The 267,666-nt window shown below is 41.2% G+C and overlaps 24 protein-coding genes across 29 annotated transcripts; 19 read left to right on the top strand and 5 right to left on the bottom strand.

The window, feature by feature from the left end:
* Positions 1 to 5,487: 5,487 nt before the first annotated feature.
* On the top strand, positions 5,488 to 9,837 carry fstl3 (follistatin-like 3 (secreted glycoprotein)). The gene is made up of 5 exons (XM_047588154.1): positions 5,488 to 5,711; positions 5,982 to 6,167; positions 7,853 to 8,068; positions 8,154 to 8,381; positions 8,492 to 9,837. The coding sequence occupies exons 1-5, from the start codon at positions 5,648 to 5,650 to the stop codon at positions 8,542 to 8,544; spliced, it is 747 nt and encodes a 248-aa protein (XP_047444110.1). The 5' UTR covers positions 5,488 to 5,647; the 3' UTR covers positions 8,545 to 9,837.
* Positions 9,838 to 18,824: 8,987 nt separating this feature from the next.
* Positions 18,825 to 25,630, top strand: LOC125009899 (E3 ubiquitin-protein ligase RNF126-like). The gene is made up of 9 exons (XM_047588143.1): positions 18,825 to 18,953; positions 21,218 to 21,276; positions 21,935 to 21,995; positions 22,503 to 22,738; positions 22,842 to 22,910; positions 22,999 to 23,068; positions 23,215 to 23,308; positions 24,276 to 24,391; positions 24,496 to 25,630. The coding sequence occupies exons 1-9, from the start codon at positions 18,879 to 18,881 to the stop codon at positions 24,673 to 24,675; spliced, it is 960 nt and encodes a 319-aa protein (XP_047444099.1). The 5' UTR covers positions 18,825 to 18,878; the 3' UTR covers positions 24,676 to 25,630.
* A 1,915-nt stretch (positions 25,631 to 27,545) lies between these two features.
* bsg (basigin) lies at positions 27,546 to 38,801 on the top strand. Its single transcript, XM_047586442.1, has 9 exons — positions 27,546 to 27,773; positions 31,579 to 31,929; positions 33,313 to 33,478; positions 34,158 to 34,246; positions 34,365 to 34,501; positions 34,604 to 34,880; positions 36,590 to 36,614; positions 36,708 to 36,774; positions 36,871 to 38,801. The coding sequence occupies exons 1-8, from the start codon at positions 27,710 to 27,712 to the stop codon at positions 36,766 to 36,768; spliced, it is 1,170 nt and encodes a 389-aa protein (XP_047442398.1). The 5' UTR covers positions 27,546 to 27,709; the 3' UTR covers positions 36,769 to 36,774; positions 36,871 to 38,801.
* Positions 38,802 to 39,884: 1,083 nt separating this feature from the next.
* On the top strand, positions 39,885 to 79,333 carry hcn2b (hyperpolarization activated cyclic nucleotide-gated potassium channel 2b). Its single transcript, XM_047586146.1, has 8 exons — positions 39,885 to 41,476; positions 42,707 to 43,130; positions 47,264 to 47,425; positions 57,113 to 57,331; positions 67,240 to 67,386; positions 68,054 to 68,294; positions 71,932 to 72,096; positions 74,920 to 79,333. The coding sequence occupies exons 1-8, from the start codon at positions 40,611 to 40,613 to the stop codon at positions 75,885 to 75,887; spliced, it is 3,192 nt and encodes a 1,063-aa protein (XP_047442102.1). The 5' UTR covers positions 39,885 to 40,610; the 3' UTR covers positions 75,888 to 79,333.
* Positions 79,334 to 83,034: 3,701 nt separating this feature from the next.
* Positions 83,035 to 85,211, bottom strand: LOC125009633. Its single transcript, XM_047587726.1, has 4 exons — positions 84,985 to 85,211; positions 84,354 to 84,824; positions 83,564 to 84,138; positions 83,035 to 83,395 (listed from the first exon to the last, which is right to left on the bottom strand). The coding sequence occupies exons 1-3, from the start codon at positions 85,152 to 85,154 to the stop codon at positions 83,586 to 83,588; spliced, it is 1,194 nt and encodes a 397-aa protein (XP_047443682.1). The 5' UTR covers positions 85,155 to 85,211; the 3' UTR covers positions 83,035 to 83,395; positions 83,564 to 83,585.
* A 10,632-nt stretch (positions 85,212 to 95,843) lies between these two features.
* polrmt (polymerase (RNA) mitochondrial (DNA directed)) lies at positions 95,844 to 139,026 on the bottom strand. The gene is made up of 21 exons (XM_047588056.1): positions 138,818 to 139,026; positions 137,674 to 137,772; positions 136,236 to 137,083; positions 135,620 to 135,753; positions 129,279 to 129,462; positions 126,660 to 126,809; positions 125,039 to 125,206; positions 124,423 to 124,593; positions 122,955 to 123,194; positions 120,009 to 120,794; positions 119,735 to 119,857; positions 118,139 to 118,261; positions 116,989 to 117,168; positions 115,873 to 115,959; positions 114,222 to 114,335; positions 105,471 to 105,523; positions 102,088 to 102,186; positions 101,658 to 101,730; positions 99,572 to 99,663; positions 98,720 to 98,793; positions 95,844 to 96,613 (listed from the first exon to the last, which is right to left on the bottom strand). The coding sequence occupies exons 1-21, from the start codon at positions 138,957 to 138,959 to the stop codon at positions 96,564 to 96,566; spliced, it is 3,990 nt and encodes a 1,329-aa protein (XP_047444012.1). The 5' UTR covers positions 138,960 to 139,026; the 3' UTR covers positions 95,844 to 96,563.
* Positions 139,027 to 145,181: 6,155 nt separating this feature from the next.
* fgf22 (fibroblast growth factor 22) lies at positions 145,182 to 170,154 on the top strand. Its single transcript, XM_047586350.1, has 3 exons — positions 145,182 to 146,381; positions 166,718 to 166,821; positions 168,128 to 170,154. Exons 1-3 carry the CDS (start codon positions 146,009 to 146,011, stop codon positions 168,320 to 168,322), a joined length of 672 nt encoding a protein of 223 aa, XP_047442306.1. The 5' UTR covers positions 145,182 to 146,008; the 3' UTR covers positions 168,323 to 170,154.
* An 8,051-nt stretch (positions 170,155 to 178,205) lies between these two features.
* Positions 178,206 to 180,338, top strand: LOC125008857 (mast cell protease 1A-like). Its single transcript, XM_047586188.1, has 5 exons — positions 178,206 to 178,375; positions 178,538 to 178,704; positions 178,789 to 178,927; positions 179,181 to 179,438; positions 179,515 to 180,338. The coding sequence occupies exons 1-5, from the start codon at positions 178,310 to 178,312 to the stop codon at positions 179,677 to 179,679; spliced, it is 795 nt and encodes a 264-aa protein (XP_047442144.1). The 5' UTR covers positions 178,206 to 178,309; the 3' UTR covers positions 179,680 to 180,338.
* A 1,113-nt stretch (positions 180,339 to 181,451) lies between these two features.
* Positions 181,452 to 184,391, top strand: LOC125008859 (granzyme-like protein 1). Its single transcript, XM_047586190.1, has 5 exons — positions 181,452 to 181,603; positions 181,686 to 181,833; positions 181,919 to 182,054; positions 183,636 to 183,896; positions 183,973 to 184,391. The coding sequence occupies exons 1-5, from the start codon at positions 181,546 to 181,548 to the stop codon at positions 184,135 to 184,137; spliced, it is 768 nt and encodes a 255-aa protein (XP_047442146.1). The 5' UTR covers positions 181,452 to 181,545; the 3' UTR covers positions 184,138 to 184,391.
* A 2,611-nt stretch (positions 184,392 to 187,002) lies between these two features.
* Positions 187,003 to 192,287, top strand: LOC125008858 (granzyme B-like). The gene is made up of 5 exons (XM_047586189.1): positions 187,003 to 187,232; positions 187,309 to 187,456; positions 190,657 to 190,795; positions 191,521 to 191,778; positions 191,855 to 192,287. The coding sequence occupies exons 1-5, from the start codon at positions 187,175 to 187,177 to the stop codon at positions 192,017 to 192,019; spliced, it is 768 nt and encodes a 255-aa protein (XP_047442145.1). The 5' UTR covers positions 187,003 to 187,174; the 3' UTR covers positions 192,020 to 192,287.
* Positions 192,288 to 197,549: 5,262 nt separating this feature from the next.
* On the top strand, positions 197,550 to 198,997 carry LOC125008860 (duodenase-1-like). Its single transcript, XM_047586191.1, has 5 exons — positions 197,550 to 197,677; positions 197,758 to 197,902; positions 198,000 to 198,129; positions 198,291 to 198,551; positions 198,628 to 198,997. Exons 1-5 carry the CDS (start codon positions 197,617 to 197,619, stop codon positions 198,787 to 198,789), a joined length of 759 nt encoding a protein of 252 aa, XP_047442147.1. The 5' UTR covers positions 197,550 to 197,616; the 3' UTR covers positions 198,790 to 198,997.
* Positions 198,998 to 201,222: 2,225 nt separating this feature from the next.
* On the bottom strand, positions 201,223 to 203,317 carry LOC125009583 (granzyme B(G,H)-like). Its single transcript, XM_047587653.1, has 5 exons — positions 203,122 to 203,317; positions 202,898 to 203,045; positions 202,645 to 202,783; positions 201,870 to 202,136; positions 201,223 to 201,781 (listed from the first exon to the last, which is right to left on the bottom strand). The coding sequence occupies exons 1-5, from the start codon at positions 203,177 to 203,179 to the stop codon at positions 201,599 to 201,601; spliced, it is 795 nt and encodes a 264-aa protein (XP_047443609.1). The 5' UTR covers positions 203,180 to 203,317; the 3' UTR covers positions 201,223 to 201,598.
* Positions 203,318 to 207,752: 4,435 nt separating this feature from the next.
* Positions 207,753 to 209,392, top strand: LOC125009512 (duodenase-1-like). The gene is made up of 5 exons (XM_047587542.1): positions 207,753 to 207,815; positions 207,905 to 208,052; positions 208,159 to 208,291; positions 208,518 to 208,772; positions 208,969 to 209,392. The coding sequence occupies exons 1-5, from the start codon at positions 207,758 to 207,760 to the stop codon at positions 209,128 to 209,130; spliced, it is 756 nt and encodes a 251-aa protein (XP_047443498.1). The 5' UTR covers positions 207,753 to 207,757; the 3' UTR covers positions 209,131 to 209,392.
* A 998-nt stretch (positions 209,393 to 210,390) lies between these two features.
* On the top strand, positions 210,391 to 211,730 carry LOC125009511 (duodenase-1-like). 2 transcript variants are annotated; one of them, XM_047587539.1, is made up of 5 exons: positions 210,391 to 210,471; positions 210,574 to 210,721; positions 210,821 to 210,953; positions 211,100 to 211,366; positions 211,456 to 211,730. In XM_047587539.1, the coding sequence occupies exons 1-5, from the start codon at positions 210,396 to 210,398 to the stop codon at positions 211,609 to 211,611; spliced, it is 780 nt and encodes a 259-aa protein (XP_047443495.1). In that variant the 5' UTR covers positions 210,391 to 210,395; the 3' UTR covers positions 211,612 to 211,730. The 2 variants fall into 2 exon arrangements, with proteins under 2 accessions (XP_047443495.1, XP_047443497.1); XM_047587541.1 differs by having other exon boundaries at positions 211,100 to 211,202; positions 211,456 to 211,522.
* A 5,842-nt stretch (positions 211,731 to 217,572) lies between these two features.
* LOC125008913 (duodenase-1-like) lies at positions 217,573 to 219,234 on the top strand. Its single transcript, XM_047586319.1, has 5 exons — positions 217,573 to 217,635; positions 217,726 to 217,873; positions 217,980 to 218,112; positions 218,339 to 218,593; positions 218,790 to 219,234. The coding sequence occupies exons 1-5, from the start codon at positions 217,578 to 217,580 to the stop codon at positions 218,949 to 218,951; spliced, it is 756 nt and encodes a 251-aa protein (XP_047442275.1). The 5' UTR covers positions 217,573 to 217,577; the 3' UTR covers positions 218,952 to 219,234.
* Positions 219,235 to 220,213: 979 nt separating this feature from the next.
* On the top strand, positions 220,214 to 221,542 carry LOC125008912 (duodenase-1-like). The gene is made up of 5 exons (XM_047586318.1): positions 220,214 to 220,295; positions 220,398 to 220,545; positions 220,645 to 220,777; positions 220,924 to 221,178; positions 221,268 to 221,542. Exons 1-5 carry the CDS (start codon positions 220,220 to 220,222, stop codon positions 221,421 to 221,423), a joined length of 768 nt encoding a protein of 255 aa, XP_047442274.1. The 5' UTR covers positions 220,214 to 220,219; the 3' UTR covers positions 221,424 to 221,542.
* A 5,075-nt stretch (positions 221,543 to 226,617) lies between these two features.
* On the top strand, positions 226,618 to 227,927 carry LOC125008915 (granzyme-like protein 1). The gene is made up of 5 exons (XM_047586320.1): positions 226,618 to 226,677; positions 226,780 to 226,927; positions 227,027 to 227,159; positions 227,306 to 227,560; positions 227,654 to 227,927. The coding sequence occupies exons 1-5, from the start codon at positions 226,620 to 226,622 to the stop codon at positions 227,807 to 227,809; spliced, it is 750 nt and encodes a 249-aa protein (XP_047442276.1). The 5' UTR covers positions 226,618 to 226,619; the 3' UTR covers positions 227,810 to 227,927.
* Positions 227,928 to 232,372: 4,445 nt separating this feature from the next.
* On the top strand, positions 232,373 to 234,080 carry LOC125008911 (duodenase-1-like). 3 transcript variants are annotated; one of them, XM_047586316.1, is made up of 5 exons: positions 232,373 to 232,593; positions 232,667 to 232,814; positions 232,921 to 233,053; positions 233,280 to 233,534; positions 233,638 to 234,080. In XM_047586316.1, the coding sequence occupies exons 1-5, from the start codon at positions 232,536 to 232,538 to the stop codon at positions 233,800 to 233,802; spliced, it is 759 nt and encodes a 252-aa protein (XP_047442272.1). In that variant the 5' UTR covers positions 232,373 to 232,535; the 3' UTR covers positions 233,803 to 234,080. The 3 variants fall into 3 exon arrangements, with proteins under 3 accessions (XP_047442272.1, XP_047442271.1, XP_047442273.1); XM_047586317.1 differs by having other exon boundaries at positions 232,393 to 232,593; positions 232,738 to 232,814; positions 233,638 to 234,077; XM_047586315.1 differs by having other exon boundaries at positions 232,387 to 232,814.
* A 2,182-nt stretch (positions 234,081 to 236,262) lies between these two features.
* LOC125009933 (mast cell protease 1A-like) lies at positions 236,263 to 237,967 on the top strand. The gene is made up of 5 exons (XM_047588189.1): positions 236,263 to 236,390; positions 236,490 to 236,643; positions 236,986 to 237,115; positions 237,252 to 237,506; positions 237,612 to 237,967. The coding sequence occupies exons 1-5, from the start codon at positions 236,348 to 236,350 to the stop codon at positions 237,756 to 237,758; spliced, it is 729 nt and encodes a 242-aa protein (XP_047444145.1). The 5' UTR covers positions 236,263 to 236,347; the 3' UTR covers positions 237,759 to 237,967.
* A 1,407-nt stretch (positions 237,968 to 239,374) lies between these two features.
* LOC125009934 (spindlin-1-like) lies at positions 239,375 to 244,580 on the top strand. Of its 3 annotated transcripts, none has more exons than XM_047588190.1 (5): positions 239,375 to 239,621; positions 240,278 to 240,319; positions 240,787 to 241,034; positions 241,157 to 241,390; positions 242,625 to 244,580. In XM_047588190.1, exons 2-5 carry the CDS (start codon positions 240,300 to 240,302, stop codon positions 242,828 to 242,830), a joined length of 708 nt encoding a protein of 235 aa, XP_047444146.1. In that variant the 5' UTR covers positions 239,375 to 239,621; positions 240,278 to 240,299; the 3' UTR covers positions 242,831 to 244,580. The 3 variants fall into 3 exon arrangements, with proteins under 3 accessions (XP_047444146.1, XP_047444148.1, XP_047444147.1); XM_047588192.1 differs by lacking the exon at positions 239,375 to 239,621 and adding an exon at positions 239,683 to 239,762; XM_047588191.1 differs by lacking the exon at positions 239,375 to 239,621 and adding an exon at positions 239,736 to 239,824.
* LOC125009935 (MICOS complex subunit MIC13-like) lies at positions 244,351 to 247,094 on the bottom strand. The gene is made up of 4 exons (XM_047588193.1): positions 246,932 to 247,094; positions 246,365 to 246,521; positions 245,400 to 245,457; positions 244,351 to 245,155 (listed from the first exon to the last, which is right to left on the bottom strand). Exons 1-4 carry the CDS (start codon positions 246,958 to 246,960, stop codon positions 245,058 to 245,060), a joined length of 342 nt encoding a protein of 113 aa, XP_047444149.1. The 5' UTR covers positions 246,961 to 247,094; the 3' UTR covers positions 244,351 to 245,057.
* A 238-nt stretch (positions 247,095 to 247,332) lies between these two features.
* On the top strand, positions 247,333 to 254,411 carry LOC125009931 (hydroxysteroid 11-beta-dehydrogenase 1-like protein). Its single transcript, XM_047588187.1, has 6 exons — positions 247,333 to 247,526; positions 249,250 to 249,380; positions 249,489 to 249,692; positions 249,780 to 249,873; positions 252,941 to 253,106; positions 253,198 to 254,411. Exons 1-6 carry the CDS (start codon positions 247,394 to 247,396, stop codon positions 253,379 to 253,381), a joined length of 912 nt encoding a protein of 303 aa, XP_047444143.1. The 5' UTR covers positions 247,333 to 247,393; the 3' UTR covers positions 253,382 to 254,411.
* Positions 253,697 to 256,834, bottom strand: LOC125009936 (MICOS complex subunit MIC13-like). The gene is made up of 4 exons (XM_047588195.1): positions 256,680 to 256,834; positions 256,115 to 256,271; positions 255,150 to 255,206; positions 253,697 to 254,905 (listed from the first exon to the last, which is right to left on the bottom strand). The coding sequence occupies exons 1-4, from the start codon at positions 256,706 to 256,708 to the stop codon at positions 254,825 to 254,827; spliced, it is 324 nt and encodes a 107-aa protein (XP_047444151.1). The 5' UTR covers positions 256,709 to 256,834; the 3' UTR covers positions 253,697 to 254,824.
* A 257-nt stretch (positions 256,835 to 257,091) lies between these two features.
* Positions 257,092 to 262,122, top strand: LOC125009932 (hydroxysteroid 11-beta-dehydrogenase 1-like protein). Its single transcript, XM_047588188.1, has 6 exons — positions 257,092 to 257,276; positions 259,227 to 259,357; positions 259,466 to 259,669; positions 259,759 to 259,852; positions 260,356 to 260,521; positions 260,613 to 262,122. The coding sequence occupies exons 1-6, from the start codon at positions 257,192 to 257,194 to the stop codon at positions 260,794 to 260,796; spliced, it is 864 nt and encodes a 287-aa protein (XP_047444144.1). The 5' UTR covers positions 257,092 to 257,191; the 3' UTR covers positions 260,797 to 262,122.
* Positions 262,123 to 267,666: the final 5,544 nt, after the last annotated feature.

Genomic DNA, 267,666 nt, shown 5'->3' with positions numbered 1-267,666 from the left:
GTGAATAAGTATGTTAAAACCCTTCCTTGGTTGTCAAAGTTTGTTTTTCATCATTGAGAAGTAATGGATGACTTGGAAATTAAATGTCGAATTAAATAAAACAAATTAAATTGATTAGTAATATATTTCTAAAAGATTTTTTAAAATGGCATGTATTTGTCAAGGACTGGCACCCTGTCTGCTGCAGAACAGCAATTGTGCTACAGGGCACGCTGTGCTGTCAGGAATACCTCAATAAAACAAAGGATAGGTTGGATAAGATTCTGTTCTAATTTTTCACCAGTAATCTGCAAAGTGACTACAGTGAGCAGCGGCTGCCTGCCTACAGTAAGTGAGTCACATCCAGCTGAATTCCAATTAGCAGCACCGAATGTGGCAGAATTAAATGAGGTCTGACAAACACTGTTTGAATAAGTGAGTTCTCAATGCAGCATAAGGCAACTTGAAGTGTAAAGACAGCAGACAGTTGCTGGCACATCAGCTGCAGTCAAAACACCGGCAGAGAGTATGTGGTTTGACTGTGATCCCGCTGATCATCTGTAATGCACCATTTGTCTTTAAAAGGAGCTTGTTCAAGGGAAGAAAAATGCTTTTTCGTGTTTGCTTTAGTTGAAGTCATTGAAGGCAGCATAGTTAACAGATCAAATTTAAGCTGTGCTCTTCTGTTTGCATCTTGCCCTCATTTAAACAAGCATATTTTATTACACAGCATGTCAAATCTGACAAATTGAGAATATAAGAAAATGTATATAACTAATTACTCTTTAAAGAATAAGTGGCAAACCCCTGGGAAAGCAGAGATCGATACCGGTCAAGGCCAATATCTACTCCTAACATAAGTACTGATCTCTGTAGCACCGAGGTCAAAACACCATGGCCTGTCTGTGTGTGTGTGATCAGCAGCAGACTCCTCGCTTAGATGTGTTTGTGATCATTCTACTTATTGAATAATGTGGCTACTAGACATTCTCTTATAATGAAAATACAGTGGCCCTATTGATATGCAGTAATGAAATAATTACACAGCGAGAGACTCTATACACAGGAAACTTTTTCTCAGAAAATATATCTGGCATTTCCTGCATCCCCCACACTCAGTAGTCCATCACCACATAACACTGTTAAGGAAATTAACATATTGCAATGAGCATAACAAAACTATTGATTGAAGTTCCAGGCATTGGCCATGAAAAGGCAAATTAGATACTTTCATCAGAGCTTCTGACAATGATTTGGCCATGATTATATTAGCTGCCCGTTAAGTTTGACATGTTGATGTTAATATACTGACTAAATCATAGAACCAACGCACAATTACCATTAGAGGAAGGTAATGAAAAATACGCTCGGACAGATGATTTTTCAATCATAAACCCCACATTTCATCCTGGGAGATAAAAGTCTGCTATTCAGATGAAGTGAGAGCTGTTACAAGTCATTGTCAGTGCAGGTGCATGTGGTGTCTACAGGGAGATGAGCCCCTTGGGTTGGTTTAACCCACTGGGGCAGAGCAGAGAGAGATCCCGAGCAGCACGTGGGCAGAGCCAAGCAACGGCCACTCCGACACCGAGGGAGACCCTTAGTCACGACTGCATCCGCGTCCTGCTCCGGTTTGCAAAGCGAGAGGGCAAGGAGAGGGCTCGAGAGAGCGGAAAAAGGTGACACGTGGGAGAGGGGAAAGAGAAAAGTGAAGAGGGAGAGTGTGCTGTTTATATGAGCAGCGTGTGCAACAACCTTAACCTTTCCCATTAATGAACTGCCGGAGGGACTTCACATGGGCAACGCTAAACACCGGAAGGAAGCAGGGAAGCAGAGGGCGAGCAAGAGATGGACGTGGAGGAGGAGGAAAGTTGTGCGCCGAGGGACAGAGGGGGTGATTCTATCCGCCCTCGTCACTTTTCCTGCCCTCATTGCCGGTTCAATCAGTAACACACATTAGGAGTAAATTGAGTGGATAGATGATGCAGCTGCTTTTAGCCAGTCTGGGGCAGACAGAGCAATTACCACCGCCGAGACCTGTTTAGCTGTGTGACGTACACACCGACACTGTGACTTAAGATAGAGCAGTGAGTGGATGGAAGTGAGGTGGGTGTATTTCTTTGTGTAAGGAATAAAACAACCGCTTTCTTTCATGCCCAGTGGAAAGATATGGACTTCAAATCCAAGATTGGTGAAATTGATAAAGTCGTGAAGAACGGTCTCTGAAACGGGATGAAAAAAAAAAATCTGCAATTAACGGATACATGCAATAAGTGATAAAAGGTCCCGCCGTAACCGGTTCAGCTCATGCTAATGACTGACACTGAAATGTCACCTGTCATTCCTCATACCAGGAAATGTGACCAAGACGTGTTAGGGACATGGCATCATGTATCTGGCTCAGTTAACATGTACAAATTGATTGTGGCGCTGCTTTGATGACCCAAATTGAAGATTAATGACCCTTTTATTAAGAGGATGAATGATGACTTAAGGAGGCTGCAGGAATCCCTGGCTGAGCAAAGGATGGCGTTTTGAGACGCATGTGTCGAGCGCCCTCATCTGGTCACTTTTGTTCACTGCAGCTAAACAGCTCACAGGTGGAAAAGGTAGATACAGTAGCAGCCCCGTTTCTTACTATACTGTGTACTCTATGTATTCTTCCTTTCTTTTTAAAGTAAGATGAGGACTAACGTGTGGTGCCAAAGTTAATAACAGCATTTGAAATGGGGGAGCTTAAAAAAGGTAGAAGGAGGTTTTCTGCCCTAAAATGCTATTTTATTTGGTAAATATATAGACTTAAGGTAAATAACAGAGGTTAGTTAAAATATCAGTTTCAAGTTACAGATACAAACAGTACTAACTTTAACTTTTATTCAAGCTAACGTGCAACTAATGTCACGTGACATTCTAAAATTGTAGTTTAAACGTTCAAGATGTTTTAGTTATTGTTATGTTTTTATGATAAAATTGACACTTTCTCTCAAATTAGCTTAGTTATGCTTTTGAACGTTAAATAATGTATGCACAAATTCATAGTTAACCAACTACTTGCCTTTTAATTTTAAACTGCATATTAGTTTTCCTTATCTTTGTTCACAGTTCATGTTATTGCCCTTGAGTTTGTCACTCTTTATATATGCATTTACTTAAAATCTGCCAGATTTCTCACACTGTATCTTGGTAAAATGTGCTCGCAATAGTAAGAAATAGTTGTCTAACACCATTTCATACTAGGTGTACACTAGGTGTGTATACAGGATCTTGCTGAATTATAATGATTAAGATGTGGCCCTTAAGTTGATAACACATTGCTCATGCAAAATATTGCAAAATATAATACATGAATGTGTTATGAGTAGTTAATTCCAGTAGTACATTGACATAAAGTAACCGAGCTAAATTTAATCCCGGCTGCCATCAGACTGCACAACATGAGCCAGATGTAACAGCAGCCCACACCTGTGACTTGCTGTAAGACTTTTTTTTTTCAGACATTCTCTTAATTAATAATAATAATAATAATAATAATAATAATAATTTCCTTTTTAGCACTGCCTTATCTTGCACATACAACCTCTACTGTCTAATCACATTTTCAGGTCTCAAAAAGAGGATTTCTGGTCATGTGTGCTTAGGTCCCCTATATTACTCAGGCTGTAACTTAATAACATGTGCACACTATACGCAAGGCTAAATGAAAAGGATATGATCATGAACCACTTCATAAACACAGCTTTGTAACAATATTTAGCACATATGATGTGTGTGCCAACATCCTCCACTAGATGGCAGTGGTGTTAAGTTGCCAGATTTTGTCGCTAACTATACAGTATGACACTGAGCCCCACACCTGCCCTGTCAGAGTGGCACTCCCTCATCAGACATCGTCTACACTGCGTTTATTCAATTTCATGCTACCATAATGAGCCTCACCACTTCAAAAAGACCAACATTTGTCACAGACGGGACACAGTAAGCTGCACCCAAACAAAGATCACACAAAGGCCTAACCATGCTGTATTCATTTGAATGGCTCGGCGGTGATGATCCAAACCATATGAGGAGCTGAGTGGATCTGCAGAGACCCAGTGAAGAGGCAGGCCACCCACGGCCAGCGCTCACTGCAGCTCTCTGTCCGTGCTTCCTCCCCTCCTTGGTCAGGCAGCATTCCTTTGTTGCCCTGGGGATCTCCGCTGAAGAAGCCAACATCATTCACAAACACTGCAAATACGACAGCATATGCTACCACCATTCGCCGCACCATCGAAGGGAACATTAAAAAAAAAAAGCAGTGACAGACAGATGGGGTAGACTCACATAACTTTGTCATGAGTGCATACCTCTCAGTGTCGGGGTGAGTGAGTGCAGGAAGAGCAGTGCAGATGTTATAATCCAACAGTGATAATATAGATTAGCCATCAGTCACTTCTGGTGCGTCGTCCCTGAATTTAAACAAACACGCCTAGCCCTGCAGTTGACGGATGCTGCATATATGTCCGCAGTGTTTTCAGTCTCGTACTGTGGCTGTCTGTCACGCTAACAATGAGGGAGCAGACATGAATGTTCATGATAAGCTCCAACATAGTTTTGTTTATTGAACCTGATGTATTGCTCAGGGGGAAACCACCTCTGCTCCCACTCCTCCTCTCATCTCAGTATTATTCCAACCGCAGTTATGGAGTGAACTATCAGCATTCATTGATGAACTCACGCTAAATGAAGTATGGCAGTGTTCAGTGTATTCAACTGCGCCAGATATGTTTTATATTTAAAGGCACTTGATAAGAATTTGATGTAGCATGAGATAGCCTGGAATCTATTTGGAATAACCCTAGGAGAAGCAGTCCATCTGCTGCATTTACACTACAAAGAGGCTCAGTTCAGGGTCGCTGCCGGATCACGTTACTTTAAAAGATTATTGTCTGAACGCAATGATGAGATAAGAAATAAAAATATTATTTTCTATAGGTCGCTTTCGTCCCTAAAAAACCACGCGTTGACAGAAAAAGTGCATTCAAACAGCATTTGATTAATGAGGCGAATCCACACCTCAGAGGAAGGCCACATTAAAGAGGGACATGAGACAACACAGAACAACACACCACCAGGGAAAACACATCCAGTTTTAAGTTTATAACAGACTATTTTCAGACTAAGTCTTGAATGTCTTGTATTCCATCAAAAAAGCTCCATGAAAAATCTCTACTAAAGAAAAACTTCATATAAAGTTTCATACTGAAAAGGCTGTTCAAAAAGCCACTCCGAACCTTTTCCAGGACTTAATTAGCCTTTAATCAGTCTAATATGGTGTGAAAAAGTTTTGTGAGGTCATATAAGTGCCCAGCGTCTGGCGCTGGAGGGCATGGATCATTTCCCGACTCTGGAAATTGAGTCAGAGTCAAACTGTGTCCTGCCCTGGCTTATTACTGGCTGAGAGGATCGCCCATCCCAGCAGCATAATTCCATCTGGGCTAAATATTTATACAGAGGGGGAACGACATCACTTATCCACAACACATTCATTCACATAAGGGAGAGCTACTTCCAGAGTCAAGTCAGAGAGCACCCGTGCGTTTGCCAGAGGAACATCACTTCTTCTTCCTCTTCATCTCTTTGTAGATATTTGCTTTTTGGGGAAAGGTTTTATACTAAGTTAGAGGACACAATGATCTTTTTGATTTTGGGGATGATTCTCACTTTCAGTCAGATTGGGAGGAATCCTGCCAGTGGTGAGTTGACATTTTTCGTGTTTTTTTTTTCTTTCCTTTTTTAAGTTTGACTTCACTGTATTTTCCTTTTAAAGGTTTTTAAATGAATATAAATACAAAAAACCTCTTGATAAATAACTTTTCCTAAGGAGTTTGTAATAACAATAACTGACATCCAACTGAGAGCCATTCAAAACGACCATAGTCGTAGTAGTTTTTTGTGCGTCTCCATGTTAGTTTTCACGCGTCTAAACGAACTTCTCTTGTATTTATTTCTGACGCCGTCACCAGCCGGGATGTGCTGGCTGCAGCAGAGTCAAGAACAAAGGTGCGACATGGTGCTGATGAGAGGGGTGACCAGAGAAGAGTGCTGTGCCGGCGGCCGCCTGGACACGGCGTGGTCCAACACCAGCCTGCCCATGAATGAGGTCAGCCTGCTCGGCTTCCTGGGCATTGTCTCCTGCAAGCCGTGCAAAGGTAAACAAAAACAAACCATTAAAAAGATAATGAGCAGAGTCTGCCAAGCAGACCGCGCTGCGTTGCTTTGATTAGTATCTGCACGATCACTGCGTTTAAGTTCTTAACAGTCGCCTTCTGGAAAAAGTATTTGTTTGCTGCTGTCAGGTGCTTGTTATAAGGTCAAGTAGTACAGGTTTAAATGACAGCTTAGATGTAATTTGCGGACGTTAAACACGAGATTTACGTTTTAAATGTCACAGAGTTGTAATGACGTGACACAAAATAACCCTTGTATCTCTTGGAGAGCTAGTGAAAGTTAATTTGCACCACGTCATCTGTGAATCACGGTATTTACACCACCCGACGCAGCTTTCTAAGAAAATGCAGACGTGGATCGCAGAGTTTCACATAAGTCCAGCTGCCCTGAGCTGCGTCCTCTCTCTGTGAGGTTCATTCAGGTTCACTTACACGTTAATTCTGTTTTCAGAAACATCACTAACACCGTGTGAACTCTGTGACTGTCTGCTTTCATTGATAAGATCCAGTAGAAACCTCCTGTAAGCTACTGGTGGGTTTAGAAGAACACTCCCAACCTAAACTGTATGTTTTTCTGGCATATCGCGGGGAAACTGATGTGTGGGTTGTATTTAGATAAACATCAAAATAAGCGCAGAGACCGCAGCCAATGGTAGCCTTGCAGAAATGACTCACAAAAAAAGTAAACAGCTTCATCACATGGCAACTGAATGAGGTTGGCAGAATCAGACCTTCCATCTCGTCTCCGTCGTTACGTGACTTTTTTCAAAAGTCAAAAATGAGCCCTGCGTGCTTCCACAAGCAAAATAAGAAAATGCATTCCTGCAGTCTGGAATAGATTCCTGCCACATTCCCAGAGGTCTGGGAATCATAATGTGCAACACTATCTTGATCATTTGGGATTCTGTTGGCGGAAAACTTCGGTGTCATGCTTGTTAGGTTAATAAAAACCTGTCAGTTTGGCGGCACCGCTCTTCTTTCAGGCTCCAAGGGGAAAATATATATGGACAGAAAGGGAGAGAGCAAGTGATTGAAAACAAGTGGGAACCAGACGGGGGGAGAGCCAGAGAACAGAAATACAGCTTTGGAATAAAACAGGATATTGAAGTGGTGGTAGGGACAGGAAATAAGTTCCTGATTGTTTACAGAATCCTCAGGACCCAGAGCTGCTCAGGCACCATCTTCCCTGGGAAAAGACCTGTGTGCATTGTCTTATGTTGACTCTGCACTGTGTAGGATTACAGCTCCTCCTGCGCTCTGACATTACGGGGTGTCAGAGGAACACAGGGGCTGCCTCATTTCTCAGCCTCTAAACGTCTCTGACAGCTATTTGAACTCCGTCTACCTCAGAGCCCCTCTGTTCCTCTGCAGGAGCTCAGCCCAGTCTGTGTGCAGCCATACACATAGATCTGTTATGAAAACACGCCTGAATCGCATTCCACCAGGCGAGACACCTCTGTGTGTTACGGTCAATAAAGAGATGTGATTATTGTAAATATTGTGCAATGTGGAAATTGCGTGCTGGGGGGGGGGGGAAACCCCAGATACCCAGCTTGTTTTGTGTTTGAACGGCTGCGAGTCACCTGATGTCTGTAGATTTGTTTGCGCAGCGTTATGCTGACACTGTGGAGTGCTCACACAAGAAACCGCTCACTGTGCTTTTGCAGAAACATGCGAGGGAGTCAAATGCAGCGCCGGCAAGGTTTGCAAGATGAAGACCGGAAGGCCTCAGTGTGTGTGCTCCCCGGACTGCTCTCACATTACCCGGAAGCATGCTGTGTGCGGCAGCGACGGGAAGTCGTACAAGGATGAGTGCGATCTGCTGATGGCCCGCTGCATGGGACACCCGGACCTGGAGGTCATGTACCAAGGCGACTGCAAAAGTAAGCGATACTTGTGATGTTTTTCCGCTCCCCGGAAGCTGTCGTGCGCGTGCACCAATCGGAGCTTTCTTTACGCCTCCCACAGAGTCATGCTCCAACGTGGTGTGTCCGGGAACTCACACCTGCGTGACCGACCAGACCAACAGCGCCCACTGCGTCATGTGCCGCACCACGCCCTGCCCGATACCCATGCCGTCCGAGCAGGCGATCTGCGGCAACGACAACATCACCTACCCGAGCGCCTGCCACCTCCGCAGGGCCACGTGCTTCCTCGGCCGCTCCATAGGAGTCCGCCACTACGGCAACTGCAGCAGTAAGACCGAGCAAACACCTGCCTCCTTCTCTTTTTTTTTTCTCCCATATTTACCTCCCGCAGTTACAGTCATTTCAACTTTGATTCTCTCTCCGTTTCCTTTTGTGCAGGTCCACCCCGGAAAGCCCACATTTTCGATGGCAGCGAGGAAAACGCAGTCTAGACGCACGAACATGACAAGCTTCACGCCACTAGTTTCCCATGATGACCTCTCTCGTTTGACAATCACTCACCCTCGTACACAAAATTTGACGTTGGAAGACGCACATTAGCCTAACTGCCTCAAAAATTCAAAAGAAAAAAATCTATTTGTGTCCGTTTGTTAGGGTAATAGATGTTTGGGTAACGGAGGCAGACGAATGCAGATGGAGACACAGATATATCTGTCGAGCTCTTTGGGAGATGTGTGCATATTGTAAATAGAATAGCAGTACTATTTATTGGAGAAGGTATCAAACTCTATTTATGGTTTTATTCCAGTAACACAATCATTTATCCTTCGGAAAGCTGATGAAAAAAAAAACAAAAAAACAAGAAAAAAAAGCTGTATTTATTGTTTTTGTTTATTGTACAATAGTGGTCACTGGCATTTGCATTTTACAACTTTCTAGTCTCCACTCCCCACAAGCAAACTGTTTTCCCTCAAGCTGATGGAAAGCAGTGCTAATTTGTTTGGAAAGCTGATACCACATTATAGCCAGCCAATGTGGTTTCAATTCGCCACAAACATGACAACTACAGCTCTACTGTATGTATTTTAGCCTGAGCTCGGATGGTGAAGCAAGCGGTTTCAGCCTAAACAAACCTGTATAGTCTCGCTTCCTCTCCCTCCTCACCCCCTCCCACACTTGTTTACTCTGGGTCCCGGTCCAAGCTCTTGGCCACCCGCTGATCACGAAAATTTAAAGTTTTGTTGTGTTTTTAGGAGTCTCAGAAGACTGTTGGTAAAACCCCAAGCCCTGGACAATACCTCCTTTGTTGAATGCTTGGCTTTGTTTTGTAAATGCATTTTTGCAGGTCATGCTAGTTTGCTCTGATGCTGTTTTGCTGCTTTGATTTGATTGGATTTTGTTTTTTTTAAAGAGCTCGCCTGGACAGACAAATGTAATTAGCACCGCCTGACTAAAAGGAAAATTAAATTTGTCTGGGAATGGACCGCGATCTGGGCCAACTTAACATACCTGATTATAGTGCCATCGGAACTGAGTCAATCTGCTGTTGACACTGAGAGAAAATGGTCAAGTGATCCAAATAAATCAAAACTCAAGGTGCACGTCTGGATAATTTAAATAGTCCTAAGTGTGTACTGGAACATTTCAGTGATTCCTCTGTAAATAGCAGTCTGATGTGTACCTAGCTGTGTACCTAACTGTGAAATTTGAATGATAAATGTACCAACATATTTTTGTATTTTTGTACTGCCATTTAAAAACATTATAAAGTTTAATATTTGTCACACTGTGTCTTCTTTCTGTACTCAACTTTTTGAACAGAAACATGCATCGATTTTTTTTTTGCCACAGAATGCACTTTACTGACTGATGTTCCCATTACACAGTACATCAGCAGTAACATTACACATAGTGCTCTGCGAACGTCGTTTTATAATTTTTATAAAGTTTTGAATGGTCCACTCACTCTTGCACGGAAGTGGTTGGCTGTCCTCTCACACTGGGGTTAAGGTTGCTACACGAGGCTCCAGCAGTCACCCAGACAGCGCCACTTCATGCATGCGGTGGTCAGGCCTCCTCTCCTGTGCGTGCAGTGGCTGATTCTCCTCTCCCAACGGGCCTCTCCCAGCCGCATGCAAGAGGTGGCGGGGAATCAAGTCCAGCCTGGGCAGCTTTCCTCCCCTGTCTCCTCAGGGATATCCCTGCGCTCTGAATTAGCCAGGGAAGGGTTAGAAAGATGGACACGGAGGGCAAAGGAGCTGTTGAAATGAATGTTTCAAAGCCGAGGCCTGGGCACTGACTCACTTCCCTGTCTAAAGTACCTCCCTTGTTTTTCTGTCTCCGGCTCTCGCTCCTCCGAATCCTGCGCTCCGCCACACTTGCAGCATCTGTTTCAACTTTAGGGAGATGTTTATATTCCGGTCCAAGTACCCTTTTATTACACTGGGAATGGAATTGAATGTTTTGTTAGTTTGAACAGGGCAAATAGGAATGCCACCAAGAGGTTGTTGCTGTGCCCGCACATAATACTTCAACAAACATATCGTGTATCACGTCGTGCGTGAAATCAGAAGTGGCTGATTCACGCAAAGAAAGAGTAAAAAGTGGGACTCCGGCACTGGTCCGGTTTTGTCATCAGGCGAAGTGTGTCCGTCACGCCGCTTTGTCATCATTACAACTAACACTCAGAGTATGTACTCCACATATCACGTCTGTTTGACTTTACTTTGCCTTCACCTCACTGTGTATAGCAGGCAAGATACAAAATCAAAGCCAATTACTCCACCTTTATCATAATAAATTCTTGTGTGAATTCTCCCATCACTGTTTCTCGTCGGGTTTAAAGTGTGGTAACCCCACAAGAATCTGCAATGAACACGCACTGGAAAAAAAAGCATTTGCACACAAACAGTTTTGGTACAAATCCTAATAAGTACATATTACTGAAGGAAAACAAAATCCAATTTGCTGCTGTCATTATGACCGTGGTCGACCTGTTTGTCATTACCACGCAGCCCTCTGACTGATGGTGGATATGATGTACCTCTGTCACATCATTGGTGCTAATGACATAGCTGCGGTTTAAACCTATGAGCCATTTCAGAGGTATTCTAATTATACTTAACACGAGACCTCAGGAATTCTCTGCCCACTTTTCAGTATGTTTCATTGCTTTTTTTTCTACATGTTACGGTTTGTGGCGCGTCCCAAGAGGTGTCAGACTCACCTCCCACCGGAACACGGCGGTGAGTGTGTGCGTTTGAGTGTGTGGGTGTGATTATGGACGCATCCCTCCTGTTGGAGCTCACCTGTTATGACCATGGGATCAGTCACACATGTTACATCACGACCCCTGGCTGAGTTGTTTACAATGGATGGGGCCATAATGTGACGCCCACACCGACATTTCAGGGATGCGTAATCATCCTTCACCCGATGTGTCAAGCTCCTCTCTCAACGGCGTCCACATGGTATCATTTCCTCGTGCTTTTGCCATATCACTTCCAGTAAGTTAACAGCCAACATTTAGATCTGAAATGATGTTGTGTTGAAACAGAGGACTGCAGAGAGTCTCGGAGACCACCCACTCTCTGGATCGCGCCACTGGATTGTAAACAGTTCCCTCCCACAGCTGAAACTAATAGATATCAGATCCATCACTCCATCAGAACAGTATTGGGCTCAGGCGTTATTTCCCAGAGCTGCTTTGCGACACAGCAAGTCTGTTAATTTTCAACATGTGCAGAAAACTTGACTTCTGACGATTGCTCATTGTACTGACGCAACAGCCCATGCTGTACTCTTTAAAGTTCATACAGTTGCATGGCTTTCTTTTTAGACTTTGTGTTAACACACAAACCATCGGCTAGATTGTCATAAGAAATTGCTTCTCATTACCAGTTTCGAGCTTGTTAAACATGACAAAACATGTTCAAGTGGGAAGAAATCATTTAGGCGATGATTAAGTTTGTTTTTGTATCCTAGATGTGTTATTACACGGCTGCAATCATTTCATTTTCAGAGCATCAGGGTAGATGTCAGGTAAAAAGTTTGGGACTCTGGGCCCAAGACACCAACTTATTTCATCACCCTCTTAGGCAACAATGTAAAATCCAGATGAATGACCCACAAATCAAGAGTGTTTTTCAGGATCGGATTACCGACAAATCAGCAGAGTTAGGAAGTTTTGTAAATACTAATTGTCCCCAATTACTCTTGGTGAATTGTCTCACTTCCTCTTTGTGACCTCTGGGACGGATTCTCTACAACCTCTGCGTGTGGTCTGGCCCATGTGTACCAAGTCTGGGAGAAAAATGTACTAGGAGCACAACAAAAAGTACGGTAGAGTAGTAAGACTGAGTAGATGTTCAGCTTAATTTCAGAACACTGAATGCTCTCTGTGATGGTGTTTGGGACCATGTGTGCCTCAGCAGTGACACCGGCATTGAGTTAACTCCAGTTTGAGTGTGAAACAACCGCGCAACTGAAAAAGTCAGCGAAGTGTGATAATTGTGCCACAGTTAGTTCTCAAACTCGATTCAGATTGTGCAGTTTGAGGCTTGGAGAGCAACCAGACCGTGACCATAATTTCACATTGGCTTCACAGGTGGCTCTGGTATAGAACCGAGAAATAAATAGCCTTCTTTTTTTATAAGCCTTGGCCAAATACCTGCTTGTTTATCGTGGAAAGTTGGTTGCTTATCGTGGAAAATTGCTCGCCCACTTTATTTGCTGTCATGTGTTACTGTATGCCCCACAAATTCAGCTTAGGCAAGAGTGGAAAAGTTACCTTGGCTCTGATTTGATTCGATTCTGCTTGCTCATTTTGTACTTTTTTGGTGAACAGTTCCAATAGCCATTTGGACACACTTAATTAAATCATGTTAGGAGATCCTCTGTTAGTCGGACCAAGACAGTGTACTATAAATAAAATCAGGAGGCACATATGGTACCTATTCCCACAGCTGAACATGTTGTAAACAGACTGATAGCTAGTTTTAGATTAACTGACCCCGTACATAGTGTTAGGAGATCCGGTGTTTCATGCTACGAGACATAGCATTGCATGAGTAAATACAAAAACAAGCACAAACACACACACTCTGGACCTTACGGACATCCACAGCAGAAATCAAATACGTTCAAACAGACCACAAAAAAAAAAAAAAAAACACCTCTCCAGAAACTGGTGGTAGGTGGACGACTTGGAATGTAGGTCATATTGAATCACTTTGTTTTGTGACTGTAACAGAACTCTGTACTCTGACTGAATACCACTCACAGTACGTGTGCGTTCATGTGACGTCAGAAGATTCAGAAAAATGAGTTCTCTACTGTGAACATTCACTTGAATAAATCAGTGAAAATGTTGGTAATTGGTTTGATGTTCCTGTCAACGCATTTAAATATGAGTGGACGATGCTTTTTGAGCCCCAAGGCATTTTTTTCTCACTTGTAATTGCACCAAGTTAACTCTGACTCAATCATAAATTAATTTAAACGTCAACCAAAACAATTTAAGGTACTCAAAGAAAATGAAGATAGTTGCATCAATAAAAGCAGAATTTCAGTCCTAGAGTGTTTTTTCTTGCCTTTTTGACTTTTTACAAAAGATTTCAGTCAGTGAAGTTACCATGTATGTCTGTGAAGGTTCTATGTGGCACCAGTTTCTGGCCAAGCAAGTGGTCTGATGGGTTCATCCACAGTGTTCCTATTTAAACCTCAATTTCCCACTAGTCACTGAGAACTGGAGAAGCACCTCAGTTTAGCGGCGAAACGTCTTACAGAAATTCTACAAGTCCAGTTGCCTTTATTCAATGCATTTTGTGTTACCATATATGGTTCCTTGCACTTAAGTGGTAAAAAGAGGTAAACATGTATTTAGACTATTAGAACACAAGTGTTAATTCAGGCACTTGCCAACATTATCACATTAAGACACTTCTTTGTGGTACCTAATAATGTAGAAGTGGACCTTTCAGACTACACTTAGAACTTCTCTGATCGGCTGGGTGAAATCTACGTGCTTCTAAACCTCACTGAGAGGGAGGAACAGGAACAGTGATAGTTACCAAATAAGGCTCTTTGCCCCACAAAGGGTTAAGAAGAGATTTACAAGATGTCACAGAGTGTGCTAATGATGTTATACTCAGGGAAGTTGCTCTAAGCCTCAGATTCACTCTGCTGTAAGGCAATGACCCTATCTCTCTATCTTCAGCCACAAGAAGAAAAAGGAGCAACAGATGTTGTGACCTCCACAGGGCTTTGATCTGCGTGGGATGACATGACGGGTCAGAAGACAGGAGACAGCTGGAATCCACATAAAAACTGTAGTAGTTCTCCAAAATGTATAGGTTAATTAATAAATCCTTGTGTGTTGCTGCTATAGTTTTAATTGTTTTGCTGCTATAGCTTTTAATTTTTATTGCTACAGATATGCAAAACTGTATTTTTTTAAATTTATTTATTTATTTTTATTACCCGAAAATGACAATTTATCTTCAATTCTACCAGGATTTTTTTCCTTGTGGCACTTTTATGATAGTTCTTTTTGCAGCTCCCTTTTCAGTGTCATCTCCTTCTAAAGGCTGAGAAGTCGCTTGGGGTGGAACGACTTCCGAGTCACCGTCGGCCAGTCACTGATGACGTAACGCATAAAAATACAATAGAAAATAATGCTTTGCAACAATGAAATCTGTATTTTCGACCTGAATACATATTGTTGTGTCTTACACAAAGGACACTACGGCGGCTTTTCTGTAAGTTTGTTGAAACTTGCTACTATCCACTCAAAACCACGTCAACACCATAAATCCCGTCAGTCTGACACTTCTAATATGTGGCTCGTGCTCTGCAAACTCTCAGCTTGACCTTAACTTCTCTCTCTCGCATGTTGCATTAACTGACATCAAGGACAAAAAAATACACTCTACAACCACAGCAACAATGTCAACTAACAGAGCTGAACATAAACACATGAGCTTATCAATATTTCATACGCTGCAGAAATATATGGCCTATACAACTTGCCACCGTCAGTAGTGCTTAGTAGTACTTCACGACATGTTGTAAGACAGGACAGTGCAGCCGGAATAAAAAAGAAATGGGTGTTTCTACAAAGCCATTTGTGCATGCAGTAGCTAGAACTTTTGGTGAAGTTGTTAATTAACTGCCATTGACAGCTTTGGACCACTCCTCTGCTAGTGTTAGATGAGGCCTTTTTAGATGAGTGTGTAATGTTGTGTAATGTTTTGTTGTTGAGTGACTTTCATATTCTGCATGTTATGGTAGTATGGGCTCATCTTTAGAGCAGTATTTCAACACACTTAATGAAGCATTTAGTTTTTCAAATGGCGCCACTTACAGTGATAGAAATTATGATTATTTGTTCAGATCTCCTGCCAACTGGTCAAGCAAAACAAAACTTAGATGACGTGTGTGAGCCCCAGGTTTGAATTAAAATAATAATAAATAAATGTAAAGTAAATTGAATTGTACTTTTCTGGTTCACAGAGACTGAAAAACCTTTTGTTTGCTCTCAAAATGATCATTTTGGGGGAAGTTATCAAATTACATGGATCAACAAAATGGCTATTAACTGTGCCCAAAAGTACATTCAGCATCTGATATATATTAGTCCCATAGAGCTCCATTGTTGTCCAGAAGGCATAAAATCATACGTAATAATCTCCCCATGTGGGATCAGTAGATTAAAAGCAGAATGTCGGAGAAAGGCCTCAGTGTGCCAGGTCAAGCTGAAACAAGGGCAACTGGACTTGTAACGTTTTTCCACTCATCCAAGCAGCTTCCTCTCATCCAAATCCGGTTGATCTTTTTTCAGCTTGGTTTTTGGACAAACTCTCTCAGTTATGTTCAGACATTTCAAGCAAAACCATGTGGCAACATCATAACAGTGGTTGTTGAAAAATTAGGGAATCCCCAAAGTGATTAGGTTTCATCATTTAGTGACCTGAACAAAAACAATCAAGATATTTCAACCAGAACCAAAAGTGGTTTACTTATCCATTCTCGTTACACAACACAGAGACATGACAATGTTCGAGATCAGGACGTGATCTAATATAACAGTCAGTCGGTACAAGCTGATAAACTCAAACTCTGATGAAACATCTGCATTGAGTAACCGCAAACACTCCAGTACAAATGGACGGTTGAACCAAAGTTGCTAATTGTACACATATGGTCTTCTAGCAACATCTATATTTTGATAGCTGCTCAGTGACGTAATCCCAAACACTTATGCTGTTCTGGAACGTAGTGTACCTGCTGTGATTGAGAAATGAGTTTGTATATGTCCATGAATGTTTTAGGTTTATTTTGTTGAAAGCGGCTTCCACCAACAATTGTGATGAGGGACCTTACATTGTGTGTGTATCTGATGCACAGGTCTTGTGACACATGGCCTCAGACAGCGCGTCTGGAGGGAGAGAGAGTCTTCGATGGGTGGGCCTGAAAACAAGTGACGCATGACTAAGAGGCCCAGGAAGTTCCAGCAGGCGGCTGTTATTGCTGAGTGTGTGGATGTGCATGTCTGCGTGTGTGTTTATGTGAGTGTGATTCGGGGGCCCAGAGGGACTGTGTGGGGCAATCCTGGCTGGAGAGTCTGGAAAAACTCTATGGAGTGACAAAAGCAGCAGTGTCCCTTGCAGCATATCTGTCTGCTGTCTTGGCTGCAACACTTTATTGCCTTTTAGAGTGTAATAGAAATGAACCCATAAAAAGTAGCTTGAGAAAACAACAGGGATTTTTGTTGTGTTCTGCAGGTCACTTTATTTGAATGCATGCACACGTACCTACTGACTGTGCAGAATGAAAGCTATTGTACTACAGTGTAAGGAAGAAATACAGTTGGGTTCAGGGCATGAGTTTAGGTTTAAAGAGTCCAGAAAGAGTCAACTTATACTTTCCTAAACGCAATTCATGCGTAGTCCGTCATATTTCCGGTCTATATATATCCCAAATTTGGGATGCTGCGCGGCTGACCTAAAATGACATTATGTGGAAGGCCTCTCAGTCAGTCTGGCAGAGTTTTTTTCTGCAGCTCACATGACCCATGTCTGACCCACAGTCACTCACTCCCCAGATTGCATTGCAACAATGAGCTTTCAACTGCGATGGACGTGACGCACTGGGTGCAGGGAGACAATGGCTTACCTCAGCCGGGCAGACATAGCAAACCTCGGTGCTATCAGACCCTCTCTAATCTCGGCCCATGGGACAGCAGTGTCTTTCCTGCTCCCACATGGCCAGATCAGACACAACAGCAACCTAGAGAGCACATCAGGACCTAACTAGGTTACATTGTCGTCTCTGCTCTGCAGAAACATCCTGCCTTTTTGTCACAATAATAATATCAGAATTTTGCATTCAAGGCTGGATATTAAGCAACTTTTTCTGGGATATGTTGCAGTCGGTTTTAGTGAATATGTGGATATTACTTACAAACGTCTTTGTGGTGATATCCATACATTGTTTTTCATGCAGACCCATAAACCACCATAGGTGCTGGTTGCATTTAGAGGTACTGGCCTGAACCTGGACATTTTTACGTAAAAAATCAGGCCAGAAGACTTGAGGGATGTGATTGGATGACAGGCTGTCGGAGGGGAACTCCTACTAACTTCAACATGTGCTGCCAAGCACACGATAGACTCCAGGCTTGTGTGACATGTTTATAGCCTTCAGTTTGCGCTTAAGGTAATCACATTAAGGGCACGTGTGTAAAAAAAAAAAAATAATTGACATATTCAAAAAATAAAAACAGACATAGGTGCTAAATAATATCTGTCATTTTCCCCTCCAGATATTGTGTAACCATTTAATCTCCGAGACCTTCACTGCTATCTTAAGGCCACCAGATAGCCAGCATCAAGAATTTACTTGTGTTCATATAAAACAAGACAGTCCTGAGACAGACTGCTTATTTACTGTTCTATCTCTGAGGTTTGACAGTTGATCAAATGAATCCAGCAACGGCTGTCAAATAGTCGAAAAATAAATCCATAATATAACATCTGTTAAAAAACAGATGCAGATGCAGCTTTTAAATGCTCAAAGAATGCCTGAGGGGCGCAAGAGGTGGTTGTCAGAAATCCAATGGAAAAGTTACTTGTGTCAAAAATAAATCTAGTTTGATGCCAAATTGCAAAAACACACCTCTGGTCTTCACGTCAAGAAGCATAGCAGGGATGAACTTGCAGAGATGAGAGTTCAGTGGGGACACAGTGAGGTGACATGTGATACAGAGTAGTTGGAGGCACATTGCATTACCCAGTGTTCAGTTCCCAGAGGCTTTTGCATTGTAATGGGAACATAAAATAACAATGCAATGTGACATAGTTGACTGAAAATCTCTTGAAAAATTCCTCTGAAATTTATCAGCAACTGGCTGTAATGTGAAATACTTCAACTCAACACTTCATACACAAAAGCACCACCATGTGGCAATATTTTGTAAAGCAGATTTGTAAATGATTTTTAAATTATTTGACTCTTTACAAGAATATAGTTTTATATTTGCTTACACCGTAATGTTTTAATATTTATATAACGTTTTTTAAAATTCCATATAACATTTTTTTTAATTACACATGTAATTCAATGCACAATCTAGTGATTTTTTTTCACGTAATTATAATTTCTGCCACCAGTCTGTATTTTATTGTCATGAAACAGTTTAGTAGTAACACGTCTTTATGCTCTTTACAGTGTCAATCACATGGTCGTCGTATGTTCCAGTAAGTTAATATTGTCCCTTTCGACACCCCGTAGTCCTTCCTCCTCTCAGCCTGTTCAGTGGCTAAAGATGGCGGAGGCTCCTCCATGGCCCAGCCGGTTCTTCTGTCACAGATGCTCCGCAGAGATTAGTCCTCGGCTTCCCGTAAGTACCACATATCTAAAGCACAGAAAGCGACAGTTGGACAGAGGGAGAACATGGCAGTGTCGTTATTTTCTTTAGCGTGTCTCGTTGTAGGAGTCGAACAACAGTTAGCATGCTAACTGTATTAGCTGCCTCCTACGAGGATCTCGCTAACGCTACCCTGTTAGCTCGTTATCTCGTTATCTAAACATAAGATCCGTGAGCATGTAAACACAAACTGCGTAGTTATTGCACGCGGATGCTGTGAGGATACGTGCATGCTGTGCGGCAAATCTCAGAGAAAATATTTTGTGAATATTTTGTATGTGTTAGAAGCGCGTTAGCCTAACGGTTAGCCAGGTTGACAAGTTGCAACGTTAACCAGCTGTAACGTTAAACACTGATTGCGTAGAAATGTCCGCTTTTATAGGTACTTTTTTTGTACCTGATGAGTGCAACACTAGTCTGCCTTCAAACTTTGTGGATGTGAATCGCCCTACAGTAAACGATACCCCTTAAACCCTTTTCATGTTTCTATTGAGCACTGTACACATACGTTTCACAGGCTGGAATGATCCGTCACAGAACAGAAACTCTGGTCTTTACAAAGGGAAAGATCAGCCAACACCACCACCACAGTAACAACAGCTGTATTATTGTGGAGAGTAAACCATTGGTTTTAGCTGAAGGTCAATTGTGTTTTTATCTTCAGCAACAAAAAGTATTGTGTACGTCACCAAACGGACATTCACAACACTACAAAAAAGAAAAATAAATAAATCATACACCTACATAGGGTCTAAAAGTAATGTTCCCGCTGAGTCTTAAGAAGTCTTAAAGTGTAAAATTTGATTATCCCAATTTAAAGCCTTAAAGGTCTTAAATACAAGCATATTTTGCATTATAGGTCTTCAATTACATTTAGTGAAGTCTTCAGTCCTTGCGTCCATTTACTTGCTTCATTTGCCTTTTGTTCAGTGCGTTGTTGATATTCACATATAGTTCCATGTCTTCTGTGTTGTTCTTTACGAAATACAGCTATTTGCAGTACGCAGAAATAAAACTACAGATCAGACCTGTAAGTGGAATCCAGAGTTCATCCTGGTTCTGATTGTGTTGCTGCACCGGGGAGTTTTTTTCCCCTCACGTAACATTTGTTAGTCTTATGGATTTAGGCCACCTTTTGGATTTAAGATTTCTTCTGTCACATGAACCTCATTGTCAACTTGGAAAATGGACAAATGTAAGTTTAACGATTGCTGGCTTGAACGAAATGATTTCGTTGATTGGCTGAAACATGTGGCGAACAGTCCTTATGAGGTGTACTGCTTATTATACAAGCGAACACTCTTGTACTATACGTGATATAGTTGAACAACAATACATTTTGTTATTTTGAAAGTAATTCTTGGTCTCTGATTTTCCTTATTTTTCGTACTTCATGAAGGTCTTAAATTTAACCCATAATGGTCATAAAAAGTCTTAAATTTCACTTGTTCAAGCCTGCAGAGACCCTGTAAAAGGTTTTGTGTGTGTTTTTATGTTATGGTAAATAGTATACTAAATGATGTGCTACTGCAAGGTGGGGATTTATCGGTGAAGCCATGTGTTGGTATTGGATTACTGTCGATTCAGACAAAACAACATTTGCAGGTGGTCAGTCTCACCTTGTGACTGAACCTTGGGTGCAAATGTAATCTGTACAGAATCACATTCTGTAGACAATAATAGATGTAAATGAGGAAAAATAAATTCTCATAGCCCACCTCACTCTTTGCTGATGTGTCTTCTGGGCATGTGTCCTACATTTTTTCTAGTAATGTTTAGAGTATGTTTAGAAAGTGGTGAGGATGGGAGACTCTGCCGATCTTCCTTTTCAGAATGATTGTGTTTAGATACGAGGAGAAGTCACTGACACATCATTCTGTGCATGACTTAAAGTTGCCTTTTGCCTTTTAGCACTAGAAAAACAGTTTCCAGGTTCAAAATAATGTGCGTAATTTCTGTAATTTTATGTTTGTATTTATGTTTTATGCCATCAGTAAAATGACACTTTACATTTGCCACTCATTGGTGCACTAGTGATCTAATCACAGATACAGCTCTGTAACTCTTTAGCTGAGAGTGCTGATGCTAATCGAAATGAAAACAATAGTTTCTAACAATAATTTTCCCACTTTACTGCAAACCTTCATCATGTTATGTACTAGTAGTGACGGTAGTATTTTCTTTACTTCTCTCTTAGAGCTAAATCTTATATGTTGGCTTCTACTGTTTCTGTGCAGGAATATACGTGTCCAAGATGTGAGTCAGGATTTATTGAGGAACTGCTGGAAGAGAGAAGGTATGTATAAGATGTGTATTTAATATACACGCAGTTCATGTATGTTACTGAAAATGAATACTTTTTAATGTAACACCCCTGCTCTAAACCGTAGCTTCATGGACATTATGGTATTCAGTATTTGTTTTGATTAACTCAGAGAGCTGTTGATACAGCTGTGTTTTTACTTTGGAGGTGGTTTGTACTGTTATTGAGCTATATTGTGTTGTACTGACACATGTTTCTATTATTTTGAACATCCCATTTTAGTCAGCATGCTAGGCAAAATAACAAACGCTTTTGTGTTTAATTCAATCCAGTTTAACAGCACACAAACTACATCCTCCAAAATGATCAGAATGTTGTATTACTACCTTATATAGTTTCAACATAAACTGACAGTCCTGCAGAGGGCTCACTACTTCATGTAAATAGTGGCAACAAAATTTCCAGGTAGCAAGTTTTAAAAAATCTGTTTAATTTCAATATCAAATAGGTACTGTATCATTAAGTGTTGCTTTTTTGTGTTTGTTGCTTGTGCTACTAGATGCCATTGTAAAAAAAAAAAAAACTGTGTATAAGCAGAGCCTTTGTTTCTCAATCAATACTTTAAGTGTAAAGTTTTAAGGTGAAGATCTTTTAATGTTACTACTTTGTCGACTGTTTCCCCCCTGTCTAGTGCTGACAATGGCTCCATGTCTACCATCGCCAGTGGGCCCCAGAACCAGCAGCCATTCGAGGTTTCTGAGCCGTTCTATATTCACACTCTATCTCCGTAACTTCTCTTTGCTTTGTCTCTGTTACTCATGCTGATGCAGTCGTCAGCAGTTCTGAGAATTGTTGCCATGAGGTTTGTGTTAATCTGGTATTAGACTTGGTGGAAGAAATCCTAGGGTTTCCACTTCTGCTTTTGAAACTGCAGTCTTGATTGTGACATTGACAGCATATCATCGGATTGGCTTGTTTCAAGTTTATGCAATCAAAGGCTCATTTAATTTTTATCTTTATATATGGTGGCAGGTTTTAGACTGAAACATTCCTGGGCTGTAATGTGTATACCGTCTCCTCAGTAAACAGAGAGATGTGGCAGGCGGTCTGGGAAATTTCCACTGGGTTGAAATTCGAGCTGACTCTTTAACATTCCAGGAGTTTTGTATCGACTGTAAATATTTTGTGAAGGATTCACAAAGCTTCACTGCTTTCTACATTACTTGTGGTTTCTAACTCTACCTGTTTTTGCTCCTCAGAATGCAGACCAGCACTTGTTCACATTCCCTTCGGGCTACGGTCAGTTTGCGCTGGGTGTATTTGATGACAGCTTTGACTTTGGCGCGGGGCTGGGAACCGAGGACAACCGGGATGCCGAAAACCGCCGGGAAAGGGAAACAGCGTCACGGCACCGATATGGCGCCAGGCAACCGCGAAGTCGTCATGGTTCAAGACGACAAATAGGGAGGCAAGAGGGAGTTCCAACCTTAGAAGGGTAAGGACTGCAGCTTGTTTTATCAATTAACATTTTTTCCCTGAGCTTTAGCAGTCGCGTTATAACCTCTCAACTAAATTATAATCTTTTTTTTTATTTGTAGAATCATTCAGCAGCTAGTGAATGGAATAATTGCACCAACTGCAATGCCAAATATTGGTGTTGGACCCTGGTGAGTCATATATGAGATATAATACACCAAGTAAACAAAGTAACACTAAATGTTTATGGTTTCTGATGATGTCTCATTATTTTTAAAGGGGCGTTCTTCACTCCAATCCTATGGACTATGCCTGGGGTGCTAATGGTCTTGATGCTATTATAACACAGGTAATCTTTACAAAATGTATCAATTCCAAATGAAATTTAAGTTTTCGTTGCTGGGTTAATTAATTTAGATGTTAAGTGAGAAAATGCACATACAGCATCTGTTTCATTTAATTTCTTTTCTGATGTTTTCTTCCTTTTTTCTGTAGCTATTAAACCAGTTTGAGAACACGGGGCCGCCGCCTGCTGACAGGGACAAAATAAAAAGTCTTCCTACAGTACAAGTTACAGATGAGCATGTTGGTAAGTTCAGTTGCTACGACAATTCTCAAATACTGGTCCCAAAGACTGGTTTCCCTCAGATAGGTGGCATTATTTGCATATTTGGTTGTTAGTAAAGATTTCTTGAAAATGAGCAGTACTAAACTCTTATTACTTATTAGATGGCATGATCGGGATTAAGCTGTTTGGTTTGAACATCAAAAGATTGTTTCATTTTGACCTGGACTCCATCTCATTACTGCAGTGTTTTTAAAGGCATGGGCGATTTACTTCTTGTTATTTGTAGATTATACAACAAGTAGTTCCAACCAAGCAATCTGATTGGTCAATAAGACATTTAGAACGTGCTCAAATGAGCATTACAGCACGGCTGACTCATCACTAAAAATATTGCTCCGCCAAGTCTGGCAGCATTGTATGTAAGTAATTTACTTATTTACACCAGATGTGCCCAAATTCCCAGGCCAAAATTGAACCTGGGCGAGGGTTGCAGGCCAAAACATTAATTTTGCAGTACATTAATTTAAATATAGGTGTATATAGCATGCCTGTGCAAAATAAACACTATCGCAAAATAATTTTGAAAAATGAATGACACTGGTTATTGTGCTTCACATTTATGTTAAAAAAAATTACTGAACATCTATCTGGCTTCTTTACATAAGAAAAATAATTGAAGCACTCATTTGAAGATGAACATGAATCATTACTAAGCCTTGGACCTACATCTTCAAATACAAAGACATTTAGTGCAATGAACAAAGTAATATTGGAACAAGTGCAGATTTTGTGTGCTCATGGTGGCATAAAATATTATGCAGTGGGCAAGGTCTGAAATTGGGCAGCCAGGATTTACATGATATTATCATATACACATTTTTAACAAAAAATTGAAATTAAATTTTCTAGTACCACGATCATTGTCAATACCAGTACACCGCGACACGCTAGTGCCAGCCTCATTTTACACTTTGGTTTTGTCTTTCAGCTTCAGGTCTGGAATGTCCAGTGTGTAAAGAAGATTACAGTGTTGGTGAAAATGTGAGGCAACTCCCATGCAATCACATGTTCCACAACGATTGCATAGTCCCCTGGCTGGAACAGGTACGAGACATCACCTACTCGCACTTTGCACATGCAGTAAATATTCATTAGTTTCTGTCTGGATTGGGGAATAATGGCTCTAAAACAGACTCATGTTTTTCCAGCATGATACTTGTCCAGTGTGCAGGAAAAGCTTGAGTGGACAGAACACAGCGACAAACCCTCCAGAACTATCAGGGATGAACTTTACCTCCTCCTCGTCCTCCTCCTCGTCCTCTTCATCCTCCTCTACCCCCCAGTCCTCGAGTTCGACCAGCAACGAGAACTCCACTGACAACTCGTAGAAAGGACACGTGTCCTTACCACCCTATGAGCTGTTTATAGCTCCTAGGCTGCTGTACTTCAGAGCAGTCACCTCCATTCTCTCCCTCCTCGAAGGGCAGAGACCTGAGTGCTTCCCTCCAGGCGCACTCACGCCTGATTCAGGGGTAAGTGATACATGAGGCCCATGTATTTCTGCCCGTCCTGTTGCTCCCACCTTCACCAGGAACCTGAACAAAGGAAGGGCGGAGGCCTGGAGTGCAGCTTCTGTCAGGGAGGATGTGGAGAAGCACGGACACTTCAAGAGGCGCGGTCTGCTTGAATATCACCTCATACAAGAAGAGAAAATAAAGGAGTCCAAAGGTAAAAGGCAAGAAACAACAAGACATTTGCTGTTCTTTTTTTTTTTTTTTTTAAATAATTTCTAGACTTGTATAATTTAAGACGACCCGCTTTTGCCAATGAAGCAAAACGAAGTGTATAGTAATTACTTTTTTTTTTAAATAAATAAGTTGCTTACAGATAATACAACCCAAAGTGCACGGTAGTGCGCTGCTGTGCACAGAGGTTTCTTCATGGTTTGGAAGAATATTGCATTGATCCCTTTATCTCTGACAAGTACATTGATATTATATGATTTTATATTCAAATTCCATTAGCCATTTTCATGATTACCTGACACCACACAGGTACTGTTGTTTGCACTTGAAATGTTGGGTCAAAATGCAGTCATGTTTTTGTTTGGCTATTAAAGTTGATTATCATTACTTAAGTACACCCTTTAGGATTCATTAAAATGATATCTGAAACATGGATCCATCTTTTCACACCACATTCTTGGAAACATTTCAGCACATTTGTGCATTTTAACAGAGATAAATATTTTCTGACGTTGCCATTTGAAAACGTGTTGATTTGCAGTATGATCATGTACAAGAATATGAACTGAAAATAAAGTTGTTCGGGTGCTACCACTCATTTCATGTCAGTTATTGTCAGCATGCGTTTAAAATCATGATCAACACTGGTCATAGAAATAGTCTCGGAGACTATTCGTGGGAAAGCAAATGTGTTTTAATTGTGTGTAAACAACCGAGCTAAGGTTCATTTTTATTTGATTCATTCAGTCTGTGTGTCTGTGGTGTTTCGGTTAGATGCTAAATGGAAGAGAATTATTTTAAAAAAATATATACGCAAAGCTAAAAAAAATTATATTTTGGCACATGAACTAAGCATTGAACAAAAAGAGTTGTCGCTTTTCTTCTAATACAAAATAACAATGCAGTATGGTGAACATTTTGTGAAAAACGGGCAAATCGTGAGTTGATCTCGTCTGTGCTTTTCAGTCTAAATGATTTGTTCCTTTCTCGGTGTCTTGCAGTGACCAGGGAACAATAACCCCATTGGGCAGCACTGTTGGAGGTGTTTTCAATGCATAATGGGTTTTTGAGACACTCATATTTTCAAAGTGAGGTCTGACACAAAAGTATGCACATAGTAAACAAAGTCTGTATTAAATGTTATCAATGAACCAATAAATTCTGCTTCCTTTTATTGTTTAGCCCTATGGGTGTTTTTCCTTCCCATTGTACCTCACCTTTCCTCTGAGGTTTTATATTCAAAGGCCTTTAAACTGAGGGGATTGTTGTCATGGACAGAACATTAGTTTAGCTGGATGACTAATTAATACATTTGATTGTGGGTTTGACTTCACAATGTGAACCTGTTGATTTATATTCAGCTCTTTAATTGTGGTTGACTTTTATCTAGGGAGTATGGAAGCTCATTTACTATTTGGCTATAGCCTCAGTTGTATTGGGATTTTTACAGGTTTAACATGCAGAGCTAATATTACAATCCTTTAAAACTGAATAATTGAAGAATTTATAATAACTTCAGGTTTTGTGAAACTATTCAAGAGCTATTTTCACAGTAAACATATAAACAAAAGAAAAACAAAATGTTACATTAATAATTAACGTAATTTACTGGGGAATGACTGGTTCTTGACTTCAACGGGGCTATTCTTTCATTGCCAATATTTCTCACCATATTTTGTTGTCATCATATGCCTTTATTCAAGCTTCATCTGTGATCATACATGGGAACAACACCCTGAAAGGCCCTGCTGAGTACAAGTTTCTAATATGTTTTTCTTCTGAGTTGGGATAACACTATCATTTTTTTCCCCAGAGTACTTAAAGCCGAGCATGTGGTTTTATAAACTTCCAGCGTTTCAGAACTAAATTATCAATTGCAAACCGAGGGCAGGATTCATATTAATTTCTTTCTTGTTAATACAACAAAGATTGTTCTGCCTATCCGCTGGCTGACAAATGTATTAAGACCGAATGTGTGCAATGTGTTTTGTTTAGAATAATCTGAATCACGCTAATAATTGGTGACATGATAATTTTTGATTTTATCATGTTTGTGGTTCTAATTTTCTAAGACACATGGCATTAAAAACTAAACTCTAGTGTTAATTCCCAAACATTTTCAATATATAAATATGTTTGTTAAATACGTACATATGACATAAAAACTTTTTTATTATTAATCTTGGTACAGACATGGTAATTTCACATTCAACGTGTTAATGTGGCATACATTGCAGTGAACACAATAACACAAATTGACAAATATTAAATTGGAACACAAAATCAGTAAACAAGAACTCTTGGAAATAAATAATAATCATTTAAAAGGGTTTAAACCATTGCACACGGGGGAAATTCAAGTACTAATTTCTATGGGAAGGCTTTAGAATCTTCAATTAATTTCAGGGACTTTATAGTTTGAATTGGTTCAGCAAGACAAACTTCGGGGGTGACTTGTGAATCATTGCGCATGGCCACGCCCCTAAGTGGTTACGTCATGTGTACGTGCTGATCAGGGCGTGTGTGTGGGGTGCAACTAGAGGACGACCAACTACATTGGCTCACTGCCGTGCATTCAGCGGCTACATCCCACCGGGGCTTCACGCGAAGCGGAGAGAGGGACAACATTCAGACTAACGTTTTATTAATTCGACGACTTGATAAACAATCCTCCACCATGAAGTTAGTGTGGGCTCTCACTGCCCTTCTCTTGAGCTGCTGGCGAGCTAGTGCGTCCACAGGTAAGAATTCTGTGTCGGCCATGTTGGTTGAAGATGTAGACTTTGCCCCGACAACGACCGTCAAAAATTGTTTGTTTAGAGTTCCTTAGTCGTAACGTTACAAGAGTTAAGACATTCGACACCAAACAATGTGTCTGAGTAGCTAATACTGTTTTGTTTTTTAAAAAAGAATTTGCCCACTGTTTATTGGAAATATGTGATCGTTAACGTTAGCTTCATGTAGCCGTAGCAGTTTTGTTAGCCACACCATTTGGCTAATTTGTTGCATAGAGACTCCGTCGAACCGTTCGTTATAAAACAGTATTGTTGAGTAATGTTTTTGTCGACCTACATATTTGTGTTGTCTGGTGTTGTGTCCTAACCTTTGCTAGCAAATATTAGGTTTGTGGTCACATGATGTGTAACGTTAATGTACAACATAAGGTGGTCCAGTGACGTTTACTGTTGGGGTCTAATGAACCCGTCGTTGCGTAACGTTTAAGATGGTTTCTAACTAGTAAAGCTAACGTTTGTGTTAGTAACAAGCCAGACTACGTCTGACAAAACCATTTTAAGGATGTTTTAACGGGAGCACTTTGGTGTATCTATCATCACCGCCTCTCAGTAGTCAGGGTATTTCCTTTCTAACGTTAAAATGATCAGCTTCATTTGCCAGCAGTAGATGTGCTGCTTTGACTACATGGTGATCGGTTGTCCCTGATTCAACGACCTAATAGTTCCCGTCAGATATATCTGTATTAGTCGTTACACAATCGTATTCTGGCCCTAATTCCTCATTTCGGTTGACCATCTCAACCGCTGTTTATACTGCAGCGACAGTGTTATGACAAATAAACCACGAGTGGACCCCTATTTCTTTACCACCTCCATTTTGTGTTGCGTTGTATCACTAATGGAAAATCTAGTCACACTTTCGACATTTAAAACTTAACAGCGGAGTAATTCCTCTTTGGTGTTTCATCAGCCAGGAACTACGTGTTTTGAAACAATGGTCTGTAAAGTTATTGGTCATATTGACTCTCCATTTTGTTCCATTTTGATTAAAATGATACTGGCCTGTGTGTAGCCCACTGTCATTTTAAGGAGCGTTTGTATGAACAATGAGACTGAGAGCGTGGTTTAGCCAGTCAAATCGTCCCTCATGCCTCACGTTGTTTCCTGCTTGGGTAGCTCTGGGGTAGATCAGGAGTAAAATTATGTGTCCCTCAAGCTTTCTGCTTCTAAAGTAGGTTAGGATGCAGGTAGGCGAGATTTGTGAAAAGCCACAAAGAAACTAACCAGAGAGATTTCTCCACACGTTGGGCGATTGATGGTACAGTTGGAGTAATTGGGTAAACGGTGTTGAACAAAGACTCATTTTGTTATTGGCAACCATTTTGAGGCCTGAGCTGCTTAGCCTGCCCCAGCTTAAAGTATCCTTTCATGATAAAAGCCTTCAGTCCAAGCAGTAGCATTGACTGTCACAGTTGTTTTCCATCTATGGGAATTAGCATTATGAGGGACTAATAAAACCAATAAGACCTGCATCAGTGGGCAAGGTGTGTAGACAGAAAAACTTCATATACCGTGTGGGGGAGTTGTGAAAGTGTCAAGTATTTCTTCACATATCAGAATTTGTTAATATAATGTCCTCAACTGAATATTGCATGACAGAATTGAATGGGCATTAAAAAAATAAAATAAATATGTGTCTTTCCACTGCGTTATCTTGTTGGATAAGGACAATATTGTAGCTTGTACAAGCTTTTCCTGTTCAGTGAGAACATGTCAATATACTTTGTTACATGAGTATTTGAATTTGCCTGGGGGAGTTTTATTCTGTGAAAAGACTTATCTTTTCACAGTCACAGACGGTTGACTGAAATTTTTTAAGCAAACACCATAATAATAAGATAAAGCATGTATACCCATAGTTTGGCAGTGCAAGTTCACCCTCACATATCATTCCATGTCTCTATAACATACATTTTAAGACTTTTTCTGCTGCAGTGCTACCTTTTTCATTTTAAGGCCTTTCAAGAGCCGTTGTTCCATCCACTTTTGCTTTACGTGTAAACGTCCATGTGTAAATGTCAAATGCAGCCTGGGAAATTTGATCTTTGCAAGGGCTGTAACCACAGTAAATTGTTTCTCATGTCATAGAGCAGAGGGTTACAGGCAGTACATTACAATGTCAAGGTTCATCTGGTTTGCATCTAATCAGAGTTGGGACTATTGCCTAGACTATATTTAATTTCCAACTTTCGTACACCATGTGCTGTGAAAGTGACCTTTGGTAATTGTTGAAGCAGGGGGGTGGTATGTGATATACATGTCGATAGTTGTCTCTTGTGGACACATTCTGTAGTATGTCCCATTTGTTTGGTCTTACACTGCTAACTTCTGTTACTTTTAATTGGAACAGTTCTGAAAGTTGATCACGACCATCAAAAACCGAGGCTTTGTAACTTAAAAAGAAGCTGCTTGGTATCATGACTGAATGTTGGTTTTGTTACATTTGTTAATATTGTTTCTGGGACGTGTGACACAAGGCTGCTGTGTGGCCAAATTCAACCTCAGCAATGTATTATTATTATTATCTTGGCTTACTTGTCTAGTTTTGACTGGCTGGCTTGACAACAAATACGATGCAGGTCACTGGTACCAGTGCTTGTATTATGTTTTTTGTATTCCCACTCGAACATTGGCACCATTTGTTCAGGCTTGAGGTAGATGTGACAGCACAACTAGCTGGATGGATTGTTTTTTCTTAACAATGTATGTATTGCCTTACACTTGGCTGAGGTCAAGGACAATACAAGCGGAACCGCTTGCAAATGTGGCATGATCACTTCACATTCAGATCCCATTGTATTATGCCTGTATTTATACCCTAAAGTGAAGCCAGAAAACATTTTGTTTTGACACAGCCATCCATCCGTACGCACAGAATCGTCACCTGACAACCTAATAAAATATTCAGTGAAGCGTCTGATACAGTCAGATGACACAGCAGTAATTTTCATGCATCAGTGGCAAGTATAGAATAGTCTACGTTAAATGACTAATGTTTCCTTCATAAAGTTGTATACTTTAAAACTGTGACCAGTGTTGCTTGACCCTGGCACAGGAGACGGAGGGCTACCAGCACAAAGCTCCTGCTGCCTTTTACATGCGTTTTAATTTCCAATGTGGTATGTTTGTCATCTCATCCTCATCCGCTTTTCTTTTTTACATTATGTCACATTCGTTGCACGCTCACTTCAGCAAACTGTGGTTTTCACAGGTGTCTGGTAATTACTTAGGGAATGTTCCAATCAAACTTTGATGCATCAAATATTCTGGTTAATTGAGATTAATAAGTCGATAGCACTGGCACTTACTGATACCAAGTAGTGTTGTAATTAGTCTTTATAATTCAATGCAAATAATCCTGGATAATTGGTGTCGTTCTAAAAATGATTTGCTTAAAAGTGAAAATGTGGTCCACATGTACGTAATAACTTTTAAAGACCTCTTTGATGCTGCAAACATGCATGCTGCTTTTAGTTTGTGTATTTACTTAATTGGGCAGAGTAGCAGAAGTGACAAACACCAAAATAATTGGGCTCGAGTGTTGCTGTGATCTCTGCCTTTTACTGTGTGCTCTCTTTCATGTTTTCATTTCATCTGTGTTTTATTAACTGTCTTTTTTTCTTTCTCTTTCCTTTTGCTTGTCTTTTTTTCCATCATTGCATCTTCTCATCAATTCATTAAATCACCTGGTTTACGTTAAATTCACTATTCCATATTTCCGCTTGCTGTGCTAACTGTAAACGGTGCTCAGCTGGGTTTATCAAATCTCCCCTGTCCAAGATGAAGTTGATCAGTGACAATGCAGATCTGCATTGTGAGGTGATAGGGAACCCCATCCCAGAGGTGCAGTGGTGGTTTGTAGAGGGCGAGGAGCCCAACGAAACCTTCACCCAGCTGTTTGATGGGGCGCGGGACGGCCGCGTGCAAGTGAACACCACATACATAGCACACGCCACTAGCACCATACGCTTCACTGGCCTCACCCTCAACGACTCAGGCACATATGAGTGTCGCGCTTCCAACGACCCTGACCGCAATGAACTGAAGAAGACGCCAAAAATCAAGTGGATCCGCTCGCAGGCAAACATTATTGTGATTAAAAGTGAGTGGCAGAGGAAACATGAGGTGACTCCAGTCGAAGTAGCTGGCTGTTTTCTCCTCATTAGTGAAATCCTGGACATTCAGCTCCCATTTAACTCGACCGCCATGTTTCCTGGTCCAGTACCCTCTCTGCCCTTCTCCACCCAGTATGCACCCCCCCTCTCCTTTCCCGAAACAGTTCCACGTTCTCCTCCTCCGATGTGCTGTAGCTGAATACAAACTCGGTCATAAAACATGGCTGGGCTTCTCCCTACTCCCGTATTATCTGACCCAAAATATGTCCCGGATCTGATGCCTTTTTTCCCCCTTGTTTTGAGTTTGAGTCTTGGTAACCGTTATGATAGGTATTCTTCTATATAATACTGGTCATAAGGTTGGAAATTTGCAGCTGGCTCTTACAGGAACACCATTTATAATGATAAAATATAATATGTAAAAGTAGTAAAAACAAAATTAAAAACAACACAAAAGGGGTGTCAGATTACTTGATTAGTGTTGCATTTCAGTAGATTTATTTTGCTAGAATTTTCCTTAATTGATACTAACATTGGCAGTGCTCATGTGTTCATGCTTGTAGACCAGTCCAGTAGCTTATAACCTTCTGAACTGTACGCACAGAAGATGGCAACTAGTTGTTATAGATTTCCCAGCCATGGGGCATCTTTCTGCCTTGTGGCCCAGTATTATTTATTTTTGTCAAGTATTGGTCAATTTCTTAACAATTGAATTACAGTTATATTTTAAATGCTTTACTTTATATCTTGCAATTGGATTTGAAAATGCCTATATTGATACTCCTCTCGTTGCTTCTTCTGCATATTTTGTCCCGTGATCTTTTCCCTGTGACCTTTTCGTAGATAAATATATCTAGTACCCTCCCAGTATGACTCCTGTTATTCCTCCTTTGTACTGTTGGTGTGGCAGCCTTTCTCTGAAAGTTCTCTACATTGGTACAGAACTCGTGCTTGTGATGTGCTGTTTTTTGTGAGATTATATTGATCTCAAAACTGGTAAGTTGATGGAACATTTTACAGGCTAAGTTGCTTTTATTATTTTTTGTTGACCAATCAACGCTCAACATTTGTTTCAAAAAAAAAAAAAAAGACATGTTGTTTGTCAACCCGTATTTACACCCGGCCATGATAAGAATAACATCTGTCTGTGAGCATAAGGCTGTGGTGTACATGGTTTGCTTGGTGACATGTCATTCATCAAATCTGAACACAGCTGTTGAGTGTCCAGACAAAATGTGAATTTAGTGATAGATAAAATAATAATAATACGTCTGTCTTTTCAGAAATTGTGTTTTAACAGCTGCTGTTATCAAAAATTTTCAAAATGAACGCTAAAAAAAATATTTCCCCTGTTTGTTTTCTATCTGAAGACCCAAACATCATTACTGAACCTCGTGAGGTCATCAACCAAACCTCCGCTGTGCTCAGCTGCAACCTGACTGATCGCGGGCTTCACGTCAAGGGCTCCTACTGGACGCACGACGGCAAAGTCATTGAAGACTCCAAGTCCGCTAACCAATCATTTACAACCCTAAGGTATGGTTTAAGATGGGTCCTACCATGCTGCATTATGTGGGCTGTTAAAGACGAGAGGACTGTTCAGCAGTGCACTTGACAGATTATCAGCACAGCAACATGAAAAGCAACACATTCTAGGCATAAAAGAAGTTGAAAGGTGGCGTAATGGATCCAGAAGACGTTAAACCATTGTTAGTTTGCCTTATTCTTTCCCTTCATTTATTACTCTCACTTTTCCGCTGTCCATTTCTTTGCTTGTCAGTCATCCCCTTTCTCTTTCCTCCCTCCCTCCCTCCCTCCCTCTCTGACACCATTAGCAGCAGAGCTGGGGGCACCATTCACGCGTTCACTGCTCATGATTAACAGAGATGGACCGTGCAGACGTGCGGCTTTGCCACTAGTCTTGGCAGCAGGGATAAGCGCCCCTAGCAGTGTGCTCACTTTGCCTGACCTTAATTCTCCATTAGAGAGTGAAGCAGCACTGTACAGGACGGCACTCAACAAAAGTGGGATTGTGATTAACCGGGGAAAAGTGAAATATTTGTTGGATGTTCAGCCGACTTTCAATTTTTCTTGGATTACTGGAAAACTAATCACCATCACTTTAATGGCTTCAGCATTTCTCCAAAGTCACCTGCTACCTGCTATCAAAAATAATATTGTAGTGTAGACTACTTACCTTTTTTTCTTTCCACAGTTTGGATAAGATCACCCACAATTCTGGTGGAAAGTATGAGTGTGTGTTTGAGTCTGATCCAGAAGTGAAGCAGACCGTGGAAGTCAAGAGTAAGTAGTTCTCAACTGTCATTCAATTTAATTATAAAACTAAATCCAAAACATATCTACGATGACACAAGGACTACGAGTAAACTTTCAAATTCTAATCCATCTACTTTTGTGGCAGCACCTCTCCACATTCTTGCCCACAAACACTCTGAGCATGGCAATGAGAATGACAAAGGTGTCATGGCCTGTGTGGCTCATGGGTATCCACTGCCCACTGACTGGGTCTGGTACAAGGTGAAGGACGATATGCAAGAGGTACATCAAGCTCGACTTATTTACGTTCTCTCGGTAAATAATGATGCATCAACAAATGTAAAAAATTAAATGAATTCTAATTGTTGTCTTGGTAACACTCAGGCAATCACAAACGGCACTGGTAACAAATATGAGATCAAAAGCACCCCTAACAAGACCTCTCTGACCATCAACGACCTGAACATGGAGATGGACAGCGGGTACTACGTCTGCTCTGGAACCAGTGAACTTGGGACAAGCAAGGATGAAATCCAGCTGCGTGTGCGCAGTCGCTTGGCCGCTCTCTGGCCCTTCCTCGGCATCGTGGTCGAGGTCATCGTCCTCGTGGCCATTATCTTCATCTACGAGAAGAGGAGAAAGCCCGATGAGATCAACGACGGTACGTGTGGCACGAAGCCTTCACCACTACGTGTTCATTTAGTCCAGACTGAAACTGGTGCTGTGTGATAAAAGTGTCCAATTCTGCTAATTACAAACTAGTAGTAGTAAATATACGAAAGATGACAAACTATTTCCATTAAAACCACATTACTTAATACTATGAAGTGAGTGGGAATAGTGAGAATAGTAGTGCTACTATTTAACCTAGGTTGGCCTTAATCTTGTCATGGTTTCCTTCCTTTCAGTTTTGATTGCGACCTCAATGACCACTTATATTTTCTAGGAGGCTGCAAGGATTTGCAAATTCCAAAGCCTATGAACCGTTATACTGATCATGCCAGGTTTAGTGCAAAAAGTAGTAGTTTATATCAGTCAATTCAAGTGTTGTCAACAAGGTCTGTCCTCTGTTGTAACACAGAAAGTTTGTATTAAGTCTATTAATGTGTAAAAGAATGGAAAGGCGTGGAAACCTTGTTTACTGGTCCACCGGTTCAAACTTTAATGACAAAGTACTTTTCTTTACCAGGTGGTTTTTAGTTGCATGCCTTCAACATGAACCCGTATTGTCTTTTAATTTTGTTATTATTTGCATTTTTCCCATAAAGATCAATAATTGGCCTCTGTATAAAATAAAGCTGTCAGAAAGTTCTATATATTTTTTTATTATTATTTACGTTTTTTACTCCTCTGTTCGCTGCTGATTTTGCATTTTGGTAAGTGAACAAAACTGCATGTCAGACTGAAGTGGTTGAGCTGAGATGACGGCGTGGAAAAAGCTATGGGAGTCTGAATGAGCTGCTTTCATAGTAACCACTTCTGAGAGGAATGTGCTCAAAGAGATGGTCACTCTTTCACTGGCCTTGACTCTTAAAACAGAGCAAGCTGCTGCAAACATTTTCTTTTCACGTCACCTCCTTTAAATGACACGTTTGAGCCAATGAAAGAGTCAAATGAGACACTTGAACTAGTGTAATGGTTTGACATTAAGGTGCTTAGGTTATCAGGGGGAAATATTCAGTGATATGTCTGCATGCTTTCTGCATCTTGTAGTTTTATGCATGATCAGCAACAGGCAACTCTCTTCTCAAGATCAATAGAGCATTTGTCTCGTTAATCATTTGACCACAGAGCTAGCCTACCTTCTGCCTTATACGTGCTCTTGCTCGGGTGTGAGTACTGCCACTACACACGCCAGGATGTGCGTTAGCTCTGCCAGTTTAAAGGTGTTTATGAATACTGCCACTGCAGTGTTCCTGTGGTGTTCTTTGCTTGTATTGCATGAGCCTCTGTGATGCTAAGGCGTGACTTACGATAATGCATAAAAATATTCATGAATAGCAACTTTTAAACGTAGCTACAAATTTCCTTGCGCAACATATAGCTCACTTATGTTAGCATTTGTAAACTCTTTTCTGGATTATAAATGATAAGCATTATAAATGTATTGAATAAATTCTAGTTGTAGCATTCGTTGTCAGAAATGTAATATGCTGTCATGCTTCTGTTCATGTCCAATTGGATCTGATCATAACCTCATTGCAGTCATGTTACGGAGGGTGTCATGTTATTGTATTAACATTTGCTACCATCATCTGTGGGCTGGGGGTTGGCATGTATTTCTCACAAACGCAGACTTCCGATCTGTTATTGACTGCTATTTTTATTTTTTTTTGTCTGCCTTCATTGATTCTGTTCACGCTGCTCCAGATGATGACTCAGGATCTGCTCCTCTGTAAGTACAGTCAGCATCTAATCGCTTTTTTTTGGCGCCTCACGTTTCGCCTGTTGTCCCGGAGCTCATGTCATGTTGTGCTGTGTGTTTCAGGAAGAGCAATTCTACTACAAACCACAAAGACAAGAATGTGAGGCAAAGGAATTCTAACTAGAAGAAGGTGTGTTAAACGGTCCACAGGAACTAAGTAGTAAATTCAAAATGATGTATACGTGCACGCAAATCTATTTATTTATTTTCTCTGGCTCTATCCTAGATGAACGTCCAGATGACAGTCCCGGCTTCAGCTGTTGTGTGGCACATTATACTGTGCACCCTGCAATTTTAAGTACCTTCATTGTGCTTGGGTGTTAATATTTTAGGAAAACAAACTTTCCTCACATTTAGATTTCTTCTATATCCTTCTCCACATTGTGCAGCTGAGAACATTGTGTGAAAAATTTCCCGCTCGAGGCCATGGGGCAAATATTGCATGAGTTTAAAAGCTGTTCTAGCCAAATGTATGTTACTTTGTTCTAAAACAATTACAACGTTCACGTAGGAACGGAGGAACGCTTCGTCTGTGATTGACTTAACAATGACGCTTCCTACACTGACCTCGCAGTTGTCGGTCTTTGCTTTTATGTCGTACAATCTGATCCGGTCCCTTGTAAAGCAGCACGGGATCGGTTTTTGATCCAGATCCAGTGCTGCTTGTAAGTTTACACACGCTGGTGGAATTTCTTTAATGAAAACAGAGTGAGAACAACAATGAGTTAAAAACAGAGAAATCTGTGCATCGATGAGACTTCACAGAATTGTGATCGTGTGAGGTCCTTTTTCAATTTTTCATCTGGTAACCAGCCCATTCTACTTGGCGAAAAGCCGTCTGGTGCTATAAAGTCCTATGTCATCTGGCATTATATTTTGGAAAGTGTGTCCTATGTGCAGCCTTTCCAAAAATAACAGATTCACCTCCACGCTTCACGCCCCATGAATTGGTATCCAGTGAAATCATTAAATTGGCTTTTCACGTACCGAACCTGTTACTATCAAGTTACTTTTGAAACCTGTGTGTGCCACCTTGTGTATTATCAGGCATATAAAAGTCCGTACCACACAAATGCCAGCATATGTAAACTTACAGGTAGAGCTCTACATCACTGCCATTCTTCTAGCAAAGACTGTTTGAAATTGACATGTTTGACCTGTCCCACGACAAACCTCCCTTAGCAGAGTCGCATACTTTGCCTTAACAAGCACCATTTTTCTTTGTGCATTTTATTACCTTTTACAAGAGTTAGATGTAACTCAAAAAATTAAGTTGTGTGATTAAGAAATGCTAGTTTTCTTGTCGTAAGACTTTTGATCTTTGAGTAGGAAATATTAGTTCTTTTAAATTATGCTTTTATTTCTTTGAGGATATTTTAAATTTAAGGTTTAGTCTCCAGTGTTTCGCAGTAAAAAAAAAAATAAATATATATATCAAAATCTATAAAGGACCAAGTGCAAGAAAGGAAACGGTTGCATCCGTTGAGTGCAACTTCAATACTACGCACTGACGATTACGACTGCAGATAAATGCTAATGGGCTTTTTCCACTATGTGTGATTTGAAACATACAGTGCTTTGCAAAAATATTCACCCTGGTTGGCATTTTTCATGTTTTGTTGCTTCACAACCTGGAATTAAACTGGGTTGTTTGCGGGATTGTATCATGTCATTTATTTGTGACACAAATAACAAATAGTTGTATAAAAATAACAGAAAACTTCAACGTGCATGCATATTCGTGCATTTTCAGTAACTTATTTTTTATGTATATTATTTTTTTTTTCTCATTTCACTTCACTTCACCATCTTAAACTATTCTGTGCATATAAATTTCATAAAATTGAGATTAAGACTATAAAATGCAGGTTGTAGTGTAACCGAGTGGGTGGAAAGCTGAGGGGTGAGTACTTTTGCAAGCCGCTAAGTGTGCGATTGTTGGACCGTCGTCTATGTTTCCCTGACTGTGTAGAATGTGATTCAGAAGCCATATGTTCCATTTAACCTGAATTAGTGTTGTGATTGGATGTTACCATTTCAGAGTTAACACAAAATTAAGGAGCTAGCCAGAACTGTGTAAAATGTTGTACCTCCCGACTACACTGGATGCCACCACTTGTACAACTTGCACAAACTGAATAAAGGTGTTGAAATTAAGCTTGTTTCCTGTTACTTTGACCCGGGTGCATGGGTGCCTTAGAATAGTGTGTCGCAGCCCAAGAGAATGATTACTCCTGTGATTCACTAGAGAGAAAATGTGCCTGTATAATGAGTTAACCTACGGTTAACCCTGGACCCTGAAGACATGCGCTGTAATTAATGAGTAAAGCAACCTTCACTGGGACCTTTAGACGTAGGCCTTCATCTAAACCGCTCTAGTCTCCCCATAGAAAATGGCACATCAGACATCAGACTTGTCATCCTAAAATATTTCCATCAAGTACCTTTCTGGGTTACAGGTCAGAACAGAAAAAGGATTTGACCTCCTTACTAATGGAATACATTTGGTTAAAATGAGCCCTTCCTTGTCATAAAAAAACCAAATGTTCTCAAAAATGTCCATGATATTCTATTTGATAATGGCTATATTTCAATTTAATTAAATGTATTTCCTTCAATATAAATAAATAAATAGATAAATAGTTTCTAGACACATAAGCCGATCAGCCAGAACATTAAAATCACTGAAGGGAGAAGTGAATAACATCCACCATCTTGTGACGATTTATTGTTCTGCTGGGAAACGTTTGAATGTAACTTAGACGTGTAGCACCCAGCCCATAGTGGTGACACTCCTTAATGGCAGCAACCATCCCCAGCAAGGTGCAACATGACACCTAGGAACAACTAAAAAAAACAAACAAACATGGAAAACAGTACAAGGTGTTGACCCCTCCCCTCACCCCCAGGACCCAAACGACATTCTTTTGCAGGACAAGGCCCACACGTGTGTGATTAAAAAAATCAAAACAAGGATTAAATACAGCTTACATCTTGAATCCTTAATAATAATCCAGTAAAATAGAAAAGAAAAACACAGTTTTATGTGCAAATATTACCAATTTAAAATTTTAAATACATTTAAGTAGAGGTATGATTTGGAACTTGCATTTGTGATGAAGTTTAAATTGTATGAATTTAGCATATCTTCCATCTCTGTCTATAAAAGTTCGACAACAAACAAACAACCGGAGCTACGAGTAGTTAGTCCACTGTCATACTAGTAAGACAAAATGCCTCTGGTTTAATGGTTCCATGGACTCGGGTCTGTGCAATTTGCAGATTCATCCACGAGGTGGAGCCATTTGACCAGGAGAGCCCCTGACCACGGGTGAACTACCCTAAAAGCAACAGGCGGACGTTGTTGCTAGCCTCCTACTCTAATTGAGAAAGGCCAGATATAATGGTATTGTTCCCGGTCAGCTGATCATGAGGACATTTGTTATTGGCTAATGAGTCTTTTTTTTTATTCATTTTTTTTATCTGTACCTACTAAGCTCAACTGTGGATGGCAAAAGAAGCCAAGCAAAACTTCTTGTGACCTTCATTTGTCATCTTTACCCTGTTCCCTTCACGTGAGTTAGTGAATTTGTGTGAGCATTTTTCTTTTTTTTTGTATATTTATTTATCAGCTAATTAGAGCTTTGTTTTTAATTAGACTGCCGAGCTGGGCGTGTCCTGGCTTGACCAAATTGCTCCGTGAGCTCGCTGTCTTCATTATTCAGTGTAATCTACCTGTAGATGGTTGCAGCCCGAGGGTAATGCCGCCGTCTGCCTCTCCTTCACAAACAGCAGCCAGTTTTGCAGCCATAGCAACGCCACCGGTGCGCCGTTACCCTAAAGTGATGTGAATGGAAAGCAGAGGACTGTTGCTGCCTTGAACTCCATGCTCCGTCCTCCTGCCGCCGCCCAGTCTAGCCAGGTTCAAGGTACGCGGGAGTGTCTCCCGTCTTTGTCTGCCCGGTGATGGAGGAGGCGGAGGACGGCGAGGAGGAGCCCAGATTCCAGCAGCCCCGACCACCTCAAGCGGACGGTCTGGCCGGATGCGAGGATCATGGGGGCAGCGGAGGAACCAAGATGAAGAATTTTACGCCAGGAGGCGGAGCCCCGTCCATTGCGCGCAAAAACTCCAACAACAATGAGCTGTGGCTCTTTCAAGACGAGGACTCCGTGCGTTTCAGTGCCAGTGGCAGCGCCTCCTCCTCTCTGCTGTGCCAGAGGGATGCTGCTGGCGGCCGAGGCGGCTCAGAGTCAGCGCACAGGTGTAGAGGGGACACGGTCTCAGAGGCAGGCGTGACAGGAGAGGGGGGCTTCGGCATGATATGCAACAAAAACGGAGACTGTAGAAGGGACCCGGCCAGTTCAGGGAGCCTCTCCTCTCTCATCTCAAGGCAGGAGAAACAGACAGATGGAGCAGTAGAGGGCGAAGACGGCAAGGGGCAGGCTGCAAGCATGGACTGCTCTGTGACTTCAGCGGGGTCCCTGACACAGGGGCCCGGGGCCGAGGTCAAGACGTCGGCGGCGGCGGCGGCGGCGGCCACGGAGAAAAAGGACTCCAGAGTTTCTTTCTCCAACGCCCCTAGTAAAGGACAGACCCCGAGTCAGCAGTCAAGGAACTCTGTCACGTTCAGCAAAGCAGAGGACGGCTCCCAGATAGTTCCGGACGATGGGGACCGACAGACTTACATGCAGCGGCAGTTCAGCTCCATGCTCCAGCCTGGAGTTAACAAATTCTCCCTGCGCATGTTTGGCAGCCAGAAGGCGGTGGAGAAGGAGCAGGAGCGCGTAAAGTCAGCGGGTAACTGGATAATCCACCCGTACAGCGACTTCAGGTATGGTTCAAATTGAGTTAAGTTCACGAGCAGCGCGCGCCGCGAGAGTGCTTTGGTCAAGATCAACATCTTATCCAGATCCAAAAACTTTATGTGGGGGAAAGTCCTGGAAACACAAGCACATCCGTTATAGCCACAATTGAAATGGGGTTGAACATCAGTTTCAGCACCGAGGACAGCTCCTATTCGCTAACAATTTCTCCTATGAACTATTTACCGTTAGTAATGTGCCATCAAAAGTAAACATTGTATTTGATAGTGATCATAGCTTTTAATGTGTGATTTAACAGAGGATGCTTAAAAGTAGGACTTCATGGAGCAGATCATGACTCAGCAACACATTTCAGTCTCCCTCTTACTTTGAGCTCAGCAGACAGACTAAGATACACTATTTTAAGCTTAGTGGACAAAATATATATCCTTATTGCAACCAGTGGTTAATGGATTTGTCAGTAAAATATTGTAAAATAAATTGAAAACTTGTTAAAACCCAGAAGCTATGTTTTTAAATATTTAGATGATGATTTAGAAAATTGCACATCAGAAAAATGCCATAGAAACAAAGTATTTGTTTGTTTGTTTCAATAAAATTGACTTATCAGTCATTTGCTTTAGCTGCAACAACTGTCATTCTAATAATTGAACTCTGTGCTGCCTGTGGTTGGATTGGTCATTATATAATAGAAGCATCTGACAAATCACAGTAACTGGGAATGAATGGAGCACAGAGCTGCAGCTGTGGTGATTGCTGACTGTGTTGTGTTAGTTGCTATAGTGAGCATGGCTCATGTGTCTGTTTGTCCATGATTTTGATGGGATACAGTAGTTTAGTGCACCAATTCCGATGTTAAGGTGCAATGCACAGAGAGAACATAGAAAAAATCTGGCATTTCATAAAATGTCAAGCCTTTGTCTCTGTGGTTAGGGGTCTCGATGCTCTGTTTTCGGAGTCTGCGTTGCCCATGAAAATGCACAGAGAGCCAAAAATACTGCTTGCCATAAATCAAGCAGAATCAGCAACTCCCCTGGCTTGGGATATCAATTTCAAATAGCGCCACTGATTATAGTGTCTGGACATCTGTACTTCAGTTTTTAGTCTCGTACACAGGAGCTCATAGTTTGCCCTTTATCCTGTCCTATTATTTTCTTACATTTCAGAACTTTTTATAGTCCCTTTTTTTTTTATCTTGGCTTCTTCTTTAACCTCCCCCTGCTCTTTCATCCCGACAGGTTTTACTGGGACTTCACCATGCTGATGTTCATGGTGGGAAACCTGATCATCATCCCCGTGGGCATCACCTTCTTCAAGGAGGAGACCACCACGCCCTGGATCATCTTCAACGTGGTGTCCGACACGTTCTTCCTCATGGACCTGGTGCTCAACTTCAGGACGGGCATCGTGTTCGAGGACAACACCGAGATCATCCTCGACCCCAAGAAGATCAAGATGAAGTACCTGAAGAGCTGGTTTGTGGTGGACTTCGTCTCCTCCATACCCGTGGATTATATCTTTCTCATCGTGGAGAAGGGCATCGACTCGGAGGTGTACAAAACGGCCCGGGCGCTCCGCATCGTCCGCTTCACCAAGATCCTCAGTCTGCTGCGCCTGCTCAGGCTGTCCAGGCTCATCCGTTACATCCACCAGTGGGAGGAGGTACGCTGAGTTTCAACGTTTATTAACACAAGCACGGGAAATAAGTAAGGGTCAGTAAACCTAAACTAATGTTAACACATACGAGCAAATCGTGTGGTTCAGAAACATGGGAACCACTGAATACCGCAGGTAAACACATGTGAAGAACACCTGTGTTGTAGGCTGTGCCACGTTTAGACCATGGTTGTATTAAATAGCACAGCTATCTGTGCACCTGAACATGAATGTGAACAACATTGCACCAAATGTGCCATGTTCCAGGACTCTTTAGTTTCTTTAGTTTATGCAGATTTTATATTCAGATTTGATCATTCCACATCATATATGTGACAATAGTATTATGAGTAATCGGTTTTGATCATTTTATTAGTATAATTTTAAACTTGTCTTTTCAGTCACTGAACCAAATAGCTCATTTCTGTGCAGACACCAGCGACAGAAAATATTTTACAACCACTTTTGCATCTTTTATATTCGTTTTATTTGTAGATAATGTGGCATTGATTGGAATGTGCACTCACTTTCACACAATGGTACGTTTTCCACGAATCCTCCCCTCGAGTTTTATCGCATTAACAGAGGGCCTCATTAGCACCGCCTCTCACACAAATGAATGCTGTCAGAGCTGTGGTGATTACCACAGATGTTCCAGCGATGAGGTAACTTTAGATTGGAGTGCCCTCATACAACATATGAACGTACTTTGCCCTAATTAAAGGTACAGTATTGGATTGGTGGTGTATGTGAGTATGCGAGGAATTCTGTCTGGATTATCAGAACAATCCTCCTCTATCTAATAACTTATTTGAGTCACATAAAATGAGCTTTTTTTTACAGCATCAAACAGTGACAAATAGATACTTTATTGACAGACTGGCTAAACTCACTCCTTTATGATTACATTGCATATTCAGAAATAATGTTTATCTACAGATAGATGCGTTATGTGCATCATGTGTCTTCTGTACAAACTGAGGATCACTGTTTGGACCAAACCGAACCTCTACCTCTACTGTTTTGCCCTTCTTATTACAGAGTGGTAATTTAAACTTGAAGAGAACCTTAATTACCGATTCTAACGCACTCTATCGAATGCTCCTTCGCTTCGACCCGGCCCTGCCCTGATCCTCTTAGTCCAGCTGGGCTCTGCACTGCTCAGCTTGTTCCGAGCGTGGCTGGCTGTGTTTCCACCTCTGCCCAGCACAGCTCGGCTCAGCTTAGCTCTGCCCGTTGGGGTTTACCAAAAGATCCTCTTAGAATTGTGATGATTTAGCTCAAGTCGTACGGCAGCGTGGAGGCTCAAAAGAGAATGACACGTATTTCAGACATGATCTTAGAATAAACTTCCACATGTGTTTGCATTTTGGGGAGTATCCAGAGCCATGTCCTGAGGCGGAAAGCTCACATCTCGATATAGACAATAGTGATGAATCGTTTCCTCTGAATACATTTGAGCATGCGCAACAGAAAGGGACAGAATAGTTGGTCTGTGTTTTTCAGGCTGTGGCTGGTGGTCACAGTAATTTGCCTTGACCCAGATTGTGGTCTGACAGTGACACATAGCCAGGTGCTCTTCTATAGTGTCAGGGGGAACATTAGTTCTGGAGCCTCATTAATTATGACCGGGATGCTTCCTAATCACAGGGCAGGGCCTCTCAGTGTGGCTCCCAAAATGTCCCAAGGCCATCATCCATTAGAAGAGATACTCAAAACAAGCAAAGAAAGGGATGTCTTTGGTGGTTTGTGGCTAAATTACTTTTGTGATCCAAAGCAAACAAGGGGGGGTTATGACACAGTGTCACTCTGATGATCCCCAGTGGGATCCGCCGCCTGGCGCACACACATTAACAGTTTAGGAACAACTACAAAAAAGATGAAAGCAGCACAAGGTGTTGATCTGACCTCCAAATGAACTAAAACCCATAATGGGATGGTCCATAGAGGCCCCTCCCTTCAACCCGTAGGACCCAAACCTCCCCACTTGCAGGACACCATAGGACACCCTCAGTCTCACAGGTGTTTTGGAGACACAAGAGAGACCTACACAATATAAGGAAGGTGGTCATAATGTTATGCCTGATCAATGTACTGTATATCCACAAAGCAGACACAATCATACACTGAAGATATCCAGCTATTTTCCATGTGAAGTGACGTCACAGCTCAGATGCTACATTTGTTCAGAGCCTCCCACAGCCCTCCATGTAAATGAGAAATCGCTTTGTGCTCTTCTTGTGAAATCCACTTGGAAGAAATGACTGGGATCCGGTAAACATTGTCATTATGCATCCAAACACAGACTTTAAGAAAACGCCCAGAGCTCTTTGAGCCAGACTCATGCACATCAGCGGGTGGAGTGAGGTTTTGATATGAGCGGCACGCTGAGGGCAGCGAGGCCTCCGAGGTGACGCGATGAGTCACGGATCCCCCTGACCTGCCTGCCCACCAACGGTAAATTCAAAACAGAGGCCGACTGTTCACGTCTCTGTCACACGACTAAGTGTTTGGCCTAGTTCACATGTAGGGCGATCCTCTAGTCTCAAAAAAAACATTAAATTGGCTCATAAAGATGGGCTTTCCTTTATGCATAAATGTATACATTATATGCAGACACACAGCGTCTGGCCTACTTCCCTCTCCTGAAGGACAGTTCTCTTATCCCTAGTGAAGGAAATATCCTTTTGCTTAGGATTTAGTGGAGCATCCAGTTGGCCCAGTTAAGCAATGGTTAACACACACACACACACACACACACACACACACATCCAGGGGTATGTGTGTAGCCACAATGAGTGGTGTTTACCAATCTGTGACCACATCGCAAGCTCCTCACAAATGAACTTTCCTACCTGGGGCGAGCGATGCTGAGAACCAGCAGCGTGTGGCCGGCCTGGGCTGCTGATCAAAGCTTCATCAGCGCCTGATGAGTGTGGTTCTATCCCGTGGTTGTTGTTTTTTTTTTTCCAACTCCTGGTTATGATGTTGAACTGTCACATTTTTCTGAGAGGAGGCGACACACGGGGCACTTTGCAAAATCCAAACTTAGCATGTTTTATGATGACGTCATTATTGTTCCTACATTGGTCACCATTGAAAACAAATTTGCATCCTTACAAAAAGAGACAGTTTTTAAAGGTCTCATATGATGTGAGATGAGTCGACCTTAGAGTTAAATTCTACAAAGAATCAGTGGGAGAGTTTGGGCTCACTCTCAGTCTGAAAGAGTTTAAAATCTACTTTGTTTTGATTAACTCTCAGTGCTCCGATAATGCAGCCTGGAAGCCGGCCCGTCTTTCCCCGCCCACAACATTTTTTTTTTTGACTTTAAGTAAGTCTGGACTGGCTCACTTTAGAATTGATTATGCTCCAGCAAAGAGCTGCAAGGCCAAACAAATCAATCATTTGAGTGGGCTTTATGCAGTGGTGGGCAAGAAGAGTAACAGCAACATAGTCATACACATCACCTGAGCTGTGGAGTTGAATTTGTTTACAAATTACAGAGTGGCTCTGATTGGTTGGCGGACCATCCAATCGTATGCAGAGTTTTTTTTTTCTTCTCTATATCGATTGACACACGCCCCACAATAAAACCCAAGTAGCCAGTTACCAGACTCATATTCTCATAAGAATAGACTCTGTCTACGTCAGGCCACTGATACTGTTACACTCGGATTACAAAAATAGAGTGTGAATATTGTACTACATTCACGAGGTGGGAAAAGACGACTCCAAATAAATGCTTATGTTTCTTGATATCTTGTGGATGTAGTGTAAACATATCAATTCAAATCATGAAGACGGGTATTCTTGTTTTGTGGAGAACAATAATTATAGTTTGCTTCCAAATAGCTGTTAGCTAGCAGTCAATTAAGACAGCAGCTTTAAATTTAACACGTACTAAATGTTTTGTCATCACTCATTTAAATCCAGACTGAAGACCGAATCAAGATTTGAGAAAGCATGCCACACTGAAAACTTCTGTACAGACACAGAGAAGCTGCTGCCAGCCGTGTTTACCGTTGGCTCAGTCCGTATAAACACTGGTTTTTCATTCCCCTCACACGTCCATCTCTTCCTCTTCCCCTCCACTCCTGTAACTCTCCCCTCCCATCCATCTGTCCTCCCGCTGACAGATCTTCCACATGACCTATGACCTGGCCAGTGCTGTGATGCGAATATTCAACCTGATTGGTATGATGCTGCTGCTGTGCCACTGGGACGGCTGCCTCCAGTTCCTCGTTCCCATGCTGCAGGAATTTCCGTCGGACTGCTGGGTCTCGCTCAACAAGATGGAGGTAAGCGGAATAAAGCGCGTCGAGTTTGCACTCACAGACACATAAGTGGGACGAACATCAGTTAAAACATTTAGGCCGTCTGCAGAGAACAGTGAGATGGGGAAGAAAGAGCCTATCCTCAGTTCCAACAGCACATGGAGCAGTGTCTCTGCTTTGTCTTTCCTCTCTGAGTCCCCCGTTCCTTTTTGCTGGCATATATTAGGAGGAACAAAACTCAAGCTGCACGAAAAATGATCTTCCCAGATAAATGTTGGAAAATCATCATTTAAAGCCCGTGCATTTTTGGCTTTAAAAATTTATAAACCAACTAATATTCACGAAAGAGGGGCATCGTTTGTTCAATTTGCCTCCTAAACCCCTTTAAGAAGCTATTAAAACCCCTTGATCGCCACTAAATGCCTGTTTCAACCGACTTTAACTTTGAAGCTTTGACTAAATCATCCGAAGCAACAGCTTCTTTAGTTCGGCTTTCCGGCAAATATTTCTGACAAGCCTTCAGTTATCTTAAGTAAATCATAAATGCAGAGGGAAAACGGAGGAGGAACATGGGCAGACATCTATTTGGGTCTTTCTCATTTTGGACCCAAACTCTTCATCCTCTTAGACTTGTCATTCTGCATCAGAGATAACGGATTGGAAGCTGGTGAATGGCAGGGCCAGGGGCACGGAGAAGTCAGAGGATGTGAGCAGTGGAAACTCTGCCTGGTGGCCCTGTCACTCACTCACTCACTCACTCACTCACTCACTCACTCACTCACTCACTCACTCACTCACTCACTCACTCACTCACTCACTCACTCACACTGTGTCATTTTCTCACATATTTGCTTCTATATGATTTTATCCCACATTCCCAGTGGAGAGAGCACAGAAAGCTTGAACGCTGTATTAGTGTCTTTGTGAGGCCTGATCGACAATGACAAATTCACAGTAGTTATGCTATATTTTTGATACACAGTAATGACTTACTGGTAACTGGTTTACATATTTTATATCCATAGTTAATTGACAGTGATAGTTAAGATACTCCATGCAGTGGAGATGATGGATTCTCAGCTAAGAGGCAATCTCCATGGATAAAAAAGCATTTCCTTTAATCACCACTTGAGGCTGACTACAGAAGTGAATAAATGCTCCATAATTAAATGTTAAATACTCACCTCTTACAGCAGAGTTCACAGCCTGGTGCATCTCCATAGATAATTCCTGCATTCATGACAGCTGCATCAAGGGTTGAAGTCATTCACCATTAAGGCTTCTTGGGGAACAGGTGGGTTGCTAGCTTCCTGCCTAGCTGCCACCCACCCAACGCAGCTCCAATCACACTCCACATCCTTGCCCATTTTTAAATGATCTGGGTTTTAGAAGGCTGCCAAGACACTGTGTATCTAATAGAGAGTGATTTTTTCGGAGCAGCGTTGTGTTTTTTTTTTTTTTCAGTCTCAGGCTGTCTGTGAGCAGCCCTAGGTTTTCCAGTGGCATGCAGACGTTTCAATCCATCCAGCATCTTAAGTCAACAGTGGAACAAGTCACTGAGAGAGGTCACTCTTTCTGGCGGTTTAGACAAACAGAGGTAATAAAAATATGCACCAGGGCTCACTGAAAGTTCCTCTTACTTTACATCTTTATCTAATCAGATATCTGAAATACACAAATATTTTCACAACATGATAGAACGAATATAATGTAGATCAGCTGATCAGTATGACCGAGTAGAGGCCAGCTGGCTTTCATCTCTGGTTTGAAGAACTTCCTCGATTCCCTGCCTCAGAGCTAATAATAACCGAGAAGACCAGATGCTGGTTGTTGGCTGTAGTGTTTCTGGTGTGTTCAGTGGCAAGTTTTTGGCCCAGGCAAGGTGAGGTGACTTCACAGTTGGCCCTCGTTGCTGGCAGTTCACATTTAATCACTAAAAAAGGTGATCGCATGTGAACATTATGTGAGAAGGTGGAGACTGAGAGTTACAGATGAGAGTTTGCATTGCTATTAGAGACTGATTTCAGGAAGGTGGTCCAGGAGAAGCTGTTGGTATTAGTGCAGAATGATCTAATTTTCAAATATGTATCAATCATCTGCTGTAGAAACAACTCTGACACAGTGACGGAGCTGAAAGATCTTATTAGCTTGCTGCTACCTATTGCTGTAACATCACTCTTTTTGGAGGGAACACTACAACCACACTGCATCTAAAGATTTTGGATCTAAAGCGTTTTTGTCAGGCTCTTCCCGGAGCTGCCCGACTCTACATCTGCTGGGAAATGTTCGTTTGCTGAGAGGGAACCTTCTAATTCTGGCGCATAGATTTGTGACATTCAGGCCAATGAATAACACAGTGTACTTTGCTTCTCTGCTGCTCCTTCTCTTGCATTCTTGTTTCACCTCTGGTCATCTTTCTCTACACACACGTCAACAGTTTGGACGGGACTCTCCTCCACTGATATGCAGGGCATAGTGGTCAAACATGCTTCCTCTCCCAGTATCTGCAGCGGTTTCATCAGGATATGAATGCAAAAGAAAAAATATATTGTTCTCCAAGCCGTCACCCATATGTCCCTGCAGCCCACATGCCCTCCTTTCTCCTCACTTGTTTCTCTCCTCCTCCCCCCTTGCCGGGTATACATTCAGTCTTTCCTTTGATGCCTCAGAGTGACTCGTCTTGTTTATGCCTGTGTGCTATTTTCCGAGATCAGTGTCACAATGCAAGCTAGCGTGAGTGCGGGTGTGGCCGCCTAGTGTGCCGTCTAAGAGTAATCAAGGTCAGGTCCTCTTTGGAGCTGGTTTCAATGAGAGAGGCAGCGTTAAATGATCCTCATCCTCATGCTTCACTTCAGGCTGCCTGGCCTCCTGTCTGTGCTGGACATTTACTGGACTCCACTCTACTTTCATTTTAGTATCATCCGTGCACTTAAGGTTATGGAAATACATCAGGATAACCACTTTGATTCATTCGCTTGCTCAGGCGGCACTCTAGCGCGTACCTGCTTTTATATGTGTTATTCTGAGCTTTGTGTCATTATGTGAGGCTATGCGAAACACAAAATGGGCAAAATCAAAATAGCCTCCTTCTTGTCACGTATTCGTGTCTCAACACTTAAAAGCCCTTTCTGATAGCTGTCAGGGCCGACAGTAAATTGTTCCATTGCCAGGATGTTGGTTAGTGTTTCTGGCCCTAGTTTTTACGGTGTGTTCGGGAAACATTGGCACAAGTTAGACCCCTGTTGGCAGCTCTATAGCTAATTCAGCGTCAGGATTGGCACATATGGGTGGAGGGGAGAGGTTTCTGTGTGTCAGGCTTGTTCTTGTGCATCCAACATGCTGTTTTTCATATTTTGTCTGGTCTGGTCTAGGTGGGTGGTACATGTCTAAGTAACATCCACATGAATCTCACCAAGGTCTAAAAGTTTCCCAGCAGCTAAATATTTTTCACTTCTCCCATCACTAGTTTGAATGTTATGAATGATCCATATACGACAGCAGACACTAATTTGTAGTATATGCGCAATATTCATGCTCATGCAGCATAGAAGGGTTCAACTCAATATGTTAGCTAAGTGACTCTGTTATGTGGATGTTAACATCAGAATAAAGCTGCACCTTCTAAACGTCTCTCGGCTGCAGCCTGAACTGTTTCTTCAGGTAGTATTTAGGCTATTAGGAGTCATTTAAGGGTGTTTAACCGTAATAGTAACCTGATTTGTGTGGCCTTTTTATGCATGTGCACTGTATTCAAGCACACACGCAGATGTGCTTCAAGAAACACCCATGCTTTGAAAGTTAATAAGGATATCCTCTGTTCAGTCAGTTGAAGAAGTGATCAAACTGGCAGGCAGGCCTGTCAGCGCAGATGACAATAATGGACAGTTACTGCGTGAGAACTGTGCGTGGGGGTGTTACTGTGTATGCGTGTGACTGACAACTGCCTTTTATGATCTGGCAGCCACTCCTGGTTCTGTTTTGGTGCACAGCTCAGAAACACAACATGCATTTTGTTAGAGAGGGGAGAAAAAATGATGCAGTACGGTGTGCCATTTCAAACAAGGGTAATATTCCTGGTTTGGACACAGGGATTTATCAATTATGAAGCTCAACTCAACTCAAGCTTCATCGATGAAGCACCTTTAAGACGACAGCAGTCGATCAAGATGCTTTACAGTGAGGGCACAGTAATTTTGAATACTAAAAAATATGAATTACCAGGGAGAAGAAGTGGGTTTTTAGGGAGGATTTAAACCTCTCTAAGGACTGGGAGGTTCTGCTATAGAAAGGGAGACTCATCCAGGGTGCAGGGGCAGCTGCTGTGAAGGCCCTGTCACCACTAAACTTCAGTCTAGTTTTGGGAACCTACAAACAGTAGCTCTTATGAGGCCCCTGGCTCAGTCAGATAGAGAGGGACAAGACCATTGAGGGCTTAAAAACGATTGAGAGAAGTGTGATGTGGTCGTGCTTTTTCTTGCCAGAGAGAAGTCGAGCGGCAGCGTTCTGAATGAGCCGACAGTGGTCGAGAGAGTACAGATCTGAGCCAATGTACAGGGAGCTGCAATAATCTAATCTAGATGTAACAAAGTCATGGATGAGTTGGAAGTTGGAAGAAGCTGGTTTTCACTACAGCGCCGATCTGCTTATCACATTTAAAGAACACCAAGGCTCCTAACACAGGACAGGAAGCTGTGAGGAGGTGCCTTTTAAATTTTATTTTTAAAGACCTCGCTTATGACTTTGTGATGGGGCAGAGGGGCTTTGAGCTAAATGCTAACATGCTCACAATGGTAATGATGCTGAAGGCTGTCGTGGAATAATGGAACATGTTTCGCTTTAGCATGTTGTTGTCAATGCAGCCAATATTGCTATATAGTTAGCATGGTTTAAAAGCTAAAGTTATGTTTAAAATCACTATGAAAATCTGCATATTATTATCATTACTACATCAAAGGACTTTTCTTTGGGATGATGCTTTCGGCTTGTTTCATATGGCCCCAGCTTGCATCATCAACTTGACACATTTTCCAGCTGCACACAGTCACACACACACACACACACACACACACACACACACACACACACACACACACACACACAGCAATCTGGTCTTACAGCAGCTGTTTACCTGTACAGTGGCTGGATCTTCCAAAAGACACATTTTACAAAGGTGGGACACTCAGAGGAAATGATAAGCAGATGGCACCTGAGAAATGAGACACTCTCTTATTACTACCAACCCTGACAGTAGTGCACCTGTAGTTTTAACTCAGCTCTGCAATATGTTCCACTTGCATGAGTGGGTATAAAGATGACAGCTCTCAATTGCCAAGCTGCAAATGTTGAACAGCTCAGGGCTTAACGCTATGGTGGTGGTGGTGGGGGAATACACATATCATGTTGGCAAAGTGGAGCCAGCACAATGATCTGAAAGGTTTTTAGTTTTTATACGCGGTGAAAACTAATACAGCAGGCGTAGAACATAGTTAGTGTAACCAACAAGAAAACAGATCATTTCATCTCATCTGTATCACGTGGAAGAACAGAATAATGAACTTTTACGTCTGTCAGAGGAGAAATACCAATTACAGGCTAATGAACTCAGACAAAATAACAACGGCTTATTGAGCAGCAAGCCTTGATCCACTGAGTCACATTCTTTCTACAAGTCAATTAAATCCTACTGCGTAATTTACATCCATTTCACATTTGACAAAGTCAATCAAAAGATACACAGGAATATACTAGGCTGGAAAGGATTCAAATTAGTGGTGTGTACAACACAGATGTTCTTTCATTGTTCCTTTACTTTTTCGGCACATTACTTTTCCTTTACATTAATACATTACATTAATGCTCGTTTGTTATTGCACATTTTTTTATCTTTACACTGCCTATTAATGTGCATCTTCTTAATGCAGAATACGTACAGTACAGTTTATTCCGTGTTTATATTTCTTGCATGACTAAATAAGTGAAAGTATGACTTATTTTTATGTCTATTGTACTAAACAGCACAATAAATTCCTCACCTGTGCGAACCTATGTGGCAATAAAGAGAATCCTGATTCTGATTCATCCCATGAGCGTTTAGACTGATTTTCTGCTGACATACTGTATGTAGTTCCAAGAGAATTTCTCATAGTGACTGCGGCAACTTTTCATTGAGCACCATATAGACTATATATATTCATCACTTTATTTTATAGTTTGACTGTAAATTAGAAGGCTTATATGCTAAGCTAAGTGAACGTCTTAGCTGTTATGCTGCCTGTAGATGGTATCAATTTCAGCCTGAGTAGTCGTGTACATAACTCGCACCTTAAGAAAAATGTCCATTTACGAAGTTGTGAATACCACAAGCAAAGGCCGTTTATATTGTTTACGGGTAAACACAGTTCACAATGTAAAAGCTGGAAGGAAACTTAAGAAATGCCTTTTGTCCTAGTGTAAACGACGTCCGTAAGTCGTGAGAATATCACTGCTTAGCAAAGCATTCTTAATTCATTTTGTTAAATTATTTCAGCAGACGCCAAACCTTCTTTATGCTCGAATAATAAATGTAAACACTGGCCCAGTAATCTGAATTACTGTGAATCTTATTATCGTATATCATTGCTAACAAGCTCTATTATGTAATTTTTTATATTAAAATTCTAAATATCTGGCCTTCAAAGTAAGCCCGCTCCCTGCCAGCGTTAGACTTTCAGTGAGGAACTGCACGCTGTCAAAGAAGATGGTTGAGCATGACGCGCACGCACACACACAAACACACGCACAGCGTAATAGATGCTGAAAGTCAAAGAGCATGTAAACCCAGACGGATGTGCCAGCATGCACGTACACTCACTATCCTATAATTATACCATCGTGCATCATAGATGTCCAATTCTCCCTTTGTGTTCCTCCCTAAATGTATTATGTACAATTAGCTATCATCTGTGTCGTCCAGTGAGGAATGATAACAAATAAAAATGAACATAATAGCTCATTTCGGTTGTTTCCTCTGTAACTTTACCTTTGACAACACCTGCTTCATTATGGAGACCCAGAATTTTGGAGATTACTTTTGCGTTACCTTGTATTATGTTTTTGTATTCCTTCTTGTAACCATTCATGTTGGTCCGGTCCAGCTATAATGTGTCACTCTATGTGATGCATGTAGTGCTCATTATTAAAAGACTGATCTAGAGTATGCAGCATCTGTTTGGGATCACAGCTGCAGCTGTTCTGCTTGGTCATGATGGGTTAAGGTGGGACTTTGGTGACGACAACCAGTGGGGGATATCACGTGATACATGATGTTGTATCTTCAGCCTTTCTCTGCAGGTTAGAGGCAATGCAGAGTATCACTCATGTTTTCTCAAATCTAAGTGTTTTTGATTCACATGGCCCTGGTTTCATTCGATACAATACTCATTTCAGTTTCAAAACAGTTTTACGTAAAACAATGTTGTTGTTGTTTTCAGAGATTTATGGTATTTTATTTCTGGTTGTCACATCTTGCATATGACTGCTTTTTCTTTGTCTTCATTTACTTGCTTCTTTATTTCTAACGAGAGAAGGCAGGAAAAAACGTATTATAAAAGCACAAATTTGGGATTTTATGAATCGATATCAGATTTTTTAAATTAAGATAGATTTGAATTGTGATATACTGTACATTTTCTAAACCCAGCCTTAATGGCAACTAAAAATATTGTGATGTAATTCATAACAATTGTAAGGCATTGCAAAAATGATCTCTTCACTAAATCCATTTTCCTGAAAATAATAATAAAAATCATCCTTATTGCACAGTTGCAGTCACATTTTTCAGATATGTGCTCATGCTCTGTATTTGCATGAATATCCCTGCAGCAGCAGGAGACTCATATGACAGACAGACCTTGACTTTAACAAAAACATTTCCAGGAGCACGGGAGAGATGATTTGGTATTCCAGGTAATGCATCTTTAACCCACGGAGGAGTTATACTGTCACCTCCTGTATCTGTGCCAGGGGATAAAACAACTTCCTGGCATCACAGACTTACAGTGATGATGTCTTATAAATGTCACTATAGCATGCAACGGTAGTAGATAGGCTATTGTATCATCCTGATGACAGGCAGATAAGCTAGGAACTATTTGGAGATTTTACAGTGGCTGAAACTCTGTGCGGTCATAAAGTGATCAACCTCAAGAGTATGAGTGAATACACTTGCTGATTGTATCCACTTAGCAGCAGTCTGTAATCATGGTAGATTCGGGATAGATCCCAGACAGCCATTGAAATATTATGAGTACTGTACTTTTCTTTGACTGTAACACAGCAAGGTTGAAACTCAGCCAGACAGATGCAGCTGAGGGAAAGGAAGTGTTTATTTCTGTGCCTCGGTTCTGGGTTAGGGCACCCTACTCCTGATGTTTATTCAGTAGCAATGGGGCCAGCATGTCGATGGCACTTCCACATCTGTTCAGCACCTGTAGCACTCTGAGTACTCATTCTGAGGCTGGGTGTGAGATTGGGTTTGTGGGAAATTTCATTTCTTATAATGGTCTGAAAGCTCTCTGGATGTCAGTGAGACATCACATAGAAATAAGAGTACGGCTGGAGTCATGACGGTGGTGGTCTTAAGCTCGGAAGCTTCTAACTGTTGTGGTTGGTCTTTTATCTCAGATTAGAAGGTCCAGTTTATCTCCTCAAACGAATCAGAACAACTGATACGGCTGACAGGTCAAAACCGATAGGAAACTTTAAGCCGTGCGGGGAGCTGGAGCCGAGCTCACAGTCTGACACCAGGGCTTAGTTTCTGGTTACCCCGCAGCTAGAGGCTAAGTGCATTTGAAATCTCATCTTCTTTCTCCGCAGTCCCTCAGATCACCTCTCTAAACACTAATTCTGAAACATCTGATGGCAGCGCCTCGCCAGCACGTCCTCTTTCACCTCCTCCAAAACCTGACCAAATTTGAATCTCAAATTAAATGCAAACGAGCAAAGGAAAAAATACAAATCAGATATGAATCTCTCCAGTCAATCAGTGGCTGAGGGCATGAGAGAGTTTTTGGAGCAACACTCTCACATAACAACACACACACACACACACACACACACACACACACACACACACACACACACACACACACACACACACAGAGAGTGGTAAACTCAAGACAGTGTGTGAGGCACAGCTGTTTGAGGGGAGGATTTGAGGTTCATCAGTGACTGTGGAGGGCTTTCTAATGAATCCAACATGGGAAAATTAGGGGTTGACTGAGTGTGCGAGCACCAATCAAAGGTAGACAGGAGCAGGCAGATGCACGGGCTCCTCATTAACCCCCCACCCCCCGCTGCTTGGCCAAGACTAGTGGTGATGATTAGGCCCTCCATTAAACCTCAAACAGTCACCACAAACGTAGACTTCACCGGGGATGTCTCACTCTTTAGACCTCCTAATGGTTAATTTTGCTGTCTCTTCAACCACTTCTGTCACACTCTAACTTGTATGAAATTTTACCACAGTGAGCCTTTACAATCTACTCTTGGCAGAGAAGACAGCCTTCTGAAAGATCTGAAAGTTGTCAAAGAGCTTCCTCAAAGAACTACATGAGTTTGATTTTTCTTCTTTCTCCTTCTTCTCTTCCATCTTTGTGTTCTTTCATGTGTGTTGTTTACCAAACCCATGTTTACTCTGCTTTCTGTCATTCAAACCCTCATCTCCTCCTACAGAATGACTCATGGAGCGAGCTCTACTCCTTCGCCCTGTTTAAGGCCATGAGCCACATGCTGTGCATTGGATATGGCAGACAAGCCCCAGAGAGCATGTCGGACATCTGGTTGACCATGCTCAGCATGATCGTAGGAGCCACCTGCTACGCCATGTTCATCGGCCACGCAACTGCGCTCATCCAATCTCTTGACTCATCTAGACGTCAGTACCAGGAAAAGGTAGGGAAACGGCTAAGTTTTGGTGTCTTTTAATACTGCATCATTTATTCCTTCAGACAAAGTTTAGATGTCTGGGACTGGGTTAACAAATTAACCAATTCTAATGGACATAATATTCTGGTGGGACAGTATTTGTTATACCAACAATGGGTCCAATAATTTTGTATATTGAGAAATGGTGGTACTATTTAGCTCTGCTCGTTGTATTAGCATCTCTCACTGTTCTCACAAGGTCTGTATGATTTCAACAAAAAAAGCTTTGATCAATCCATACACTACCTTCTCAATACCAAATGGCAAAGCTAGCAACTAGCGGTTTGAGGCTAATGGTTTGCTGAGCATGAACTGCTAACTAAAATTGTGTTAAAGTTGAAACGTGACTCCAAATGAATGCTAATGGACCGCCATATCTTTAAGATAGGCAACTGTTTTTAACAAGTTAACAAGTCAACTCAGTGATAAAGCACAGTGTATTGTTTTAGTTACGTCCCCAGGGCTTGAACAGCTTTTTTTTGGACGTGGCATTCATGTCAATGTTATTTAGACATATACCACAAACCTAGACCACACCAGACACCCCCGACCCCTTAGCAAAGACACTACTTGATGGCAGCAGCCATCCCCAGCACAAGTTGTTGACCTGGCCTCCAAATTCACTCGATCCCAAACTGATCAAGTATCTGTGGGATGCATTGAAACAGGTCTGACCTGAAGAGGCTAACAACTTCCTGTTACCAGACACCACCTGACACCCCCAGAAGGCCCATGTCCATTCACTGACGAGTCACAGCTGTCTTGGAGGAACAAGGGAAACCTACACAATATTAGGAAGGTGGTCAAAATGTTATGTCTGATCATGTATATTTTACTGTTATACTCTGCTTCCAAGAGAAATAGTTCTTAAGAAGTCAAAAATAGGTTCAGAGATAATGATTGTGAAAGAGTTGTTCTCTTAATATAGACTAAAAAGAGAAATCAAGATACAAGATGCTGCAGAAGTGTCCCTTTATCACCTCTCATTGGCAGGAGATAAGGCAATGCATGCAGAAATTATCCTCCAGTATACTGTAGGAAGATGAACATCAGATGTACAAACTCTAGAGACAAATACACGTTTAGAAGAATGTCACCTGCAAGACACTAGATTCTCCAGTTGTGCTGACTTCTAGGCTACAGATACATACATACCTAGCTGAACGATATAGTACCTTACCCATACTTCATAAAGAGATTCGATTGACATTATTTGTCCTTTATAAGACTGTGGATAAGGTTATCATATTCAGTGTGACAAGACAGGGATTGGTCTTTTGATTCCAAGACACTTTGAAAGAAACAGCATCTGTTCTATTAGTGTGATATTCATGGCTGCGGCTGGCTGGGCCTCGGCCCGTCTGTTGTCTCTGTACAACTGCAGATCAAAGCTTTCGGTGCAGGCCAGGGAGGGGCCCGCTTTACAAGGCTACAGTGTCATCTAAGCTCTGTGTCTTGTTAGCTTCCTCAGATCTTTGTGATGTGGAGAAGTCTCATGCTATCGGTTCACATCCATGCAGACATGCACACACGCATCAGAGTGATTGATCAAGCTTTGTTGTTTAGTTGAAGCCCCTGGCCAGTGTTTACAACAAAGGACGATTAGCTAATCGACTATAGCTTTATTCAGTTTCTCTTCTGTCTCTCGGCTTGGCATCCTGTTGGAGAAATAGACATCTTAGTTTGTTTTCTAGGTCATCATATCAGCAAGCACCCACAATGTTGATTTTATAGACTGACTGACTCTCCTGCAAGAGGGACTTGAAATGAAGCTGTACATATCTATCTGATAGATATGCATGGTAAATGCAGGAGAGAATGGAAGCGTTATCAGTCGGCGACTGTACAGTACACCATCTGTAATCCATCAGCACTGTGAGCAGTGAACACACAACTATAGATTTACCTCAGTTGGTCAAAAGCAAACTGTAACATTCTGAAAATACATCTTAATGTATCATTTAAATGAAAAAACAAAAAAAGTAAGCCGAATCCCGACAGAAGTGTCAACCCTCAGCATAACTTCTGGATGTCACTGTGAACCATTTTCATTACCATCACTTTCTACTGTTTCCGTCTGTGGCCTCAGGTCTGTAGTCTGCTGTCTCTTAAATCCATTTCTCGGAACACGCGCTCATAGACCTGCTTTTACGTAATTGCCTTTTCATCTTGCCAACTTTTCACCTTGTGTTTCTACCCCATGGATTTTTAAAATCTGCTTTTCGAAGTTGCTTCTCTTTTGATCATCTTTTCTATTTTCATAGCCACACTGTGTTTTAAGCTTTGTTGCATCGTCTTATATCATTACATTCTGCTTTTCTGTAATAAATTTGATTAACTTTGTCTGGTCAGCTACTGTTTTCAACAAGTTCTCTACAAAGGAGGTTGTGCTCTCTTAGCTCATAGTCTCAATAAGTTCACGATTGCTGGAACTGGCCCATTTTTCCACCTGCACTTTGAGATGTAAAAAAGTGTTTCTTGTTTTTGGAAATTGATCCGCTTTTGCATATATTTTTCTGCTTTGGTTGAAGAAGTTGGACGAACCTGGGAAAAGTTTCCATACCATTGTACTTTAATTGCCTTCCAGGATGGCTATTTGATGGCTATTAAAGCCAAGAGTCTGCAGGAGGTCCTCTCGCAGTGAGTGCAGATCACATTTCTCCTGCTTACACTGGGGAAAAAATTGAAAGAAGGAGCAAATGAGCTGCTGACTCCATGCTGGAGTCTGTTTTGTGTCAGTGACGTGTAGCTCGACTCTCCGCGCTGTGACGTCTGTAGCTAACAGTTCCTGCCGCCTGTCTCGTTCCTCATTCTTCCGTGATGCACGGCGGTGAAGTAAAGGGCAGAGTGGCAACACCGCGCGAGGCTGGACCCAGAAAACATCCCTGTTCGCCTCCCGTGCCTCCTGACTGTTTGTTCCCCATTAACCACTCAGCTGAACAGTGCTGCACTGCAAGTCTGCAGCGAGTCCTGCCATCAGATAACAGGCTGGAGACAGAGCTATTGGCTGGAACTCACTTTACTGCCAAAACAGATTCTTTGTATAAGATAGTCTAAATGCTAGTGACAGCATGGGCCTGTATTGACATAAGACAGAGTAAACAGTTAGCATTGCTCTTTGTGTTGAGACAGAAATGTCATAATAACTCCGGCACTAAGCATCTTGCAGATACACCAATGACCAAAGAAAGATGTGGACTCTGGTTGTTTACCGTGGTTTGGAGATAGACAAAGAGCGTGCCGGCATTATTCTTCTTTATCAGAACTGACATGTTTTGTTTGGTTATTGGTGTGTTCATCAGGTCTATGAACAAGAATATAAATAGAGATGCAGTTACTGCGGGATGACAGAGCTGCCAAGCAACACATTAGACATTACTACTGACAAGTAAATCTCACCTTAAGACTTTGGCTGCGTTTCCCCAAACATTTTGTCCTCCGTGCTCATTTAGACTTCTAAATTACTTTTTTTTCCACTTACTACAAAGTAGTATAAAGTTACGAGCTGCTGCACCACACTCTCCATTTTGTTTATATCCACCTTCCACTGAGGTCATGTTAGATCATGTCAGCTGCTGCAGATCTGACATAATAATCCAACTAATATCCTGAAGTGTGTGTGGCACTATCGTCGAATCAAATCAAAACATGTTGTGTGGGCAACTTTGAGATTAGAGAGGAGAATATCTGAGAGGATTGTCCTGAAGTGTGTGTGTGCAACCTGATTTCAAAGTCTGCAACTCCCACCTCGACAAGAACTCATGAACTCCGAGTCTGAGATGATCAGGTGGCTTGTTTTGATACTGAGTCATGCTCTGGAGAATGACACACTCAAGCCATGCACATCTGAAAAATACAATCCATTAATATCGAGGTTTTTGTTTCATTCATTCATCTACTTTTGTATCTACTTGCTTTGTATAAGGTGGAATCAAAAGCTGCTGGTAGATCGATTGTGTATTGATGTGTATTGCATTGACGCGCTTGATGTGCACAGCTCTTCTTCAATTATTGGTAGTTGGTCAAGGGTTATGTAATCTGGTGCTGATGGGATGCTGGTGTTGTTGTGGTAAGACGCAGTCAAGTGGAATATCAGACCGCACCGCCAAAAGAGCTAGAATCATGGCTCCATGCCAGCTACAGACGCCCATGGCAGTAGTTTTGACAGATTCCTGATCTCCTACTGTGGCTCTAATAGTTTACATTGCAGTACACAGCCACTTTCTTGGTGCCCATTATCAGGTTAAACTGTTTTTCTTCTACACACACAGCATTAGTTGCACTGATGATGAGCCACACTGTGCTCATTGTCACTGGTTTATCTTTACACACCGTTTGATTTGCGTTTTTAACTATTAGTCTGCTGTAATTCTGTCAGCTGCTCATCCGGTGTATTCGTATATTGAGTCTGCGTCCCCTCTTGTCTTTCTCACACTATTGAAAGTAGGAAATTCTGGATGTGTTTTGTACGGCTGTGGCTCAGTTGATTGAGTGTCTATGAATTATAGAGTTGGGGGTTCAATCCCTGTCTAACTAAAGGCTGGCTGAAATCTCTTAGGGCACCTTGCATGGAGACTTCAGTGTCTGATAATCCATGAGAAACACTACAAGTGTAGACCATTTACCACTACTTTAAGCCAATTACCTTGCTTTGTTCTCTAGCAAAATGGTAATGGGATGGACTGCGGAGCTGTTAACTTGTAGCTGGTTATCATGAGTAATGGCATCAGCGTCACTTTCTTTTTTTTCACCACATACGTGGCCACGTTCACTTTTTAATCCTATCACTTTTCTTTGCGCATCGTAGCCGTGGAGCATCCACGATCCCAGGAAATGTGCATTTTTAAACACCCGCGGGCAGAGCTCGGGTTGCGGATAATGCCAGCTGACGTTAATGTGTCTGTGGGTGTTTGCACAATCTCGCCGCGCGTTCAGACTGATGATGCAGCGGCTGCAGCTTAGTGTTACCCTTGTCACCCCCCTCCTTCACGTTGAGGTGATTGGCGTCCTCATCCTGTGTTTCTCCACAACCCTCTTACCATCTTCGTCCCTCAAACCCCCCCCCCCCCCCCGTTTCATGTGTCCATTCGTCCTTGACTGTTGGGCAATACACCATCTGCCAGCGGACACCGCACATGGACCGAGGGCATTAGCCATTATGTAACTGCACTCTTGCATCTCCTCCCCCATCATTTCCTCTCCCTCAAGAGTCATGAAGCACCGTGTTCAGGTAGTTGCGAGAGGAGGGAGATATGACCCCTGGAGCTGCCGGTGATGAGCACTGATGGACTTGGCCTTGATGCGTAAGACAGCGACCGGGGAAACTGCTCACTACATAACGTGGACAATCACTCAGGCCTGACGTGGAGTAGCTGGGGTCTGACAGAATAGGTTAGGCTACTGATTTAAAACTGGTGTATCAATAGTTCTTTGCCAGAAATGTATTACAATTTGTTATATTCTCTCATTGTTTAAATTCAATCATTTCTTTTATTTGTTCAGCACATAGTAGGTGTTCAGGGACACATTTAGATTTGTATTCTTGATCGTAGTTTTTGTTCGACTCGTTTCTGGATTGATTTCTAGAACTTCTCCATTTTCTTGCATTTGTGTTCAGAACACTATTCAATAACATAAAGAAAGAATCAACTAAAGAAAGAAGTTACTCAACCCTTTATGAATGACTTTGACTGAGGGCGGGGGATAAAAGGGTAGGACAAGGTCCTGTCTACAAAGAAAAGTTCTGAGCAGCAAAAAAGTCAAATTGAACTCCTTTAAAATATTCACACAATCCACTTCTAAAATCTCTAAAGCGTTTCCCTTTCTACAGCTCCTCCTTAATTTCTTGGCTTAAACGATACATAATGACGAACAAGTTTTCAAAGGTGATTCACATTACACACTGATGACACGTGCTTCTTTCACTTCTGTGTTTGCATGTTTGCAACAGTTCATTGTTTTTAAGTCCTTCAGTGTCATTGTCAACACACACGAACCCACGCATACCGACCTCACGATATATAGCGAGCGTGCATACTCGCGTGTGTGACTAACAGTGTGCACAATTACTGCTCAGTCAGTACGCTAAAGGCCATTGCTCAAGTTAACTTGAGTTTTACAGTCTCAAGACATCACACACGCAGATATAAGACATGTCACATCCTGAGCTGTGACGCACAGTGTTGTGCATTAATAAGAGGGACAATTAAATTTCGCCTTTCCCTCTGTAGCAGCTTACACTGATGGCCATGCATCATTCTTCCAAGCCACCAATTAAAGGCTTTATGACCCATAAAAAAAAAACAAAAGAACTCCGAGTCAACAGGCCTAGGGAAACAGATGTAATTGTATAAATGTAATGCATTTGTTATCTGCTGGTCTGGCCACCAGTGGTTTCAAGAGACGCTGAACAGTTCATACATGTTGAAACATTGTCAATTGAGAATGCAAATGCAAAAAAGTAGTAATGTAAAAAAGGATTTTTTTTCTCTCTTTTTTCCCCCTTTATTTTTCAGTTCAAGTTTTTGTTTTCAACGTCTGTTCTTAGAGCACTGACGGTTGAGAGTGATATGGTGATACCCTACTTCTGCTTCGCACCATGCCTCCTGGTTTTTGGCCACTTTTAAATGCTCATGCTTAACACATTTTAAGGCTCATTCAAAAAATGGTTGGCGCCCTAGTGGTTACAGGAAGTGATGAGAACATGTTGCTAGTCAACAGGCAAATGTTGGCACCTCGCAACCAAGGCTAGCAGTTAGCATGCTAATGAACGGTAGTAGGAAATGAGGCTCTTGGGAATATCTACGTTTTATATCTCTAGAAGAGCTACGACATATTATCTCATGATATACAAGTATTTACAGCTTAGCATCTGTTTACGCAATTTTTAAAAACTTCATGAACCACTTTATAACTCATCCATTCCGAGCTTTGAATTTCTACTTACAAGGCTGTAAACGTCCAAAGAGGGGACTGGTCTTTAACCGTGGTCTTTCCTTGTGAGTATAGTAAAGGGTTCATTCCAAGTCATTTAGTTCTAAGTACTTTTTTGTTGTTTGTTTTGAGACATGAGGCCGCTTGAGTCTATTCCTGCTGACTTTGATTGACACGGCCACTAATCTGAGTCTAATGCTGAGAAAATCTGAAAGTCAATAAAACTGTGCTGCTTCTTCTTCAACCACTTTTAAAAGAGTGGGAGAACGAGAGAGGAAGGGATGTCATTCCAGTTTAATTGACTCTGTCACACACTCAATCCTCAGGCGGGAAAACATTTAATAGTCGCCTCCCAGTTCCTCCCGGTGCCTGACTAAATGAGCCGCATACTCTGCAAGTTTGTGCATCTTTATTCTTACTGACACATGGTAAATGGGGAGAAATTCGTCACATTACGGCGAGCCCATGTGTGTTTTACTGGATTTGTGTGGCGCACTTTCATTTTTGGAGCGGGCCCCTTTGCGCCCCAAACATATTAATTAAGAATTTGAAAAGAAATTTCAGAGGAAGTGTGGAAGAGTGGAACCTGTAATGTCTACTGCTACCACAGGTTTTTCATGCTAAATGGACCGTGACTCAAGGCAATTAATTAAGATCCAATGAGATCAAGATTAAAGCCGGTCGACGTGCATAAGAACAGGATGCAGTAAATTGTTTTTGGAGACGTAATTTCATTATGCGGCTCATTAAAGTGAGCGATCCCATCCGTACTGTACTTAGGTGAAGTGGTATTTATGTGCGCAGCTTTTACATGACACTGGAGGATAGGATAGTAGACTTTAATAAAGTAATAAACATAAAAAGTAATAAAAAGAAGAATAGATAATTATATAGACAATTACACAAGACGGAGTGGATTTTAAATTATTTACTTCAAAATGCAATGATGTAATGTACAGTAAATGTTACTCTTTTCCCCCCACATTATAACTCTTACACAAAACTCATTTTTTTCCCTTTCATGAAAACTGTTTAACATATTTATATGGGACTAGAAACCCATCCTGCACACAGGCAAGGTGAATGATGTCCTACCTTGACAGCCACTATGAGCTGTGTTAGGGATATTGTGATTTGCGGCGTCGTTCATGACGCCGGGGTCAAGCCTCTTTTTTATTCTCTAAGCCATATGTCACCAATAAATGTAATTTCCTGTCCAGTGCATGAGTCAGTGGCTGTGACAAGTAAGGTCATAGGTAACGCTCCCCCCACACCTTCATACATGTCGTGTCCTTTGAATCAAACTGGTGTCGGACAGGCGGAGGTTCTCCTTCAACCCTGCTAGAAGTCTACTACTCGTCCGACTGGCAGTTTATTCCACAGAGATATGACTCATGCTGCTTAACACACACACACACACACACACACACACACACACACACACACACACACACACAAACACACACTTTATAGAGAGAGAGAGAGGAGCCTTATATAACATTTAAAATAACTCCAGCCACAGTGCGATCTTGTCACGCTTTTTGCGGAGTCTTGCTGTTTAGGCTTTGCTGTTTGTGGATCCTTAGGAACAGCTGAGCCATTCATATTATTCACCTCTCCTAATAGGGACTTAAACATCTTTTCATGTTGGCGAGTCAGCCGCTGATGTAAACGGATAGTGAGCAGCTCTCCACTGGATTCTGGTGTTTTCTTGTTAGCCTATTTATTGTTAAGTCAAATGGCACTTTCTTATCCAAAGGTTTTCTAGTGTGCGTAATAGCGTAAAGATTCTTCTTTGTTTACAGAAAGGTAGTGAAGCAGGAAACCTCATTGATTCCTTGTATGTGCACACACACTTGACCAATGAAGCCGATTCTGATTCTGATGACTCATATTCCTGGAATAAATGAGATAACCCCGAGAACCAATTGGTGTACAGTGAATAAGGAATAAAAGCACATTTTATTTACCCACACTGACACAAGGCCACGCGGCTCGTCCTTTTAGGAGGAGCCATAGAGTAGATCCAGCTGTGGCAACTTTCCCCAGGGTGTCCAGGCATGAAATGTGTTAGGAAGCGGTGATAATGAGGTGAGAGAGGCAGACGCTGGGGCTGCGTTTGGTGTGGACAAACGCAACAGCGGTGGACGTGTTGGTGTGAATCATTCGGGTTCAATTTGACCCTCCAGCGAGCAAACGCGATGTGCTGGAGCCAACCTCTGTTTTCAGTTCTTTATTACCAGCCACATAGTTACATATTTATAAGCTCCAACATAAATAACAAACATCTTCCTTCCTCTGAAGAGCACACAAATGCCCACTGGTTCCATTTAATTATTTAACTCTGTCTTTTTTTTTCTTCTCTGATTTCACAGATCATGGAAAGGTCTTTTTTCTCATGAAAGATCAAACATGTTACAATAATGGACGTGTTTCCCTCAATAAAAAGCCTGGTAATATTTTCTATAGATGTGTCCTGTAAAAAAAAAAAAGCATTTAGTAAAACCAATAAAACCAAAGAGAGAGTGAGTAGACGTGGTTAACATGTACAGTGTTTTTCTTCTCTGAAGGGGACATGAGGAATCCTCCTGGGCTTTACAGAGATGTCATGTTTCCTTAACAGCTCTATCACAGCTTTCCTTCCCATCACGATGAGCTATAACTGGGTCACAGGATCCACGTGTGTGCAGAGCATCTCAGCGGCTTCAGTGTTCAGTGCACACATGAAGCTGACAGTAACAGGCTGAAAAAATAGTCACTTTAAGCGGATGACGTCTCCACAGCTGCTCTAACTTGTGCAGCAAGATGGCTGCGAAGCCTCGGAGTTGTACCAACTCCTCAACCTGTCACAATTAACAGAAGAGCTGCAGAATCCTGTTTTTATTGATTCATGCTTCTGTTTCCTCTCATTACCATCTCTCACGCCTCCCTCCATCTTCTAGTACAAACAAGTGGAGCAGTACATGTCGTTCCACAAACTACCCGCCGACTTCAGACAGAAAATCCATGACTACTACGAGCACAGATACCAGGGCAAGATGTTTGATGAAGAGAGCATCCTGGAGGAGCTTAATGAGCCTTTGCGTGAGGTATGAAAACACCCCAGCATTCACACCAGTGTGCTCATTCACCCATAAACACTTATTTCTCAAATCTCCACCAAGTAAGCAGACTGGAATAAATACATTTTAATGCATATTAATTGTCTCTTCTTCTGAAAAACTCGAGCAGGTAATTAAAAAAGATGTTAATTCCAGACCACTCGGTGTCAGATGACTTTGACTTAACTTTTTACTAAGTTAATGGAACATGCTTGGTTGCATCACTCTCTGATCTGTACGTTTTTGCCAGTTTCCATTGAAAATGTTTAAAAAGAAAGAAGGAGAAGGGTTTAAAGTGATTTCCACACGGACTTTATGGTTCTACACATCCAAAAATAGTTATTCCGGGCATGGTTTGCTGCAGTCTGCAGCAAAAAAAAAAAACCATCTTGCTTCAAGGATGGCTCAAAGTACCGCTGATGTAACTGAAAATGGAAGATATGCTCAAATGAGCTGTGCCAAGGACCCTCAAGATAATTAACAAGACAAATTATAATCTTAGTCTTTGTTCCATGCTCTCACAACTAATATGTTTCCATAACTGGATATTCATTGACACCAAGTATTCAAACCAGTGCTTAAACTTATAATAACAATCGACTCGAACCCATCATCATCATCATCATCATTGAGCACGTCTGCTGTCGCCGTTCAGGAAATCGTCAACTTCAACTGCCGTAAGCTGGTGGCCTCCATGCCGCTGTTCGCCAATGCGGATCCCAACTTTGTGACGGCCATGCTGACCAAACTGAGATTCGAAGTCTTCCAGCCTGGAGACTACATCATCAGAGAGGGCACCATCGGCAAGAAGATGTACTTCATCCAGCACGGGGTGGTCAGCGTCCTGACCAAAGGAAGCATCGGCATGAAGCTAATGGACGGCTCCTACTTTGGAGGTATAGTTTTTCTATTCTATTCTATTCTATTCTATTCTATTCTATTCTATTCTATTCTATTCTATTCTATTCTATTCTATTCTGTACTTCTTGGTTTAATTTACTCTCTAAATCCCATTAAAAGACAATGTTTAGTATAGTAAGAATAATCAGATGCTTAGTTAGCAAATAAAAGAGTAACCCTTTTATTTGGACTTCCCTTACAGCCACTTATAGACCCACTCACTCAGGCTACAACACACACCCATGTACACTTCTCTGAGACCTCTGGTTTGACTTCCTGGGCTGCATTTTCTCTGCAGCAGGCCGGAGTCTGCTGCTAGTAACGTTAAAGTGCCATCTGCCCGGGGCGCTGTTGCAGTGACACGGTCGCACGGCACACACATGGCCATCACACACACGCGCACACATCCCATTAATAACGGCTAATTAACATAGCAGAATGTGATGATGGGGCCATTTGTAATGTCAAATGTGGAGTGTTTGAAGCGGCGAATACCACCAGGGAGGGAATCTCAGGTCTCCCTTCATGCGCTAAACTTGGAGTGCGCTCGGAGTGAAGGGATGGTTTAACTACCTCAGCAGTGTGTGTGTGCGGTAAAATCTCTGAATTAGTAAATAGCAGTTAGTGGATGTCAGCATCACATTTCATAGGATTTAGCTGTTTGTCAAATTTGATCAGAGACCCAGAGACTTAGAGAGGTTGCGTTAGATAATCTCCCATTAATTAGGCATCTCCTTTCATTTCCATTTCCGTTGGCTGCAAATTTCTGTGCATATTCATCAGACAGGGACAGTCCTAACAGGCTTTATTGTATAAATGCATTTTGAGAAAGCTTTTTTTAGACTGAAATACAGCCTGAGTTCGACCTTTGTCAGTTGTTTCTTTTCAAAACTGCCTCTTGTCCACCACTGGCGTCTCATTATAAGCACTTATAGAATAGTTAAAAATATAAAGACTCATAGAATAACCTCTGCAGCACCATATGTATTGTACATTTTGTACAGTTAAATATGAACTATATTAACTTACATATTGTAACCCTGAACTGGCAAGGCTTTCACAAAATCGTTACCTGAACCATTCTTACTTGAGCCTTCCCAACAGTATTGATAATCTAAGCTCTGCTCCCCGTAATAAACCCTAGTATAAAACCGCTGGAGTTTCCATTTAACGTACTATTGTATGATCCCTGAGAATAAGGGAGAAGATAAGGAATAGCAGTAAGGCCAAGCACTACAATGAATGTTTGCCTATTGTAGTGTCTGCTAAAAAGAATAGTGTGCCCAGATGAAGTGTCAAGGCGGTGATAATGGCAAATAATCTAAAACCCCCTTTAACCATCCAGCAGTCATTTGTATTTTTTTTTATCACATTTCCGGATGACAGTTGGCCTATTCACAAGCTACAAATGGTCACCCAGCGATTTGAACAGCTTTTTAATTCAGCACCAGTGGTTTCATTATTGTTATTATCATCATATCCGAGTGCTTCCCAATGCCCGCTAACGATGCTAGCAATATGCAAATGGCTGCGTTATGTATAACCAGCAAGGTCCCACGGGAGAATTTATGAAAAGATGTCTGGGCCAGTTCGTGGAGAGTTTCTGTTTTTTTTTTTTCCACAGCTCTCAAAAAGTGGAGCACCTAAAATGTTAACCTTCACACATGACGGAGCAAAATGTATAGCGCAGGAAGCTGTTCTTGAGAGAGTTGTCTTTTGTACACTGGGCAGTATAATAAATTACCAAAGTGTTCATAATTAAAATGCATTATGCTGTGACTGCAGATGTGGGTGAAGGACATTCTGCAGCTTTTAGTTCCATTATAGCAGCTGTCTACGTACAGCATGACAGCAAGTGGTGCAGCCTCCGTGTACGTAGGTTATTAATCATTCATGTACCAAGGAAACATAAATCCCTTTTCAGATGCACAGAAAACGTGACGTCGAGTTACATTTCTGTAACTTTGAAAACAAAAAGTCCTGACTCACAGTACACGTCTGCTGTGTTTGTTTGTGGTAAGACCGAGGCCACAGCTGCTGTCTGTGAACAGTTTTGTCATTTCTTCTTGTTATTTATTAACTTATTTCATTTATTTTCAAGAGTTAGACAAGAACGACAGTGCTCTTCGTTCATGTCTTCAGAGTAAAGTCATGGTCTTTGAGCTTAGCTTAGCATAAAACAGGAAATATGTTCAATATCATTATGTAGTGCAGGTGTCTTCATCATCCCTCAGACCAAGGACCCCCAAACTGTTGGAGAGATTAAGTAGGGACCCCCTACCTACTATATGTGTTCTGTAGTAATCTCGGCCTAGTGCATTATTATTATCATTTTGCATTCAATATTGAGCAATCCCTTATCCCTTTACCAAAATATGTTGGATTCATGTTAATCTGTATTTAACGAAATTTCTATTTGTGAGGGAAATTTTAAAGAAAAATATACAAAAAATGTCCAATCAACCAATGTTTTTGCGACCTATAGAGACCTATGGTGTAGTGTACACAAACACACACACTCCTTTTATGACACTTCTTGTATACAGAAGTACCTTGTGCTAACAAAGGACTACAGAAGCCTGTATGTCTGGAAGTAGGCTACAGTACCACACCAGTACCAAACTACTTCGAAATAAAAGCCTAAAAAAGCAATCAGAGCTAAATGAAGAGGCTCTAGAGAAGACACACCCTCCAAAATAGGTCATATTCTCAACATAAGGAAATGAGGAATAATATATCAAAATATGTACAGACATATATGTTATGGTAGATTTTCACATCAAATGAGATTCCTTCCAAAATGATCTACTTATTTTTATACTTTTTGTTTGTTATTTCTTCGTAATCACTTGAGGGAGGATGTTCATTTAACCGGCTGCTGGCAGTAGTTTCCCATTCAATACACTTTGAATAGATCATCTCATCAAGAAAGTAAATAAGCTTGTTTCCGAAAATATTGAACTACTCTAATGGTGCCATGGTCCAGAGCTTTTTAATGGTGTGTACTGTATGTTGTGTATTTCACACACTCAATCATTAACAGATAGCCACAGTCCATTCATATATATATATAGTGCCCGAACGCTCGCTTTTAATGGAGTATCCTTGTGTTTTGTTATTTTTCTGCCTTTCCCACCGAAAGTCAGGGGAGGTCAACCTTTCAGGCGAGGGAAAGGGAGGGCATCTGGTTGTCAAGACAACCGTCAGTCCCAGCCCATAAAAAGAAAGAAAGCCGGAGAGGAGATACAAGAGGAAGGGAAAGGGAAGAACTGAATGTAATGAAGCTTAGCTGCACATCTCTAAATATAGTGTGTGCTTCCTTCACACAGCTGTCAGTGCTGTGCCAGTGGTGAAGGAAATACTCAGCGGTGCTGTCAGTGGGTCACACCAACAACACTAAACCCCGCATGCATAAACCACTTTCATTCTGATCGCACATTTGCTCCTAGACCTATAGTTTGGTACAGCCCGGATAAAATGTGACATTTCTCACAATTTAACAAATCTCACGTTCTTAGTGTCTGTGCTCGTTCCTGTCACTGTCTGACACCCCCAAACCCTGTCAGTGTGCCATTTTCTCCTCTGATCCTCTCCTTACTGTTTTTTTACTTTTTCTTTTTTTCACACCACCAGAGATCTGCCTGTTGACCCGAGGCAGACGGACAGCCAGCGTGAGAGCGGACACCTACTGTCGACTCTACTCTCTCTCTGTGGATAATTTCAACGAGGTGCTGGAGGAGTATCCCATGATGAGGAGGGCTTTTGAGACGGTTGCCATTGACAGATTGGACAGGATAGGTAAGACCTGGATCAACCAAGAAGAGGAGCAGCTAACTCCAGCTGATTGTTATATTGTTATATTGTTTTTAGAGACAGGATTTACAGAGACTTTATTTAGGAAATGTGTCTCTGACAATAATTCTTGGTTAATTAGCATTACTCTCTGCAGACAAAAGCCAAAGGTACGGCGTGTTCATAAGCATCTGAGTCATTCATGCGATGAAATGGAGCGTAAGGAAAATGTATTCATTCATTAACAGGATGTCTCTTTCAAAACACTGTGCTGTGTGACAGCTGTGATGTACTGTATGAATGATGCTAACAAGGATAGTGTGTGTGCTGTGGGGCGGAGAATCACAAATCATCACTGCAACCTAATGCTTCCTGTAGATATTTGCAGTCTCGGAAGCGGTTATTTAATGAATGTGTGTGTCACACTGATCTGTTGAATGGCCGCTCAGGAGCAACTGTCTGAACATTCTTGTTTCGAAATTCAGAAGCACACATGGACATAAATGTGCACAGTGACTGTTGTGATTTTTCTTCACAATGAAAACAACTTTCCCCTCCCATCATGCCCTCCATATGCCCCCCCCAAGGTCAGCCCCAGCCCCCCTTACATGTTCACAAAACCCCTCATCCGCCACCTGCCAGCTGTTGCCATAGCAGCCAGATTACATACATGAGCAGCCTTCAGTCAGGCAGCTCACATATTTGGACGAAGACTGGAATGTCGGTAGACGTTCCCACTTAGCTCCGTGTGCACCTTAATCGTTAATGATTTACCCATTGGTTTGTCATTCTTAAAGAAAAAAAAACAACCAAGAACACATTGGCTTAGACACGTAGATGTCTGAGCGAAAGCTATGTTAAAACTAGAAATCTTAACAAACAGAGTCAAGATGTCTCTGTCAGCAGTAATTGTTGGATGCGTCCTCTCCTGACGATTCTCATCTTAAGTTCTGTCTTGTTGCTGAGAATTTGTGACCAGAATTTATTTATTTTTATTATATCAAATCATTTTCTCCTGTCAGACCATTAGCACTCACACTGATGGTTTCTGACAAGGGTTTCTGACCTGTGAGCTATTCCTTGACCGACCTCTGTATCTGGTATGACATGGTGCTGTTATGAACAAGAGGCCAAAGTGTAACCTTGTGCATACTTTGAGTTATTATTCAACACAATGCAATGCACATAGAGTGTCAAGATAAGATCAAGAGAAGAAGGCATGAAGCAGTGATTAAAGGTAGGATGGAAGTGTTACCTGATAAGGAATAGGCAATGTTGTGAAAGCAACGATGCAAGGCATGTGTTATCTCTGTGGGTGCCTGTGTTCGTGAGTCCTGCTTAAAAAAAAAAGAAGCAGCTTTATCTTACTAACAGCTTCCATTTCCATGAGGAGACACAATCTAGCTGGGCTTTTCCAGAAAGCATCACAGCAAATGACTATTCCACTGCTCCCTTCCTCCAAACCTTTTGAGAAGACCCCCTCGCTGCCAAACTCTCTGTGTTCACAGGAGTCACCACACTCATCGACCGCCTCCTCCCGTGCTTCTCCTTCTGTCATGGCAGCTGACTGTGTTAAAGAGGAACAAGATCACATCCATATTGACCTCTTTCTCATATCGTTCAGGCTGTTGCGCTGACTAACAGCCTAACTTTCCAGCCAACTCTCTAGACATCTTCTGCACTAGAAACCAAGCTGACTCCCACTGACAAAAGCACAGAAGAGCTAATTGAGCATGCACTGCTGAAGTTGCCCATAGGCACGCTGACCTATCTACATGCCTGTCTCTCATGTCCCTCAAGTCCCTTTCTCTTGAAGGAACTGGAGATGTTGGATTGTCTGGAAGCAGCAGAAACCTTGTATTTTGGTCCCAACCTGAAAGCCCTGCATCATTCTTTGTCCCACACCTTTGCTTAGTGAGGTTCTACAATTCATGAATTCAGGCTCCTCTATTAATCTCTTTCTAGCCTTATGAAACTAGCCCTAAGTGCTGTCAAGAGGCTTCATCAGTTTCACTTATGGGTGAGAGGCAGTGCATTTCTGTGAGTCATTCACAGCTTGGGGTCAATCGTTGTTAAAGTGACATGGCCTCCATATGAATCATCAGAGACTACAGCATTAAGGTATGTTCTGGTGTGAAGGGATACCAAGATGCCTATACTCCATGCTTTATGCAACGCTTGATTCCTCAGAGTGGATATACTACATTTATCCCATGTTTGGATGTGTCCTCCCTCGCCAAATATTTTTTTTTGTGTGTCTGGAGACTTTGTATTTGGGTGCTCTAGCATACTTATGTTGGTTATCTGATGCAGTTAATATGGCTGACGGTACAATGGTGATGGTGTCTGTAATGGCTGCGGATCTGCTTCTGAAGTTGGGGATGCTGCATCCAGCTGTGCGTTGAACCACTGTGGCTGGACACAGTGCACCACAGGCAATATTAGGTTTCATCGTCTTTCACATAATAGGCATAAGCCGGGGTTTAGCTACTAATGCCTTGTAGATGGACAACTTCTGTCACATTACCCATACTGAGGTGACTGGAAAACCACAAGCTGTTAATACCAATGCAAGGAATCGGGAATTGCTATCTATTGCTATCTTTTTTGTGTGTGGTCGGTGATGGAGTTTGTGTAAAAAAAGAAAAAACTTAAATAAAGGCAGAATATCCAGCGTGGCCAGAGATAGAACAAAGGATATGGGTAGACAGCAAAACTGTTATTTCTATATTTAGCTGTAAGTAACAAAAACTAAAGAAAGACAATGTAAGGGAACAACATTTACCTGATTTAGCAACATATCTATTTTCTGTTTCTCTGTCTTTACAGGCAAGAAGAACTCAATCCTGATGCACAAAGTTCAGCATGATCTCAACTCAGGTGTCTTCAACAACCGTGAGAATGAGATGATCCAGGAGATTGTTAAATATGACCGGGAGATGGTTCAACAGGTGGCTGTGCCACGGCCGCGGGCCATGTCCATGACCCCTCCTTTGCATAGTGGGATCTTTACTCCTTCAGGTTCCTCCACCCAGCCCCAGAATTCAGCAATTGCCACTCTACAGCAGGCCGTAGCCATGAACTTTTGTCCCCCCATGCAAGGGAACTCAGTGGGAGCGGGAAATCTGCAGTCCCCCAGGATGGTGAGAAGATTCCAGGTGATGCAAAGCGTATCCAGTCCTGCCTCAGCCTCCCCACTGCAGTCTCAACTCCTCGCTTCTGGTGCCTTTGCTCCGGTCCTGTCCAGCCCTCCCGTCCAGAGCCCACTGACAGCTGGAGGACGATCATTCCAGTATGGAGCCAGTGCCCTGGCTGGTCTCACCTCTGGCTCCCAGCTTTCTCTAGTCCAGCAGCACATAGCCAGCCCTGCACACCGTCCAAGCACACATAAGAGCACCCATTCCTTGCAAATGGGCAGTCTGAGCCAAGACGCCAGGGCAATGTCTGCCTCTCAGCCCTCACTGCCTCACGAGGGGGTGCAACTGGGTGCACCTAGCCCACCCCAATCTACACGAGTCTCCTCCACTTCGATTGGACCGCCTCAGACCCCATCTGGTCACACAGGCATCCGGAGCTCTGTACCACATAGGGTGGTACTCCCCCACCAAATGTCTGCGGGGACCTTCCCTGCAGCATCCCTGCCTGGTTCTGTTGGCTTTGCAGCTGGTGCAGGGCTGACAGGTGGGGGCATGGGAACAGGTCTTGGGGACTCGGGACTACCTAAGAAGGATTCCATAGTGAGCCTTCCTGAGACAGATCACATCAAAGTCAGATCCAGGCTATCCTCAAATTTGTGATCTTAATTAAACTCTGCTGGAAGAGTGACTCAGTGAGGGGCTTGACTGCCGGAGAGATTTCTGTTCTCCATCGTAAACGTTCCTCTTCTCCAGTTAGACTATACGAATGTATGAATGTTGAGTGAGCAGCAGTGGGAAGAATCTGAAAGGAGACTATTCTAACACAAAGCAGTCTGTATGGTGACTCCTGAAACTGCAGCACTGAGATGTTTCTACTCACATAATAGTTGCTCAGATTGGTAGTGGTAAAGTAGCATCTTGTTTCACAACATAGGCAGCAACATATGGGCATATTTGCTTCACTGTCCTCTCTTTCAACTTATTAAATGCAAACTTTGGGTTGGATGAGAGAAATTCAGGGACCTGCTTCAGATATCAGAAGTTGGCACTATCATCTGGTTTATCTGCCACATTTTGTAGTCTGGCTGCAAAAGATGATCTCCTCACAAAGGCATACTAATTAGGGTTTCTGAGTTTTTGATCCACAGTCCAAATTAAATTACAATCTTTTGACTGCCCTTACTTGTAAAATTGAAGCCATATTTACCCCAGTCTATTGATACAATGAACGGATGAATTAATTCAACTCAGTTTTTCAGAATCCAGATGACCTGTAAGTCTTCCCTGCCTCTGATAGTTCATACAAATATGTGATAAATAAGATCACAGCCCATGTAATAAATATGCTTTGTACTGGAAACACAGCTGTGGGACTAATATGCCTTGTTCCATCCAAGCCATGGATTTTTACAGGAATTGTCTGCACACTTAATTTAAGGCTGCATCAATCAATATACCTTATATTAACAGTAAAACAAATCATGAAATGTAAAGCATAATGAATCTGTACAGATCTGCTTTTCTAAGGAATTCTTTTTAGCTTCTTTTAGCTCAAAAATGTACCACGGATTATCATCAACAACCAGCCGCAAAAGGTGAGGCAGCCAGAAAAATCCCATAATGTTGCTCATATCTGCTGCATGTGCAAACAGGTATTTTTTGATAACTCATCAGTCACAGTAACTTGATAAGGTAAAAGTTGTAAAATGTTTTGGATGGCTCAAGTAGCAATAATTGATCAATGCAACCTTTCATGGTTAATGTACTTTTTGATATTTAAAGTTTGATTTCAGACTTGATTTTAAACATAAAAATAAATAGAAAAGAGTTTATTTGATATTGAATTTAAAAAACTAAATATTCTAAAGAATTGAATTTAACTCTTTTACAGAAAGAAAACTGAACAAGAAAACTAATATTTGACTCAAAAGGAAAAAAAAAAAAAAAAGCTTTTCATGGTCACTATTCAGATGTCATTTTAGACCTTATAACACAAGGTATATCATCGTCCTCTGAATATGGAGAAGGATTAGACTTTTCCACAAGAATATCCAAAAATGTAATGCTGAACATGAACCACATAGTAATTCATGCCTGTGAGAGCAGTGTATAAGTGTTCCAGATGTAGGCTACTTCTGGTTTCATTTAAGAAAATAATGATTCTTTAGTTTTTGACTTTTTGCACTTTGGTTTTTAAAGAAGAAATACAAAAAGTCTACTCTGCTATTAACTTACACAAAATCACAAAATGGTTTAACTTTTGGATTTTAAAATAAAAGCAGATGTTTTTCCAGGTTTCTTTATGTTTTGTTAAGCAAACTTGAAATATCAAAAAAGATACATGACCAAAACAGTATAGAGTAAAAAAGACTGACTTAATAATAATAATAAAAAAGCACTCCCTCTTACAAAAGGTTTAGAATAAGTTAAAATGAAGTAATGGGTGTTTGGACTGTAGTCCCATGAGTAGTAATATCTCACACATCCTTGTGAAAACATTGTGTTATATCGTAGAAATTGTAATGCACTGCCAGTTAATTACAAGATATTTTATACAGTTCAAAATGTAAATTCAGACGTCCGTCATCAAAATGTAAATTCATTCTTTTCTAAACTCGAAACTCACTTTCCTTTAGCAGCGGTTCAGGCGATGTGTCACTATGCCAAAGCCAATTCATACACATAATGAATCTCATGTGAAGCTCAATCCCGCTGTTAACACTACACTTTTGATCAACAGCCAAGGACAGTGCAGACACTTTGTGTACATTGCAGTGTGCCTCCGTCATTTCTTCCTTGATAAGAGGTCATCGGACGCCGCTCATTGGGCTCCAAAAGCATTAGAAAAGGAGGCTTTTCTCCTGGACCTGACATTCACCTCTCCTCACTAATGCCCCAACCATTACTGGGTAATGAGAGTGGAAATTGGAATCCCCCGGGTGTGTTTGGGACTGTTATTATTCTCCTTCAATTGGATTTCATTATACAGTGCCAATAATGAGTTCCTCTCCTATGACCCTTTTGCATTTTCATTTTGTTTAGTTTCAGTTTGTTGCTGCTTTCCACCTTGAGACTTCTGAATGGGACAAATTTGAAAGTTTCTAAGTATTTTTATACGGTGTTCTTAGGTCTGTTGTGTTTTTGTTTTATGCCTAAATTATGCCCCATGGAACCTATTTGGATGTTGAAAAATAATTAATACAATCTTGTTAGGCTGAAATGCGTCCTGGGGGCACTGTCTTATGACAGGAAATGTCTTTAGCCACAAAATTAGTTTATAGGTGTGTTCGTGCAGTGTAGAGCACACAGTAGAACATGTGAAAGGTTCAGGGTCAGTATCTAGAATTATAATTAGACAACAGCAGCTCAAGCATACTGATTGAAGACCTACACTACAACGTAAATAAAACCCAAACAAAAGTCAAACCAAAGTTGAGAACCATTTCACAGACTGACAGCATTAACACTGACAAATCAAACAATAATAAGCCCACATGATGTTTTTCACACAAAGCAATAACTGTTCAAAAATAGTGAGTGGTTACTTTATGCAGATGATGTTCAGTTGTATCCCTAAGATGTTATTGAATATTAAAACATTTCACATTTTTAGTCTGATTTCTCAAACCTACTAATAATCTGTTTAACATATTTAAATTTAAACATAGATAAAAAAAAAAAAAAACTTTTTAAATAAATTTGATTGACCTTATTTCAACACGTAAGCAACATGTAACCCAGACTATTTATTTATGTGACTTGGACATGAAAAAAAGAAAAGAAAAAGACAATGTCTCTTTCAGTGTCTTTTTAATCTCTGACAGAATGCTATATATTATCTTTTGGTATGAACTGATACTTGAACAATAAATTAAAATGATGACAACAGTTTGCATCACAGAAGATGTATCACTTCTTTTTCTACAGTCGCTCGCAGTACCACCCAGAGTTTGTGTCTAATCCTGTGCCAGTTACTGTGAGGTCTGCATGGATTCTTCTACTACTTCTATGTTTTATTTGATCTGTTATTTTCAAGCACAGTCCATTAGTAAAACCAGTTCCTTTTACCAGTGCTGCTTTTAAATTCATTTCCCCTTCAATGCCATTATCACAGACACCTTATAAGCATGTCGCCCCAGACTCTGTAAATGCACTTTTCCCTCGTTCTCTCTGCAACTTTATAAATATTTTTTTGTGTTAGGTAAATGTTGTAACCACTCCGCTGTTCAACTCTTTCACTACACCCTCAAGGTTTTGGTTAGGATGGCATTTATGACACAGACATGCACACAAGGCATCGGTAACAGAAATATCTGTTTTTACCAAGTTGTATGCTCTCAAAATGCTTTTTTTTTCTTTCAACAGTCTTCATGGAGAAACTGTTCTGCCTTCAATGCTACTGCTTTCTGAAAGTTAAACTTAAAGTATTTACCATTCCAGTTTATGTTCTAATCTGGGTTTATTTGTGGGTGAAGGGCATGACGAGTGTGTTTAAAATGTTTACCTACAAGGGCTGTTCATTTGAGTCGAACGAGGGTGTGATTTTAATGCTAATGAGCTCGCAATGTTTCTCTCTTAACTGGCAAATATGTACTTTTCACAGCAGCCATTATGTCAAAGCAAGGCCAACATTTTTGACGGGGTTGCGTGTACCATGTTCACAAGAAATATCTACAATGACATCACAGTGTTCTGCTTGGTATTCCCACATTAGTGGATGGAATTCCCAGAAAAATTACAGAAATGATGCCAAGCATTTTGTGTTCACACGTTCCTATGTCAGAACCACAGTCTCACCACTAAGTCAGACTATTATATCAATATATGCCATTGCTTACCCTGCATTGAGATGTCAGACTGGCTGCTGTGAAAAGTGCCTTTAGTGACCACACCTGGAAATGACATAAATGCACTTTTTATACTTCTTGTTTCTGTATTTAATGGCAAACTGTACAACGTGATTCAGTATCAGCATTTATTTGTCATGTCCGTTAAATCCTTGATTTGTTATTTGCTTAATGTGAGTGATAGCATTTAATAATGCTCAGTATGAAGCCAATACCAAAATTTATCAATACCTTAATGCTACAGACAAATGCAGGCTGGCTAATGTACACTGAGCTCCTCGCCAGGAGCCACGAACGCAAACAGACCATCTCAGGCAGTCTCAGAAATCAGATTACTGTTGCATTTCGAACGTTTCTGTGTCAGGGACCTGATTTTCTTTTGTTGAGCCGCTCATACACTTATCACATCCCATAACATGTACTGTGCATACCTAGTGCCTAGCAAATACTGTAGTCTCCACATACATGTACTATATTCTTTGTGTGTGTGTGGCTGTAAAATAAATGCAAGCTCCTCACAATGCAAACATAACTGTCAGTTATAACCCACTGCAATACATGTAAAAAGGAAAACCAATAAATTGTATTTGAATACGGTATGGTTTTACTCCTTCGTGTTTAGGTGATTACCTTTGGGTCAGCATGTTGCATCAGTTCAACATTGGGATTATTAACAGAAGCAGAATTTCTTAATGCAATAAAGGTATGTGATGGTTTCTGTTTGTCGGGATGTTATTGGTTTGTCACTGTCTCATATCTGATTATCTGTAGTTAAAGAGGAAGCGACTGTCAAATATGGTGAAATATGTTTTACGTGTGAATATGTAATTCGTATTTGCATTTAAATATAGAGCATATTTTAGGATTTCTACTTTCTTCTATTGAGAACCTTCCACTCCTTCATTAGCCCATTTTAGGCCACTAATCCAGGACCACTCATTTGGGGAATATGAATAATTCACAAGTACCCTGACTGCTTGATTCCGCTTATTGATTCCTAACAGTGATGTCTGTATCTGCTGAACTCATCTCTCTTGGCACCTCACTAGTAACCACATATTCAACATTTCACTCTACAGCAATATCCTTGTTGTATGTTTTTACTCAATGAGTTTCTACAGGCACTGTATTTTAAAGATACAATGGGTAAAATAAGTATTGAACACATCACAATTTGTCATAGTAAACTTATTTCTAAAGGTGCTATTGACATGAAATTTTCACCAGGTGTTGGCAACATCTCAAGTAATCCATACATAGAAACCAAAACAAAAAAAAGTTCAGAAATTAAGTTATGTGTAATAATGTGAAATGACACAGGGAAACAGTATTGAACACGCTTACTGATATTTAATACTTTGTACCAAAGCCTTTGTTGGCAATTACAGCTTTAAGACGACTCCTGTCTGGAGAAACTAGTCGCATGCATTGCTCAGGTGTGATTTTGGCCCATTCTTCCACACAAACAGTCTTTAAATCTTGAAGGTTCTGTGGGCCTCTTCTATGAACTCTGATTTTTAGTTCTTTCTGTAGATTTCCAATTGGATTCAAGTCAGGTGATTGTCTGGGCCATTCTCGCAGCTTTATTTTCTTTCTCTGAAGCCAGTTGAGAGTTTTCTTGGCTCTGTGTTTGGGATCATTGTCTTGCTGAAATGTCCATTCTCGTTTCATATTCATCATTCAGGTATATGGCAGCAGATTTTTCTCAAGAATGTCTCAGTACATTTTTCCATTCATCTGCCCTTCTATTATGTGAAGTTTACCAGTACCATATGCAGAAAAACAGCCCCATACCATGATGTTCCCACCTCCAAACTTAACTGTCAGTGTGGCGTTTTTGGGGTGATGTGCAGTGTATTTTGTCCTCCAAACATGGTGTGTTATGGCATCCAGAAAGTTCAATTTTGCTCTCTTCTGACCAGACTATGTCCTCCCAGTATTTTACAGGCTTGTCCAAATGTTGTGCAGCAAACATTAAACGAGTTTCAACATGCTTTTTCTTCAGAAAGGAGTCTTGCGTGGTGAGTGTGCATACAGGCCATGGCCATGAGTGCATTGCTTATCGTTTTCTTTGAAACAATTGTACCTGCCAATTCCAGGTCTTTCTGAAGCTCTCCACAAATGGTCCTGGACTCTTGGACAACTCTTCTGATAATTCTTTTCACTCCTCTGTCAGAAACCTTGCAAGAAGCACATGTTTGTAGCTGGTTTATGGTCAAATGATGTTCTTTCAACTTCTGGATTATGGTCCCAACAGTGCTCACTGGAACGTTGAGAAGTTTAGAAATCCTTCTGTAACCAATGCCATCAGAATATTTTTGCAACAATAAGGTTGTGAAGGTTTTGAGAGAGTTCTTTGATTTTACCCATCATGGGATGTTCCTTTGTTCCTTGTGTGACACCTTGACAATGACACACCTTTTTATAGGCTATCAGTTTGGACTGAACCAGCTGATATTCATTTGCACTGATGAGGGGCAGGATGGCTTTCTGATCACTGATTTCAGCTGGTTTCTTGGCTTTCCATGTCGCTTTTCACCTCCCTTTCTGCTTGTGTTCAATAATTTTCCCCTCTGTTATTTTACATTATTACACATAACTTAATTTCTGAACTTATTAATTTTTCAATTTTCTTTCTATGTATGGATTACTTGGGATGTTACCAACATCCGTGAAAATTTCATGTCAATAGCACCTTTACAAATATGTTTATTATGAAAAATTGTGATGTGTTCAATACTTATTTTACATGCTGTATTTTAAAAATTAAGTGATTTATTGATTTATATATCTACTTTAACTTTACTGGTAATACTGTTATATGCTTCATAGAGTATGTACTGTGTAAATTGTTTTAAATATCATATTATTTATTATATTTTATTTAATTGAGTCCAAAGTATGGACTTTTATTTAACTTGTTGACATAAAGATGCAAAGAGGTTTTTTTTTTTTGTTTGTTTTTTATTTTGCTAACAGGTAGCAAATGAAGAGATGTCCGCAGCAGCGGCAGCAGCAGCAGTAGCACAAATGAAGCAGGGAATCGATCCCTGGCCCTCTAGATGTCAGGTGGTACTGGTGTCCATCAAGACGACGATACGAGCTCAAATCCAAACCCACAAACAGGCAGGAACAGGAAGTGTACCCACATTTAGGTGACCCCTCCTCCACTGCTCTCTGACAAGCAGCAACTAGTGGAGAAAGAGGTGTCCCCAGATGGAAGAAACCAACCCCTCAACTGCTCTCTGACTAGCAGCAACAGTGAAGGGGAAGGGGGGGTGAAGTAGGTAACCTCCTGCTTGAGCTCCGTGGTGGATTCGTCTAGGAAGACAAGATAAGACAAGATTTAATTATCAACATGGGGAAATTAGGGTATTGAAGTGCAAAACACAAAAATAGAACAAGGCAAAACAATAGAAATGATAGATAGATACGTGCAGAAATAAAAAAAAAAACATGGTAATAAGTAAATGTACAAAAAATATTTACCGATGATGATGTAGATGTTGAGCTAAGACACCAGTACTGTGGGGCTGGCTGGAGGTCTGCAGAAAGCTCTGCCTAGAGCTGTGAAGAACCTCCTGATGGCTCCTGGTTTCTCTGATCTCTTCACATGCTTTTTGAAAGAAGTCACGATGATGTCTTCTATTGGTGGATCCACTGAGACAATGTGAATCCACACATTGGATTTGGAGCAGCGTAACTGTTTGCAGGTGTCGTTGAAAATGCCCTTGTCCATGTCCCTCAGTTTGTCCGGGTTGATGTTAAGACCCTGGCTCTCGACTTCCTCCCAGATCTTGGTGTAGAGCCGCTGGTGGATGTCTTGTAGGGAATCTGAGGTGGAGGAGGTCATCCTGGACTTTCTAAGGACCTGAGAAATGAGCTTCTCTGTGACACTGCTCACGAAGGCTTTTTCCTTTGCTCTTGGATCTTGTTCGTCCTCCACGGCGAAGGCTGACACTGAATCAGTGTCTGGAGGCACACCCACAGGGGTGACATCTGTGACATCGGGCGCCTGGCTCAGGTCTGGCTCAGGAGTCACTTCCAAACTATCTGGTACGTCACTTTGAAGAAGAAGAAGAAGAAGAAGAAGAAGAAGAAGAAGAAGTTTGAATGTGAAGACAACATATAAATACACAATATAAAATAAGACAAAACATTTAAGCATAAGATATATAAAGTATATGAAGTATAGTTCTCCCACGCCTTCTCCTTCTCTTAATATGTCTAGATGCAATGTCTGATACTTATAGAAACATTCGGAAACATTTTGACCTACTTGTTGTTGACTCCAGATGTTCTTGACTCCACATGTTCCTTGTTTTCAGGGAGTCTCGGTTTGGAAGTGACCAGGCTGAGTTTTAGGCGGAGTCGCTGATGTTGGCACATCAGTCTCTTGTTGTCATTGCACAGCATTTTAATGGTACAATTAACCATTTCCTTCACCATTCTCAGGAATGTGGTGCTATACTGTGCATATGGCTTCGGGTAGTTGTCGGCTAAGAGCATGCACTTGACGCACCCTACTGCTGCTACTCTATATATGATGATCCTCAAAGTGTCCAAGATCTTGCGAAAGACCTTATCTGGGACAAGCAGAAGTTGAGGAAGAGTTTGGGGTAGAGCCTCCCCCAACTTGGATGCCAGATGCTCCCAAGGCTTAAGTCCTCTCATCTCCTCCTCTGAGAGCCTTGGTTGGGTGATGAGCATCAGGTCCATCATGTCCATGAGTAGCTCTGCCAGGATGTACCTAGATGGATACATAGATAGGAAGATTTATTCACCCCAAACTGGGAAATTTCACAGTTGCAGCAGCAATGTACAGGCACTATATAACAGGACACACACTATATAACAGGAAAACACAATACACACAATATTTACAAGAATTCTAAGAATAAGTGAAGTACCTGGTCTTGTCATCAGGGTTTCCTTTCAGCAGAAAGGCCCACTGCTTGGGTTTAATAATCCCGAAGTAGTAATCCACCATGTGGCGAATCACGTCCACTCTAGTCAGAGGAGTCTCCTCTTCTTGTGGACTGTTGGTTTGGTCCATGGCTTTGGTTGTCATCGTTGCCATCACTCAAACTTGTGTTTTGAAAATATCTTCTTGAACAATCGCTAGTAATCACGAACTTCTCAGTGTAATGAATACGAACTGAATGTGAAATGATTCCGTGAGCTATTTATACCCCTCCGGAATGCTCAGGTACCATATTACTGTGACATCATCAGTGAGGGACTTATGGACTGTGACATCATCAGTGAGGGACTAATAGAATGTGACATCATCAGTCACTCCATTCTATCCTCAGATCTACATATCTACAGTATCTATAAAATAAATAAATACATACTTTACTCTTGGCCATCAAGTCTTTGCTGCCTTAAACCTTCCCATTAACTGACACTATATAAAATACTAAAAATACTGTGTACTGGTCAGCACTTGGAAAATATGCCAGATCTTTCATTTCAGTCCTCCCTAGGTTCAGCTTATGTTACTGGTAGTGCTGCTCTGTCTTAGACAAGGGAGCAAAGGTCTGTGAAAACACACCTGATAGTGATGATCTATAACCATTTATCCTCTACACCAGGGGTGCCTAAACTTTTTGAGCTTTTTGGGCCTTAAGTTAATACGATCTATGGACATTTTGGGCACCCCTGCTCTAGAGGCTGGCAGGGGACTGTAGCCAATCCAAGCTGCCATTAGGCTACAGGGGTACACAGTGGACTGGCCACCAGTCCATCATGTGGCTAACACAGAAAACAAAAAAATTAACACCCAGAAAAAATGGTCAAAAAGTTAACCTAACCTAACAAGCATGTCAGTTTCCAACTTTTTGTTGAAAAGTTTTGTCATACAAACATCTTAAAATCCAGTCTTTTAAAACTGAACTTGAGAAAGGTGTGGCTTTTATGAATAAGATTGTGCTGAACAAGGTTTTACTTCACTGGCTCCTTGAATCTAAACACTAAAGTTAAATCCAAATATTAAATCATAATCTAAATCAGTGTATTTACATGCAGAGCTTAATTGAGCTACGCTCAAAATTCAACTCTCTGGCTATAGTCCTTGTCCCAGATTACATGCAGCGCAAGAAAATCGAATAACTGTTCTCCTCTTCCACACTAGGGGGCGATGCGTGTCTTTTCAGCGGGTTAATACCACGTTAATACGGCCCGATTTCTGATTGACCTATTACGTGAGATAATAAACAAGAGTCGTTCATGCGGCAGACCGGCATTTCAAACAACAACCAGACAGATAACAGTGCATTTTTTAATCTCGTACGTAATGTTCGTGCTACTTCTGGTGCAGGTAAGATCCGCGCTATGGTTCTTCTAGCGGTTCTGTTACTCTTCTTCTTCTACGACTGGCTTTCTTGGACGTTTTTGTTCCAGGGTCACACGCCAACGCAGTGGTTGTGGAGCATGCGCACACACATTATCCGATTGAAAACTCAGATTCCAATCGCATTATCTGGGTCTCTCAATCAGATAATGAGAACTCCGATTTTAATCGAAGTAACGTGTTTACATGCACTTAAGTTCTCCTGTTATAGTCCGATTAAGGCAATAATTCGTTTTTTTCACATGCATGTAAACGCACTGACTGTTAAAACTAAATGTAAATGTTAAATCTAAATGTAAAATCTAAATATTAAATCTGTTTTTTTTTTTTTTTTTTCATATATATTTTTTATTGGATTATCAAAATACAACACATTTCCTTTAGTGAGGATACATTTCACCCATTTTTCCCCCTTTCAGAACCCCCCCCCCCACACACACGCACACACACAAATAAGAGAGTTACATTCACAAACCATGAGCAAAATGCAATGAGTAATGCTGACAATGAGCAAACACGACTCTCTCCTCCTCAAAGAGAAACAGGAGGGGTGAACAATTACCAAACTAACAAACAAGAAGAACAACAAAAAAAATAATAATAATTAAAAAAAATAATAATAATAATAACAATGATATAAATAACAAAAAGGGACATTTAGAGGAGGGATCCAAAATGCTTGGAAAACAAATTTAAAAATTTAACTATCACAATTTGTACACGTTGTGCTTAAAGTTCAACCATCAACTCATCAAAACAACCCCTGGCCCCTCTCAAAAAGAAGAGTTACATCAGTGTATCTCAGTCAGAACCATCCACTTTAATCATCTAAGGAGGGAATTGAATCAATTAAGGAGAGAAAGGGATTCCAAGTTTTATAAAATTTATCGGCACACCCCCTAATACTGTATTTGATTTTTTCTAAGTGTAGGAATGACATTAGATCCTTCAGCCAAGAGTTAGGAGAGGGAGGATTCTTATCCTTCCACTGGAGTAAAATACGTCTGCGTGCAACCAGAGATGTGAAAGCAATAACATTATTTTCCCTGTTGGTGAAGTGTGTGAATTCTTCAGGCACACCAAAGATAGAGGTTAACGGACTCCTGAGCACTGGTTTGTTTAGAGCTTTTGAAAGAGTATTGTAGAAAGAGGACCAGAATGAGTTTAACTTCGGACAGGAGAAAAACATGTGCGTGTGACTGGCTGGGACCAAAGAACATCTATCACATGAATCACTTGTATTAAAAAGTTTTTTAAGTTTAGCTTTGGAATAATGTATCCTGTGTAGGACCTTAAACTGAATTAATGTCAGACCGGCACAAGATGAGGTGGAGTTAACCCTGTCAAGGGCCCTCACCCACCATTCGTCTGACATGGAACAACCTAGCTACCTTTCCCATGAATGTCTAGTCGCCAGTGGGGATGATAGTGATGACATGATCAATTTCACCACAACTGAGATAAATCCACGAGCCGTGGGGAGAGAAAGAATTACATCAAAGAGGGTGCAAGGTGGTTTATGGGGGAAATTGGGAAAATTACCATGAACAAAATCTCTGGCTTGAAAATATCTAAATAGATGAGCTTGTGGAAGGGTAAACTTAGTTCGGAGGTTATCAAAGGAGATAAAAATGTCCTTGTCATAAAGTTGATCAAAATTCACCAGCCCTTTGTCTTTCCACAGAGAGAAAGTTGAATCAAGTGCTGCGGGTGGAAATAAATAGTTTTCCCAGAAGGGCATTAGTGGGGAAAGAGAGGTGATTTTGAAGTGCCGTTTAAACTGCTTCAGGATTTTCATAGTAGACAGTACAATCGGGTTGGAAGTGACTTTAGTAGGGTATGCATTTAGAGGGGAACATATTAAAGCTGGTAAAGAGACAGGGTTGCATGAGTAAGCTTCCATCTGACACCAGTCTGTATTGGGGAAATTGTACCAGGTATAGACTTTTTGAATATTGGCTGCCCAATAGTATGCCCTGAAATCCGGCAGAGCGAGGCCTCCCTCCTCCTTGGATCTTTGCAAAACTGAGTACCTTGCCCTTGGAGTCTTTCCCGCCCAGATGAAATGTGAAACAATTTTATCCAATTCGTTGAAAAACGCTTTGGGCAAGTAAATAGGTAAACACTGAAAAAGAAATAGAAATTTTGGTAGAACATTCATTTTGATAGAGTTGATTCTACCTAGAAGCGACAATGGGAGGTTATTCCAGCGTAATAAATCCAATTTCACCTTTCTGACCAGTTCCACAATGTTATTTTTATGTAATAAAGGGAGACTATTCAAGATATTAATGCCTAAATATTGAAATCTAGAAAAGGCTAAGCGAAACGGTAGTGTTTGAGCTGGAATCTGTCTTGCTGTATTATTAAGAGGGAAGCATTCACTTTTTGTAATGTTCAATTTATAACCAGAAAAGGAGCCAAAAGTATGTAAAATGTCCAGAATTCTGTCCATGCAGACAGTGGGATTTGAGACATAGAGTAAAAGGTCATCGGCATAAAGTGATACTCTGTGCTCAGTCCCGTTCCTATATACACCTAAATATTAAATCTAAATGTCAAATCTAAATTTTAAATCTAAATCTAAATGTTTCAGATAAATGTAGCATTGGGTGATGCTAACTGAGGCTGCCGTTCAGCAGAAGTACCAAATTAAAAGCTTCATTCTGAGCAGTGTTGTGATGGGACCGTACCTCTGACAGAGGTCTCGCTCTCCTTGCTGCCCTTCAGTGACTGACTGACTGCATGTCCCCAGTTTGTTGGAAAACGTTGGAAGAGGGATTTTTGACTAAAATTCGGACATCAGTGCATCTACAAGTTCAGGTGCAGCAGCGACTCCTTCCAGCTCCAAACCATGACAGCGCCTGTAAGTTTGTCCATCAACTAGCTTAGCATGTAGCGTGGAGGTAAAACTATCTAGCTAAAACTAGCAGCAGATGTAGTCAACTTTTTTTTTCAGGTACACCAAATGGATGCACAAGATTTAACATCATCCACTTGCCAAATGGAGGATGTGCAACATTCTAAACTGAAGACTGTTTATGAAATGTAATTTATGGCATTTTAAGATAATCGTGAACTTTGTCCTATTAAACACAATCTTTATGATTCTGCAGAGTTAATGGCTACAGACCTCCAAACTTCATGTGGCCTTCAGATTAGCTCAAGAACAGTCCACGAAGAACTTTGTGGAACGGGTTTCCATGGCTGTATCCAAGCCATACATCACCAACTGCAATGCAAAGTTTCAGATGCAGTGATGTGAAGCACACCACCACTACTGGACTCTAGAGCAGTGGAGATGTTTTCTCTGCCCTCTGGGTTTGGCAGTTGCCAGGAGAACGGTACTTGTCCAGCTGCATTGTGCCAAGTGTGAAGTTTGGTGGAGGGGGGATAATGTTTTTCAGGAGCTGTACTTGGCTATGACTGTATACCAATGCACAAAGCAAGGTCAATAAAGACAAGGATGAGGGAGTTTGGTGAGGAAGAACTTGACTGGCCTGACACCTTTAGGATGAATTAGAGTGAAGACAGTGAGTGAGGTCTTCTCGTCCAACATCAGTGTCTGACCTCGAAAATGCACTGCTAGAAGAATGGTCAAAAATTGATAAACACACTCATGCTGTACGCCTCTAGGTGATTAAAACCTCTGAGGTTTCCGAAAGACCTCAATCAGAGGACTTTCAGAAATGATGGAGGCCTTTAAGTTACTACTTTGGTGAAAGGTAAGTGAATACGTTGGAATATAGCACCCACCTAGACCAGACCAGGCACCCCCATCCCATAGTAATGACACTCCTTGATGGCAGCAGCCATCCACAGCAGGATACAGTCTGATACAGGTGCACACACATAAAGAAACATGAAGAAGAGCACAAGGTGTTGACCTGGCCTCCAAATTCACTAGATTCCAAACTGATCAAGTATCTGTGAGATGATTCACAGAGGCCCCTCCCCTCAACCCACAGGACCCAAAGAACCCCCTAACAACATTATGTTGCCAGACACCACAGGACGCACTCAGAAAGTCCATTCTCTGATGAGTCACAACTGTTTTGGCTGCACAAGGGAGACCTACACAATATTAGGCAGGTGGTCATAATGTTATGCCTGACTGGTGTATATTGGAACCTGATTTAAAATAATCAGATCCACCGAGAATGAAGATATAAGTGAAAGCTTTTCAAACACAACACATTTTAAAAATCTGGCCTGTTTTGTTCTATGCTTTATGGACAACGAGGCCATTAAAACTTTTAGAAATCAATTTGCTTCTCTCCTCTAGCAGAATTTTATTGGACATTCTGGGAGTCCAGCATTGACAGCCGGGTTTTCCCTGCACACTTCAGACAGATGGTCTCCAAATGGGAAAAGAACAGATTTTAAACACTTATTGTGTTTAGTTGAGTTAACCATCAAAGGTTGACATGCATTTGATTAAAGAGAGAAGACTGTTGGTTTAGGACCTTCTGTCGGTGTTTTCCACAGTAAAACTTTACAAAATACAAACTTAATGATGTGTGCTGGGCCAAAATGTGTGTGCGCATTGCTGCATCAGGCATAAGATGTGTGTGTGTGTGTGCTGCCTGGATCTGATGGTTGTTAATCAAGCCATCACTACAACCTGTCGAAATAAAGGTTGGGCCAACTCACACTGACGTACCTGACACACATGCAGTCACACACACACACACACACACCTGCCAGCTCTGTAGTCTACCACCTGTCTCTGTCTGCCAAACCCTGGTGCTCCCTCTTCACAGAGAACTCTGTGCTCCCTCCAGTCTGCACACTGTGCTCCCTGCCAGCGCCGCTGAGTGCCGGACACTCACGACACCACGGGGCAGGAGATAGACTGGGGGGAGCCCAGGAGTCTGGCTGGGAAATCAAAGTCCTGTCTGTGAGAGTGAGTGGTGAGGCTATCAAAAAGTGGCTTCCAGCTCTGGCATGCCTGATAGATAGCAGCCAACACGTCCATAGTGTCCTCTTTCTCATGAGCCCGAATAAAGAGCTTCCTAAAAGCCCCACACCGCTGTCTGATGTGATAAACACACTTGTGCAGGTGACGTCATTAGGTGACATGTGACACATTCATGTATCTTATCAGCAAACATGTCATTAAAGGTCCTGTATAGTTTAGTGTGTAGGCCTTATTAAATATTTATCATGATTAATGGAGCAGTTTTTTTTTTTCAAAGGAGCAGTTTTTATTAATTGAATAAAACATCTTACTTGGATTTACTGGCCATGGTGGGCTGGCTGGAAAGTATCCCAGCATGCTTTGAGTGTGAGACAGGGAAACACCCATAACAGACCCACACTTATGACCAATTTAGAGCCTCCACTTAACTCGCATGTAGCTGCCAACAGTAAGCTGCCAGTAACGCCTCACAGAAATGGAAGAGCCCAGCAGAGCTACGCACTGAGTCACAGGCTATCCTTTTCTTTTCTTTTTTTTTTTTTTTACTTTCAGGACACTTACATTATAGATTCAAATCACAGGTGTTAATGGTTTAAAGATGACACAAACATCTCAACAAAATACGATGACATATACAAACATGTATGTCATATGTATGACTTCAATTAATAAATTCTGCCTTTGCTTTTTGAGTAGCATCATCCCGTTCATCCCAAGTTATTATCATCATGTTTCAAACGCTGAATATAACTGTTCTGACAATCAGCATCAGGGACCGTTTCCACTTCCTGTTCAGTCATCTTTAAGAGAACTCATATCATTTGAATCACTACACTATGTCCTTCACCATGTTGTCACACTAAGATCTGACCAACCCAAATGCCTACTGTTTTCATATTTTTAACAAAAAAAAGGACGATTGTTAAGAGTGTAGTTAATGGTATAAATGTCACGTGTAGCAGAAAGGAACTACAAGAACAAGAAACAACACTTGTATAATAAAGCTGCTGCAACACTAAGGCAAGGTAATACAAGCAGTCCAAACTCCAAGAAAAAAGGTAGTCCAACAAAATTCCCTAAAAAGGTGTCAAAAAGACAAGGAGTTAGAAACATGAAGAACAACAGGTTAATAGAATAGAACAGAAATAGAAAAAACATTATTTGTCCCTCAGTGGGGAAATTGCAATTTGCAACAGCATGTATAGTGCAGAAAAGTAAAGTAATAAGTAATAAGATTAAAAAAGTAGAATAGAATAAACTATGTACAGGTATTGGCATATACCAAAAGTAGTGAATTGCAACAGAAAGTAATTGGATTGTAACACAAAGTATTGCATGACAAACTGAAAGCAATTGCAAAACAGAGAACTACTGCTGAATATTGCACCGTATTGCACAGTAAGTAAGTAATGGATTGCAGCATGAAGTGATAGGATTGTAAGTATTGTAGGTATTGTAGGAGTGAATATTGTACGACAGACCTAAGGTATTGAATGGCAACAAAAAGTATTACATTGCAAACAGACTGTACACAGTACAGAGTGAGTAGTGAAACGATGGGAGTATTTAGACCTTGTGGGGTGATAATATTGCACATATTATCAGTGTTCATTGTGGAGCCTAACAGCAGCAGGAAGGACAGACCTTCCTAGACCTAATGTAGGATTAACAGACAGACTAACCAGAAACAAAGGACTGGTATGGCAACAAGGGACAAGAAAAACTAATGGTGCACAAGACATGTCAGGTCAACACCTTGTGCTGATTTTCATGTTCGCGTTTTCATTTTCAAGTTAAGTTGTTCCTGTGTGTGTGTGTGCGTGTCAGGCTGCATCCTGCTGGGGATGGCTGCTGCCATCAAGGAGTGTCATTACTATGGGGTGGGGGTGTCTGGTCTGGTCTAGGTGGGTGGTACATGTCAAAGTAACATCCACATAAATGCTAAGTTTCCCAGCAGAACATTGAATTGTCACATGATGATCAGTGTTATTTATTTCTCCCGGTTTTAATGTTGTGGCTGATGCAACTCCAGTATTTTAATTAACATGGAGTTATTCTTCATCACAGTAGTTAGTTGCTTAAAACTTGACGCAGTCTGTAAATATGTTTTGTTAATATATTTACTCTTTATACTTTTTCTTCTTTTCAATTTGTAGTTGGATGGAATTATCTACAAACAAGATCTTCTCCACAAAACATTACATTGTAACATAGTATGTCCAGGTGCTTGATTTATATTCTGTCTTAAATAATAGAGAAATTACATTTATAAATTCACTTTATATAATAAAACCTTCTGTTTTTACTTGCTTGTGATATAAGTGTAGTACAGGAGGTGTCAGTGACATAATGGGACAGTGGTAACAACAAAACTAGACTAGGGTGGATTGAGTTTATATTAGACACAGGTCATGAGACTTTATAGCTGTGAGAATCAATCAGCCAACAAGCAAATTAGTGTCAGGGGATGTTTCAGATACTGTAAAAGGGCCGCACAGTGTTCATGTGTGAACTCTTTAAAAGGTAAGCGAATAACATTCAGTTCTCAGGAGAAGCATCTGAGCGGAGGCCGCCACTATACGTTTCTCACACACAAAATCATAATCAACAAGAAGGGTCGATCTCTGGAGAGGGCCGGTAATGGAAGCCATGTGACCATTTCCTGCTACAGGATGTGTTCCATTATTGGAGGCTGCAGAGACAGAGCTCGGAGATCTAAGACTAAACATCCTTGGGATCATCCCAGGTGGACGGAGACAGGCCCATCAAGCCACAACCTCAATCTGCTGTGAGGACGTCTAAAACATCCTGTGTACTCCCTCAGCCCAAGTCAACTGTTTACTCTGAACAACACGGGCACATCTCAACAAAAAAGAACAACAAAAAAAAAAAAAAACAGACGTACCCTGACCTCCTCCTCCGCACTGACCTGCTGCATGTTCTACCATTTTAAGCGTTGTAGAGCGAACATTTAAAAGTCTATTCTTTCCACCCTCCATCTGGTGTGAGTCACGTCTATTGACTGAGCCACTTACAGCTTCAGCTCCACACCAGTCCGTCATGACCATTTCTTGATGTGGAGCTCAGTCTTTTTTTTTTTTTTCCAGGCAGCTGTGTTGTGAAATGTGATGCGTGTTAAGTATGTGTGATCCTAAGAGCACTTTACAGGAGAGAGCTCCGTCCTTGACGCAGAGGAGATGGGTGCTGGGTCGATGCCTGCTGGAAGGAAACCTTGGCTTGGTCTGGTGTAAAGAAGAAAGCTAGTTCAGTAGCAGTCTTCGTTGTTGTTGTTTTTTAAAAATAGGAAATTTACTATAGTAAACTTCAGTGTGGAGATGTGAGGACTACAAAACTGAAATGGTCTCTTTCGCTAAGTTTCCATCATAAAATCTCACATGGTTTGTATTGTCTGAATTCAATTCGTATCATGGCAACATTTAATTGCATTAGTGAAAATTGAGTATGACTGAAGATAATAATTACCAAGTGAACTTCTGCAACATTAGGTTGCATAGAAAATGAAAAATCTGTCCGAAATCCCACAAGATAACAGGAAAATACATCAAGTCAAATGAGCAGACATGGATTTATTCTTGGAACGTTATCTTTGCTAGCTGGTGCAAAACCAACCTGGTGGATGTCTGGCAACAGTCTGACATGGCAACGTTGACCCTCTGGCAGTAAAGAAATCTGATCAGAAGTTTTCAGAAACCCTGACAGAAACAGGTGTTTGACAAAGGGTTTCAGTTGTCTTCTTGTGTTTCGATCACAGAAACACATTTAAAAACCAGCTAGCTTTGCTTAGCATTATTAGCTCCAAAACAGGTAAGTTTATTTCTCCTTTTCTCTTGACTGGGTTAGTTTTTTATCTTACAGTCATTTTAATCTGAAAGGAAATAAGTTTGTGATCAAGCTTACTCGTAAACTATCTGTAGTTTGGCAATTTTATTCGGCGGCAAAAAGCTAAAAGGTTTCACTGTCAAATCAATCTAGCAGATTTAATGAATAATAAAATAATGGATCAAAGTCGCAGGTTGCCTCTCATGCACGTCAAAATATGAAGAGCGCACGTTACCATGCAAATCATGTGAAAACGTACGGTCTCATCAGCACGCTATTTATGCCCCCTTGAAGATCATTTCCATTTCATTACGTTGTCACTCAACCAGCTTTGTTTGTTTGGCTGAGCCTACGTTTGCCTTTGAACATCACCGGCACCTTTTGTCTGCTACTGCTGTAACATTTCCAGCAATGATCAGATAGCACTTCAGCTATTTTTACTTCCAGATGAGGCACTGGTCCAGAAAAATAAGATCCCAGTTGATTAGTGAAGCCTGCCAACCCTTTGTGGTGCGCGTGAGATGGAGGCCTTCATCTTGCGACACACAAAGGGTTTGAAATGTTCAAATATGACTAAATAACTGCCTCATTCATCGTAGTTAAGCACACCGAGAATACCAGATGTTTCTTTGAATCAAATGAATGTGGAGCCATTTTAAGAAACACATTTATTACAGGTCAAGTGCGTAGTTATTCCAAGAAATTAACAATCAAGAGCACCCTGGGTCACGACGCTCTCTCAGAGACTTTTCCACTTTTCACTGCGCTCATTTTCCCTCAGAGTCCTGAACCCACTTTTCGAAATAAATAAACATCGTTAATTTTCTCTAAAAACGTCTCTTCATTAAAGTTCTTTAGAAAAAAGTTGAAATGTTTGAACGCGGTCAGAGAGCGTCCTGTCATTCTGTTGTGATGACGGTAGCAGAGTCAGCTCTGTGGAGGTCCATGATACTGCGCACACACATACACCACCAAATATTAGTAGACATTATAGTCCGACCCCGAAAGTGTTTCTGAGTGATGAACACACACACTCACACACACCTTTACATTCACTATAAGAGGTATTTTCCTGTGATTGAAGTCTGAGCGTTCCCATCCAGTGGTGATTCCCTCATTTTTCGCCTGGACAACTTCCCCTCCCTCCTTTCCATCAGTCTACTAGTCAGTTAATCAGGCGAGTTCACTGCGTGTGAACGCCTCCAGCAGCTCCAGCCGGTCCGTGGACCAGGAGGGCAGGCAAGGCGCGTTTGGATCAATGTCCTCATGTCCGTGGGAGACAAAGCCGGTTGGGATCCTGGGGCCTGCTGCCTCCCCGCTGCACTCTGTCAATTCCACTCATCTCTTTCGGCCGGCTCGCCCCCACAAGCCTCTCAGCTGAAGAAATAAGTGGATTTTTTCACCTGCTGGAGATCAAAATCACCTGGGGAGGCAAGAGGTGATGTGTCAGAGCAGGTTTAAGTCACTGGACAGTAGTTACGGAAAGTAAATTACAGGACTTGCATATTACCACATGAAGAGAACTTAAAACTAGTGCACCCCAAAGGCCTGGTATGCCAAAAAATGAAACCCTATAAAATGTAAATGAGGCTCTTATCCAAAAAAAAAGCGAAGCTAATGCAAAGGCAACGGTACTTTTTCCTGACGATGTTTCTTCACTCATCCAAGTAGCTTTTTCAGTTCTAAATAAATGGTTGGGACTTTTTCATAAGGAAAACATTGTTCCAATCACAGGTGAGTTCCTGGTCATTACCAGACTCTAGTCGAGTGAGTTTCAGGTGGAGACCACCCACAGGTGTTCCCACGGGACCTAGACTACCTCACAGAAGACAAACTGATGACGCAACCCGACTAAAAGTGGCAGAACATCCACAAGAAACGTTGAAAAGTCTTTGTTTTAGCTTTATAAATACCATGACCTGAATAACTAAGAACCTTCACGGACAGACTGGGGATGTTATGTAACAAAAATACATTTTAGAGACCAATGACATCTCTTCTATAAAGCATTTTCGCAGTTTTCTTTTTAACTTGCAGTTAAGTGCTTCAGTGTTAAATTGACGCAGAGGCTACGGCGTAGACACTAACACCTCCACACAGCCTACATGGATCGAGCTCTGACGTAGCTGACATGCACATCCCAGAAATGTAACAATGCGCGTAGATCGCTAGCATATCTGCTTTAGTATTTCCGGCTGCTTCTGATTATTTTGCATCAATAAAGAATCATAACGGTTAACTGAGGAGGTTTGAAGATACAGACATCTGTGTGACCCGTGTTCGGTGAATGTTTCAGCCCAGACACAGTTGGCTGCCTTGGTTGCCTGCCAGTAGTTCTTTTGATGTCAGAGTGGTGTGTCGTTGCCTTAATGCAAAGGAGCCAAATATTTGCAGCTTCCATTTATCTACGTATTCCTCTCATAGAGGACGAATATATGTTGTGCTCAGAAATTAGACAATCTAAAAATAATCTACATCTAAAACTACATCATTTATTTCCACAGGGGACTGAAGCAGTTACCTATTATTGATCCCTTATGGGGTTACTGATAATAAAGTAAATAGCTGCAGTTCGTCCTGAGTTCCTCATGTTCAGAGGATGACGAGGCCAAACTCAGAAACATTCCTTTTTTCTTTTTTAAAATCAGACACTAGTGCTATTTTATTTTATTTTTTTATACTGGGCACTTGTAACTTTGCTGGGAACTTTAATATACCACTTGAATTCTAATTTTAGCTGCAGATGAGGTGCTGTCCTGCACTCTGTGCTTTACCTTGTGTGCTCTTTGCCTCTCTGACAACTGCAAACATCAGCAGGAGCTGCAGCGTGAATTATTGAGGAAAGGCCTTAAAAAGTGAGGAATGAAAAGTTTATAATGGGGGTGGAAAAGGTTGCTTTAGATAATATAGAGACTAACCGATGCATCTATGCTGCATGTCTTTGGCTCTCGTTGCAATATAACACAGGGGACGTATTGATTTAGAATTTGTCTTAACACTGTTTTAGCTCATATTGTTGTGTAATTGTGTTCTGCTGTATAAACCACATTATATGAATGTCATTTCTGACAACCTATTACATCCAGAGACTCAAATGACAACAGTATTTAGACTTGAAGAGATGAAGGACGAGGGAACCTTGGATAAGTCAGTCAGAGCACTTTCTATGTTATTACTGAGTCATCTGAGGCGTCTGTGACTCTGCAGGTGGAGCAGGTTGTCCACAAGCGTTAGTGGTTTCATCCCAGTACATGGACCACATGCTGGAGCAAAGCAACGTGACTGGTGTGTGAACATGAGCGCGCGATTGTGAACGTAAATTGCTCTGAAGTATATAAATTCAAGTTGCATTCATTCATCTTCCACAGCCTGTTTTTAAAACCCAACACTTGGTGGTAGACAAGCACACTCAATGAAAAATAAATGAAAATAAATAAATAAAAACAGCCTCCCCCTCCACCCCCGACAAATAAAAGTAATACCCCATCCTCGGTGATGCCCGGTGTTTGAGGGCTGTATGCAGACTGACCTGTCTGTGGCACTTTGGCCAGCAGCAACAACAACCTCCTGTACTCCTGGTACTTCTTGTTCTTGGCTTCAGTCCTGCCACAAAGGAGAAGACAATTTAAGACTAATCATTTTGAGACTTTGGTGTGGCAGCAGAAGTCCAAATACAAAGAAACTACACTTGCTGAGTTGTCTCGTGGAATCGACAGCCCTAGTTCAAGTGTCCCTTTTGTTGCTGGCACATTTAAACCTCAGCACGTTGCTCACATTGACGCTGGTAAAGTGCTGCCTCTACGTCACCTTAATGCTGAAATGTATGTTTCATATTAGTGAGCCAAAATGTCTGTGCTTTCACACGTCCTCTGCTCCGACGCCTGTTAGAATGAATAATGTGGTAATGTGGAGAGACAAAGGAGGCGTAGGGCAGGTGGAGCGTATGAGCGGTAGAAAAGCCGGCCAATTATCCAAAAGAGAGAGGAAACTCAGCGAGATGTAAGTATAACCCAGCCTGAGGTCAGTGAGACAGACACAGGGCTCAGGATTGTACAATCTTAGAAACTCTTGTGTGTGTGTGTGTGTGTGTGTGTGTGTGTGTGTGTGTGTGTGTGTGTGTGTGTGTGTGTGTGTGTGCCTTTACCTGGTTTGCTTGCACATGATAGTGTTTGTCTGTACCATAAAAGATCGTAAAGATCATGAAGTGCATTGTGAGCACACAGACAGACTGATTAGGCTCATGTTTGTTGTGTAAGAATAATTCAAACAGATGTCGGGTAGTAGCTAACAATGAATGTGTACACTTTAATAACCAGATGACTAAAAATATATATATATACACAGATTAAACAGGCATGTGTATGAGGGTGTGTACACTCACATGACTCTGGTGCAGTATTTCTGCAGCAAGAAGTTGGACAACTCTTCAAGGATTGGCTGACTGTGCAGGGCGACGAACTGTTCCCGGCAGACCTGACAGGAGGACGATGAGGCAGAGAGAAGCGAACTTTGAGTTAGTCTGCTCTAAACGCTTGACCGACAAGCTCCTCGGACTACTCGAGCCGGCAAATGATGGGTGGAGGCGAGAAGGAAAAGAAAAAAAAATGTGACAGCAAGAGAGGAGAAACAACAAGCGCTGCTCTATCACCAAATCTGGCAAATGCATCATCTCCAAGACCGTGAACAACTCTGCCGTGAACTTCTCAGTTCTCACCTTTGCCAAAAGGTTTTGTCAAATTTGCAGCAAAAAAAATGTCAAGAGGATCAGATGTATTACTTGTGACGCAGTACAGGCTCAAACATGAAAAAGGAAGTATAATGATTTTCTGTGGTGGTGCACATTATATTAAAGCATCTAGAACATTTATAAAGGAACAATTATTCATCTTTGGCTCTAGTTTGCTAGCATGATTGTTAGCACCCATGTGAGTAAAAGATGAAGTGTAATACCCTGAAAGTGTGGCTGGCACCTTATCAAACAACAGTCAACTCCTCTTATTAGATACTAACAATGTGTAGGTATTAATCCTTGCTTAGTTGACACATTTCAATCAGATTCACCTGTCGCTCCTCCTTCTAGTCCAAATATGGTCAATTCTAGTTAAAAAGGAAGAAGGTGACGGCCAAATGCAAAACAATTCTGAAAGGGTGACATATCTGTAGCTTCATCCATCTGTATGAACGGTCAGTGGTTGTGCTGGATGTCTTACAGTATGTTATATAACTTTGGGGCATTCAGGTAAATCTTCAGCATGTAAACAGACTATTTTAAATATGATGCATCAGTCAAACAGCATCATGAAAACAAACCCTTCAAACCAGGTTGGGATTGTTGCTTTTCTCTGAAATATTAAAACTACCTGCATGAGTCACAAATGACAGTAAGTGTGTGAGCTATTTGACTTTAAACCAAGAATTTGCGTCTCACTTACATCTTTGTAAAACTATTCACCATCTCATTTAAATCCAGACCTCTGGTTACATCCAGAGTGCTATCAGGGAAGTTTTCCCTGAACATTTTCTATGCATTACTTTTACGATTTATGCATTTTAAGTCAATTTCCTCATAACTAGAAATTATTCTGATGTGTCTGTGTGTCTCGCTGAGTGAATCAAAGACCCATCTATATGGACGGGGCTGTCCAGGGTTTCTGACTCGGTGCACGGTGGGGTAGTTTTGTGCATTCATTTTTATAATTTCTGTGCGGATGCGTAGAAAACGGCCGGGTAAAGAATGAAGGACGGATCATGTGCCATTAAAATAAGGATCGTTCTCTTGCGCTTAGGTGTTGACTAAGACGTTTAATGTCCCTCCTCTGCTGCTGTGTTCAATTACCTGTGAAATAAGGAAGGCGTACACTCGCGCATGAGGAGACGGAGAATATGCGAGAGAATAAATGTAGTGAGAGGGAGCTGCTTCATTGGTTGTAAATCCACTGAGATCAAGTGAAGACATAAAACTGCGAATGTGCTCTGAAGCTACATCTACAGAAAATTGGGGCTTTATGGTAATTTTTTTTTTTTTTTTTCTCTAAGCTGTGTCTGGGCCTGACAGTCATTGTTTCAGTTCAACGGGTTCTGTCTGGGGCGGCTACCTGCAGCCACCAGACTGTAAATGGCATCACTCAGCAGGTGCTACAATATTAACAGTAGCTCCCATGGATGGAATATTTTTATCACCTGCTTTCACTGCACAGCACACAAAACAAGTTCAGTTTTCGGTGTCTTGAGAAACACACACAGTAGTTTTTGTCCAGCTCAGAAACCTCCAGATCAAGTTAAAAGATGGAACTGAATCACATGAGTCACCTTTAGCTTCAGTTAATCAGCAAAAGGAGGGGACACAAAACCCTTATGACACATGATCAGACAGGATGGAAACAGCTGTAAACGGATCATAAAGATGAGGGATGGTGAAGTGAACCTGGCCAAATAGGAGTAAGGAAGAGGCTCCTGTAATGCAATACCTTGTTCATGGTGTCCACGGTGAGGGCGTGTGTCCAGAAACAGTCGTGAACTGAGACGAATGTCAGCCCGGCGCTGAGAGGAGACGAGAGGACAGGACACAAAAGGGTCATGAGAGTTCATGTGCAGATTACACGGAAGGCGAAAAGAGAGTCATTAAAAATGTGGTAGGCTTTCGAGAAAGGTGTCAAAGCCAGTATGACTTCCATCAGGACTCACAGCACCTGTCATGAGGCCAATTCTGTTATATTAAAAGACAGATAATACCTGTCTGAGGTGAAGATCGTATTTAAGAAGAGACTGCAGTTTTTTTTTTAAAGCCGTTTGAGGTCAAGTGTACATGAGGAGTCAGTAACAGGAGCAGAAAAATGGCTGCACAGTCTCAATCCCTGATTCACGTCAGACGTTACAGATATTCATGTTAAATGATACCTGTAGCAGTGCAGAGCAGTCAGCATCATGTGTGTGGAGTCCAGAGAGTGGATGAAGTTTGGAGGGAAGGCGTTCTTCTGTTTAACCGTGTCTGGCCTCCTGAGACAAGACAGAAAACAAATACACTGATCAGCCATAACATTAAAACCACTGACGGGATACACTGAGTAAACGTCCTGTACTTCTGGGTACGATATGATGTTTTAGCCAAACATCTTATGAGCCATCATAACATGTCAAATTGGGCTCATAATTTTCAGGGAGATAGTTAGCAAACTCAGGTTTTGATTTATGCTTAAGTTTGTTGGCCTATAATATTTTGTTAGAATTAGAATTAGAAAACCTTTATTTATCTCACAATGGGGAAATTGCAGTTTGCAACATCATACACAGGGGCAGTAAAAATAATAAAATAAGAAGAATGAAGAGTGGACTGTATAAAAGATGAATAATAAAAATAAACAGAATAAAAACGTACAAGTATTGGTATATATATCATTCATTCTTTACACAGCAGTGTCGACCTGGGATGGAAACTGAGAATCCATTCTAGCAGAGCACCAATCCATCGAAATTGTCTGATCCATCTGAGCTTCTCAAATCCTTTCACATATGCTGTCGTGTTTTTACTCATTGTGAAATTATTATATCAAACTCACAACAGAGAGTCATGTCAGACAGGAGCACAATGTACTAACACTAAGCAATAAATAAAACAGTCAAAAAAAAAAAACAGTCATCCTTCGGAGCAGCATGTCCATTAGCAGTGGTGAACATCTTATGCCAGTACCGGTTTACATTTTTTAATCGAAACAAATATTGAATGAATATATAATTTCACATATGTAGCCCATGGACAAACATGGCTGATCATCAGCTCCTACCGACAACAAAAACTGACTAATAAGGGAACTGATAAAACTCTATGTGAAAAAGTTAAATTGATAATGGGACTTATTTGTTGGTCACTTAAATTTCAGTCACGAATGTTCCTACCAGTCAAGCTTTGGTTGTCACTTAAAGGTAATTTGGAAATACTGAAAAAAAACAGTTTTTGATGTTTCCACAGCTTCGTCCATATTAAACAAAATGAGTTGTCACGCTCACAAACAGTCTTCATGTGGGGCTATCAATCTATGTCAGAACGACTGTTCTATTGTGGACATTTCAACTAAAAATAAATTAAATACTTTCACGAAAGGCACAGACATTGTTAAGAGCTGCATCATTCCCATTATTAGTCACAGCCGTGCTTTCCATCCTACGACTAGTCAAAATGTCTGCTGAGAAATGAGCTTATCTGTGTAGATGGATTTCCACATCAATATTCATACTGTACTATGTGAGCTGGGGGACACCCTGTCGCTTTACTTTCTCAACACTAGCCAATAAGAGACCATCCAAATCTAGAAGTGACATGAAGGGAAGAGAACAAGGTGATATAAATGCAACGTTGTCGTGTGCGATGATGGGATTGGCAGTAAACAAAAAAAGCCTCCTGTCAGTCTTTATCCCCCGTGTTCCCATCACCCTGAGCCAGAGCCATTCAAATCCTCTGGGCCGTCACAGACCAGAACAATCTTCTAATGGGAATGCGCAAAGAGCAGCTAGAGCCGAACCCAAACATAGAGGCACACACCGCGCCTGTCTGTCAGCCTCGTCTTCCTTCCATCCTCCCAATGCTTTATTTTTGGCTTGGAAAATGTTCCAAAAAGGACTTTAATCGGGGCACTTTTTCGATCTGCTGTTCAGCACTTAAGCTCAGCAAAAATAAGATTCCTGGAAATTCATTTGCAAACACGTACGAGACGGCCCCTATAACTCACACCTGCACGCAGACGCAAAACAAACATGTCACCTTTAACTCCCTGAGGCCTGACACAATGGAAAGTCAATACTCGAAGGGTTAGCAACCACAGCCTACTGAAGTGCAACTGTCCTCCCTGCGGAGCAGGCCGTGGATTCACTTCATATCACAGGAGATGCCAGAAGTTGCGATACGGCTGCAAATGAGCAACTGTAATTTAGAGGCCTGGGTGGTCAGCGCTTCTTTAAACACGAGAGGGATAGAAAAAAATAATGAAGTCTCGAAGGCTGTCACTCCTCCTGCGTACGCCTCTAAACTTGGACGTTGTATAAGATTTCAGGGAGCTTTAATTACAGTACGTTCAGTTGTGCGCTCGCCCGTTTGTGTGTGTGTGTGTGTCCGTGAAGGGGAAGGGCTTAGGAAATCAGGAGGGGCGGCGTGGTGGGTTGGGGGGTGGCATTGTGTCAAGTTTGGCTCAAAATGTCAGTCTGATGCTCTCGCTGACAGCCAATCTCAAGTTTGAGGCGCGACTCTCTCATCTCAGACTTCCTCCTAACCCTCGCTCCACTCTGGCTCGTGTTTTGCACTCACAGCTGTGGATCTGTGGTGTACTGTGGATGTCAGGCCGAGGAGGACGGCTGTCAGTCTTTGTCATCCGCGTCTCCGGTGCCTTCGCTCCGTCACTCCCTCACTCGCCATCGGCCGTGTCAGTCTGTTTTTGTTATGTGCTCACTTCTGTCTCTTGTCAGCCCTCTCTATCTGCACATTTTTATCTCTCTTTGCAGTTGCGGAGCGCACGGCTAAAAATAGATGCACGTGGTAATAATTCAGTGTGAAACGTTTGAGTTCATTCACATTTTAAATCAAACTAATTTAGTCCACATTAGAGCCAGTGGCTTATCTGTCCAGCTAAACAGCCGCCTTATCAGTGTTATTCAGCGGGGGATGGAAATTCTACTCGACAAGGTAAATAAAGACATAGTGATATATGTATTTAATCACTATTTTTACATCATTTACCTGGACCAGTAAGAGTGATTGCTCTGCTTAACTCACTGGTGCATTTTCATTCCAATTTTAGTTCCAGTTACTTATTTTTCCATCATTATCTTATCTTGACTCCCAGATTCTCTGGCCTGTGATCTAATTTCATCTACAAATAAGTCTATTTCTAGTTAATAAATTACATTATTTCATGTTTCTCTAGATCTGTCAATGAGTCTTGAGTGGCTTAAATTTTAAACTACATCAACTATGATTTCAAAGCAGTTTCACAAAACTTCTGATGGCTCTATGACAAATGCTAAGCTACACCTCTAAAAGATGAATACAGGAAGTATGAAGCCAAGACGTGTGTCTCCCAGCTGAGACCTAACTAATGACCTGACTATTCCTTTCACCGGGTTTTCTCTGTTATTGCTGCAGGTCGTAAGAATTGATATATAACACAATAACTGCTGATGTATTGCCTAAAAATGTGAATAAGTGTCGCGAGAGAAGAGAGAGTTCAGGTAAAATCAGCTGTTTGTGTGACAGAGGATTAAAGGAAACAGGTGTTAGTTGCAGAAACACTTACTCTTTGATGTCGTGGCTGACCTTGACGTTTATGTGTTGCATGGTGCTCTTCATCTGGAGACAAAAACCAAGAAATCAAGTGGTTAATGATCTCATTTCCATCAGGTCTCAGCTAACTAATGTATCTGCTGCTCAACGTATAAAGCTACACAAACAAAAGCCCAAAGTGCTTTACAAGAAGGAAAAAAAAGCTGAAAACTGCACAGTGAACACATTTAAAAAAAAATAAAAAAAATGAAAATGAAGAATATATAAGATGCATATTTGGCGCAAATTCCTCTCTGAAACAACGACCTGTCAGACTAAAATCACCATCAATGTTTGGAAATTAACTAATATTTAATTGAGTTAGAAATTTTGAACTGCTAAGAAATGCAGAACATTAAAATTAGCAAATATTAATTAAAGGTCATCAGTGATTAAAGTCACACTTACTGGTTTTACAAAGGTTTAGAGACATTAGAACATGTCTTTCAATTTGTTTTTTTGGGTCAAAAATGAAATATTCTGTTTGTTATCACACACAAAAGCAAATCTTCAGTTTGAGACGAGTGTGACGTACAAAATAAAAATGTGACATTACCATTGGGACCAATTCTTGATTTCTTTCTCTAGTTTTGAAGCAACAAAACTCTTGAAATAAAATGTTAGTTATTGAGGGCTTAGGTAAAATCTTAAATGCATGACAAAAAATATCTACTTTAAGACATATAATTAGCAAGACGGGAGATTTAGGAAATAACACACAAATTAGGAATTAATGTAGTTTATTCAGGCCATTTCCACACTAGGCTTTACACTGCATAGGCTCTAAATGGACTAAATGATGTTATATTACTTAAAATGCGCTTGACCAATAGAAACCGTGGCTGACATGAGCCATTTCACCTCACAGACACTTCTAAATCATTGTGAGTAAATCTATTATGATTTAAAGCTTCAGGTTGACTTAAAATTGCTCTTTTCAGATCCCAGACTATCCAACCAGTATGAAGGTGTAAAGTTAATTAACTCCATTGCAATATAACATGTTTGATAAGATACAGAAATACGGCCTTTCTGAACATCCACTCATGCTACATTTTTTAACTCCTTATTTAGGTCAGTGGCAACACGAAGTCTGATGACACAGAAACTCTAGACAAGCTGCTTGAAAGCTGTGACCGCGGTTCAAAAGGTGCAACTCTGCTTTACTAATTAAAATAGTTGCAGTCGTCTCTGCGGTGTCGATTTTGTACTTCAAACCCAGCTTCAAACGGATAAAATATTACCAACTGGGAACAAGATGTCATTCGGCCATGTTTCATTAATGGATCTTGGTGAAAAAGCAGAGTGGAGGGAGCTGGATTGGACTGATTCTTCATACTGTGAATTGGTCCTGGACAAACAGTCCACCTTTGGGTTAAACAGAAGCGCGTGTGAGCACTTCACAGTATCCCCGTTACGGCCAGCACACCTTCATCACTTTATTGCTTTCTGGAAAGATTCCATGAAATGGGGACCTTATTTCCAGGAAAACAGTCACCTGGGAACCAGTGAATTTTTAACACTGACCTCATCCTACGTAAGTAAGAGCAAAAATAAACAACGGCCAGTAAGATCAAGGTATACCGTTTATTTTTATGAACCCCCTCCTCCTCCTTCTTGTTTCACTCAACTGCTCCCGTTGGTTAACAGTTCAGAATGGACCTACGCTGTTATCTCACACTTGGAATGAAGGGAACGAAGATACGATTTCAACTACTTCACCTGTTCTCACCTTACCCACAGTCAGACGTCTAGATTGGCATCTACCCGCAACCTCACACATATGCATTTACGCGTGTGAATGGACACAGCAGCTGGTAGTAACAGTGACAGGTAAGAAGAAAGAAACTTCTCACAGTCCCCTGCCTTCCAAATAATAATAATAAGAAAAAATGGGAGGCAATCGGTGAAGTACTACAGTGATGTCAGAAGCAGGTAACACTCATTCATGAAGCCTCATAATTCTGTCAGATTTAATGACATGTTGTTACACATGGCTGCAGACTATAACTCTGAATATGAAAAAGTGTGAAACGAGCAAGCTGTATTTCCACTTTCTGTGCTACAGTATGATGCTACAATAAACACTACATGAGTGACATACGTAATGGACTGAACTGTCAGAGGGGTGGGTGCATTGTGGGTAAGGTAGTCTTTACAACGAAGAAGAATTAAAAACCAGTTCAGCTGCTTTGATTTTAAAACTTTTTCCGTGAGTCTGGCAATTACAAGCTATCCAAAAACGATTATCCACTTAAAGCTAATAGCCAGACATTAATGGAAGATGAATGAGGCACAGCAAGGCAGCAAATCATATCCACATGGAGAAGGTAAACACACTCTCTAAGACCTAATCTAAAGTATCTATTGACAGTTGTTCCAAGCAGAGAGAAGACCTAGCACTCTAATCTCCTGAGCCTCCAGGGACCATCCAGTGATCTGGGCCAGGCCTGTGTGCTGGGCCACCCTTTCCATGTCCATGGGTGCAAACAACTGGCTACTATCATGGAAGAGATGCGGCTTACAACAGGCAGCCTACTCCTCATCAATTCCCGCACATTCCACCACTGAGTTTGCGTTACACTGAGCCTTCACTAATACATCCATGCGTCTGTTACTCTGCCTAAACACATTTCCTTTTTTTTTTTTGCACTGATGGATGGAGCTGTGGTGCTGAAACGTCACGTGAACTGTGAATAACCAAAGGGCTTTTCTTGTTTTCCTGCAGATTACCCAATAATAACGTAAATGAATAGAAAATGTGTTTGAGTTTGTCTGTTTGTTGCCAGTAATGAGTGGTTCCACGTGGAGGCTAATTTGCATCTGTTTCTTTGTTTTTTAGGTCAAATACATGGAGTGGTTCACAATAAGGCAAATAAAAATGACAATAAATCCACACTGAGCGGCATGATAGCTCAGTGGTGATAATTTTAGTAGAGAATTTTAGGGAGATTTACACGTCCTGAAATTGGTAGGCTGAAGGAAAACAGACGGCTCCATTCCTATCGCTTACCAGCTTTACATAACGACTGACTGACTGAAAATTGTTGTCCTCAGCGTGACCACTGCCACCCTAATATCCTCTTGAATCCTTAGGAGCCTTAAATAACCTCAAGTTTGGTGCTAATGCGCAGCGTTTTTATTTGATCTTGCTTGCTTCTCTGTGGGATGAACACTGAGGACAGCAGACCTTTGAAGTGAACATCCCTCTGCAATTCCAACCATTCCCCTTTAAGCTTCATTATGAGTCTATAATGACCTCCTGGAATGCAATAAGCCAAAGATTTTACGTGTTAAGCGCGATAGGGAGCTGTAAAGAATTTAGGCGGAGGGACATAACTTGTGGAGGGTGGTGTGCTCTCACATTTAAAGAGCAAACACACCCTTGAGCAGGCTTGTGATTTTAGCCCAGGCAGCGTCGACAAAAAGGTGGAACTGGGGCATCAGGACCATTTACACTGACATCATAGACTTGTTCCACTGACACATTGATGGAGAGCTACTAAAGCTTTACTTGAGTTATTACATCCAGATGAGTCTAATTAAAGGCAAGGCTTACAGCTGTGATCCACCAGCATGGGGGCCATAATAACTGCTCTACTATTCAGTGGGTGAAGAGCGTTTCTTTATATGATCTTGCCACTTTAATCTGCAACTCTATTGTTTTCAAAGAGACCTTCTCAATAAAAAGGTAATAAAAATGACAAATGACACCAGCCATGTAGTCTTTAAGGAAGATTTTAGTAGATGTAAGTAGATGTTAAGATAGATCCAAGACAAAAAAGAAAACTAAGACGTAGCTGCTACTGGTGGAAAAATTGGGAGGATTCATTTCAGTCTGAACCGAAGTGGTGGAACGAAAGACCAACCAACCAACCAACACAACCATCACTTAGATTTAGAATCAAAACAACTGAATAATGACATCTTATTTTCCAAAGAGTGACACATACTGTTAACCATGTTAGAAACAATGGTTGCTTTGCCGATTATAAAGCTGTGTAAAGCATAAATACAAAATAGAAATATATTCTTAGTTTCTCTGTAATTTACACTAATCAGGCATAACATTATGACCGAGCTCTGAGCATCATCATCATTTCAGTATAAAATAATTTTGTTAATATGTCTCCACTTTGGGATTTATTCATTCTTTATTCATTATTCGTTTAGGCTAATTACACAACCAGGCAGAAAGCAATTTATTAATCTAGAGAACAACAGATTCTTCTCCCCAAATATATATTGATAAGTTAGAGACTAGGTACAATTTTAGTCGACTCACATTTTCTTTGATTGATTACAGCAAATATCAAATAAGGGGGGACCACAGTGCGGTAAAACTCCATTACTTTCTGCACTGGCTGCTATCTCATCCATCATCACTGTAGGAGGACAGGTGGGTGGATCTGTCCTTCCCCTCTTAACATCCACTCTCCTAATGGACATGTTTGAGTGAGGGAAAGGAGATGCAGTGATGTAAAATGTGGCGAGGGTGAAAGAAATGGAGGCTACCTTTGATGTGAGTTATGGAGTGCTACACTCTAAATGAGGTCAAGGCCGCCCACTATAACCTTGTTCATTATAATGTATATGTGCATGGTATATGTACGAGACTGACTGAAACCCTGTGATGAATGAGACCTTGGCTGGTACTCTGGTGTGTCTGTGGGGAGTAGACGCTGGTAGCGTAAATCACCTCTGAGTATAGCGTATATGGTCCTGGAGTCATCAGCAGCTATAAGCTAGAGGAGGGTTCCCCATTCATCCCCTGACGGTTAATAACATATACCTCATCTATTTGAAAGGAACCAGTTTTGTGTTATAACTAAAACTCTGCTTTACTCTGCTGTTCTGGGTCACCTGTGCCTGTCCTTTTGGCACCCCCCCCCCCCCCTCCAAACAGCTGCAGACTTTGCAGTGTCACATGCACCCAAGAGCCTCGCCAAACTTCCTGACCTTTTTCCAGAGCTTCTTTCCTCCGGCCTTCTTTTTTCTGCCTCTCAGGGGTGTCCTTGAAACTCAAACTGCATTTATTATTTCATCCCAAAATGCCACGAGATTCTACCAGATCAACGAAACACCATGCTACCCACGGGGACGGCCCTCCAATGTTCCAAAGCAAACGGAGGCATGGAGGGCATCGCGTCGACATTTAGAGGTACCTAGTTCTCCTGAATTTAAATGAAAAGCGAGTGATTCTGACTGCACAGGCCTCCGTGAGTTTCACACATTAACAGCTTCTATACAAAGTAAAGGTAGGCTGGACAGACATCATATATAGCTGATCATCAATATAGCACAACAGGAGCCACAACTTGGTATATTAGCAATGTGGGTAGATTAAAAATAAGTAGTGTAAAGAGACTCAAGTATCACAGACCCAAAGTGACAAACTAGAGCTGAAAAACAACAATAAAGATCTGCCAGGCAACTAAAAAGATAGGAGAAGTCACGGGAATGCTAAATGACCACTAATTACATATCTGTGCCTGAGGATCCACATAATCAATCCATGATTGGTAAGAGGATTTCTTCAAACTTTAATCTAAAGGTATAATAATATCCTGGGCTCGAAACACATTAGGTTTAATTATTTAACCATGCCCTATTTTTATATTGCTAGAGGCCATAGGCAACTGCTGTACATTAATGCTCTGTACTGTACTTAAAAGAAAGCTGTCCACAGAGCCCAACTGTCCTAGGAAATCATCAATTACCACCAAAACACAAAGTAACCTGATTCTCTCCACATAAAGGACATTATATCATAAGCTTTTACTCATGCTATAAACGGACGAACCCAGGCACAGCCAATCCAGCTGATTATTCCCTTATGTCACCCTCCATTGAGAGTGAGATTTCACTGTAGCCCTGTCTGGAAGAGGGAATAAAAAAAATAAAAATGAACGGGGAATCTGAGACAGAGTGACCTCTGATCCGATTAGGATCTTCCAATCCTGTTAGGCAGCCTCCCTGATGTATGTTCACACTCCATTCAGCCACTTTAATCTACTCTAATTTCCTCCCCTCTTATCAGCCATGGAAAATCCTTAATCACACAGGTGAGCGTTTGTATCCCATCTCTGTATGAATGCTGGAAACGACCAGTTGTTGATGTGATGATATTGGAGCTGCTTTCCCCCGACTTACCGGGTTTCTTCCAGTGCATCACACTTCATTTTTCCCATTTTATCTGGAGTCTAATTACTAACGACCCTCAAAAACACAGCGGCCTTGGATGTAAGAGGCAGAGAGGAGAGTGGGAGATTGAATTTAATCCAGCTATGCAGGGAAAAGGTGACCTTTCTGCAAGTTAGTTTCATTTTTGTGGCACAATGATGCAACTGGATTAGAGAATTATTGCAGGGGATGAGGAACGTTATCTGTGAAACATGAGCTAAAACCTCATTCAGGGACACCGTTATCTCTTCGCTCATTCATATTTAGGCCTTGGAAAAGGCCCAGCTAGTCATTAAAAGAAGCAGATCAAATCAGGGGAGGCACCCCACTGCATTAACAGAGAGATACACCCTCTGAGGACCTACCATCTGTCACCCTCACACTCTTGCACTTGGCCATGAGGAGTCACTCCCCCTCTAAGCCGACCTCATGCTTGATGTCATTCTAATAGAGCAGGTAGCATGCTTGGCCAACCTGGAAGCTAGCTGTCTGATTGTCCTCGGCGTATGCTACATGTCTGTCTCCGCCTGCTGCTTTATTAATGGCTTAATGACATTAAAGTTCAAAGTGCGTTTTACACGAACAGACACACTTTAAACAAATGCGGCCTTTTTCTTTTTGTGTACACACAAACACACATAAAGCAGCGTTATCTGCACACGTGCTAGGACACAGACATGTTATCTCGGAAACATGTTTACTGTTAGCGTCGCCACGGTGACGGACCACTCAAGTGATGCCGATGAGCTCCGTTAAAGGTGGGCCACTCACAGCAATCACAATACACCATCGGTGGCACACTCCTGCACCAAACTCATCGAGACTTGGAAAGTGTTGTTGGGACATATCTACAAAGCGGCCAGCGCTTATAGCTCCATGATACCTTGGGTGTCCTCTATATGAGAATACTGAGACAATAGTCATTTTGTTGAGTCACTGTCATTGGACAGAAGATTGACAAAGGGATAAGAAAAAAAAAAAGAAGACAGTGAGTTAAAAGACGAGACATCGAAAATCCAATAGTAAATCTCACAACCTCTCTTCTTTGCTTCTATGTTTTGGTGGAAGAACAGCTCAACAGTGAATCACAGAGTTACAATGGTCATTTTTTACTATCCAGTCAGAAATGGCGAAGCTTCTTGGAAAACCATTCCCACACAACGAATGGTGAGTGCACCTCATCAAATTGAAATGTGAGCTAAGCGGACCACTTGGTAATTATCTATTTGTTGAAAAAGGGCTGATAAAACAGCATGAAAAGTCATTGTGTACTATGCATAATGGAAATGCAATTAATTCAAGTAAATGCTTATTGAGTCTCGTCAAGCCACAACAAGCAAATATTTGAAAAATGAACGTTTGTGGGATCCCTAAGAAAGGAAAACATCAGTGGATAAAACCACTGCTCTGTGCTTCAGCGCACATTTAGTCTAAAATATCACAATGGATACTACGCTAAAGTTCAGCTGCTCAGCTGTAATTTGAGCAGGTTCACATTAATATAGAAGGAACTGCGAGGGAGCTAAACTCCTTTCAACACAAACTGCCCAGACTTAAAAGGTTGATAAGTGAATCAACTGTCTGCAACTAAATGTTTCCTGGGCAACGGTAAATGATTAGTTTGACATTTAGATCTAGGTCTATAGGGCAGAGATGTGACCTTGCCTGTGAAGAGGATAATAATGAAACTAAAATACAATTTATCCGAGAGCTACCAAATGTTTTCAGCATTAATTTAAATTGAATGCACAAGAAACTGTCCAAATACTTTCAACCTGGACTGTAACTGTGCATTAAAAGGTCACATGCGTGCACTCGCCTTCTCTATGCCTATGGCTAACCGACCGCACTGATTTATTATCAGGTTCATTAGAAATTCCATCAGAGTTCAATGAAATATAATGTGTGCAAATTACTCTGTGGAATCTGTGGAATGAGGATTACAGTGAAAGTGATGATCCACCGCATTTCACTAGCTCATGGAAGTATGAATCAGAACAAAAAGACAAGGATGTGTCAAACATCAACAGATAACTATAAAGGACTAGGCCAGCAGAAACAAGGTTTCTATTATTGGTTGCTATGAAGGGAGAGAGATTAATGAATGCTGTTATTGTTATTATGAGTTAGGAGAGTTAGTAATTAAGAGAGTATACAAAGTGTGTGCCAGGGAAAGGTCAGTTGTAAAGATACTGAGGAGGACGGGAATGCTGAGAAAAAGAGTGAAGAGAAGCAGGAAAATCAGACAAAGACACAGGGGGAGACCAATAGGAAGGTTAGATGGTAGATTAATGAAAACGTATCACAATATAGACTGGCCTAAAACCGTCAAAGCTCAGCTGTCTGTCATACGTATGGAAACAAAATACCCATGAAGAGAAGAACGATCAAGGAGTGGGACGCAGACTTTTATGCAAACCAAGAGAACAGGTGAGCATGAGCATGACGGCTGATGAAGATCACATGGAAGCTCTGCAGTGTAACATCAATAGATCTAAATTATACCATAGTTCTCCCACACATGTCTTAGGGTGAGACCTACCACTTGGTTGCGTGCACGGTGGTACGGCTGAATGATGGGTAAACCCAGGGGTGTCACCCACTCCACGGTGTGGCCAGACTTGGAGATGAGCCTGGCGCTCTCCGTCAGCCAATCCTGCAACAGACAGAAGACATTAAGTGAACACACACACACACTCATACTCACAAAAGTATATCCAGTTCTGAATGAATCGTGGGTGCAAAAAGTGCCTGTTTATTTTGTGGGCACGTTTGTGTCTGTACTTATTATTGGTCTGTATGTGCAGATGAGAAGCTCACACTGGCTAGAAATATAAATATTATATCTGTGCATTAAGAGGATCAATCTGAAAATAGGAACCTCCAACGGCCGCAGCATCAACAGATGATCTATGCCTTTAACATCAACTTCTGCTGCTCTGATTCAAGGAGCTGCCAACAACTGTTGCAGTGAAACAGGTGAGGAGTTGTTGCTTACTCTAAAAATTGCATCAGTGCTGTTTGCGTAAGCGTCTGGCACAGTTTGTGTCCAAGAATGGAAACCCTATTAATGTCCCACAAGTGCCTCTTCACGCGTACGTGCACATAATAAGCTGTAGGAAAGATAAATATGTCCTAGCACCTGAAGCTGCAGTCTGGCCCAAGGCAGCTTTATTCATCATCACCTCCCTCCCTATGTTCCCAAGCACAATGAAATGAAGCTATCGTGAAAGGAAAGCAACAGGAGTAAGAGACTGACCACTGAGACAGACAGAGAGACGGATTGATCAGCCATCAGTCTGACGGGAGGTGGGCATAGAGGGAGATTGAGGAGTGGACAGACAGGGTGAGCACAGTTTGAATCGCGGCGTTGACAGAATGAATGGGAAATGCACTGAGAAGCTCTGAGAGGTCAGGGATGGCAGCACCGGGATTGATCAGCTAATTCCCTCTCACTCATACTTCAAGTCTTCCCTGTGAAATGAGAGGGGATGTGACCTATATAAAAGCAGTAGGTTAACACACACACACACACACGACCATCGGCTCGGCACCGTGGTACAATGGGAAGGGGATTTTTCATCTCAGACTGGGTCATCCATGCACATTCCCCAAAAGACCCACACACACACACAGACAGACACACACACCAGCAGTGGGTGGTGGTTCTATTAGCTCTCTAGACTCCTCTCTGCCTGTGGAGATAATGCACAGTCCCCTACCAGGTGCATGTCCTAAATCTATAAATGGAGTCTAAGTGATGAATGGGTGTCATTGCCGGGGCAACGGCGGAGTAAACTAGTGATTAATAAAAGTAAAACCACATATGCATCATTAGTAGGTCAGTAGTCAGAAATCAGTTGGCAGTTGGGCGATTTCCTCAGGAGCTTCCTGGAAAGATTTGGTGATGTGAATTTGAGAGACCTAGTCATACTGTACTATTTAACTCTAGTATTTATCACATGATGTAGATTATTTTTGGGAAACCTTGGAAGAAATTAGTTGGGAAAATATGACAGCTACATTATCATTACGCACACAGAGAAAGGTTAGAGTATCTTAGTGATTTGTTTTTGTAGTCAAACATTGTACAGGTATTTTTAGTCAACATTTCTTTTAATTGTTACCAGACGCCTTACAAGAACTGATCATTTGCATAAACATTCATCTTTATGAAAGGGTACTTAACTCACCTGGATCTCTCTGGTTCCTGTAAACATCTCCTTCAAGCCACTGAACACCTGGCGTACCAGATAGTTGGATGCTTCCCATATAAACTCCTGAAACACATTATTATACTCTGGTATTTATTCATGCTCCACTGCATTTCTAAAGTAAAACAGCACCTAGATATTTTCAGCAGCCTTTGTATTAAGGATACTGTTTGAGATGAATGGTATAATGCTAATAGTTATGCTGCTCATATCATTACAGTGATATGATCTCCTCCCTCACTAGGCGCTGCCTCATCTTCTACAGCCATTCCCCCTGTAATCAGTCACAATTACACTTCCCACTAATTCCCTGTTTAAACAATTAGGGACATTATGCAGAAGTCATTTAGCGCAATCCTCTGGCTGTGAGATGGTAGATACACTGACAGCAGGATCATGCTGATCCCATCGATACAGGCAACGAGATTAACTCCAACTATTGTAAGGAACTATATTGCTATGGGACTGATAAAAAGCGCTACAGTGCTGCAAAAGAAGATTAAATGCTTCCATTCTCCTGCCATTAGACAGGATGGGTGTGTCCATTCGTGTCCAGGCAAATCAAAGTGCAGTGATTTTGAACTAAAAATAGATTCAGCGGCTGCTGCTCACAGGGTATCAAATATATTCTTTGTGAGAATACTTTCATAGGCTTCCTGAAATAACCGCGCAATCTTTTATTTCACTGGGACCGGATCATGCATACATTTGACTAAAATAAACATTAAAAGCATCAGTTCTTTCTCCATGCAGCCCATTTAGAGACAGTGTAGTGTGACTCCACTGGACAAGGTTAAAGTTATTGAAATCCCTTCAAATCAGAGATCTATGTCCACTGTGTGATGCCTTCAAATGAAGCAACAATACCAAAGTAGGGTAGACCCTAGTAAAGAAGGCATTCTCCTCCATTACAACCAAATGACGTCAATGCATGTGTAAGAATGTATAGGTTGAGAAGAAGGCGTGGAAGGAGAGCCTGACAGAGGACAGCAAGTGCTAAAAGATCACGCTCTTACATGAGGCTGATAACACACTAGAAATAACGCAGTGTGAGGGAAGCCCCTCACTCGCCACCACCCTCCATCACTGCTGTACCTGGGGGAACTCATCAATCTCCTTCAGTCTTTTTGCTATCTGCAGGCGTCCTCCGTATCGCGTGACCCCGTACACCACAGTCATCACTGTTTGTTTGACCACCTTCCTGCTGATGAAGCCCTCCAGCACCTGGGCGATCTTTAAGCCGTTCGCTGCATCGCGAGCTCGGAACTCCTCCACCTGAAACGCACGAACGCGTCAGAACGTAAAAGGACAACAAACTTACATTAAACTGTCTCTTATGGGATGACATTTTAAAGTTGGTCCACAAATCCATGTTAAATATAATATCTAGACTAATGACTAACTGATTGTCAGATTGTCAGCCCACTATTTTCTTGACAATGAATTTGTCTGAAATGTCAGAAAACAGAAAAACGTGTTTTTGCTAAACAGGTTGTCATCAAATGTCAAATCCATCAAATTTGTATGACCAACAGTTTAAAGCCTCCTAATAATCAAAACTATTTAATATATTTCAATATGTTAATGGGTCTGTTAGTACAACCAGAGAATCTATCAAATGAAACAACCCTGTCATGTTGTAGATTAATCATCTAATTCTTTAGCTGATAGCTGAGAAAGTCTACAAAAATATTTATTTATCCAGGTAGACTTCACAAACCCAATATCATCTTATAGCCACTGCAATGCCCATGACTACATAACTACGTAATATACTTTGCAGTTACTTTGCTGTCTTTGAAAGGCCTGGAACAGACTTTCCTTGGCTCTCTCCTCCTCTACTGAAATGTCAGTCTGTCACAATTAGCTTCAAACCATTACTGAATAAAAGCATTCAGGTTCACAGCAAGCTGGAGACTTTGATAGCATTGTCCTGACACTTGCCCTTTGAGTCTCTATATGAGAAGCTCTTCGCTCTGCACTTTGATGCAAAGCACGAGAAACTAAGCACATTTAAATGCAGGACCTAAACTGAAAATATGTTCTCAACACTCTCGACTGTCACTCACTATGGGATCCAGTGAGTCATCTGAATATTAACAGATGAGCTAACGCAACGCGCCTTGCAACTGAAATCTACTATGATTTAGTTGTGTTACCGCTTTGCAGTTTAAAAGAGGGAGTGAAACAACACGAAACAAAACGGAAAATAAATAAATAAATAAGACGTTCAACTGGAGCTGACCTGCTGCGCCACTCCACTGTACACATCCTGGGGCATGTCATAGGGCATGAGGTTGACTGATCTGGCACCAATAACATCTCTGCCTAGAGCTGCATAGTGCTGGAGACCATTACAGGAGCCATCCTGCAGAAAAGGTGGAGTGGAAAAAATGATTAAAGCAGCTGTGTGGAAGAGACATAGAAAGAATTACTAAGATCGGCACAAAGTGGGAGAGGTCAGCCCAAGAAGAAGGGTTAAGAGCAACTGTTCTCCCAAAGTATAAATGACTTCATTAAAAGTAGAAGGACTACTGCGAAAATAAAGGCAAAGGAAACGAAAAGGAAAGAGGCCAGAGGGATTCACATGGACATTGGCCCAATTCATGGTGTAGTATTTTGACACATCTCACAGCCAGTTCATTTTGAACTTAAAATGAAAATGTATTCTGAATTTAATTTCAAAGACTGTATCTTAGAAATGATGGTTTATATTATAGAGATTTGGTGTGAAATTAGTGTATTTTACCACACTCTATCCAAACTGGTCTTTTTCATTTCATTTCCATCAGTGTGGCATCTGAACTAATGACCTCTCTGCTCTGCCTGTATGTCTAAGCTACAACTGACTCCCTTCATTTGTTCAGATTCTTTATTTATCTCTCAGAGGCTTTTCACTTTAATTTACATCAACCTGATATAAATGTGCCATTTTGATTTACAATTGATGTTCAGAGCTGCTGAATTAATTGAAATCCTTTCAAAAATGTGTTCAAAACATCTGCTGAGGAGATGCTAAATGCATTTAGTGACATTGCTTACACTACATTTTTGTCTGTCAAGCAGTCATCTGAACAAATACTGCCTCGTGCTGTCACAATCTGCTATGCTGCATGTTTTTGCTTTTCTTTTCCTCTTACTCTTATAAATACACTTGCTTTATTGAAACCAAATAAACTGTTTCCACTTGCATTAGTGCATTTTAATTGCTGTGATCTGCAGTGGCGATTTTCAGTAAAGTTTGGTATAATTTACTTGAATCATTGAAAAAATGCTGAAAATGTGTTTTCCAACACGAATGAAAGACATTCTCACTCTTAACAACAACAATAAGAACAAAAGCCAGAGATGCACAAAGTGCAAACCACACCTGCCTGAAGGTTTGAATCAAAGAACTCCTGACAAGATGTTGTGATACAAACATTTGTGAATGCAGTATGTCTCCAACAATGGCACCAATTCATATGTTTCTGCTGCTTTAGTTTGTGTAAGAAAAAAGTAGGGGCCTGAATATCAGATCTCAGTGTCAAGATGTCACCTGGTCTGGAAGCTAAGGGCTACAAGTTCAAAGCAGATAACATAAAACAATTCCAGGTTGCTCAGGAGTTATCTGCTTGTCAACTTTGATATGGCCTCAAATATCGCTCTATAAGACATGAACTTATTTCTATAGAGCTATAAACCTAAACCATGACAGAGGCATTGCCAAATCAGCAAATACCTATTGATAATCTATTCTAAATTATTTAGTTTTTTATCACTCTTTCACGGATTGTAGCCCCCTCAGTTTGAGGGTGCTAATTCAACCTGGTGTGCAGCTATGGGTAATGTATTACGGTACCTGGTGAACAGGAAAATGAGAGATGAACTGCGTTGGATCAGGCGACCTCACGGCCTTGGCTATCTCCATGCAACAAGCCAAAGCCTGCCAAGGCTCATCTGCATCCATCCACCACTTCTTACCCTGATTAGGACAAACAAGAACAAGGCAAATTAACGCACATACATAAACACTTCCTGAAAAACATTTAGCCCAAGTTCTTCATAACAGAAAAAGCAGGGCAAAACTATGGTTGGACTTAATAAACAGCAAAGACAACTAAATTCAGACTAACGTTTAGAGGGTTGTCAGCAGAATCCAGTATGACGTCCATGATACTGTTGGCAAACTCCAATCGTCCCTGTAGTGAGCTCCTCTTCTTTAACCCTGTCAGGTTGACTAAGTGGATCTTAAGCCAGTCCAGGCCCTTGGGACCAAGAGGCTTCCCCTCTGCAAACATAAGGATCGATCGCGTTACATCACTTCCAAGGTGGTTAAAGTGAGGAGGGCAGGGGTATGTACGTCCCCTGAAGTCCATGTTGTGAGGGAACCAGAAGATCTCATCCCGCATGTGGTTGGCGATGGACAGTTTATAGAGAGCATCCATACGCAGGCTGTGCATCTCACCGCCTTTTTTCTTCGCGTTCATCGCCTCTCTCTTTATGTGTGCCTTCTCACTGGCTGTGTAACTGGTATCGTGAGGGTTGAGGTAGGGTACTTTTGGAGCCTCCGACAGAGGAGGAGGGATGTCCAGCTTATCGCTGCCACGGTCGTTGAAGATGGAGATGATAATATCCAACAGAGGCTTGTTGATCCTCCAAGCACAGTTGCCCAGCTGGTTAAGTGAGTCGAAGACTGCGTGAAGGCTCTGAGATTTCTCCAACAACTCGTCATGTTGGGTGGCCCCATCTATTGTGCGCATCAGCTTGCTCGGTGTGAGCAGGTAGGATCCGAACTTGACTGAAGTCCAGGGCACAGGGGGGCACAGCATCGGGATCACATAGGAGTCAAAGGTCAACTTGGTCTCCATGGCTTCCTGCTGCATCTGAATCAGGATAGGGTGGGGCTTGATGAAACCAATCTGTGAGGAATACATGAGAAATCAAGTTAGAAACATTAAAAGAGCAGATGCTCTAATGCAAGTAGAACAATGTTTTAATCACAACCACACAAATGGCGCCGACTTATTTTAAAAATTAATTAAAAATTAGATTAGGTAAGCTTAATCCTGACAGAGTAAATTTTATTTAATTCAAGAATATAAAAAGAGATCAGTCACAGATGTTTAAATCACAATCAGATCAATGAACATCCAACATATTACAGAGCCTCCATTAAATAACTGCTCGTCAGTATCACACCTGAAACATGAAAAGTATAGACTGTTAAGTAAAAACTGTAATTTTACTGTGAGTAGCCACTAAAATATTGCTTACACACTGATCAGGCATAACATAACCACTGACAGGTGGAGTAGATAACACCTCCGATTATCTCTTCCTCACCCGTTAGTGGATGGTATATAACAGGCAGTGAAAAGTTTATGAGTTCAAAGCAGGCAAAGTGGGCAAGTGTAAGGATTTGAGCAAGTTTGACAAGAGCCAAATTGTGAAAGCTAGACAACTGGACCACAGCATCTCCAAAACTGCAGCTCTTGTGGGGTGTCCCTGCTCTGCAGAGGTCAGGATCGATCATAAGTGCTCCAAGGAAGGAACAGGAGACTGGCGACAGGGTCATGAGTGGCCAAGGCATGGATGCACGTGAGGAGCGAAAGGCCGGTCTGTCTGGATACAATCCCATAGACGAGCTACTGTATCTCAAATTGCTGAAGAGGTTAATGCTGGTTCCCATACTGACCCCCGTCCACTGTTGAAAGTGCCAACAATGGGCACAGGAGCTTCAGAACTGGACAGTGGCAGAATAGAAAAGATCTGCTAACATCTTGGTGCCAGATACCACAGCACACCTTCAGGGGTCTAGTGGAGCCCATGCTGTGACAGGTCAGGGCTGTTTTGGCAGCAAAATACCAACACATAATTAGGAAGGTGGTCATAATGCTATGTGTGATCGGTATGCTTCAGCTTCACTGCAGGTGATCTGGTGGAATGTCTGTCTATTTGTGTAAAAGTTCATACACCAGGGCTTTAATGACAAACAGTCATTGTGCTCCATTTTTAACACATCAAATGTATCTGACTGGATATAAAGACGGGGGAAAAAACAACAGCAACACCTCAGCATTGCTCAAATGACTCAGACATTCATGCTGTGCAGTAAAATCATTAGGATGTCCCCCTGTTGGGCTCACCTCCACCGAGGGAATAAAGGGGAAGGGAAGATTAAAAGAAAGGATGGTAGAATGTGGAAAAAAAGAGAAAAGTGACCCAATAATAATGAAATTCTGCTACAGTATATGCCCCAGTGTCAAAGTGCACTAGAAATCCTCAACTTGCTCTCTTCCTGCCGTTTTCCCTTCCCACAGCGGCCTCCCCCTCCTGCAGGGTCTCACGGCAGTAAATCAGCGAGCCAATTAAGGGAACACTAAAAAAGGGATTATGAGGGACCTATTCATCTTACTCAACTGTTCCCTCTGCCAATTTACACCGGGCGGAAATGGTTTTATAAATCACACTCTTTGGAGCTTTTCACTGGATAGGATGCTGCTTAAGTGTTCAAGGTAACAGGCTTTTAGCAGCAGTTTCTATTTAAACTGAAGGTCAGCTGTTTTAAGGTAGTTTCTTCGTTGCTGCTTCTGCAAGTTTTTTTTTCTTAATGAAAATGTCAGCTGTACAAGTAACTGCTTTACTTCATTTGGCAAGTTCCATAAGATTAATTAGACACAATTATTAAAAAAAAGTCCCAATGAGCTATTTGAATCTTTCTGACTACTTTTTAATATTACTTTCTTGGAAATCCCTTTAACTCTAAACCCTGGACACTTCTCCACATGAATCTCTGCTGAAAGGAACTGGGTTAACACTCAGAAATCCTGTTACCAGGTCATCAAAGATATTCAAATGCTCTCATACCTGTTCTGAATGGTTTGATCAGAGAGGCCAAAGGACGCAAAGGACCTAGAGGAGCAGAGTGTGTGCTCCTGAGTGGGGGAGAATCTGCACTGGCTTTCTGGCAAAACAGCTTTAGCATAATCACTACCAACTCTGGGTTATCAAACCATGTGCTTCAGTGATGTCCCTGTGGAACAGACCAACTCTTGGAAAGGTTTGCTCAGCCACCGTACCTGCCGGGTGCTGCGAAAGGTGTACATGTGGTAAAGGATCGGGATGAGCTTCCTGTTGGCCGCAGGGTTCAGGATGTCGCTATTAACTTTGAGGTTCTTAACCATCATATCCACCAAGTAAGTGCCCAGCTCCAGAACCAGCATGTATGGCCAGCTCGTCTCATCCCCTTGTAGCGTGGGTCCTGCATTGTGCTCCATCTCTATCTTACACCATTCTTCTCTAGGTAGGACATCATACACCTAGAGGGAGGAGAAAGCAAGGAGATTATTTTCATTCAGTCAGAATAGAGTACCATTCATTTAATATTGGACATGGGAAGTACTTTGAAGATATTGCAAAAACTGCAAGACATGCAGAAGTAAAAATATTATTTGGCTCAGGAAGAAGATATCTTGTCAGTCTCATTAAGTAGAGTTTTATGAGTGAGAAAAACTGTTTTTCAATTGGTCCTGGTATTGTCCTAATCCGGCAACACAGCTGTTAGCTTTAGGTTAGCATGGGCGCTGTAATGTAGCATTGCCAATTAGTCAGTCATTCACAAAAGTGACAAATAAACTCAAGAATTTTCCTAATTATTTCTTCTGACCTGTACATTCACACTGATTACAAACGTCAATGCAATTAACACGAAGGGATTGCCTAGGGCACACATAGCCTTGGGACTATATTCCAGCAAAGCGCCATCAAAGCACCACTGTCAGGGGCAAAGACACCACACAGCACCTGAAAACCAGTCACGCTGGTGTGTTGACCGGAGCAGGGGGTTTTTAGGTGCTGCGTGGTGTCTTTGCCCCTGGCAGCAGTGCTTTGTAGGAGATGAAGAAGAAGAAGAATCATGATGGGTGTAAGGGTAAAAAATCATGGTTGGAACACCCCTAATATTAGAACTAACAGGCACTTTGTCAAACATTTACGATATTTAGCTTCACAGTTGAAGCATGAAAACATGCACGAGAACTTGGATAATGACTGCTGCTATAACAGTGACAAACATTAGAATTGGTAACATTTAAAAAAAAAAAAAAGCTGCTTAAAACACCATACATTAAACAAACATCTTAACTGACTGTAGTCTGACTAACTGCTGGACTATAACGAGCTGTGGCTCATTGTAGTCTTGATGACATTAGCGATTTCACCCAGTGCAGTGGAACCATCAAAACACAGAGTCGGTGATACTTGGCTGGACAAATCCCTCGGAGGGAACACAGACCTTTGTTTCAACAGCATATGAATGAGCTGGAGAACAAGGCTGCAAACAAAGTTCACTACTCAGTTAGTTACAAAGCACTAAATATCATCACTAGACTTCAGAGTGGAATATAAAATAGTTTAAACCTGGAAACAATATATTTACATGACTACAATAAAACTACCCTGACACATATAAAACTAGATGTAAATAGGATTTACAATATATATTACAGTACATATCCATGGCTAATTAGTAAGATGTATTTTATTTACCTTGTTATCTTTGGCCAGCGATTCTGCATATGTGTTATAAATGTTGCCCAACTTTTCCACCATCTGATTCCTGAGCTTCTGTTGCACACAGTACTTGGTAAAGACTCTGTGTCCCAGCTCTTTGGCCAAAATCTTCAGCGACTCTCCACTAGTGGGCATGTTGGCGACACTCTAGACAAGGGTAGGGAACAGTTGAAAAGGTCAAATGCACAAAGGCATGCGAGACACTTGAATAACAAAAAGCAGCAAATGGGTATTTGAGGCTTATGCCTGCTTTAGTCCCATAGAAAAAAAACTGTCAGAGTAGAAAACCATAGTGAGAATAATTCATTATAATGAATGTCAAAGGTATTTGATCAAAGCGTGCTCCGCTCTGCTGCCAAAGCTCGTCCAGCCGCTGTCACTGTCAGCCACTTGATTGTGATTTGTGGTTTCACAAACTACACAACAACAATGTTGAGAAAACAAGAGATATAACACTGAGATCACGGCACCCCATTTTCTGGTTGTGGTGTACTAAAATAAAGCAGCTGTCCATCAAATGCCTTTATTCAATCACAGACAAGTGTTTGTTATACTCTAGGCTCAGTAGGCTGGGTTAGGTGGCTTGTATTACCTGTAACATGATGTCCACATACTCCCTATCCTGGAGCACACAGAGATACGGATAAAGGTTAAGTTTGTAGTCCCTGGTGTTTGTGCTGGCCAGGATTGCCTTGCTCTCCCTCAGAGCCTGAAACAGGACCTTCTGCCATTGTGTCCGCTGCTCTGCCAGTAGCTTCCTCTGAAAGGACAACACATCACCCATCTCATGACAGCGACCGTTTGAAATAGGTGATATAAAATGAGCATTCCCACAGGCCTTTATCACATACTGCTTGTTTCAAACAGGCCATTTAGATTGGGAGGCAGGAAATAGGGTCAGTCCTGGACACAAGTCATTGTGCAACATGACCATGAATCTCATTTGATGGTTAAGCTTGTTTGGTCCAGATACCTCCAGACGAAAGAGAGAAAACAGGCTACCCTTCTGAGACAAAAAAAACTGGGCCACTGAGTTATTAATTTAAAACAGAGAGAAAGGGGTGATTCTGCTTTTATCAGTGCCCCAGTAGAAATGTAGGAAACTCTAAGCAACTGCATTGTGGAGAGATGGATGAGAAAACTGATTCTGCTCTCAAAGCTATGAATACAATAACCTACCATCAGATCTAAGCTATTCTAATTTGAGTTGACCTGGCCTCACCATGATCATTTAGTATGTCTTCTTCTTCTTTGCGTGTTCTTTAAATAAACAACTGTATCAAGTACAGCCAACTAATCTAGTGAATTTGGAGCCCAGATCAACACCTTGTGCTGTTTTTCATGTTTTTTTAGTTGTTCCTAATCTGTTTTTGAGTGTGTCAGGCTGCATCATCACCTGCTAGTTTGTAAGTCACAATGAATACTGCAACTACAATTCATTTCATTCACAAATAAGTCACAAATAATAAACGTATCTGATTTCAATAATCAATAAGTGACGTGACCAAAATCTGCATTGTGTATTTGCATGTTGATTTTTGTATTTATCATTACCGTACTGTATTATATTTTTGATTGGTATCATTTCATCAATACCAATGTTCTAGGTCCCCACATTATTGATCTAATGTGCTTTATTTGTGTTAATAAATCTGTTAGTCAGCCCAAGCATTACCTATTACTTGCATTTTACCACAAGTTAATTTGGCCGCGACTGTGTATGTTAAAGTTCTCTCTTCAGTCAGAGCCACAGGCTGGATTGTGGATGGAGAGGTGACTCTGCGTTCTCTCCAGAGGCCTCCATTACAATACATTATTATTCTGCCCTGCCTGTCTGTAAATGCTTCCTGACCACCAGGGATTCTGAGCCTGCTTGCTTCCCACATAGTCCATCTGCAGTGGCAGACGAGCCAGACTCTGCTGTAAATGCCAGAGTTGCAAAGAAGGCACACCACAGGAATAGGATGTTTCCTCCTCTCACCTATTAGGTCTCTATGGAAATTAAGTCAAAGTTTATCAAAGTAAGAAAATGTCCTTAAATCATCAGTGCATACATGGTGAAACATAATAATCACTCCAAATAAAGGCGATTACTGCCAAGATGTCAATGCATCTGCTGCAGTCTGTGCATTACATTATTACATGAACAACAATATCAGTACACCATTTATGTCAACCACTATCTCAAAAAAAAAAAAAAAGTTTCTATTTACCTTTTTGGACATTTCTTCAGTAACGTGCCTTGCAGTTTCCACAGAGTCGATGGAGACAGTGCAGGCCTGCTCCATGCTGAGCTGACGTTTAAAACGCTCGTGGAGCTCCTCCCGAGTGAAGTCTAGTTTGGGGTACGTGTGATTTATCCTCTAAAACATCAAGGGTAGACACACACAGACAAATTAATTATTTTTACTGCTGTATAATAGTGAGGAACTTTCTCACCCTATGACCTATCTATCAAACCCTATTGAAAGCCCTATCCTGAATTTTATGCAGATCTTCAAAAAGTAAATTTAAACATCACAGCAGTTATGGAAAAGCATTAGACAGAGGGTGAGTAAAGACTGAGGGGTGCGAGCTCATAGGATACGTAATCTATGAGCTCGCACCCCTCAGTCTTTGCGTGTTGCGGGAGATCTACTAAGATTGCATGCACAATTGACAACAAAAGTGCAAAAGTGGTCGTGATCGCCCTGTTTAAATGAAGCTACCACTTTACGCCAGAGAGAATATAGGAAAGCAGACTGGACGAAACGGCAAAATGACCCAAACCCTAACCGGTAACACAGGTGGCTCCAAAAAGGCATTGCTGGAGATGCACAACTCTACTAGCATAATCAAATAACCCTTTAACTGCTACATGACTACATAACACATTTGTTTAACAAATGCAGCTTGCTTGCCTGCCTTCAGGGCAGGGCCGGGCAGTTTACCTCTTGAGTGAATAAACCAAAGCCAGAAAGCTACTGGTGCCAAAGTCGTGTCTCTTGTCGACAGAATCTCTACACATCTATATACAGACATTAATTCACACCAGACCCAATGGGTTTACACTGAGTGACCGACAAAATAAGCAGTGTACTTGAGAGATACCGCCTCATTTCTTGCTAAAAGAACAACTTTAAAAGTTAACTATCAACTGAAGAGAATAAAAGCAATGGCTATTATTGATGCATGTCATAGGAAGGTTGTTGGCCTGAATACACCAGTTACAGTGTTGAGAATTATTAACTCACAGACAGCAAACAATAAACACAACAAATTGTCTCAGAAAGCCAAAGCAAAGTCAACTGGTCAATGTTACAACTTCTGAACATAGACGCTAATAAATAATGATCAGTAGATATGGGTGATATCAGTGGATATCTGTATGTGAAGTCTCTGGTGTACAGAGGAAAGTGCATGATTTTAAGGGGAACCTACTTTTAGTTTTAGTTTTAAACCAGTAAAATTTACAGTAGTAAATATAAACATTTTCTGCAAACCATAAAGTCCTTGCCTTGTGTGAAAGAACAACAGGAGCTGCAAGGTAAGAAATAGCTAAAACAATATTGCAGCACATGAAGCAGAAGTTTCCAAATAAAAAATGAAAAAACATTAAATCAGAGAATACCAGACAATCTCTGACACCATGTTGAAACCAGATCAAACTGCATTTTGTGCGATTACCAGCTTCATCAAAATTCCACCTCTGGCAACATTTTAATCAGATTGCGTGTCTGTAGTTAACGCTGACTCCAAATCCTCCTGTGGTCATCCACTGTGCTGCTCTGTTACCTAATGGACCTGTTATTTGGACAGCGCTGAAACCACCTCAGCCTGCCAAAGGTCTGTCATACCTGCGTGTCAGAGCCAGTTATTTGAAGAGATCGGATCACAAGCGACCAGCTGAAAGTACTGCGTTCACACGTGACATTTTCAATGTGTCTCAAAAAGTCTGCGATTAGATCACAGTTTTACACTCTGCATGCAGATAAATGCAGAGGCGCCGTAGGATATTGTAACAGTCGTTGTCTCTAATGGATCTCTACCTACTGCTGTAGCAGCATCGTTTTCTGTGCGTCATGACATGGAGCATTATACAGATTCTTATTTATTTTATTTATTTATTGATCTCAATCCTCATGTTATTTTAGAGACATGCATGAAAGAAAGCTGGTTAAAAGTTATGGGGACAAAATCTTGTGTTTTTCTGTGAATAAAAAAATGAAAAAGTCATGTTTGGCCTGTTTCATATGAAGTGGAATACTTTCACATATACAGTACATCATAATAAAAACATATGACCCACTGACTGCCCCCATCTCACACGCACCCATAACATTGAGGGTACCAAAAGCATGCATGCAAAGTGAATTTGGTGCACGGCTAAAAATACTACAGCTGTACAGAAAGTTGTTAATGAATCATGTGAGAATCACAAGGAGAAGAGATGTGGGAAAAGGGAGGAGAGGTGAGAGGCAGAGAGGCAACTAAAGCAGAAGAGCCATTAGAAAGCAGAGCTAGCTCACTATAAATAGGCAGTGCCTGTCTGGCTGTGAAGGGATGACAATCAAATCTTTCGTAATCACGCTGTAGCCTCCTGACAGCTTTGCTAGCTCTCTGGTGATTTGACGGGCAAAACATACACAGCAGCCAGTCTTAAACTTTTCCTAAACAATTTGTAGATCACTTTTACCATTTTAAGTTAAAAATTTAAGAGGCTTATTAAAGCAAAAATGCAGAGTTTGTCAGACTTCAGATCAAGATGATCAAACAACAGTCAACACCACTTAAAGGTAGCTATGACGACACCAGCAAATGGACCAAAATGTCAGGGAAGGAGCCTGTAATACCTGCGTGTAGAAGTCTTGAACCAGCGATGGATACTGGTTTGTTGGTGCATGAATGCTGGGCTGGTAGTCGGGGTTTACGATGCGTATGGCCCTCAGAAGCATGTCCCTCTCATCTTCCCGGAACACACACTGGCTGAACAGATCATCTATAGACAGGCCGTCTTTCGTCATCTGGCTCAGGCACCTGGATATGAAGACACAAACAATAAGTTGGGCAGATACTTATTGGCCCTTAGGAAGATTTAAACTATTGGGATTCTCAACACAATTGGTGACTCAACAATTGACAGGTGCACATTTTGGCTATTGAATATGAATACAACCACATTTTATTAGGTAGAAGTAGCTAAAACCTGTACAGTCCTGTAGTCAGTAATGTGTGGTTAGGTTGTGGTTTCAATATAAACTGATTTTTAACACATTCGTGAAGGTGTTAATAGTTTATTTTCATCAATTAACAAATGCAGTAAGAGAGAGAAAAAAATCTAAATCAAATCAATATTTGGTGTGACTACCCTTTGCCTTATAGAAAGCATCAGTTCTTCTAGTTACACTTGCACACAATTTAAGATGAAACTCAGACGGTGGGTCGCTCCAAACATCTTGAACTAACCACAGATTTTCTGTGGATGTAGGCTTTCTCAACTCCTTCTGTCTCTTCATGTAATCCCAGACACACTCGATGACACTGAGATCGGGGCTCTGTGGGGGCCATGCCATCACTTCCAGGACTTCTAGTTCTTCTTTACTCTGAAGATAGTTCTTAGTGACCTTGGCTGTATGATCGGGGGCTTTGTCCTGCTGCAGTATAAATTTGGGACCAATCATCTGCCTCCCTGATGGTACTGCATGATGGATAAGTATCTGCCCGTATTTCTCAACATTGAGGACACCATTAATCCATTGATCCTGACCAAACTCCATTTGCAGAACTGACAAACTTGAAAGGAACCTCCACCATGCTTCACTGTTCCCTGTGGACACTCATTATTGTACCATTCTCGAGCCCTTCGATGAACAAACTGCCTTCTGCTACAGACAAATATTTGAAATATTTCAAACTCATCAGTTCAGAGCACCTGCTGCCATATTTCTCCACCCCAGTTCTGTATCCCAGTTTTCGTGCATAGTTTAGTCTCTTGGCCTTGTTTTCATGTCAGAGGTTTGGATTTTTGGCTGCAACTCTTCCATGAAGACCACTTCTGGCCAGACTTCTCTGGACAGTAGATGGGTGAACCTGGGTCCCACTGGTTTCTGCCAGCTCAAAGTTGATGACACCGCTGTGCATCTTTGTTTCTGGGAAATAAGCTTGATGTTTCCTTGGCCGACCACTGCATCTACAATCCTACAAAATCCCTGACTTTGCATAAGTGTACCCATAAGTGTACCTGAAGTTTGAAGGCAAAGGGTAGTAACACCAAATACTGATGTGACTTAGATTTTTCTTTTATTCGCTCACTTTGCATTTTGTAAATTGATAAAAAAAAAAAATAAACAATCATTATTTGTATTTTTGAAAGCATTCTTAGTTTACAGCATATTTCCCCCACACCTGTCTAAACCTTTTGCACAGTACTGTATATATACTCATGCTATGAATACAACAAAATCTGCTTCCAAGTCTGTAGTAAAAAGTTATTACAATACCCCTCATTTCCACTGGATTAGCCAGACGTGCTCAGAAAGCGAACCCGAACAGCAACCGATCACAGGACACCAGAGGTAGATTTTCATTTATGTGCGAGATTATGATTATTAAGATGGATCAGACCTTTGAGTCTGATCACAAGTTCAAAGGTCCTAACCTTCTGACCTGCCTGTTGATGTGGGAGTGAGACTACAATAATCAGATAACTTTCTGGGTGCCTGATTAATTCAGTTTTTAATATACTCTCCTGTCTGAGGGATCATTGCATATGTCTCTGCCACCCTGATCGACAGTTGCAGAATATCAAATGAAGCATTTGCATTGACAGGCCTTCTGTCAAACTCAAAATATGAGTTTGATCCAGGGGCAGATGGCCACTGACGACATCAGCGAAATGTTTATTTAAACAGAATCTCCTAGAGAGAGCACAGTGTCCATGACTGGACTGCAGATTGGAGATAATGCCAATGTGCAACCAGACCCTGGAATATAAATGAGAAGTGTGATGACATGATTATTCCATAATTTAATTTGAAATGTGACACTTGAAATAAGATTTTCAGTCTGATGGGGCTTTATTCTTCTATGATCAGTTGGATTTAGAAGTTGAAATCAGACTAAATGATTCATACAGGAGATTTCTATATATAATAAATAGGCTGTTTACAATTTTCTGTTTATGCACCTGTAAAGTATTTCAGTGCAGCCTAACAACAACGTGAAGCACACTGAAAAAGCACAAATACTCTCATCTAAGTACTCGATGGCTGAAAAAACAAATAGTGATCTTAGTCCATACAAATAAAAATCACAAGTCTATGTTACTCCCATCATGTACAGTTTACAGTGCACTAGGCAGCCGCCCTGTTTGGTTCCACTGCTCCCTAGAGGTTAACAGCAGAACTTCATGACTAAAGAGAAAGAAGCGGAGAAACCCCATTTGTCATCAGCCACAGAGGAGAACAGAGCTCTGCTTCACTCTGCTTCACTCTGCTTCACCCTGCACGCCTTTTACTCAGGACAATTATAAATAGCAGCGTGCTAATTAGCATCTAGAGGAAAGCCTGGCTCAGCAGCCTCCACCCATTTAATGTAATCAGAAGAGAGCAGGACTCATCAGTGAATAAAACAAAAGAGGTGCTGCAATGGAAGATTCTGTCATGCAGCTCCTGCTCAAAGTTATTCAGTGCGTTTTTAAATTTTAAATTTCTAAAGTGAGCCACAGAGGTCACATTTTTTAAATATTTTCACTCACGCCTTAAAGTCTTGTGTGATGCAACGTGCAATTTAGGTCTGAGTCAATGAGAGAGCCTTGAACAAAGGCAGGATTAGTCTGGGTGCTGGCAGTGTGGTCCACAGGAACAAAGAGGGCAGAGAGGTTGAAAGATAGAGAATAATCAGCCTGGTGACTGCTCTGCTTCACCCCGGGGAGCACAAAGCTCTGGAGGACACGGCACTTACAAAGGGAAATCTTAAAGGGATAAGTGTGTGCGTGAGACAGAGACAGAAGAGCAGGAATGAGAATGGTACAGTCGGGGTGAGGAGGCTGTAGGAGAGACTTCACAGGCAAGTGTGGTATTAGAAGTGTACAGCAGTCGGGTGGCAACAAAGGGAGAGACAACGTAGCAAAAGAAGGGAGGGTCTGACAAGCGATAAAATGAGAGGCGAATAACTGCAATGGGGGAAGTTAAAAGAAACAAGAGGCTGCTTATCCAGGGACGGGGCCGGAGCGCACCACTGCAGAACAACAATGTCATGAAAGCATCAGCTTACAGTGATCAATAGACCAACCAGATACCCACCACCAAGCCTACTGTCCTACCACCTGTACTGCTATTGGGCAGCTCTGCATGGGGCGATGTCATCAGGTTCCTTGAGAAAAGTATGGGTGTGTTTTTCTGTATGTGTTTTACAGCCTGACAGAGGCTAGAGCTATTCTGAAAATAACTAATTAAAGCAGAGGTGATATGAGGAGAGTGATAATACCTCATTATTGCGCTACACAATGTTGTAGGGGAGGGCTATTTTGGACAGTGTGATTAGAAAATCTCTTCAAAGAACACAGATGATGAAAGTCAAATCTTAGGAGGACTGAAGGTTGAGGAAGGTGGAGCCTGGCTCCCCTTTCTGAACGGAGGCGTCTGACATCAGAGACAAAAACTACTGACAGTTACAGTCCGATCTTAAGATGAACAGATTATTAAACAGTCAATAAAGTGGCAGCTTAGTGCAGTCAACACATTATGGGATCTTTTTTTCACAAATATTTACAGTACTGCAGTGACCCATGCACAGACCCTCTGACGGCGTGAGGCATTTATGTGTGCACTCGTCAGTGTGGCTCACTCTGTAACAATGCCACTGAAACACTGGACCCGACTGTGTCTTTTTTGCCAGTCGGGTTAATTTTTGTTTCTACTTCCTGCTTCACTTTCAACGATGGCGGCTGAAACTTTGTCCGACACACACATCTCCAAACCGATTCTTTATTGATCCAAAATAATCAATTCGAAATCATGGAGATGGAGATGCAGCCAGAAATACTAAAGAAGAAACAGCTACCGCTACTACCAAGCGGACCAATCACAGCTCTTATGCTCTGCGTCGCCTTAGAAAGTAGTTATATTTCTGGGGAGGTGCACGTCAGCTACCGAGCCTCGCTCGGTAGCTGACGACCCCTGTGTAGGGGTCTGCGTTAACGCCAGAGCCTCTTCAACGTGAAAGCAGAAGCATAAACTGTGGCTAACAGACACTATACTAATTTAACATTAGAGAATATGTGGAACTGTATGAAGTCGATAATGATATGGATATTCCACAGTTAAAAATACAAATTGGAAAATGATATCTGTAGATGATGTTTACCAGCAGCACCACAGTACGGCTGGTATTGTTTTCACTTCATGAGTCAGTCTGTAGCGTGTCACCGTGGCAATATAAGGCCCTGCAGCAGCAGGTATGTCTGTCAGTGGACACAACGTATCGGTGCCAACACCATAGGGTCACAGCTGTGGAAGGAACAGTCACATTGAGACGGAGTCACACTAACCGCAATGCCAAAGCAAACTATACCCATCTACGTCACTCTGATGTCAACTACACACACACCACTGAAGTTTCATGACTGCACAGACACAGACTGACGGAGACACAGACTCAGAAGGTGAAATCAATACCAGCTCCGGTGACACCGCTGCTAAACATCTGACAAACACACAAAAGAGTTTTAAGACATCAAATGCATCTACCAGCTATGAATAGCAAAATATCAGTTTTCATTCATATATTTGTTTGGACATAGATTATGTGCAGTGTTAGGAAATCACACACTAGGTAGGGTGTGTGTATCAGAAGGCATTAAGGTGAATGGAAGCAACGACCGCTGTGCCCTGTTGTTTTCCCAACTATGAAAACACCCCAGTAATGAGAGGTCCATAAGAAAAGAAGAAAATCCAATATAAGCCCTACACTGTCTGGGCAGCAGGCCAGGAGACAGTATTTAGTGTTGGTCACAATCAACCAAGCTCACACGCTGTGGCATTAGTAGAATTCTCCTGAAGCCGAGAGCTGTGCCCAGCATTTGTGTGCTCAATGTCACGCAGCGCTGCTTGTGCGTCAATTAATAACAGTTAACGGTGATTTGTCAGGATGCTGAGACACAACTGGGCTACGGGCAGTTAAGGTCATCCTTGATGAAAATAGTCACAAAAGGCAAAATTCGATTGACATTAAATACACCACGGATCATCAGTGTGGTTCCGCTGCCTTCCAACCATTTAATTAGTCGAAGCCAACCTCATTAACACCGTGTCAGCATGCTGCCACGACAAAAACTATTTTAAGTGGTCTTGTGAAAGCAACACTAATGAATATAGAGATTTTCACAACTGTCAGAAATGTTAGGGAGCGATCATGTCATGCTGGGTAACCGTGGAAACCGCCTTAGCATGGCAGCAAGGAAGAGGAAATAAGGTAGTTGTCAGCTTAATATGGGAAAAACTCTGAACTCTAATATTCGTTATCCCTCAAAACAAAGCTGCTTTATTTTCAAGTGACACAAAGTACAGCTTGATTTATATTCCCCGTTGTATTTCTAGTCAAACTCATCCGACAATTGTTGGTGACTGTACGAGATGTTTAAATTGTACAACAAACTATTCTTAATACTGAGATACAGATTTACAGTATGGTATTCTGGGACACTTGACTCTTAAAATATAGCTCGTGCATGGCATACAGCTAAAATCAACAAAGACATGAAGACTTCTCCTGGTAATGAGCACAGTCCTATAATGTAAACTCAAGTGGTTTCATAACTTATTGTCCTGGCAGTACTTAAGTCGCTGCAAGTATCTACGTCAACATCACAGGAACAAATCGCAGCCGATGGTGTTAAAAGAAGCACAACAACTAATCAGTCACTATCAGCGGCTACACCACCAGAAACCTGGGAGGCTTAATACCTCCCTGATACTATTACATAACAACTATCGAACAGATGATCATGGCAACAATCAGAAATAAACAGTACAGTACTTACCAGAAACAATGCTAAAAGGTTAAAACGACTGGCAGAGCATGACCCCTGCTGGTAGGTCTCTGTATTGCTGCTGCAAAGCCCCACAGTGGTGCCCCTCTTGGTAAATGTCGGATATACTATGTCATAGCGAGATGTGTGTGTCTGCAAACATACCTCGAAATGATTTTTGGGGAGCAGTCTGGATTGCGACCCATACATTCCAGAGCACAAGCGTAGGATCCCAAGTTTGGCTTCAGACCAGCTTCCTCTAACAGAATAAAGATGCGTCCGATCTGGTTTAATGCGCCCTACAAATAGAGAGAGACGTGGGAGGGCCGTGAGTCTTACTTCACACACCAGTGTTTACCGCACAAAGGAAACAAGTGATAGTCAAACTCAACAAAATATCTGACCTAAGATGAGATTTTATGATTTAATTTAATTAATCACTAACAATGGGCAAAAGAACTTCTCAGTGAGCAGAAAACTATTCACGTAACTGGATATTAACTTCCTTCAGCATTCATATAAGTACCAGTGTGACTGTAGGACTGTAACCTTTATAGAAGCATATCGGTGTAAACAATATATAATTAATGATGGAATTCCGTGTATGTGCATTGGTCAGGATCTTCACTCACTGTCACAATCCAGTCATCACTGTGAAACATCTAAAGTTAATCAGACCTATTTCAGTGTTTTGATGGGATAAACATGACAAGAACATTTGGGACCCCACTGCTTCAATACAACCAGATAAATGATTTCTATGATGAGCTCTTGAACTCACCTTCTTGGCCCACACTCTCATCAGGATGTTGTAAACTCCCGGATTTAGTTGTTTGCGCCGACGCAGAACTCTGTGCTGACCGAGCAGGAAATTGTGTGCTCGCTGAATGTCCCCTGCAAACACACAGGCCTCCAGGTAAGAGCGGATGCTGAGCTGGATGCCCCCACATTCAATTTCGTTCTTGTCCATCTGCGGGCTCTCTTGGATACTCTGTATGTGGCTTCCTTGTTGAACGAGGCTCCTCTCCACGTCTTCTACCTCAGCCAGCTCCTCATCCCTTCCCTGTGCCTCAGTACCAGCCTTTTCTGGACCCTCTTTACCAAGAACCTTACTTTTATTTTTAGAGTGTTTTAGTTTAGATATTTTATGTGGTATGTTGGTGGTGCTGGCTGCAGCAGTAGCAGCCGTTGCTGTAGCGGTTGAAGAAATTTTCGTGCTAATCTCATCTGATGATTTCACGTGCCCCCGGCTCTTTTTAGCTGCAGTAGATATAGTTTTGTGCGTAGTACCAGTGGACGCTAAGCTGATTTTTGTAATTTTAGATTTTGCTGTTAGTTCTTTTTTAACATTTGTCCTCTGCTCGAGGTGCTGCTGTTTCTTAAGTTTGTTTTTCTTTTCCAGAGATAATTTTTCCATCCAGCGGCTGAGCTGGGTCTTATAGACGACAGTCTGTCCAGATTTAGGAATGTCAGCTTTCTCCTGATGTTTTTCTCCTCCCGGTGTGGTTTTGGGACCTCTGTCAGAAGAAACACCTCTTCCATACGAGGGAGCCTTAATACACTGCACCGTTGAATGTTGGACATCTAGAACGATGTCAGATTGGAGCTGTTGAATCCTGGCCTCAAGCACTGAGAAGGAAGAATACAAAATACATTTAACATATGTAAACGATATTACTGATTAAATACACTGAAATGCAAACAGTACTGGAGGCTATGGTGTCTGATTGGCAAGTCCACTAACATCTCACAGGCTAATAAAGACCTACAACACACAGGAAATATTTAAGAGGTAATTAGCCTTTGTATTGTACTCAGGTAAATTTTGACCCATCTCAGAAGTTTAGATTTTTATATAAATGTGGTCTACAGACCATTAATTCTGCAAAGAAGTGTCTATTATATAGTAACTGGCAGAAAGTAAGTTGTCTAACAATGTGCAACATATATTTTATTTTAGGCTTCATAAATAGTCAAACAGACCTGGTCATTTTTGAACTGGGAGGACAAAAGTTGCATGGTGGACGGGAAGACAACACAAGGGTTATCAGGGACCTTTTAGTGCACCAGCATCAGTCTTAATAACTCAATTAATGTTGATTACAAGTACAGCTCAGGTTGGCAGCATACCAACTATGAAGAAAACCTCTCAGACAGCTCTGATACACCAATATTTAGTACGGACATGCAATGATGACTTGCCATTTGCATTAACTTACCGTCTAACAGCTGAGACTGTTCCAATACACGTTTCTTTGAGTCTTCTTTCTTTGGGATTACAAATGAAACATTTCTTCTTTGAAACTGCAAAGGTGACTCTGGAAAAGAGATACATATACACACAGCAGATTAAGAGCTACAGTTAATATGAGTGATTGTCGCCCTGCATGAACATTTCATGACCATTTCCTAAAAATAAGACAACATTCAGCAGCTTGGGCTTGGCTTTTCACTCCGGCCATTTATATCTACAAGACTCTCATGCTTCTGAACATATCACGGGGCAACAAAATATTTTTTGACAGAGAATTTTGGGCATTGCTTACAGCAACAATTTGCTACTTGCGTCACCTTTATTTTGGTATGTATTCCCTTCACGGATACAGAATAAGAGGATTTGGAGGTTTAGCATTTTGTCCAAGAATGAGAAGAAGCAAAACACAGATCAGGCATAACATTATGACCACCTGCCTAATATTGTGTTGGTCTCCCTCGTGCCTCCAAAACAGTTGTGACTCATTAGAGAATGGACATGGGTCTTCTGAGGGTGTCAACAGAATGTTGTTAGTGGGGGTCTTTGTGTCCTAGGGTTGAGGGGAGGGGCCTCAGATCAGGCTTGTTTCAGTGCATCCCACAAATACTTGATCAGTCTGGGATCTAGTGAAATTTGGAGGCCAAGTCAATACCTTGTACTGTTTTTTTTTTTTGTTTTTGAGCTGTCTTTTTGTGTGTGTGTCTATGTCATGCTGCATCCCTCTGGGGATGGCTGCTGCCATCAAGGAGTGTCATTGCTATGAGGTGGGGGTGTCTGGTCTGGTCTAATTGGGTGGTACCAGTTACAAGAATTTCCCGGCAGAACAGTGAAATGTCACAATTTGGTCCATGTCATTTACTTCACCTGTCAGTGGTCCTAATGTTATGCCTGACCGGTATAAATAACCGTTTACTCACTCTACCAAAAAATAACTAACAGTGGGTTAAGGGAGCTAACCCAGCTCTTTGCTCGCAAATACTGTCCACTGGGTTCAATTCGTAAGTAGCACGCTGGCATTTAACACAAGAGTCACTGACGAAACTTGGCAAACTTGTCCATCACAGTGCAGCTAAGCTGGCCCTGATATTAAGCAGACGCGGTGTCCTTACCTGATATTCGTCTCACTGCGCCGTTTCTCACAGACACACACAGCTGACAGCCGTCCGCGGAAGACACGCGAAGGGCACACCTTTCAAGTAAACTGCGACGAGTGAGGCATTTGGCGAAGGCACAAACTCTAAGAAGTGACATGTTGACATGTAATAACCGCGTTACTCCAGAACACTAGGCGGCCATCTTAAATGAGACCAAGTTAATCGTCGAGGAACGATAATCAATGTTTAAGGCGTGGTGAGAGGAGCGCAGAAAAATCGATTAAACCGGGTTCGCTATTATCTCTACTGCAATCGATGTGAAACGTACCTCGGAGTGGATTCAGGAGCAAATTAGACATTTAAAGGTTAAGAAATAATTAGACCGATAACAAATTCTGGTTATGGCCCTTTGACATAGTCACTGGTTATGAACCACGTTCATTGACTTTATAGATATCACAGTATTTGCAATGTATTCATTTATTTGCCAATTTCATTCTGTTTGGGACAAACTTACCCTGAATAACTGCTGTATATTTTTTAAAAATATATTTTATATGCCCTTCTTTCCAGGGTTTGAGTGACTTGTTCACCTGGGGCGGTTTGAAATAAACGGTGAGTTATGTTTGGCCTACAGGCGGCAGTCTTTCCCTAGTCAATACAAGTAGGACCGTCTTAAGACTAATTGTAAATAAAAGTAATGAGTGTCTTATTTTAACATTTGTAGCTGCATGTATGATATAATATAGCCCATAACAATGTATTAGAATTAGAGAATTAGAGAAGATGACAAATCTTTTTTTTTTTTTCTTTGTTTTTTGCCACTGCAACTTTTAGTTGTGGAGTGAAGGGTCTTGACTATACTTTTGTATATTGCTTATTTAGAAATACAAAAAAATATCTGAATATTGATAATTTCCTTCGTCCTGTTTTAGTTTTATTTGGGAAAATGTAAACATATATTGAAGGAGTGATGTTGTAATAGTTTTATATGAGATCTGATGAAAGGCATAAATAAAGTTAAATTTAAATGATCAAATCACTTTTTTCTCAGGACAGAAACTTCTTCTTCATTTTTTGAAATTCCACAAAAGTCAAGAGTGTAGGTGTGAGTTTTCAGAGGACTTGTACAATATGTTCCATTATATAGTTAGTGAGGTGCTCTAAGCCTCCCATTAACTGAGGAAAAACTCTGTATATGAGGCTACATCTATCACCACTAATGTAATCTGAAGCTGGTAGTTAAACATGCAACCTGCTGGCTTGACCAAAGTACTTGTTACAGCCTATTGAAAATCATTGTCACCCCTTCCTGGTCGACTTTTGAAGTTCAAATCTCACACAGTTCAAATCAAGTGTGACTCAGCTCCGACTTGAAAGTAAAACTGAATTTATCTCATTCACATCCTGTATACTTTGTGACCCCCAGCAGTATCAGCCTCCCCTTGTCATGCGTCCATAAAGCATTCTTAAACACTTTAGCAGCCCTTTGTGTCTCGGCAGGCTGGAGGTTAACACAAGCCCTACTTGACAGAGAGAGAGAGAGAGAAGGGAGGGAAGGAAAGGGGAGAGGCAGAGAGGGAAATGAGGTCTGGGCAGTACATCTTTTCTCAGTGGAGGCAGTGGCTGAGAGCACAGCGGTGGGTGTCTGCCGCTGAGCTGTAGGTGAGGATCAGGAGGTGTTTGTTGCCACGGTTCACGAGCAGGGCCCCTTGACAGCCTCGTTTGATGTGGTTGGCCCCTGTCGGCGGCTGGCTCTTTGCGCTGGTGTGACAGTCATTGCCGGGTGAGTGACTGTCAATGCCCCAACCGACAAAAGAGGAGAAGACAGGCATTCATGGGGCCTGATAATGGCCAGGCCAGGACAAGGCTGCCATTCTCGTACACTTTGATCGTGTGGATTCTTTTGCACACCTTTGTAGGGGCTCCCTATTTGTTTAACAGATGGAGAGAGGGCTGTTTTTGAAACTGCTTCACCTGGCCAAGGAAACATGATGGAGATACTTTTTCTGGGAGATGTGTGTATTGTTAAATGCCTTTGGCATGTGTTTGTGTTTATTGTGCGAGCTTCTCGTGTGTATGTACCTTGCACCACTTACATGAAATTACTGCCATGTCGAAAAAGGCCTCCTTACGGAACTTCCCCGTCATTTGAGAAGCCAAAATTGAAGTTGAATTCATAAGGATTACAATTAAACTTTATGATTTTTCTTTATTTCTTATTTTTTTATTTATTTAATTCCCAGATACAGTCATTCAACACTTCGCACTCATCCATTAATTCCCATTATAGACACAAGAATGGACCTCTGTGCCTATGTGCAGACGCATTTACTGGACTGCTGTGAGTCAAATACACTCCCTGGGTTTTCCCACACATGCATTTTAAGGTGGAATCAATTAGTGAGTCAGTTGAAATGTCCGAAGATGTGTCATGCAACTATTTACAAGTATCTTAATGGAATAATTTGAGGGAATCATGTCTCCACCAGACTTAAATGATGCTCGGCCAACCTCAACAGCTCGATAAAGCTACTGTACCTTTAGGCAATAACACACTCATTGTTTTCATTTGGAGGCGGAAGAAACACCCAGTCAGCAAAGACTTGAAAAACTTTTACCATCATCAGCACTTACATCCTGCCCGGTTTTGATGCGCTTCTGATAGATCAGATCATCCGCGTACGGACATATAATCACTCCTAACATCTCACATATTTGTCATCACCTTGTATCAGGTTGTTGGATCTTTGCTCTCTTTGCTATCTTGTGACAAACCGGGAGGTTGTATTTCTCAGAACACACAGCATCAGATAGGTGACCCACTTATCGCGATGCAGCTGACAATAGACAATGGTCATGAAGCGGGATATGCAAATCCCCTCAGTGGCGTTGAGATTCGGTGGTCTGGTTAGGTACATGTACCACATCCGCATGCTTGTCAGCTAACAGCTTAAAGATACCAAGCACACCTGTGCCAGGGCCGAACCAACAACCTCAGACAGGGTTGGGGATGCTGAGGTAACTACATAATCTCTTAAGTACAAGAATTCACTGCCTGACAATAATATGTATGAGGTAATTTCCTTAGGATTGTGTGTTGTACTTTTGCATTCATAGTTAATAAGGAGGTTGTTGGCTATTTAAAACAGAAAAAAAGGCAAAAATTCCCCAGCACTGAACCACAAACTGCCTGGATGCGAATATACTTAAAAGCACTAGGTCAAGGGTGAGTTGCTAACACAACTACAAGAGAAAGAGACAAGGATTTAGCAGGAAGGCAAAACAATTAATAATAGGGAGCTATTACTGAGGGATTGTCAGTGCTAGGAAGGAGGTCAGGTTTCAAGCCCTTTTGAAGACTTTGATGGTACAAAACAGGCCTCATTATAGAGATATTATCTCTATTCATACACTTACAGAGCCGCTTGGATCCCTGCTGGGAAAGATTAGGTTCCTCCACTTGAGAACATCCTCCTTGGGTGCCCGACTCTCAGAGAGCTACTCTCAGTTCGCGGCACACCCATGCTGCACGGCTCAACGCAGCACAAGGGATACTGAGCCGGTATAATCCGCCCATGCTGGGGAAGTTAGAGACTAAATTCTTTTTAGCCATTATTCCAGAGATGGCATTGTTGGGTTGGCTGTTGGTTAGTCCACCATGTTGGTTCTGACACAAGGAAATCTCAACAACTATTCATGGTTATGCATGGTCCCTAGACAATAAATCCCACTGACTTTGTCACCTGGCGTTTCATTTAATACCAGCATGAGGTTGAAATGAGTGTTTCTAAGTAAATTCAAGAACCACTAAATGGGTTAGCATTCAATATTTATTGTTAAAATTAATTTTAATTCGTCCAATACATCTTACTAAATAATGTATTAATTATATATACAATTTAGTCAGTTGTATATATAATATTTCGAAGAATTGTTCCGTAAAAATGCCATGTGATGATTGGTTATAGGCAGCCATGTCAACTATGATACCTGTCAGCTATGTTAAATTCAAAAAGTCCTGCAAATATACCCAATAAATGAACAGCGCATGTAATGACCCTGAAATTATGTATCTATCATCTACATCAGACGTTACTGTAAAGCAGCAGGACGTTGCATGTGAAGACACTGAGACAAAGAGACACGTGTCTGCTCTAGCACTGAGCTCAGAGCCCAAACATTTGCTTCTAAGACACCACAAAGCAATCTGCTGCCACATCTGACATTCGCATGAGGCCGGAGCTTTGTTGTTGACCTCAGGAGGCACTCCGATGTTTGAAGACTTCTGCAGCACATAGAACGACTGTGTGATTTTTAATTACCGTAAATTTCAGCAAAGGAAGGACAAATGGGGGTTCTTGCACTATTTGTGTTTCTCACTTTCTCTTTTTTTTTCTGTCACATTTTTGTGCATTTGTGCACATACTTTTGCCTGAGAGACAACTTTTTATTTTGGCATAAATCATTTTTCATAGTACCGTACAAATGTGAAATTGAACTAAAGACAGAAGTCGACATAGCTGCACTGTTGGATTAAATGACTATTGTCTTCAGTTTCAGGAACTTACACACTAATGTATTTGCTAAGTGAGTGGTAGATATGATATCTTTTATCAAATAAAATATGCATTGGCACCTTCAAAAGTCAGATGTTTCCATTTTTGTTTTAGCATAATATAAACAGGAACGATCAAGGCCATGGGAGACTCTGGGAGAAAGGGCACATCAATTTGTCACGTGAGTCAGTTTTCAGTTGGGGATGGTTCAGATCCATCAATGTTATAGTTTTTGTGCTATCATGAAAAACATGTGACACTGTCATCCATCATGAAGGAAGAACAGATGATTTTGATTCTGACTCCTACTGGCTCCAGTAATGTTGAAAAGCACATGCATGGTCGTGAATAAAGACTTTAAAGGACAGAGACAGGAGCAGAGAAGAAAACGAGTTAAAGACATGGCAGCGCCGTTTAATTGAGGGTGTCAAAGACTCTGTTTTATGAAGAGCCTGCATGGACCTTTGTCGAGAGTGGCTTTGATGAGGAGCCTGGCGGGCACCGTGGGCCAGGACATACTGGCAGGTAGACAGGAATGGCTTGGGGGAGCTGAGGGTCGGGGCTGGGACTTCGGAGAAAGAGGTGACTGGTCTTTTTCTCTTCATTTTTTATGACGGTATGGTTTAAATAGAGGCTAGGCGGACAGCAACTCTGTGGGGGCTGTTAACAAGCTAAAAGTGTGTGAAGTGACTGTCACACTCTCTGAACACAAAGTCCTCAAATGCACCTCCAGCGCTGGACAAGTGTGGCCCTAACATGGTACTCACAATTGAAACAAGGACTCTTAAAAATGTTGTTTTTTTTTCCTCTCGCTTTCTCACACATGGAGTCACATACTTATTTTGTTGCCCTTCCTGACTGTGTGTTGAGCAACTGTAGCTCACATTTAATGTGTGAGCGGCATCCACCTTCTTCTGTAACTCACATCAAGAAAGCTAATGTTATTTTTCTCGACATGTCAAAATGTTCCTTTATGTTCTAGTTCAGTTACAACTACAACATTTTTTTTGTTCTTTTTCTTTACAATCATGTTTAAAAGCAAATATCCAAAATAAAGAGTTAACCCTTTTAACTGGAACGTGTTAGGTGTGCTACTGCCTTGTCCTAATCAGGCTCTTTACACAGCTTGTAAAAAAGAAAAAGAAAGAGACAAGAGTGTGGGAAGTCACGAAAAAAGGTGTTCTCCATTTCCGTCCAGCTCTGCCATATTAAACGGCAAAGATCAGAGAGGGTGTTTCATTGAAATATTAACGCAGGTGATCAGAAAAGTCTCTCTGGTCTAACTCTGCTAACACTCCGGCAACCTGCTCTGTGTTTCCGACGGCCTGATGATTCAAACCAGCAGCCCTGAGAGAAAAAGAAAAAAAAAGAAAGAAAAAGAGAAAAGGCTCCCTTAATTTGCCCCATGTGGCCAGAGAGAAGAAAAGAGTGTGAAGGTGTCAAAAAAACAGACTCCTAGCTGGTTCACTGGACAGTAATGGAGCTGATTTGACCACCGTCTCACAAACTCCTTGCCTTCAGACAGCAGAGGTCAGGGGATAGGAAGGGGATGTAAGTCCTTCCAGGTGCCTGTGGCCATGAAACGGGAATAATAAAAACCTCAGGTGAAAAGCAAATTAGCTGTTTCTCGCAAAATAAACTTTTCAAAGAGAGAATAGAAAGGGGATAGGGCTTGATGCAAGGTCTCTCATTTGTTTGAAATGGTTATGAATGAGTGCGGTGGCCTCCTCCCCCCTCCTCCCCTCTCTTTTCAACCCCCTAGATGCTGGCCCTGCCCAGGATAAAATGCAGGGCAACACAGTCGGTCCCTCCACAGAACAGAGGACTGACTGACTGACTGCGCACAGCAGAGCGTGAGGCCGTTTACTTACTGCTTCGCTGCCCCGTGCTGGCTGACACACACTTGCTTGCTGCTGCTCACTCTGACACACACACACACACTCTCTCCCTCCCATACTCACTCATTTACTCACCCTCTCTCTCTCTCTCTCTCTCTCTGTATCACACACTAGCACACATATATTTACACACACACACACACACACACACACAGACACACACACACACACACATGCAGAGTCAGTCACCAACTCTCATTCAACTCCCTCTCAGCCACGGGTCAGCAGCTCAGACAGGCACCTTGTTCCTATCCCGACAGACAGAGCAGAGCATCACAAGGTGCACGCACACACACGTACTCGGATACACACTTGCGTAATAGACACTTATTTATTGACGCAAACTCATACACACACACACACACATGCTCATCCTCATACATCCTGGGACTTTATCTGTGGACCGGTGAGGAAGACTTCAGTGCGAGGAGGAGAACAAACAAGGGAGCGGCATCAAGGAGGGAACTTCTTAGAAAGCGGATTCAGAAAACTACGGCACTTTATGACAAGGAGCAGAGAAACAGAGTCGAGACCGAAGATGACGACTGAGAAAAGTTTGATGCTGTAGGAAGGGAAGGCCTGCTGTCAGACCCACGCAGAAACTGGCCATCAGTGACATCCAGAGGATCTGCCGTGAGTGCCATTTCCATCCCTTCTCTCTTCAGGACTCCCACCCTCCACAGGGACATCTCCTGATCATCAGCATGTCTACAGCTTGCACAAGGTGCACCTTGGGAGTCTGACCCACCATGTGCAGATGGACGGCGTCCGTAGCCCATCTCCGTCCTGAACCTGCCCTTCGCGTCACCACCGCCGCAGCCTCCAGTGGGCCACCTCTCCCCCTGCCCAGCGCAGCCTCCCTTTGCCTGGCATGCTTCACCCTGCTCCTGGTCACCGCTGGCAGTGCCACGGGGGCCTGTCCTCCCCGGGTAGGGCATGAACCCCTTCAGGTGCTGGCGAGCGGCATCAACTGCTCGTGGACACTGGAGAGGCACACCCGCAGTTATAATCACTTGGAGGGAGACGTCCGACTACGGCGACTTTACTCTGCCAACAAGTTCTTCCTCTGCATTGACAAAACAGGCAAGGTGGACGGCACTCGGCGAAAAAACTACGCTGACAGTAAGTAGCCGGAAGAGCGATAAGTTTTCTATCTCAAATGTGTGTGAGGATGCCCTATGACGTTCTCGCTTTTATTTTTATGGCTGAACTTTCTTATCTGTTGACTTTTATAGCAGTTCCTAGGGATATCCTACGGTCATGTTACCACTGATCTATTTGTGTTGTGTTTAGAGCACAAGAGACACGTTGCTAGGTAAGAATGGAATACCCTAGTGTGGATTTAGACTCCTTGTGGGCGAACCGGCACTGAGGAAAGACATTGAGCATCAGTTGGTGGTGCAAACCATGCTTGTAAAAATAAAGTTTCCATTTCACTGGGAATTAACTTGTCAAAACTGTGATGAAAGTGCCTCAGAAGAAGCAGGTGCAAACTGAAAAGCATTTGACGAGGATTGTATCTGCTCTGTGCACACACTGATTTGCGTATGCCCATGTGTGTGATGAAAGTTGACAATCTTATCTCGTGCTCCGCATCGCAATTGTTGGTCACGACAGGACTTTGCAACTCACTGCGCTCAGTATGCAGGTGGACTCAAGTCGTTCTGTCTGTGAGACTGTAGTCTATGCGCTGTCTGTGGTTTATGGACACCTGAGAAGAGCTCGTCCGCGCGGCAGCCTGCGTGTCCATCAATGGGTGTCTTTCAGATGCTTGACCAGGTCAGATGAGCCGAATGTGGTCATGATCTGACCTCCCTCTCCATTAGTCACTGGCTGACTGACTGATTGGATAGCCCTTAGAGACACTTTTGCCTTTGACGGTAATATTTATGTATTTGGCCATTAATGCCTTTTTATACAAGTGGGTGAGTCAGAGTTTTTCCATACAGCTACTGGGGGGAAGCGGCCAACAGGCCAGTCAGTATGCTGCTTCTGCTGCTGTTTCAACGAGCTGCAGACCGCGTGAGATTTGTTAACCTGTTGGGATTAGTCGCCTGGCAGGATCTTTAAAAACCACACACACCGGCTTAAGTTCAAGTTGAGATGAATTATTACTGGATAACTTTGGAACTGCAGTGTTATCCAAGTGTGGACTTTAATCTTTCATATTAGCGTCCATATATGTCAGCTACAAAAATAAATTATATTTCTCTTAAACTTTGCTCAAATCTGACAGCTTGACAGGAGTCATAATGGAAGGCAACATGAGGAAGCTTAAATTATGTTAATAAAGTTAATATGTTTTCTGTGCGGTTAGAAAAAAAGCAAAAACTAATTGGGAAATTCATGCTTTGCTTTACTCGTGTGATTTATGCATAGGAGGCTGAAGTGAAAAAGAGCAGTCCCCCATTACATGTAATGTCCTTCTCCGCATCATCCTCTCATTTCCTCCTGTGGAAAGAACGATTCTTTCAGTGCTCCCACAGAGTGAGGGTGTGTACTTGTGCCCTGAGCTGGTGCCAAACCAGTGGTCATGTAGACTTTGCCTTGGGATTAACCAAATGGACCTCGTGGTCAGTCTGTGGTTGCGCCTCACAGCGGGACAGATCTGGTTCAAGACCGCTTTCGATCGTATTTCTGAGCGAGCCTGCCACTACTACAACCACATAAGGAGGCTTTCAATGAGACTTAAAGTACCCTGACCCGGAGAATATGGTCATGCTATAGATTAGAGTGGTAGGTCAAGCAGGAAGTTGTACATATTTAATGAGGAGAGCAGCGACACAGATACTAGACAGCAGCATCAGCACTAAGTCAGACAAAGGAAGGAGGACTTCTTTTTCTCCTTAGGATTCTATCAGTGATGCAGAGATGCCTACACCCTGGCAGAGCTAGCAATAACTCAAGCAGGGATGAATACGAGGACAGAGACACAGCACTGTTTCTGAAAAGCGTTATTAGACGTAACATTTCCCAGTGCATATACAGCTCTGTCCTCCGTGTGCCCAGCAGCCTGTCCTCTGTGTAGCCCTTACACTCTTGTCGACACAGCTACATTACCCCGACAGCTCTGTCTGCTACACCCCGGCCACAGCCCTCACCTCTACCCCACTCACTTTTTCCAGCCCCAACTCCCAGCTCCCTCTCAGGTGTAAAAACAGTTGGAATTAGTCAACAGGCTCTCTGCTAATTGAGGCTGGAAAATATTGTATCAATCCCAGCGGAGCAGGGGCATGGAACAGCTGAGGGACGAGGCGAGAGGGAGAAAGGAGGGTTTAAAGGATTAAAGAGCCGAACGGGGTTGAAAGGAGACAGAGGGGAAAAAAAAATAAAAAATCTAAACACGTATGATGAATAAATGCACGTCAAACATATTAGCCACGAGCGTGACACACAGTAAGTATTCTAAATTGTTACGCATTAAGTCATTAAAATGCCCCTCAATATTAAATGGTTCTGTACTTTGTGCAGGGTGATGAAATTAAAAGCTGTCACTGGCACCAGACAAGACAGGTGGAATGTGTATCGGTTACATCTCCAAAGTGTTCCGTGAAAATGTTATGCCTTGTGCGCACACATGTGGAAATATACACAAACACTACACTCTCAGGCACAAACAATGAGGGTTCGGCTTTCCATTCCTGAAGTTTGTTATCAGGATCCAGCAAGCTGCAACCTGTCCTAGACATTTACATTTAAGCATTTGTTAATCAAACTCAACAGAGAGAAACCGAGATAAATGACATGCACGCGGAACCATGTCCGCTAAATATAGATACGGAACGACAAAGCACTTAATCACTGAACTTGCTAAAAATAACTTGCTGAAAGAACCACACAAAGACACAGGGTACGGTACTTTGAGGGAGCGAATGGGAGGGGCTTAGCGTGTTTTTCTTTTGACCTATGGCAAAGCATAAAAATGATCGAGGGGAAAAACACAGCCGAGTGTTTACAAAAGCACCAGAGGCAGGTACGCATCATATCCTGTCCTGGGTCATCGGTCATAGCCTGCTAATTAGACGGTGCCGCAACACAGCAGTTGTGTGGACACGCCCAGCAACCGGTTTATGATCGATTGCAACAGCTTAAGTAGTGCTGTTGAGTAGTGCAATGCCACTCATATAGTCATTAAAGTCATTTTTAATTAAAAGAGGAAGGCTTCTTGTAATTAAACACCTAAATTGCAGGACTACATTCTGTTTATTTTCATCTTTGTGTTTTATTTGACACATTCTTTATTGGCAAACCACAATTCATGTATTTCAAGTCCTGTTCAAGTGTTTTTTTTTTTCTTCCTCATCTTAAAAGGACGGCCTGTTAAGTTTTGGGTGTGTGTGGCTAAGGGCATCAAACGCTTGTGTAGCCTCCAGGTAGCGTCAGCCAATTCACCCTTAGGAAATAAGGTCACCTCACCGCACAGCTACAATCGCAGAAGTCACTGCGGCCAGCTCTGCTCCGTCTCCACACCCGGGCAACTCTCACAGCTGGGGCTTGTTGTATTTACCAAATTTCCCTTGCTGTGCAACATGTCGCCGTTTGATGTGAGAGTTTTCTGAGTTCATGAAGGTGTTTGACTTGGAAGGCAACCATGGGAAGAAAGTCTTCCACCCCACTGAAATATGTTGTGGAAATTATTCAACCTCGTTGTAGTCAGGGGAAACTGCCACTCACAAAGCAGAGGGTGAAGATAGTAGGGCACAGCATGGGAGCATCAGATGAACTGGCCCACAGGGCTGGGCAGGTCGCAGCGATGAAGAGTGAAATTGATCAGTGGTGGAAAAAGTTAAAATCCTTATGGTTGTTGTTACTTTTTGAATTTAACATATTTTCTTTGGGTCGTAGTTGCGAATGCTGCTCTTGTGTCGTGCCAAGATTAGAACCGACTGTTCATAATCACAACTGCGAATATACAGTTAAGGACTCTTTAGTGGTCAGTGATATGATTTCATAAAAGTGAAGATAGATAAAAAGACGTACGGAGAACGTTTAAAGAAAAACGCTTCCACAAAAACCTTCTTTCTACCACTGACAAAATATCAACTCACTTGAAAACTTCCACTTTGAGGAAAAATGGCCCGCACATTCCAAAGCAACAGACATTACAAAATGCACCGTCTGTCCTTTTAGAGGTGTTAGGAGGTCTTTTCTGCGCCGGCCTTTCTTTTCCCCACCATGACTCACCATTAAATCTGGTAGGGCTCAGACGGGGATGTGTGACTGGCTCAACAGCACCGAGGCTGGAGGGGCTAAGGAGGGAAGCACCTGGCTGAAGGAAATGCTTTGGCGTTTTGAATCGGGAGAATACACATGTTAATGAGGCTAGGAGAAGGGCTGGGGTGTACTCTGCTCAGTATTGAGGTGGAAATTAAAGGCTAGAAGGAGTGCTGGAGCGTTTCCCGTTGCTCGTTAGGCATTAAGGTTTCCCCTGAGTCGTCTCCGCTGGGAGGGGGATTCGTGGACGTTTTAGGTGCCAACGGGGGGACAAAATCCCACGAATCATGCATTTATTACCCCCTGCCCTTCACTGTAAAGACAGTGCACGGCCACAACTTGTTAGAGAAGAAATGGAAAGTAACCCCTTGCCAGCTGTTCCCGTTATTAAGAGACTGAAACTAAAAACAAAACAAAACAAAAAATACCACTGGCCCTCTCATGCATGTTGAACATGGGTGTTAAATCCTTCACACGAATGCACACACTGCCACTGTCCTGGGAACATTGCGGGACAAGAGTGTCAGTGTCAGTCTAATTAGCATCCCTGGTTTCTGCCACCAGGGTTTGATGTCTTGAATGGGCTCTAGAAATGTAGCAATTAGTAGCTAACAACCTTTAGCAGTTTGGCTCCGGATCCTCTGTGGGATTTACTAGGTTCATCAGCAGGTTTATAGAGTCTGACTTTGGCTCTGACAGCCAATTCCTTTATAACGTCGCACAGCTCTGGACATCCTGTGGGTGTGAAGGGAACACAAAGAAGAGAACTTCACAGTGCCAGTAACCGGCTCCTTGCGCCTTGAAGCCATTGACAGGAGATGTTTGCTTTGATATTGTGAGAGTCCATAAAAAGAAAAGAATGACTGTCAGTGCATGATTTAAATAGCATATCAATATCTATATGACTGCGGTCGGAACATCAGAAACGATTAGAGAGATAGAGTGTGATTAAGGCTCTTTAAATATTTATTGAGCCAGAAAAAAAAATGAGTGGTGTACTTGCTTCTCCTTTTCAGCCATTTCCCATGAGCTGACTATTTGTTACTGTCCAAAAGCTACCCCCTCAGTGATTTAGGTGCTTTAAACACCAGAGTAATGAGCAACAGTTAATTGCAGTGGAGCAATGCAATACTGAACATGGTCACAGCCAAGAGTTATTTTTTAAAGTAGGAGTGAAGAGTTTGGCCTTTACGTCTACGAGAACGCATTAGTGCTGTTATTACCATGTGTGCTTTTACTGTGAAAGGTGTAAAATGAGTATTAATTAGATCAGTTGGGAACAGGCGACCAGCTAGCCTTACTCATGCAGAACCACATGTTTGAAAGCCTTCGCCAAAGGAAATACTTACCAAGGAGCGCTAACGTAATCAGTCTATTGTGACTGGGGAGACAGGTTCCTCAACCTCAGATAGAACAAGACAGATTAATGGTTTTGTTTTGACCCTTCCAATAAAGCCCCTCACCTCCCTGCTTGAACTGAGACAGGCATCATGTCTTGGAAGGCGTTAAAGCGCTGGCTCAGGAATAAAGAAGCTGAAGGAGAACCTCTGATGTAGATGGGGGGAAAAGACAACTTGGCATCCCTAAATACAGCATACAGCTAGGGCTCACTGGCCACAGCTACAAGAGTTTAAAGTGGTTCAAATTAGACCTTAAACTGCAGGGAAATTGTGACTAGGAATGCACTGGTCCTGTTACCATTAAAGCTGATATCACTCCCTGCAAAATTTGGTCCAGATCATAAAGGGAGCAAACAGAGGCAGTAAATTCACTCTCACTTTTGGGTGACACAGGTAAACATGAAGCTCTCTACCTCTTTTTCCATTGATACCACTTGTGGAAAGCACAAGAGCACATGGACTTTAAATGAACTTTTATGTCTCTCACAAACAAGAACAAGCAAGTGAGCATAAAAACGAGTGACAACACCCTGCCTGTCAATCTTTGTGGCTAAATATTGACTTGCTGTCAAGCAATTAAGTCATAACGTGGGTAGGTATGTGTAAGAGAGTGGAAATGTCACACATTTTTAACTACGTTAACTGAGAGACATAAGAGGCGAACTGGACGTCTGTGCAGGTTAGGATTAGTTTAAAACCAATATTACAGTCAAAATTCTGTCAAACCTTCATATTTTCTGAGACATTTTTTTTTCTTTGGGAAACATGCATGTCTGTAAATACACTTTTGACAATCCATCCTATGGTTGGGGGTGTAGCAACCCACTCACTGACATAGCCTTAAGTATAGGCATGTCGTCATGGTTATTGGATGACAAAGGCCCTGACAGTGCTCAGATGATCAAAGGTGAAATCAATCCAGAGATAGGTGAGTGAGTTGTGGAAGCAGAAAGTAGTTTAAAGAGGAATATCATCACTAATAATGTAGTCCAGTCATAGATGTATGTATGTAGAACATATAAGGTCTGTGCTGTTCTAGCCCATGAAGGATGTTAAAATATGAACCATGGCTGTATTAGTGCATAAAAATGCACACCATATGGACTGACAGCTGGGTACATCTATCCCAGACTGGAACAGGGAAAAGCTGTATTTTATTTATCTTGCATTTAAATAACATGAGAAAGAAATCAAGTTGATAACGCGCCAGATTTTTGTCCTATTTAACCAACTGTGCCGAAGTTCTTGTGTCTTGAAGACTGAAGCGGAAAATAGTCTATCTGGACTGAATAACCCAATTAGAAGTGGGATAATTAATGCAAATGTGAAAGGCTAAAAACAGCAACTCTGGTGAAGGTCTGTGCATACCAACAGGTTGAGACCATACAGAGTCCTCTTCTTCTGAACCGCATTACACACATCCACCTGTAGTTACTTTTATCTCCAAGGTCATTCTGCCAAGCAAACATGAGCAGGGTGGGAGTATCGGTGTCCGAATGTGCGTGTACATTTAGGATGCATACGTCTGTGTTTACACTGGGAGCATAAAGCGGACCTTAAACTGAAAAAAGATGTGCATTTCCGTTCCCTAATGGCTAATATGAACCAGACCCTCACCTTGCGCTCCATTCGGGGGCATGCATGTTTGTGTTTTTGGAGTGCACGCTGACATGCCTGCGTGCACGCGGGTGTTTTTCCCATCTGGAAGGTCCATGCTCCTCATTAGGACGCAGAGGGTGGCACAAAGAAGTGGTGTAGTTGAGGCAGTACAGTCCACAGGATGCATCAGACCACTCCTGTGTGGACACTGGTCCTTTTTGATCAACGGTTACAAACAAATTTCGTCATTTTGTTATTATGCACCAGATCCTGAATGACTTGGGAAGAGTAGGTTGAGGTTATTAGAGTGGGGCTTTTTTTCTAGGCACTTCTAGGCAAGTGGGCAATATGTTTACTATATGTTTGTATGTATGGAAGCAGCTTTGATGAGTACAAGTATCTACCATCTCTTCTCATGCCATCCATATACCAAATATTTCAGTACTCATACAATGTGTTTCACTCGCCTCCCCTTTCATTTTGTCTGTCTTCCACTTTCTACCTATTACCATCTCTCTGTCTCTCTCTCTTCTGCTGTCTCCGTGTCACCCTCTCCTCCCCTGCACTGGATAGGATTGGGGTCAGGGCCCTTTGGCCAGTGGAGCAAGTGACAGCTCTGACAGGGCCCTGATTTCACTCTTGCGGCTTCTGTCACCTCCTGCATGCCCGTCTCATTTTAATAATGTAAATATGGGGCAAGCTCAGGCCACAGAGAATATTCTGTGTCCTGGTGCTCAATCACTGGAAACTCTACGCACACCTGGGCCACACAGGTGTATGCTAAAAGTTGGCAGTTGCTCTCCAGACTGAAAGTAGTTTTGGATTGCTTGCAGCCTCATGATGATTTTATTTCCTGGTTTATTGGAATGAAACTATAGTAGCAACTTTGTATCATCTCAGGGCTAATCTGATCGTAGAAGTGATTAAGAGTGTGTTTCACTCACATAAGTTGGGGGAGCCACTAGACATCAATGCTTGAAAAGTAAGCAACAAAGGGGAAAAAAAGCCAGGTATGGATCACTATCTGTTCAGTTTTGGTTTCATTTTTCAACAGCTTTTATTTGTATTACGATTGCAATTACTTTGTGGATGTTGAATTGAACTCTAATTAGACGTTGTGAACCTACAATGACACTGGCTAATTCTTTTTTGCTTTACTAAACCACAATATACACACTTACATGCTTGTGACCTATGGTATGTTTTTAAAGGGATCATATAGGGTCCTCTGCACCTAACTGGTTGATTGTGTTCAGTGCAGATTTGGCTGCTCTTCAAGATGCATGTAAAGTTTTTTTGTCCTTTTTCCAGAGTGCAGTTGTTTTTGTTTTCTCCTGATTATATTTCCACGCTGCATGACTGAATCTGGTCTGGACGCTCAACCAAACCAGCCACACAGAACCACTCACTGGTGGCACACGGGACGACCTCAGTTTCATGTGGATCCCGCCGTCCCTGCCCCTCCTAGGATATAGTTCTGAAGTGTTGGAAAATGCAGGAGTTGTGAGTCACAAAGCTCTCAGCGGGCAGACCTGCTCGTAAGTATCTGTGAAGCCTTTGATAGCTTGTCGTTTGCTTGTTACGGATGTGATGCCTGATTTGGAGGCAGTTTGCCCTCCCCCGTTCTCCTTGATTAAAGGGGAGGCCTCTTGGCCGGCAAGACTGCGGCCCCCCTCAGTACCTCACAGGCACAGATGAGCGGGCCGGGCGTACACCGTGGGGCTTCGTTAACCTTTTTCACCTCTGCTACCACTCAGGCTCTCTGGAGCAGGCCCCCACCCCACCACTCACCCACTCCCTCGGGTTGTCCTCTTGTGTTACCTTTCCTGGCTGGATTGCCCCCGCTGCGCTTGTAAACTTGGGGTTTGATCAGCGGAGGGTCTGATTCAGCATCCCGGAGGTCCCTAATGAACTGATTGATGTTCAATTACACACAATCACAGCTCACCATTGCCAAGGAAGGTTGTGTTCAGTCAATATGGAACGCATGCCGGACAGGGCATGTCAGTACACTAATGACTCTGGAGTCTTCGTGTGTGGCAGAAGAGATACAGGGGCTGCCAGAGCTTCTGATTTGTGGCATTTAGATTTTCTATAAGCTCTTGATAAACTTTATATTTGGATCCTACTGGGATCACTTTGGTTGTTTCTCTGACTGTAAACAGTGAAATCATTCGGACACCCAAATGCCATCCCACACGCATGCACACGTATCCAGATGTGGCAACTCTGGAGTATTGGGTCAGTCTGTCTGGGGATAAATCAGACAGACTAATCTGTCCTGCGAGGGGATGGAGGGTAATTGGTCACATTTGACCCCCCGGCCTTGCGGACTGTGGGAACGCAGGCTTTATCTACCAGCGGTAATTGGCTAATGAAACACTTCCGCAGCTCCTCCACTAGATTGTCATCCACTGGTTGGAATAGGGTGAGGCATGTGTGTGTGTGTATGTGTGTGGATTTGCGTGAGTGTGGCCAGCACAAGTGCCCAAAAGGCATGTGTGTGCGGGCGATAGAGTGTGTGTGTAGTTTAGAGAAAATGGCAGGATGCGGAACTCCCTGTGGCCATCCCCACATCTTTATCAAGAGCATCGGCCTCATGATGCCTGCAGCATACTGATACATTGACAGACCACACATCAACGGCTGTGTGGTTGCCATTACAATTTAAATTTAGGTCTCAAGTGGAAATAGTTAATGTAATTCAAATTTAATTTTGACCCAAGGCAGCACTTTTTGTTTGTAGCACTTAGGTTGTACCCAGTCATTCAGATGCCTATCAGCTCACGCATCGCGGTTAAAGCCTTGTGTTATATTTTATTTAATTTAGCTCATGTTTTGTTGTCGTTTTGTGATTTACCTGGGTAAAGTCATGCCTGCATCAATTCAAAGACAGGAAAATCAGCATGGGGATAGTGAGGAGGTATGGGGGTGGGGGCTAAGAAAAAAGGCTAAAGTTACGGTAGTGAGACAATGTCTCTGAGGTCCCATCAAGTGAGCCATTCATAGATGCAGGCCTACCAGTTTGTGGAGCCAGGGAGACACTCCGATAGAGTGGGGCCCAGGGTGGCCTTGTCTTTTTGTCCCAAGCTGACCCCTGCACTCCTGCCTGGCCTCTGCGCCCCTCACCTGGCCTGTTCCAGCGCACTGGTAACAGGATACCTGTAATTTGCTCTAATGGCCTTTGAAAGACCTGGCTGGGCTAATCCCTGGAGTACTTCTCCCAGCAGCACCGCATGAAAAGGTGGGGGGAACTGGGCCGAGTGTGAGTCCTGAAAGAGGACCAGCCCCTGGATTGTGTGTGAGAGAATGTCACCCCTTGCGGCCGGGGCTGGGGCCGAGGGAGTGCGGGAGTCAGTTTTCAGCAGATCACCACCATGTGGCTTGTTCACAGGCTCAAAAAAACTGGGCCCCGGCTTGTAGAGAAGTAGATTGTCTCTGCTTTACACCTCCCTCAGTGGCTCAGTCTGGCAGGCTGGGAGAATGGCCTGAAAACCTGCCTACACAGAGCACTGAGTGCGTGCACTTCAAATTACTGATTCTGTTTGAAAGGTGGACTGAGGTAGTTTTTCATGGACAGCACCTGCTCATTCAATAGTGAAAGACATTGATATATCCAATACTGCAGAACAGAGATAATACGGGAACGTTGGGTTTGACTTGAAGTCAGTAGCTTAAGAAGGTCCTGTGCACAGTCATGAAGACTGAGAATAACAGCAATAAAAACAGTGCTAATAACAATAATAATAATGATAATGATAATGAGACCATTGAACAAAAGGCACTGGCCATTGAACATGGACTGAGATTAAAAAGACAGGAGGAAAATAATCTTATCGGTCTCATCTTCAGTGTCATCCTCCAGAGATTTTAAAGGAATGTGGGAACAACAAACGATCCATGAACAGGGAAGACCAGCCCTCGACCAGTCTTTTCTCTCCTTTCTTCTTGTTCTTTTTTTGACAGGGTGGACCACATGCGATGGAATGTACTCATAACACGCACATGCGAAGCAGTCCCTCTCTGTGGCCTACTTCGTCCATCGCGTACCGCCACGTTTGTACGGCGGCACATGTGTACATCGTGTGCGCCGAGAGATTACGAGAGTGACAGCATGTTTAGATCTGTGAAGGTTCAACTGTGTATGAAAGAGTGTGTATGTGTGTGTGTGTGTGTTTGTGGGGAGGGGCCCTGTTTCTTATTTCCTTTGCTGTTATTTTAATTATGTACTTTTAAGAATTTGTGTGATCAAAGCCAACATGAGCTGAGCCCAAGGATTCCTAACTGTCCAGGAATTCAGAACTAAATTAGGTAAGAGAAGCACTGTTCAGACCTCCAGACAGTCTGAGTTCATTTGAGCAACGCAACACAACAGAACAACACATCAGAATCAGACATCAATCAGCCCATCACAGGGCTGATTGGTTAAGCAGGCTGACTTGGTTGTTCCGCTTTCTCTAACATTTACTGAGTGGAATGAGTGCACTTACTGTCTCTTGTCTACACCTAATTTGTTTTTTTTTTTTCTTTGCTTCTATTTCTAAAAATAAGAAAGTGTTAAAAACCCTCAACTGCAGTCTGTGTTGTGTGTGCAAACAGTTCAGCTCGGTTCCGCTTGGCTTGGAGCAGACATATCTCATGGCTGCTGGTAGGGGATGAATAAATCATCCCTGTCCTGTGAGAGTTAATAGGTATGATGCATGTCCGGAGACCCACCGACGATGAGGGGGAGGAGGGGGAGACAGAGAGACCAAACACATGAGGGACAGATGGACAGTGAAAAGCAGGCTGGCAGATGGGAGACAGAAAAAAGGGCAGAAGGACAGGTACAGCCAAAAGGCGAGGAGGTAATGCCTGCGGACTGACAGTTGGTTTTTTTTCTTTCACACACACCTCATATATACTGTACATCAATTCACAAATTCTCTGCTGGAACAGTAGTACAGTCAGAGCGGCAGTCGTAGCCCCTGTTAAAGAGCCTGTAAATTTTATATTGCTGTCCAGAACTGTGCCATTGAGGGCATTGCATCATTCGTATTTTGAGCCTGGTCACACTCATGCAAATGAAAATAAACGTGCATGTGTATGAAGCACCGGTGACAAAATGGGAAAGGTATTCCTGCGTGAATCCTTCACTGTAACCAAAATACTTGAGTCTGACCTTTTTAAGAGTAAACCTCAGAATGAAGAGCTCCCCATGATCTTTGCCGAAATGTTTTAAATGCATCTTAAGCTTCCTGAGCATTTTTCCACATTCTGACACTAAAATATGAGATATTGTCGAAATCTGTGTACAACAACCACGGGTCGCGGGTACTGTGTGGTAGCAAAGAAACGGAACTTGGCCAACTTTGTTAAAAGAATGTGTAAAGATTCAATTTGAAATACATCTGCTTATGAATAGAATAAAGAATCTAAACACAAAAGCTACTATGGTGTCACTTATGATATAAGGCAGAAAATTATTGTGGCAGATGGAAAACACCTGCTATGACATCACTCACTGAGATGTTTCAGCCAACAGGTCCTCGCCTCAATATTTTCTACCATATACATTTTAGTCTGATTATTACTCTTTTAGTAGCAGTCTGGTATTATATTAATATGGTTGTACTGTACCGTTCTGTTTTTTTAATGTTGAACTCCAACTTCGTGAAGTTTTACAGATGTGCCATTTAACATAGCATTTTTTTAGCCATTTCGTTTGTGAAAGTAGTGAATGCACTATATAATATGTCACTTTTTAATCGTGAAGTTTTTCTCAGAATTTACAAATCCAGCATTTATGAAGACATTATAATTCTATTAATCTATTCTCTTAATTAATTAAGTGTACTCAGTTCATGAAGCAACATATTTTCTTGAACACCCCTTTTTGCTCAGTTTTTGGTCCTAGCTCATATTTTTGTCTTAAAGCTGTGTTGACCAGCTAGTCATTAACTGTGTCTATGTTCCATTTGGAGTTGAGCAGGTAGCAGGTATGATGTTTTTTGTTTCTTTCTTTTAAATTCTGCTAAAGATATAAACCCGTTTCTATAAGAGCAGAAAAGTTGTGTAGCCAGTGGCTAGCCATTGCGCCTACACTATAAAGGAGGGGAGATTTGGCTAACCATTCTCCTCATTATGAATGATTTATTTTTCACAATGGCACACATAAAAAACATTGTTTGTAGCACTTTTAAATAATAACGTGCAAGTAGATATTTTCGCCTCACTTTTGTTGCACTAGTGCACTAGTTATGAGAATCCAACTCAGTTTTTTGCGCAGGGAGAGCCAACTGGAGCACACAGTTCATGTTGATATGTGGTGCACAGTACAGGAGTAAGCATGTATGTAGGTGCACTGCAAAAAAGGAATTTTAAGAAAGCAAAAAATCCTTGTATCAGAGAAATACATCTTGTCATTGTGCTTATTTTGAGAATTTCCCATTTTTTTTTTCTTAATACAAGATGATTGGATTGAATATAAGAATATGTTTGCTTCTTCCTCGTAATGCTGTTTTTGCATTGGGCAATAATTCAGATCATACGCTTACCTCAGCATGTAAAAAACAACATTTTTGGTAGGGCCCATGTCACCCGCTAATATGGACTTGCACTTGGTACTTGGTGGATTTGTTGCAGAGTTTGAAAGTTTGGTTGATAAACTGGACTCGACCAAAAGACATTCTAAGTCATGTTTACTGTGGCTGTGTTGACTTAGTGTAAGTGTGTTTGTGTGTGAGTTTGGCTATTATGCCTATTTAGGACTTACCAGTGCTGGTTGCATTTGTGGGCCTGATGTGTCCTTTGCGCAATATAAAATATCCTAGAAAAGACTAATGGGGTTACAGCTAAAATGGCACCTTAAAGTGCCTCTGCAAACGCATAATGGCTCTCACTTATGAGTTACATATTGTCCAGTCACAGTATGATTGAAACTATATAAGTCAATCTCACTATGTCTACTGTAAATTATATTTTTTTTCCATCTCAGCAGCATACTCATAATCCACAGATCACTCTGAAGATCAGATTTCCTTAGTAATGCACTTTGAGTTTGGTCTAATTTCAAAGAAATTAGTTTAATACTTTGGAAACCCTTAGACGGAGCATTGATCATCTTTTGCTTCATGTTTGTTCTCAGTGAGAGTAATTATTGTACTGACACATGTCTTGCCTTGGATTTGATCAGTGCTTCTACAATGGACAATTTCTGGTCAAGGAACAAACATCAGCTTCTGCCTTAATTTAGTGTCATAATTATACACGAGGCAGTGTGCAGCCATCACTTAAAATTCTCAGTTTTCTATCAGAATCAAGGCAAATTTGTCTCAAAAAGTCCTTTCAGGTCCCCACTGGCTTTAATGGTGGTTGTGTGAAGATTAAAGAACAAAGAAACAAAGAAATGTGTCGTCATATACAGTACTAGGGCAGGTCAACATATTTATTGTGTCTTTGCAAACCTGCAGTTCGAAGTTGTCAGACATTGAGGCATGATTTAGGAGAGACAGCAGTCGGTGGTTGCAACAGCAAGAACATTTCACCACTTTTTATATTCAAATTTGCATCATGAGGTCAAAAAGAATTGTTTGCCAACATGCTTATTACATAGCTAGCTATAGTGACTGTGTAGCTTCCAGCCGTGGATTATTGTAGGGTTTCTTCTTTGGCCTCTTTTGCTACATCATGTGGTTCATTGGTGTCATAGGTGAATTTCTGAAGACAGCTCCGTCAAACAAACAGAGACCTACATCATAGCAAAAAATTATTCTAATGCTGAAGTGCCGAAAGCAGTTCCTTGAACCACTTGAGCCACTTGAGGAACTCAATTATACAACAGAAAAACTAACGTGACACAGCCTTGTGTAAAAACGTTTGATCTCTGTGGATACCTTCTTCATGATAACTGTATTAAATGAATTTATAGATATAACACCCATTTAAATTATATCAAAGCTTAAAGTTGTACATTACATAAGGGCGTGGCTGCTTTGAGTGACAGGTGAGTGCCTTCAATGGTCGCTAGCTCCAAGCATCGACATACTGTGGACAAACAAATTGTGACGTCACCCATTGGATTCTGAACCTCAAAAATGGAGCCTGCAGTCGCCATGTTGGATGAAATTTAATCCACCCACACTTTGATACTCCAATTATGGTCATGGGGGTCGCGTTAGGGTAAAAACTGGTGTAAATTTGAGCTTTTTAACATGGGGGTCTTTTGGTGCCTGTCTCAAGCAGCCACAAGATGACCTGCAATTTTTTTGCACTTCAACATGGGCTTCATCGCCCAAATGGCTCCAATCAGGAGCTGATGGTGACGGTCAGGGCCTCCACACTGAGCTGTTTCAACTCTTCATGAAACCCGTGGGTGACGTCAAACACGGTTACACCACTTTTATACTTGCTCACTGGTAACAAACAAATCACAGCCTAAAGTTGCTCAAAAAAGTTAAAATATTTAACTGGTGAGCGCATGAATTGTATGCAGGTTACACTTTCGCCTCTAGAATGAATCGGACAAAACTGTGCCACTTAACAAGTCTTTCTTCATCATTTTGGTATTTTACTGTACATTCAAGGTTTAACATGCAACTTTCCATATCACAGCACCTGTGAATGCCACCGCCAAGAGAGCCTGTTCTCATGGTAATCTCTCAAGGTGTTTAAAGCAGTAGTGAGTGATGCTGCCTTTGTCTGTGCCGGTACACACAGGCGGCTACTTTGCCCAGTACCAGACCCTTCGAGGGGGTCATGGCAGATCAAAGGTGCTGGTCACAGCCATTAGGCCTGGCAGCCCGAACCCGACATGAAAAGCTTGTGTTTTGAAAAGGAGGGCAGAAGGAAAAAAAAAAACAACAGGGCCCTCTTCGTTTAAAAAGCAAGCAAACTGTGAAATAATTGAAAAGGTATGTCAATCAAGAGCAGGAGCACAGCGGGAACTCCAAGATTCCCAGGCTCTGCTCTGGTCGAGCACTGAGCCATGGAGGGCTGCTCAAGGGGGCAACCCAAGAAATTAAAGACCTCGGAAAAGGAACAAAAAAAAAGACAGGAGGAAAGGAGCAGAAAAATCTCTTTTTCCTCATTCTCTTTGCTCAGTCTTTCACTCCTTTCTGCTCTAAATTTGTGATGGAAGGACCTATTTTGCCACAGTTTGCAGAGCCCCATTCAAACCGCTCGGTCATTAATAAGATCTTGTCTAGCTCTTCACCTCTCAGGTGAGTAACAAAGCCTTGTTGGGGGGGGGGGGGGGGGGGCAACCTGCCCCCACCACTGCAGGCACCAACTTACAACCAGTACCTTCGCCCTGTACTCCCCCCTCCCTCCCTCCTCCTCCTCCTCCTCCTCCTCTTCCCCCATACCATGAATCTGACAAAAGGAAACCCTGTGAGAGTGTCTCTCTCTTTCCTTTCTGCCTTTTTTTTTCAAGGTCAAAAAAGGCTTGAATGATCTGACGATGGGCTAACGTCCAAAAAATGGGGGACGGGAAGAAAGGAAAGAGTAAAAAAGAGACCGGGTAAAAGACTTTTTCTATGCTTTTAAAAATCCCATAGAGCAGAAATAAATGGCAAGTCCACAGTTGACTAGACATGTATAGTGCAGGATTTTGCTTGTAATGGCAGCTTGAGCTTATTGACAGTCCCAGCCAAAACATGTCAAAGGTTAAGAGATCTTGCCAATTGCAAGTGGGAAGCCAAAAGTGCCTTTTTCATGAGCTCAATAGGACCAGCGGTTGATACTTGCTCAGCAGAACGAGGCGCAGGAGTGACCTTCAGTCTCTAGTGCAACTCTCTAACAAAGAGTAAATTTGTCTTTATTGTTTGATTCTCTGTTATTTCTAACTGTGATATTGTTCGTGGCATTTGAAACGTTTGACAAAAACACTTTCATGAGTTTTTCCGTATTCAACAACTAGAATCACTTCATTAAAGATTGGTACTAGTGATCAGAGACTTTGTTGTCCATGACCATCTGGTTGTGATGCTTCCTACTTGTTTCAGATTTACTCTGAAATCATCATCAAACATTTCAGTCATTAACTCTTGTTGTTTTTTAAAAATAATTTTATGGTACATTTTTGCAACAGTTTTATTGGGAAATGTGCTTCTTCTGTCAAACTATATCAACTGCGGAGCCCGTCCTTTGGTTTTCAGCACTTAGAAGAAACCCTCTAATAGCTTGAAATACCTCGCTCTGATTTCTCAGGCTTTGGACACAATGGAGTGACTTTTCAAAGGGGAGGGGGGCTGTGAGTTATATGGATCTAACTGGTCTTTATAGATGTGTGGTCAAGCGTCGAGAGCCCAAGTGATTCCTCTGGACAATGCGAAAATCTTCAGATCTTTTGTGTCTCCTGGCTGCTACATCCACGTGTATGAATAAAGTGTAGTGAACGAGACTTGGAATGGGAAAGGACCATATTTACGGTGATGTATTCATGGTGCATTCAGCAAAGAAAAGAAAACTTAAGAAAAGTTACCCATTGTAACATTGTTAGTGTCTCAGTGAAATAATGCACAAAACAGAATGCATTACTTTAGAATACATGTATACCAGATTATTATAATTATTTTGAACTGTTGAATTAAGTATTCGTTCAGTCTTAGCCTGTCTGGGTTTTAAAGCTCGGAAGCTACTATAAAGCAAATGTGATTATTCACACCCAGATCCTTGCAACATCTCCAATGTGACAAACATGTTTCCATGACACCTACTGAGCCTGGAACTCAAACCAGCAAATAATGGCAATCACCGCCGGCACCACTTTCAGGCACCAGCGGTTTTCATTGGCCTGGACTAATCCCCCATAAACCCTTGCAGCGCTCCAATCACCAGCCGAGCCTCAGCTAATTGCTTACGAGCCCCTCGCACGCTCCAGGTGCCACCCCAGCACACCCGGTGTTTGTAAACACAGCTCGTAAAGAAGAGGCTGCCATCAAAGTGTTAATGTTTCTTTGGAGGATCAGAGGCAGGAATGATGGGGGTGCAGCTGGGCCGGTACCTGGATGAGCCCGACTGAGGCATTCCCTCCTTCCCCGCAGCTGCGAGGGAGCCGAGAGGGGGATTCATTTACACGTTCCTGTCAAAGAAGAAAGACACTCAACAGGAGTTTGTGTTTGTTTACCTTACCCTTCTTTTCTTTCCTCCTTTTTACCCTTTGTACTTCTTTGTGTCCGTGCCTAAAGTAGATGACCTCACTTGGTAAGCACGACAAGGCTGAGGTGGTTTTGTGTCTAAAATAATGGGCGCAGCAGATGTGTGTCTTTTAAGTTTCGGAGTACTTCAAATGTTCTTTTTGAAAACGGCAACGGTAGTCTGATAGAATTAGCAGACATCCTTTAGAGAAGAGAATTTAGTTACTTAATCTGTATGAGACAATCTGCCGGTCTTGAATACCCAAATGTACTGAGTTTTTGGTTACTATAATTCTGTCCAAAATGACAATAAAGAAACCCCTTCTAGAAGAGATTCAATGTGAACCATAAGGAACACAGTTCTTGTTTAGTATTAAATTTATCTTCAGTTCAGAATACCCCCATTTTCCTCGTATACCTTCACCGCAACTCAGTTATCTGTCAAAGAAGAGGAAGAGGTAATTAATGGACGGCAGGGGCATTAGCAGCAAAACAAAATGGATCTTTTGCTAAGAAGAAAAATACCAATAGTTTGACCACAGAAGTTACATTATTTAAAATTTATAGAGAGTAAGTCTGGGTAGATGGATGGGTCTACAAAACATCTCATACATCTATCCAGTTTCAAACTGACCGCCAGTTTTGCGAGAATGAAGGTTTCCTAAACAACTGTTGATTACTGAAGCCATAATGATGACGTTCTCATGTTCTCATGTATTTATCTCTTAATCTAACCCTAACCCCAGTCCTAACCCGCTAACCTCCGTCAATATGTTTCCCTAATGAAGTTGTTTATCATGCCTGCATCAAACCATAACTTAACCACAGAATTTGTAATGGGTTTAAAATGTATTCTGGCAACTGGTGCATCAGATCAGAAGATGCTTCTGTGTGTCTTTCTATGCAGCATAGGCAAAACATGTACATAATGCATATATATTAATTTGGGGGACTATTTTTGTTTTGAGATATGTTTGAAAAATGTGTTGAAATCCTGTTGTGAAACATTAATATAACTCCATATATTATGATCCAACACATTATGTCCAGCAATTGTGAAAAGTTAGCCTCAATGCTCTTTCCAAGTAAGTCAGTCAGTCAGTGAGTCAGGTGGTTGGTGGCCCACTGCTGCTTTTATGACTCATCGCCATCACTCAGTTTCTACCAGCTCTGGGTCACCCTGTCGTTCACCATCTTGAACTGGTGTTATGTTTACAGTATCTATCCAAAGCCAACAATTAATTTTTTACTCACATATATGCAGCAGCTAGATCTTTGGGCAACAATGCAGCATGTACTCTCTGCGCAGGCTGTGCGTTTAAAGTGTAAATAAATGTTTCGAGCTCTGATCAAATAAGCACCACTTCAAGGTGCTTTTTATGGAGTAAGCGGGAGAATATCTCTATCCAAAAGACGGTCTCATCCCCAGCAATTAGCTCCTGTTCAGGACCCTGCGCTGAGCTTTCAGGTTATCTCCAAAACATCTCCTGTCCCAGCCATGACAGTGGGTGTGTGCCTTTATTTTCATGTGCTGACAAAAAACAGATCAAGAGAGAGCCACATGGGACTTGTTTGCAATCAGCGCCCAGAGGAAACAATTATCCTACAAGCTTGCCAGCTTTTTCATGAGGTGAGGTGAGTCGGAGTGGCTGCTTAAGTGGCCGACAGACACGAGTTTTGTGTCCCTCAGTAAACAACACTGTGTTTCATCAGGATGAAGTGTCACATCTGGAATGGGGAGGCTTACATGGATGCATGTTGTAAGACAGACTGACACAGTGCAGACTCTCTGTGCATCTGCTTTATACTTCCACCACAAAAAAATGGGGATGTGGTCTGGCACTGGGGTGTATTTGGGTCAAATAGGCTCCAATGAGAAAACAATAATTATAATCACTATTTCTTTACTTTTACCTCTAGGTTGAAATGATATGAGCTTGACTGCTCTGCTCACAAAGGACGCGCTCTCTATACGTGACCTGTATGAGATAGTTTCTCAAGCTCTCGCTTCTCAGAGCATATGGCTGTCTGGTACTCTAATCACTAATGATAGAGTGGCTTTTGATGGGGAAACTTTCAAAGCTAGATGTTCCTAACCCAGACTCTTGTTCCCTCTTTTATTTTCCAGGCCTGATGGAAATCCGATCTGTCAGTGTGGGAGTTGTTGCCATCAAATCTGTCAGCACCGGGCTGTACTTAGCGATGTCCAAGAAAGGCACACTCTTTGGATCGGTGCGTATACAACCTGGCAGCATTGCCTCTGGAGGTCAAGCCTCCTGGAGCGGGGAAGGTTGGGGGAACTGGTGAGGTTGGGGGAGGCATAAACGCACAACAGTCCCAAATGAGTGCCTATCCAAACATGTTTGATTCTACTGAAGTGAAATCTCAGGAATCTTCTGCTGGAAAGTCCAGAGAGAGGTCAGAGCATTACTATCAATCATGGTTGTACACCTGGGCCACGATACTGGCAGCTTGAACCGTCTTGTTCCACTGTCAAAATAGATACCAGAGAAAAGGAACCCTACCAGCAATGACAAAGAGCCAGCTGGGCTCATTTAAGTCTTTGCGTACCATCTGCCAATTGTTGTTTCGCACAGCAGGCTTTCAAAAGCAATCACCTCTCTTTGTTAAAATCAGACAGCAGACCTGAGGTGTGTGGTGTCTACCTCATGTACTTACATCTTGCAAAGATGAGAAATCAGAGACGCGCAATCAGTGAGCAAGCTGCAATAAAACAAGTTCCTCCAACAAGCTAACACAGTAAACAGGACATAATTAGACCTTCCATGATAAAAAAAAAAAGGCAGGCAAATCACAGCAGACTTATTCTATCCTGATGCTATCAAAGAGGAGCCTTGGTTATGGCAGCGTGATAACGATCTTAGAAAAGGGAATGTAGTGGGACCTCTTACTGCAGTATTTTTCAAGACTCTTTCACTGATAAGAAATTTTAACCACACATGGCGAAGTGATTTTTCTGTGTTCTGAATGTTGAATCAAAATTGTCACATTAGGGCCAATTTGACGACATTAAAGGATCAGTTCAGCCAAATCACAAAGACACCTGCAGGCAATTCTTCACTTACTTCTTCAGAGACTGGTCCCCAATGAAACCTTAACTGTCAGGCCTGCCTCATTGCTTCACCAGAACACTGTCTCTGGAAAGTAGAGGCCACATACATAAACTGTCCTTGATGAGTTGAAAAAAAAAGAAAAAGAAAAAATGGTGGATATTTTTCCATTTTGCATGACTACGCACCACCAGTGGTGAAGGATATGTGTTTTGGGGAATTTAGGTTAACCAGCCCCTTAAGTCACACGTCTCTGAACTTTGAAAGACAAATCAGCTAAATTCCTTGTAATGGAAAAACTCAACCTATTGACTGGAAACACCTGGGAAATCTTTTACAGCAATAGTGGACATTAACTTTTGTGCACTTTGGAAGCTGGCCCAGTATTGTACTGAACAGGTGGAATAGCTGCTGGGGGCAGACTAATCTGTTGTGACCTAAACATCTCTTCCTCCCTCTGACTGCAGGTGAAGTACAACCCGAGCTGCAAGTTTAAGGAGCGGATTGAGGAAAACGGCTACAACACGTACGCTTCGCTGCGCTGGAAGCACGGCGGCAGGCAGATGTTTGTTTCCCTGAATGGCCGTGGCAAGCCGCGGCGAGGTCACAAGGCTCGTCGAAGACACCCGTCCACTCATTTCCTGCCCATGCTCCCCTCCTAGCTGCTCATGTCTGAACTCTGACCGGCAACTGGACGACTTCACCTTCCTCCTCACACGCTAGTGTTGATTTTGCCGAGGCAGCGATCTGTATTTTTTTATTATTCCATTCTCCTGTCACATAAATGTACATCTGCTGAGGTCTGTAACATTTATAGGTTTAGTTTAATATCTACTTTTAAGTTATTTTCTGCATTTTGTTTTAAATGACATCGATATTACAGTCCTACACATTAGAGCTATCTTCAGTAACCTGTCTGGTTACAGCATCTACCAGTGTATGGGAACTGCTTGAAAAGATTGGGTGACACTGAGAGATTATAATAGGACAGAGAATAGACGGAAAGACTGGGAAACAACAAAATGTTGCTTGTGTGCTGTATAGTATCATTATTAAAGCAAAATCAGCAACAAATCAGAAGTAAAGCTACCATAGAGGAGATGGAGAGCATGTACTCAGTATTTGGAAGTTTGGACTCTGGGCCATATTTTACCCCTAAAACTATACAGCACAAATACTCTAGCTGACTGCAGTACTTTCAGACCCACTATTGTAGATTTAGCCTTACAAAATAAGCCTGTGTGCATTTATCTTACATTGGTTTAATATGCTCTTCATTGAGCACTATTTCATATGTGAAAATATTCAGTCATTTTAGGTATCCCTTGAGTGAAATTCTGAAATGTTGCAAGTAAATGCAAAAATGCTCATGTGCAAAACCTTTTTATGCACAATTCACATAGCAGCTCATATTTTATTACATGTAAAACAGTGCATTTTGACTGGGTTTACACATAGACAGTTGTGGGACATTCGTCCAAATGTGAAGTTGATATTTGCTCTTTTTGTGAGGCTAAATCTGATTACTTTTGGATCACAGAACTGAAACGAGGTGGCAGTTAATAGGTAACAGAATAAACACAACAAGAGGAAAATTAGGGAATAATGGTCATTAAGTGGACTTGACTTGACAACCTCAAGCCCTGACTAAAGCCCGCTCCACCTTTAAAGTTGCTTGGGATAAAACTCACACCACTGGATACTGACGAGATACTGATCTGCAGCTGAACTGTGCAGATAAGATGAAACAACTCTCTATGGACTCAAACACCATGATTAATGTATTGTTCTGTATGTATATGTCTGCACATGGCAAGAATGCATCAGAGACTAAGCTAACTACTGGGATAATTTCCTGAGATGACCTTTGTATGTTTGTGCATGCTTCTGTCAGTCTGCTTTTCTTATCCAGCGAGCCACAGCCTATAGATTAGAAATCAGTACCAGAACACATGCAATGTGTCTCATCTGGCATCTGATTCTGATTCTGAGTCGTGATATCCATTCTGAGTCATTTAATGAATTGTAGCAGTCGTAGTCACACCAGATGTCAAGTAGCAGCAGCGTCATTAACTCTGTACATGGTAGTAAATGGTTATTAGACACTATCTCTCTTGCTAACATTTTTTCGACAAAATGGCTGTTGCTAATAGAACATTTAATATATTTAAAACATTTTGTACTCTTTAACTGATTGAAGTTTATTGTTATTGTTGACTTTTTCTGTTGGCTTGTAGTCCTACTGTTAAAAGAGAAGGGAAAATACTTGTATTCAAGTCCATATTCAGAACAGTCTATGTGGTATTACTACTGGGTACTGGTACATTTTGTGATCCACTTATCATAAACAGCTTTCAGCTAAAGGCCAGTAATAGCCGAGTGTATATACAGCCAGTTCCTCAGAACAAACAGTCTTTAGATCCATTTCAAGTCGTTTGAGTGCCTTGGTCCATGCTGAGCTTGGTAAACTTCAATAAAAATGTGGATAAATAATGACTCATGGCTCGCTTCCCTACAAGCCTGATTGAAATAACAATAGCATTTTAATGTTATCTCGTCCGTGGCAATGTTTGTGAAGAGTTGGTAACATCTCCATCAGAGCTTGACATAATCCCCCTTCCCCCCTCCTCGTCATAATCATGAAAAAACTCACAGCGGGGGAGGCGTTGATGTGGAGGACCTCCCCATGTCTGATGAAAGGTCCGCGGTTATGAACTACGCAACCGAGGATCGAGATCATTTACACACAGACGAGCCCTCCAGTGGCACGGGAGGCCACTCGGTCTTTTCATCAAGCAGAAAGGAGAGTCCGGGATGAATAGTGGCTGTTTGGGGTGAATAAAGGCCAACCTTTCAGTCTGTCATGATGTGAGATTACTGTGACGGGGTACATGTCTGGTCAGGATGGCGTGAAGTCACACTGTAGTGCAGCTCCCGAGGTCTGACTGCAGCATAGAAATACCAGTATGGGGGGTCTGGCAGTAAAGCTGACATGCAAATGTCTTGGTCCTCAGCTGTCCACACTGGGATAAAATAAGATAAGATAAGATAAGATAAGATAAGATAAGATAAGATAAGATAAGATAAGATAAGATAAGATAAGATAAGATAAGATAACCAGTTAGCTGCAACATTAAAACCAGTGACATGTAAAGTAAATGACATTGACCTTCATGTGACAATAAAATGTTCTGTTGGGAGATTTTGGGACCTGGCATTCATGCCGATGTTACTTAGACATGTACCACCCACACAGCGTGACACAGACACGCACACAAAAACGATTTAAAAACAACTCAAAAAACATGAAGAACAGCACAAGGTGTTGACCTGGCCTCCAGATTCAATGGATCTCAAACTGATTGAATATCTGTGGGATGGTCCACAGAGGCCCCTCCCCTCAACCCATAGGACCCAAAGACCCCCACTAACAACATTCTGTAGCCAGACACCACAGGCCCCCCCTCAGAAGGCCCATATCCACCCTCTGGTCAGTCACAGCTGTTTTGGTGGCACATGGGAGACCAAGTACTAAGAAGGTGGTCATAATGTAATGCCTGATCAGGGAAGCTTAGCACCATGACTAGAATTGTCTATGAAAGAATCTCATGGGACCCAATCTTTCTGAGGGCTTATCTTTTGATCTGGTTCTATGTTGTTTCGGTAGAAAATTGTTGATGTTTTTGATTTGCAATTATCACACTCCTCTTTATTGGAGCGTATTCATTGCTGAGGTGCATCCAATCGTGGCTGTGTTTTCAAATTAGGCTCTTTCAGCAACCTTTAGCCACCCCTTTAGCAATAGCCTGTGCCTGAGGTGTACAAGCAAAACTGGCCAATTGTAGCTACAGAAGATATGCCAAGTTTCACTCTCCCCCTCTGAACTCCATGATGCTCTGCACGCACCATGCATTGGTCAAACGCTGCACCGTCACAAGCATCTTATGTGAAAAATACTGCAGTGAAATGTGGGCACAACAAGAATGGCTCTCAGCAAGTACAGCGGAGTTCCCTGCATTTGCACTAAAGAGAAGTTGAAAAAATGGTATGATTTGCCATTGTCACTATTCTGGAAACAGGAAACTACTGGATTGCTCCATCCACTCAAAATACCTCTAAACACCTCTAAAGCTCAAATATACACTGTTGCCCATAAAGTTGGCATAAAACATTTTATAACTCTTCTCTTATAACAATAGTGACAACATGATTTATATAGGGTAGGAATAAAGAGAGGAATGTCTCTGAAAACAAAATTATTCGTCGACCAATAAATGGTTTGGCACATAGCTCCTTGTAAAAAGAAACGGAAATGAAATACGCTCTTAAACAAATGAAATGGTCAGGGTGTACTAGTTTTATCTCTTTGTATCTCCAATCTTTGAATCTCTGAACAACTGTCCACTGCTGATTCTTCCTGTAAAGACACTCAAACAGGAAAACACGCGGGTGAGGAGACGAGAAAGCGAATTAACTTTTCAGTCTTGTTAGTGGATTTTAACAGAATACAGTTTAAACATGTTTGACAGAGTCTGTATATTTTGCTTTATTGGTAGGGTTCTAGTGCATTTTAGGTTTACAGGTGAACATATGATATTTGTCTGAGCCTCAGCTGGTGCAGACAAACTAAAACATGCACGCCCCAAAGTAATCCCATTTTCTGCCAGCCCTCTTGATCGACTCGCCGCTTTGTCAGTGTCCTCCATCTCCTGTCCTCCACCTCTTCTTTCTTCTCTTTAAACCGTCCAAGAATCTCCTCCTCTTTGCTTGGCCTGAGGGTGCGACTAGCTGTTGGTGCCAGTTCCAGGGATAGCAAATGGGAGCTGTAATTATCATTGCTCCACCACTGTCCTGTCAGCGTGCTCGCCAGCAAAACAAGAGGGATCCTTTGGAAGTCCTGATCAAAAGCTCTGGCCTTTGATCGTGATGCAAAAGGAAAAACCAAAACACTGTGCAAAATCAACCAGGAATGTCCCAAAGAGAGACAGACAGAGCTCAAGAGAATGCAAATCACCGCCGTCCAGAAGATGTCCTCAGTTCCTCTTCTGTCGTGACATGTTGATGTCACCAGCACAGGTGTTTGTGCTGTGTTTGATCAGAAGGGAGGTACCGAAGGAATGAGTCATGCGCTGATGTTGTTGTTCAAATGTCTTGAGATGAGATAGCACCTGGTAATTGACGCAGGAGGTCATGTTTCTTGGAAGGCCTCTCACAAGTCTGTTTACAGTCTGATTTAGATGGAAATGCAGGTTAAAACATCTTCACTTCCAAGCATACACTGCATGGATGATGATGAACCGACAAAAAAAAAGGTGTCTCCGGGGAAGGATACTATGAATGCTTCAAAATTCATTTGCAGCAGAGTGACAGAAAAAGTAATAATAGAAACCCCGTTTTGAAGGCCTCAGCCAAAATCTACAGGGGCACAAGTCATGCTGCTTCAGCGACAACAAACCTCAGCCTCTGGAACCTTTGAAACCCTGTGTGGTCATTTTCTCTCACAGTGACTGAAAAGAACTGTGGTGGGTGGGAAAGAAAAAAAAAGAGCCCTTCGCCACTCATAATACCAATCTTATGTATGTAGACGAAAATGGGAGGGATGGGAGGGGTTGTGGGGTGGCAGACGGACTAAGGCACAATTTTAAAGCGCTTATTGAATTGCCATTACAGCTCCTGAGACTAATTGTGGCTGTTGTGTGTCTCTCGGTGGCCTAGGGGGCTCTGGAGTGGCCCTGTATGCTCTTACTCAGTGGGGTTTTCAAACCGAGTGGCCCTGAAAGAGAACAGGACCACCGTAGATCAATGGCAAACCTTTCACTCTTTCACAGGGCCTCGCTAATCCTTCTCATTTGTCTGCCATTTGTTGAGGCACATTCACAGCTCCCTGAATTTAGGATTAGGGCTTGTTTTGTTACAAAAACAGCCCGAGTTATAATGCTGAATAGATGGACTGAAGGGTGGACGACGACGGCTGAGGGTGGATGTGAGTTTTTGAGATGTGCGTGTATGGTTATTAAGCATACACTACGTGAGTCTTGATTTACAGAAATTTGATAGCAACACACATAAACACATTTTACGGTGTTTTATTTAAAATGGTTAACACAGACATTATGTTTTTGTGTGTAAATGGGGGTGACAATTTCATTTCAAACCTTCTGTATGTACAGTAAGATTAGCTTACGTTCAGACACAAAGCAAGGCGAATATGCAGGTGCTACGACTGCATGTAAGTCAACGAAAAGAAAGGTAAGGGCAGGAACAGACAGTTTGGTCCAAACTCTGGAAGAATCCACGGAGGTTGACACAGCTTTATGACTCTCCTTTGCACACAGACACAAGGATGAAGGACAGAGACTGGAGGGAAATTAAAGAGAGAACAGGAGCTTCTGGTGAGGTCAGTCAGTGGCTGAGCTCAACACAAGCACGCACACAGTCACACTCCCACATATGCGGCTAGCTGGGAAACACCTGGCAAGCCTTTGCCTCGCTTTTTTTTTTCCAGAGATGCTCTAGGAGTCAAGCTGAACAAAAGGTATAGTTATGCACAAAACAGTCAGTCTTAAACTTCTATGTGTGGCCTAATAAAGAGGATATACTGTGAATCTCAGGGTTGAAAAGTTTACGGTCTTGATGAGGAAGCGTGTAAAAATAAGGGCAACTATCTTCCTCACATGTCTTTTATTTGACGTGTTGGTGTGTGAAGATGCGAACATTCACACGAAGACGAGAGCGAAGGCAGAGTCCAATGTCCTGAGTCGCCTTTTTGAAAATAAACATTTCATAAGAGAGAGGCAAAAACATGAACCAATTGATTCATCACACAAAATACCTGAAAAAGGCAATACAGTTTCATTACAGCTACAGGTCCCTTTGAAGCCTAGCGTTTTTCTCCAGCGTGCGCTGTCTGAAGCTCAGAGTACGATGGGACAGTCTTGGCAGCCTGATCCGTCTGAGGCCTTCTCATCACTGAGTGGATTAGTGTTCATGTCTGAAGCCACTTAGAAGACCTTAGACAGGGCTGCTGAGTGGCACCTGCGCCACATTTCTCCTTAAGCCCTGCCATGCCACGCCGCAGGTATGTGGTGCCGACTGGACAAACCCGATGTCAGGCATTCTTTGCATGCCTGCAGTCCTGCCAGACACCAGGGGATGAGGTGAAGGGATGGCTAGAAAGATGAGTGTGTGAGAGGAAAGCTGGTCCTCCTTAAAGAACTGGAATATGATGCTTTCTTCCTGAGAGTTACATGACAAATACAATTCCACTGTCTTGTCTGTATGGTAAATAACACCAGCAGATTGTCAGCTTAGCTTAGCATGAATCAAGAAACGAACCAACAGCTAGCCTGGTTCTGAGCAAAGGTTAAAAAATCCATCCATAAACAAACAAGATGTTAATTTGTGAGCACTGAAGTTGTTGGGAAGCATTTTGTTTGAAACTCAGAGCTGAAAGTCATGCTGGCGTCTTCCCCGTTTTCCTGCTAACCTAAGGTAATCCACTGCTAGCTACAGCTTGACAGCAAACATCAGAATCAGAAGGCTTTATTATATATAACGAAAGTTAAAATCACCTCCTCTGTGGTTTTGTATATGAGCAAAAAGAAGAGAGTGTAAAAAACACTGCGAAGAACAGTATATAAAAAACACCCAACAACAACATGACAGTAATAAATAGATCAAAGCAGCAGGAATAAACATGTATGTACTGTATGTATGTGTATATACACTGATCAGTCTGATTAGCTTGGGATCAAGTGAGTTTGGTGCTGTTTTTCATGTTTTTGTAGTTGTTCCTAAACTATTTTGTGTGTGTGTGTGTGTGTGTGTGTGTGTGTGTGTGTGTGTGTGTGTGTGTGTGTGTGTGTGTGTGTCAGGCTGCATCCTGCTGGGGATGGCTGCTGCCATCAAGGAGTGTCATTGCTATGGAGTGGGGGTCTCTGGTCTGGTCTAAGTGGGTGGTGCATGTCTAGGTAACATCCACACTAATTCCAGGACCAAACGTTTCACAGCAGGTTGATCATGTATGTGAGGCCAACACTGCATGGCAGCAGTGTTAAGTATTTATCAAATTTTTAAATTGCACAATTGTAATTCCACACTGACATTGCACGGTCCAGAGCATTCAGTTTGCTGCATAGTGTATGACGGTGTCATCTACTGTCTCATCTCACTCCAGGCTAGATACCTTATCTTATCGTACTCCATTTGATTATTTTATTCCGGCACTTGTTATAACCATAAGTTTATTCAGTGTGCTCTCGGGTGGAGAATTGCAGTGACATTTAGCACATTATGCGAATAGTGTTTTCTAATGTTTTTACCATTTTAATATAATGCAGTACAGTATCAATGCCACAATGCTAACTACAATTACAGGAGAACATATGAAGAACATATAGAAAGGTGTTGTACAAGACTGCATTAAATTGAACCATTTTAATGAAATGGCTGCTAGATATCACTACATGAAGCCCACCCAAATGAACTGACTGGCCTGGCAGACCATTCCCCGACAGAGCATTTCCAGAACAACTTCCCTCCACAATAAATTTGTTGGTAAAGTTGGTCTCGCTTCCAGACTAGCTTCAGCTACCGGCACTGAAGTCCACAATTTTGAAATCTTCCAAGTTGATGGGACACAGATGATGTTGTTTTGTGTGCTTTTAACATACTAGGGAGAGAATACCTGGATATGCACTGTAGATACGTAAATAAATCAAATATATCTCAGGCTTGCTGGTCATTGTAACTTTACAAGTGTTTGGTAAATTTTCAATTACATGAAATTGCAAACCTTGGGCATGTGACCTGTTACAATATAGGTATATGGACAAATGAGAAGAGGATCCCTGAAGGTGGTTGTAGTCTAAAGAGGCTCCTTCTGCACAGTTGGTCAGCTGAGGCCACATGCTGGCCAGCGTCCCAGTCAACATCGTGAGGTTGTCTTTGGCTGTTAGTGACTGGAAAAGACCAAAGTCAGCGCCGCTTCATGCAAAGTTTAAGCTGTGCCAAAGCCTATCCACCCTGCCCCTGAAGCCCCGCTGTGTGAAGTAATTCTTCATGCCAGTGAAAGCAGACGGACTCTGTGTTCTGTCACTGCATGCATGCTGATATTTATTCAACGCTGCATATATATAAATATATATATTTCTATATATTTATTTATTTTTTTAAACCACAAATATTAACAGGTGGAAGTTCTTCCTCAGCATTCGTGTACAATGTCAAAATCCGCTCTGTATTTTCTGTGCGTCGGTTTGAAATGAACCAGGTGAGAAGGTTTTTATTGGATTAAAGCTCATGGGCTGTATAGGGCAATAAGCACGATTTCCTCTCTCAAGGCCTGTCATCATGTAGTAGGAAGGAGAATATGACACTGAATGGAAAGTTTAAGGACGGTAAATCCTTCCACTCAATTCTTTGCTGAAACTGTGGATTAAAAACAAGAAAAAAAAGACAAAAAGTAAAATTATGTTAATTCACTTGTGCACTGTGAATGGATTTGTGGACAGACTCAGACAAGGTGAAGTGTTGACCGAGTGCCTTCTAGTGAGGTGTTAGTCCCATCTAAGGTGGAAGATTAAACTATAAGACCGACGGTAACCTACTCGTGGTCTGTAACCTTTGTATATTATCAGAAAATCATCCATGTATTACAGCAATGACCCATTATCTACCCACTATCAGACTAAAAGAAGAAAGATTGAGGAATCACAACAGTAGTTATATTTCCTAAGAGTTCTCCTGTCCTGGCCTCAGCCTCACTCAGACCACTGTTAGGTAGCAGCAAATAATATTCACCATTACAACTGAGATGGAAATGGTGTCAAAGAATGTTATATGGGAGCTTCTTCAGTTCATTGAATAGTATCTATGTTCCTAAGCAGCTTGATAAATGTCTGCATAGTTGGACTATAGATTAAATACATCATTTGTAAAATGATGACACGAAGTATGGTTTTTCTTAAAAAAAAAAAAAAAAAGAGGAGAGGCTTTATCAGAGTGGTAGAACAGCTCAATTTGTACCTCAAATTGGGGAGGTGCCGCCCTCTGATGGCCACAGAGCATCAGCATTTTAGCAACTTCAAATGTTTTCCAGTGAACTCTGGCCCTCTCTGCTGGGTATCAAGAAGTACTGAACCAAGCCTGAGTTACACATATTTACAACACCCTAACCCCAACCCCCTGAGTGATACTGTAGGTTCTCAAATGTGCAAGGAGAGAGCAGCAACTGACTGAAAGTTTCGCTGTGACTACTCAGACGTAGATGTACCACATGTCAAAGATTACTGTTGCTGCAATCTTGACCATTTCATGTTCCAGAAATAACTTTTTTCCACAACATCTACACTGACACATCAATATTCTGTCCCTCAACCAACGAAGATCTGAAGAAATAGAAATCTAAAACAAATGTAACATTAGGATATTGAACCTTGCAATTTAGTGCAGTTCGGCACCTGTGACAGTACAGGGGAAGCTGTGGTTTCAGTTAGTCACCCCCTGTTGCAGCAAGACCCCAGACACTTTTGCATTCTAATTCAACCTATCCAACAATCATTCTCGTAGTGGTGTCATACTGATATGCCAGAAAGAACAAAATACAATCACAGAAGGCGCCAGAAAGAGGACAATAATGAACAATTAAGATGAAAATATGCGTCATAAAGAGAGTAAGGGGAAGTGATGCTGCAGTATATGAAAACCACAGACCGGTGAGTAAAGAGTTGTGAAGTCTTCCTGACTTGACCTAACAGCATAATGCATGTCCTGTTGCTTTTGGTTTGTCTCGGTCAAACTGGTAAGTTTACATATTGTTTTTTTTTATTTTGTTATACTCAAATCAAATAAGTGATTAGCAGAAATTGTGTCTTTAGATTGTCATTTTGTTAACAGCACTTGGCAGTGAAATAATAAACGGTAAAAAGGCAAAGAAATCCTCAATGAAGTATATGGCATCGGTTCAGAACAGCAATGGTCACATATGCGGAGGATTTCTTGTCAGTGAGGACTTTGTAATGACTGCTGCACACTGTGACAAGTGGTGAGTGACCTATAGTTTATTCTCTGATCAATTTCCTTTTGCATATAATAAAATTTAAGTGATTTGAAATGATTGTTGGTGCAGGAATCCTACAAGTGTTGTTCTGGGAACCCACAATCTCAAGAAGGTTGATGATTCTACAATGAGATACAGTGTCACAAAGAGGTGCAAACACCCTTCCTATAATGAAACGACAGTAGCAAATGACATCATGCTCCTCAAAGTAAGTAGACACCTTTTCAGTCTCAATACATATCAGGCATTTTTATAGTAAAAATGTAATGCACACATTAAAAACGAATGCAAAATATATAATGTGAAGTTATGGACTTTCAGTAATTTTCATAGTTAAGGATAATATTGATTTATTAACTGCTTTACTCACAACAGCTGGATCTATTTATACAAAAACCATCACACTTGAAGACTGTCGGATGAAAAGGCAATTTCATGCAATTTTTCTTTCATGTCTCCAGCTGTCTAGGAAAGCTCATCTAGGCAAAAAAGAATCAATCAAGACAATTCAACTTCCAACTGATCAAAAGCCCCTGAAAGAAAACAAAAAGTGCACGGTAGCTGGATGGGGGTCCACACAAACCCGTGGTCAAACGGTTGATGAGCTGCAAGTGGTGGATGTTCCCATCGTAGGCGGGCATACATGTCGGAAGTGGTGGCGTAAACTTCCTGCTAATGTTATCTGTGCCGGTGGAAGCACCAAAAAAGGATTTTGTCAGGTAGGATTTTGATCCTCTGATGGAAAATGTGGTTTCTTAGTAGTGAGACAGTGGCTAAAACATTTTCTCCTTGCAGGGTGATTCTGGAGGCCCTCTGGTGTACAAGGGCAAGATGGCCGTTGGTATTGTTTCCTTTAACAGGGACTCAAACTGTAGCTACCCAGACGTGCCCAACGTCTATACGGACATATCAAGATTCCTCCCTTGGATCAAAGACATTCTGAAGAAGAAACAATGCTGAGTGATTTAATGCTTTAGAATTTTGGTTGAAGCAGTACTGCCTAGTCTAACTCTAGATTTATGTTTCTGCACCGGATCTCCACCCCCCTTCCTGGCCCCCAGTGGAAATGTGACAACACAGAGTGACGCAGACCTCTACAACTGTGACTGGTCCAACATTCATTTCCTCATCCACATTTCTGAATAGCTGCACATGCACAGAAATGTTTTCCTCCCTCCACCGTATACTTAAAGTTTGGTTCTCATTCAGTAGTGTGATGTTCTCTCAGCGTATAATACAATTGTCTGCTGGGAAGCTTCTGGACCAGGCATTAGTGTGGAAGTTACTTAGATATGTACCACACACCTAGACCAGATTGTTGCAACCAGACCAGACGCCCCCAACCCACAGCAATGATGATGGCAGCAGCCACCCCCAGTTGGATGCAGCCTGACACAAACACACACACAAAAACTGTTGAGGAACGATTCAAAAATCATGAAAAGCAGAATAAAGAGTGAAAATTTCCCTGTGTTCTTCTCTTGATGATTTCCCTGCCTGTGAGTCCCTTGTTTTCAGTGTTGTGTCCTGTTTTGAATCATTTGGATTATCCTGCTTCACTCCACAGCACTTTTTGTTTTTGCCTTGCAAACAACATTAAACTGAACTTTCTTATTTTAACCTGCCTTGTTTAATTATGTGTTCCTGCATTTAGGCCTGATCTCCTCATTACATATATTTCACAGTTGCACAGAAATACCCCCAATGACTTGAGTTTTGCCAAATTAATTTCACGGTACTTTGATAAATACTTAGGACCCTAGAAGTCTTGGGACAATCACTTAATGCAAGTATTCAACTAAATATTCACACCGCCTCTAAGTTCAAAGTATGTATAACTGCTGATAATGTTGCTGTTGTGAGCTGCATCATGAACTTCACAGTTCAGATTGAACATTCACAATCAGCAGGCACCATGCTAAGTGAAGGTGCTCTACCTACAGTATTCACAGGCAAAAAGATAAGATAAACGTGTGTCCGTTAAAAAGCAGTGCAATGCTAATTTAAACTGCAGTGTTACAGTTTTAAAACCGGGACAATGTGAACATCAGTGCTGCTTGAAACAATGGTTTCAGTGGTTTGTCAAACGTCCCGCATAATCGTCACAAAGCAATCTCAAATTTGTTTCACATGCAAACATGCTGGTTTTGGGTTTTGGGTTTAAGAAGGTGTCAGACAGATGAAATGAAAAGAAATAAACTGAATGTTAAACTGCTGGTTGCTCTTACTCATGTCAATCTAGTTACTTGGCTTTCACAATTAAATATGAAGAAAGAAAGCTGTCCACATCAACAGCAATGTCACAAATTCTTTGCAGATTTCTTCACATTACCAAGCAAATTTTAAGAATCCAAGGTATGTCCAGTTTCTGACATTATTTTACTTTGTTGCACGGCTGTAAAATCTTTAGCAATAGTAATGGAAAAAATGTGATAGATGGAGCTGGAAATCATGATTCCAAGTAGTCATCTTGTTTTCACAGATTTTTCATGTACCATCAATGTGTGATGTTTCACATGAACCCCACACTGCTGGGAAAAACAACAAATAAAAGAACGAGTTTACATACTTATTTATTCTTAATTCCATGCAACAAACTTCTTAGTAACTTTTCTTAGTGATACACAGGAGTACAAGAAAAAAAAATTACAACCACAGAAAGAGAGATGAAGACAACATGCACAGCCAAATGGAAACTAATCTTCATGAAGAGGGTGAGGGGAAGATGCGGGTGCGGTAGATTAAAACCACAGACGAGTTGAAAAGCGCTATATAAAGTGCTAAACTCTCCTCCTGAAAGACTATTGTAGTTGTCCTCCCAGCATAATGGATGTCTTGAACACATTCTTGATGATTCTTGTTCTGATTTGTCTCGGACAAAATGGTAAGTTTGCACATTGTGTTTCTTATAATGTGATGTACACATGACACGTGATGTCTTTACTTTTCCCCCTATTTGTTTACAGCACTTGGCAGTGAAATAATAAACGGTAAAAAGGCAAAGAAATCCTCAATGAAGTATATGGCATCGGTCCAGACTGACAAAGGTCACATATGTGGAGGATTTCTTGTCAGCGAGGACTTTGTAATGACTGCTGCACACTGTGACAAGTGGTGAGTGACCTATAGTTTAATCTCTGATCAATTTTTCATTTACATATAATAAAACTTGAGTGATTTGAAATGATTGTTGGTGCAGGAATCCTACAAGTGTTGTTCTGGGAACGCACAATCTCAAGAAGGTTGATGATGCCACGATGAGATACAGTGTGAAGAGGTGTAAACACCCTTCTTATAAAACAACTGCAACTGGGAATGACATCATGCTCCTCAAAGTAAGTCAGAACCTCATCAACCTCAGAGTCTCAGTGGATATTGGTCGCTTTTAGAGTAAAAATGAAGCATAACGGTCTTAAACTGTGTTAAAAACTCTAATGTAATATGTTCTTTTAATGTAGTCTCTCTCCGTTGTGCTACATTGACATTAAAGCTGCAGACAGATTATTAATATGAAACAATAGCCAACTAATCAATTATGCCATTTTATTTTAGATTAGGCTGTTCAGCCATGTATACAGCAATGTGATTACATTTTGCTCCAGCTTCAACAATACGCACGTCATTACATTATTGAATCAATAATTACAATCCAATATTATAAGTGGCTGTTACTTCCTGAGGTGTTAACTGAGGGGACGAAGAGAGGAAAACAAAAGAAAAATAGTTCCCGGGATAGGAAAACGACACAGAGACTGGATACTTTGTGTAAAATAAATCTTTATTTAGAATATTTCGAAAACCTTAACGGAAGATGCTGGCCGTAAACCAGGCCAGAACCAACAACCACCAACAAACTCAAAGCACCACCACTCTTGGGGGGAAATAAACCATCTGAATCACCAGTGGAATCGTTTAACTAAAGACACCACCACACCTGGGGGGAACAAAGACGCTGGGTTAACCGAAAACCAAAACCAACCAAAAACCACCACACATGGGTAAAGAAACGAAACAGATGAGCCACCCTCTTTTCCACTGAAAAGAGTATTCGGTACGTCACCATCAAGTAAGTAGCAACAAACTGTCGAGCAACGCCAGCCTCACACTTCCACCACTGCGGTCCACCGTTTCTCTCTCTACCGGTTGCACCACTCCTCCACTCTTGAACCATTATCAGCTGATTACCTGAGTAGAATCAGCTGCCGATCGGAGGAGAGGTGCTCACCTGGAGGAAGGAGAGTGGAGAGAGAGACACACAAACACACACCACAACAAACTAATACAAATGGCACTAGGACCGTAACAGTGGCTCTGAAATGGAGCACCCTACATCATAACGTTTTTACTTTCAGCATTACTTTAAGTATATTTTGATGCTATGATACTTTTTTACTTCAATCTGAGGATGATTTTGAATGACCCACTTGTATTTGTAACAGTGTATTTTTTTTTTTTTTGTAGTGTCACGGTTAAAGTGTGACAGTGTTCATGCTGGGGCCTGTGGCGCAGTGGTGAGAGGCACGGCTGTGGTGCCCTGAGCAAGCACCTAACCCCTAATATGCTCCCCGGGCACACCCACCAGAGGGCCGCTGCCCACTGCTCCAACTGTACACATTACTGTGTGTGAACAAATGGATGGGTCAAACAGCAGGACATAATTTCCCCTCGGGGAATATATTCTATACTATATATATAATATATACTATATTGATCCTCGGGGATCAATATAGTAAATCAAAAAAAAAAAAAATAATAATAATAATAAAATGCATGTGCACATCTCATTGATGTATGTTACAACATACACATATTGTCAACTTGCTGCTTATACGGGCATGTGTGTATATACACTAAAAAATAATGCATAATGTGAAATGAAAGAAGTCAATCCCATGCATTTTTAATTTTGTCTCCAGCTGTCTAGGAAAGCTCGTCTGGGCAAAAAAGGATCAATCAAGCCAATTCAACTTCCAACTGATCAAAAGCCCCTGAAAGAAAAAAAAGTGTGCACGGTAGCTGGATGGGGGTACACAAAAACCCGTGGTCAAATGGCTGATGAGCTGCAAGTGGTGGATGTTCCCATCATAGGCCGGCAAACATGTCAGAAGTCGTGGCCTAAACTTCCTGATAATGTTATCTGTGCCGGTGGATACAGAACAGACAAAGGAGCTTGTCAGGTAGGATTTCCATCCTCTCTTACAAAACATGGTTCATTATTGGTGAAATACCAGTTAAAATATTTTCTCCTTGCAGGGTGATTCTGGAGGCCCTCTGGTGTACAAGGGCAAGGTGGCAGTCGGTATTGTTTCCTTTAACAAAAAGTCCAACTGTAGCTACCCAGATGTGCCCAACGTCTATACGGACATATCAAAATTCCTCCCTTGGGTCAAAGACATTCTGAAGAAAAAGCAATGCTGAGTGATTTAATGTTTTGGGATTGTTATGTCTTTATAGTACTGCCTTGTTCTATTCACTTTGTCAGCTTTGTCAGTCACTTGTTGAACTAAATCACTGTTTTTGCTTAGGACACCAATCCACACAAATGAAAGGCCTCTATGCGTTTTTTTTTCTCTCTTTTTTTTTTGGTTTTGGGTTTATGAAACTGAGACAACAGAATATGTGAAATAAAAACAAACAACAGAACAGAAATAAACTCAGTGTTAAACTGCTGGTTGCCCTTACTCATGTCAATCTACTTATTTGGCTTTCACAACTAAATCGAAAGAAAGAAAGCTGTCTGGATCAGCAGCAACGTCAGACACTACTACTCCATATTTGCATTTCTTTAACATGATGTCAATGATATTTTTATACATAGAGCACATTTAAAAACAACAAAAGGTGAACAAAGTGCATAGGAGTTCATAGAAGATACATAAAAGGTATGGTTAGAGGCCAAGATAAAGGCAACACAGAGAGAAGTCAGTCAGCTAGCAGAGTTGCAGAAAGGCAACATGGTGAATTAAGGGGAACCCAGGAAGTACAACAAGGTCTCCATTAATGAAGCACATGAATCTGCCACACAGAGACTAACAGCTCTGACCGCCCGGTTAAAGAGATACACCAAGGAGTCAGAGACCAGGGGGAAAAATCAAGATGTTCTCCAAGAGGCACAGATGCCAGATCTACCAGAGTAGATCAGATCCAAGGTGTAGGCTGTAAAGATGCCCCTGAGACAGTCCAGCACATAGTAGCAGGATGTAAGATGCTAGCCAAGTCAGTATTCATGGAGAGGCACAACGAAATGGCCGGGATAGTGCACAGGAACATCTGCACTCAGTATGGAATAGAAGTACTCAAGGCCCAATTGGCTGTATCACAGAAGGTGGCTGAGAACAACAGGGTCCAGGTTCTGTGGGCCTTCAGCTTCCACACTGACAAACAGGTCCTGGCTAACCAACTGGACATAGTGCTGTTGGACAAAGAGCAGAAGAGAGTGGTGGTGATAGTTGTGGCGACACCAGCTGATGCCAACATCAGAAAGAAGGAACACAAAAAGGTTTATAAGTACCAAGGGTTGAAAGAGCAGCTGGAACGGATGCGGAAGGTTAAGGCGAGTGTGGTCCCCATGGTAATAGGAGCACTTGGGGCAGTGACCCAAACTGGGAGAGTAGCTCCAACAGATCCCAGGAACAACACCTGAAGCCTCAGTCCAGTCCTAGGAACAGCTACGATAGAGCACAGAACCCTCAAACTCCCAGGCCTCTGGCAGAGGACCCGAGCTTGAGGATGACACAGATACCACCCCATAAGGGTGAGAGGGACGCTTTTTTTATTTTTATTTTTTTGAAAATATATAAAGGCATCTCTCAAAAGACCTAGCACACAGCATGCAGGGTAATAAAAATACACAGGACTCTATGAAAACATATAATGCTTTTTCAAAATCTTTAAAAGAGAAATAAAGACTTGATATAAGAAAAGGGCCTTAACTGGAAGAAATTTGACTTGACCTCTTTAAACTCACTGTCCAGTATCACACCCAGATTTTTAACAGTGGGTTGTATATATGACATAGGGAACTCAAGTCCATAAAAAGAACCTCACAAGCTCCAAATATCAAGACCTCAGATTACCCTCATTGAAGTTTAGAAATTTCAAAATGAGCGAAGACTCCAACAATGGTATTCATAAATTGCCCTCTTTCTATTTCACTTGATGGCCATGTAAAGCTGAATGTCATCTGCATAACAATAGAGTACAGGTCTCTGCATCCTAAATTAGAACCCTATGGTAACCTGTATAAAGAGAATAGGAAAGGCTCGAGAATAGAGTCCTGATGGACTCCACAAGAAAGGGATCCTGAGGAGGATATAGACTCATAGAGTCCATCAAAGAAACTCCTTCAAGACAGGTACAACCTAAACTACCGGATGCTTTGATTAATGCACACGGATTGCAGAGTTGTCTGAACCAGTGTTTTTTGTTGCTGTTGTTGTTTTGTTTGTTTTTTCAGTGATTTTCTGTGCTTTCTATGTCGACAAAAAGCTGGTTCAGGTTTAGTTTTGGAAGGCTGTGAGGTTAAAAACTCAGTTTCAACAATATCTAAACAAAGGCAGAGTAGCGTACAGCACTGGAGGGGTTAAAATATGATGCATTAGGTTTAAGAAGACAGGAGGGAGGGATTTCACATTAAACAGGCATGTGATAGGAGAAAACTGCATTGCATACTTTAATGTTAAAAACAGACTATACAATAAAACAAGATCTAGTGCATGTCTATGCAGATTTAGTCTTCAGCCAATGATTAAATAGCCCAGCAGACAAATCCCGTCATATTTGGACATAATTCTGGTCAAAAAGTCATTGATAAAATCCTCAAGTGAAAGTCTAATCAGAGTTGTCAACATTAAAAATCATTCTTGTCCATAGGGTATTAGAGAGTGTACAGCATCTTTACAATTTTCTTATCTGGTCTTTCAGTTTCCAGATGTATATAGCAGCTGTGCTTCATAACTAAGCTAATTTTGAAAATCCAGGGTGAGATATGTTCAGTTTCTGACATTATTTTATTGTGTTGGACAGCTGTAAAAGTTTTAGCACCTGTAATAGATGGAGCTGCAAACCATGGTTTGGTTTAGTCATCTAGTTTTCACAGATTTTTCGTGTACCATCAATGTGTGATGTTTCACATGAACCCCACACTGCTGGGAAAAACAACAAATGAAAGAACGAGTTTACATACTTATTTATTCTTAATTCCATGCAACAAACTTCTTAGTAACTTCTCTTAGTAGCATCCTAATGGTCATACACAGGAGTACAAGAAAGAAAAATTACAACCACAGAAAGAGAGATGAAGACAACATGCACAGCCAAATGGAAACTAATCTTCATGAAGAGGGTGAGGGGAAGGTGCGGGTGCGGTAGATTAAAACCACAGACGAGTTGAAAAGTGCTATATAAAGTGTAAACTCTCCTCCTGAAAGACTATTGTAGTTGTCCTCCCAGCATAATGGATGTCCTGAACACATTCTTGATGATTCTTGTTCTGATTTGTCTCAGACAAAATGGTAAGTTTGCAAATTGTGTTTCTTATAATGTGATGTACACATGACACGTCATGTCTTTACTTTCATTTGTTTACAGCACTTGGCAGTGAAATAATAAACGGTAAAAAGGCAAAGAAATCCTCAATGAAGTATATGGCATCAGTCCAGACCGACAAAGGTCACAAATGTGGAGGATTTCTCGTCAGCGAGGACTTTGTAATGACTGCTGCACACTGTGACGAGTGGTGAGTGACCTGCTGTTCATTTATTCTCTTTCATTTACATATGACAGGACTGGTACCACTTTCTATGAAGGTTGTATTTATAATGCCCTATGAATGCACTCATAATGTTTTATAAGGTTTCTATAAAGCATTATAATGGTCATTATTACCAAGTCGTCATAACCAACTTCATGATGCATTATGACAACTGATTATGAATGATTATAATTTAAATCTAAATAGTGCATTATAAATATGTCAGTATCTGCCTAGTCACTTGTTAGTTTTATAATGCATCATAACTACTTTGCTTTGCTAAATGTACATAGTGATGCATAATGAGTTTTGACTTCGCCTATAGTGCTTTATATCTGTAGTTATAAGTATATGTAATAAAGTTATAATAATGTATACATCTCCCTACAGCACAGTTATAAACAGCTATGCAATATCATAAGTGCTATTTGTCAGCGCTAAAGTGACAAGAATTTGACACTATTATTAACAGATATAAGTTACTATGAGTAATTAAAAGGTGCAATGAACTAAGTCCTGAGTCTGGCATCTTTATCCCATATGCACAATATTAATATCATAGGTGTTATTTGTCAGCTTTAGGTAAATTAGTGCAAATGAGGTGCCTGGAGAGTAAAGACAAAAGGAATGCATTTAGTTCACTTTATTTTCATTTAAACCAACACACATAATCAGAATGATTATCAATGCTCTGAGCACATTACACAAACACATGAAACAGGCCACAAAAGTGGCACGCCGTGGTCCTAGAGATGTGGATCTTAAAAGTGCCTTTGGGTTGGTGAGGTGATTCAGGGTCAGAGGTCAGGAGATGGTTTGACAGCAACTACAAGAAGAACAGAGGCAAATCTTTAGTGCTCTAGCTGGGTTTGTTTTTATGCAGAAAGGTTTGATTGAAAACACACAAGCAGATCACGTGTTTTTGTTTAAAGCAGCCTAATGAGACATTATGTTGCCGCATGTAGTGCAGGCAGTGCAGATTACCCATAGATGGCTTAAGCTAGCTAGAGGAAAGTTACCAGACACAGCTATTTTTAATTCACAAATTAGATCATTTTCATATTCTTGCGTTTAATGATTGAAACCATTCGAAATCATTGCTTTAGTATGTAAACGATGTGCTTCATGTAAGCAAAGTAAGGCATTAGCTCACAAAACACTAGCAGGACAGAGAGACAACCTACCTGTCCTGGAGAGGGCTCAGCGGAGAAAGGAAAGAAAAGCCGCTTTACGACTAGTACATACAGTCAATGCTTTACGACAGTGGGTGGAGCTGAGGAGGGAGGTGGGTGGGGTCAGAGGTCTGGGGTCATGGACTAAGGAATGACATTTCTACAATAATAATAATATAAATAAAAACGCTATTAAAATAATATCTGACGGCATTCAATAAATGCTGACATTTCTAGCGATCCTGTATAAAGAAGCGGTGTCACGGTGGATGTGAAACTGTCACAAAAATGTATCTATCGTTTGGTGCCTTCCGATTTTTCTCAAATTTTCATGCCGCTCGAAACGAACTGATGTATTTCAACTGGAAGTTATTTCGTGAGGACGACTGTCAATGTGACACTGCGAAATGAAGAGGTTTGATTTTATTTCATTTAGACTAGATTTGTAATGGTCTTATTTCGGTTTTTAATGTAACGTCAATTTTGCTGCAGGATTCGGCATTTGAGATTCGAAAAAAAAATTAATGGTTATTTGTTATATCGGTCTCTTATACATGATCGCTAGAAATGTCCGCATTTATTGAATGCCGTCAGATATTATTTTAATATCGTTTTTATTTATATTATTATTATTGTAGAAATGTCATTCCTTAGTCCATGACCCCAGACCTCTGACCCCACCCACCCACCTCCGTCCCCAGCTCCACCCACTGTCGTAAAGCACTGACTGTATGTACTAGTCGTAAAGCGGGTTTTCTTTCCTTTCTCCTCTGAGTCCTCTCCAGGACAGGTATGTTGTCTCTCTGTCCTGCTAGTGTTTTGTGAGCTAAAGCCTTACTTTGCTTACATGAAGCACATCGTTTACATATTAAAGCAATGATTTCGAATGGTTTCAATCATTAAACGCAAGAATATGAAAATGATCTAATTTGTGAATTAAAAATAGCCGTGTCTGGTAACTTTCGTGTAGCTAGCTTAAACCATCTACGGGTAATCTGCGCTGCCTGCATGATATGCGGTAACATAATGTCTCATTAGGCTGCTTCAAACAAAAACACGTGATCTGCTTATGTGTTTTCAATCAAACCTTTCTGCATAAAAAAACAAACCCAGCTAGAGCACTAAAGATTTCCCTCTGTTCTTCTTGTAGTTGCTGTCAAACCATCTCCTGACCTCTGACCCTGAATCACCTCACCAACCCAAAGGCACTTTTAAGAGACACATCTCTAGGACCATGCTGTGCCACTTTTACGTTTCACGTGTTTCATGTGTTTGTGTAATGTGCTCAGAGCATTGATAATCATTCTGATTATGTGTGTTGGTTTAAATGAAAATAAAGTGAACTAAATGCATTCCTTTTGTCTTTACTCTCCAGGCATTTCATTTGCTCTAATTTACCTAAAGCTGACAAATAACACCTATGATATTAACATTGTGCATATGGGGTAAAGATGCCAGACTCAGGACTTAGTTCATTGCACCTTTTAATTACTCATAGTAACTTATATCTGTTAATAATAGTGTCATATTCTTGTCACTTTACTTAGCGCTGACAAATAGCACTTATGATATTGCATAGATGTTTATAAGTGTGTGCTGTAGGGAGATGTATACATTATTATAACTTTATTACATATACTTATAACTACAGATATAAAGCACTATAGGCGAAGTCAAAACTCATTATGCATCACTATGTACATTTAGCAAAGCAAAGTAGTTATGATTCATTATAAAACTAACAAGTGACTAGGCAGATACTGACATATTTATAATGCACTATTTAGATTTAAATTATAATCATTCATAATCAGTTGTCATAATGCATCAGAAGTTGGTTATAATGACTTGTGAATATGTATAGATGGTAATAATGACCATTATAATGCTTTATAGACACCTTATAAAACATTATGAGTGCATTCATAGGGCATTATAAATACAACCTTCATAGAAAGTGTTACCACAGAGGGTAATTGAAGTTAAGTGGTCTTGAAATGATTGTTGGTGCAGGAATCCTACAAGTGTTGTTCTGGGAACGCACAATCTCAAGAAAGTTGATGATGCCACGATGAGATACAGTGTCACAAAGAGGTGCAAACACCCTTCTTATAAAACAATGTCATCTGGGAATGACATCATGCTCCTCAAAGTAAGTCAGAACCTCATCAACCTCAGAGTCTCAGTGGATATTGGTCGCTTTTAGAGTAAAAATGAAGCATTACGGTCTTAAACTGTGTTAAAAACTCTAATGTAATATGTTCTTTTAATGTAGTCTCTCTCTGTGGTGCTACATTTACATTAAAGCTGCAGACAGATTATTAATATGAAACAATAGCCAACTAATCAATTATGCTATTTTATTTTAGATTAGGCTGTTCAGCCATGTATACAGCAATGTGATTACATTTTGCTCCAGCTTCAACAATACATGCGTCATTACATTATTGAATCAGTAATTACAATCCAATATTATAAGTGGCTCTAAAATGATGCACCCTACATGCTATTGCATTTACTTTCAACATCACTTTAAGAAGAATATTTTGATGCTATAATACTATTTTTTATTTCAAGGATGATTTTGATTGACCTGCTCGTACTTGTTACATGGTATTTTTACACTATTGTACTGTCACAGTTACTAAAGTAAGAATGACAACTCTTCCTCAGCAGCTGGTTGAAACTCAGTCAGGTAAAGTGAGACAATGTTCATGCATGTGCACATTGATCTCTACTGTTGCTGCTTGTTGCTTATACCGGCTTTTTTATAAGTGTGTATTTACGTGTGTATTTACATGTGTGTATATACACTAAAAAAATGTATAATGTGAAGTGAAAGAAGTCAATCCCATGCATTTTTAATTTTGTCTCCAGCTGTCTAGGAAAGCTCGTCTGGGCAAAAAATCAATCAAGCCAATTAAACTTCCAACTGATCAAAAGCCCCTGAAAGAAAAAAAAGTGTGCACGGTAGCTGGATGGGGGTACACACAAACCCGTGGTCAAATGGTTGACGAGCTGCAAGTGGTGGATGTTCCCATCGTAGGCTGGCAAACATGTCAGAAGTTGTGGGATAAACTTCCTGCTAATGTTATCTGTGCCGGTGGATACAAAATAAACAAAGGAGCTTGTCAGGTAGGATTTCTATCCTCTCATACAAAACATGGTTCATTATTGGTGAAATACCAGTTAAAACATTTTCTTCTTGCAGGGTGATTCTGGAGGCCCTCTGGTGTACAAGGGCAAGGTGGCAGTCGGTATTGTTTCCTTTAACAATAAGTCCAACTGTGACTACCCAGATGTGCCCAACGTCTATACGGACATATCAAAATTCCTCCCGTGGGTCAAAGACATTCTGAAGAAAAAGCAATGCTGAGTGATTTAATGTTTTGGGATTGTTATGTCTTTATAGTACTGCCTTGTTCTATTCACTTTGTCAGTCGCTTGTTGAACTAAATCACTGTTTTCTCTTAGGACACCAATCCACACAAATGAAAGGCCTCTATGCGTTTTTTTTTTTGTTTGTTTGTTTTTTTTTGTTTTTGTTTTTTGTTTTCGGTTTATGAAACTGAGACAACAGAGATGTGAAATGAAAATAAACAACAGAACACAAATAAACTCAGTGTTAACCTGCTGGTTGCTCTCACTCATGTCAATCTAAGTATTTGGCTTTCGCAACTAAATAGAAAGAAAGTGAGAAAGCAAATCAGTGTTTTCTCCTAGGACACCAATCTACACAAATGAAAGGCCTTTAAGGGTTAGGTTTAAAGTATGTACAGTATACCCATTACTTTCAGAGCTAGGATGATGTGAACATCAATGTTAAAATCTTGAGCTGAAAACGATGATTTATCAAGACTGTCACATTCCAAAATGAAGGAACATTGGTGTTGTGTTGTTGCTTAAGGTTTTGACATGGTTGCATATGCATTACAGGTGTAAGTAAAGGAGAACCATGAAACATGAAATAGATGGAGAATGTCGGGGTTCAAAAATGACAATGAATGGAGTTTTAGATTATTGAAAGGGTGGGGAACACGAATTTATGCAAAACAAGTGAGTATTATAATACAGTGCAGGTTAAGGTTACTTCAGTTTCACAGGATAAACAACATTACTAATATCTGCATTTGTCTAAGCAAGATATTTTACATTTGTGCCAGTTTGTGGAGCATTTTCGCCAATTATGCAGCTTTGCTACATCACCAAATAAATTTGAAGGGAAGCAGATTGTGGTATGTTCCGTTTTTGATATTAGCTTGTTTTGTGTTGCTATGCTGAAAAAGCTAAAGATAAAAGTGAATATTTCGCTATCGATTTTATTAATTGTGTAACTAGCATCATTTTGCAGAACCGATGTGTCCTTCTGTGTCGTAATTATACATAAAAACAATGGTTCAATGAACATTCGCTGTACCTCTCAGGCTTACATTTAAAGTTCTTTTAGTTGATGACTATGTTACTGGCCGTATGTCTAGATTTGTGTTTGCATGCAACTGAATAGTACTGCAGGTAAAAAATTCTCTTACTTAAATTTTCAGCGCACTGGGCTTTAAAGACACAGACAGCTCTCATATTGTAGCACCGTGGTTAAATGCGAGATTTGCAATGGTGATAGCAGTTTAGCACCCGTGATTGTGAAAGGTGAAGCTGGAAACTTCATCTGCAGTTAGTCATCAACTTTTCACAGATATCTGTTGCAACATGAAGGTGAGATATTTCACAAGAGCCCATAGAGCTAAATGAAAAAAACAGTTGCTTTCATGTTCATGTTTTAAGCTCATCTGACAAAAGTTAACTAGTAGTATCTTATTTGATTTCATTTTATTTAAAAGGCCGTTAAAGAACAAACTAAAATCACTGAGAGTGCTCCAAGGACAAAATGTAAAACTGACGGGGAGGGGGAGGGGCCATCAATGAAAACCAAATAACAACTGCAAAGTGCTATGTAAAATGTTCAACTGTCCTCATTCTGGTTTGTCTGCGATGAAACAGCAGGTTTCCATATTCTGTTTGATGCATTATTAACTATTCTATGCGGTCACCGATAATACATTTATATAACACAGCTAACTTCTGCAAAGGTTGTAAAGTGCTGTGTAGGTGTGTGTGACCAGTTGCTGCAGATCTGCTGCAAGCTCTGCACAACCTTCAGCTGCCGTGTGGTCTGTAGCAAAAATAATTTTCTTTTTCTTCTTCTTTTTAGCGTTTGGAAGTGAAATACATGTAGTACTTATTAGATGCATGCAGAGGCTTTTGTGACTTTTGACCCCTTCAAGCAGTCATCCGCTCAGTTACATTTATAACCATTTTGTGAAAACATTGAGTCTGGGAAAGGTAAACATAAATTAACAAAGCCGGTGGATATCTTTTCCATGTGGCGTCAGGTATTTTTGGAAATAAGAATATCTTAAATTCTGCATGGCAAAAATAAAAAGGCTCCTTTTCAGGGTCCTTTTTGGCAAATAAATATCCACAAGCTAGTATTCACAGAAACTGATGCTAAAACGGAAGCATCACAACCTCCGTTTTAAACTCAGCTGTCTTTTGTGTGACAAAGTTGCAACAACATGCAACGTTGTCACACAAAACTTCAACTGCTTCAGATTGCGGTTGGGGCACAAGGTGGAAACAACGTCACTCAAAAGTGAAAGAGAGAGCAAGTTCAAGTGAACTGTGTCATTCAGGCCATACAACAGCAGCTAAATGTGCAAACCTAAGCATAAAAGCAAGTACACATGACATAATAGATACGCAACTGGTCATCATACCACACAAACAAAGTTACTGCCTTTACCCAGCTAGTGGCATCGTCTAGTGACCAACCAAAGTGGGCTGGCTTCTCCACAACACTAAACTTTCACGTACCCACAAAGCACAGTTAGTTTTCTTTGCAGTCAACCACACGTCATGTTCATCTGACAACCCCTTGCACTTCATTTGTATTTAAGTTTCTGTTGCGCTGATTGTGTTAGGTCACTTTGTTTACTTTACCCATAGTTTTGTTGTTGTAAAGCTGAATATAGATACACACTGATCAGGCATAACATTACCACCAAAATGGACATGTGTCTTCTGTGTCTGGTAACAAAATGTCGTTAGTGAGGTTTCGAGGTGGAGCTGAATCCGAATATGGTATTTGGAAAGGCACAGATAATATATATATACATATATATATATATATTTTTTTACAAATCCTTATTCCAAACAAACAGTTTTCAAATTATTTGTATTCAAGAACAAGAAAAACATCCTATCAAAAAGCTGCTTTTCCTCGTGTGGCCTCGGTGAATATTCGTGCGTCTGCCTGGATTGAGTGACGTTCAGGAGTCAGGGGGAAAAGTCTCGACTCTGTAACAGAGGAGGCTCTGACTGGGGGAAATACGACTTAACTGCATCACTAGTTTTGTCAAATAGATTTTTTTTTTTTTTTTTTTTTTTCTTACTTTAACTGGGTTGTGGAGGCAGCAAATGAGTTTTTGGAAGCGGAGTTTGACCGAGAGATTATTCCGTTATGTTACATTAGTACTGAGACGTCTGCAGTCAGGTTCTCTCACGTTACCATTCATATTAGTTAGCATTTGTTAGCTCTGTAATTCAAACTATTGTCTATTGGTAATGATAAATGGTAAATAGTCTTGCTTTTATATAGCGCTTTTCTGGCGTTTCCTCCAACCTCCAGAAGCATGCTGGTTAGGTTGATTGGCCCTAGGTGTGAGTGTGAGTGTGATTGGCTATTGGTACTCAGTGTTTTATAGTCACAGATTCAGGTTCTTGCTCAAGGACACTTCGGCATGTGGCTCATTCCAGGGATCAAACCGCTAACGGCTCCACCTACTGAGCCACAGTCACCCCCATTGTCTCCCACAAGCCCCAAATCATCATCACCATCATGTTCTGCCCCTTCAAGACAACCTAAATCACCTCTATTAGCTGCATTTAATGCAGAACACTGACCAATATTAAATATACATTTATAAATATTAAAATGGCTACTGAAAGAATACTTCTTTTTACATTTACATATTCTGAATTAGAACTGTAACTAAAACAAAACAAAACAAAAAGAATTTTTACACCTATTTTGAATTTTATTCGAATACAAATACAATGGGATCATCCCACAGATGCCTGATCAGGTTGGGATCTAGTGAATTTGGAGGCCATGTCAACACCTTATGCTGTTTGTCATTGTTTGTGAGTGTCATTGCTATGTGGTGGGGGTGCCTGGTCTGGTTTAGGTGGGTGGTACATGACTAAGTAACATCCAAATACATGCCAGGTCCAAAGGTTTCCCAGCATTGAATTGTCATATGGATGGATAATGTCATTCACTTCTACTGTCAGGGGCGGCACAGTCATTCTGTGTTTAACACTGATGCCTTTCGCTTGAGAAGGTGCGGGTTCGGGTCCGGCTCGGGTATTTCTTGGGGGAGTTTGCCCACCTCCAAAGACATGCTCGTTAGGTTAATTGGTGACTCTAAATTGACATTGATCTTAGGTGTGAGTGTGAGTGTGAATGGTTGTTTGTCTTTGTGTTGGCCCTGTGATAGACTGGATAACCTGTCAAGGGTGTACCCCACCGTTTACCCGATTACAGCAACCCCCGTGACCCTAGTGAGGATAAGTGGTACATCCTCACTGATGCCAACACACAAGACTCATGTTAAGAGATAAGGACAAAGTTGTATAAGAACATTCTGTCTTCTATGATGTGACACATTTTTCAGTGCCACTGATGCGCTGCATGTGATTAGACTGGTTATGCTCAAACACCACACATGGACAGAAAGACACAGACAGCACAGAAAGACAAGAGACTATTACTAGTCATTCCCACGGTGCCTGGTTTTTACACAAAAAAAATTTGATTTGACTACTGGTACCAAATTTCTGTCAGAGGAAACCCTTCTACTCCGTGCTCCTACAGGACAGTGAAGAGATGATTAAGTCAAATGTGTAATGTCCTGCGCTGTTGTAAGGGCAATATGTTTAATAACCTTACATCTGAGCCCTGAGTGGATTGGCCTGGCAGAATATGCATGGGTTTGGCCTGGTTTTCTATATGTTTTTATGGCACTTCTCTCAATAGCACGTCTAATTCCGGTCAGTAATAACATCTAGGGACTCTGGGAAAGTCCTCATGTGACCCGCTCTCCGCTAGTTTCACAGCTTTGCATGTAAGAATATCAGTGCATGTAAGAATATCAGTGCTCAATCTGCTGATGGAAACTGTGGTTGCTGTTTCATCGACATTATCACAAAGTTTACACCTGATATCAAAATTCACACCCTTGAGTTTAGTGAGTTGCATTATCTTGCAATTATGTATCTATTTAGAGTTTGGCAGTTGATCAAAGATGCAGACATCAGCAGGTGTGTGCAATATACCTTCAAACAGTGATCACTCATTAAACATACACCAGCAAAGTAGTTACATGACTAATTACTCAGCAGCAAAGCAAGATATTACTTTCCTGGTTACTCTGGATTTGTTACTCGGTTGAAGCTGTATGAAAGGTTCTTTGAAATATCCCTCCACTCCAGTATGTTGCATCTTTTATATTGAACATTGTATAGAAATAAAAAAGGAGACATCTGGGAGGGATATACTACTGTAGTTGGGCCTCAGATGGCTGCACACAACTTTTTGTAGGTCTCCCCTGTGCCCCCAGAACACTTCATCAGAGAATGGACATGGGCCTTCTGAGGGTTCTGATGTTGTTAGTGGGGGGCCTTTGGGTCCTGTGGGTTGAGGGGAGGGACCTCTGTGGATCATCTCACAAATACTTTGATCAGTTTGGGATCTAGTGAATTTGGAGGTCAGGTCAACACCTTATGCTGTTTTTCATGTTTATGCTGATAAAGAAACCAAGTATAGACAGGGAAAAAAAAAAAAAAAAAAAAAAATCCGCTGGCTGTGTGTATATAAGGGATCGACCTCACTCCACAGAGGCTACAGTCGTTGCAGTCATGATGGCTGCTCTTCGACAGCTCATGCTTGTTTATTTTCTGACATGTAGCGGAAAGAATGGTGAGACTACTAGATATAATTACTATCATCTGTCTGAAAATAACACATGAACTCAATTTGTTTTCCTCTTATTTTTGCAGCGCATGGAAGTAACATCATAAACGGTAAAGAAGTACCAGAGGGCTCAAGGCTGTACATGGTCTCAGTGCAGAACAGTGAACCTCGCCACATATGTGGAGGATTCCTCATCAGTTATGACTTTGCCGTCACTGCTGCCCACTGTCGGTTAGTTTAATTAATACCTGGATTATACCTTTGCTTTAATTTCCTTTTATGAAATTATCTATTTATATTTACCTTTACACATACTAACTGTTTTCAGGAATCCTACAAGTGTTGTCGTAGGCACACGCGACCTCAAGGCTGCTGATGCCATGAGATACACTGTAAAGACATGCAAGCATCCAAATTATGAGGATGCTCGAAAAGGTGATGACATCATGCTTCTCAAAGTAAGTCAACATGTGTTACTTTACATTAATTGTCAAGAACACAGCAATGATATCATTACACAGCACAGATGCATCTTCTAGATATTCATTACTTTTTTTGTGCCACAGTTTGGGTCTGTCAGTTTTAATTTTCACTTCTCTCATTATTTTTGCATTTGCAGCTGGACAGAAAGGCTCAACAGAACATTCAAGAACAAATAATTGGACTGTCAGAATATGAGATACAAGAGAACACAGAGTGCAGTGTAGCTGGATGGGGCTTTACAAAAAGTGGTGGTGAAGTTGTTGATGTTCTACATGAGGTCGATGTGACTGTCATTAATACGGCTGCATGTGTGAATAAGTGGAAAAACTTTGGATGTTGGCTTCCAAACAACATCACCTGTGCAGGTGGATTTAACACCAAAAAAGGATTTTGTGGGGTATGTTTGTCCTTTCACAAAATCTTCTGGGTTTCAGTCCTGAATGAAGAATAAACAAGCTTTTTCCTCCTCACAGGGTGATTCTGGTGGTCCTCTCGTGTGCAACGGGGAAGCAGCTGGTGTTGTGTCTTTCAACTGTAATAATAATTGTGACTACCCCAACTTACCCAACATCTACACAGATGTATCAAAATACAAGCCCTGGATCGATGAGATTCTCAGCCAAAATGACTGTTAAACATATGATAGCATGGCATGCTAATTTCTTTTATTGCAGACGTATTTCTGTGCTCGCTCTCAATATTGTTTGCAAAATAAGGCTTTGTTTCTTGCTGTTTCACTTTAATCTGAAAACAGTGTTTAGTCTTTTCTATAATTGGTGTTTGTACTAAAATTAGACATACTTTAAATAAAAACACAAATGTGAGGTCGGTATGATCTCAGTAGTAATATCTCAGTGTCTTGATGTTCACATTATACGTTTGCATAAAAACAACAACATTTTGTTGAATGTATTTCATACTTAAATGTGTATAATACAGCTTGATGCCGTACTGTAACAGCTGATGTTATGAAAGGCACCTTTACGACATGTGTTGCCTGGATAGTGGAGTAGCAGCACGGCACTCTTAGCATAGACCAGGGGTCAGCAACCTTCAACACTCAAAGAGCCATTTGGACCGGACCCGTTTCCCATGGAAATAAAACACTGGGAGCCACGAAACCCCTTTGACATCTAAAAGGAAGATAACACTGCATATATCGTTTTTACCTCTATGCTAGGCCTATGTATAAAAAAACTATAGTGTGTTGCATTTATGAAATGAAAGAATTGCTACAGAGAAAACAAAACTGTATTTATGCATACATAACAGGGATTTATCCATGGTTGGCTTACCTGCCATGGAAAAGTTCAATAAATAGTGGGCTGGACTTGCCGGCGGGTGTCGCACATCGGCAGTCGTGACGTATATTATGAGCGACAAAAAATTAAACACATTTTATTTTAATGTTACAAGATCACCATAAATTCAAATTTATTATTGTTTAAAAAACTAACGAACTAAAATAAACAACATTTGAATTAAATACTCGATAGCAAAGAGTATATGAGCTGCAATGCACTGTGGGAGTGTTTTTTGTATACAGTCAATAGTTACGACCATGAGTGTGAGTGGTGGTGTGGCATTCAATGTCATTCAGTTGTTGTGTAGCTCTTGTTTGTTCACTACTGACTGAACAGTTGCCGCTTTTCTGAGGCAGCTCGCGTGAAAAAGTGAACGACTTTTATTCAGCATCCTTGCTCCGCACCGCTCGCCACGGAGAGCCGCAGCAGAGGAACGGAAGAGCCGCATGCGGCTCCGGAGCCGCGGGCTGCCGACCCCTGCCATAGACAGACGCATAATCTGGAGCTCTTGTTGACCTTTTAATTTTTCTCTCTCAACATACACAACTTTCACGTGGTGTATATTTTGTCCATGTATGACAATTAGCAGCCGTACAACCGTGCATGGTAAGGTTGATGTAACATTCAATGAACGACGAGCATTGTGGAAATCCCAGCTCCTGCTGAGCTAACGCAATCCACCAACCCGGACCTCGAAGCATTACAGTACCATATGCTATTCCCTATGAAAACAATTCTCCCCTCTTCTGCCTCTACTCTCTTTTCTGCTTTGCTAAGTGTTGGTCAACATTTATTAGCTTAAACTCCCACACCAGCTGCTCAGTTCCAGTCGCCATTGTGGGAAGTTCACAGAAAAACTTAACATAACCAACGCCAGCAGAGACACACCATCAAACAAGTATGCATACACTACCGTAGCCTGCTCTGCATAGATCTACTGGGAACATAAATCAAGCTTTAGTCACAGAAGTTAAGTAATGTGGCAATTTAAAGCTTGAGTTCTTAACCCACCACAAGGAAAAACACAGTCAGAAACTCATCTACTAGCAAAAGGGGGCAACTAAATGACCTTTTGAAGCACGCATTAGGAGTTACTGCAGGATGGTCTCGAGGTCGCCCTTTATTTTCACATTTCTGAACCTGTGGGTTTCTTTCTTTTTTCTTTTTCAGGGAATAGAATTGTTTATTAGTTGGTTTATTCAACCACTGCTCAATGCTTTGCGATGAAACTTAAGTACAATTATTTGTATGGTTTCTGAGGGTATAACCTCATGACTGTCTCTAGCGCTGCTCTACCGCCACCGTGTGGTTAAAAATTGTAATGCTTTCTGAAATCAATTTTTTCTATCGAATGTGACATTCGTCATTTTACTCTTTGTGTTTAGTGCTAATTAATCAATATCAGCACTCTGACATGCTAGTTCTAGTGATGAACATGGCAAACATTGTACCTCATGGACTGTAGTTCTGTCTGTATTCTGAAGGTCACACGTAAGTGGTGGGTAAGCAAATAAGGTAAATAATAAATAAGTTAAATTCTAGTGTTTAACTGTATGCATCTATGAATATAATAACTTACTTCCGTAGTTCACTAGTTGTTGCTTCTAGATCTGATGTGTGCTGATGCACTGTGACACATTTCACCTCGCTCTTCAGAAGACAAGTTGCTTTCATGCTGCTACGGCATTCTCTGAGAAAGTGACAATTCAAACTCTTTTCACATCCCCCCCTCTCCCTCTGCTCAGCCACATCAAGTGAACCATAGTAGGGTAAATTTTTATTGATGAAGAGCATAATGGAAACAACTATTCTTTGGTGTGGATCTACACGAGATGGCCCACAGACACGTCTCTTTTTGAAGTCTAACAAAGAAGTTGCACCACAGAAGCCACTGTTTCCAGGTTCAAGCACGAGCATCAGTTTTCTCACAGTCAGCTGTGAAAGCATTACCACTTTTCACTGACATCATTCATCACTGACATTAAAGCAATATTACACACCTGTGATTGTTACTGACTGAATATCAAAAAAAAGCAAATTTTTGAAAATGAAATAAAAATAAGCAAAACATCTTTTTGAAGTTTTCTCTTGCAGCAGCCACTGAAATACCTCTGCAAAAAACAAACAAAAAACTAAATGATTATGCCGTGCTATCCCATGTTGTACAACCCTTGTGCCTGAGAATATTGTTGATCAAGGGCAGGTACTTTGATACATCTGTATAGATGTTGGGCTTGTTTGGGTAGTCACAGTCTTTTTTGTGGTTGAAAGATACAACACCAACTGCTACCCCGTCACACACGAGAGGACCACCAGAATCACCCTGCAAGGAGGAGGGAGAAGCTTGGTTTGTGTATCCAACATTTAATACTGGAAACCAACTGATGCATTTTGTAAAAGGAGGAGCATACCCCACAAAATCCTTTGTTGGTCTTATATCCACCAGCACAGGTAATATTGTGTGGAAGATTGGTGTCAACTTGCTTCCATTGTTGCTGACACTCCTTCAGGTTAACAACGGTCACATCCACACTTTGAAGCGCATCGACATATTTACCACCAGTTTTCACAAAGCCCCATCCAGCGACGTGGCACTTCGCATTGTCCTTTAGTTTCATGCCAGCCTTTGGCAGCCTAATGGTTGTTATTCGTTTGCCCAGGGGAGCTTTTTGAGACAGCTGCACAAAATCAGGAAGTGAAAACTCAGAAGAAGCAGATACCAGTTATTGCACAGTTCTTATCTTCCATTAGACAAATAGAGAACATATATATACTATATATATATATACTGATATATTATAAACAGTATATAGACTGTATATATACTGTAGGACATAGACAGAATTAAAGAAGTGGGCAGTTATGTTAAATAATGTACGGTAACACTCTCATCTGCCATAAAATTAGAGACAGTGGCAAGAATGAATGCATTAATAATTAATCTTGCACTAAATCCACCATCACTGATTAAAATGGGGTTGGCAAAATAAAAGAAAGCAATGTCTGTACTTCTCAACACAATTCAAAAGTACTACACACCTCAGCAGAACAGCAGTGAAATCAACAGCTCAGAGTTATTTGAAACAAAGCTGAAATCCCATAGACTTCAAGAAGCTAAGACTTGGTGCAGGTTATTATATTATAATGCATTCATTATCATTATGATCAGTTACTGTATATACTTACTTTGAGGAGCATGATGTCATCACCATATAAAGCATTTTTAAAATCTGGATGCTTGCATGCTTGCGTCACATTATACCTCATTTTGCCATTATTAACCTTCTTGAGATTGTGGGTGCCCAGAACAACACTGGTAAGGTCCCTGAAAGAGTGACAATTAAACATGTAACTGTCATTGCTTTTTGTCTTTTTTAAGTTGTACACTCAAAATAAACTAAAACAATGAAACTACTTCGACATTAGCTAATAAACTGACCTTTTGTAACAGTGTGCAGCAGTGACCACAAAATCTTGCCTGATGAGAAACCCTCCACATACATGGCCCTTGTTGTTCTGCACTGAGGCCATATATGTCATTAACTCATCTGGGACCTTTCTTCCCTCAATGATTTCACTCCCATGCACTGTAATTACAAGAACGTGTGAGTGAATGTCTCCTCGTCGTAAAAGAGAGTAACAATTTAAGTTCTGTCATCTTACCATTTTGTCCGAGACATGTCAGGATACAAAAAAGCAGAAGGCTGTACAGAGCAGGCATCTTCACTGCAGCAACCTAGCTGGGTGTCTTTGTAAAGTCCTTTCGACCCCTCATATATAGTCTGTGGTTTTTGTCTGCATTTTTGTGACTTCTTCTGTGCATCAGTTCTGCATCAGTGCAACCTTGTCTTATGGTGGTGAGTGCATGTGGCCAGAAGACAGATGAGCTACCTCACAACAGTGAAAATGAGTCTGTGGCTCTGCTGCCTGGAAAACATCAGCGTCATACATGGTGTGGTCTGAATGTGACATTTTCTTTTCTTTTTGTCTTTTTTTGCCTTCTGCGCCTCTTGCTCCTGCTTCTTCTCCTTTAAAACACTTTTTCATGAATCTGCATTTCAGTTGTCACCTTTGATCCGTTTGTAGGATTTTATCATTTCAGTGTTCCAGCAAAGCCTTTGAAATGAAGACAAGATGAGTAACAGAAACCACAGCATTGAGATTCCGATTTGAATGTGGGTACATTTGCAGTCATTGACTGACAGGTGGCAGTGGCAAGGAGCATTGTGACTCAGTGGAACATATTGGCATGTGAAAATGCTGTGTAATCTTGAGAGACTGATGATGCGCGTGTGTGTGTGCCCTTGTACAGCTGACTTCTTGAGGACCTGTTTGACTTTTACACCAGGGTCAATGTTTTTCAGGCCACGGGCCAAAGACACCACTTACTTGAGATGGTTATGGTTAGGGTAAGGGGCTAGGGAATGCATATGTCAGTGAATGTCCTGAAAAAGATGCTCATACAGACATGTGGGTGTGTGGTTAGCAGTTCAAGCAGCTAAGAAACCAGACACGTGACTTCGTAATGAGCAGAAAAAAACAATGCAGTAATTCTTGGTCCTTGTAACTGATGCGCTGATAACTGTATCTGACAACTATTGCGCAGAACACTGTTATTAGTAACAAATGTAATTTAATCCACGTTTGATTGAGACCCACAAAATATGACCATACCGTCTTTTCCATTTAGGTACGCGTCCTACTGCTTGAAACAGACGTAGTATTTGTAAACCTAATCTGGATACTGTGGTTTCTGCGGTTTGTCTACTTGCTGCAGATTTCGCAGAAATGCTTCTGCTGGATTGTGTCAAGTGTTTCCATGTAACAGAATCTTGGTTTTGCAACTACCCTCTCTATCGTGTGATGGAAGGCCATTAAATGTCAGAACAACATCAAAGAGCTACCAGCAACGAAGGCTGTCTGTGAGGTTGCATCATGCTGCCTGTGTATTGAACACACCAGAAAGACTACAACAACTGTATAATAGCATGTACATTTGCACCTCTCTAAACTAGCAGGTGGCAGTAGTCTGTGTTTGTCATTTAAAAAGGAGAATCCAAGGAGCTGACTGCCAAAGAAGCAAAACATTCACCAATCAGGCATAACATTATGACCACCTTCCTAATAATGTGTCTCTCCAAAACAGCTGTGACTCATCAGAGAATGGACATGCTTGGTCCTTCTGAGGGTGTCATGTGGTGTCTGGAAACAGAATGCCCTATGAGTTGAGGGGAGGGGCCTCTGTGGATGAGGATTGTTCCAGTGTGTCCCATAGATATTTGATTTTTTACAGAAGTATTAATAAAGTTGAATTAATTTAAGTTTCTTTTCACTGAATGACATGACATAAGAGCAGGTATCTTAACTGCAGCAACTCAGCTGGGCATGTGGTTTTTGTCTGGCTCACCATGACGCCTTTTCCCATATGTGCATCATTTCTGCATTGGTAGATGTAGTCAGCATACTGCGCGGCCACTGTTACAGAAAATGAAAGGTCTGTGGCTTTGCTGCCCTTTTCTATTTGTACCTGTACTTTCTTTCTCTTAAAACCAACTTTTTTCATGATGTCTTGGCAGAGTGAGTTTCATACATACAGTTTATACACACCCATCAGGCATAACACTTGACCACCTGCCTAATATTGTGTAGGTCTCCCTTGTGAGAATGGACATGGGCTTTCTGAGGGCGTCCCGTGGTGGCAACAGAATGTTGTTAGTGGGGGCCTTTGGGTCCTATGGGTTGAGGGGAGGAGCCTGTCTGTATCAGGCTGCATCCTGCTGGGGATGGCTGCTGCCATTAAGGAGGGTCATTGCTATGAGGTGGAGGTGCCTGGTCTGGTCTAGATGGGTGGTACATGTCTAAGTAAGTGGGTATGTCTAAGTAAGACCCACAGGGATGCCTGGTTCAAACGTTTTCCAGGAGAACATTGAATTGTCACAAGATGGTCAATGATATTCACCCTGTCGGTGGTTTTTATGTTGTGGGTGATCAGTGTATACCTAGGCCTATTTAGCAGCAGATTAACATTGAATAGATGAACCATAATGACTAGGAGTCATATAAACGTAATGGCAGCAATTTCTTTATGTATGCGTGTGTGTACATGCATGAGCATGTACTAGTCCAGCCTCTAGAAGCTGAGGAGTCAGTAAGACACTTTTGTGGTTCTGAGGGCCCTCATACTTTGGCAACTTATTCCAGACAGCAGGCGGGTGAGGAATAAGTGTGAAGGGGGAAGAGTTCTTGGTTTCCTGTCTGTTTTGCCTCCTCGTGTTCTACTTTGATTGCTCATAAGTTTCACCTAAGCAGCGCCTTTAGTTATTAAACAACCTTTTGTTTGCACCCTGGGGCCTGACAACTCTATGTTATTCGAATGTCAAAGAATGTCACACTACTCTTGCCTGTGGCCTTAGCAGTCTGAATCTGTGGTGTTTGTGGTTTATCACATTTACGGAACAATTCTAAGAAATGTCTCTCTGTGAACAAAGAATCTTGATTTTGCATCTAGACTCTGGTAAATTAAGATCAGCCACAGCATGTGCTTGTATATCTCTCTCTAATGATATGTAGCGTTTCTCGTGCTCGTCTCTTCAGGGTGTTTTAGAAAATGTTAAGTTATATAGTTAAAAACCCCAAGGTTTTAGGAGGTTATTTTCAAATAGTGATTACTCCATAAAAACTTTGAATTAACAAAGAACTGAAAGAAGAAGTTTTTTTATTATTATTATTAGGGAGTGCATTCCACTTAGGCAAGGTCCTACTATTGTCCATGTTGTTTCACTATCTTGGCTGAGTGAGGAATTCATGGCTGCAGTACGGTACTTTAAGTCTTTCTTAAAAAGAAAACTAGTTTGCTACATTCTAGCCCTTGCTTACTAGTTTCTCTGGCACTGGAGTCTTTTGTGGGACCTATAGAGGACTGAAAAGTTACTGTTAAGGTCTGTTAAGGTAAATCACTTTGTATTTCTCTCTCTTCCGTGATATTTCAATGCTTATGCAACAAAAACGCAATGATGCACAGTGTCTCAACTTCTTTGTGCAGTGTGTAGATTTCATCAGAGTAACTGCAGTGGCAAGTTGTTAACTCAGCTGAAATGACGATAGCGACATCTTGACTGTGAGAACTTCCAAACGGCTCGAGCACATGGGGTGCCACAAATGATTACATATTGTCAAATTAACCTAGCATACAAATGGCTTGAATCCATCAACAGTATTTAGTAGTAGTTCTGTCAGGATCACTTTAGTCAGAGAAACTTTATTTGCATTTGCGCTGAATTACACTCAAAAAAAATGTATGTAGTAGTTTAAGTGACGTAATGTTTTCACGAGTCTCACTTAGTTTTCTGCTTTAGTCATGGCAGTGTACTTTTGAGGATTACAGCAGATAAATCCAAAAGTCAAAAACAGAAAACATGGATACATGGCAAGGAAACAAAAGGACAAAAAACACAGGAACATGGGGACTAAAGCATGGCTCATGACAAAATTTAAATAGTATGAATGTTGAACTGAAGCACTCAAATTATTAACATATCTGACTCAAATCAGTTGTGTTAGGCTAACTTGTTAACTGAAATTGAGAATGCAACAGGCTTATCCCAGCTGTACACCCAGGTCGCAAGGAAATTCAGTAGTTATGCATTGGGTTATAAAAACTGTCTCATGGTGAACACAGAGTCTATAGGCCCGGTGAGAGCTTAGGGGCCCGGGTTCTCACTATCTTTACCAGTAAGTAGTCAAAACTTGGAAAACTAGCCTCCACACACTTTATAGTGCACCTAGGAAACCATTAAAGTCATCTCTCTGGTGATTTTAAGTTCAATAGTCACTCTCCTTTACCTTCAATACAGAAATATCAGAAACACAAACAAATTCATGAAGATCGACTAAAGGATTAACGGAGTGATCAGAGTGAAGAAACTTAATGTTGCATATGTATTTCTAGCTATGAGATGAATCCAACCAAAGTCCCTTGACTGGGGACTATTGAATAAAATGAGGCCCAATAGGACCCAAGAAACCGAACAATTAGTAAATGCTGAAGTATTTAGTAAAAATCGAATAGGTATAAAACTAGAAAAGGAAAATGCAGAAAACTGTGCTAACCTCATGTTGATGAAATAATGTTTATATGTGACCCGGAAGCACCATAGATAAATAAGATAATACAAATGTTGCAGAAACAGAAAACAAAGGATGTGGTTAGACGTAAAATACATCAGATGATAATCATACTTCCTATGAAAAAAATGTATAAAAATGTAGGTTTGCTCCTAAGAAGACAAGAGCCAGCATCATGAAGTGTCTGCACACATTTCTGCTTCTCCATGTTGTGACATGTCTTCAACAAAATGGTAAGAATTTTTTTTCTTCAAACATTGTGTGCAGCAGTTACCAGTTAGCAGTTAGCTAAGCTAATTTTAACTTTTACTTATCTTCACAGCTCACGGGAGCAATATCATACATGGAGAAAAAGCCCCGGAGAACTCACTGCTGTATATGGTCTCAGTGCAGAACATCAGAGGTCATGTGTGTGGAGGGTTTCTTGTCACTGAGGATTTTGTGGTCACTGCCGCGCACTGTGTGGACAGGTGAGTCCTCAATCTTAAGGCAAGGTGTAAGACCATTTCTGGATCATGTCACGAGAAATCGGTCTAAGAAAATATACTGACCACCTCCCAATGATTTCTCTTTCAGCAAACCTACACATGTTGTTCTCGGCACCCATAATCTCAAGGATGTCAATAATGAAAAAATAGAAATTGGAAAGAAGATCATTCACCCATCTTATCAGAACGTTGGAAAGGGTGATGACATCATGCTCCTTAAGGTAAGCATATATCAATGCATTAATAGTCTCAGGTGACTTAAATTCATGGTCTATTTATTTACATGAGTTATGTTAAAGTCCAGATTCTGTTTCCAGGAAGAGCAAAAGTGTAGCAGCAGCAGCAATGTAACTTAACAATATTAATTCAAACTGTCCTGCATCAACCATGCTGCAGTTTGATGAATAAATACATTACTTGTTTTTCACTTTCTGATTATGTCTCCAGCTGGCAAACAAAACTCAACTGAACTCCAGAGTGCAAACAATTCAACTTCCATCTGGTGAAATAAACCTAGAAGACAATGAAATATGTCAGGTGGCTGGATGGGGTAAGACTAGTAGCAACGGTCCCTCTGTGGATGAGCTGAGAGTGGTGAATGTGTCTGTCATTAACCCACAAAAATGTAAGAAGATATGGCACCACCTTCCTGCTAAAGTTATCTGTGCAGGCGGATATGGCACGAACAAGGGATTCTGTCAGGTATGAGTGTTCAGATTAAGTCTTAACTGGTTTCATGTTAGAAAATGGTTGAAACACGTCGATCTACCTTGAGTAAACAATTTAAATGTCTTCTTCCTCACAGGGACTCAAATTGAGTCTTAACCTGTTTCATGCTAAAAATGTGAATAATCACCTTACTCTACTTTGGGTAATTTAAATGTCTTCTTCCTCACAGGGTGACTCTGGTGGACCTCTGGTGTGCAAAGGGAAGGCTGTTGGTGTTGTGTCTGCCAACAGAAGTTACATCTGTAACTACCCAGATTTACCCAACGTCTATACGGATATCCTCAAACACACTGAATGGATCAACGAGGTTGTAAAGGGCAAAAATGATTAAAGAAAAACATGCAAATTTAAGCAGTGTTTCAGCACACTGTAATTGCAATTGGAGGTGATGTCATGCCTCTTAGTTGACTTGCTCTGCCACTGTTTGCTCTGCAACAAAAATCTAAATAAAAATAAGTGTGGTTTCTAAAACAGGTGTCTCTCGTGTGTTCAACATAGCAAAGCTACTAGAGCTAAAAATACATAGTCATGGTTAGAGAAGAATGTTAGTAAGTGTAAGTGTGTGAAAAATATTAAACATTATTTAAGCATAGCATAGCATCTATGCTAACCGTCTCCCTCTCTCTCTCGCTCTTCTTCTTACAATGACTATGTGAGTTTACAACTTTGGCCACTCTGCCACGATCACTTTCAGCCAATCATGTTTCTTTCAAGCCTCAAATAGGTTCCCCTCTGCCACTGTCATGCTGTCACTTCAGTTTCACTGAACCTGCAGCATGCCTCTGCTACTCTATCCGCCTCCAGCCTTCCAGGTCTTCGTCATCAAAGTCTCCCCCACACCTCCAGCATTGTCTTCTCTTCTTTATCACCACCACCATACCATCAGTGTCACTAAACATAACCTCATTCTCTCAATGCAATTACGTCACAGTTGTGCCTAAACACCATTTTTTTTTTTTTTTTTACTTTTTCATTTCTCGTAATGGTGCAAGTTATTAAACATGTAGCATCAGGTGAAAATGTATAAATGATAAACATATACACATGTTCAGGTTATATTCAGCCAAAAAAGGGTAATGAAATGAAGATTGCAGGAAATTAATCATATTTGACAAAGTGGACTTTAGATCTACTACAGCAGGGTTTTTCTAAGTGTGTGATAGTGAGCCTCCCCTAGAGAACTCGAAAGCAGTCATGATTGGCTATGAGAAGGCAGCAAATACTTCACACACTACTGAAAGTATTGATACTTTTGACAGTGTGGGAAAATGGACAATATGAAAATAGAGTGACCACATCCACCACAGGGTAACAGATCATGAGGGACCAGAACTTCCTTATTGTACTTTTGCTCCAACTTCATAACAAGTAAGCCATGGAAAAATGCATTTGTGTGAACCACTGTGATAAATCCCTTTCTAGCGATATATTGTACATAAATATGATTCAGGTAAGGGAACACGAATCAATGATATAAACATCTTGCACGTTATCTACAAAGGATGTGGTTAGATGCGACAACAGATAGATGACAACATGCTTGGCAACGAAACTAACTAACTCTAGTATAAAAGGGTCTTGACATCTCAAGAAGGCATGAGTTTTGCTGCCATCATGAACGGTCTCCAAGCATTTCTGCTTCTCCAAGTTCTGACATGTCTCGGACAAATAGGTAAGAATTACGAAACTAATTAGTTATTTCCTACCATTTAATAATTTATTAACCTCATTTTCCATGTTTATCTAACCCCATTTGGACTTTTACTTTTTGCAGGACATGGGAGTGAAATCATACATGGACAAAAAGCCCCGGAGAACTCATTTTTGTACATGGTCTCGCTCCAGAACAACAGAGGTCATGTGTGTGGAGGATTTCTGATTCGTGAGGACTTTGTCATGACGGCTGCGCACTGTTACAGATTGTGAGTAATGAATCTCCATCCAAGGCAAACTCTGTTTCATTTAACTACAAATCACGTTTAGAAAAAGTATTGACCATGTCCCAATGGTCCTTCTTTCAGCTCCCCTTTACATGTTGTTCTTGGCACCCATAATCTCAAGGATCTCCATAATGAAAAAATAGAAGTTGAAAAGCGTTTCATTACTCCATTTTTTAATTACACTGACCTGCGAGATGACATCATGCTCCTTAAAGTAAGTTTAGATTAGTTTAGTTTCATCATTTTGTGGTCTAACTATTTACATGGATCATGTTAAAACCCATACAATGTAAATGTCCTGCACCAACCATGCTGCATAATGACATTACTTTCTTTTTTACTTTCTGATTATGTCTTCAGTTAGCAAACAAAACTCAACTGAACTCCAGAGTGCAAACAATTCAGCTTCCACCTGGTGAAATAAACCTAGAAGACAATGAAATATGTCAGGTGGCTGGATGGGGTAAGACTAGTAGCAACGGTCCCTCTGTGGATGAGCTGAGAATGGTGGATGTGTCTGTCATTAACCCACGTGAATGTAAAGAGATGTGGGATCATAAGAAATTTGTGCTTCCTGCTAACGTTATCTGTGCAGGCGGATATCCCAGAAACAAGGGATTCTGTCAGGTATGAATGTTCAAAGTGAGTCTTATGCTAAAAATGTGAATAATCACCTTACTGTACTTTGGGTAATTTAAATGTCTTCTTCCTCACAGGGTGATTCTGGTGGACCTCTGGTGTGCAAGAGGAAGGCTGTTGGTGTTGTGTCTTTCAACAGAAATTCTATCTGTAAATACCCAGATGTTCCCAACATCTATACGGATATTTCAAAACACCTTAAATGGATCAACTTGGTTCTAAAGCATAATTGAATGCAAAAATATGTCACAAAGCTTTGCTTCAGCACACTTTAGTCTTAATGAGGAGGCGGTGTCGTGTCTTGCAGTTGACTTTCTCTGCCAGTGTTTGCTCTGCAACAAAAAAAGGCGAAATAAAAAAAAATCAAAGATTTCAATTGTTTCTCTTTCCTTCACTATGAAATAAAAATTGTGTTTTAAGTTACTGTAAAAGATATCAAGAAAATATCCTGGTGTATGTACTGATGTAACCGGAGAAGCAAATAATGTAGAATGTAGTCTGTAGACTGAAGTAGATTCACTTGAAGTCATGATAATGATACAGTTTGTAAGTGTGTTAGGATACAGGTTAAGGTTATTTTTTAGCAGTCTGGGCATAAACAGTAACAGAATGAGGATTCCAGAAAATGAATAAAAGGCAACCAAGTGGACTTCAGATCCAATGCACTGCTTTGGTTGGAGATGAATAGTTTTTAATAGAGATGTAATTCATACTGTACAAGGTTTTACAATTTATTAAGTGTATTGTATTTCTGATTCATGAGGCTGCTTTTCTTCGCAATACTTACAGCTGGAAGTAGTAATCTCTTGTTTTCTTCATTGAGGATAATTATTGCCATACTTATATTGATTCTTACTTACCTTTGCAGCTCATGCGATATTGTACATCAAACAGAAGCTCCGGTCATGTCTATGGGGGATTTGTAGTCACTGAAGACTTTGTGGTCATTGCTGCACACTGTTTCAAAAAGTGGGGACTCTTCTACTAAGCTTCTTAGACAATTTCTGATTAATGTAAGAAATTACTTTAGACAATGACTATTATCTTATCAGCATACTTTAGACACATATTGGCAAGGCACTAATTTGGTCAAGGAAGAACGATAAATCTATTGCGGGTCAGAGAAAGACAGAGAGTGTGCATTTGCTGTTTCAGTCCCAGAACTCATACTTATTGTGTAAAAAAAATTTAAAAAATAAATGCATTTCAGTTTTGACCACAATGGAATGAGACTACACAAAACTCATATTTGAATTTAACACCAAATCTTCACCTTGATCAAAATATTCTGTTGTTTTTAAAGGCTTGTATTCTGATGATTTGATCCATTTTTTTTAATACAGACTATGTACAACAATAGGTCTTCCATTATTTACCTTAATTTTTATTGAGAGTTCCTTGGATGCCTGTTCATATCAACCGTCAGGGCACACAGGATTATATCCAGCACATCCATAAAATAGGTGAGTACAGAAATAAAAACAATACCTATAAGATCATATAGAACCATCGCTAACCATCGCTGGTAAGAGTACATTGAATTATACTGGGTCAGCTGGAAGCTTATCGCTGTAATTGAAGCCCATCTAATTGGTTTACAAATTCAATAAAGTCATCCCATGTATTATGAAAGTTCTGAAGAGCACCATTAACAGTAAACCTGATCTTTTCTAACTTGAGATTACACATGATACTCTTGCTGAATGTGTGTGGGTGGGTGGAGCAGCATTCTTCCAGTTCAGTAAAATCAACCGTCGCGCAAGTAAGGAGGAGAATGCCAAAGCCTTGCATTGACGAGAGGTCGTAGATATGTTTTCTGAGGTTACACCAAAAATGGCAATAAGGGGGCAGGGCAGAGCAACACATTTTTTTTTTATATTTTAAAGAATAAATCAAAGAAAGAAGACCAGAATCAAACTAACTCAGGGCAACCCCAGAACATGTGATATAAAGTTGCAGGAAGAATTTTGAATCTGTCACACAGGGGGTCAACGTGTGGGTAAATTTTTAGCAGGGCAGTCTTAGAATAATGTAAGCGGTGCAATACCTTGAACTGGATAAGATTATGACGTACACATATGGATGAGGAGTGTACGTGATTCAAGGCTGTGTCCCAAATGTCATTTGAGATGTCAAAGCCAAGCTCCTCTTGAAATGATGTATTCATAAACTTTGGCCAGCCTTCCCCTTTGAGAGTGCAAAAGCATGTTAATAATATAATCAAGATGTGTTTTAGGTGGGAGAGAGGGAAAATTTGGGAATGTCTTCCTAATAAAATCCCTCACCTGCAAGAACTGAAAAAAAGGAGACCTTGGGAGATCAAATTTTTCTTGGAGTTGTGTGAAACTGGTGAAGACACCATCTATGTACAAGTTCTTCAGTTTTTGGATGCCCTTTCCATGCCAGATTTTAATAACAGAGGAATAGCTAGAGGGGGGAGGGATGCTCTGAAAGCCAAAGGAAAGTTTAAATAGTTTTAGAATTCTTAAAGAATGCCATACAACAACATTATGTTTGAGGATTGAAACTGGGAGTGATGCCCCTAAGAGAGCAGAGAGAGAGTATGGGTGGCAAAGGGAGGCCTCGATATTGGCCCATACTGGATAGTTGACACGGTCGGAAGACAGAAGCCAGAAAGACATGTTGGTTAAGTTCGATGCCCAGTAGTAGAATTGGAAATCAGGGGCAGAAAGGCCCTCAAGCCGCTTAGGTCTCTCAAGGAACTCTCAGTCAACTTTACAGCGCTCAAAAAGAAGAGCAAAATTAGCTTGAAATAGTTCTGAGTATGTCCGAGTGATAGTCACATAAAGATACTTAAATGAGTCCTTAATCATCTTAAATGGTACGACAATTTGCAGACGAAAAAAAACAAAATGACAGCCTCAGCACCAGAATGTTGGGAAGGAGTATGCAGGATATTGAGCAGTCACCATTCATTACAGAATGACTGTCTACCACGGACAAAGCCAGTTTGGTCACTGGAAATGATGGAGGGAAGAATCATCTCCAAACGGAGACCTAGGGCTTTAGCTAGGATTTTAAAATACTGATTAAGGAGGCTGATAGGTCAAAAAGAAGAGCAGCACTGGGGATCCTTGTCCTTTTTCAAGAAGAGTGAAATGGTGGCATGATACAAAGGAAGAATTTTTGTTTGAAAGGATCCAGTGTACATCGCATGCAAAAGGGGAACTAATTTATGTGAGAATCTTTTAAAAAATCGTCTGGAAAGCCTTCTGGCCCTGCAGCTATTCCCGCTTTGTATTGAAGGAATAGATTTTTTTTATAAATTCAGGAGAGATAGATTCTTTAAGTAGCAAGACATCCTCTGGGCTTACTTTGGGAACATTCAAATTATTGAAGAAATGATAGATGTAGTCAGCATACTGCGCGGCCACTGTTACAGAAAATGAAAGGTCTGTGGCTTTGCTGCCCTTTTCTATTTGTACCTGTACTTTCTTTCTCTTAAAACCAACTTTTTTCATGATGTCTTGGCAGAGTGAGTTTCATACATACAGTTTATATACACCCATCAGGCATAACACTTGACCACCTGCCTAATATTGTGTAGCTCTCCCTTGTGAGAATGGACATGGGCTTTCTGAGGGCGTCCCGTGGTGGCAACAGAATGTTGTTAGTGGGGGCCTTTGGGTCCTATGGGTTGAGGGGAGGAGCCTGTCTGTATCAGGCTGCATCCTGCTGGGGATGGCTGCTGCCATCAAGGAGTGTCATTGCTATGAGGTGGAGGTGCCTGGTCTGGTCTAGATGGGTGGTACATGTCTAAGTAAGACCCACAGGGATGCCTGGTTCAAACGTTTTCCAGGAGAACATTGAATTGTCACAAGATGGTCAATGATATTCACCCTGTCGGTGGTTTTTATGTTGTGGGTGATCAGTGTATACCTAGGCCTATTTAGCAGCAGATTAACATTGAATAGATGAACCATAATGACTAGGAGTCATATAAACGTAATGGCAGCAATGTCTTTATGTATGCGTGTGTGTACATGCATGAGCATGTACTAGTCCAGCCTCTAGAAGCTGAGGAGTCAGTAAGACACTATTGTGGTTCTGAGGGCCCTCATACTTTGGCAACTTATTCCAGACAGCAGGCGGGTGAGGAATAAGTGTGAAGGGGGAAGAGTTCTTGGTTTCCTGTCTGTTTTGCCTCCTCGTGTTCTACTTTGATTGCTCATAAGTTTCACCTAAGCAGCGCCTTTAGTTATTAAACAACCTTTTGTTTGCACCCTGGGGCCTGACAACTCTATGTTATTCGAATGTCAAAGAATGTCACACTACTCTTGCCTGTGGCCTTAGCAGTCTGAATCTGTGGTGTTTGTGGTTTATCACATTTACGGAACAATTCTAAGAAATGTCTCTCTGTGAACAAAGAATCTTGATTTTGCATCTAGACTCTGGTAAATTAAGATCAGCCACAGCATGTGCTTGTATATCTCTCTCTAATGATATGTAGCGTTTCTCGTGCTCGTCTCTTCAGGGTGTTTTAGAAAATGTTAAGTTATATAGTTAAAAACCCCAAGGTTTTAGGAGGTTATTTTCAAATAGTGATTACTCCATAAAAACTTTGAATTAACAAAGAACTGAAAGAAGAAGTTTTTTTTTATTATTATTAGGGAGTGCATTCCACTTAGGCAAGGTCCTACTATTGTCCATGTTGTTTCACTATCTTGGCTGTGTGAGGAATTCATGGCTGCAGTACGGTACTTTAAGTCTTTCTTAAAAAGAAAACTAGTTTGCTACATTCTAGCCCTTGCTTACTAGTTTCTCTGGCACTGGAGTCTTTTGTGGGACCTATAGAGGACTGAAAAGTTACTGTTAAGGTCTGTTAAGGTAAATCACTTTGTATTTCTCTCTCTTCCGTGATATTTCAATGCTTATGCAACAGAAACGCAATGATGCACAGTGTCTCAACTTCTTTGTGCAGTGTGTAGATTTCATCAGAGTAACTGCAGTGGCAAGTTGTTAACTCAGCTGAAATGACGATAGCGACATCTTGACTGTGAGAACTTCCAAACGGCTCGAGCACATGGGGTGCCACAAATGATTACATATTGTCAAATTAACCTAGCATACAAATGGCTTGAATCCATCAACAGTGTTTAGTAGTAGTTCTGTCAGGATCACTTTAGTCAGAGAAACTTTATTTGCATTTGCGCTGAATTACACTCAAAAAAATTGTATGTAGTAGTTTAAGTGACGTAATGTTTTCACGAGTCTCACTTAGTTTTCTGCTTTAGTCATGGCAGTGTACTTTTGAGGATTACAGCAGATAAATCCAAAAGTCAAAAACAGAAAACATGGATACATGGCAAGGAAACAAAAGGACAAAAAACACAGGAACATGGGGACTAAAGCATGGCTCATGACAAAATTTAAATAGTATGAATGTTGAACTGAAGCACTCAAATTATTAACATATCTGACTCAAATCAGTTGTGTTAGGCTAACTTGTTAACTGAAATTGAGAATGCAACAGGCTTATCCCAGCTGTACACCCAGGTCGCAAGGAAATTCAGTAGTTATGCATTGGGTTATAAAAACTGTCTCATGGTGAACACAGAGTCTATAGGCCCGGTGAGAGCTTAGGGGCCCGGGTTCTCACTATCTTTACCAGTAAGTAGTCAAAACTTGGAAAACTAGCCTCCACACACTTTATAGTGCACCTAGGAAACCATTAAAGTCATCTCTCTGGTGATTTTAAGTTCAATAGTCACTCTCCTTTACCTTCAATACAGAAGTATCAGAAACACAAACAAATTCATGAAGATCGACTAAAGGATTAACGGAGTGATCAGAGTGAAGAAACTTAATGTTGCATATGTATTTCTAGCTATGAGATGAATCCAACCAAAGTCCCTTGACTGGGGACTATTGAATAAAATGAGGCCCAATAGGACCCAAGAAACCGAACAATTAGTAAATGCTGAAGTATTTAGTAAAAATCGAATAGGTATAAAACTAGAAAAGGAAAATGCAGAAAACTGTGCTAACCTCATGTTGATGAAATAATGTTTATATGTGACCCGGAAGCACCATAGATAAATAAGATAATACAAATGTTGCAGAAACAGAAAACAAAGGATGTGGTTAGACGTAAAATACGTCAGATGATAATCATACTTCCTATGAAAAAAATGTATAAAAATGTAAGTTTGCCCCTAAGAAGACAAGAGCCAGCATCATGAAGTGTCTGCACACATTTCTGCTTCTCCATGTTGTGACATGTCTTCAACAAAATGGTAAGAATTTTTTTTCTTCAAACATTGTGTAACAGCAGTTACCAGTTAGCAGTTAGCTAAGCTAATTTTAACTTTTACTTATCTTCACAGCTCACGGGAGCAATATCATACATGGAGAAAAAGCCCCGGAGAACTCACTGCTGTATATGGTCTCAGTGCAGAACATCAGAGGTCATGTGTGTGGAGGGTTTCTTGTCACTGAGGATTTTGTGGTCACTGCCGCGCACTGTGTGGACAGGTGAGTCCTCAATCTTAAGGCAAGGTGTAAGACCATTTCTGGATCATGTCACGAGAAATCGGTCTAAGAAAATATACTGACCACCTCCCAATGATTTCTCTTTCAGCAAACCTACACATGTTGTTCTCGGCACCCATAATCTCAAGGATGTCAATAATGAAAAAATAGAAATTGGAAAGAAGATCATTCACCCATCTTATCAGAACGTTGGAAAGGGTGATGACATCATGCTCCTTAAGGTAAGCATATATCAATGCATTAATAGTCTCAGGTGACTTAAATTCATGGTCTATTTATTTACATGAGTTATGTTAAAGTCCAGATTCTGTTTCCAGGAAGAGCAAAAGTGTAGCAGCAGCAGCAATGTAACTTAACAATATTAATTCAAACTGTCCTGCATCAACCATGCTGCAGTTTGATGAATAAATACATTACTTGTTTTTCACTTTCTGATTATGTCTCCAGCTGGCAAACAAAACTCAACTGAACTCCAGAGTGCAAACAATTCAACTTCCATCTGGTGAAATAAACCTAGAAGACAATGAAACATGTCAGGTGGCTGGATGGGGTAAGACTAGTAGCAACGGTCCCTCTGTGGATGAGCTGAGAGTGGTGAATGTGTCTGTCATTAACCCACAAAAATGTAAGAAGATATGGCACCACCTTCCTGCTAAAGTTATCTGTGCAGGCGGATATGGCACGAACAAGGGATTCTGTCAGGTATGAGTGTTCAGATTAAGTCTTAACTGGTTTCATGTTAGAAAATGGTTGAAACACGTCGATCTACCTTGAGTAAACAATTTAAACGTCTTCTTCCTCACAGGGACTCAAATTGAGTCTTAACCTGTTTCATGCTAAAAATGTGAATAATCACCTTACTCTACTTTGGGTAATTTAAATGTCTTCTTCCTCACAGGGTGACTCTGGTGGACCTCTGGTGTGCAAAGGGAAGGCTGTTGGTGTTGTGTCTGCCAACAGAAGTTACATCTGTAACTACCCAGATTTACCCAACGTCTATACGGATATCCTCAAACACACTGAATGGATCAACGAGGTTGTAAAGGGCAAAAATGATTAAAGAAAAACATGCAAATTTAAGCAGTGTTTCAGCACACTGTAATTGCAATTGGAGGTGATGTCATGCCTCTTAGTTGACTTGCTCTGCCACTGTTTGCTCTGCAACAAAAATCTAAATAAAAATAAGTGTGGTTTCTAAAACAGGTGTCTCTCGTGTGTTCAACATAGCAAAGCTACTAGAGCTAAAAATACATAGTCATGGTTAGAGAAGAATGTTAGTAAGTGTAAGTGTGTGAAAAATATTAAACATTATTTAAGCATAGCATAGCATCTATGCTAACCGTCTCTCTCGCTCTTCTTCTTACAATGACTATGTGAGTTTACAACTTTGGCCACTCTGCCACGATCACTTTCAGCCAATCATGTTTCTTTCAAGCCTCAAATAGGTTCCCCTCTGCCAATGTCATGCTGTCACTTCAGTTTCACTGAAGTGACAGCATGCCTCTGCTACTCTATCCGCCTCCAGCCTTCCAGGTCTTCGTCATCAAAGTCTCCCCCACACCTCCAGCATTGTCTTCTCTTCTTTATCACCGCCACCATACCATCAGTGTCACTAAACATAACCTCATTCTCTCAATGCAATTACGTCACAGTTGTGCCTAAACACCATTTTTTTTTTTTTTTTTACTTTTTCATTTCTCGTAATGGTGCAAGTTATTAAACATGTAGCATCAGGTGAAAATGTATAAATGATAAACATATACACATGTTCAGGTTATATTCAGCCAAAAAAGGGTAATGAAATGAAGATTGCAGGAAATGAATCATATTTGACAAAGTGGACTTTAGATCTACTACAGCAGGGTTTTTCTAAGTGTGTGATAGTGAGCCTCCCCTAGAGAACTCGAAAGCAGTCATGATTGGCTGTGAGAAGGCAGCAAATACTTCACACACTACTGAAAGTATTGGTACTTTTGACAGTGTGGGAAAATGGACAATATGAAAATAGAGTGACCACATCCACCACAGGGTAACAGATCATGAGGGACCAGAACTTCCTTATTGTACTTTTGCCCCAACTTCATAACAAGTAAGCCATGGAAAAATGCATTTGTGTGAACCACTGTGATAAATCCCTTTCTAGCGATATATTGTACATAAATATGATTCAGATAAGGGAACATGAATCAATGATATAAACATCTTAAACATCCTAAACATGTTATCTAATAAGGATGTGGTTAGATGTGACAACAGATAGATGACAACATGCTTGGCAACGAAACTAACTAACTCTACTATAAAAGGGTCTTGACATCTCAAGAAGGCATGAGTTTTGCTGCCATCATGAACGGTCTCCAAGCATTTCTGCTTCTCCAAGTTCTGACATGTCTCAGACAAATAGGTAAGAATTACATATCTAATTAGTTATCTCCTACCGTTTAATAGTTTATTAACCTCATTTTCCATGTTTATCTAACCCCATTTGGACTTTTACTTTTTGCAGGACATGGGAGTGAAATCATAGATGGACAAAAAGCCCCGGAGAACTCATTTTTGTACATGGTCTCGCTCCAGAACAACGGAGGTCATGTGTGTGGAGGATTTCTGATTCGCGAAGACTTTGTCGTGACGGCTGCGCACTGTTACAAAGAGTGAGTAATGAATCTCCATCCAAGGCAAACTCTGTTTCCTTTAACTACAAATCAACTTTAGAAAAAGTATTGACCATCTCCCAATGGTCCTTCTTTCAGCTACCCTTTACATGTTGTTCTTGGCACCCATAATCTCAAGGATCTCCATAATGAAAAAATAGAAGTTGAAAAGCGTTTCATTGCTCCATCTTTTAATAACATTGACCTGCAAGATGACATCATGCTCCTTAAAGTAAGTTTAGATTAGTTTAGTTTCATCATTTTGTGGTCTAACTATTTACATGGATCATGTTAAAACCCATACAATGTAAATGTCCTGCACCAACCATGCTGCATAATGACATTACTTTCTTTTTTACTTTCTGATTATGTCTTCAGTTAGCAAACAAAACTCAACTGAACTCCAGAGTGCAAACAATTCAACTTCCACCTGGTGAAATAAACCTAAAAGACAATGAAACATGTCAGGTGGCTGGATGGGGTAAGACTAGTAGCAACGGTTCCTCTGTGGATGAGCTGAGAGTGGTGAATGTGTCTGTCATTAACCCACAAAAATGTAAGAAGATATGGTTTCACATTCCTGCTAAAGTTATCTGTGCAGGCGGATATGGCACGAACAAGGGATTCTGTCAGGTATGAATGTTCAAAGTGAGTCTTATGCTAAAAATGTGAATAATCACCTTACTCTACTTTGGGTAATTTAAATGTTTTCTTCCTCACAGGGTGATTCTGGTGGACCTCTGGTGTGCAAGAGGAAGGCTGTTGGTGTTGTGTCTTTCAACAGAAATTATGACTGTAACTACCCAGATTTACCCAATGTCTACACCGATATCTCAAAACACCTTGAATGGATCAACTTGGTTCTAAAGCATAATTGAATGCAAAAATATGTCACAAAGCTTTGCTTCAGCACACTTTAGTCTTAATGAGGAGGCGGTGTCGTGTCTTGCAGTTGACTTTCTCTGCCAGTGTTTGCTCTGCAACAAAAAAAGGCGAAATAAAAAAAATCAAAGATTTCAATTGTTTCTCTTTCCTTCACTATGAAATACAAATTGTGTTTTAAGTTACTGTAAAAGATATCAAGAAAATATCCTGGTGTATGTACTGATGTAACCGGAGAAGCAAATAATGTAGAATGTAGTCTGTAGACTGAAGTAGATTCACTTGAAGTCATGATAATGATACAGTTTGTAAGTGTGTTAGGATACAGGTTAAGGTTATTTTTTAGCAGTCTGGGCATAAACAGTAACAGAATGAGGATTCCAGAAAATGAATAAAAGGCAACCAAGTGGACTTCAGATCCAATGCACTGCTTTGGTTGGAGATGAATAGTTTTTAATAGAGATGTAATTCATACTGTACAAGGTTTTACAATTTATTAAGTGTATTGTATTTCTGATTCATGAGGCTGCTTTTCTTCGCAATACTTACAGCTGGAAGTAGTAATCTCTTGTTTTCTTCATTGAGGATAATTATTGCCATACTTATATTGATTCTTACTTACCTTTGCAGCTCATGCGATATTGTACATCAAACAGAAGCTCCGGTCATGTCTATGGGGGATTTGTAGTCACTGAAGACTTTGTGGTCATTGCTGCACACTGTTTCAAAAAGTGGGGACTCTTCTACTAAGCTTCTTAGACAATTTCTGATTAATGTTAGAAATTACTTTAGACAATGGACTATTATCTTATCAGCATACTTTAGACACATATTGGCAAGGCACTAATTTGGTCAAGGAAGAACGTTAAATCTATTGCGGGTCAGAGAAAGACGGAGAGTGTGCATTTGCTGCTTCAGTCCCAGAACTCATACTTATTGTGTAAAAAAAAAAAAAAATGCATTTCAGTTTTGACCACAATGGAATGAGACTACAGAAAAACTCATATTTGAATTTAACACCAAATCTTCACCTTGATCAAAATATTCTGTTGTTTTTAACGGCTTGTATTCTGATGATTTGATCCATTTTTTTTAATACAGACTATGTACAACAATAGGTCTTCCATTATTTACCTTCATTTTTCTTGAGAGTTCCTTGGATGCCTGTTCATATCAACCGTCAGGGCACACAGGATTATATCCAGCACATCCATAAAATAGGCACGTACAGAAAACAACAAACAAAACATATAATACCTATAAGATAAATACCTATAAGATCATATAGAACCATCGCTAACCATCGCTGGTAATCGCTGGCCGTTTATCACAGTAATTGAAGCCCATCTAATTGGTTTACAAATTCAATAAAGTCATCCCATGTATTATGAAAGTTCTGAAGAGCACCATTAACAGTAAACCTGATCTTTTCTAACTTGAGATTACACATGATACTCTTGCTGAATGTGTGTGGGTGGGTGAAGCAGCATTCTTCCAGTTCAGTAAAATCAACCGTCGCGCAAGTAAGGAGGAGAATGCCAAAGCCTTGCATTGACGAGATGTCGTAGATGTGTTTTCTGACTCAGGGCAACCCCAGAACATGTGATATAAAGTTGCAGGAAGAATTTTGAATCTGTCACACAGGGAGTCAACGTGTGGGTAAATTTTTGTCAGGGCAGTCTTAGAATAATGTAAGCGGTGCAATACCTTGAACTGGATAAGATTATGACGTACACATATGGATGAGGAGTGTACGTGATTCAAGGCTGTGTCCCAAATGTCATTTGAGATGTCAAAGCCAAGCTCCTCTTCCCAGCGCTGTTTTATAGTAGCTAAAGAGGGCATATTAATTGAAATGATGTATTCATAAACTTTGGCCAGCCTTCCCCTTTGAGAGTGCAAAAGCATGTTAATAATATAATCAAGATGGGTTTTAGGTGGGAGAGAGGGAAAATCTGGGAACTTCTTCCTAATAAAATCCCTCACCTGCAAGAACTGAAAAAAAAGGAGACCTTTGCCAGATCAAATTTTTCTTGGAGTTGTGTGAAACTGGTGAAGACACCATCTATGTACATGTTCTCCAATTTTTGGATGCCCTTTCCATGCCAGATTTTAATAACAGAGGAATAGCTAGAGGGGGGAGGGATGCTCTGAAAGCCAAAGGAAAGTTTAAATTGTTTCAGAATTCTTAAAGAATGCCATACAACAACATTATGTTTGAGGATTGAAACTGGGATCGGGAGTGATGCCCCTAAGAGAGCAGAGAGAGAGTATGGGTGGCAAAGGGAGGCCTCGATATTGGCCCATACTGGATAGTTGACACGGTCGGAAGACAGAAGCCAGAAAGACATGTTGGTTAAGTTCGATGCCCAGTAGTAGAATTGGAAATCAGGGGCAGAAAGGCCCTCAAGCCGCTTAGGTCTCTCAAGGAACTCTCAGTCAACTTTACAGCGCTCAAAAAGAAGAGCAAAATTAGCTTGAAATAGTTCTGAGTATGTCCGAGTGATAGTCACATAAAGATACTTAAATGAGTCCTTAATCATCTTAAATGGTACGACAATTTGCAGAGGAAAAAAAATGCAAAATGACAGCCTCAGCACCAGAATGTTGGGAAGGAGTATGCAGGATATTGAGCAGTCACCATTCATTACAGAATGACTGTCTACCACAAGCAAAGCCAGTTTAGTCACTGGAAATGATGGAGGGAAGAATCATCTCCAAACGGAGACCTAGGGCTTTAGCTAGGATTTTAAAATACTGATTAAGGAGGCTTATAGGTCAAAAAGAAGAGCAGCACTGGGGATCCTTGTCCTTTTTCAAGAGGAGTGAAATGGTGGCATGATACAAAGGAAGAGTTTTTGTTTGAAAGGATTCAGTCTACATCGCATGCAAAAGGGGCACTAATTTATGTGAGAATCTTTTAAAAAATCGTCTGGAAAGCCTTCTGGCCCTGCAGCTATTCCCGCTTTGTATTGAAGCAATAGATTTTTTTTATAAATTCAGGAGAGATAGATTCTTTAAGTAGCAAGACATCCTCTGGGCTTACTTTGGGAACATTCAAATTATTGTAGAAATCAGCAAACTGGTTTGAGTTATGCTGAGAGTCAGAAGTATAAAGACTTGAATAAACATTTTTGAACTCATCACTGATGAGCTTGTGATCAGAAGTGACAGAGCCAGAGATAGTTTTTAAAGATGGAATGGTATGAGAGGCAGCTTTTTGGCAAAGTTGGTAGGCTAACAGTCTAGTAGGTCTATTCCCGTCTTCATATAGTTTCTGGCGGGATTTAAGTAGTGATTCCTCTGCGCATTGAGCTGTTAAGAAGTCAAACTCTGTCTGTAAGGCGATCCGATCTTCAAGGAGCTCGAGAGTAGGGTTTACTGCATATTGCTGATCGCGAAGGAGAATGGAGGAGGTTAGATCAGAGATTCTACTTTTGCGAAGCTTATTTACATGTGATGTATAAGAAATTATCTGTCCCCGCAGAAAAGCCTTTAAAGCTTCCCAGCGGACAGATGAAGAGGTATCGGCCGCAGGATTAGTCACCAGAAATGTGTCAATTTGGTTTGAGACATGGGTGACAAACTCAGGGTTGGAGAGGAGAAGAGGATTAAAGCGGCACGACCTGTTTGGGGGTCTTTCCTGTAAAGCAAGCTCAGGCTTGAGTGGTGAGTGGTCCAAAACAACAATACCTTGATAATCACAAGCTCTAATAGAACCAAGTAAAAAAACATCAATATAGAAATGATCAATCCGTGAAAATGAATTATGTACAGAAGAAAAGAAAGAGAAGCATCTGGAGTTAGGGAATTTGAAACGCCAAGGGTCAACATAATTATAGGTCTCCAAGAATGATTTAACTACCTCAGATGATTTCAAGGCAGGATATGGTTTATTGGAGGAACGGTCATGGACGGGGTATGTTTAGTCTTCAGTCTCGTTCCTGGCATATTTCCAGTGTCTCAGGTCTCTTAGAGCTTTGGGATAAAGATAACTTCGTAAAAGTTTGCAAAACCACAGATAAAATATATTTCAGCAGGAGCTGCGAGGAGACCGCGTAGTACGTCGGCATGCTTTACTAAGCTCAATTTCTAATGTTCAACTTGCGGCATTCAGTTAGACAAATAAATAAATGGGCTGCTGTCGTGAGCACGTGGCTCAGTGTAGAATTGCAAGAGCAGAACAAGCGTCGCGACACAACTGTGGACAAACAGTACATTGCAGACAGAGAGACAGCCACAGACATGCACCCAACTCAGTTTGTGAGAGATTGCACAACGGGAGGTGAGTCTCTGCTCCTTGATGCCTCAGCTCGTGGCTCTTCCTGAGTTTGAGAAGGAAATACACAAGTTCAGCAATTTTGGCTATAACAAATGACCAGAAAGTCATAGAAATATAATCCATATACAGTTCTATCCAATTCTTCTTCTCTTCGGCCATAAGAATCCTTATGTATTTATTTATTTGTTTATTACATTAGTTGTCACTCTGGTGAAGGCTATTCTTACTGGGGTCTTTATTGCTTTGTCTCATTTCAAGCAGAGGAAGAAGAACAATAGTGTGACGTGGCATTATCACAGGATATTTATAACATGCAAAAGCTAAAACTCAAAGTGAATGGAGGACAGCATTTAATTTATGAGTGGATCAAGAAGGTTAAGAATGAATACTTATTGAGGAAGCATGAGCGTGAACGTGCAAGATAACAGTTTGGTGGTTAAACCCTGAGAGTGACAGTATCATAGGACTAAATCTGAGATGAGGCAGAATTCTAGACAGAACCTACAAGGTCTCTGATGGAGACTTCCAGGATGACCATGAAGAGGTGGAGGTGGAGCGGAGGATTGTGCAAAGGGACAGCCTGAACATACACAATTACACAATTACAGTGACTTTAAAGGGGACAGAACTTCCTTACTGAACTTTCACCCCAACTTCAAAAGGAGTAAGCAATGGAAAATGGATTTGTATGAAGCACTGTGATAAATAACTGGTGTGGTGGTGGCTGACTAGATAAAGCGGGTTGTCTATGAACCAGAGGGTTAGTGGTACGATCCCCTTCTTTCCCCGAACTAAGGATGTGGTTAAGGCGTTAGACAAGATGCATGATAACTGTACTTGCCAATGAAGATAACTCTGGTATAAAAAGATCTTGACATCTCAGAAAGTCTCAGTGAGTTTTGCTGCCATCATGAACGGTCTCCAAGCATTTCTGCTTCTCCAAGTTCTGACATGTCTCAGACAAATAGGTAAGAATTACATATCTAATTAGTTATCTCCTACCGTTTAATAGTTTATTAACCTCATTTTCCATGTTTATCTAACCCCATTTGGACTTTTACTTTTTGCAGGACATGGGAGTGAAATCATACATGGACAAAAAGCCCCGGAGAACTCATTTTTGTACATGGTCTCGCTCCAGAACAACGGAGGTCATGTGTGTGGAGGATTTCTGATTCGCGAAGACTTTGTCGTGACGGCTGCGCACTGTTACAAAGAGTGAGTAATGAATCTCCATCCAAGGCAAACTCTGTTTCATTTAACTACAAATCAACTTTAGAAAAAGTATTGACCATCTCCCAATGGTCCTTCTTTCAGCTACCCTTCACATGTTGTTCTTGGCACCCATAATCTCAAGGATCTCCATAATGAAAAAATAGAAGTTGAAAAGCGTTTCATTGCTCCATCTTTTAATAACACTGACCTGCAAGATGACATCATGCTCCTTAAAGTAAGTTTAGATTAGTTTAGTTTCATCACTTTGTGGTCTAACTATTTACATGGATCATGTTAAAACCCATACAATGTAAATGTCCTGCACCAACCATGCTGCATAATGACATTACTTTCTTTTTTACTTTCTGATTATGTCTCCAGTTGGCAAACAAAACTCAACTGAACTCCAGAGTGCAAATAATTCAACTTCCACCTGGTGAAATAAACCTAAAAGACAATGAAATATGTCAGGTGGCTGGATGGGGTAAGACTAGTAGCAACGGACATATGGAGAATGAACTGAGAATGGTGAATGTGTCTGTCATTAACCCACAACATTGTAAGGAGCTACGGCATCGTCTTCCTGCTGACATTATCTGTGCAGGTGGATATGGCACGAAAAAGGGATTCTGTCAGGTATGAATGTTCAAATTAAGTCTAAACTGGCTTCATGCTTTAAACACTCCAATCTACCTCGAGTAAACAATTTAAATGTCTTCTTCCTCACAGGGTGATTCTGGTGGACCTCTGGTGTGCAGGGAGAAGGCTGTTGGTGTTGTGTCTTTCAATAGAAAGGAAAACTGTAACTACCCAGATGTTCCCAACATCTATACGGATATCTCAAAACACCTTGAATGGATCAACTTGGTTCTAAAGCATAATTGAATGCAAAAATATGTCACAAAGCTTTGCTTCAGCACACTTTAGTCTTAACGAGGAGGCGGTGTCGTGTCTTGCAGTTGACTTTCTTTGCCAGTGTTTGCTCTGCAACAAAAAAGCTAAATAAAAAACCCCAAAGATTTCAATTGTTTCTCTTTCCTTCATTATAAAATGGTGTATGGTGTAACTGGTGTATGTACTGACATGACTTTGTTCATAACGTAGAGTGGAGTCTGTAGACTAATTCGTACTGTACAAGGTTTTACAATTTATTAAGTGTATTTTATTTTTGGTTGATGAGGCGACTGATCTTCGTGATACTTACAGCTGGAAGAAGCAATCTCTTGTTTTCTTCATTGATTACTGCTTTGTCTCGCTTCAAGCAGAAGAATGGGTGTGGTGTGATGCGACAGCCCAGGAAAAGTGTTTTAAAATTCTTTCATTGCAGTGAAATACAAATTATTTTGTGTACATATGAACACATTTTAAAATCCAAATTTGTGACGTAAATATACATACAAAAATGAACTAAAAGTGAACAGTGAACAACATATGAAAGAGGAGAAAAGAACAATTCATTTGTGCAAAGCACTGTGATGAACCTCCCTCTAACCACACAATGTATACGTATGTGCTTCACAGTCTGCAGAATACTAAGATAATACTGTAAATGTTGCATACCGACATTGTACCACGGGTGTGGTTAAAAGTCAAATAGGACAGATGTTGATGTGTCATTGATGCAAATATCTGTATGAAACCTCTGTATAAAAGCCTGAGACCTCAGGAAGACGAGTTTTGCAGCCATCATGAACGGTTTGCATACATTTATGCTTCCTCGTGTTCTGACGTGTTTCATACATGGCATGAATTGTAAATCTTATCACCTCTCTCCAGCTACGTTGTATGCAACATACAACTGATACTGATTCTTACTTACCTCTTCTAGTCACTGAAGACCTTGTGGTCACACGCTGTTTCAAAAAGTGAGTACTCTTCTACTACTCTTCTCAGGCAGTTTCTGAAGCTAATTAGAAGTAAGGTAGTAAGGTACAAATTTGGTCAAATTTAGGAAGAAATCTATTGAGATTGAGAGAAAGACAGAAAACTTGAATTTGTGCATTCTTTATCAAAATATTCTGTTGTTTTTCAAGGTTTATATTCTGATGATTTATACATTTTTAGTACAGACTATGTTCAACAATAGGTCTTCCATTGTTTACCTTCCTGTGTTGACTGAAAGTCAGTTACTTTTACGTGCAGTAAAAAATTGTCAAAATATTGATCAAACTCTATACAATTTCTGAAGCCAACATTAGATAAGATTAAGATTTAGATAAGACATTTCCTGTATATATGTCCACACTTTTAAGTACCAGCCAAGACTCCGTATTATTCTTCTGCCCTTTTGGTTTTTAAATCTGCAGCTTTTGTTTAGAAGAACACGAAATAACACATGAAATAACCTCCGCTCTTTACCTTTCTGTGAACATCACGATAATTGACAAATCCCTACGATGGCTGTGAATGCACTTTATGCCACATGACAAGTTTTTTGTACTATTTTTGCTTCTGAATTTGTACTATCTTTAATATTCAAGTAAGCAAAATGCAATGTTAGAAGTAATAGCAGAATGAGATCTGAACATTTTGAAAGTCAATCTTTGCAATGTCACATGATTATATTGGTACTTGGTATCCACAAGTTCAACAGTGATATCCCCTTTTTGATGAAATGATATAATGTGCTTGTGACAATGTCTGATAGACACTATAAACAAATACATGTTGAAAACAAGAAACTCAAGTTGTACCAAGGATGTGGTTAGAAGTTAGATAAGACAGTTTAGGAGTTATGTTAGGCGTTTCTTTCTTATCAGTGAAGACTTGAAAAGACTTGATCAGTGGTGACTGACAAGACCACAAATCAATACGCTTTATTTGGGAACAAGCTACTTTTACTATCAAAGGTTTTAGAAAAAGCAGTTTATGAGCAACTGCAGTCATATGTAAACTTGTATGGTATTTCTGAGAAGTTATAATCTGGTTTTAAATCACTTCAAAGGTCAGTTTTTAATGAACTGCTTTCAACTGTTGATTCTGGTAAGTTTGCTGCTCTGGCTGTTGCCATCAACACAATAGATTTCAAAATTCTTATGTCACCTCTCCACTTGTTTAAAGGCACAGCCTTGAAATAGTTTCAGCCTTATTTACCAAGCATTAGTTTCACTTCCCATCTAGGCCAGTATAGAGTAGAGCCATACTATTCAGTAACCCTTCACCTACTTGCATATCATGGATCAAATCAAATCAAATCAAACTTTATTTATAGAGCACCTTTCATGCATGAACATGCAACACAAAGTGCTTTACACACAAAAATAAAACACACACACAAAAACCAAAAACAATTACATAAATCAAAAACAATTACCCTCAGCCCCCACCCTCCAGACGAAAGCCAGCCGGACCGAAGGGACCCAGGGACGGCGCCCCCAGCAGCAGCCTGGACACTGCTCCCAGCGTGGAGGACCCCCCCTAAGGAGACACTGGAGTGAAAGCTAAAAACTAAAACATAGAAAGGATAAAAATCCTGAAAAGAATAAGTAAATAGAGTGAGCAGCTAATAGAAGATAAAAATATGTAATATAATGAATAAAATAATACCAATGATGAATAAATACTAGTTAAAATCCTGATTAAAAAGGTGTGTTTTTAACCGTCTTTTAAAAATATCAACAGTCTCTGCAGTCCTGAGACTCTCCGGCAGGCTGTTCCACAGGTGAGGGCCATAGTAGCTAAATGCCGCCTCACCATGGGTTTTAGTTCTTGGTTTTGGTATAGATAAAAGGCCAGTGCCAGATAAGTAAGAGGGCACCAGGCCGTTAAAAGATTTAAAAACTAGTAAAAGAACCTTAAAATCGATCCTGAAGCGTACAGGGAGCCAATGCAGCGACTCTAAAACCGGTGTAATGTGCTCCCGCCCTCTGGTCCTCGTCAGCACGCATGCAGCTGAGTTCTCTAATAATTGAAGATTTGAAATACTCTTTTTGGGAAGACCAGAGAGCAGGGCATTACACTAATCTAATCGACAGGAGATAAAAGCATGCATCAGCACCTCCGTACTGGCCTAAGAGAGAAATGGGCGGATCCACCCAATCTCACCTGATTTCACTCACTCCTAATCAATGGTCTACTCTATATATCCCGCCCATTTCCTTTGTTCTGGCTGGCAGCAACCCTGAGCAGCATGTGACGCCCTCTGTCCCTGTGATTCAGATACAAACCTATGGTTGTGCGTGATTAAAAAAAAAAAAAAACATAACCGTCAAGCCTCATCATCTCTTATTGCTCTAAAAGTGTGCAGAGTGACAATAAACGGCCTAAACGGAAACATCAGTTGTCCCTCCTACATTCTTATCAATGTACCATGGTGATGCTTGATCTCCTGTGAACCAATCCTAGAGATAGGTTCTATAAGTGGTCCTTTGAGCTGAATCGTGAACATTGCCATGGCTGAAGGGAAGTCACCTCTAACCCAAGCTCATCATCTTTGACGCCAAATCCGCATATCTTGACGCTTAGAGGACTATGAAGTCGGCTATGGGGATAGAGCTATGACCACAAAATGCACACAAGATCCACGTGAGGGCCAACCCAAAGAGCATGAAAGAGATGATGAGGAAGAGTATTCTGAGCACCCTCACCACAGTCAGCCCCTCTCCAGCACTAGTGGAACCCAACCGCCTTCTACATCTACCACCAGAGAGCGAGGCGGCATCCCCGAACTCAGCCAAGCTGACATCACTAAATAGCTGCTTGAAACGGTGACAATGGTAAAGCAGCAAGGAGAGATATTGCAGCGCCTTATGGAGTGACACGAAGCTTCCAGCCCAGGAAGCAGCTACTCTTCCTTGAGCAGTCACCGAAATGTATCACACACACCACTCGATAACTACCCTCGTGAACCAAATCAGACTCCAGTTATGTCATCCCCAGTCCCACCAGCTATCCGTCATGAACCTGCAGCAGTAGCTTCAGCACAGCCTACAAGCCTTCGTAGGGAAAATGTAGCATCAGAGCCCATACAAACCTATGGTTGTGCATGATAAAAAAAAACATAACCGTTAAGCCTCATCATCTCTTATTGCTCTAAAAGTGTGCAGAGTGACAATAAACAGCTTAAACGGAAACATCAGTGAACTTCCCTGTTATGAAGTATAAATACAAAGATAAATGAAAGGTGCTGGTTGGCTGAATGTGGTAAGGCTATCCCACGGTTTCATTGTTCATGGGTGCTGAATTGAATCAGAGTATTGGCCTCTTCTTTCTGCCAGTTTCATCTGTCCCTTTGGATGTCTGCACCTCTGTCTTGTCCACAGCATTCACCTATGGACTGGGGCAGAGCAGACTTGTAGTGCCCAAAACCTTTGTGTCTACTGATCTTACTCGATGTGAAACGGAACAGATTTCTGATTCTGATTTCAGATTTCTGCAAAAAAGAAAACTCAAAAACAGAACACTGTAACAAACTCTCTGATAAGATAATGTGCATTTGTTTCAGATGAAGGCTTGTAGATAAACATGCCTATGCAAAAACTCAAACTAATGCTGTACCAAGGATGTGGTCGTAAATCAGACTAAACAGATGTTAATCGTTGGTCCCAGCAAAGCAAACATCTGTATAAAGGCTTCAGTCTGGCAATGCTGAGGAGATAGTTTTGCAGTCATCATGAACCGTCTGCACACATTTCTGCTTCTGCATGTTCTGACATGTCTTCAGCAAAATGGTAAGAATTCCATTTTTTTCTCCAAACATTCCATGGGATGCTAAGCTAATTTTGCATTTTTGCTTCTATGCAGCTCACGGGAGCGATATCGTACATGGAGAGAAAGCCCCGGAGAACTCACTGCTGTATATGGTCTCATTGCAGAACAACAAAAGTCATGTTTGTGGAGGGTTTCTTGTCACTGAGGATTTTGTGGTCACTGCCGCGCACTGTGTGGACAGGTGAGTCCTCAATCTTAAGGCAAGGTGTAAGACCATTTCTGGATCATGTCACGAGAAATCGGTCTAAGAAAATATACTGACCACCTCCCAATGATTTCTCTTTCAGTAAACCTACACATGTTGTTCTCGGCACCCATAATCTCAAGGAGCTCCAAAGTGAAAATATAGAAATTGGACAGAAGATCATTCACCCATCTTATCAGAACGTTGGAAAGGGTGATGACATCATGCTCCTTAAGGTAAGCATATATCAATGCATCAATAGTTTCAGGTGACTTAAATTCATGGTCTATTTATTTACATGAGTTATGTTAAAGTCCAGATTCTGTTTCCAGGAAGAGCAAAAGTGTAGCAGCAGCAGCAATGTAACTTAACAATATTAATTCAAACTGTCCTGCATCAACCATGCTGCAGTTTGATGACTAAATACATTACTTGTTTTTCACTTTCTGATTATGTCTCCAGCTGGCAAACAAAACTCAACTGAACTCCAGAGTGCAAACAATTCAACTTCCATCTGGTGAAATAAACCTAGAAGACAATGAAATATGTCAGGTGGCTGGATGGGGTAAGACTAGTAGCAACGGTCCCTCTGTGGATGAGCTGAGAGTGGTGAATGTGTCTGTCATTAACCCACAAAAATGTAAGAAGATATGGCACCACCTTCCTGCTAAAGTTATCTGTGCAGGTGGATATGGCACGAACAAGGGATTCTGTCAGGTATGAGTGTTCAGATTATTTTTTCACTGGTTTCTTGCTGAAAATGTGAATAATCACTTTACTCTACCTTGGGTAAACAATTTAAATGTCTTCTTCCTCACAGGGTGATTCTGGTGGACCTCTGGTGTGCAAGGGGAAGGCTGTTGGTGTTGTGTCTGCCAACAGAAATTACATCTGTAACTACCCAGATTTACCCAATGTCTACACCGATATCTCAAAACACCTTGAATGGATCAACAAAGTTGTAAAGAAGGGAATGAATAATTAAAAGCAAAACCAGAAACATTGCTTCAGCACACTTCAGTTGTATTTGGTGGTGATGTTATTCCTCTCAGCTGAGTTGCTTTGTAACAAAAATAAAATAGTTAGTAGTAAATAATAGTCTTCATAAACTGTTGTTATTTTTAAAAAATAAAGTGAACAGCCCTGAATGAAAAAGGAAAATGTCAGTGGCTCCTCTTACAAAACTGCATACTCGTGGGCTTCACACTGATGATAAACAAGATAATACAAATACGTGTGAACTCAACTTCAACGCAGGATGTGGTCTGAAGTCAGATAATATCTAATTGTAAGATAATCGTATTTGCTGATGCTGGAACTTTGTTTTAAAGAGGTCAACTTGCTGCTTCTACCAAGAGTTTTTCTTGCATCATGCATGCGTGCACCAATTTCTGCTTCTCTATTTTCCTAATCTGCTTGCATTTGATGGGAGGAACCCTGTCCATGATCTGACCGATAGCAGAGGTGAAACTGTCCATCATCTTATTCCGTGTTGACACGGTGGTCATATTTTGTGTATTTCTACATGAATATATTTGGTGTGAAAGCGCTTATTTTTTTAATCAGACTACAGTGTCATGTCTAGGTATAGAATTTGAATACTGAGGTTGCTGCAAATAACACAAATACTTTTAAATAATTCAAAGAAGCACTAATAACTTCTGCTAAACTAAAATCTGCTCCTGTACACTCATCAAATGACTGAGGAGAATACATGGAAAAGGAAATTGTCTTCTGTGTTCCTGCATGTAAAAGAAATGTGGAGGTAAATGGTAGTATCAGCAACATTACAAAAATGAGCATTAATATGCATTTATCATTGGAACACGAGGGCACATAAATAAGAGCTAGCAGACCAAACCACTTAAGTCACTGTGTGTGTACGTTCTCGTACAACTTTATACATCTTTCCGAGGGCTGTCATCAGATTGAGGACATTTGCGCAAAGTAAGGACATGGTTGGTCCTATCCTCTTTACTAGGCTGTTAAAAGGGTTTAGACTTGGCTTTAGGTTGAAATGCGCAATTAAGTTATGGTTAGGGTTAAGGTAAGGGTTAAAAATTAGGCACTTGTCCTGGCCTGCTATTTCCCCAGTCCTCTGACCACCAGGTGAGGCTGATTTCAAACAGATGCTTGAGTGGGAAGCGTCAAGAAGATCTACACAGCAAGGCCTGTGTGTTGTGTGTTAATTCACTCATTCGTTTTCTGCAACCACTTGTCCTCTGGAGCCTATCTCAGCTGCTTGATCACCAATTAACCCAAGGAGCATGTCTTCAGACAGTGAGAGGAAGCCGGGGTACCTAGAACCCACACGGACACAGGGAGAACATGTCAGATGTGGTCAGGACCGAGGCGCAGCACACCTTCTCGGGTAATATTGCTTAATTCTTTATTATGGCTTGGAATAGATAACAAAATCCAAAAATCTGTCATTATTTGTTTGTTCTTATTCTGTTGTGTCCGGCCAACTTGAGATCAAACTAGGCTGAATGAGGCCACCTAACTAAAATGAGTTTGACACCACCGCCTTATCAGTAGGTAAAAAATTAAAAAAATTTAACTCTGAAGAGCCAACACCTTGCTGCATGAAACACACTGAGATATTTGTCCTTAATATAAGAAAATTAATATCTCATGCAATCTGCGTTGTGCCTGCGTGTCGCCATGCTAAATTAGCATTAGCGAAATGTAAATATATATATATCTTCTTCTATGGTGGGAAATGGCAGGTGTCCTCTGCCACCTATTGCCACCTACGATTAAAGAGTGTGAATTGATGACACTGTTGATTTTGGACCCACCAGTTGAGAATCACTGCTCTATAGGAGAACTTAATATTTTCCTAAGATCCAAAATAATCTACTTTATTATGACACAAGGGAATGCCAAGTAGTGATTTATATAACACTTCTAGCTGATTTATCCTCTGGACACCATGAAATCTGTCGTGTCTATCTAATTATTAAGACATTTTCGGTGTACGTGAAGTCCAGTCAAAGTAATAATTGCACTGACTGAAGATTTCTACAGTTTAAATAAAGAATTTAAAAAGCTGAGAAATATGAGTTGTGAAAACAACAAAGCGGAACTATTCTGAGGTCGCTGTACAAAACCACATTCTTTCTTCACAACGCTCTGATAACACAAGCATGTTGAGACCCACCCAAAGAGGAAAGGGTAAGAATCTCAAAGCACTTTGCAAGAATTAAATCTAAGCAAGAATATACAAATTGAGATGCAAATTTGTTAGTATCATACACAAACAAATGCACTTCCTCCTACTGTCATTGGTTAATGACTATATTTGATGTATATGTGCCTCTTTTTGAGTATCTTTACAGCCGTTATAGCTTTAACCCCACTGTTCAGTTACAAAACCCTGTATCTTTTGTAATCCCACACACAACTTCACAAGAAGCACCAATAGTTAGCTAATACACTGAAGCAATAAAGACCATAATATAAGCAAGACCGTTCCTTTTTCAAAACTATAAATTGAAGAGTAAAGTGCAGAATTCACTAGAGACACCATGGCAGTCAGCATCCTCCTCCTGCTGTTCTTTGTCCTCAGTGGTAAGCTACACCGACTATATGATAAACAGTCAACATTGTGATGCAGATAAAAATACCACCTCTACTGTACATAACCTACATTAACTTTTTGTGTTTCAGGAGCGGATGGTACTCATATTGTCGGAGGCAGAGATGCTGCACCGCACTCACGCCCGTACATGGCCTCTTTGCAAGTTAGAGGTTCCCATAACTGTGGAGGAGCACTGGTGAAAGAGGACATAGTGCTCACAGCAGCACACTGCCGGATACGTGGGTAAGACTTAAAAGTGTGTTTTGCTGGCAGCAATAACGCAATAACTGTGCAGAAACTGGGAACCTCACAGAAAACCAATATTTCTCTGAGCATTTAATAACCAGCAATTCTTATTCTGGTGAATTACTGTCTATGTTTTTAAGGATATGCAGGTTGCACTAGAGTGAAGTGAATTAAAAAAACTGTTGTGAAAACAGGAATCTCATTCAAGAACTTGTGTCCTGAAAATTATCATCATGTTTTTTCTGAGATATGCAGAGACACAGAGAAGTATGTAGAAAGAGAGATTATTAACTGGCTTAACATCACATCACATGAAGCTAATGTTGTTTTGATTTGTAGACAATACACAGTTGTGCTGGGTGGTGATACCCTGAAGGGTAACGAGTCTGCAAAGCAGACATTCACTGCAGTCAGATCCATTCCACATCCAAGCTACGATGGACATAGGAATGATATCATGCTCCTAAAAGTAAGAACAGCTGTCATTATCTACTCTTAATGTGTCAGTTTTCATTGTAGTTTCTATTTTTTTTTAACATGATGGTAAAAGTACACAAACCACCTAAAACATTTTGAAATTTTTCCAACATTAACTTCTTTCACAGCTTGACCGCAAGGCCCAGCTGAATGCAGCGGTGCAGCTGATCCCTCTGAAGACCCGCAGGGTGAATACAGCAAGTCGCTGCATCACAGCCGGCTGGGGTGACATAGGAGATAACAGCACTTTAGCAAACAGGCTGCAGGAAGTCAATGTCACCATCCTGCAACAACGAATATGTCGCACGAGATGGGGACGAGTTCCCGTCACCTTAACGATGATTTGTGGCGAGGGAGAAAGGAACTTGCAAGGCTTCTGCTCTGTAAGAAAATACAATAACTGTACATTGATTGGGAACTTTTGAGCAAAAACAAACAACACACCTAAACAAAGTCCATTTACCATAAAACTATCTTTTCTCCTTTAGGGGGACTCGGGTGGTCCATTGGTGTGTGATGGAGAGGTAGCAGGCGTTGTCTCCTTCTCTGGAAGGCGTTGTGGAGATCGCAGCACACCTGATGTCTACACACGCATATCAAGCTTCACAGACTGGATTAGAAATAACAGCAATTGAATGATGATGTGTCAGCATGCTCAGCATCGACATTTGTTATTGTTATGCTTTCCAAATGGATTGGGCAAAGTCAAATATATCGTTACACATGCATGAGCTGATGTAAAAGATTAAGCTGAAATTTACAAGCACTTATTTTACTTACTTATTTTATGTCAAACAGTGATGCGCTGTTCAATGATGAATAAAATAAATAATGCAAAAATAAACGACTGCTGTTTATTAGTAAACAATGAATGTAGGTGTACAGATGAGCAGGCGAAGCATTTGGTCGAAGTACAAAGCGTATACATTGTACATACCAGGCACAATACGGACTTTACAGACTCCACCTTGATGGGTGCAGCTGTTAGATTTTAACATAGATTTAGGTGACAGTGCTGCATTCATGGGACAATGGACAGAACAGGACAGGATACCCCTTAATGTTCCGCTGGGTCTTATATGGGACGGCAGTAGTTTTTTGGACAAATCGGAGCTCTGTACACGAGTTGTGTTTGAGTAAATGCCGTCTTGGAAGAAGAAGGAGATATGTCGCAATCTTCATATTTTATCAAAAAAAAAAAAAAAAAACAGCCTTCAGAAGCCAATGAGAGTCAGCATTGAAAAGAAGCCCCTTCCCCCTTCCTTCAGCCACAGACTGAGCCAATTGCAGCCAATTTAGTGGATGATTGGCGTTTTGCATAGAAATGAGCTGTTCTTAACAACTGGTAAAGTTTGGTTTCCACTTAGACAGACCTGTGTGTATTGGAGCTGGACGTCTGTCTGAATATTCAAATGAGAAACAATGCAAATCTGATTTTACTTCACTATGTATCCATTACTCTAATTATACAATATAATTCCTCTGAGTGTCACCTTTCAGTGGAGCCCAAGATTATGACCATAAATTGAAGCATTCAAAAGTTATGGCCTTTTTATTCAAAATGTGTCCAAATGGCACAGTTTAGAAACGCCTGGTTATAGCCTCAGAACAAAAAGCTAAAAGAAACTCAGGTTTGGTCATTTTTATATGCGATTTCAACTGGAAGTAGGTTAGACATTTTGCTGTGAAAATCTCCTGTTATCCAGATGTGATCTGCCTTCAGTTTCCTCTGAAGGCATTAGAAAACCCAGCAACTTCTTATTTTTAACTGTGTGAGAACTTTGATTCCTCAAGAACAATACCACTTAGAGTGATTCTGACTTTTGTGATAGAAACTTCCGTGTCTTCGCTTTCAAAAGAGACCAAGTACAAAAAAAAAGAATAAATAATCAACCTGTATGGGGTTACTTTTGTTTCAGACATCGGTTTGCTCTGCAGTTTGATGTAGAAGACAACATGTGCACACTTCAGAGTAGTGAGATCGTGACTATACATTCACTGGCTAAACGCAGACACCTAGCGGTTAAATGGAGTGTGGTTATAAAATAATGTTTACCGTAGTTTAAACGCTGCCTGTGCCTTTAATTAAAACTATACGCAACTCCTGCGTCACAGAAAAGCCTGACCTCACGTTACCCGTTCTCTGTTACAGTGTGTCCCTTGTCATCAGCGCTAATAAGGTCAACTCTATTTCCGAAAAAAACTAGAACGCAGCAGATAAAGAACGTATCGACATCCACAGCGATTGTTTACCTCGGGTTGTAAAAAAAAAGTCCCTGTCACTCGAAATAAAACACCAATTCCCAACATTCCCCGCGCAAGTGCGCCAGTTCTACCCTGTGGTCATGGTAACCGAGGGCTTCCTGGGAACTTGAGTCTCCTCTCCCCCTTCTCCCATTTTCCCACAGGTTTCGCGAGATTTACACAGGCGGGTAGGTGTGTGGCAACACTTCTGTGCCAGAAGAACTGAACAATACCGATGTGAAATCTGCGTAAAGGTAATGGACACAAGTTACCAGCGGGGGAAGAAAATAGGCTGTAAAACACCCAGTTGTTGCTGGTGTTTGCTAGCTGCCATTACCGAGAAGAGCGGATGTAGCTCTCCGCCTCCACTTACGTACAGAAACATCTGCATTGAGGTAGAGCCAGGACACACGAGTGATAGTCTACAGTGAAAGGTGCTGGATTTAGTCCAGCACAGGTGGGCTACAGCCTTGGTTTTAAATAATTGTTATGTGTGTGTTTGTAGGTCCTTCGCAGTAAAATGTAAGCAGCTAACGTCATATATTTTGTCACATACACTGACAGGGCAGACATATTCCCTAAAGTTTATACATATATATATATATTTATCTTTTACAGGGAGACTTGCTATCAGCTATTAAAATACGAGTGTTGCTTTAGTACACTGTGTATTACAAGAAGTGACCTCCATGGTTGTGTAGTCTCGGTACAGGAAGTTATTCCCTCATGCTAATCTATTGGCTCTTAGAGTTGTCAGTCTCTGTGCAGTTTTTTTTTCTGACTGTCGAGCCTCTGAGTTGAAGGAGAGGCCTCCCTCACGTTGCAGCGTAGCGTACATGTGTCTGTCAGTGTGCCGTCATGCTCACACAGCGCAATAACTGAACACTGTCACTGTCTTTCTCTTGATTAGTACCCTTTGAATTTCTGGAGGCATGTCCAAGAAAAGGGGCAGGTATGTGGAATGAAAAGCTGCTCTACATGCTGCGATGTGGTGACATTATCGGTGGCTTCAATTAAAGTTTAATACAAATAATGATAATAATAAAAGTGGTTAAACCTGATGTGAGCATATCAATACATGCAATACCACTTTTAATTGTCATAAGTAGCGCAATACTTGTTGCACTGGTGCTAAAACTATATACAATTTTGAACAGTCCATCAGGAACTGCTTATTGTGTTTTACTGCTTAAAAGCCTTACTTATATAATTTGCTTATAATTTATAAGAAATGTAAGAAGTGTAATTTGCTATGAAACTACAATTTCTTGTTATGTTGTGTAAGTTTCTATGTTTTATTCTTCTACATGTATTGATGATGATTAGGACTGTTAAAGTGGCCTCAGTTCCGCTCATGTATGAGGTGTTTCCATCATGTTTTAACCACATACCTGCACATTCATTTGTCTTTTTTTCCAGAAAGCGGAGCAGCGGGGAACTGAGCGACACAGTAACCCCGGACCCCAACTGCATTCTGGGAGTCCGCATTCAGCACAACTGGCGTGAGAAGGGGAACCAGAGCAAATGGAAAGGAACAGTCCTGGACAGACTCAGTGTAAATCCCTCTCTGTTCATGGTCAAATACGACGGCTTTGACTGCGTCTACGGCATCGAGCTGTTCAAGGACGAGAGAGTGTCCAATCTGCAAGTCCTGTCAGAGAAAGTTGGTGAGTTAGGGGCAGCTATACTTTAATTATGATCCTATTTGAACATAGTTTAGATTCTGAGGTCATCCAAACATTTTTTCATGTCATAAACTGTAAGGTATAATGTAGCTATGTTTCCACAGTCAACAACAAACTCAAGATACCTCCAGGAGCGGAGGAGCTGGTGGGCAAAGCTGTGGAGCATCTGTTTGAAAAGGAGGATGGGGAGAAGAATGAGTGGAGAGGCATGGTCCTCTCCAGAGCTCCCATCATGACCAACTGGTATTACATCACTTATGAAAAGGACCCTGTTCTTTACATGTACCAACTGTGGGACGACTATGCTGACGGAGACCTTAGGATTCTGCCTGAAGCAGGTACTACTAATTTGTGGGGAACAGAGGCAGATTAATACTTCACAAAGCGTCATTAAGTCTCTGATAATCTTGACCTAAGGCTTTTGAGTTGAGATCAAGGTCGGCCACTGTGTGAACACAAACAGTTTTTCCACTTTGAAAGATCGTGTAATTAACTTTGGCATGGACACCATGTGAGATCACCCACAATCACTGATGTCTTCATTCATCACACTTCATTCCCAGGAGCAATTATGCAAAATGTTGTGTTGTAATGTAAGTGCTTCTTGCAGCCATGGCCACATCTACTGTGTGCTTCCTGGATTATTGAAAGCTCACAAATGCTGTATACAGTAGCTAGTTGGAGTTAAATCGGGCAAAATACTTCTGCAATGGATTCTAACCCAGTGAGTCATCAAATGACCGTTTTTGGAGTAGAGCTAGTGTATATACACCAATCAGGCATAACATTATGACCACCTTCCTCTTCTGAGGGTGTCCTTTGGTGTCCTGCAACAGAATGTTGTTAGTGGGGGGTCTTCATGTCCTATGGGTGTGAGGGGAGGGGCCTCTGTGGATCATCCCACAGATACTTGATCAGTTTGGGATCTAGTGAATTTGGAGGCCAGGTCAACACCTTGTGTTGTTCTAAGTAGAAGGGTTGGTTCTTAATTTCTCGCCTCAAAGATGCAAAGAACTTAAATTTGTGCTGTTATTTGTCATCGTTGTTATTACTGTGATATCGTTTCATCTGTGTTCATTCTGTGGCTGGTTGGCATGTGCTGTATCTTTGGCTGTGTGGAGGTTTGTGGGTCAGAATAACCAGGAAGTCAAACACAATGCAGTGCATAGCAGAGCGTCCTAGTTAAAACTTCGCATAAACTGCATCTGGTGTGCAGTGTACTCTGAAATACTAATCAGTATGATAGTAGTAGTGAAGATATCAATTTTGTGAAGAGTAGCCATCTCTTCAATATATAAAATTAGTGTCAGTATTAGTCAGCCACAGCCAGTATCAGTATATTTGGTTTTCCAGTGTGTGTTTCTTACAGTGTACTTCTGCTGAGTTGTCTCTCTCAGCTGTAATCTCTCTATTATGTGAATTGTAGTTCTGAGGTATGTTTGTCTTCACAAATTATACTCGTTACAGATTAGTTTTGAAAAATGTTGTTTTTAGAGTAGAAAATGACTAAAAACTGATTGCAAGACATTGCAGTGCACTCTACATGTTGTAATGCCTCTCTTCTCTCCTCAGAAAACAAGCACCTGTTGCCTGCAGACAGGAAGCCAGGAGAAGAAACAGAGAGTCTGGTGGGGAAACAAGTAGAGTATGTTACTGACAAAGGTGTGAAGAGAACAGGCCTGGTCATCTACCAGGTCCCAGCCAAGCCCTCCGTCTATTACATCAAATACGATGATGACTTTCATATTCATGTCTATGACCTTGTCAAAACCACCTAGAGAGAGTGGACACTTTTATCTCGCCCTCCGGTCGCCCTCCATCTGCTTCAGTTTCACATGTTCCATTATTCAAAGCCATGGCAGGGTTTAATAGCTGACATGCTTTATTGTTCAGAAGTCAGTGCAATCTATTATTTTTATTTTATTTTTTTTGTATGCACAGCAGAACTGTAGCACAGCAACGCTTGGCTATTTTGAGGAGACTGAACCTTCTTGTTTCATTGTTGCTGCTTTACTTTATATATAACTTAAGGTTTGGACAGTCCCAGGATCACACTGCATATGGGCTTCGCAGTTGTTACTGCGTTTTTCATTGTCAGCCGTATTCTGTTTGTGAAGTGGATGTCTTAATTAAATCCCAATGGCAAACAAAGCTGCTCAGAACGTATTTTAAAGGACACCATTCTTTGGATTATCTTACTAACTAAGAAGCATGATATACTCACCACAAAAATAGAACTTTAAGCAAAACAGTGTAATACACAAACCAACAGGGCCCCTTTATTTTCAGAAGCCAATGTACTCTTGCACCTTTGCACCATATTAAGTATTGCAGCATTCATTGCTTTATAAATTTGCTACTTAGTGTTTATGCGATTCCAGCTGGGCATTTCTTTGTCTGACCCTGAATGAAGGTTTCTTCACAGTCCCTAAATCCTAATTTAACAGCACAAGGAGCACCAGGTCCATTGTGTTTACAAATGAGATGCTAAATATGTCTTTAAATTTGATCCCACACAAATGATAAAGTGCCTTCTGGCTTGTCGTTTTGCAATATTGTAGATTGTAGATCTTCCTCTCACTTTTTCCGCGCTCTCAGCTAGTCTTTGCATATGAAGGTTGCTATTTATTTTTATCCCCAGGTGGCAAAACTGGCAGCTTGAGGTTTTGCAAACCATCAGTTTGTATTAGTGTTATGTTTTGCTCTTAATCCGACATAAAAATATGCCACGCACCATCATTGGTTGCATAATCTCACTGCTGATTAATGTGGGGAGCACTTTACTGTATAAAGTTTACATATTGAGGTTATGGTACGCTATATTTTTCCCCAAAATGCATTTTCTTTAAGAGCAAATGTGGCAGAATTATGCTTTAAATTATGCGCATGAAGGAAAAAAAAGAAAAAGAAAGCTGCAGTGCATACGGATGACAGTATTTACTCTGTAAAATTTGTGTAAAATTGTAATGTTGCCTGTTGTGATTACTCCAATTTATATAAGTATCAAAACACCACCAGCTTCTAGTGAAAGAAAAATACTATACATAAATTAAAAACTGACTATTTAAAGATTATAATCAACTTATAAGCCCATTTGTCTGACAGTGACTAACTGGTTCAAGTGTTTAGAACTTCGCTCATATTCCTGCAAATATCACATATATGCTCGCAATATTCAGCTGAAATGGTTGTGGCCTTCTCAGCCTTCTAAATATCATTTGTTGTATTACTCTGGAAGCTTAGCGTCTTATTTAAGCTGTCAAAGCTCTGCATGCGTCATATCAACAGTGCGTGGACGTTTTCAGACTTTATTTGACTTTATTATACCGTGAAGAAGTGACAGTGTGGGTCAGAATCAGTACCATGTTCCTTCAACCAAATAAAGATTTAAAAGATGCACAACGTCACCACTAGTGGTGCTGTTGTGTAGTGTGGAGTCATGCGTTCCTCCCCCTTGTTGTAGCAGAATCAGCAAGAAATTTGTGTCATTATTATTCTGTCATGAGTAATAAAGATTTTTGCACATTTGTTCAGTCTTGTTTGTAGACACTGACCTGATCAGCATGCGGTATATGTGGCCTGACTCAATAAATCAAACTTAACACCGGACATGTTATAAGATGATATATTACTTACAAATTTGGAAACTGCATATATACATTCTCTTCCTGACATTTTTGTGGGGTTGGCGGGAATAGGGTAGCATGATATTGGACACTGTTGACAACAGTTAAATGTAGTATACACAAAATGGAAGGACACCTTTGTCTCTTATTTAAATACATTTGCTTTCCAGCATTATCTCCAACTCCCACCTAACACCACCGTAGGCTGAAGAAAGACAGTACCCAGTCTCCTGCGTACGCTCCTTGCACAACTTCTTTCATGTTGGCTGTTTCTTCTTTCTTTTCTTTCTTTTGGGACTTTGGAACTTTGGAAGAAGTTGTTTCTTGAATGCAAAAGTCAAACAGATTGATAATGCCAGGACACCCAGATAGTTCCCGTTTACTTGGTGAGGTCCTTCAGGTACTGTAGTCCCTGATTTGTGTATTCAGCTGCTTTCGTTGGAGCCTCCGAAAGATTTGAAATTGTCCACCGCACTCCTGCCGCAAAATAAAAGTAGTGTAGAATTCAGACATCAAATATTTGTACAAAGCCCTAGTATCATGCTAATTTCAGAGTCACATGATTCACGCTAAAACTGATTTCATGCCAACAAGCATCATGTTTGTAATAAGTGGAGTATGTAACCACAAATCTGCACACATTCAGAAATACAAACTCGTGACCTTACTAAGTTTGTACTCTATCTTAAAAGAAAAACAAAACACCTCATTCAGTTCTTACCAGAATTCCAGGCCTGAACAGGCGAGAATTCGATCTTGGGCATGGTTGGAAGCTGAGCCTGAGGAGAGATGGGGGAGGTCTGTTCATTTTGTTGACAGCATAGTACACTGCTTATAAACTTGTTGTCCATTTGTGTAAAATGTTACATGAAATGTGAAGGATACTGATGAGTGGGATCAGCCTTATTTCTAATTAATTATACTGGAATCAGACAAACATATCATTTGGTATATTTTGCAGGAGGAACATACGGACACTTGGGTACTGACCTTATTAAGTTACACTATCCTGCTTGTGGTCATTTTTCAAATGCTACGGTTGAGTGAATGCAGTCAGACATAAATTGAAATAGGTGCACCAAGAAAGCGTCCAGCACCTTAGGTCACTACTCTACCAGAGCATCCTGGGCACAACACTCAGCTTCCTCCACCAGAACTCAACATTCTTCCCACTGCCCCTGCTCCAAAGACTCACTATAGACTCCCCATATCCATCTTGTCTGGTGTGTTTACGGTTGTAATATATTGCAGTTATAGCAGTAAAGGTAATGTGATAGTAGTTACAGTCTGTGTTTTGTCAGCATAGTCTGTATTCAGTCAGCCAATGGCAGCTTTCATCATCAGCAGGATGCAGCTTGACACCGACAACACAACACAAAAATGGTTCAGGAACAACATGAAGAACAGCACAAGGTGTTGACCTGGCCTCCAAACTCATCAAGTATCTGTGAGATGATCCACAGAGGCCCCTCCCCTCAACCCACAGGACCCAAAGACCCCCACTAACGATATTCTGTTTCCAGACACCACAGGACACCCCCAGAAGACACATGTCCATTCTTCTGTCCATTCTCTGATGAGTCACAACTGTTCTGGAGGCCAATGGGAGACCTACACTATAGGAAGGTGGTCATAATGTCATGCTTTATTGGTGTGTATCTATGTGTCAGTGCCTCTTATCTGTACCTCCAGACCAAAGTACTTCATCCATTCCTGTATGGCAGGTGGTATTACTTCTTTGGCCTTCTCCAGGGCCTTTGAGCCCTGCTCACTGTTTCCCAAGAGGCCAGAGTCACAGGCAACGTACACGGCTCCTCCAGCAATGGTCACCTTGGTGGCCAGCCTGAGTAAGAAAGAACAGAGACGGCCAGGCTATTAGACAGAAACGCCGTGCTGTATCAGCGAACATGTCAAACTGAAAATACAGATTTATGCCACCATTACTACAATACACCACTTGAGATTTTTATTTCAGACTAAATTATCTGGCAGTACTATCTTCAAACATTAGCTCATGCTGGCGGAGAACGTTAACTTTTGTAAACTAGCGAAACATCCAAATCCAAATAACATTTACAATATTAACGATTAAGTTAGTAATGAATTACTGAGGTAAGGAAGGATCCAAACATTAAGCAAGTGTAAAAATGACAACAGGAAAGCTCCTCAGCTAGCTAACTTGCTAGTCCACTATTTAGCTTGTACAGCCCCAATAACTCAAGGGGAATTACGAGTGAAATTAACAATACTAACTTCACTACGGGCAAAATCCTTGCCGCCATCGTCCACGGTGTCGTAATTCACTTTTAGGTGGTGTTAATTCAAACTCTGACAGTGAACCGTAGTGAAGGATAGCCGGTTAGCTGCACTGAAGGACAACCCTGCCCACAAACTGTGTGTCAATAAAGTTGCGATTTCAAAAGCGTGCGCGAGTGGTATTTCAGAGCGGCAGATTCGCTCTCTTTTTGGATTAATTATAAAACATGGTATAAACACAATTAGGGAAAAAACGAACATTTTCATGATGAAATAAGTAAATTAAAAATCATTCAATATTATAAACCGTACAAAAATACTTAGGTATTTCTATTGGTGAAAATGGGCGAGTCTGATCCCGGCCTGATCACGCCAGTCTCCACACCCCCTTATATGACAGGACCAAGTTTGAGGAGGGATTAGGAAAGTACTTTGTTTCGTTATAACTGAAGTTCTTGCATGCAGCGTTCGCTTCTGACAACACAACTCTTAGAATCGCCTGTCAAAATGGGGTATCTGACAAAAATCCTATTTGCTAGTGTCTGTGTCGTTTTCCTAGCTGTAAGGTGGACTGGACCCAGGTTTGATCCAGGTAAGTTAATAGGAATTGTGAAAACTGCTTTAACAGTTACAGAAACAGAAACATAGTATTTGGCTTTTAGCAGCAGCAGAGTTGCAGTAGTATTCCACTGACTTTACAAGGACTGATGATGTTAGAGCTGCAGATGATTGTCACAAGATTTAAGAAGGTGACAGTGTAAAGTTTAGACTATATGCATTGTCTGTGCACAGTACACACGTGGTTTATTTGTGAAACATGCACATAAAGAGTAATTTACGGTCAGTGGCTCAAATCAAATTAAATCAAGCTTTATTGTCACTTTGACAAGCAAACAGCTGCAATGCAGACAGAATGAAATTGCGTTTCTCTCTGAGATCTGTGCAGAAAAAATAGGTAAAAGTGTCAGTTAAAGTAAAGTGTAAAGTTCAAGGTGCTCTGGACCCTCAGATCAGATCAGGTCAACAGTTTAACTGCTTGTGGAAGAAAACTGTTGTGCAGTCTGTCAGTCCTGGTCTTGGTGATAAATGTACCGTTTCATATCTTTCCTCCCATTGTTTCCTCATTACCGCGGATGAGTCCCACCACTGTGGTATCATCTGCAAACTTGATGATCAGGTTCTCCTCCTGACTAGAAGCACAGTCGTGAGTTAGCAGCGTAAACAATAATAGACTGAGTACACAGCCCTGGGGTGAACCAGTGGTCATCATAATTGTGTTGGAGGTGTTATTCTCAGTGCAAACTAAATGTGGTCTTAATGTCAAGAAGTACAGTACCCAATACCCAGTGCCCAGTGCCATGTGGAGTTTCTTACGTCTCAGTAGTGGAAGAAATGTTTAAAAAGACAACAAACATTAAAAACTTTAGCCTGCTAGAAACTAGTTGTTATCCAAGATGGCCCATTTCCAAGGCACAGATGTTATATTGTCAGTATTACACTGATTCCACAATGTGTTCATCACTTTAATTTTCCACTTCAATTACTTTATGTCCACAGTTGGGCACTCTTATAATAACATAATATCTTGTTTTAGTTGAATTCTATTTGATTCTAATAACGTCAATGCAGTTAACTAAACAGCATTTCCTCACTGCGCACGGAACAGATAATGACAGAGGGGTTTTGTCATAATGTAAAGTGGTGAAGTACAGTACTATAGTCTAAAATGTTTATACCCAGATCACCCCACCCATCAGATCATAGATCACATGGTCCTATGCAAGTGTGGACCATGCAGTCTACTTGGGACTGTGTGTAGATGTGGTGTAACTTGGTGATGGCATGCTGTACATGCTTCATGCTATGCAGGGAACACAATCACCTGCAGTGATTATAAAAGTTTAATGTTCTCTTTTGAAAGTTTGGCAGAAGAAGCACAAACTGAGCGAGTAATTAGAGATTATTTGCTTTTCACTTGTGACTAAGTGCTTACCAAACAGTGCACCACATTATGAAGACACATTCTTTAGTGAAGCTTCCACGAGTAATGAGACTATGTGGTTGAGACTATTTATTTATTTCCATACAGTCGAGACTTTGTCCACAATGAAGGAACAATGAATGACTGAGAAATGTCTAAATACTCTTTGAACTGAAGTAATCAGTGAGTGATAGTTTTATGTTTATATATTATAGGTTCATCCGCTGAATGGTTTGAACTTGAAGAGTTTGAACTATTTCAGTGCCAGCAAACTGGCATATGTATAGTAATTTCACCTTCGCTTCTTCAATACAGTTGTACCTATTTGTTTCAGAGTCTCTGAAAGGTGCCCGGGTGCTGGTGACCGGAGCCAGTACAGGTATTGGTGAACAGATGGCATATCATTATGCCCGTTTTGGAGCCCAGATTGTTATTACAGCAAGGAGAGAGAAAGTGTTACAGCAGGTCAGTGAAATGCTGCATGGAAACATTTTTCATTCATTTGGCAATATGTCACACACTGTAGTAAAAGTTGCTGCCTGTACTTCTATTCCTACTGACCTTTGTTCATAGGTGGCAGAAAAGTGCCTGAGTTTGGGAGCCCAGAAAGCTCTCTACATAGCAGCAGACATGGGCAGTGAGTCTGACCCTGACAAAGTAGTAGATTTTGCTGTGGAGAAGCTGGGAGGGTTGGATTACCTGGTCCTCAACCACATTGGTCCTACCCCCTTTAGCATGTGGGATGGAGATGTGGAACACACAAGGACTCTGATGAAGGTAGTGGAGCATTTGTGATGATCTGTCAGCACGCAAAATAAAAGCATGGTCCTGATCTGTGTTTATGTGTGTGTGTGTGTTTCACAGGTCAATTTCTTCAGCTATATTCAGATGGCTTGGAGAGCCTTGCCCTCCCTAGAGCAAAGTAAAGGGGCTCTGGTTGTGGTTTCATCTCTTTTGGGTAGGTTTACCATACCTTTTTTTAATACTCATTTGTACCAAGAAAGTATGGAATTTAAATCTGTCTGTGAAGGTTCTCAGTCATCCAGGTCATGGTAATCCAAAAAAGCGTTGAATAAGGTTAGCTGGACTTGTAGAATTTGTCATCCGAGTAGCTTCTTCAGTTCTGATAAACTAGTGGGAAATTAAGGTTTAACACACAAAAGGTAAGGAACGACAGAAACACAAATTCCAGATTTTGCAAACTAGACACAACAGAAAACACAAGTCGGAAGAACTGACATGGAGGAAGAAGGATGACCACACCACACAGCGGGGCATCCAGGAGAAGTGGGTCCAGAACCTATCACACAGAGAACTCACTCAACCAGAGAATGAGATCCTGGCCAAAGGACTAAACTTTGCCATAACACCAGAACAGATTCCAGTGGTAGACCTCATCACTCCCACAGAGTCTGCCATCAAGAACAACAAACTGACAAACACAGAAGCCGAAAAACTCAGACTGGAAATAACATCAGCCCTCGCCAGTGCAAGAACTCCACCGTTGAACATCTCCCCCCAGGAAAGGAAGGCGCTAGTGACACTGCAGAAAGACTGGAACATCACAATCCTGCCGACAAAGGGAGATGCACAGTGGTGTTAAACACAGTGGACTACCACACAAAAATGGACAACCTCCTCAATGACGAGGACACGTATGAGACACTGAGACGTGATCCAACCAACTTCTACAAAACCAGAATAATAAACTATCTACAACAGCTCGAAAAGGAGAAGGCCATCGACAGACTCCTTTATTACCGTCTGTACCCAGGGGAAGCTACACCGCGTATTTATGGACTCCCCAAAATACACAAGGAGGGAGCCCCACTCAGACCCATTGTCAGCAGTATTAACGCTGTCACATACAACGTTGCCAAGCATCTGGCATCCATCCTGGCACCGTTAGTAGGCAACACCCCACACCACATTCAAAACTCCAGGGACTTTGTGAACAAAGTCAAGGACGTCACACTGGACCCAGAAGAAACCTTCGTGTCCTATGATGTCACCTCACTGTTCACCTGCATCCCCACGAGAGAAGCCACAGATGTAGTAAGGAAAAGACTACAAAAGGATGACACCTTGGCCTCAAGAACCAACCTCACCCCAGAACAAATCTGTGTGTTACTCGACCTGTGCCTGACCACCACCTACTTTCAGTTCAGTGGAGGTTTCTACAGGCAAAAACACGGCTGTGTGATGGGTTCCCCAGTGTCACCGATCGTGGCCAATCTCTACATGGAGGAAGTAGAGACCAGAGCTCCTTTGCAGGTTCCACCCCCACCCACTGGCACAGATATGTGGACGACACCTGGGTTAAAATCAAGACAGAGGAGGTGGAATCCTTCACTAAACACATCAATGCAGTGGACAGCAACATCAAGTTCACCAGGGAGGACATCAGCAGGGACTGTCTGGCCTTTTTGGACTGTTTGGTGCGTGTTGAAGAAGATCGAAGTCTCAACATAGAAGTATATAGGAAACCCACACACACAGATCAACACTTGTTATTTGACTCACACCACCCTCTGGAACACAAACTGGGAGTCATCAGAACCCTCCAGTACCGAGCACAGACTGTACCCACTAGACAGGAGGGCAAGGACAAGGAGCGAAAATACATTAAACAAACCCTCAAAACATGTGGATATCCCAACTAGGCCTTTGTCAAAGGCTCAAAAAGATATCCCAGGAAGGACAGGGAAGAGGAGCACAGCAGAAGGAAGAACATCACCATCCCCTACATATCTGGTGTATCAGAGAAACTGAGGAGAAATTTTGGTAAACACTGCATCCAAGTTTATTTCAAACCTGGAAACACACTAAGACAGAAACTGGTCCACCCCAAAGACAAAACACCTAGACAGAAACAGAATAATGTAGTGTATGCTGTTCAGTGTAGTGAGGAATGTACAGACTTGTACATTGGGGAAAGGAAACAACCCATCTACAAGCGCATGGCCCAACACAGGAGAGCCAGATCATCAGGAAACGACTCAGCAGTCCACCTCCACCTGAAGGACAAAGGACACTCCTTTGAGGATACCAACGCCAAAGTCCTGGCCAGAGAGGACAGATGGTTTGAGAGAGGAGTTAAGGATGCCATCTATGTTTAAGTGGAAAAACCTTCTCTAAACAGAGGAGGTGGACTGAGATTTAATCTACCAACTATTTATAATTCAGTTTTGACTTAGTCTTGTGAGTCTTTGAAGCAAGAAGTCCCCAAGAAGTTTCAACAACATTCACACATTGAGCCTCCAGGCTCCCATGGACAATAGCCTCGTTAGAGCTCTATTCATAGGGTAAGTAGCCTAGGCACACAGTTCCCCCCCATTCAAGGACAGGTAAGTACCAGCCATTATGGAAATTAGTGACCCCAGTTTCTGGTCAAGCAAGTTTCGGGTGGGTGTTACCCACAGAGTTCTTCCTATTTAAACCTCAATTTCCCACTAGTTTATCAGAACTGAAGAAGCTACTCGGATGAGTGGCGAAACGTCTTCAAGAAATTCTACAAGTCCAGCTGACCTTATTCAACGCTTTTTTGGAATATGGAATTTTAAACACACACACATATATATATATATGCAAATGTTATCACCTACTAATTGTGAATAATTCAGTTTGGCTTGATTGTTTTTTGCATTTACTATTGCTACTTCTGTTACCAATATTAACTTTGCTCATCATGGCATGAAGCATTGGTATAAAAAAAACATGCAGCCACAACACATCATATTAAAATCAAAGGATAATTTGTTATCTGGCTTTGTTCTGTTTTATTAATAATAATCATCAGAATCTTCGTATAGAATGAGTATGGATGTCTTCTAAAGAGGGGATAGAAATTAGGCCTTTGAAAATTCATTTTTGACTTTTAAGACACAGATGACGTGCAGTACCATCCTGTCAATGTCAATTTAAAAGCTGTTCTGAAGCATGCAGTCTTTTAAACGATCATCATGAGGAGTTTGCACATTTGGATGTGGACATCTCTTATTCTAACACTTGTTAATGGCTCACAGGTAAAATGACCAGTCCCTTTGTGGCACCATACTCCTCAACGAAATTTGCCTTGAATGGGTTCTTTGGGTCCCTTCACCACGAACTGGCCTTGAAGAAGAGCAACGTTTCCATCTCTATATGCACACTTGGGCTCATTGATACCGAATCGGCTATGGAGAAAGTCAGGTTAGTCAGATGTATTTGTGAACAAATAAGCATCTTTAATAGTGTTTGCAGCTGGCGCATTTGTTAAGTGCAGTGTACTTCTGTATTGTAGCGGAGTCACTAAGATATCAGCCTACCCCGCCACAGAAGCAGCATTGAACATCATCATCACAGGAGCTACAAGACAGCTGGACCTTTTCTACCCGTGGTTCACACAGGCCGTGGTTCTTATCAAAGATTGGTTCCCATCTATCACAGACTATTTTATCCAAAACTCATACGAGTACAGTCCATGAAGAACATTTACTGTAAGCTCTGTTATACAGTTAATGTTTGGGCCCTGATCTCTGACTTTTGAGTTTCCAGTTATAAAATGTCAACAGGAAAAAAACAACAACATATAGCTCGGGTGTGTTCAATGCACAGCATGGCTGCTGTTATGAAACGCTCCGTACCAGTCATTACAAATTCAGAAAGAAATACCTGGTTAGCTTGTGCAACTCATGCAAGAAACACACTTTCTGTTACATTTGTTGTCATATAACAGTGGAAATAACTGACATGAAACAAGGGGAGAAGAGGGAGAAATGACTTGCAACAGACCATAGAAGTATAGGAGAATACAAAAAAAAGTTTATTCAGTTATATATTAAAGCTATGGAGAGATAACGAAAACTCTTCCAGAAACCGAGGCAACAAATTTAGCAGCACTAGTTCCATCTGTCAGTCCCCATGACAAATCTCCATCCAACTTCATCCAACATTTAGCTCTACAGATTGTACGGCCTTGATGCATGAACACATACACATGTCATGATATGGTAATAATCATGGCCTATCACTGGCTTGAGCATGGGTGACCAGATTACCAAAATGGAAATCAGTCACCCTGTTTTAAGGCAGGGTGACCTAACACACACAGGACTTGATTTGATTTGTTGTTTTACTCTGGAAGTTTAGCATCTTATTTAAGCTGTCAAAGCTCTGCATGCGTCATATCAACAGTGCATGGACGTTTTCAGACTTTATTTGACTTTATTATACCGTGAAGAAGTGACAGTGTGGGTCAGAATCAGTACCATGTTCCTTCAACCAAATAAAGATTTAAAAGATGCACAACGTCACCACTAGTGGTGCTGTTGTGTAGTGTGGAGTCATGCGTTCCTCCCCCTTGTTGTAGCAGAATCAGCAAGAAATTTGTGTCATTATTATTCTGTCATGAGTAATGAAGATTTTTGCACATTTGTTCAGTCTTGTTTGTAGACACTGACCTGATCAGCATGCGGTATATGTGGCCTGACTCAATAAATCAAACTTAACACCGAACATGTTTTAAGATGATATATTACTCACAAATTTGGAAACTGCATATATACATTCTCTTCCTGACATTTTTGTGGGGTTGGCGGGAATAGGGTAGCATGATATTGGACACTGTTGACAACAGTTAAATGTAGTATACACAAAATGGAAGGACACCTTTGTCTCTTATTTAAATACATTTGCTTTCCAGCATTATCTCCAACTCCCACCTAACACCACCGTAGGCTGAAGAAAGACAGTACCCAGTCTCCTGCGTACGCTCCTTGCACAACTTCTTTCATGTTGGCTGTTTCTTCTTTCTTTTCTTTCTTTTGGGACTTTGGAACTTTGGAAGAAGTTGTTTCTTGAGTGCAAAAGTCAAACAGATTGATAATGCCAGGACACCCAGATAGTTCCCGTTTACTTGGTGAGGTCCTTCAGGTACTGTAGTCCCTGATTTGTGTATTCAGGTGCTTTCGTTGGAGCCTCCGAAAGATTTGAAATTGTCCACCGCACTCCTGCCGCAAAATAAAAGCAGTGTAGAATTCAGACATCAAATATTTGTACAAAGCCCTAGTATCATGCTAATTTCAGAGTCACATGATTCACGCTAAAACTGATTTCATGCCAACAAGCATCATGTTTGAAATAAGTGGAGTATGTAACCACAAATCTGCACACATTCAGAAATACAAACTCGTGACCTTACTAAGTTTGTACTCTATCTTAAAAGAAAAACAAAACACCTCATTCAGTTCTTACCAAATTCCAGGCCTGAACAGGCGAGAATTCGATCTTGGGCATGGTTGGAAGCTGAGCCTGAGGAGAGATGGGGGAGGTCTGTTCATTTTGTTAACAGCATAGTGCACTGCTTATAAACTTGTTGTCCATTTGTGTAAAATGTTACATGAAATGTGAAGGATACTGATGAGTGGGATCAGCCTTATTTCTAATTAATTATACTGGAATCAGACAAACATATCATTTGGTATATTTTGCAGGAGGAACATACGGACACTTGGGTACTGACCTTATTAAGTTACACTATCCTGCTTGTGGTCATTTTTCAAATGCTACGGTTGAGTGAATGCAGTCAGACATAAATTGAAATAGGTGCACCAAGAAAGCGTCCAGCACCTTAGGTCACTACTCTACCAGAGCATCCTGGGCACAACACTCAGCTTCCTCCACCAGAACTCAACATTCTTCCCACTGCCCCTGCTCCAAAGACTCACTATAGACTCCCCATATCCATCTTGTCTGGTGTGTTTACGGTTGTAATATATTGCAGTTATAGTAGTAAAGGTAATGTGATAGTAGTTACAGTCTGTGTTTTGTCAGCATATTCTGTATTCAAGTCAGCCAATGGCAGCTTTCATCATCAGCAGGATGCAGCTTGACACCGACAACACAACACAAAAATGGTTCAGGAACAACATGAAGAACAGCACAAGGTGTTGACCTGGCCTCCAAACTGATCAAGTATCTGTGAGATGATCCACAGAGGCCCCTCCCCTCAACCCACAGGATCCAAAGACCCCCACTAACGATATTCTGTTTCCAGACACCACAGGACACCCCCAGAAGACACATGTCCATTCTTCTGTCCATTCTCTGATAAGTCACAACTGTTCTGGAGGCCAATGGGAGACCTACACTATAGGAAGGTGGTCATAATGTCATGCTTTATTGGTGTGTATCTATGTGTCAGTGCCTCTTATCTGTACCTCCAGACCAAAGTACTTCATCCATTCCTGTATGGCAGGTGGTATTACTTCTTTGGCCTTCTCCAGGGCCTTTGAGCCCTGCTCACTGTTTCCCAAGAGGCCAGAGTCACAGGCAACGTACACGGCTCCTCCAGCAATGGTCACCTTGGTGGCCAGCCTGAGTAAGAAAGAACAGAGACGGCCAGGCTATTAGACAGAAACGCCGCGCTGTATCAGCGAACATGTCAAACTGAAAATACAGATTTATGCCACCATTACTACAATACACCACTTGAGATTTTTATTTCAGACTAAATTATCTGGCAGTACTATCTTCAAACATTAGCTCATGCTGGCGGAGAACGTTAACTTTTGTAAACTAGCGAAACATCCAAATCCAAATAACATTTACAATATTAACGATTAAGTTAGTAATGAATTACTGAGGTAAGGAAGGATCCAAACATTAAGCAAGTGTAAAAATGACAATAGGAAAGCTACTCAGCTAGCTAACTTGCTAGTCCACTATAGCTTGTAAAGCCCCAATAACTCAAGGGGAATTACGAGTGAAATTAACAATACTAACTTCACTACGGGCAAAATCCTTGCCGCCATCGTCCACGGCGTCGTAATTCACTTTTAGGTGGTGTTAATTCAAACTCTGACAGTGAACCGTAGTGAAGGATAGCCGGTTAGCTGCACTGAAGGACAACCCTGCCCACAAACTGTGTGTCAATAAAGTTGCGATTTCAAAAGCGTGCGCGGTAGTGGTATTTCAGAGCGGCAGATTCGCTCTCTTTTTGGATTAATTATAAAACATGGTATAAACACAATTAGGGAAAAAACGAACATTTTGATGATGAAATAAGAAAATTAAAAATCATTCAATATTATAAACCGTACAAAAATACTTAGGTATTTCTATTGGTGAAAATGGGCGAGTCTGATCCCGGCCTGATCACGCCAGTCTCCACACCCCCTTATATGACAGGACCAAGTTTGAGTAGGGATTAGGAAAGTACTTTGTTTCGTTATAACTGAAGTTCTTGCAGGCAGCGTTCGCTTCTGACAACACAACTCTTAGAATCGCCTGTCAAAATGGGGTATCTGACAAAAATCCTATTTGCTAGTGTCTGTGTCGTTTTCCTAGCTGTAAGGTGGACTGGACCCAGGTTTGATCCAGGTAAGTTAATAGGAATTGTGAAAACTGCTTTAACAGTTACAGAAACAGAAACATAGTATTTGGCTTTTAGCAGCAGCAGAGTTGCAGTAGTATTCCACTGACTTTACAAGGACTGATGATGTTAGAGCTGCAGATGATTGTCACAAGATTCAAGAAGGTGACAGTGTAAAATTTAGACTATATGCATTGTCTGTGCACAGTACACACGTGGTTTATTTGTGAAGCATGCACATAAAGGGTCATTTACTGTCAGTGGCTCAAATCAAATTAAATCAAGCTTTATTGTCACTTTGACAAGCAAACAGCTGCAATGCAGACAGGATGAAATTGCGTTTCTCTCTGAGATCTGTGCAGACAAAATAGGTAAAAGTGTCAGTTAAAGTAAAGTGTAAAGTTCAAGGTGCTCTGGACCCTCTCCAAATCAGATCAAGTCGACAGTTTAACAGCTTGTGGAAGAAAACTGTTGTGCAGTCTGTCAGTCCTGGTCTTGGTGATAAATGTACCATTTGCCTAAACTGGCAGCAGATCATAGAGTTTATTGAGAAGGTCTGAGGGGTCTCTGATGATATTCTGTGTTCTGTTCTTGCACCGGCTCTGGAAAAGTTCTTGAACAGGAGACAGCGAGACTCAGATCACTCTTTCCACTCACCTCACTAGATCGTGAGGATACGTGTGGGAAATGAAGCCTGCTTCAGTTTTCTTTGTTCCATTCCATTGTTTCCTCATTACCGCGGATGAGTCCCACCACTGTGGTATCATCTGCAAACTTGATGATCAAGTTCTCCTCCTGACTAGAAGCACAGTCGTGAGTTAGCAGCGTAAACAGTAATAGACTGAGTACACAGCCCTGGGGTGAACCAGTGGTCATCATAATTGTGTTGGAGGTGTTATTCCCAGTGCAGACTAAATGTGGTCTGAATGTCAAGAAGTACAGTACCCAATACCCAGTGCCCAGTGCCATGTGGAGTTTCTTACATCTCAGTAGTGGAAGAAATGTTTAAAAAGACAACAAACATTAAAAACTTTAGCCTGCTAGAAACTAGTTGTTATCCAGTATGGCCCATTTCCAAGGCACAGATGTTATATTGTCAGTATTATACTGATTCCACAATGTGTTCATCACTTTAATTTTCCACTTCAATTACTTTATGTCCACAGTTGGGCACTCTTATAATAACATAATATCTTGTTTTAGTTGAATTCTATTTGATTCTAATAACGTCAATGCAGTTAACTAAACAGCATTTCCTCACTGCGCACGGAACAGATAATGACAGAGGGGTTTTGTCATAATGTAAAGTGGTGAAGTACAGTACTATAGTCTAAAATGTTTATACCCAGATCACCCCACCCATCAGATCATAGATCACATGGTCCTATGCAAGTGTGGACCATGCAGTCTACTTGGGACTGTGTGTAGATGTGGTGTAACTTGGTGATGGCATGCTGTACATGCTTCATGCTATGCAGGGAACACAATCACCTGCAGTGATTATAAAAGTTTAATGTTCTCTTTTGAAAGTTTGGCAGAAGAAGCACAAACTGAGCGAGTAATTAGAGATTATTTGCTTTTCACTTGTGACTAAGTGCTTACCAAACAGTGCACCACATTATGAAGACACATTCTTTAGTGAAGCTTCCACGAGTAATGAGACTATGTGGTTGAGACTATTTATTTATTTCCATACAGTCGAGACTTGACCTGACAGTCCAGTCCACAATGAAGGAACAATGAATGACTGAGAAATGTCTAAATACCCTTTGAACTGAAGTAATCAGTGAGTGATATTTTTATGGGGTTTTTTATGGGTTTTTTATGAGTTTTTTATAGGTTCATCCGCTGAATGGTTTGAACTTAAAGAGTTTGAACTATTTCAGTGCCAGCAAACTGGCATATTCATAGTAATTTCACCTTCGCATCTTCAATACAGTTGTACCTATTTGTTTCAGAGTCTCTGAAAGGTGCCCGGGTGCTGGTGACCGGAGCCAGTAAAGGTATTGGTGAACAGATGGCATATCATTATGCCCGTTTTGGAGCCCAGATTGTTATTACAGCAAGGAAAGAGAAAGCGTTACAGAAGGTCAGGGAAATGCTGCATGGAAACATTTTTCATTCATTTGGCAATATGTCACACACTGTAGTAAAAGTTGCTGCCTGTACTTCTATTCCTACTGACCTTTGTTCATAGGTGGCAGAAAAGTGCCTGAGTTTGGGAGCCCAGAAAGCTCTCTACATAGCAGCAGACATGGGCAGTGAGTCTGACCCTGACAAAGTAGTAGATTTTGCTGTGGAGAAGCTGGGAGGGTTGGATTACCTGATCCTCAACCACATTGGTTCTACCCCCTTCGGCATGTGGGATGGAGATGTGAAACACACAGGGACTTTGATGAAGGTAGTGGAGCATTTGTGATAATATGTCAGCACGCAAAATAAAAGCATGGTCCTGATCTGTGTGTATATGTGTGTGTGTGTGTTTCACAGGTCAATTTCCTCAGCTATATTCAGATGGCTTGGAGAGCCTTGCCCTCCCTAGAGCAAAGTGAAGGGGCTGTGGTTGTGGTTTCATCTATGGCGGGTAGGTTTACCATACCTTTTTTTTAATACACATTTCTACCAACAAAGTATAGAATTTAAACATATATTTATGCAAATGTTTTCACCCACTAATTGTGAATAATTCAGTTTGGCTTGATTGTTTTTTGCATCTACTATTGCTACTTCTGTTACCAATACTAACTTTGCTCATCATGGCATGAAGCATTGGTAGAAAAAAAACATGCAGCCACAACACATATTAAAACCAAAGGATAGTTTATCTGGCTTTGTTCTGTTTTATTAATAATAATCATCAGAATCCTCATATAGAATGAGAAGGGATGCCTTCTGAAGAGAGGATAGAAATTAGGCCTTTGAAAATTCATTTTTGACTTTGAAGACACAGATGACGTACAGTGACATCCTGTCAATGTCAATTTAAAAGCTGTTCTGAAGCATGCAGTCTTTTAAACGATCATCATGAGGAGATTGCACATTTGGATGTGGACATCTCTTATTCTAACACTTGTTAATGGCTCACAGGTAAAATGCCCAGTCCCTTTGTGGCACCATACACCTCAACGAAATTTGCCTTGAATGGGTTCTTTGGGTCCCTTCACCACGAACTGGCCTTGAAGAAGAGCAACGTTTCCATCTCTATATGCACACTTGGATTCATTGATACTGAATCGGCTGTGAAGAAAGTCGGGTTAGTCAAATGTATTTGCGAACAAATAAGCATCCTTAATAGTGTTTGCAGCTGGCGCATTTGTTAAGTGCAGTGTTTTTCTGTATTGTAGCGGAGTCACTAAGATGACACCCTACCCCGCCACAGAAGCAGCATTGAACATCATCATCACAGGAGCTACAAGACAGCGGGACCTTTTCTACCCGTGGTTCACACAGGCCGTGGTTCTTATCAAAGATTGGTTCCCATCCTTGTCAGACTATTATATCCAGAACTCATTCGAGTACAGTCCATGAAGAACATTTACTGTAAGCTCTGTTATATAGTTAATGTTTGGGCCCTGATCTCTGACTTTTGAGTTTCCAGTTATAAAATGTCAACAGGAAAAAAAAAATATGGCTCGGGTGTGTTCAATGCACAGCATGGCTGCTTTTATGAAACGCTCTGTACCAGTCAAATTCAGAAAGAAATACCTGGTTAGCAACCAGGTACCCATACCTGCCAGGTACCAATACCTGGCTTGCAACTCATGCAAGAAACACACTTTCTGTTACATTTGTTGTTATATAACAGTGGAAATAACTGACATGAAACAAGGGGAGAAGAGGGAGAAATTACTTGCAACAGACCATAGAAGTATAGGTGAATACAAAAAAATGTTTATTCAGTTACATATTAAAGCTATGGAAAGATAACGAAAACTCTTTCAGAAAGCGAGGCAACAAATTTAGCAGCACTAGTTCCATGTGTCAGTCCCCATGACACCATTTAGTTTCAGTCATACACATCAACATAAATGGAGTCCTCTATGCATGAACTGAAGGTATTAGTACTTTAAAAATTCACATGAGGGCAGTAGCGCCAAAGTAGTGAAGTGCCATTGTTGCATCCTAGCTACAGCTACCGGTCCATTCCCTGTTAAGAAGAAATCCTAAATTGCCTCTTAAACCAAAACATCATTTTTAATTTTTTTTTAATCTTCATCATTATTTCAACACTCATATGTTCTCCACCCCTGAATTCATCTCCCTACCTCTGTATTTCATTTCATTTTGTCTTTCGAAAGCTTGGTCACAGTAGGCGTTGCAGACTTCCTACAGAGCAGGACTTTCTCAGTGAGTTCCTTTGTGCCTTTGTTCCTTATCTGTAAAGACACCACAGTTTTCCTGTTGGCTCAATCCATCCTGGTGGTCTTTTCTCTTTTGTAACTAACCCTAGATGTTGTACCCTGGGTTAAAGCAGGTTTCTACTGTATACTAGGAGTGCGTTGTCCTTGTCACCAAACACAAAACTTAACTGCAACGGATAGTGTGGTAGCAAGAAATTTCTTTTGGTTATATACACACGAATCTTTTATGTGTGAAAGGTGCTACATAAATGAAGTCTGTACATTGGAGTTCGGACAGCTCACAAGCATACTACTGTGGTCTAGTGGAGCAATACTTGTCTTTTGACATTCTTGAGACCTTTGGTGGCCAGTTAGCTCAGTTGGTTAGGGTGCGGTGCTAATAATGCCGATCCCTGTATGGGCCAGGACCACCTTTATCAAATTTTCCACTGGATAAATGATCTATTCATCTTTAGCTGCTGTGAATTCTGCTAATTAAATGATACCCATCTTACATACTGACAACATTTCTTTTGGAACACAGATGTTTTTTCATGGGCTTTAGCCTGGGTTCTATATCAAGCCTGACTGCACTTGAAAAGTGTCAGACTAGATTAACCAGTCACATTCCTACTTGTAATACTGTGGAGAGAAAGAGTAGGTTACAGAGAGACGAAGGAGGAAGGGGGGAAGTTTGTTGAAGGCAATATTCACATCTGAAAACACTAACTATAAAGACACTGAGCAACAATTATTATTCACAACATTATTCAGTCAAATTTCAGTATCTACTTACGAATCCTGTAAGTTGTAGGTCACTACAGTTAAGTTTCAACTCATCCATCCTCATTAGAAGTCATGGTGGCAACAGGTAGCAGGGTATTATAGTTGTCCTTTCAGTGCATTTTAGTTCTTTGTGAGGAACCATCTACAGGACCATCAACAGTAAGACCTGGAGTCCAGTACCCACATGAAACATCTTTAAGTTCCTGCCAAAGGCGAACCCCCTTTCCTTAAATTTAAGCCTCTTCTAAATCCACAAAACACATGAAGGCAGAATTAGAATAGATTTACCCAGGGAGGCTGAGCAGTGCCATACCCTGATAATTGGTACACATCCTCTGGTCCCCCTTTTTATAAAATGGGAATCACTACACTGGTGTGTTGTTTAAGTCTGGTGCCTTGCCATCAAGGAGCTTCTTGACCACCTTAGCAATCTTTGTAGGGATGTCATCCCTGATCTGGGTGGCAGTTGTCCATTCCAGCTGCACACCACCTGAGCTAAGCCCTGTTTGTCTTTCCAAAGTCACCTCATGCTTTGCCAGAACCTCCTTGTGGCCAGGAGAAAGTTCTTCTCCATAACTTCACCAGATTCCTCCTGATGGACAAAGCACAAGCTAAGTAAGAATACGTTTTTATTCATTTAAGATAACGGGTGCCGCACATACATTTCAACTGATTAAAGATTTACAATATAAATACTCACAACATCAGATGACCTCAAAAAGCAATAAACCCGTTGGTGTTTAAATATTTGTGACGTTTGGAGTTGTTTACGTTTGTTACTCGTCCATGGTATTGGAAATGAGCTGTGTCCAACATGCCGTAGGGAGCAGTTTGTTTAACTCTTGGTTGGTTAAAGGTATAAGGCGTTGACTGTATCTCTATTCATAGCCATGTTCCTTGAGTTTGGGAGCCCACAAAGCTCTTTACAGTTAGCCTGACCCTTACAGAGTAGTAGACTTTGCACATTTTACAGGTTAATTTCTTCAGCTGTATTCAGGCTGCTGAGTAAACTTTGTCTATGGTGATTTTCGTACGTATGTACGGAATATACGTACATATAAATATAATGAATACTTTTAAATGTTTTAAACTTTTTCACCCGTCAATTATAAATAATTCAGTTTGGCCTTTTTGATTTGTGCTATGGTTAACTTCTGTTCCCAATATCACCAATATTAACATCTCATCAAGACATGAAGCACTGTTAGAAAAAAGGGGAACATGACACGCAATGACACGCAACCGCCATAGGTAAGAGAGGTTTTTTGCATGATGTATTACAACATCATAACACATATACATACACACAGTAATGTAATTCAATAAGAAGTGGTTCAAGAAAGCTAATGGGCTTACACAATGCAACCATACAAACAAACTTTGTTCAATTTTGTGGAAACAAAGTAAATTACAGTAAACCCTCAGCTGAGAGATGACTTCTGCATTTGACAGTGATTTATCAGAGAAATTTGACACTAAATCCAGGAACATCCACATGAGGGCAGTAGTGCCAAAGTAGTTTAGTAGCATCACAGCGCTCAAGCTACAGTAACCAGTCCATTAACTGTCCACAAGAAATCCTAAATGCATTTGCAGATGATAAAGTAAATTTAATGTAAGTATTTTCATCTCAAGTAATGTATCTTAAGTGCCCCTTAAACTAAATCATCCGTTTTTTAAACCTCCATCACCATTTCAATACTCACACTCCCTGTTCCTTTCCTTGTGTTCTCCGCCCATGGATTCATCTCCCTACCTCTATATTTCATTTCATTTTGTCTTCCCAAAGCTTGGCCACAGTAGGCGTTGCAGACTTCCTACAGAGCAGGACTTTCTCAGTGAGTTCCTTTGTGCCTTTGTTCATTATCTGTAAAGGCACCACAGGCTTCCTGCGAAGCTGTTGGCTCAAACCATCCTGGTGGTCTTTCTCTTTTGTAACTAACCCTACATGTTGTGCCCTGGGGTTAAAGCGGGTTTCTACTGTCCTTGTCACCAAACACAAGACTTCACTACAACTGATGTAGTGTGGTAGTAAGCAATTTCAGTGATTAAAGTGATTAAAGAGGCTTTTTGATAGTCCATGTGCACTCTGCTGTTTGCTGTGGTCTAGTAAATGATATGAAAGATGAACATAAGTCATTAGAATACTTGTTCGTCTTATACTGGCACTCTTGATGACTTGAGGCCGTATCATCTCCTTGCAGATACCATGGAAAGAAAGAAAAAGAAAAATCCCCTTCCTCTCCCTTCTTTCTTTCTGTTCCTCATGTCACATATGCACACAATGGCGGGGCCTCCTGGAGAGGAGAGCAGGCATGGCCTGGGAGAACAGCCAGAAACACCTGCAACAGATTAGTGCTCCTAATGCACGGTAATAAATCCTCTCACCCTTCTCTTGCATCTCTATCTCTACCATGCATGGGCCTTGTAGGCTGAGGGGCATCCACCCACAACACTGACAGTAACATACACACCAAGAAAAATAGTAAACACTAAGAAAGTCTTGACACGACCGTGAGTGTATTAATAGCATCTTTTTCAGTTACCACTGCTGAAAATGACACTACTCTCTTGAGTCTGGGTTCTATATAATGATTATTTTCATTGTGGTTGTAAACAGCCACAGGCAAGAACAAGGCTGAGGCTGGCTGCTTAACTGACTTCACATTAAACATGAAAGGTGGCAGACTGATTAACCAGTCAGACTCCTACTTACTGAAGTTGGAGGCCGGAACGCAGCTTATTCTTTAAAATCTACGTCGGTGGATATAGAAAGACTTTAGCTGAGGTGCAGCCATGAAAACAAATGAAAGGCAAAATAACTTGATGACCATCTTCCAAAAAGCATACAGTATGTACCAAGTTTTACATCTGCACACAAGGCTCGCTGATGCAGAAGACGTGTCATGTTTGAGAACATAAATAGTCACCTTTCTGTGGAAATTAACCATCATGCACCAGGACCAATTTAGGATTTTTTTTTCTCTTGTCCTGCTCCTTTGAGCACAAAGGACACTGCTCCGCAAATCTCCATCCAACTTCATCCATCATTTAGCTCTACAGATTGTACGGCCTTGATGCATGAACACATACCGTGTCATGGTATGGTATTAATCATGGCCTATCGCTGGTTTGAGAATGGGTGACCAGATTACCAAAATGGAAATCAGTCACCCTGTTTTAAGCTAGGGTGACCTAACACACACATGACTTGATCTCTATGTTTTTTAGTATGTATGCTAAACTAAGCTGATTGAGTGGCCACAGCAACAGGGTACATTTCTTGAGGAGAACTTGAACAGAAACGTTTCCCGGCATGTCACATTATGTTCAGATGTCTTTCCTAAATGGATATGGTCTGTAAGCTGTAGCCTGAAACATAATGTTGATGAATAAAACAAACAGATAAATAAATATTGCACTGGCAGCTAATTCCCTAAATTTTCACATTTTATTTTATTTTATTTAAAAATAGAAACCATCCATTGATCAAGGTAGTTGTGTGGGCTGATTAATTTCAAAAAGAATGTTAATCTTCCGTGACCTTGAACTCTGAAAAGTTTTCACACAAAACATTGAGCTAAGATAACAAAAGGAGAGAGCGAGCGAGGGAGAAACAGGGAGAGGTGGGAGCGGGGATGAAAAACCCTATGAAAGGGAGCGTCAATGTGAATAAAAACTGTGGGTGTGAGAGGTGGCTGAGGTGGCCCTGTGACCCCTGACCTCCTTCCCCCAGGTCCATTCAGAGCAGCACAATGGTTGACACCTGTGTCCTTTCAGTGCTGGTTCTATTATTATTTACACCGGTCAGTGTGGGAGACAGGGGGAAAGATAGAAAGAGGCCAGAGGTGCTGTGAAGCAGAGTGCACCAGCTTCATGCCAACAGCTCTCCCTCCTACAAAGACAGGTGCCTGTCTCTGGATGTGTATGTGGCTGCCAGCCTGCTCCTCTCTAATTATTTCAGATAACTCCAGACACGTCGGCGGAAGGAGAGCATCCACAGAGAGGACAGACAGGGTGTTTTTACATCCTGTACCTAATGGTCTGACATTGCTCCACACTGATCTTTTGTATCACCATTAGCACAGAGGGCGTCGGGCTAGGTTGGGAGGTAGAAAGCCTTAGAAAGTCTTAAAAAAAAAATCAGTATCAAAGATTTCTCATTTGATGTTTAGGCACCTGCTGCAGAAAAAAAAACTACTTCAGGATATGCTTTACAAATTCAGCATGTTTATAAGTAGCCACCACAGCCTGTTTCTGATTTCTTAATTTTAGTAAAATATAGAGCATGTGAGCTTTGATTATATTCGCAGGACAGTCCTCTAGCTGTGTTCTTGTCAGCTATCCCTCTCTTGTTGATCCGGCTGGTGGGGCGAGTCACAGGGAGCATGGGTGGCAGGCTGGGGGTTACATGAATTCTTCTTTTTTTTTTTTTTTTTTTCATTGGGGGAGAGAATGCGCAATTAACAAAGGATAAGAAGTGAACCGTAAACACCCTCAACAAGGCCCAACAAACCTACAAGAACAAGCTCTCTCTCTCTCTCTTCCGTCCCCCTCTCTCTCCCTCACCCATACCCCCCTTCTTCTCTGCTGACCACCCCCTTGCCCTCCTCCCCCTTTTGCTCACTCACTCTCTCTTCCACTTCCCTCACAAAAGGAAGGCTCAGAGCTTACAAAGTGCCAATTAACACTGAATGTTTGCCCCTCGCACCTCCCTCTCTGAACTGCTGACAGCTCTGGTGTTTGGGTTAATACCAAAGGCCTGCAAAGAATTATAATTCTCCTCCTTGCCCCATCCCCCCTTCTCTCCCTCTCTCATCCTTTTATTTTGTTTCCAATGGGGTGGTTTTACAGTTCAGTGCACAGTCAAAGGGTGATATAAAATGACTTTCAAAGAATTTCATTTGGGGAGAAGAGGGGCTGTGTTGCATTGGGACAGCCAGGGGCAGGACCACGGACAGGGAGGGGGGCACTAAAAGGACAAGAGAAATAACTATAAATTAGTGGCAAAAAGACATAAAAAAATAGTGTATCAAAATATCTTGCATCACTAATGCTTTTGTTCACTCATATTAGTGTAAAGTTATCTACCACTGAAAAATATATAACTTCTCTTTTAAGCCTTGGTTTGCAGTTTCTTCCATGTCATTTACCTTAACACTTTAAACACACACACACAAAAAAATATTAATAATAATAACAAAATCAAAAAAAAAAAAGTTAACACCCACACAGTCACCCACTGGAACCGTTGGTCCCACATGGGATGAAG

Source organism: Mugil cephalus, chromosome 6, assembly GCF_022458985.1.
Source record: "Mugil cephalus isolate CIBA_MC_2020 chromosome 6, CIBA_Mcephalus_1.1, whole genome shotgun sequence".
Lineage (NCBI taxonomy): Eukaryota > Metazoa > Chordata > Actinopteri > Mugiliformes > Mugilidae > Mugil > Mugil cephalus.
This window is presented reverse-complemented; position numbering and strand designations above follow the sequence as displayed.

Coding starts and splice junctions, on each gene's coding strand:
- fstl3 (XM_047588154.1), top strand. CDS start 5,648: ATGATCTTTTTGATTTTGGGGATGATTCTCACTTTCAGTCAGATTGGG. Junction 6,168..7,852: donor CTCCTGCAAGCCGTGCAAAG/GTAAACAAAAAC, acceptor GTGCTTTTGCAG/AAACATGCGAGGGAGTCAAA. Junction 8,069..8,153: donor GTACCAAGGCGACTGCAAAA/GTAAGCGATACT, acceptor CGCCTCCCACAG/AGTCATGCTCCAACGTGGTG.
- LOC125009899 (XM_047588143.1), top strand. CDS start 18,879: ATGGCGGAGGCTCCTCCATGGCCCAGCCGGTTCTTCTGTCACAGATGC. Junction 18,954..21,217: donor AGATTAGTCCTCGGCTTCCC/GTAAGTACCACA, acceptor GTTTCTGTGCAG/GAATATACGTGTCCAAGATG. Junction 21,277..21,934: donor GAACTGCTGGAAGAGAGAAG/GTATGTATAAGA, acceptor CCCCCTGTCTAG/TGCTGACAATGGCTCCATGT.
- bsg (XM_047586442.1), top strand. CDS start 27,710: ATGAAGTTAGTGTGGGCTCTCACTGCCCTTCTCTTGAGCTGCTGGCGA. Junction 31,930..33,312: donor AAACATTATTGTGATTAAAA/GTGAGTGGCAGA, acceptor TTCTATCTGAAG/ACCCAAACATCATTACTGAA. Junction 33,479..34,157: donor CAATCATTTACAACCCTAAG/GTATGGTTTAAG, acceptor TTCTTTCCACAG/TTTGGATAAGATCACCCACA.
- hcn2b (XM_047586146.1), top strand. CDS start 40,611: ATGGAGGAGGCGGAGGACGGCGAGGAGGAGCCCAGATTCCAGCAGCCC. Junction 57,332..67,239: donor GACGTCAGTACCAGGAAAAG/GTAGGGAAACGG, acceptor TCCATCTTCTAG/TACAAACAAGTGGAGCAGTA. Junction 67,387..68,053: donor TTAATGAGCCTTTGCGTGAG/GTATGAAAACAC, acceptor GTCGCCGTTCAG/GAAATCGTCAACTTCAACTG.
- LOC125009633 (XM_047587726.1), bottom strand. CDS start 85,154: ATGGCAACGATGACAACCAAAGCCATGGACCAAACCAACAGTCCACAA. Junction 84,825..84,984: donor AACCCTGATGACAAGACCAG/GTACTTCACTTA, acceptor GTATCCATCTAG/GTACATCCTGGCAGAGCTAC. Junction 84,139..84,353: donor ACATCTGGAGTCAACAACAA/GTAGGTCAAAAT, acceptor TCTTCTTCAAAG/TGACGTACCAGATAGTTTGG.
- polrmt (XM_047588056.1), bottom strand. CDS start 138,959: ATGTCACTTCTTAGAGTTTGTGCCTTCGCCAAATGCCTCACTCGTCGC. Junction 129,463..135,619: donor TCCCCAAAAATCATTTCGAG/GTATGTTTGCAG, acceptor CTTCATATCCAG/GTGCCTGAGCCAGATGACGA. Junction 115,960..116,988: donor AGATTGATGAGTTCCCCCAG/GTACAGCAGTGA, acceptor AATGTGTTTCAG/GAGTTTATATGGGAAGCATC.
- fgf22 (XM_047586350.1), top strand. CDS start 146,009: ATGTGCAGATGGACGGCGTCCGTAGCCCATCTCCGTCCTGAACCTGCC. Junction 146,382..166,717: donor GCGAAAAAACTACGCTGACA/GTAAGTAGCCGG, acceptor TTTATTTTCCAG/GCCTGATGGAAATCCGATCT. Junction 166,822..168,127: donor AAGGCACACTCTTTGGATCG/GTGCGTATACAA, acceptor CTCTGACTGCAG/GTGAAGTACAACCCGAGCTG.
- LOC125008857 (XM_047586188.1), top strand. CDS start 178,310: ATGAAAATATGCGTCATAAAGAGAGTAAGGGGAAGTGATGCTGCAGTA. Junction 178,376..178,537: donor TATATGAAAACCACAGACCG/GTGAGTAAAGAG, acceptor TTGTGTCTTTAG/ATTGTCATTTTGTTAACAGC. Junction 179,439..179,514: donor CCAAAAAAGGATTTTGTCAG/GTAGGATTTTGA, acceptor TTCTCCTTGCAG/GGTGATTCTGGAGGCCCTCT.
- LOC125008859 (XM_047586190.1), top strand. CDS start 181,546: ATGGATGTCTTGAACACATTCTTGATGATTCTTGTTCTGATTTGTCTC. Junction 181,604..181,685: donor GATTTGTCTCGGACAAAATG/GTAAGTTTGCAC, acceptor ATTTGTTTACAG/CACTTGGCAGTGAAATAATA. Junction 181,834..181,918: donor GCTGCACACTGTGACAAGTG/GTGAGTGACCTA, acceptor TTGTTGGTGCAG/GAATCCTACAAGTGTTGTTC.
- LOC125008858 (XM_047586189.1), top strand. CDS start 187,175: ATGGATGTCCTGAACACATTCTTGATGATTCTTGTTCTGATTTGTCTC. Junction 187,233..187,308: donor GATTTGTCTCAGACAAAATG/GTAAGTTTGCAA, acceptor ATTTGTTTACAG/CACTTGGCAGTGAAATAATA. Junction 190,796..191,520: donor ATGACATCATGCTCCTCAAA/GTAAGTCAGAAC, acceptor TTTTGTCTCCAG/CTGTCTAGGAAAGCTCGTCT.
- LOC125008860 (XM_047586191.1), top strand. CDS start 197,617: ATGATGGCTGCTCTTCGACAGCTCATGCTTGTTTATTTTCTGACATGT. Junction 197,678..197,757: donor GACATGTAGCGGAAAGAATG/GTGAGACTACTA, acceptor TTATTTTTGCAG/CGCATGGAAGTAACATCATA. Junction 198,552..198,627: donor CCAAAAAAGGATTTTGTGGG/GTATGTTTGTCC, acceptor TCCTCCTCACAG/GGTGATTCTGGTGGTCCTCT.
- LOC125009583 (XM_047587653.1), bottom strand. CDS start 203,179: ATGCCTGCTCTGTACAGCCTTCTGCTTTTTTGTATCCTGACATGTCTC. Junction 202,137..202,644: donor ATGACATCATGCTCCTCAAA/GTAAGTATATAC, acceptor GATTTTGTGCAG/CTGTCTCAAAAAGCTCCCCT. Junction 201,782..201,869: donor CCAACAAAGGATTTTGTGGG/GTATGCTCCTCC, acceptor TCCTCCTTGCAG/GGTGATTCTGGTGGTCCTCT.
- LOC125009512 (XM_047587542.1), top strand. CDS start 207,758: ATGAAGTGTCTGCACACATTTCTGCTTCTCCATGTTGTGACATGTCTT. Junction 207,816..207,904: donor GACATGTCTTCAACAAAATG/GTAAGAATTTTT, acceptor TTATCTTCACAG/CTCACGGGAGCAATATCATA. Junction 208,773..208,968: donor CGAACAAGGGATTCTGTCAG/GTATGAGTGTTC, acceptor TCTTCCTCACAG/GGTGACTCTGGTGGACCTCT.
- LOC125009511 (XM_047587539.1), top strand. CDS start 210,396: ATGAGTTTTGCTGCCATCATGAACGGTCTCCAAGCATTTCTGCTTCTC. Junction 210,472..210,573: donor GACATGTCTCGGACAAATAG/GTAAGAATTACG, acceptor TACTTTTTGCAG/GACATGGGAGTGAAATCATA. Junction 210,722..210,820: donor GCTGCGCACTGTTACAGATT/GTGAGTAATGAA, acceptor TCCTTCTTTCAG/CTCCCCTTTACATGTTGTTC.
- LOC125008913 (XM_047586319.1), top strand. CDS start 217,578: ATGAAGTGTCTGCACACATTTCTGCTTCTCCATGTTGTGACATGTCTT. Junction 217,636..217,725: donor GACATGTCTTCAACAAAATG/GTAAGAATTTTT, acceptor TTATCTTCACAG/CTCACGGGAGCAATATCATA. Junction 217,874..217,979: donor GCCGCGCACTGTGTGGACAG/GTGAGTCCTCAA, acceptor TTTCTCTTTCAG/CAAACCTACACATGTTGTTC.
- LOC125008912 (XM_047586318.1), top strand. CDS start 220,220: ATGAGTTTTGCTGCCATCATGAACGGTCTCCAAGCATTTCTGCTTCTC. Junction 220,296..220,397: donor GACATGTCTCAGACAAATAG/GTAAGAATTACA, acceptor TACTTTTTGCAG/GACATGGGAGTGAAATCATA. Junction 221,179..221,267: donor CGAACAAGGGATTCTGTCAG/GTATGAATGTTC, acceptor TCTTCCTCACAG/GGTGATTCTGGTGGACCTCT.
- LOC125008915 (XM_047586320.1), top strand. CDS start 226,620: ATGAACGGTCTCCAAGCATTTCTGCTTCTCCAAGTTCTGACATGTCTC. Junction 226,678..226,779: donor GACATGTCTCAGACAAATAG/GTAAGAATTACA, acceptor TACTTTTTGCAG/GACATGGGAGTGAAATCATA. Junction 226,928..227,026: donor GCTGCGCACTGTTACAAAGA/GTGAGTAATGAA, acceptor TCCTTCTTTCAG/CTACCCTTCACATGTTGTTC.
- LOC125008911 (XM_047586315.1), top strand. CDS start 232,591: ATGGTAAGAATTCCATTTTTTTCTCCAAACATTCCATGGGATGCTAAG. Junction 232,815..232,920: donor GCCGCGCACTGTGTGGACAG/GTGAGTCCTCAA, acceptor TTTCTCTTTCAG/TAAACCTACACATGTTGTTC. Junction 233,054..233,279: donor ATGACATCATGCTCCTTAAG/GTAAGCATATAT, acceptor TTATGTCTCCAG/CTGGCAAACAAAACTCAACT.
- LOC125009933 (XM_047588189.1), top strand. CDS start 236,348: ATGGCAGTCAGCATCCTCCTCCTGCTGTTCTTTGTCCTCAGTG. Junction 236,644..236,985: donor GCACACTGCCGGATACGTGG/GTAAGACTTAAA, acceptor TTTGATTTGTAG/ACAATACACAGTTGTGCTGG. Junction 237,507..237,611: donor ACTTGCAAGGCTTCTGCTCT/GTAAGAAAATAC, acceptor TTTCTCCTTTAG/GGGGACTCGGGTGGTCCATT.
- LOC125009934 (XM_047588190.1), top strand. CDS start 240,300: ATGTCCAAGAAAAGGGGCAG. Junction 240,320..240,786: donor ATGTCCAAGAAAAGGGGCAG/GTATGTGGAATG, acceptor CTTTTTTTCCAG/AAAGCGGAGCAGCGGGGAAC. Junction 241,035..241,156: donor AGTCCTGTCAGAGAAAGTTG/GTGAGTTAGGGG, acceptor ATGTTTCCACAG/TCAACAACAAACTCAAGATA.
- LOC125009935 (XM_047588193.1), bottom strand. CDS start 246,960: ATGGCGGCAAGGATTTTGCCCGTAGTGAA. Junction 246,522..246,931: donor AGGATTTTGCCCGTAGTGAA/GTTAGTATTGTT, acceptor TTTCTTACTCAG/GCTGGCCACCAAGGTGACCA. Junction 245,458..246,364: donor TGAAGTACTTTGGTCTGGAG/GTACAGATAAGA, acceptor ATCTCTCCTCAG/GCTCAGCTTCCAACCATGCC.
- LOC125009931 (XM_047588187.1), top strand. CDS start 247,394: ATGCAGCGTTCGCTTCTGACAACACAACTCTTAGAATCGCCTGTCAAA. Junction 247,527..249,249: donor TGGACCCAGGTTTGATCCAG/GTAAGTTAATAG, acceptor TATTTGTTTCAG/AGTCTCTGAAAGGTGCCCGG. Junction 249,874..252,940: donor TGTGGTTTCATCTCTTTTGG/GTAGGTTTACCA, acceptor AATGGCTCACAG/GTAAAATGACCAGTCCCTTT.
- LOC125009936 (XM_047588195.1), bottom strand. CDS start 256,708: ATGGCGGCAAGGATTTTGCCCGTAGTGAA. Junction 255,207..256,114: donor TGAAGTACTTTGGTCTGGAG/GTACAGATAAGA, acceptor ATCTCTCCTCAG/GCTCAGCTTCCAACCATGCC. Junction 254,906..255,149: donor CTGTTCAGGCCTGGAATTTG/GTAAGAACTGAA, acceptor ATTTTGCGGCAG/GAGTGCGGTGGACAATTTCA.
- LOC125009932 (XM_047588188.1), top strand. CDS start 257,192: ATGGGGTATCTGACAAAAATCCTATTTGCTAGTGTCTGTGTCGTTTTC. Junction 257,277..259,226: donor TGGACCCAGGTTTGATCCAG/GTAAGTTAATAG, acceptor TATTTGTTTCAG/AGTCTCTGAAAGGTGCCCGG. Junction 260,522..260,612: donor TCGGCTGTGAAGAAAGTCGG/GTTAGTCAAATG, acceptor TCTGTATTGTAG/CGGAGTCACTAAGATGACAC.